The sequence below is a fragment of the Macaca fascicularis genome, chromosome 15, assembly GCF_037993035.2.
Source record: "Macaca fascicularis isolate 582-1 chromosome 15, T2T-MFA8v1.1".
Classification (NCBI taxonomy): Eukaryota; Metazoa; Chordata; class Mammalia; order Primates; family Cercopithecidae; genus Macaca; species Macaca fascicularis.
In genome coordinates this window covers 46,596,947-46,885,304 of record NC_088389.1, presented here as the reverse complement: position 1 = coordinate 46,885,304, position 288,358 = coordinate 46,596,947, and the positions used below count along the sequence as shown (strand labels likewise).

The following is a 288,358-nucleotide window of genomic DNA, read 5'->3' as shown; positions in this document are numbered from 1 at the left end:
CACATATTGACATATGTTAAAAACTCAAAAACATGAGACATTATCATCTTTACTTTTATTTTTTATTTTATTTTATTTTATTGGAGAGAGGGCCTCCACTCTGTTGCCCTGACTGGAATATAGTGGCTCAATTACAACTCAGCAGACTATACAGCCTCAGACTTCTAGGCTCAAGGGATCCTCTTATTTCAGCCTCTTTTCTACTATTGACTGTAGTCCTAGTCAAGCAGCTAGGACTGCAGGTGAGCAGCACCACACTCAGCTAATTTTTTTCTTTTGTATTGCAGAGACAGGGTCTCACTAGGTTGTGTAGGCTAATTTCTAACTCCTGGCTTCCCACCTCTGTCTCCCAAAGCACTGAGAATACAGGTATGAACCACTGCACCCAGCTCACATAATCATTTTTAATGCAGTACTTTGGTTTTCTTCAATTCCCCAGATAGCCTTTGCTTTCCTTTGTTTGCTTATTTTGCTGACACTCAAAAATTGGTAATAATAAAAGTATTATTAATAATAATTAATTATTATATTAATAATAAAGTAATAAAATCATATTCAAATACAAACATACAGGTATATGTACATACATAGCAGGAGTTTAAGCCATTGATTGTTTTATAAAATGTACAAATGTATTACATATTCTTCTCTGCATCTTACTTTTCCACTTCAAAATACCAGGAGGTTATCTACCTTTTGGATTAATGTGTCCTTTCTAACATTTTTGGCTTTCTATTTCATTAATATCAACTGCTATCTTTTTTTGAGACAGGGTCTCACTCTGTTGCCCAGCCTGGAGTGCGGTGGTACAATCATGGCTCACTGCAGCCTCGACCTCCCCAGTTCAGGTGATCCCCCAGCCTCAGCCTCCCAAGTACCTGGGACAAGAAGTGTGAGTGCCACTATGCCTGGCTAAATTTTGTATTATTTTGTAAAGACAGAGTCTTGCTGTATTGCCAAGGCTGGTGTTGAACTCCTGGGCTCAAGCAATCAACTGCCTTGGCGTCCCAAAGTGCTGGGATTACAGGCATGAGCCACTGCGCCTGGCTCAACTGTTAGCTTATCCCTAAATTGACATGCAGTCTTAAATAATAAAATGCTAGAGGCAACCACAGACAGATGGATTGTCTCTCCCCATTTTTCGTGAAATGTGTGAGACTAATTTAGCTAGATTCTTTTGGACTTCTTCCCAAAGTTGGCAAATGATGACTTTGAACAAATTTGATTTCTTTAGGTTTTTATCTCAATTAACATAGAACAATTTATTCCAGCTAAAATCACAATTAAGACAGGGTTTGGCTGGAGGTCTAAACCAGACTTCCTCAACTTCTCATTAAAATATCTAGAAAGAGACAAATGCTAATGACAATAATCAATATCAAATCTGAGAGACAACTTTTTTCCCAAATTAGGGAGGAATGTTCCTAAATTATAAGATTCATAAAGCTAAAATGAGAATTATAAACAAGGGCTCATGCTGACATATGATTTGCTGCTTTAAAAAGGGAAACTACCATCTTGAAAACCTGTAAGTAGAGATTTCACCACTTCCTCCATTGCTTACTCCTTTCTCAGAGACCCTGGGTTTAAACCAATCAGAAAACTAAGTAGCCTTCCATACACTGTGTGGGTATTGCTTTCTAAAGAATCCAAAAATTAATTTCTTCCGCTTCCCTTCCTCTTCATCCTTCTCATGCAACTTACATCCAAAGTTAAACAATTACAGACATCAAAAAGGGTGGAATTGAGGGTCAGTTATGCAGGACATTTGGGGAGGTGTAGTCCCAACAAGGAAAATACCATAGGACAAAAGAGAAATAGAGTGATGCAAATCCTGCATGCAGAATATTGTCCTTTTTTATGTTTATCCATTTAGTTATTGATACCAAATGGAAAAAGAAAGAGTTGGTGGAAACAGGAATACATACCTCGATCTGGCACAGCCACATGAAATAAATATTGTAAAACATGGGAAGTTAGTCTAGTATGTACACATTTTAGCCAGTCCTCTAGCTAATTATCAGAAGGGACCCCAACTGATCCTAAGTTTTTAAATAAACAATCTGTTGATTGAGCTTTCTGTTGGAAACTAAGGCTATGAGATGAATTGATGTGTATTATATTAAATATTAAGTTGGGGTACAGTTATGGGGAGATACTAAGTTGGCATTTGGTGATGTCATGACCAAGAAGACCAATGATGTTCTGAATCTATTCTCAACCATTCAAGTTCTCTGTGAATTCACTTATGACAGGGTTTCTCCAATCCCATTACTGGGCATATACCCAGAGGAATATAAATCATTCTATCATAAAGACATAGGCACATGCATATTCATTACAGCACTATTCACAATAGCAAAGCCACGGAATCAACCTACCCATCAATGGTAAACTGGCTAAAGAAAATGCAGCATATATACACCATGGAATACTACACAGCCATAAAAAACAGGATCATGTCCTTTGCAGCAACATAGATGGAGCTGGAAGCCATTATCCTAAGCAAACTAACACATGAACAGAAAACCAGATGTCATATGTTCTCACTTATAAGTGGAAGCTAAACATTGAGTACACCTGGAAACAAAGGAGCACCAGACACTGGGGTCTACCTGAGGAAGGAGGGTGGGAGGAAGGTGAGGATCAAAAAACTACCTATCGGGTATTATGGTTATAACCTGGGTGACAAAATAATTTGTACACCAAACCCCTGTGACATGCAATTTACCTATATAGCAAACCTGCACATGTACCCCTGAACCTGAAATAAAAGTTTAAGAAAAAGTGGCACTGTTGACATTTGGACTGAATAACTCTGCTGTGAGGACTGCTCTGTGCATTGCCGTATTTTGAGCAGTGTCCCTGGCTTCTACCTTCTCGATGTCAGTAGCATCCTTGCAGTGGTAAAAACCAAAAGTGTCTTCAAACATTACCAAATATTCCCTTGAGTTCAGGGAGACAAAATCACCCCCAGTTGAAAACAACTGTCTTAGGGAGATAAGTGTACATAATAGGCAAAGCTGAATTAACCAGCATTTTATTACAGTTTAGGGGTTTGGCCTCAAAATCCAAGGTAACTTGCCAAAAAATAGGATGCAGCATATGGGAAACTCCTTTTTATATATGAAATAGGCCATTTAAGTAATACTTCCCCACCCCCAAACCCAAATCTAAGTCTCAGATAAAAGCACTGCTTCCAGAACCAGAGGAAAATAATCAACAGCTTCTTTTTTCCCCAATGCCTGAATTGAACCTCCCCTTGGTCAGTCTATAAGACTGAGTAATCTAGCAATTGGATACAGGGATATTGGCAGTAGCTATGTCTGCAGTAGCAAAAGATCAGAAACAAAAGGAATGCCCATCTCAGGGAAATGTTTGAACAAAGCATCACAAATCCATACTGTAGAATATTATACAGTCTTTAAAAAGGACACAGTGAACAATACTGGTTGACTTGGAGGGTATGCCAATGATACATCATCAAGAGAGAAAAGAAATGTCAAGGCACAGAGAAGAGTACATAATGTTACCCCATTTTTTAAAAATAAAAGGACATATATGTGATTATTTGAGCATAGAGAAACAAATAAAAGATTACACACTAGTTGGTTAATATAAATTATAGTTAGGAAGAGTTTGGTGGAAAATGAAAAAATTAAAATGCCGTTTGATAACATATCCATAATTAGACCAAATGGATAAGAATAGCATTCATATGGAAGAAGAGGTAGTCCTGTGCAGAAAGTCAGAAATTCATAGAAAAAGAAAGAAACATATCCCTTAAACATATGAAAATATGCTCGACATCACTCATAGTAAGAAAAAAGTGAGCAAAAATACAATCAGCCTTCCATATCCTCAGGTTCCACATGAGCAGATTCAACCAACCATGGATCAAAAACATTCAAGAAATAAAACAATACAAAATAGTGATATGACATTAAAAATAATACAAATTTACAACAATATAGTATAACAACTATTTACATAGATTTTACATTGCATTCGGTATTATAATTAATCTAGAGATTATTTAAAGTATACAGAGATGATTTAAAGCATTAGGTATTATAATTAATCTAGAGATGATTTAAAGTATACAGGGGGTTGTGCACAGGTTATATGCAAATACTATGCCATTTATATAAGATACTTGAGCAACTGAGGATTTTGGTATCCACAGGTGCCCTGGAGTCAATCCCCTGCATATACTGTGGGATGACTGTACGCTGAATTACAATTTCAGATTAGCAAAAAATCTAAAAGTTTGACAATACCTTTGGTGACAAGATATTGAAAAACAAGCACTCTTATTCATTTGATTATGAGAGTACAAAATGCAAATACTATTTTGAAGGGGACTTTGGCAATTTCTCACAAAACTACATATGCATTCACTAGCAATCCCTTATCTGGGAATTCATCCTAAAGAGATATCTTCATGCTTTGCTCAAGGTTATTCAGTGCGACACTATTTGTCTGGAATCAATGCATACACCCATCAAGAGGGGACTGATTAACCTCTAAGATAGCCACACACCACACACCGGATAACTATGCTGCCACAATGTTGAAAGATACACAAGAAACTATTAAAAATGGATACTTGGCCAGGTGTGGTGGCTCACGCCTATAATCCCAGCACTTTGGGAGGCTGAGGCGGGCAGATCACGAGGTCAGGAGATCGAGACCATCCTGGCTAATATGGTGAAACCCCGTCTCTACTAAAGAATACAAAAAATTAGCTGGGAGTGGTGGCGGGTGCCTGTGGTCCCTGCTACTCGGGAGGCTGAGGCAGGAGAATGGCATGAACCCAGGAGGTAGAGATTGCAGTGAGCGCAGATAGCGCCACTGCACTCCAGCCTGGGCAACAGAGCGAGACTCTGTCTCAAAAAAAAAAGGATACCTGTGGGAGTAGGGATCAAGAAGATAGGGATGAAAGTAAGACTTCTCCAACTACACCTTTTTATATAGTTTCAAATTTTGAACCATGTAAATGATTTAAACATGTTCAAAAATTAAATAAAAAAGAAAAATATCACTGTGCTTGTGCTCAAAGAGGAAAAGGTGAACCTGTCAAATTGGCTACATCATCACATAAATAATTATTTCCAAAACTTTTAAGCATAGTATGCTGACTGCATATTCTTAGAGAAGTTTATTGAAAGAACAAAAATATAGATTTGTTGTAGTAACAGTATTTCTATTTTAATTTTAAACCCATTTGATGTATATTGTAGTAGAAAACAAACAAGTAAATATACTGCTATTAAGAACAAAGACATCAGCCGAGCATGGTGGCTCACACCTATAATCCCAGCACTTTGGAAGGCCAAGGCAGGCGGATCACTTGATGTCAGGAGTTCGAGACCAGCCTGGCCAACATGATGCAACCCTGACTCTACTAAAAGAAAATACAAAAATTAACCAGGCCTAGTGGCACGCACCTGTAGTCCCAGCTACTCAGGAGGCTGAGGCAGGAGAATCACTTGAAAACAGGAGGTGGAGGCTGCAATGAGCTGACACTGCACCACTGTACTCCAGCCTGGATGACAGAGCAAGACTCAAAAAAAAAAAAAAAATATATATATAGTATAAGAACAACAGACACAAGTAAACAAAGACAATAGCCAATAATGAAAACTTGATTTGGAAATATCAACATGACCTCATGATTTTTAAAAAACATATATTTTCTAGATCTACACACCAAAATATCCTGGAAGCAGATGATACAGTAAAATCAAGGAGTATACTTAACACCCAAATATTTGTTTCTAAATATTATTCTATCTAAAAAGAGCTAGGGTTCCTTGGAATGACTAATACCAGGTCTGGAATAGGTAAAACACAGGGGCCAGAAAGCAAAGACATTCTCAAAGGCCAGTGGGGCATGTCAGTCACACATAGAGCTAGTTTGAAGGGGCTCACATTGGCCACTTTGGGACAGTATGGGTGACATAATACACAACAACAGTAACTGAACTAATACATAGAATAAAATCCATGTTTGGATAATGGTGTCAGAGAGAGAAGAAGGAAAAGAGAGAGAGAAGAGGGAAGTGAGAGAGACACAGTCTCTTTTTTTTAAGAGGAGTCCCAGCTAATAACTGTAAAAGGGGTGATAGAATTAGAAAATCACCGTTTTCAACTCTTAGTGTAATAACACTCGTGTTAGCATCAATGAATGCTAAAATCCATTAGATGAAAGATTATTGGAAAACAGGTTATTGGCCTGGCACCAAATACTATCCCACACATTGTGTCTTAATTGCAATAGAAAACATGTACCTTTATAATGGAGATATCTAACATTCACAACCTTAACCAAGTAACAAAACTAAAGTTGGCATCACTAGCATTGTATTAATAACAACATGGTTTTTATACCTCCTGATGGGATGTAATATGAAGAACACAGAATTACCTTTGACGTATTCCTGACAAAAACGTTTAATCAAGAGGAAATAGACAACCCCAGAAGTAGACCGTTCTGCAGGACAACCGCCTAGAACTGAAAAGTCAGTGTCCCTGGGAAACAATATGTAGAACAAGAGACTAAAGAGAGCCAATAATCAATGTGGTGCTGAATCTTGATTGGATCCTAGTTTAAAAATACTTTGAGGGAAATTTTTGATATACTTGATTACAAACTGGATCATACAGAATACTGTATTATGAAATTACTACGAATTTTCCTAGGCATGACAATATTATTGTGGTAACTTAGGAGAACATCTCATGCTTAGGAGATGCATGCTGAAGTAATTAAGGGTGAAATGTCACATTATCTGAAACTTAGGTTCAAATGCCTGAGCAAAAAATAAATGTAGATCTATAGCTAAAGCAAGTAGCAAAAGATTAACAATGATTGAATCTAGGTGGAAAGTATCTGTTACATTGTGTTACTCTCTCAAATTTTCTGTATGATTTAACACTTTTTGTCACAAGAAGTATCAGATACACAAAAAAGAAATCAAAATAGCAATTACCAGTATTCCCCACAACCCCACCGGTTTTAGTTACGCGAGGTCAACCATGGTTCGAAAATATTAAATGAAAAATTCCAGAAATAAACACTTAGGAAGTCTTAAATTGCACACTGTTTGGAGTAGCATGATGAGATCTTGCACTATCCCACTCTGTCCCACCCAGGACTTGAATCATCCCTTTGTCGCGAGTATCCACACTGTCTACACTACACGCTCACTAGTCAGTTATTAGTTGTCTCTAGTTGTCTCAGTTATCCATTCTTCTGTCATGGTATCCAGTGCTCATGTTCAAAGAATCCTTACTTTACTAAATAATGGCCGCAAAGCACAAGCATAGTGACAATGGCAATTCTGATACGCCAAAGAGAAGCTGTAAGCTGCTTCCCTTAAGAGAAAAGGTGAAAGTTCTCAAGTTAGTAAGGAAATAAAAACATTGCGTATTGAGGTTGCTAAAATCTACCATAAGAACAAGCTTTCTATCAGTGAAATTGTGAAGAAAAAAGAAATTCATGCTAGTTTTGCTGTTGCACCTCAAACTGCAAAAGTCCACAGTGCATGATAAGTGCTTTGTGAAGATGGAAAAGGCATTAAATCTGTGGGTGGAAGACCTAAACATGTTTCTATTAACAGCGATTGGGTTTAAGACTATCCATGGTTTCAGGCATCTGCTAGGGGTCTTGGAACATATCCCCTGTGAATAAGGGAGGACTACTGTACTGATTTTTTTGGAAAATAATATGAGAGGAAGCCAAAGCTGTGCTCAGAAGCAAATAACTCTACTTTTATAATTGTCCTTATTAGAAAAGATAAATGAAAATATATTTCCTTTCTTAACGTATACTTTAACCAAAGTGTATTTGAAATAGACCTTTAGAAGAATTTATACAAAATCTTCTCAATGATTATGAAGAAATTTAAACCTTCACTCTGCTTCTATGATCCACTGGTGCATGATCTTCTCATGGTAGGATGCACAAAACAGCACTAGGCTTCCATATGCCTCCTGAAGGTTTCATGTTCTCTCTCTACTTAAGCTCATATAAATGCTTTAGGATTTCTCTTTGTAAGGTGAGTACACTGGAGAATATTGGCAAAATTCTCCATGAAAAGGATAAAAATGAGGCTGAAACCATAATTAATAAATTGATCTAGAAATCATTCAGAAATGATGGGAAGAGAAATTAAGAGTACAAAACAGAGAAACAGCTGTTGTATGTACTCTTGTTGCTGTTTAATGTAAAGATTATGGATATTTAGAATAAAATTAACTTGAGAAACAAACCATACAGGACCTTCATCTGGATCATTTCTGTCTAATAACTGTTTGCTTCATACCATGTTTGGGAGAAATAAGTGATTCAAATGCGAAATAGAAATACAGTCATGTGCCACAACAATGTTTTGTTCAAAGATGGACCACATATATGGTGGTGCTCTCATAAGATTACAATGCTGATTTTGACTGTACTTTTTCTATATTTAGATATGTTTACAGACATAAATACTTACCATTGTGTTACTACCGTCTACCGTATTCAGTACAGTAACATGCTGTACCAGTTTGTAGCCTAGGAGTAACAGGCTATACCATTTAGTCTAGGTGTGTAGCAGGGCTATATCATCTAGGTTGGTGTAATGTTGACCTAAAGAAAGAAATGGAGGCAAAATTAATATAGAGAGTTTATTTGGCCTAAGGTCGAGGACCACAGCCTGAGACACACTTCCAAGTTGCCTTGGGGAGTGCTCCCTTCAGCCTTTGCTACAAGCAGCGTTTTTTGTTTGTTTGTTTTTGTTTTTTGAGACAAAGTCTCGCTCTGTCACCCAGGCTGGAGTGCAATGGCACAATCTCAGCTCACTGCAACCTGTGTCTCCCGGGTTCAAGCAATTCTCCTGCCTCAGCCTCCTGAGTAGCTGTTGGGATTACAAGCGAATCCACCACACCTGGCTAATTTTCGTATTTTTAGTAGAGACAGGGTTTTGTCATGTTGGCAAGCAGGTATTTTAAAGGCAAAAGGGGTAAGAAATTAGCTGACAGAAAGTTGTTTTACAGGAATTCTCCCTGGTTTACAGAAGTTACATGGGTTAGTGATTGGCTATGCATTGTTGAACCACAGGGTATAAGTTACGGTGTTCAGCATATTGCATTTTACGGCTCCTTGGAGAAAGTTAGTCCAGAGCGCACGTAAGAGGTGGCTTCAGGAGGTTATAATTTCACTGAAGCGGGAGTAAGACGTGACTGCTGTTGCATTTCAGTGCCTCTCTGGGCCTGATCACTAAAGGGGTTTCACATTCCTAGATTAAAAGTTTTTTATTTCTCAGAAAGTACACTCAATGATGTTAGCACGACAACAAAAGCAGCTAATGACACATTTCTCAGAACGTAACCCCATCAAGCAACACATGACTGTAAATGAATAGAACATACAACATAAGAAGTTTTTCTAATGAGAAAAATTACGATAAAAATAACAGCAGCAATGAATGGAGTCATTTGTCTAATCACCTAGCAAATGAAGATACAGTGGTGAATAGGCATGTTTTCTGAACTAAAAGAGATTGTAATCTAACCAATCAAATTTAGAAGGCAGAGTTAGCATTAGATTGTGAATACTTAGGAATCAGATAAGGGCTTAACTAACTTCTACATGTCATTGAGTCACAGGAATGTTCAAGGTGAACTAATATTTTCTTTAAAAAATAATAATGAGGCCAGGTATGGTGGCCCACACCTGTAATCCCAGCACTTTGGGAGGCCAAGGTGATCAGATCACCTGAGGTCAGGAGTTTGAGACCAGCCTGGCCAATATGGTGAAACCCTGTCTCTACCAAAAATATAAAAAATTAGCCAGGTGGGGTGGTGGGCACCTCTAATCCCAGCTACTCAGGAGGCTGAGGCAGGAGAATTGCTTGAACCCAAGAGGTAGAGGTTGTAGTGAGCTGAGATCATGCCACTGAACTCCAGCCTGGGCGACAGAGTGAGACTCCGTCTCAAATAATAATAATAATAATAATAGTAATATATACGAGCAAAGGATTGTCTACAAGGCTGTTTATTGCAGCAGTATTTATAATAATTTACATATATATGTATGTGTTTCTCTCATATATATATGAAATAACTTAAATGTTGGAATCATCCATATAGTGGAATAGCATACATCCACGTGAAAAGTGTACTTAGCTTTGCTGCATAAAAAAGGCCGAGGTTGCAGTGAGCCGAGATCACGCCATTGCACTAACATCAAAAATTAAAATTTAAAAAAATCAGTTCACAAAATAGTACATACTTATATATAACACTTTGCAATTTGCAAACTACATCCTGCTATGTGATACTTCCAACAACTCTGTGAGGTACTCTACTCTCATCATTCTGTGGATGATAAAACTGGAGTCAGGAATCAAGTGATTCATCTGAATTCATGTAGCCAGTAAATGTGAGATCCAGGGCTTGTACTTAGAGCATCTAATCTTAAATCACCTGACCTTTTCACTTTATCACATTGCCTAAGGGGGAAAGCAAGAGCACATAATACTGTACTTACAGGGAACGATGTTTACATAAGTAGGTGGATAAAATGTCTTTTGAATTACAATTGTAGTAGTGTACATCCCCAAATTATTCATTTATCCTCATGTTCAAATTTCAACATAATTGTAACGTACACATTTTACTGCATATTTACTAGGCACAGTCCAAATCCCTCTAATATGTTACAGAAGAAGCACTCAGTAGGGTATGTCTGGTGACTCATATAATGATTCATCACTCACTCAAAAGGCCATTTTTAGAGTAAGGATATTATTTCTTGTGAAATGATATCTTTAATTGTATCTATCAATGACTAATCTAAAAGCCCTAACTTGAAACTGTTTCTACATTAAGTTAGAATTGCACTTTCTCCTTCTGTCAATTCAATTTTATTTTCAACAAAAAGTCAAGCAGGAACGCTTGCTGCTAAATGTCCCATTAGCATTCTCTGACCTTCTCCACAGTTGTGCTGCAGCTGTGAACCTGCTGTGGCCATTGAGACGCACAAAAGAAATGGAAAAAGCCACTTAATGTTCTGGAGTGGTCCAAAATGCCAAGGAGCAGTCAGAGCATAGAGGGTGGGGAAAAAAAAAAAAGAAAAGACATTGCTGGACTATTAGAAATAAGAAAAGCAAGGTACTAAAGATCTGGAGCCACAAAAACATCTTTATCTAAAAAACAAGGACATTTCTGAGTAATTCTGTGACTTAAATATATATATACAAATCACCCCTCCCTAAAATAGACTACAATTTTTTTTTAAAAGGCACAATTATTCAACAAAAATAATCCATGTAAATTCCAGGGGAATGTTTCAACCTTAACAACTATTAAACCCACATATCACTGTTACTGAAATAATTGTGCAGTGTGATGGCATAAAATGGAATAAATTTGGAAGGAAACATTATATCCCTTAATTTGAAGAGACAGAGATTTAGAGATGGGAGCTAAGGGAAAAAATGAGAAACATCCACTTGCAGCCATTCTCCTCCTCCTGTTATTTTCCCCCTGTCTAGAAACCATACCCTGGGACCTGAGTGTGAATATGATTTGACTGTGTTCCCACCCAAATCTCATCTTGAATTGCAGCTCCCACGATTCCCATGTGTCATGGGAGGGACATGGTGGGAGGTAATTGAATCATGGGGGCAGGTCTTTCCTGTGCTGTTCTTGTAATAGTGAATAAGTCTCACCAGATCTGATGGTTTTATAAAGGGGAGTTTCCCTGAACAAACTCTCTTATCTGCTGCCATGTGAGACGTGCCTTTTACATTCCACCATGATTGTGAGGCCTCCTCAGCCACGTGGAACTGTGAGTCCATTAAACCTCTTTTTCTTATAAATTACACAGTCTCAGGCATGTCTTTATCAGCAGTGTGAAAACAGACTAATAAAGTAGCCATATCCTATCATTGTTTTTTCCTCTTACAAACAGGTGTTGGGAACTAAGAAGGTGGTGAGCAAGAGAGTTTAACTGACCCACTTCCTTCCCCAACCCATTCCTTTCTTGCTTGCCTCTGCCATGAAGTCTGTAAAAGACTCAATTTCCCTGCCTCCTGTCAGCTATCATGGCCATGAGGCATACTCCCAGACAAAGAAATGTAAGCAGAATCTCTTGGTGCTGCCTCTTTTCCTTAGCCTTCCTCTCACTATTACATACACAGCCTGGAAGTACAGCAGACATCACTGAAAATGGTAAGGCAGGAAGGCAGAAGGGCCCTGGATTTTATGGTATCATCGAGTCACTCCACTGGTCCTGGATTGACCACCCCTGTACTTACTAAAGCAACAGTAGAACCATTTTTAATTACTTGAAATTGAACACAATTCTAATACAATAAAATATCTCCTAGGATTCAAACCATTGTTCACTTGAACACCAACATTAGAGGAGCAATGACAAAAAAGAGGCAGGAAGAGCTGCAATAAGTTAGATATTTATTGCATATCTAACTCTTGCAATAAAGAGTTAGATATGCTCAGATATGAGATAAGGCAGTAACAATGGGGATGAAATAAAGGAGTCAGACTTAAGATATTTAGAAAAACTGGGCCTAACTTTCATCTATTCCTCCCAAACCCCATGGAAATGAAAAAAAGGAACATGGGAGAAAACCTGAATCCCTGCTAAAAATTGAGAAAGGATTCTTTTGTATGGGTTCTGAATGATTATGATGAAACCAGATGGAAAGATAATGCCTAGAGACAACATTGATGAGCCTCTAATGAAAAAAAAGTAAGTGGACAACATCCTGGCATACCCCTACTAACCTTCACAAATGTGAAGGAGCAAGGACTGGGATGGGGTAGCAGTGAATAAAAGAGAAGCACTCCTTAGAATTATACCAGTAGCTGTGGGTAGCGCTACAGACTGAATGTTTATGTGTCTCCAGAATTCAAATGTTGAACCTAATTCACAACATGATGGGATTTGGAGGCGGGGCCTTTGGGTAGCAACTAGGTTCTGAGGGTGGAGCCCTCATGAATGGGAGCAGTGCCCTTGTAAAAGAGGCCCCAGAGAGATCCCATGCCCCTTCCATTATGTAATAACACAGCAAGAAGGTGCTGTCTATGAACCAGGAAGTAGGTCCTCATCAGACACCGAATCCACAGCACCTTGATCTTGTACTTCACAGCCTCCAAAACTGTGAAAAATGAATTTCTGTTTTTTAGAAGCCACTCAATCTATGGTACTTTGTTATAGCCTCCCAAACTGACTAAGATAGCAACAATCAAAAGCAACTATCTAAGGAGATTTCAAGCACTGTGCTGTTGTTCTGCCAAGAAGGAAGCAGGCAGTGTAGTAAGACTTCTCTGAAATGACAGCACTTCTCCCCAGTGAGGCAAGGCTTTCAAGGCAGTGGGCAGCAGAACAAGACTGGATGACAGAGAGAGCCATGCCGCATGGATTGCTGGGCACAAATAATTAGCACCAAGTACAACAGCTTCAGGGAAAGAGGAAGATAAATAAACACCAAGTTCTTACCCATGTAACAGCCTAGGATCATGGTCCCTCTTCACTCACTTCAATGTGCTGGAAATATACATATGCACCAGTTAGTCCTCCAGCTTAAAACCTGAAAAGAAAAATCTAATAGTAATTAGGTGTATAGGGAGTAGATCCAAGAATAATTCAGCCCCCTTGTTTGTGGATAAACAGGTAAACACTAAGGACAAATAGATCTATCTTTATTCAAGAAGATATAAGTAGAAGGAAAAAAAAACAGCCTATGAAAATATTCTATGGAGGAAGCATACGCATTTGCAAAAGATTTGTTACAGGAAGAAAAACTTCCGGTGAATTTCTTTTGCTTTCCACAAATTTGAAAAAATATAGACTCATTAAAATTATAGACTCAAAGACAGAGGCTACAAAATAGGCAGAAATTTAAAAATAAATCTGAATTTGATACAGAAGTAATGTTGGGAAATAAGTAGTGTAAGAGAAGGCAAAATTTCATTGGAAGTAGTCAAGACCAAGTATATAATGTAGAAAATCAAATCAGTAATATGGAGGACAAACTTTGGAAGGTTTCTCGACTACAGAGAAAAAGGATCAAGAAGATGAAATGTCAAGAAAGGTGATGATACGGTTTGGCTTTGTGTCCCCAACTCAAATCTCACCTTGAATTATAATCCCATAATGCCCACTTGTCGTGGGAGGGATCCAGTGGGAGGTAGCTGAATCATGGAGGTGGTTCCCCCCATGCTATTCTCATGATAGTAAGTTCTCACAAGATATTCACTCGGTTCTCATTCTTCTTTCTCCTGCTGCCATGTGAAGGATGTGTTGCTTCCCCTTCTGCCATGATTGTAAGTTTCCTGAGGCCTCCTAAACCATGCAGAATTGTAAGTCAATTAAACCTCTTTTCTTCATAAATTACCCAGTCTTGGGTATTTCTTCATAGCAGGATGGGAACAAACTAAACAGGTGACAAATATAGATTACTGGTTTTAAGAAGTTCAACATTTGGGGAAAAGAACAAATAGAACAAAAGCAGTATTCAGAGAAATAATAGAAAAAAAACTTTAATGATTCTGATTTTACCAATTCAGGCAAATCTGCTGAGAAGATATCTCAACCATACTCTGCAGATGTTTTAAGATTTCATGAGGAGAAGAATTCTGCAACTACTCAAAGGGAAAAAAGTGGATTTATTACTACTTGCTATGGTTTAAATGTTTGTGTCCCCCTAAAATTCATATATTGCAATTCTAACTCCCAGAGTCATGGTATTAGGAGACTGGGCCTTTGGGAGGTGATTAGGTCATGAGGGCAGAATCTTCATGGTGGGGATTAGTGCCTTTGTAAAGAGACCCCAGAAAACTAGCTCATCCCTTCCATCACATGTAGACATGGCAAGAAAGCACCATCTATGAATCAGAAGATGAGCCCTCACCAGACATCTCCTAATCTGCCGGCAGCTTGATCTCAGGCTTCCCAGCCATTAGAACTGTGAGAAATAAATTTCTGTTGTTTATAAGTCACCTGGTCTGTGGTATTTTATTATAGCAGCCCAAATAGACTAAGACACTACTGGTCAAAATCCTTCAGCGTGCCAGGCCTGGTAGCACATACCTGTAGTCCCAGCTACTCAGGAGGCTGGAGTGGGAGCAACGGCTTGAGCCCAGAAGTTCAAGACCAGCCTGGGCAACACAGCAAGACCCCAACTCTAAAAGAATTTTTTTTTTTTGTACACCTTCTCACTCTGTCACCCAGGCTGGAATGCAGTGGCGTGATCACAGCTCACTGCAGTCTTGACCTCCCTGGGCTAAGGTGATCCTCATACCTCAACTTCTTGAGTAACTGGGACTACAGGCAGACGCCACCACACTCAACTAATTTTTGTATTTTTTTGTAGAGACGGGTTTTGCTATGTTGCCCCGACTGGTCTCGAACTCCTGAACTCAAGTGATCTGCCTACCTCAGCCTCCCAAAGTGTGGGGATTATAGGCGCGAGCCACTGAACCCAGTCTAAAATGATTTTTTTATTTTTAATTTAAAAAAAAAACCCTTCCGCTGCAAGTGAAAGAAACCCAACTCAAATTAGCTTAAGAAATGTTTTGATTCATGTAATCTGGGAAGTCTAGGATGAATTTTGCTTCAGAGTCAGCTGACTCTAGGCTTCAAATGATACCTTCAGGGCTGTCTTTCTCTTTCCACTTCTCAGTTCTGTGTGCCGCTGCTTACCTTCATATTCATGTTCATATTCTCCCTCTCTCCCTTGATTTCACTCTTGCTCTCTCCCCATCCTCTCTCTCTCAACATAGCTATCAGTAATCCCAGACTCACATTCCCTCAATTATCAAACCCAACAGAAATAACTATTTCTCCCAACTCCTTGTATCAGCTGCAGGGAAGATCCTGGTTGGCCCCGGCTGAGTCAGGTTCCATCCAAGAAGCAGTCAGCATGTCTAGTGATTGCAGTGCTTTGATTGATCAACCTGCATTATGTACACACCCTGTGGGAGCGCAGGGTGGGGTGGGGGCCCGCATGGCATCATTATTGACAGGCTTAACGGGATCATGTAGATTTTCCCTAAGGAACCAGAAGAACTGGGTAGGGGGAAAAAAAAAAAAAAAACTATCACAGTCCACTAAAGTACAAAGAAAGCTCAGTCTGGCCCCAGATACTAGTCCACAATAACAAGTGCTGTACAGCAATGCTTTTCTGAGTTTTCTGGGGAAAAGGCAGTAAAAAGAAATCTGTGTACAGGCAACACAATACATGTGAAAGTAACAGAAAAGCATTCTCAGGTATGCAAAGGCCCCAAAATGACCTTTCCTGGAAAAAGTTACTCAAAGAAGAACTCCAAATAAATAAGAGATAGTAAAAATAGACAGCTAATGAACAATAATTGTGGGTACAAACCCAGCAAAATATAACAAAAACCTCACTTGTTTCTTATTCTTAAACATTTTCAGTTTAGAGAAAGTAGATCCAGAATGAGGCCAAAGAACAAGCATAGAACAAGGAAGACAGAGATCGGGATGAATAGTTCATGGTAAACAGTATGCTATTAGGATATAAGATTTAAGGACGTGATGGCTCATGCTTGTAGTCCCAGCTATCTGGAGGCTGCAGCAGGAAGATCACAAGAGCCCAGGTGTTCTTGGGCAACATAGCAAGAATGAATCTCTAAAAATGAAATAAAATAAATCAGATTTAAGAGATTGCTACTTTAGTGTATGATAATGAAGCTAAGGTATAACCCTGAAAGTGGGTGGTTGAGAGTCATTCAAGCTTAAAATGTCAAAGAACTGTGAGGATAGAGTCTTGGGAGATTGTTCCATGAATATGATATTTGCTCAGATGACACAAGGAGTCTGGATGGAGAGAAGACTGAGCCAAGTACCAGAGTAGTTCATGAATATGGTCATAGGGCTCACAGTCATGGATGACATGCATGAACTGAACTTAGAAAACGGTTTACCTAGATAGAATGAATTTCACGAGAAGGTCATTTTCCCATGCAACTGGAAGAGCAATGGGTTGTAAATGCAATGTAATCAGGGAGGATGTTGATCTGAGTAGTAGCTGAGACTGGGGTGAAGGAGCAGCCTCTTGAGAAGGCTACAGGGGAAGGGGTCGCTCCTCAAATGACAGCATCATTTAAATTAAGGCAGGAAGTGGAAGGATCGTTCAGAAAAGACATAAAAGATAACAGAGTTCGTTTAGCATGGAGTGAATGTGCCAAAGAGCACAGAGGAGTCCTTTGGAAAGGGGAGAGTCATGTGGATTTGCATAAAGGAAGAGCACTATAGCATGATACAAGAATGCAAGCAAGTATGGGAAAGATTAGGTGACAAGAAGGGCTTGCATTTGAGGGTAGCCAGGGTTGGAAAGGATGAAAAACTGGTAGGATTAGAACTCTGCTATCAGTATGTTGCAGGGCAGGCTGACAATAAACAGCTTGCCGAGGTCAGCATGTTTGTCTCCCATTCCTTCCCCCAACTGTTACCTGCAGTAAAAGATTACTAGCCTAGGACAGAGCATGCCCATTAGAGCCAGCAGTAGCAATACAGAGCTCTCTTGTTTTCATGTCCTAATCCAGAGGTCATTATTCGGTCTTAGAATAAGGAACGAGTCCCGTTCTCAATCTTGATGTTTTCCCTCACTCCTGCCAATCATATTTTTCATTTTCCAAAAGGAAGCCTTTGAGAGGTTGTGTTGATCCCTTGTATTCTCCCATAGTGACCAGGCAAACAACCACCAGGATCTGGCTCCAGCTTCACCACACAGCCCCAGTTCTCAAAACACTGAGAGTTTCCTGTGCCAGGTGTTTCATGTTCCTGTACAAAGTAATTTTCATTCATAGAGTTCATTCAGAGTTGATACGTCTCACACAGTCTACCTTATTTTGCTAAAAGGATTCTCATACTGCATTTTATTTTTTAAAACACTAAAACTTTACAGATAAAATATTTCATTGAAAAAGCATAACTTCAAAGTAGACAATTTTCTGTACTGTTATATACTATTTAGAAAATCCAAAGGATTGTAAACACCATACACATATCATTAAACTTGGAAAATCAAGAATGTCAAAAAGATTGTTCAGCACAACACTCAACTGCTGGCAAGGATGTGGAGAAATTACAACCACCATACATTGCTGGTAGGAATGTAAAGAGATGCAGTCATTTTAGAAACAGTTTGGTAGTTTCTTAACATGGAATTACCATATGACCCAGCGATTCCACTCCTAGGCATATACTCAAGAGAAACTTATACACAAACATTCATAGCAACATTATTCATAATAGGCAAAAACAGAAACAATCCTAATGTCCGTCAACTGATGCTAGATAAATAAAATGTGGGAATTCCAGAGCAAGATGGCTGAATAGGAACAGCTCCAGCCTCCAGCTCCCAGCACGAGCAACAGAGAAGATGGGTGATTCCTGCATTTACAACTGAGGTACCGGGTTCGTCTCACTGGGGAGTGCTGGACAATCGGTGCTGGTCAGCTGGTGCAGCCCGACCAGCGAGAGCTGAAGCAGGGCAAGGCATCGCCTCACCTGGGAAGTGCAAGGGGGAAGGGAATCCCTTTTCCTAGCCAAGGGAAACTGAGACACACAACACCTAGAAAATCTGGTAACTCCCACCCCAATACTGTGCTGTACGAAGGGTCTTAGCAAATGGCACACCAGGAGATTATATCCCACACCTGGCCAGGAGGATCCCACAACCATGAAGCCTCCCTCATTGCTAGCACAGCAGTCTGCAATCTAACTGCAAGGCAGCAGCGAGGCTGGGGGAGGGGCCCCTACCAATGCTGAGACTTAAGTAGGTAAACAAAGCCGCTGGGAAGCTCGAACTGGTTGGAGCCCACAGCAGCTCAAGGAGGCCTGCCTGTCTCTGTAGACTCCACCTCTGGGGACAGGGCATAGCTAAACAAAAAGCAGCAGAAACCTCTGCAGATGTTAATGAACCTGTCTGACAGCTTTGAAGAGAGCAGTGGATCTCCCAGCACAGAGGCTGACATCTGAGAACAGACAGACTGCCTGCTCAAGTGGGTCCCTGACCCCTGAGTAGCCTAACTGGGGGACATCCCCCACTAGGTGCAGACCGACACCTCATACCTCACATGGTGGGGTACACCCCTGAGACAAAGCTTCCAGAGCAAGAATCAACAGCAGCACTCGCTGTTCAGCAATATTCTATCTTCTGCAGCCTCCATTGCTGATACCCAGGCAAACAGGGTCTGCAGTGGACCTCAGGCAATCTCCAACAGACCTACAGCTGAGGGTCCTGACTGTTTGAAGGAATGTAACAAATAGAAAGGACACCCACACCAAAACCCCATCAATACGTCACTAGCATCAAAGACCAAAGGCAGATAAAACCACAAAGATGGGGAAAAAGCAGGGCAGAAAAGCTGGAAATTCAAACAATCAGAGCGCATCTGCCCCTCCAAAGGAACGCAGCTCATCACCAGCAACAGATCAAAGCGGGATGGAGAATGACTTTGACGAGTTGAGAGAAGAAGGCTTCAGTCGATCAAACTTCTCAGAGCTAAAGGAGGAACTACGTACCCAATGCAAAGAAACTAAAAATCTTAAAAAAAGAATGGAAGAATGGATAACTAGAATAATCAATGCAGAGAAGGCCATAAATGAACTGACAGAGATAAAAATCATGAAACAAGAAATATGTGACAAATGCACAAGCTTCAGTAACCGACTCAATCAACTGGAAGAAAGAGTATCAATGATTGAAGATCAGATGAATGAAATGAAGTGAGAAGAGAAGTCTAGAGAAAAAAAGGAAAAAGAAATGAACAAAGCCTCCAAGAAATATGGGATTATGTGAAAAGACCAAATCTACGTCTGATTGGGGTGCCTGAAAGTGAGGGGGAAAATGGAACCAAGTTGAAAAACACTCTTCAGGATATCATCCAGGAGAACTTCCCTGACCTAGTAAGGCAGGCCACATTCAAATTCAGGAAATACAGAGAACGCCACAAAGATACTCCTCGAGAAGAGCAACTCCAACACACATAATTGTCAGATTCACCAAAGCTGAAATGAAGGAAAAAATGTTAAGGGCAGCCAGAGACAAAGGTCGGGTTACCCACAAAGGGGAAGCCCATCAGACTGACAGCAGATTTCTCAGCAGAAACTCTACAAGCCAGAAGAGAGTGGGGGCCGATATTCAACATTCTTAAAGAAAAGAATTTTCAACCCAGAATTTCATATCCAGCCAAACTAAGCTTCATAAGTGAAGGAGAAATAAAATCCTTTACAGACAAGCAAATGCTTAGAAATTTTGTCACCACCAGGCCTGCCCTACAAGAGATCATGAAGGAAGCACTAAACATGGAAAGGAACAAACGGTACCAGCCATTGCAAAAACATGCCAAAATGTAAAGACCATCGATGCTAGGAAGAAACTGCATCAACTAACAAGCAAAATAACCAGCTAATATCATAATGACAGGATCAAGTTCACACATAACAATATTAACCTTAAATGTAAATGGACTAAATGGTCCAATTAAAAGACACAGACTGGCAAATTGGATAAAGAGTCAACACCCATCAGTTTGCTGTATTCAGGAGACGCATCTCACATGCAGAGACACACATAGAATCAAAATAAAGGGATGGAGGAAGATCTACCAAGCAAATGGAAAACAAAGAAAGCAGGGGTTGCAATCCTAGTCTCTAATAAAACAGACTTTAAACCATCAAAGATCAAAAGAGACAAAGAAGGCCATTACATAATGGTAAAGGGATAAATTTAACAGGAAGAGCTAACTATCCTAAATATATATGCACCCAATACAGGAGCACCCAGATTCATAAAGCAAGTCCTTAGAGACTTACAAAGAGACTTAGACTCCCATAAAATAATAATGGGAGACTTTAACACCCCACTGTCAATATTAGACAGATCAACGAGACAGAAAGTTAACAAGGATATCCAGGAATTGAACTCAACTCTGCACCAAGTGGACCTAATAGACATCTACAGAACTCTCTACTCCAAATCAACAGAATATACATTCTTCTCAGCACCACATCACACTTATTCCAAAACTGACCACATAATTGGAAGTAAAGCACTCCTCAGCAATGTAAAAGAACAGAAATTATAACAAACTATCTCTCAGACCACAGTGCAATCAAACTAGAACTCAGGACTAAGAAAATCAATCAAAACTGCTCAACTACATGAAAACTGAACAACCTGCTCCTGAATGACTGCTGGGTACATAACAAAATGAAGGCAGAAATAAAGATGTTCTTTGAAACCAATGAGAACAAAGAAACAACATACCAGAATCTCTGGGACACATTTAAAGCAGTGTGTAGAGGGAAATTTATAATACTAAATACCCACAAGAGAAAGCTGGAAAGATCTAAAATTGACACCCTAACATCACAATGAAAAGAACTAGAGAAGCAAGAGCAAACACATTCAAAAGCTAGTAGAAGGCAAGAAATAACTAAGATCAGAGCAGAACTGAAGGAGATAGAGACACAAAAATCCCTCCAAAAAATCAATGAATCCAGGAGCTGGTTTTTTGAGAAGATCAACAAAATTGATAGACTGCTGGCAAGACTAATAAAGAAGAAAAGAGAGAAGAATCAAATAGACACAATAAAAAATGATAAAGGGGATATCACTACTGACCCCACAGAAATACAAACTACCATCAGAGAATACTATAAACACCTCTACACAAATAAACTAGAAAACCTAGAAGAAATGGATAATTTCCTGGACACTTACACTCTCCAATGACTAAACCAGGAAGAAGTTGAATCCCTGAATAGACCAATAGCAGACTCTGAAATTGAGGAAATAATTAATAGCCTACCAACCAAAAAAAGTACAGGACCAGACGGATTCACAGCCAAACTCTACGGAGGTACAAGGAGGAGCTGGTACCATTCCTTCTGAAACTATTCCAATCTATAGAAAAAGAGGGAATCCTCCCTAACTCATTTTATGAGGCCAACATCATCCTGATACCAAAGCCTGGCAGAGACACAACAAAAAAAGAGAATTTTAGACCAATATCCCTAATGAACATCAATGCAAAAATCCTCAATAAAATACTAGCAAACTGAATCCAGCAGCACATCAAAAAGCTTATCCACCATGATCAAGTGGGCTTCATCCCTGGAATGCAAGGGTGGTTCAACATACGCAAATGAATAAACGTAATCCAGCATATAAACAGAACCAAAGACAAAAACCACATGATTATCTCAATAGATGTAGAAAAGGCCTTTGACAAAATTCAACAGCCCTTCATGCTAAAAACGCTCAATAAATTCGGTTTTGATGGAACGTATCTCAAAATAATAAGAGTTATTTATGACAAACCCACAGCCAATATCATACTGAATGGGCAAAAACTGGAAGCATTCCCTTTGAAAACTGGCACAAGACAGGGATGCCCTCTCTCACGACTCCTATTCAACATTGTGGTGGAAGTTCTGGCTAGGGCAATCAGGCAAGAGAAAGAAATCAAGGGTATTCAGTTAGGAAAAGAAGAAGTCAAATTGTCCCTGTTTGCAGATGACATGATTGTATATTTAGAAAACCCCATCATCTCAGCCCAAAGTCTCCTTAAGCTGATAAGCAACTTCACAAAGTCTCAGGTTACAAAATGAATGTGCAAAAATCACAAGCATTCTTATACACCAGTAACAGACAAACAGAGAGCCAAATCATGAGTGAACTTCCATTCACAATTGCTTCAAAGAGAATAAAATACCTAGGAATCCAACTTACAAGGGATGTAAAGGACCTCTTCAAGGAGAACTACAAACCACTGCTCAGTGAAACAAAAGAGGACACAAACAAATGGAAGAACATACCATGCTCATGGATAGGAAGAATCAATATCGTGAAAATGGCCATACTGCCCAAGGTTATTTATAGATTCAATGCCATTCCCATCAAGCTACCAATGACTTTATTCATAGAATTGGAAAAAACTGCTTTAAAGTTCATACGGAACCAAAAAAGAGCCAAGACAATCCTAAGTCAAAACAACAAAGCTGGAGGCATCACGCTACCTGACTTCAAACTATACTACAAGGCTACAGTAACCAAAACAGCATGGTACTGGTACCAAAACAGAGATATAGACCAATGGAACAGAACAGAGCCCTCAGAAATAATGCCACTCATCTACAGCCACCTGATCTTTGACAAACCTGACAGACACAAGAAATGGGGAAAGGGTTCCCTATTTAATAAATGATCCTGGAAAAATTGACTAGCCATAAGTAGAAAGCTGAAACTGGATTCTTTCCTTACTCCTTATATGAAAATTAATTCAAGATGGATTAGAGACTAAAATGTTAGACCTAAAACCATAAAAACCCTAGAAGAAAACCTAGGTAATACCATTCAGGACATAGGCATGGGCAAGGACTTCATGTCTAAAACACCAAAAGCAACGGCATCAAAAGCCAAGATTGACAAATGGGATCTAATTAAACTAAAGAGCTTCTGCACAGCAAAAGGAACTACCATCAGAGTGAACAGGCGACCTACAGAATGGGAGAAAATTTTTGCAATCTACTCATCTGACAAAGGGCTAATATCCAGAACCTACAAAGAACTCAAACAAATTTACAAGAAAAAAACAAACAACCCCATCAAAAAGTGGGCAAAGGATATGAACAGACATTTCTCAAAAGAAGACATGCATACAGCCAACAGGCACATGAAAAAATGCTCATCATCACTGGCCATCAGAGAAATGCAAATCAAAACCACAATGAGACACCATCTCACACCAGTTAGAACAGCAATCATCAAAAAGTCAGGAAACAACAGGTGCTGGAGAGGATGTAGAGAAATAGGAACACTTTTACACTGTTGGTGGGATTGTAAACTGGTTCAACCATTGTGTAAAACAGTATGGCGATTCCTCAAAGATCTAGAACTAGAAATACCATATGACCCAGCCATCCCATTACTGGGTATATACCCAAAGGATTATAAATCATGCTGCTATAAAGACACATGCACATGTATGTTTATTACGGCACTATTCACAATAGCAAAGACTTGGAATCAACCCAAATGTCCATCTGTGACAGACTGGATTAAGAAAATGTGGCACGTATACACCATGGAATACTCTGCAGCCACAAAAAAGGATGAGTTTGTGTCCTTTGTAGGTACATGGATGCAGCTGGAAACCATCATTCTCAGCAAACTATCACAAGAACAGAAAACCAAACACCACATGTTCTCACTCATAGGTGGGAACTGAACAATGAGATCACTTGGACTCTGGAAGGGGAACATCACACACCAGGGCTTATTATGGGGAGGGGGCGGGGGGAGGGATGGCATTGGGAGTTACACCTGATGTAAATGACGAGTTGATGGGTGCTGACGAGTTGATGGGTGCAGCACACCAACATGGCACAAGTATACATATGTAACAAATCTGCACGTTGTACACATGTACCCTAGAACTTAAAGTATAATAAAAATAAAATAAAATAAAATGTGATCAATCCATATAGTGGAATATTATTTGGCAATAAAAAGTAATGAAGTACTGATACCTACTACAAGATGAATGAACTTTGAAAACATTATGAGGTGAAAGAAACCAGACACAAAAGACCACTTACCATGTGATTCTGTTTATATCAAATGTGCAGACATTTTAAAAGTCTATAGGCAAATTTCCAGAATAACAAATGTATCTATCGTACACCTTAAATGGGTGAATTTTATGAAATATTAATTACATCTCAAAAAATTTTTTAATATCAGAAATGAATTCTATAGGTATTGTATCATAGGTCTAGCAAATGGCAGACATCTGTTTTAGTTAGTTTGTGTTGCTATAAAAGGAACATCTGAGGCTGGGAAATTTATAAAGTACAGAAAAGAGGTTTATTTGGCTCATAGCTCCACAGGCCGTGCAAGAAGCACAGCGCTGATGTCTGCATCTGGTGAGGGCCTCAGGCTGCTTCCATTCACAGCAGAAGGGGAAGGGGAGCTGGTGTGCAGAGATCACCTGCTGAAAGAAGAGGCAAGAGCGAGAAGGAAGATGCCAAGCTCTTTCTAACAACCAGCTCCTAAGGGAACTTTCTCAGGACCTAATAGAGCAAGAACTCATTTATTACCTTGAGGAAGGCACTAAGTCATTCAGGAGAGATCCACCCCCACGAACCAAACACCTCCCACCAGGCCCTGCCTCCAACATTAGGAATCAAATTTCAACATAAGACTTCATGGGGCCAAGCAAACCATATCCAAATCATAACAGCAACCAATAAATGTTTTCCGAATGAAAAAAAGAAGGAATTAATGGATTTATATTGACAAGAGTTACAAACTATGCCTTAGTGAACTTCAGTGAAACATTATTACTTTTACTATGAATTTGAGATGGACGAGAACTAAGGCAGACACAAAATTGAGTTTTGCAAAAGTAATATCAATACCTCTGGGATGTACCAAACAATTCAGACAAAATAGCCCTGGGATTTTTTATTTTATGTTCAACCATCTCAGCCACCAGTAAATAATATTCTCCTATAGAGATACCTAGCATGACAACGTGAAAAATTAGTGAAAATCACTGACTTCTGTCTTCAGAATTCTTTAAGATGACTTCATATTTATTCTTCAGATCTATGCACCTCTCATTATTCCTAGTTCATCAACCTCCATTGATCTCAAAGTTGGGCTCAAATCCATGCTTAAAGCTTCTAAATCTAGCCTCATGCCTGCTTTTTGCTTTTATGACCAATCTTGGATGTGCATCTTGGTCTCAAATAAAACACTGTCCCTCAGAGTTTAGCCTCTGGCGTCATACACAACAGCTATGAAAAAGAGATATTACACCCCAAACTAGCCTCCCCTACAGGACAGTGTGATCAAGCATTATTCCAGAAAGCAACTCCCTCCCAATGCTTTAACCTCATCATTCCAGAAAGCAACTCTCTCCCATGGCTTTAACCTCATTATTCCAGAAAGCAACTTCCTCCCAAGGCCTTAACCTCATTATTCCAGAAAGCAAGTCACTCCCAAGGTTTCAACCTATCACTGTGCATGAAGACAGCAGGTGATGTAGCACCTTCAGATTCCTACATGCAAGGATTAGACAAATAGAAAACAGAGGAAGTGTAATATTTCAGAAACCCTGTAGATCTAAACTCATCATAGAAATTATACCCCAAGAACAAAAAGAAAATTTATCAGTCCTTCTCCAATTTAACATTGATGACACATAGTCATCTATCCCATCTACCTATTCCATGAATGTCAACGTACAAGCAACTAGAATCAGAAGCCCAATTCTTGAAGAAGGCTATCCTATACTTAATGCTAACTACCAGCCAACATAATATTGGACATGAAATGCTTTCATGAACTACTACTCCTAGGGAGATATTTAATAGAGTTATTCTGGAAGTATCACTGTGTTGTAGAATCAGATGATGAATTAACTTTTGGCATCCAAAAAGGGGGTGAATTGCTACCAAAAGAAACAGCATAAAAATCTTCCCCCTTTTAACCCTAGAGTAAAATTTCTGAAACCAGTCTGCACATTAGAATCACTAGGGAGCTTTAAAAATGTATTGATGCTCAAGTTTCACTCCCAGAGATTCTGATTAGTCTTGGATGGGACCTGGGCATCTGTATGTTTTAAAACCTCCCCTGGCCGAGTGTGGTGGCTCATGCCTGTAATCCCAACATTTTAGAAGGCCAAGGTGGGTGGATCACCTGAGGTCAGGAGTTCAAGACCAGCCTGGGCAACATGGTGAAACCTCATCTCTATTAAAAATACAAAAATTAGCCAGGCGTGGTGGCACGTGCCTGCAATCCCAGCTCCTCGGGAGGCCAAGGCACGAGAATCACTTGAACGCAGGAGACAGAGGCTGCAGTGAGCCGAGATCGCGCCATTGCACTCCAGCTTAGGTGACAGAGAAAGACTCCTCTTCAAAAAATTTAATAATAAGTAAATAAATAAAACCTCCCCCAAGTGATTCTGATGGTCAGCCAGTGTTCAGAAATGCTGCCATAGAGTATTGGAGAATAAAGACCCAGAAGAGAATTAAAAATAGGATGGTGAACTCTGGTAATGGAACATTAGACCCAACAAACCCCAATGTTAACATCAAGCATATGGTGAACATGTTACTGGACAAATTGTAGTGCATCAAAATTCTGTACTGAAAGTGAACTTAGAGCATTTGTAGATGCAAAGACTAAGAACTGTGTACAAATCCTGATAAGGCCACAATGTGAAATAAGCAAGGGACATTCTAATGCAAACATGGAGAAATGCAGGGAAAGCAACGCCAGACTGGATAAGAACCAAAACTATTTGACTTTTCAGAGTTATCATCACATATTGGGCAGGGCGTGATGGCTCACGCCTGTCATCCCAGCACTTTGAAAGGCCGAGGCAGGTGGATCACTTGAGGCTAGGAGTTCAAGACCAGGCTGGCCAACATAGTGAAACCCCGTCTCTTCTGAAAATACAAAAATTAGCCAGGCATGGTGGCACACACCTGTAATCCCAGCTACTCGGGAGACTGAGGAAGGAAAATCACTTGAACCCGGGAGGCAGAGATTGCAATGAGCTGAGATCACATCACTGCACTCCAGCCCGGGGGACAGAGAAATATTCCATCTCAAAAAAAAAAAAAAAAAAAAAGTTATCTTCACATACTGAGGAGGAACTTGAACTGGTATCAGAATCCCATGTAATAATATTTTATTCTGCAGGAGTTGGATTTTATGAAAAAATATAATATTTTACACATATTTATGTGTGGATGTGTTTGATTAGGAACATTAGTTCTTATTTCAAAGTATGGATTCTGAACTTTTGTCGTCATCCTCCAAAGTTCCATAAAATTTATTATATGTAAGTAGTTGGACTCTGCTTGACTCTTTGAACCAAGACTTGGTGCTCAAATGGACAAAACAAATAAGAACTCTATTTTAATAAAATAGAGTTCTATTTTACTCTGTCTATGGCACTCTGTTAAATTACACTCACTGAAGGCATCTTGAAAGATCCCTTCAAGTCTTGCTCTAGCAAATGCAGGCTGCAGACTTTAAGCCTTGAGATCATCAAGTCCTTGGTTTCTCTGCTTTTTAAAATGCTTTCAAAGTTCTTTGGTATGATTTCAGTAATATCAAGATAAAATACTAGTTTTATCTAAAATGTCTGGGAAAGCTCATCCTAAGTAAAGAGACTGCGTAAACTCTTTTTCCATAATTCCTAAAACATGGCTTGAGGTTGCTCAATGAAACAAGCCTTTTGTTTTAATATTTTCCAGCCAAGAGGTTTTAGAAAATTGAGAAGATTCTGAGTAAAGTCATTTTATTTTAAAATGCTTTGGGGTTCAGAGAGGGAACAGGACCAAGTTGGCACTCTTCGAGGCAAAAGAAACATTTTGGTTCCAAAAGAGGGGTGAGTCCAGTAAGAAAAGACAATGATTCTCTTGTACTAAAACCTGCCACAGAGGAAGCACACTTGGGAGGTCACTTCTCACACTGTCCTGCCCGATCAACTTCCAAAAGAGAGAGGGAAAACAGAGGGGTTGCAGAAATTGTACACCACAATGCGCTGGAAGGCCTCATCCATCAGATAACAGCTCGCACGTTCCTGACTCTGTGTCATAAAGACACTAGACTTTCTGCTATTTTTGCCATAGCTTCTCCCAATCTACTGTTTGCCCCACCTGTGTTTAGTTGTGACTTTTTAAAAATTAATGTTTAACATCTTGTAATATTTCCTTAGTAATAAACATGTTCCTTTGTTCCTTTCAGATCTCTTTATTTTTTTCTGAGCTTAGAAAGTCATCTATACTTTAGAGTTTTAATACATATTCAGCATGTTTTCTCCTGTGGTTGATTTATACTCAGTAGATGTATTTATTATTATTACAAATATTCTTCTTATTTTTGGTAGGCATGAATCTAATTTTTCAAGTTACCAACTATTAATAAATGCCATATTTTAAATATTTTTATTACAAAAGAAGTACTCATAAACATTGAAACCATACAGTTTATGAAGAAAATATTACTAATATCTCTCCATTGTTCTTCTGTTCCCATTATCTTGAGGCAAACACTATCACCCATAAAGAATGTATTTTTCCACATCTCTATGAGTTACAAATATATACACATGTGTGTATACACATATACAGGTTTTTCTAATAAAAATAGTGTTTTGTATGCTCAAATTTGCCCAAGAGAATGCCCCAAAATTCACTATAACAAGATCTAACTAGCTGTTTCCTCTTGTTGTCACTTGTTCAACCCTTAATCTCATTAAGATCAACAATTACTTCCCCACTGTCAAATCCAATGGCCACTTTTCAGTCTTTACCTCATTTTACCATCTCACATATAGCACCTTACAACCTAAGTCCAGCCTTCTTTTCCTAAGTCCTTTAACTCTCTTGCCACACTACCTCGTCTCATTCTCATTATTTCCCCCACTTTCTCTTTGATTCTCCTTCTTCATCACTTTATACTCTCACTGACATACCTGATCATTGCCCATGATACTCAAGATGAGGAAAAAGTATAAAATATGATGTTTCTGACCTACTTTTTAGAAGGTGAGGAACATGAAAAGCATTTCGTTGTCTTGGACCCTAAGGTAGTTATGTAAGTGATACCACTAGCTGTTTTAGAATAGTACTGTGGACTAAAATGCCACGTCCAAATGAGAAACAGTTCAAATATCACGTGTGTGAAAGGAAGCTCCAAATGGCTCAAAACATCTGTGGATAATTTATGCTTTTTTTTTTTTTACTTTTATTTTAAGTTCAGGGGTACATGTGCAGACTTGTTACATAGGTAAACCTGTGTCATGGGGATTTGTTGTACAAATTGTTTCATCACCAAGGTATTAAGCCTAGTACCCATCAGTTATTTTTCCTGGTCCTCTTCCTCCTCCTCCTCCCAGCCAATACCCTCCAAAAGGCCCCAGTATGTGCTGTTCCCCTCTATGTGTCCATGTATTATCATCATTTAGCTCCTGCTTATAAGTGAGAACCCATGCAAGAACTAATGACAAGTTGCCTCACAGCTACTTTGTCTTTACTGAATTCAATAATCATTTGGTGAAGGTCTGCTATGTCCTGAATTCTGACCAGAGGACTAGAGAACAAGGGGGTAAAATGTGACTTGCACCTTGAGGGATAAGAAGGGCATTGCTGGATGTATTAGTCTGTTTTCACACTGCTGATAAAGACATATCTGTGTAATTTATAATGAAAAAGAGAAAAAGGCTCACAGTTCCACGTGGCTGGAGAGGCCTCACAATCATGGCAGAAGACTAAAGGCATGTCTTACATGGCAGCAGACAAGAGAGAATGAGAGAGAGGCGAAAGCAGAAACCCCTTATAAAATCATCAGATCTCATGAGACTTATTCACTCTCACAAGATCAGTATTGGGGAAGCTGCCCCCATGATTCAATATCTCCTACCAGGTCCCTACCACAACATGTGAGAATTATGAGAGCTATGATTAAAGATGGAATTTGGGTGGGAACACAGAGCCAGACCATATCATTCTGCCCCTGGTCCCTCCCAAATGTCACGTCCTCACATTTCAAAACCAATCATGCCTTCCCAACAGTCCCCCAAAGTCTTAAGTCATTTCAGCATTAACTCAAAAGACCACAGTCCAAAGTGTCATCAGAGACAAGGCAAGTCCCTTCTGCCTATGAGCCTGTAAAATCAAGAGCAAGTTAGTTACTTCCTAGATACAATGGAGGTACAGGCATTGGATAAATACATCCATTACAAGAGAAAGAAATTGGCCAAAATGAACTAAAGGCCCCACGCAAGTCTGAAATTCAGTAGAGAAGTCATATCTTAAAGCTCCAAAATGTGAAATTCAGCAGAACAGTCAAATCTTAAAGCTCCAAAATCACCTCCTTAGACTTCTTGTATCACATCCACAGCATGCTGATGCAAGAGGGGTTCCCATGATCTTGGGCAGCTCCGCCCCTGTGACTTTGTAGAGTACAGCCTCCTTCCTGGTTGCTTTCATGGGCTGGCATTGAGTGTCTGCAGCTTTTGCAGGTGCACGGTGCAAGCTGTCGCTGGAGCTACCATTCAAGGGTCTGGAGGATGATGGTCCTCTTCTCACAGCTCCACTAGACAGCACCCCAGTGGGGACTCTGTGTAGGGGCTTCAACCCCACATTTCCTTTCTGCACTTCTCTAGTAGAGGTTCTCCATAAGGGCTCCACCCCTGCAGCAAACCTGTGCCTGGATAGCCAGGTGTTTCCATACATCCTCTGAGACCTAGGTGGAGGTTCCCAAACCTCAATTATTGACTTCTGTGCACCTGCTGGCTCAACACTTCATGAAAGCTGCCAAGGCTTGGGCTTGAACTCTCTGAAGCCATGGCCCAACCTGTACCTTGGACCCTTTTAACCAAGGCTGGAGTGGCAGGGATGCAGGGCACCAAATCCCTAGGCTGCACACAGCAGGGGGGCCCTGGGCCCAGCCCATGAAACCATTTATTCCTCCTAGGCCTCTAGGCCTGTGATGAGAGGGGCTGCCACAAAGGTCTCTGACATGCCCTGGAGACATTTTTCCCATTGTCTTAGGGATTAACATTTGGCTCCTCATTACATATGCAAATTTCTGCAGCTGGCTTGAATTTCTCTGCAGAAAATGGGTTTTTCTTTTCCATCTCATCTTCAGGCTGTGAATTTTCCAAACTTTTATGTGCTCTGTTTCCCTTTTAAAACTGAATGCTTTTAACAGCACCCAAGTCACATCTCGAATATTTTGCTGCTTAGAAATTTCTTCTGCCAGATACCCTAAATCATCTTCCTCAAATTCAAAGTCCCTATAGGGCAGGGGTAAAATGCTTCCAGTCTTTTTGCTGAAACATAGCAACAGTCACCTTAACTCCAGTTCCCAACAAGTTCCTCATCTCCATCTGAGACCACCTCAGCATGGATTTCATTGTCCATATCATTATCAGCATTTTGGTCAAAGCCATTCAACAAGTCTCTAGGAAATTAACTTTCCCACATTTTTCTGTCTTCTTCTGAGCCCTCCAAACTGTTTCAACCTCTGCCTGTTACCCAGCTCCAAAATTGTATCCACATTTTTGGGTATCTTTACAGCAGCACCCCACTCTACCAGTACCAATTTGCTGTATTAGTCCATTTTCCTGCTGCTGATAAAGACATACCCAAGACTGAGTAATTTATAAAGAAAAAGAAGTTTAATGGATTCACAGTTCCACGTGGCCAGGGAAGCCTCACAATCATGAAAGAAGGCAAAAGACACATCTTACATGGCATCAGACAAGAGAAAATGAGAGAGAAACAATAATGGAAACCTCTTATAAAACCGTCAGATCTCATGAGACTTATTCACTACCATGAGAAAAGTATGGAGGTAGCTCTCCCCATGATTCAATTATCTCCCACCGGGCCCCTCCCACAACACATGAGAATTATGAGAGCTACAATTCAAGATGGGATTTGGGTGGGGACACAGAGCCAAACCATATCACCAGGTGAGTGCACTGGGAGAATGTCTCAGTTATCATACAAATGAAGGAGACCCCAGATTTGTATTTCAACTGTGATCTCTCTGTTACCAATGGCCAGCTGGGCATCTGCACTGGATGTCTCATGTTTTCAATTCTAGGTTTGCCCCACAAAGCTTCCTCTAATCTGTCATGCCTATCCCAGTTGGTAGTCCCTCCAAACAAGTTGCTGCAACAGCCAGAAACGTTCAAGTATCTTTGTCACTTAATCTTTCTAACCTTTTGTACCAAGTATCATTGACTTGGCCACTAATATTGGTCCTCTCTTAAGTATTCCACAGCCAGAGTCTTAGTTTGAGACCATTTCACGTATTATCTAAATGATTGCAGATCATCCTGTTTCCAGTCTCTTCTATCTCCAAACCATCCTCTATGATACTATGCAAATGAATTTTCTAAAATGGTAAATCTCCCCGTGTTAGCCCTCTCATCAGGCCATTCACTGAGTCCTCTTGCCTATAGGACATACATGAACTCCTCGTCAGATAATACAGTCTGGTTTCAATTAGCTCTTTAGACTAATCTCCAGTCACTTCTCTTGTGCAAACTATATTCTAACAACACAAGCTGCACCCAGCTTCTCAAACAAGTCATTATGTTCTCAATCCACTTTCTTTTTCTTTTTCTTCCCCCTCAAAAAAAAAAAAAAAAGAAAAGAAAACAGGAAAACTTAAAATTTATTGAGTATGCGCTATGTGTCTTGCCTTTGTTACTCTTTTAATCTTCATAAAATCCCTGTAAGGTAAGCACTATCGTTATTTTTTACAGATAAGGAAACTTGTTTCTCAAAGACATTCTTCCAATTTACTCACCCAGTAATGCCCTTCTTATCCCTCAAGGTACAAATCACATTTTATCATCTAGTTCTATAGCCTTCCAGTTAGAATTCAAAGCATAATAGACATTCAACAAATGATGATTAAATTTAATAAAGACAAAGTAGCTGTAAAGCAACTTGACATTTGTTCTTGAAATGAAATTAAGAGTGAATTTATCCACTGAAATTTTGAGTAGTGTAGAGCTTTCTCCCCCACACATGATATTTGAACAGTTTCTCATTTGGACTAGGCATTTGTGTCAACAGTACTATTCTAAAACAGCTAGTCATATGGCTTACATAACTACCTCAAGATCCAGAGACAATGGAAATATCTTTTATGTTCATCACCTTCTGAGAAGTAGGTCAGAAACACCATATTATTACACTTTTTCCTCATCTTGAGTATAAAGATAACCACTACTTCCCATTGCCCCAAAATGTCCCTTGTGAAGAAGAAGAGCATGGCTAAACTGGCTTATACTCCCAACATTACAGAAGAATGAGACTGGCTCTACCTTTTACCATTGCATACTTCAGCTCAGGCAAAGAAAACCCCTGGCCTTCTCTAGCCATCTTCCTTCTCACAGACGAAGACCTTTCTGGAGCCAAGGGTATAGGCTCACTCTCAACCTGCATCTCTGCCTCTAGACCAGGCTTCTCGTACCTGGACCCCAAAATTCTCTGCCAAAGTGTCCCTGAGCTCACGTCTAGAGCCAGAGAAGGCCTCTTCCCTAGGCCCTGTCTCTTGAGGGCAGACCACACCAATGAAAAGAACATCCTTAGGCCCAGGGAATGGCCAAAAGAGAGCCATTTGTGGAGATGCGAATGGAGCTTGTAAATATGGGCTGGAGTTTCCACACACATGTGCATGAGACCTCTCATTGTATAAGACAAATCTAGAGTGAGAAGAGAAGGCAGAGCCAGAATATGGACTAGGTGACAGGTTCTCCCTGCTGCTATGTTCAGAAGCAAAACCTATAGAAGTCCAAGACCCCTGACCTTCCAAGTTATTATGAAGACATATTAGTCAAGGTAGGTGGACAGAAGGTATGTTACTAGCTTGAAGTATCACTTGTAAATATTTAGATAGCATAGCATGTGGACACTCACTTCTATCCTTGCACTGGGCTCCACCAATTTTAGAAGTGGGCCTGAACTTACACCTATAGAGAACTGTACGGGTAGTGCAGGTCTTTGGTGCATGCAACAGAGAAAGTGAGCAGAGGCAGTATCAAGAGTCAGGCAGGCAAAGGGGGAAGAGTAGTGAAAGTCTCTGCACACACATGGCATATCCAGGAATTAGCTCTTAGATAAAACAGATATGAAAAATAAATTCTGAGTGTAGAGTTAAGTTTTGAGCCTCAACTAGAGACAGCGTGAGGAAGCAGCCATGAAGAGTCCTAAGAAAGAAGTCTGGGCCAGCATCCAGGAGAACATGCCAAGCAGGAAGAAATAGGCAGGAAGCCAATTCCACACCAGGCATCTTCTGACTCTGGGAGTGCCACTCATGATGCTTACAATGTGAATGGTGCCCTGGGGTTTGTACAATGCTGCAGCAAGGCATAAAGGCTAGCAACAATAATTCCATGTTTCTACAAATATAGGATGACCCTCCAAGTGACAGCAATGCCAGCTATTCCTCTTGTGCTTGTGTCAATGAATATCAATGAATAGGGCCTGCAGTATAAGATTCTAGCAACGGAAGTCTCCAGAGGTTGTGGGAACTGTTGACTGGGCCCTTGCTGAAATAAGATTACATCAACCACTTGTAAATGCCAAATTCCACAATTGTAGGAAGGCCAACTGAGTAAAAGCTGATTGGGTATTCTGTCTAGCCTGTTCCATATCCCAAGAGAAATGAAGCAGGGGACACCCTTTCTAAGTCATGCTCAAAATCAAGAAACACAGATAAGTCAATGCCCAGTTCTGTCTAAAGACGGAAAATTTTCCAGTCAGAATATATATGCTAACAGAAAAATCCTTGGACAATCTCTCAGGAATTCCAATGTGTGACGGAACGTATGTTAGTGAAGCTAAGTGTAGTCAAAGTGTTGATTCTGGAATCACAAATCCAAGTTCCTGGATAGTAAGCAACAGAAACTAACTAAAGCTAGTGTAAGTGAAAATGATGATGATGATGATTGATGATGATGGAATGATTTGGAGGAGCTCTCCGAATTGAAGGGGAGTCCAGCCAATCAGACTTGGAAAAGAGAAACCCTATAAACACACCAAGGGATCTCATTCAGAAAAAATCTTAGGGTACTAGAAGGGTGGATAAGTTTCAATGATTCTCTGTACTTTTTTCCTCTAGATACAAGAGTCGTATTTCAGGGGGGAAAAAAAGCATTCAATTGGCCTAGTCAAGACTACTCATGTACCTAGTGTATAGGTACTAGGGAAAACAGGACACCTTGACCAACAGTCCTACAAAACTGCATCAAATAGGGAAAGTAAAATTCCCCCCCAAAAGAAGGTGAAATGGACACAAGGCCGCCAAAAATTGGTAAAGGTCGTTGCAGCTACTTATTACATTTGTGAATTTAGGTACATCATTCACTTACTTGGACATTCTGCTAAAATGTGACATCACAGGTCAGAGATCTTTGTCTCACTTTCTCGTTGATGTATCCCAATTGCCTCAAGTGGAATCTGACACATGGAGGATGCTTCATGAATATTTGATGAAAGAATGACTCTCTCCAAGACTCAGTTCCCACATTTGAAATGGAGATGCCTTGTAGAGTCCATAAAATGTCTAGTACATTGCTATAACAGAGTAACTGCTCAAAAAATTCTGATTATAGTTACTGTTTTTATTAGGATAAATATTACTAGAATAATTTGCTATAAACAACATAGAAAAATTCCACTGTTAATATATCCAGGTCACTCTATGGGATCCCAACACAAAACAAAAATTATTCATTATGAATTCAGTGAAGCCTGTTACCGAATCCTGGGACAAAGTAAATGATTTGACCGATGATGTAGTCGTATGAACAGAAATGAAAGAGTGAACTTAAGAAGATTCACATTGGCGCCACACTTAGACTGCCAGACTCCCTGAAACTGCATGTTCTCAGGGAGCCTGGCAGTCTAAGAGTAGCACTAAGTGTCATTAGTGCCAGACCCAAAATATAATGACCTGATTATCTCTGGGCCTTCAATAATGATGTCATTCTTTTCTTTCATTCTTAGTTGATTTACTCTTCCTTACTACATAGCAGATATTCCAATAATTTTCATCAGTCTCTGCAAGCCCCCATTTCTACCTGGACTCCAAATCATATTCCCCTTGCTTTTTCCTGGGCATTATTTCAGCAATCATCTCATCTTTACTGGGTCTTCAATCCCCAACCCACCTCCACCTTTTCATGTTTACCTTTTCTCAGACTACAAAACAGCTCGCTATTCCCTTTCCTAAAACTACTTTTATGACATTTATTCCCCTTCAATTAGTGTACCTTTTCTGCCTTTGCTTTCATTGACAATCTGCTTTGCAAGTTCTCCACACTCAATCTCCTCTTCCCACTCACTCTTCAGTTCATTAAAACTGTCTCCTGCCCCCTCCACCCTTTTGAAGCTTTGAGACAGAAGTGGACCCTGCTGAGTGCTAGATCCAGGTCTGCTACTTCCATGGCCCCCACCCCAGTCCCCTCTTCAGTATCTGACCATTCAATTCTTGTTGTATTTTCTGGCTTGTTCTTTCAGCAAACATACATTGAGTACCTACTAGTCACCATCCTGGGTACCAGAAATATAAAAGTGAATAAGATCTAAATGCAACAATGATCTAAATGGAATGTGGTATCCTGGCATGAATTCTAGAATAGTGAAAGGATATTTGTGGAAAACCTGGTGAAATCTGGATAAAGTCTGTAGTTTAATTAATAGCATTGTACTAATGTAACTTCTTAGTTTTAACAAATGTACCATGGTTATGTAAAATGATAATGTTAGGGAAAGGTGGGTGAAGGATATACGGGAATTTTCTATAATATCTTTGCAACTTTTCCATAAACTTAAAATTATTCCAAATTTTAAAAGTCTTAAAAATTGAGTAAGGTATGTTCCCTGCCATCAGTGATCTCACAGTGACACAAAATCTTGGGATAAATGAGGTAAATAGCGGGGGAAAAAAAAAAAAAACTATGAACTACCGATTCTTCCTTTGAAAGTGAATGCAGAAGCCAATCTGCCTTTTTCCCCATCAGGGGAATTGTGCAATTTTGTATGCGTCTATGTATCACACTGTAAGCATTTCAAGAGGACAGGACAGAAGGGTATCCAAAGGTGAATTTTTACACAGTTCTAAATAATACATTTTGAGGCTTTGGGAGGTCTCAGATTGATCGAAGCCAACCCTGGCTAAATCACTCCACTTTCTAAGAAGTTGAATTTAAACATATTACTTACATACTTTCTTTGTTCTTCTCAAGGCAAATAGTTTAATGTTCGAGGGAGTAGCAGGCCAAATAGAGGTGATTTTTTTTTTTAAGCCTTCTTATTGTCTGGCTGCCAGGGTTCCTGGAAATGGGATTTTTAATGAGCTTTTTTTTTTTTTTTTTCCTGGAGAAGACTTTGATGTGGTTGAAAATTTATTCTCTCTTGCGTGTAGGCAGGGCACCAATTAACCCACACAGAGTGCCCTTGCTGTCCTCCCAGCTTGGAGTTTATTACACTTACCATGTAGTGTATAAAACTATTATCCCATCTCCTTTGTGCTTCCCTCCTGTGGACTCAAAGCAATTTCTTAAGCAGCTTTCTGCTCTCTCTCAGTCTTTTAAATATCTCCATTTTGCTTTTTATACATAAATAATCTTCTGATTGCAATGGAGCTGGAAGAGAGAGGAAAGGTGAAATAGGAGAGCTGCTTCTTCCACCAGCTGATGGAGCCAGGAATAATGGTGGTTTTAATCACTTCAAAATCCATTTATGCAGAACCTACAAGATGATAGACATAAAGGTACAAAGATGAATAAATAAGAAATGGGGATAAGGACTTGCAATTTTGTGGTGGAAAGTGTCACATACTGAACTACAGAACAAAGCAGAAAGAAATGAAGGCTACAATCATTTCCCTGGTTTTTTTTTTTTAAGTGACAGCTACATTAAAGAATTGTTTTTGTATACAATAGCATTGCTCTTGGTTAAATGGGTATAAAGCAATTCTGTGACTCTAAGACCTTCAGTTTGATGGTTGGAAAAAGAACTAAGAAAGTTAAAGAAAAGTAATTTAAATTTGAAAGTTGGAAGCATCAGGCCAAACTGTGCAGGGTCTCAAGTTGCCAGCATTCTCTTCCCCACTACTGCTCCAGTGTGCTGACTCAACATCTCTCTTCCTTCTCCATTTAGGGTTTCAGATTTTTCTTTTTAATAGAGATAGGATCTTGCTTTGTCGCCCAGACTGAAGTGTAGTGGTGTGATCATTGCTCACTGCTGCTTACACTCTGGAGCTCAACCTCCTGCCTCACCCTTCAGAGTAAATGGGACTACAGGTGCACACCAGCAAGCCCAGTTAATTTTTTAGTTTTTTATAGAGATGATGGTCTCACTACGTGGCCCAGGCTGGTATGGTTTCAAGTCATCCTCCTGCCTGAGCCTCCCAAAGCATTGGGATTACAGGAATAAGCCACTATGCTTGGAGAGGAAATTTTAAAAAAGAAAAAAAAAAAACAATTTTCATTAAAAAGTTCAGTTCTGGCTGGGCACAGTGGCTCATGCCTCTAATCCCAGCACTTTGGGAGGCCAAGGCAAGCAGTTCACCTGAGGTCAGAACTTTGAGACCAGCCTGGCCAACATGGTAAAGCCCTGTCTCTACTGAAAATACAAAACTTATCCAGGCATGGTGGCATGTGCCTGTAATCCCAGCTACTCGGGAGGCTGAGGCAGGAGAATCGTTTGAACCCAGCAGGCAGAGGTTTCAGTGAGCCGAGATCACCCCACTGCACTCCAGCCTGAGTGACAGAACAAGACTCCACCTCAAAAAAAAAAAAAAAAGGTTCAGTTTTCACTTTGGGAGGCCAAGGAGGGAGTATTGCTTGAGTTCAGAAGTTTGAGACCAGCCTACATAGGGAATATAGTAAGCGAACATAGTAAGAATCCCATCTCTACAAATAATTAAAAATTAGCCAGGCATGGTGGCTGGCACACAACTGTTGTCCCAGCTATTCAGGAGGCTGAGATGGGAAGACGGTTTGAACCCAGGAGGTCAAGGCTGCAGTGAGCCGTGATCATGCCACTGCACTCCAGCCTGGGTGACAGAGTGAGACCCTGTCTCAAAAAAAAAAAAAATAGTTAAAGAAGTTCAGACCTTCATGACATGGCAATACCTATCTGCAAGGGAGGCTGGTAGATAGAGTCTGTAGCTGAGCAGTCACCTGGCCTTCTGCAACTCCTATCACTAATAGGAAGGTGGAGAGAATGGATACTTGGGGAGAATTGGCAATCTCTGCTGGGGGGGAAGAACGAAGAGAGTTAATGTCCTGTATTGAAATTTTTTTTCTTCAGTTTAGACCTCTCTCCTGGTCTGTAAGCCTATATATTCAAAATACATACAGACATTTTTCACTTGGATATCCAACAGGCACTTGAAACAGCATACACGTGGCAAACATTGCTGAATGTCCTCTAGTATTTGATCTCCCCTGATTCCTTTAATAATGGAACACCAGAATTTTAAATGGTACATAGCTGCCCAAGTGAAAACATTTTCCAGCCTCTCTTACATCTAGCTATGGCCTTTTGATTAAGATTGGCCAACAAATGTGAGCAGAGTGGATGTAAGCAGAAATGATGAGCTCAGCCTCCGAATCATTCCCCTAAAGAGAAGGTGTGTGTGCAGTGTGTCCATGATGGCCAGGACTGGAGCAATTATCCCAGATCTTGATATAGAAACCACATGTTGTGAATGACAGGAAAAAAAGGTAGAAGGAGCCTAGGTCTCCAAAAGTTTTCAGCTGCCTGAGCCACCTATTCTGACACTTAGAGAACTGAAAGATAAACTTCATCTTTCTTTAAACAATTGTATTTGGAGGTATCTATCATAACTACTCAACCAGGAACCCAAACTACCTCTCTAGTGCCCCTAAGTATATGACCACAAAAGTTTCTCAGTTTCCCAACCCAGAACAAACAAGTCATCCCTGACTTCCTTTCTCTTCTTCATGTCCAATACTAAACATACCCATTTCTGTCCATTTTACCTCCGAAATATTTTAGTCCGTCTTTGTTCTAATCCTAACTAACAATGCCTGGGTCCTGCTTCTCATGTTTGGACATGTTTATAGTTGTTCTTCACACCTCTAGCCTTGTGTACTGTCAATCCATTCTTCCAAGGCACAAATGAAATCACACCTCCTTCTGTCTGAAATCCCTTGATGACTCCCCATTCTCTACAGAATCAAATCCAAGCTCTTTAGCAAGACACTCAAAGCTCTTCACGATGTGGCCCCTGTTCAGCCAGCTGATCTCTCATTATGGCCCCAACACACCACACTACTTTCTATATCAGCGCTTTTGCATATACTATTGCCTCTGCCTGGAATGTCTCTGCACTTGCCTGTCTTCATGAAAAAAAAAAAAGTTTTCTTCTTTAAAACCTAGCCAGATATTGGCTCCAACGTGCTGCTGCTTCATTTTGTGCATGATTGGATTGTTACATTTCTCACATTCAGCAATACATTGTTCCTTTATATCCTGTAAGTTCATTGAAAGCCCAGGCTGGAGTGCAGTGGCATGATCTTGGCTCACTGCCACCTCCGCCACCTCCCAGGTTCAAGCAATTCTCCTGCCTCAGCCTCCCGAGTAGCTGGGATTACAGGCATGCGTCATCATGCCTGGCTAATTTTTGTATTTTTAGTAGAGTCGGGGTTTCGCCATGTTAGCCAGGCTGTTTTTAGTTTTGTTTTGTTTTGTTTGAGGCAGGGTATTACTCTGTCACCCACGCCAGAGTACAGCGGCGTGAAGTCAGCTCACTGCAACCTCTGCCTCCTGGGCTCCAGCGATCCTCCCACCTCAGCCTCCCGAGTAGCTGGGACCATAGGCACGTGCCACCATGTCCAGCTAATTTTTTGTGTTTTTAGTAAAGACAGGATCTCACTGTGTTGCCCAGGCTGGTCGCAAACTCCTGAGCTCAAGTGATCTGCCCACCTTGGCCTCCCAAAGTGCTGGGATTACAGGGATGAGTCACTACACCTGGTCATGAATCTTATTCATTTCTGAATAGCAAGTTGTGAGATTCAACATGAAATACATTGATAGATGAATGGACAAATGGAAGAATGGATGAAAACAGCAAATGAAAGAAGATTAGAAAACAGATTGAAAATACAGTGTACCACCAGACCTGGCAGTAGCAGCTATCGCAGGCTGCCTTATGAGTAGCTTACTCTGAAACTCAGCTATCTAAAAGCAACCTTCAGCATCATCTAAAAGACATTTCCAGTTACCAACTGAACAGGGACCTTGGGACTATATTCATGCTTTCTCCTGAAAACAAAACAAAACAAAAAAAGGAACTCGGGAAACACAGATTATGAACACAACCATGATCATTTTTTAACTTTCTAGAATTATTGCCTTGGTTATGTTTTGTCTGTCTCCTTACAACAGGAAAACTCAAAGCTACAAGGACATATTTGCTTCCTTTCAGCACACAAACACAAAAAAGACAATAAGATCTGAAAATACTAAAGCTCATGCTGATGAAAATCTGAAGGCTATTCAACCCCAAAAGAGAAAGTAGGCAATGGCAAGTAAGAATACAGTCTGAGTCCCTGGGGATTTGAGAGGACAATCAAAGGTCCCCAGCTCATCTTGTCCTTAACCAAGAGTTCCCAGAGTTTTCTGATGAGTGCTTTAAACACATGGAAGTCTACCTGCTCTTTTTGCAAATTCAGAATTGCAAATTAAACAGTTATGTAGTTATGTAAGTTTATATAACTATCCAGTAGCAGGTTATGTAAGTTTATACAACGATCCAGTAGCAGAACTAAGACTATATTGTCAAAACACATAGAAACAAATGGACTCAGTGAAAACCATCCTGGAAATTACCAAACTACTTCAGAAAAAAAAAAAAGAAAAAAAGATGTGTAAGGATTTTACGTAATAATATAATCTCTTCAAAGCTCACAATACGCAACACAGATACTCTCCAAAAGCTTATGTGAAGGGTCGGGGGAGGACTGGTGGTTTCAGTGGAACAGCATTGGAACATGCTCAATCTAAATTCAGATGGGTTTGGGCATGACTGGATATTTGGTGGAATCGCCCAGGCAGGGCTATTTACTAGAAAAGTGAGAAGCTTCTTTGCTAAAAACCCATCATAAGGAAAGGAAATCTGTGGCACGCACGCTTAGGCCAAGCACACTGGGTAAGGACCAGAAGGAAGGTGTCATTTTCAGTAGAATGTTGTATATGCAACTCAGATTTTTCTCCAGCACGATCCCTTTCCCCTAAGGGTCTGTGCTGGAGCCCTGTGGATACTAAATGATAAACAGAAAAGGGCTGGATTTAGACACCTATGAGGACACTAAAACACAAGGCAGAATTGCTCTTTAAAGAATTTAGTCTGTATAACGAAGTGTGGGTCAAAGGAACCGGAGAAAGGGCAAAAGGTATTTTCTGTAAGTAGCAAGCTGGCTTTAGGTGTAGGGAAGGAGGACTCAAGGGAGAACATCTCTCACTAGACCTGGGAATGTCAAGGACTTGAGAAATAAGCCAGACCAGCCTCCTCCCAGCATAGAGAAGAAAGACCACTTAAAAAACATACTGTGGTCATAGCCTATAATCAATTTTTATGTTTTTCCTTTCTCTTTAAAAGTTTGTCATTAGCAATTTTTCATATGCTTTACAGCCTTCATAATTTTTCACCCACTTCACAATAGCCCATTAAATGACTATGCTGAGATTTGCTTAACCACCCCCCAAATTTAAACATTTCCACTGCTTTGAATGTTGTAAAGAACATATATCTTCAATAGCCTTTCCCTGAATCAATGCATTCTAAATTCCCAGGAGGAGCTGGATATTGAGTCAAAGTAAATAAACAATTTTCATTCTCAATAAATACATATAATCAAATCAGCTTTCTATGATGATTTTTTTCCTTCAAAATGTGTTCTTACCAAAAATAACCAAAAAAAAAAATCATTTTCATTACTTTCTTTTCAAATTTGGGGTATTGTCATTTTAAGAATTTCAACTTCTATCTTACAATTTTTCTTCTTTTCTTTGTTATCTCATTAAGTGGGGAGTGGCATCTTATTGCTCCCTTTCCCCTGATTTCCAATGGAGATGTTTTTTCACATTTACTTAACTTCATTATCTTTTGAAATTATCTTATTTCCTTTGCTCCTTAAAATTCCGTTGAACTCTGCCCTCTAATAATTTTTCTTAGGTTTTAGATAACTCTAAATACAATATTTAGACTTTGTGCCCAAGTACAAAAGGAATCATAGATGCAGATTATAAATGAATGTAAAATAATATCTATATAAACAATGCATAAAATAAGTTGCAGTTTTTATAATTTTATACTGTCTTATTGGACAAGGGGGGTTGATTACAGATGTGATCAATTGTTGATGCTTACTAATATGATGTATACTATTTCTGAACAAGATGGTAAAAGATGTAAGAACCTAAAAAATATTATGTATAGATTTTATATGAATGTATACACATAAAAGCACAACTCATGAATGAAAAACACATGTCGTCATAATAATAGTTACCATTAAAGAGTAACTTCTAGGTGCCTGGAACTTTATTTAACCTTTTTTTTTTTTTTTTTTTTTTTTTTGAGACAGAGTCTTGCTCAGTCACCCAGGCTGAAGTGCAGTGGCACTATCTCGGCTTACTGCAGCCTCAACCTCCGGGCTCAAGTAATTCTCCCACGGCAGTCTCCCAACTAGCCAGGACTACAGGGACACGCCACCATGCCCAGCCTTTTTTTTTTTTTTTTTTTTTTTAATCTTTTGTAGAGGAAGCATTTTGCCCTGTTGCCCAGGCTGGTCTCAAAGTCCCGGGCTCAAGCGATTCTTTTGCCTCAGCTTCCCAAAGTGTTGGGATTACAGGTGTGCATCACTGCACCTGGCCACAGATTTCTTATTCTTATAACAAGGTAGATTTTATGAATAAGGAAACTGAGGTTCAAGGTCACACCGGCTAGCAAATGCTAGCTAGAGCAACAATTCAAACCCTGGTCAGTATGATTTCAAAGTCATAACCTTCCCATGATGCTCTTCTTCACCGCTGAGTTGCAAGGTAAGTCATACAAAAGAGTTAAAAGGCCATAACACTCCATTTCCTGCTCAAGTCTTACATTCAGAATTTACATTCTGCGATGTGTAATTTTATGGATTTAAAAAAAAAAAAAAAAGAACTGTGGCCGGGCGCGGTGACTCACGCCTGTAATCCAGCACTTTGGGAGGCCGAGGCGGGTGGATCACGAGGTCAGGAGATCAAGACCATCCTGGCTAACACGGTGAAACCCCGTCTCTACTAAAAATACAAAAAATTTGCCGGGCGCAGTGGCGGGCGCCTGTAGTCCTAACTACTCAGGAGGTTGAGTCAGGAGAATGGCCTGAACCCGGGAGGCGGAGCTTGCAGTGAGCCGAGATAGCGCCGCTGCACTCCAAGCTGGGCGACAGAGCGAGACTCCGTCTCAAAAAAAAAAAGAATTGTATGCTAGCTTGGGAATATGCGCAGTCAAATCAGATTCTAATTATCCAAATACCGCAGAAATACTAAGACCCCGAAACTTTACATTTTGTTTCTACCTATCAAAGTATGTCCTAGATATTTTTGTTTCATTCAAAACAAGTAGAAATTCCACTTTCATATAAAGAACACCAACCAGAGTGTGTTAGGATGCGCTCTTTCTCCCAAGTGAGGGAGAGAACATCTGCCTAAAGGCTTCTAGGATTCACCACGTTTGCATAATAGCTTGACCTCTGTTATCTAAATATTGACATTTTACCCTTTTATGGGATTTTTACATATTCTAGATGGAATGCAATAATTAAAAACATAAGCATCCTTTACAATTGGGAAGTGATTTCTCTGTTTTCCAGTTTTAAGGAAAATCTCATAGAATTAATATTATGCAACAGATAGTTCCTGCTTTAGTAGCTTAGGATATAAAACAAAGTTACTTATTTTTGAATCCTTCATCTCTCTTTAAAGCATGCCTTTTATTCTTCCTCCTTCAACACACGACTATCACATCCAAGATAAGTCCACCAACCTCAAGAATTTACTGTTCAATTCAAAGCTTCATTCTTGGTTACAAATGCCTTTTAGGGAGAAAAAAAATAACTTTTATTTTAGGTTCAGGGGTACATGTGCAAGTTTGTTAAATAGGTAAACTCATGTCACAGAGGCTTTTTTTACAGATTATTTTGTCACCCAGGTGCTAAGCCTAGTACCCAATGGTTATTTTTTCTGATCCGCTCCCTCCTCCCACCCTCCACCCTCAAGTTGGCCCCAGCATCTGTTATTCCCTTCTTTGTGTCCATGTGTTGCCATCATTTAGCTCTCACTTATAAGTAAGAACATGCAATATTTGATTTTCTGTTCCTGTGTTAGTTTGCTCAGGATAATGGCCAATGGAACAGAACAGAAAGCCCAGAAATAAGTCCACACACCTACAACCATCTGATCTTCGACAAAGCTGACAAAAACAAGCAATGAGGAAAAGACTCCCTATTCAATAAATGGTACTGGGATAACTGGCTAGTCATATGCAGAAGATTGGGCCTCTTCCTTACACCATATACAAAAATCAACTCAAAATGGATTAAAGACTTAAATGTATAACCCAAAACTATAAAAACCCTGGAAGACAATCTAGGCAATACCATTCTGTACATAGAAACTGGCAAAGAGTTCATGACAAAGATACCAAAAGTAATTGCAACAAAAGCAAAAAGTGACAAATGGGATTTAATCAAACAGAGCTTCTGCACAGCAAAAGAAACAGAGAAGACAGACAACCTATAAAATGGGAGAAAATATTTGCAAACTATGCATCTGATGAAGGTCTAATATCCAACATATATTAGGAATTTAAACAAATTTACAAGAAAAGAACAAGCAACCCCATTAAAAAGTGGACAAAGGACACAAAACAGGCACTTCAAAAGAAGATACAGATGTGTCCAACAAGCATATGAAAAAAAGCTCAATATCACTCATCATTAGAGAAATGCAAATCAAAACCACAATGAGAGACCATCTCACACCAGCCAGAATGGCTATTATTAACAAGTCAAAAAATAACAAATGCTGACAAGGTTGTGGAGAAAAGAGAACACTTATGCACTATTGGTGGGAGCATAAATCAGTTCAACTGTTATGGAACGCAGTGTGATGATTCCTCAAAGAGCTAGAAACAGAACTACCATTTGATCCAGCAATCCCATTACTAGATGTAGGAATAGAAATTGTTATAAAGGAATAGAAAGGAATAGGAATAGAAATTGTTATAAAGACGCATGTACGCATATGTTCATTGCATCACTATTCACAATAGCAAAGATATGGAATTAACCTAAATGTGCATCAATGGTAGACTGGATAAAGAAAATGTACATATACACCATGAAATACTAGGCAGCCATAAAAAAGAGCGAGATCATGTCCTTTGCAGGAACATGGATGCAGCCAGAGAGAAAATTTTGTCCACCAGATGGACCCATACTCTACTGCCTCTGGGGTTGACACTGCCACATGAGGTCACTAGTGAAGCCCAGGTGGTTCAGTAACTTGGGTATGATCCAGCTTTTTTTCTTGCCAGATTTATGGTAAAATTGGCCCACACATGTATCAAAATCTTGCAAGCCATCAGTTTTTTTTTTGTTTGTTTTTTTGTTTTTTTGTTTTTTAAGACAGAGTCACACTCTGTTGCCCAGGCTGGAGTACAGTGGCACAATCTCGGCTCACTGCAACCTCCGCCTCCCAGGTTCAAGTGATTCTATTGCCTCAGCTCCCCCAGTAGCTGGGATTACAGGCACACGCCACCATGCCCAGCTAATTTTTGTATTTTTAGTAGAGACGAAGTTTCGCTATGTTGGCCAGGCTGGTCTGGAACTCCTGACCTCAGGTTATCCACATGCCTCAGCCTCCCAAAGTGCTGGGATTACAGACATGAGCCACCGTGCCCAGCCAACCCATCAGTTTTGTGATAACTGTGGTCCACTTCCAGGCATAGAGCCCTTAGTTCAGGCTTTTCTACCAATGGCAACAGATGTCATCTGAAGTTTATTCACCCAAGTAGTGGAGAACCCAAGGCTAAAAGATAAGCAATATGTGTAGGCAGATTGTGAGTACCTGGACATCATTAACCAATAATTTCCCACTTGTACAATTGTTGACTTTATTGGGCAAAAGATAGAGGAAACACAGCCACATGCTTGGATGGGGTCCATATCATTTGGGTTCACAGATTCTTAGAGCTCTCAACCAATAGCCCAGACTCAAGCCTGTGCCTTACTTATTTTGACCTTATACACACCCACAAGCAGTCATTTTCCCCAGGAAACACTCAGCACAAGGATGACTGGATCCAAGGGGGTTTCAGATCTCAGCACCGGCTATCTAGGATTTATTCATTCTCTCTCTCTCTCTCTCTGTGTCCCTCTGTCTCTCTCTCTCTCTCCCTCCCCTCTCCCCCACAGAGCCTGCGATCAGAATGTATAATTTCTTCTCACTCTCTAGATCTGCCCCCTCTTTCTAGCTTCTGTATGGCTTTTTTTTTTTCATGAAATATCCAACCATGTTAAAATTGAAAAAGTTTCTTTCAGAATCTGTTTTATATCAAATGAAATTAATTGTGATGAATTGTAAATGTGGCAATGAGCAGATAAATTCTTATTGTCCTTAAGTCCATCCTGAGAATAGGTTCAAGAGTTTGAGATGTGATGAGACAAAACATGCTTTCAGACATGAGAATTTCAAAATTGTACAAGAAGATAATCAAAACTGTGAATGTATATTAAAGTTATGTACTTCAACCACAGCAATATACATATACTCTGGCCCACTGTTCATGGTAAGAACCTGAATGAGCATTATCGGAGCTCTTCAAGGCATTGTCCCTCACATTAAAAAAAAAAAAAATGCTGTCTCCATAACAAGAAAGAAGCATTAGTACCTCCAAAAAGAGGACTTTTGGAACAGAAAGTTCAGAAAGTGACTACCAAGGGACCTTGATTTTTTATTTTTAAAAAATGCACAAGAGTCAGAAATGTTTGGCAACATATTAATGAAAGTCAGCCTGCATAACTTCAATTGGATACTGGAAATTGTTCCATGCATTGCCAACAAAAACAGATGGAGAGTATCATTTCAAAGAAAGAGGTAATGAAACTTCCCTTGAAGGAATTGCTTAAGAAAAATGGTAACACTTGGTGACAGAGTAAGCTTTAAGGGCACACATCATGTGACATGTAAACGGAAGAAACACAAAAGCAAGGACACGGAGTAAACTAACTCACTTCATTCCTAATGCATATCACTCTGTTACCTGGGAACACCAGCTTCTCACCTAGCCACCATCAGGTTGTCAGGTCTCTCATGACATTGCCATTTAGAAGGAGAGAATGACCTGGCCATCTGCCTTATCTGACGTCTATTCACCCAAGTGATGGAGAACCCCAAAATAAAAGGTAAGCAATACATGTAGGCAGATTATGAGAATCTGGACATCATGAACCTAATAATTTGCCAGTTGCTTAATCACTGCCTGGCCAGGTGCAGATTCCAGCACTTTGGGAGGCCAAGGTGGGCAGATCGCCTGAGGTCAATAGTTCAAGACCAGCCTGACCAACATGGTGAAACCTCGTCTCTACTAAAATCCAAAAAAAAAAAAAATTAGCCGGGTGTGGTGGTGGGCACCTATAATCCCAGCTACTCAAGAGGCAAGGCTGGGAGAAGGGCTTGAACCCAGGAAGTGGTGGTTGCAGTGAGCCAAGATCATCCAACTGTACTCCAGTCTAGGCGACAGAGTGAGACTCTATCTCAAAAAAAAAAAAAAAAAAAAAAAAAAAAAAAAAAAAAAAATCACTGGATCTATTAAAATAAAACTCCAATGGCAAGAAGATTCTTATGACTCATGGGTAAGGGGAATTTTCTCATTCCAGTAAATGAATTTCTGACACATATCCACAGCTGTTGTATAGCCATAATTAAGACTGGAAATTAGGGAATTCAATTTGAGATGATAACCTATCATTAATCATTCAAAATAAATAAATGCTCCAAACAAAACACATCTTTGTGTGGCGTTTTAGAATAGGTAGGATAACAAATGTTACTGACTCCCTATCATCCTTGACCAACAACTCCAAGAATTCAATCACTCTTTCCCACATCGATGCCCTGTTTCATATGGTTTTCCCTTGTTGTCCACTATCAGCAATATCACTGACTCTGTTCCTCCATTTTATCCTTAATCTGCTAGCATCACTTCCAACACCGAAAGCCATTTGATCAATTTGTGTTTGTTCCATTATGGAACCGTTGAAAAAGTCATTCTAACTCTAGGCCATCAAACTGGGAAAACTGGCTCTAACCTGGTTTTGCTTCCAGCTGCCTATATGGCCTTGAGTGAGTTACAACACTTTCTGGGTTGTCAATTTTCTCATTGTTAAAGTAAAGGATAGGACTAGATAACTCTAAGACCTCCAGCCAGTGATCACATTCTTATTCTAAAACTCATACCAGTATCAAAGTGTTTCCAGCTCTTAAAGCACTTCCACTGCATTCATCATTGAATTTAGCCCTTATACAGGGCCAACCTATCTGGTTGGTAAGGTGGAAATTACTAGCCTCATTGTAGAATGAGGAAGATGGGGCTCAGCATTCAATAAGCTTACTGGTACCACACTGCTTCTTGGTAGCAGGTCTTCTGAGTCCTCTGTGCATTTTCCATTTCACTGAGCTCTTCCATAACAGACTGGTAAGATGAATGGAAGCTCCCGATGGGCATGCCTGAGGGACGAGGACGGCCAGAGCTGTAGCTAACGACTGGGTTTTGTTGGCTGTCTGCCTTCAACTGGACTTTTTCTTGATGAATGCCTGAATAAGGTGCACTGGCAGAATTCTGAGGAGGCACAAGGGAAGGGGTTGAGGAGTTTCAGGCAAATGGTGGGAAAGAGAAAGTGAAAAGGGGAGAAATAGAGCAGCTGCTATGTGGAGTGAAACTAACTTTACAGAAGAAAGATGCTTACAGAGGACTTTTACGGAGTTTTGTTCTAAGGTGTGCACTGAAACCCTTCCCCCATCTTCACAAGAAAACAACAGTAAGGATCATCGTTTTTTAAACGTTTTTGAGTTAGACTTTTGTATTTTGCATTGATTTTTAGATGTATGGATTTCTCCGATGAGTTCCAACATTTGAGTTATAATAAAAAGCAAAACACATTTACACTATTACCGTTACCAATGAGCCAAAATCAGGCAAAGCAAAAATTACAGCCTCTCCCAGCTCCCTCACTCACCCCCGACCCCCGCCACACACACATACTGAAAGGATTTGTGAGTCATTATTGTGACCTAACAAATGTAATGCTTTTCTCATATTTTTACTGTAGAAACAGCAAATTGTAGGCCCATTGACTGGCCAGTACACCTGGGAGATGTTGTTCAGTATAGATTATGACAGATCAAATAACAAGATATAAAAATGCCCTTCCATCTGACCCCAACTGAGTGCTGAACCTGCAGGTGCTGAAACTGGTCCCCATTATCTGAATGTTAAGGATTCATCTGGAATGTGAGAAACCTCCAATGACCTAAAAACGAATCTGCAGCATAAAACTAAGGAGAGGATTTGAATTTTCTGACCTAAATAAGTCTCCTTCAATCCCAAAATGTCTCCTAAAAGGCGATATTTCCCAATCTGAGAAATTTGAGATTGTGGAGGGCTGCAAGCTGTCTGCAAATCAATATGGTATACACATTCTTTTCAACTAATAAGTACCTAAAATACAACCCCTTTCCTAACCAAACTTGAAAAGCTTGTAAATCCACTGGCATATGAAGAAACACAGTTAAGTCCAACTTAGTGTCAGATCAATGTAAAGAAATTTTTTGTATTTCATAGTTTTAATCTGTTTTCCAAATCCACTCATGAAATTTGCCATGCACAAGGAACAACACAGTATTCAGCTAATTTGTTTGGCAGATCAGTAAACTACTATTTCACCTTGGGCAATCGTTTTTTTAAAAAAGCACATTCAAAGGAATATGCTTTTAACTTCCGTAATACAATGGAAGCAAAGCAGAATATCACAAACTTCTTATTCAATATGGTAGAATTGTTACATAGAGAACATACAAATTCATTATAATATAGTTACAGTGAAACTCAGAAGGTCTATTTCTTTGGATCCACACATGAGGAGAGAGAAACTTAAACTTTCGCAGTTCCTATTACTTTTATTTTATTTTTTTTTAGAGACAGGGTATGGTTCTGTCACCCAAGCTGGAGTGCAATGGCTCGATCATAGCTCACTGCAGCCTCAAACTCCAGGGCTCAAGCAGTCCTCTCCTCTCAGCCTCCAAAGTAGCTAAGACTACAGACATGCACCACCATACCAAGCTAATATTTTTATTTTTATGTAGAGATAGGATCTCACTAGGTTGCCCAGACTGGTCTGAAACTCCTGGCCTTAAGCGATTCTCCCACCTTGGCCTCCCACAGCACTGGAATTGCAGTGGTGAGCCACCATGCCTGGCCTATAATTCTTAAGAAAAGATAAATAGGCCAGGCGCGGTGGCTCATGCCTGTAATGCCAGCACTTTGGGAGGCCGAGGCGGGCAGATCGCGAGGTCAGGAGATCGAGACCATCCTGGCTAACACAGTGAAACCCCGTCTCTACCAAAAACACAAAAACAAAATGAGCCGGTCATGGTGGCAGGCACCTGTAGTCCCAGCTACTCGGGAGACTGAAGCAGGAGAATGGCTTGAACCCAGGAGGCAGAGCTCGCAGCCAGTTGAGATCGCGCCACTGTACTCCAGCCTGGGAGACAGAGCAAGGCTCCGTCTCAAAAAAGAGAAGAGATAAATAAACTGAAGCTCTGAAGATGAAGTTAAATGTGTAAGGTCATTCAACTATTACATAATTGAGTGTTATTTACACTTGAGGTTCTCTGGTGATTAGTCTCCCGTGCTTTTTCACTAGACTACAATGCCACCTTTTCCTCGATCATAATGACTGTTAGCAAGATGAGTTATATGTTCAACAAGGTACAAATATGGGCACAATTTGTCTTAGGTTTACCTCATTTTCTTTTGCCTTAGTAAAAGCTCTGATTTAGTAGGTCTGTGGTGAGGCCCACGAGTCTGTGTTTTTCACAGTTTCCCCAGGTGATTCTTAGGGGCAGCCACAGTTTAAGCACCTTGTTCTAGATGGTGCCATATCAAGGACGGTGATACTGTTTCGTCTATGCCAATGTGGCTTGCTGAAGGGTATAAAACCAGTTCTGCCGAGCAGGTCCCTCTGAACATCTGAGCCACCTTTCAAGATAGTAGCAGGGTTCTCACCTGAGATAGAGGATTTCTCCACATGGGGTAGCCTCACTTTTATCCTAATGATACAGCCTGAGAAACAGAGGGTTTGACCTCTGGTCTGGCCTTCATAGCAATCCTAGCACACATTCAGTAGAGAAATCAACTCTCTCAAAGATGTATCTCCAGGCCTTTTGATGATCTTTCTCCCTCTGCCTCAAATGCTTCAGGCTGGAAGCATTGGAATGCATTGGAAGCATTGGAATGCATTCACACAGAGGCCAGCGTCTTTCTGGGAAAGGTTCTGCTGAGCTTCAAGGCAACCTTGAGTCACTCCTTTGAGGTGGCTCAATCATTTCCTGCCACTTAGCCATGACATATCTCAAAGTTCATCAACTATCTACAGATAAAGTGTCCATATAGATATATAGATATATACACACATATATATTTATATATGTACACACATACATACATATACATACATATACAAACACATATTCTAAGATTATTACGTGAGATAATTCCTTTAAAAAAAAAATCAATTCTTTGGCCAGCCAGTGTGGCTCACTCCTGTAATCCCAGCACTTTGGGAGGCCAAAGTGGGAAGATTTCTTGAGGTCAGGAGTTTGAGACAAACCTGGGGAACATGGTGGGACCTCTGTCTCTACAAAAATTTTAAAAGTTAGCTGGATATAGAAGCACGTGCCTATAATCCCAGCTACTCAGGAGGCTGAGGCAGGAAGCTCTCTTGAGCCCGGGAGCTCAAGGTTATGGTGAGCTATGATTACACCACTGCACTCCACTCTATCCTGGGCAACAGACTGAGACCCTGTTTCCAAAAACAAATTAAATTAAATTAATTCGTTGCATAGAAAAGGAAAGCTTTTAAGCAAAAACGTACTTTTGTAAGATAACATGTGATTACCGGTAAGATAACAGATGAAGTAATGAGGAAGAAGAACACAGAGGAAAGGGAAGAGAAGCAGTGTGTGCTTTTTACTCCCAAATGTAAACTGATGCCAGCAGAAGCCAATGACAAGAGCCAAAGAGAAAATTATGCTCCCAGAACTACACCCCCATCTCCACCTTCTACCATGTATCCAAACCCTACACTAATGTTAATTCTAGTTCCTTACTCAAATTTTATCTTATAGTTTTGATCCACTCAATTCCTATCACATAAACACACTTACGAAAATATGTGTGAAGTGGGGCATGGTGGCTCACACCTGTAATCCCAGCAGTTTGGGAGGCCAAGGCAGGTGAATCACCTGAGGTCAGGAGTTCAAGGCCAGTCTGGAAAACATAGTAAAACCCTGTCTCTACTAAAAATACAAACATTAGCCGGGTATGGTGGCGCATGCCTATAATCTCAGGCTACTCAGGAGGCTGAGGCAGGAGAATCGCTTGAACCCAGGAGGCAGAGGTTGCAGTGAGCCAAGATCACACCACTGCACTCCAACCTGGGCGACAGAGGGAGACTGTCTCAAAAAAAAAAAAAAAAAAAAAAAAAAGCGTGATATGAAAAAATCCTTTCTTAGTGGAGCTGGATGTTCCTTAAGTTTTGTCTTTCACCTTGAGACGTCAGTCCCACTGCTGTCCACAATGTTTCCGCCATGGACATTCTCAAGTCCTGCGCCCCGCTTCCAGCCAATCAGTCCCCTTGGATTCCCTTTGCAGAAACTATCAAATCCTGGAGCATTCATTGGAACAGTTGTATTTTAGATGCTGTCACAAGGGAGTAAGTAGAAACCAAAGGAGCTGAAACTTCATCAACCTCTAAGCTGACTCACTCTTTATTTCAGAGTTCAGATACAAGTCATACTTATTTCGCTTTAGCTAAGCACATCTTCATGGTAGCTGGCTGATTTTTGTTCAAGTAATTTACATCTATTTCCTCTTATTAAGTCATTTGCCCCTCCTTTAAGTCTTTTTAGGCAGTTAGTAGTCCATTGTTTTCTCTTGGGACCTATTTCCTTCAGCTTTTATACTTTTTGGTACTCTAATATCCTGAAACAGCAAAGTTTCCAAAGTGACTAACTTAACCTAAGATGTTACTCATACATCAGAGGAATCGTTTTCAGAAATGTCTTAAACAGCTTGCTCCTTTCTTCAAATAAATTTTAATGCAGACACTTGATATATAAAACAGGTAAGTGTGGAGTGCCTCAGTTTTCAGGATAAGAGAACTCAGACAGGTAGGCTTGTGCTCATTCTTGACCCCCGAGGCTGCCCAGAAGGATCTTTCTAGAAATCTAGGAACCTGTAGAGCACATTTTAAAAACACTTGTGCTAACAGAATCTGAATTATTTAAATACTATATGTGTGTATATGTGTGTAGATAGATAGAAGATAGACAGATAGACAGGTAGAGAGATAGATAGATAGATAGATAAACTTCTACCCTGATTTGTAGACCATACCATGCCTGGAGAGATCTAAATATTCAAAATTAAGTGAATAACAAATAAATCAATATAGAATCAATGAAAAGACAGTGCAACAAAGAAGGAAGCCAAATATAAGGCATGAAAACTCAGGAGAAAAGTAGACTCTAAAAAAATAATAAAATGACTTCCAGAAGAATCAGAAGAAAATTATGATAACAGTTTCCTAGTATTCCCAGAGTTATAAGAAGACATGACCTTTGTAAAACAAAAACTCCAAGTTTGAATGGGGAGTATAGTTTAATGAAGAAAGAGATGCAGAAGGAACTAGCTGAAATGAGAAAAACAAGTACAAAAAATTCTAATATTTTATAAAAAAATTAAAATCTCCATTGAAGAAGGTAACGAGCAGATGTGACACCGAGTAAAACTGAAACAATGATATTGAAGACAAACTTGAGAATCTATCACTGCACAGAGAGAAAATAAGAACAAAAATTAAACAATGACAGGAAATATAATATTTTTAAAAAACAGAAAAGTCAGAAACATTAGGATCCAAAAACGAACTGAACAAAAAACATTAAAGAAAGAAAAAAAATCTCTGGAATTAAAAAAATAGAAATCCTGAGTCTATTCAAAAACAGTGTTCAGTATGTTCTGGGAAAAATTATTGAACTAGAAACCCAACACAAAAGGCAAATTATTTTAATTACATGAATTAAAAAAATACTATAGAGTACAAGAAGAAGAAAAGTTTATCTAGAAATAGAAAAAATTCAAGCTTCATCACATGTAAATTCCGGAAGAAAATGGAAGTATGTCTGCCAGATTTTGAGGGGAAAAACATAGTGAACTAAAATTCTAAACTTTGTCAACTTTCACAAACAAAAGCAACAGAAAAAACTTCTCATGCTAAAGATACAGCAAGAATTCCACAAATGCACCTTTGATAGAAATGTCTTAAACTACATTCTGAAGTTAAAGTAGTTGAAAGAGGATTCAAGAAGTCAAAAGTCAAAATATAAAAGCACTAGTGTCAGTATAGACAAGATAACATGACAATAGAACACATAAAATAACTACAAAACCTGTTGCAAATAAAATTTTAAAATTTCACTCAAAGCAAACATAAGACTGCCGTTTATGGTATCATAATGGACTAAAGACCATGATTGACCCTGCTGGTGAAAATGACTAAAAATGCTAGATTAAACATATGTATTTTTTAATTAACTCTTTTTCTTGAGATGAGGTTTCACTCTGTTGCCCAGGCTGGAGTGCAGTGTGACTCAATCATGGCTCACTACAAGCCTGCCAGGCTCAAGTTATGTTCCCACCTCAGCCTCTGGGGTAGCTGGGACCAGGGATGCACCACCACACCCAGCTAATTTTTGTATTTTTGGTAAAGATGAGCTTTCACTCATGTTACCCAGGATGGTCTTGAACTCCTGGACTCAAGTGATCCATCTGCCTTGGCCTCCTAAAGTGCTAGGATCAGAGGCATGAGCCACCATACCTGGCCCTAAATAAATAAATATATACACATATAGTTTTTAAACTTCTTTTTAAATACTCAATAAGCTGATAAGAAAATAGACAACCTTTGGACAATAAAAACTGAAAAGAACAAAAAATACCTAAAGGAATAAGTGGAGAACTAAACCTGGCTTTGTTTTGGGGCATTTTCTGAATCCAGGTGACCTTAGGCTTCTGTTTTCACAGGCTTATGGGTTGCAGAGGACAGAAGACAAAGCTCACCTATGATGCACAGTCTCATGGAAAACTGGCCAAAAAACAAGTGGGTTCCCAAAGAACTACTTGTACATCAGTGTAAGATGAATAGAATCAAACACCTCACACACCAAGGGCATAAGAGAGAAAATTGCCTGTTTGAAACTTTGGATGGGGTAAAGAAGGTATGCAAATTCATTCCACAGGCTAACCGCCTCGGGAATCTGAAATTTTCTCTGTCTAGATGATCTAACCAACCTGAGAACTTAATTTAAAGTTATCCCCCTGGGTTTTCAGTGTCCCTAGGCTCATGGAAGAAGCAAATTTTAATATTTTTTCAATGAACCAACCCTCAGCAAAAGCCTCAAAGAATTCCCACCAAAGGTATTCCAAGGACCATGAGCAGCTTACAGTCAAAAATTACAAAATACAAAAGGAAAGAAGCTACCATCTGAGAAAGCCTGCAATAATAATAGACAATAAAATCAGTCCTGCAAAGAGTTTGGAATTACTGGTAATAGAATATTTTTAAAATATGTTGATTTAAAATATATTCAAAGAAATGAAGTGTTTTAAATATGATTAAAGAGCAAGGGATTGTAAGAGTAAGCAGATTTGAAAAAGAACCAAATTGTGCCCCTAGTATCAAAACATAAAATAAAATCATTGATATGAAACAAATTCCATGAAGGAGCTGAACCAGAAGATTAGACACAGATAAAAGTATTAGCAAAAGGTTAGACAGAATTAACTTAGTATGCTCCTTAGAGAGACAAAAAGACGGAAAACAATAAAAAGAAGGTTAAGATCTAGCAGTTAAAGTGTAATATACATGTAAATGGAGTTTCATAAAAAGGGAGAAATGGAATGGGGAAGAGGTAATACCTGAAGAGATAATGATGAATAATTTCCTAGAATTTATAGAAGAAATCAATAGCGAATCCAAGCAGGATACAAAATAATAAACATATAGCTAAATTCATCATAATAAAATATCAGGATATTACAAACCAGGAGAAGATTTTTCAAACAGGAACTAGAGTGGAAAGACAAACTAATGCCAAAAGAGTAACAACATTAACTGACATCTTAACAGCAAAAATGGAAGGCAGGCAGTAAAATAATATTCTCAATATGATAAGATGAAATAACTCAACCTAGCACAGCAGATCCAGTGGAAAAAAATTTCAAGAGCAAGTACAAAATAGACATCTTCAGACAAAACAAAACTTCATAATTTGCCATCATTAAAGAACATTCTAAAACAGAGTTGTCCAATAGAAATATAATGTGAGTAATCTGTAAATTAAAAGTTCTAGTAGCCACATTTTTAAAGCAAAAAAGTAAATTTAATTTTAATAAGAGTCTGCTTAATCCAATATACCCAAAATATTATCATTTCAAAATGTAATTGATATAAGAATCATTAGTGAGATATTTTGGGTTTGGTACTTCCTTTGAAACACAGTGTGTAATTTACACTTATGGCAAATCTCAGTTCAGACTAGTAATATCTCAAGTGCTCAGTATTCACATGACTAGTGATCACTATATCGGTCAGTACCGTGCTGAAAGATACACTTTAGATAGAAGGAAAGTGATTCCAGATGGAAGGGCTGATGTGCAAGAAGGGAGGTTGAGGAAAGCAAGGGGTAAATATGTGGGTAAATCCAATGTTCTAAACAACATTGACTATATAAAACAATAATATGTAGGCCAGGTGTGGTGGCTCACACCTGTAATCTCAGCACTTTGGAAGGCTGAGGCTGGCAGATCACTTGAGGTCAAGACCAGCCTGGCCAACATGGTGAAACCCCATTTCTACTAAAAATACAAAAATTAGCTGGGCATGTTGGTGCATGCCTGTAGTTTTGGCTACTTGGGAGGCTGAGGCATGAGAATCGCTTGAACCCAGGAGGTGGAGGTGGCAGTGAGCCAAGATCACGCCACTGCACTCCAGGACGGGCTACAGAGACAGACTCTGTCCAATAAAACAAAATAAAATAAAACAATAATATTTGTATTCTGAGCCAGAAGTTAGGGAAAGATCTGATCAGGTTCTATTTTGGGCAAGAACGCTTCATGAACATGTATATTTCATATTGCCTGACATTAAGAGGTATACAACATCTAGTCAATGACAGCAGAACTGGATCAAGGTGAAACAGATCAATCACAAAGTTATGTTTTTCCTGCTTTTTACCAAAAATCAATCTGTGGGGTGAAACCTTGGCAAAAGATACAAATAAGAAGTCCCTGAGACAGAGGCATGTGTGGTGTATTTGAGAAATAGTGAGAAGTAAGATTTTCTGTAGTGTAGTCCTTGACTAAATGGATATCTGATCAGAATCATTTATCTAACATTTTAAAAATATATTATGTATTATAATCACTAAATAAATTATTTTTAATTATTGAAAAGAATTTCTTCAGAATTATTACCCAAATACCTTTGCAGCAAACAACTATTGGTACTAGACCCAGATCCCCCTGAAGTCCTTCTGCCATTTGTTTGTATCCACTTCGACACACCCTGAGCTATTCTGTGCTTCTACTTCCATGGGCCTGCACCTATGACCATCTTCAAAAGACTGCCCTCAGCCACGGATGCCACTTGGCCTGCCTGTGCTGTGAGTTGGGAAGATCTGAGAGTTTAAGACTCCTAAGTATACTTAAACAATGTCTGACTTATGAAGGTCCAGCCCCCTTGCCTCAAACTGGAACAAATTCTGAGCTATAACTTAATCTCCACTGTTCATCTGTACAATATAACTGAGGCTACAACTTTGCCTGAAATTTTACCCTTGGCTGGATTCCTTCCGTTCCCTGATCTGCTTCTCTTACTTCTTCACAAGTTTTTCCCAGGGAGCAATTTCCTAATATAATTTGCACATAAATCCTCGATTCAGTGTCTGCCCCTGGAGTAACTCCTACAAGACTATCCCTGATGTTGAGTGCCACATTACATCCAGAATGTGTACGACAGTTATAATCAAATTCTATATGCTTATATGCAAAACTAAACATCCACAAGAATTTGTTCTACTCTCATTTGAAGTCACTGGGTGAATTACTAGTAATTCACTGTGAAAAGTCCAAGACTGATCCATGAGTGGCAGATATGTAACAGTCAGGATACAACACCGTACACATCACAGCATTAAATCACACTCCTACATGCAGTATTAGCATTATTGAAAACTCAGCTGTGAATCACTTTTCTAGATGTGTAAAACTTCTATGGTTCTTGAATACAAGCAAATTGGTCACCATTTCTAAAGACTGAATGTGGCACTTATTGTTTCAGAGACAATGGGTCCAGTGTTTGTTGCTCAGACTACATGTTTCAAAGGGAATCTTTGTCTGGTTAACATGAAAAAAATTAGAGTCTATATTTATTGGAAAAAGAGCAATTCAGCAGCCTTCACTCAAAGAAACAAGCCCTGACAGTCTTAAGTTACAGCTGTTGAGTAAAACCATGGGTAGCCATTTAGTAGGACAAACCAGAAACTTCTGAAAGGGGCCGAGGAGAACAAGTAAAGAGAACCAGCTTCTCACCTTTCTTTAACCATCTTTAATCACTGAGAAACTCTTCTCACAATTACACAAATGCTTTTTAAGCACATTTCTACAATAACTTTTCATAAGCCAAAATCTCTCCCAGTGACGCTGTTTAAATATTTACAAATATAATACACGATGACTTGAAGTGCTACAAGTATTGTAGAGAAATCTCATCAGATTGCACTCCACTGTTTTTTAAAAATATCTTGGAAATTATCTGCTGATGTTCAGCATTATCCTTTATAGGAAAATGTGTGTGTGTGTGTGTGTGTGTGTGTACACATACATATATATATCAAGAATGTAAACAAGGTCATTAATAAAACATTTCTCCAACCTTATGTTATGAGTGTAATGTTGTGCTGTTGGGCAGGGCAAAATGCACCTGTCATATACAACAGATATTCCCAGGAATGCTAAAAAGTAATTGGCCATACTAATGGGATATTTCTAAAGCCAGTGCCAGAATACCTCACAAATGTTCTTCTTAAACTAAAGTTGTCTTAAAAGAGCCAATCAAGAGAAGGACTAGTTTCAGGCTCATCAGAAGCATTCATTTACAGACATACAATCAACGTGCCAATTAAAATCACTTATCTCTATTCATCAAGCCTTACTCTACTCTTTGATATTGTGTGTTCTTTAATACAATCCATTTCTATAATTCAATTTGGTCTCTCCAAACCGTTTTAGAAATTTTTATTATATTTTTTAGAGTAAAAGATAGTAATTCCAGTAGAAAGGAAGAAAAAATTCTCTTAAAATGCAATGTTGTAAACACTAAACACATCAAAATACACATAGGGATTCAGCATGTGGCAAATTCTATGTTTTTATAACCTTAGAATGGCTTTGTTACAAAACAATTGTATATGTCTGCATATTAAAACTTAAATAAATGGCCAAAAGATAAATAGAAAGCTCGAAAAATTGTAATCGAGATTACAAAGGTCTTATTTTCCTAATATATTTAAATATTAGTAAGAAAAAGATGAAGTCCAATTAAGAATGGGTAAAGGATATGAAAAGACAATTCACAGAAAAAAAGTGAAAATGACTCTTAAAAGGTGTTTACAAGGCCAGGCACAGTGGCTCATTCCTGTAATCCCAGCATTTTGGGAGGCTGAGGTGGAAGAATCGCTTGAGCCCAGGAGCACAAGACCAGCCTGGGCAACATGGCAAAATCCTGCCTCTACTGAAAATACAAAAACTAGCCAGGCATTGTGCCATGTGTCTGTAGTCCCAACCACTCAGGAGGCTGAGGTGAAAGGATCACCTGAGCCCAGGAGATTGAGGCTGCAGTGAGCCATGATTGCACCATCGCACTCCAGCCTGGGTGACAGAGTGAGACCCTGTTTAAAAATAAAAAATAAAAAAGAGTGCTTTCTGTCACAAAACTACACTAAAATATTTTAACCTATAAAATAACAAATGATCAAAAAAATCAATGCTGCTGAAGTATATAGGTATTGCTGATAAGAACATATTCATGTGCACATGTGTGTATGGAATTATAGAGAGAAAGATATATATTTATATTTATAATAGTTATAATAGCTACATTGCCCTCCTATCCTCTACAGAGGGCAATGTAGCCATATAACCATTAAAAATGCACAAAGACTTTGATCAGCAATTTCTTCTAGTAATTTATCCTAAAGATATATCCTAAATGTGTGAAAAGATTATATTAACATCTATATCTATATCCATATTCATATCCATTGGTCTCTCTCCATAGAAAGATACCCAAAAATCTATCAGAGGCTGCCTCTGGGAAGGACAATGGATAGTGGAATACAAAGAAGAAAGAAAAACTATTTTCTTTACATGCATTTACTACACTCGTTTGTACCCTTTGGACCTCAAGCCCTACTACCTTTTCAAAATTTATTTTTTATATTTTTTCATATTTTTTAAATTAAGAAAATGCATTTTTATTACAATGCCTTTCTTTAACTTTTCCTTCACACTAATTAATGTAATCAGAAATTTAAACTATCTTTTTTCCTGTCTTTATTGTATCTATTTATAGGGTATGATGTGATGTTTCAATACATGTAAATATTGTTACACTTAACAGGCTATTTACCATGTCCATCACTTCAAATATTTACCATTTTTGTGGCCAGAACATTTAAAGTCCTAAAGTATGCAGTGCATTATTATTAACTATAGTTATCATGCTGTGCAACAGAACAAATAACCAGAACTTATTCCTCCTGTCTAATCGAAACTTTGTATATTTTGACAGTATCTCCTCTTTCCCTATCTACCTCCCCAGTTCCCAGCCTCTGGTAACTCTCATTCTACTCATTTCTACAAGTTCAACTTTTTCAAAACTCCACATATAAGTGAGATCATGCAGTATTTGCCACCCTGGGCCTGGCTTATTTTACTTAGCATAATTCCCTCCAGGTTCATCCATGTTGTTGCAAATGACAGAATTTTCTGCTTTTTAAAGGCTAAATAGTATTCCATTGTATACACATACCACGGTTTTTTAATCCATTCATCCACTGGTGGGCACTTTGGTTGTTTCCATACCTTGGCCATTGTGAATGATGCTGCAATGAACACGGGAAAGTAGCTATGTCTACAACAGGCTGATTTCATTCCCTTTGGATATATACTCAGAAGTGGAATTGCTGGATCACATGGCAATTCTATTTTTAGTTTTTTGAGGAACCTCCCAATGTTTTCCAAAAGGGCTGTACTTCATGTAAGTATGAAGTACTTAAATGTTCTAAATACGAATATGAAGCATTAAAGAAATACAGGCTGTACTTCTGTTGATTATTTTATTCATTTCTTTGATCTAAAATTATTCATAAAACTTTGATTAAAATATTCTGGAGTATAAATAGCTCAAATTTATTCTAGGTTTTAAACAACATATATGTTTTTTCTTTGACATCATAATGCAAGAAATAAGCATTCCCCCTTTCTAATTTTTTTTTTTTTTTTTTTTTTTTTTTGCCTTTGTGATACTTTTCTAGGGTCATGTGGGAACACACAACAATGCAGCAGATTGGACTCATTGTTTCTGTATATTACATCATTGCTGCTCTTAAGTGAATGCAAAGAGGAGCACACTAGACCCCATTGAACACTTTGCCAACTTGGCTACTCCACATTAATGCATCATTTAATTCTTACAAAGCCACTATGATGAAGGTATTATTATCCTCATTAATGTGAGACTCAGAGAATCAAATACACCCGCTGGGCTGGGATGCAAACCCAAGTATATTTGGTGCTTTAGTGGAGAGTGGACATCGGGTCAACAGGAATCACAAAAAACGGGTTGTGCACAGCGACTACATAAACAGATGTGTGTTTTTAATAAACGGTTTTTAATGGAAGTCAATGAGGGCATATCATTTCTAAAATATTTGTAAAATGATAATAATTATATTAAGTGTAGATAATAAAACAGACAGATCTGACTCTATTAATACAAAAGGTCAAAAATTAATGTAAGAATCTTTTGAAGTACAGCTTAAATAATATTGCAAACAGTTTAGATGCTATGTCAGCTTTACTACTGAGAAAGCTCAATCATCCTGGCCAATTTTTGTAAATTTTTGCACTGGTATATCATGATAGTGGTCAAATATTTGTGGCTTATTTTATCCCAAATCTGCACATTTAATTCTGTGTTGAATGGATTTGGGATTTTAGGTTTACTTTTCAGTATCTGGTTTAAAGGAAAAAGAACTCTCCATCACAGCAGGCACCAAACTTGAGAGAAATAGCAGGAAGAACTTAGAACGTAAATTCTTTCTTAGTCCCAAAAGAGACACTGTTCCAGCAAGACTCAGGTCAGAGGGCTGGGCACTGCTGGGGCAAGTCACGTGGCTGATTTGAGATGAACTTGTTTTGTAAAGAAACAGATGATTTCTAGCTATGAGGCTGTTGTTCCTGTAACTTTTTAGCAACAGCTAAATCCATTCCAAAATGACAAGCAACAGAAAAGAACATTCTGAATAAACTACAGATGAATGGAGTTTTCTCCTGCCTCCTTGGGAATATTATGAGCATCTTACAAAAGGGGTCATATCCTGTTTCTTTCTCTGGTTGCTACAACTGTGGTTTGTATATTGGCTGTATCACTAATGTGAATTTATAATCCAAAAATGCCAAAAGAAAAAAAAATTAGCACTCCTTCACAAATATGCATTTTTTCTTTCCCCACCTTCCAACAAGCACTGTTTTAATTCATCATTATTTTTTTCTGTGCTGGAAGCAAATCCACACGTCTTTTTCATATCCTACTGTTAGCACAGAAGGTGAAATACTGACATAAATGAAAGGAGTTGCAAGTTCAACATTAATACAAAACAGGCAGTGTTGAAAGCGTTTATAACTCAACAGTGCCCCCTAGTGTGGATCCAAAAGATATCAGGCTGGAGAAAAGTACATTCGAAGACATTAACGAATTTCTCCTTTTAAACTATCAAGGAATTTGTCTGTTGGGGTAAACCTATTTACTTTATCAAGAAACATATATTATTTTCAACTAATAATAGGGCATTAAAATATTCACATTCTGAAGTCATAAAAAAGAATAAGTTCATGTCCTTTGCAGTGACACGGATGAAGCTGGAAGCCATCATTCTCAGCAAACTAACACAGGAACAGACAACCAAACACAGCATGTCCTCACTCATAAGGGGGAGTTGAACAATGAGAACACATGGACACAGGGAGGGGAACATCACACACTGGGGCCTGTCAGGGGGTGTGGGGCGAAGGGAGGGAGACCATTAGGACAAATACCTAAAGCATGTGGGGCTTAAAATCTAGATGACAGATTGATAGGTGCAGCAAACCACCATGGCACATGTATACCTATGTAACAAACCTGCATGTTCTGCACATGTATCCCAGAACTTAAAGTAAAATTTTTTAAAATGAAAATAAACAAAAAAATCACATTCAAGTGGGAGGCAATGGCATCAAGGTGTATGGAGACAATGAAAAGTACCGATGCATGTTTCGAAAGAAAGAAAGACAGAAGGAGGAAGAGAATGGATTGCCACCAGAGCATACCAGCTAGAAGGAATAGCAAGAGCTTGGGTAACAGTAATATGGTATTATTCTCTGAGCCAGTACCCAGGGCTGTTTGTTTCCTTGTAAGAGAGCTCATATCATCAAAGTTCTTCTTGACCACCTGCTAGCTCTGATGACCTCTGGCCACCAGTGCTCCTCGGTTTTCTATGGAATAATTTACGCTTTTGTTCCGCCAAGGCTTGGGAAGTTGGAAATTAGTCTTCTTTGCTTAAATAATCATAGCTCTTTCCAGAAGTTTCTGATCCCTGAGAATTACAATACTTTGGAATCATAAAAAGGAATGCTATGAAGCCAGACAAGAAGGTACTCAGCCAAGCCAAAGACTCCACCTAACAACCCTGGAGTGTGTCATGCTTTAAAGAATTTCTCCTTCCTGGACCCAATTGATGTCCCAAGATGGAACATCTATCGTGCACGTTGGCTCTCATAACTTCATTCTTCTCTTGTTTCACCAAGAATTTATGTAGACTACTTATCCCCTCATTGTTTGGATCCTCATGTTCTCAACATTCCCTTCACTATTTTAAAGAGGACTTTTTTCTCAGTACTCTGTTGCATTAAGTTTTATCATAACTCCTGTATGGAAGATCAGCAGAATCTACATTATGTGAAAAGAGAAATCTATGCCTGATAGAACAAGGCAAACTCTCATAGTTACACACTACTTGTAAATTAATATCAAAATCCCAATGGATATGATTTATAGTTTATTGCATATGATTCTGCTTATGTTGACTATTTAACAGATTGTGTGTAGACCTCTTCTCATTTTTGTATCTTCAAAAAGTTTAAAGACTCCTTCCATGTACTGCTTTGGAAATATATTTAGATGAAGTCAATCATGCTTGGGATATTGATTCAATATCCCATTTTCAAAACAGGAGGGGTGTACAGGTAGGCAGACTCATTCTGTCTTAATAGAATTAATTCTTACTTACGTGTGTGTATGTTCTATATCATAAAACCAGAAGACACAATAGTGAAAGATCTTCCGCAGTTTTTAAACCAGTACAAAAGTCATATAAAAGACTGCATGTTTTCAGTAAATAAAGTGTATTAAAGCTGTTGAATTAAAGGCCTGTCTTTAGTAAAAGCAACGTCACAGAGAATTAAGAATTTCTTTTTGTTCCAGCACAGTAAACAGATATGTGGCAATTCTAAACAGAAAAGACAAAGCTGATGAAGAACAGCAAATATCATCCAGACTGAATCCAGACAATGTGGAAATAATGAGTAAGAGAACACTGGGACAAAATTTGCTTCTTGACCATTGGGCAAATTGAAATTACTCAAGAAGAGAAACAATGAGTATTCAGAGAGAGACAAAGCAATATTAAAATTATGACCTACTCTCATAATACCTTGCAGTAATTAAAAATGATATGTATCTGTATTTATTCAACTGAGGAAAAGTCATGCGACATGAAAAGGCAAAAATATTTATATATGAAACATTTTTATGTTATTTTGAGATACCATGTCCTGAACCCTGTCAAGGCAAACAAACCGGAAAAAAAGCCAAATCCGAGAAATTAGAAATTATACAGAGTGCTTTCACTTATTTGTGGGAGCTAAAAATTAAAACAATTGAACTCATGGAAATAGAGTAGAATGATGGTTACCAGAGGTTGGGAAGGGTAGTGGGGGGTGGGAGAGTAGAGATAGTTAACGGGTACAAAAAAATAGTCAGAAAAAGTGAATAAGATCTAGTATTTGATAGCACAACAGAATGACAATAGTTAATAATAATTTAATTGTACATTTAAAAATAACTAAAAAGGTATGACTGAATTGTGTGTAACAAGAAGAAAGGATAAATGCTTGAGGTGATAGATACCCCATTTACCCCGATGTGGTCATTACACATTGTATGCCTGTAGCAAAATATCTCACATATGCCTCATAAATATATACACCTAATATGTACCCACAAAAAATTAAAATAATTTTTAAAATTATGCAGGGAAACAAGGTATTTTAAGAGAAGTAAAAGAAGATCTTGCATTCCTGAAACATGAAGTCCCATCTGGGACATTGTTAGAAATACATATTCCCACCTTCCACTCCAAACCTACTGAATAGAATTTCTAGGGTGGGCTGGGGTATCATGCTTTCCCAACATGATTATTAGTGTACTAGTTTGCTAGGGCTGCCATAACAAAATTCCATAAACTGGGTGGCTTAAACAACAGAAATTTGTTTTCTCACAGTTTTGAGACTAGAAGCCCAGGATCAAGGTGTCAGCAGGCTCGGTTTCTTTGTTTTTGTTTTGTTTTGTTTTGAGATGGAGTCTCATTCTGTTGCTTAGGCTGGAGTGCACTGGCATGGTCTCAGCTCACTACAACCTCCACCTGCTGGGTTCAAGCGATGCTCCTGCCTCAGACTCCCGAGTAACTGGGATTACAGGCACCTGCCAGAGCGCCCAGCTAATTTTTTTTGTATTTTTAGTAGAGATGGGGATTCACCATCTTGGCCAGGCTGCTCTTGAACTCCTGACCTCGTGATCCACCTGCCTCAGCTTCCCAAAGTGCTGGTATTACAGGCATGAGCCACCGCACCCTGCCAGGCTCGGTTTCTTATGAGGCCTCTTTCCCAGGCTTGCAGATATCCACCTTCTCGCTGTGTCCTCACATGGCATTTTCTCTCTGTGTTTGAGCATCTCTGGTGTTTCTTTGTATGCCTAAATTTCTCCTTCCTATAAGGATCCTCAGCCTCCCAAAGTGCTGGGATTACAGGCATGAGCCACTGCACCCAGCCCATTGCTTGTGTGAAATAATTTTTTTCAAGGATGATGTACTCTAGAAATACTTGCATAAAACATGGTATAGCCCCCATTTTTTGTCATCATGTCTTGTAAATTGGAATGCTAGTCTCTAGATGTAAATTTCATCCATTGCTAACTTTGGATGCTAGCTTTTTTCCAGTTTGTTTGCCTTGACAGGTTTCAGGACCCCCTATCTCTAAGTAATATAAAAATGTTTCATATATAAATATTTTTGTCTTTTCATGTCACATGACTTTTCCCCAGTTGAATAAATACAGATATACATCATTTTTAACTATAGCATGGTATTCTATTATGAGAGTACATCATAATTTTAATATTGCTTTGTATGAATCAGAACCTCATATTAACTTAATCACCCCTTTAAAAGCCCTATTTCCAAACAGTTACATTCTGAGGTACTAGGGACAAGGGCTTCAACAGATAAATTCTGGGAAGACAAGATTTAGCCCATAACACCAGGTGATGCTCAAACACAGTAAAGTTTGAGAACTATTATAAGATGACTTAAGAAAGGTCCAGAGAGATACATGCCAAACTAATTAGAGAAATTAACTCTAGGAGTAGGGCTGAGATGGGGTGGCAATGGGGTCAAAGGAGAACTCTGGTAAAGCATATCGCTATAGTGTTTTTTACAAGAATATATTGGTTCATTGCTTATGCTAGCTATTTATTTACTTACTTACTTATTTATTTAGAGACAGGGTCTTACTGTGTCGCCCAGGCTAAAGCTTAGTGGTGGTATCACGACTCACTGCAGCCTTGAACTCCTGTGCTCAGGCAATCTTCCCACCTCAGCCTCCTGAGTAGCTGGGACCACAGGTGCATATCACTATGCCCAGCTAACTTTTTAATTATTTGTAGAGACAGGGTCTCCCTATGTCACCCAGGCTGGTCTCAAACTCCTGGGCTCAAGCGAACCTCCCACCTCAGCCTCCCAAAGTGCTGGGATTACGGGTATGAGCCACTGCACCCGGCCCATCACTTGTGCTATTTAAAAATATACCCAAAGGATTATAAATCATGCTGCTATAAAGACACATGCACACGTATGTTTATAGTGGCACTATTAACAATAGCAAAGACTTGGAACCAACCCAAATGTCCATCAATGATGATAGACTGGATTAAGAAAATGTGGCACATATACACCATGGAATACTATGCAGCCATAAAAAAGGATGGGTTTATGTCCTTTGTAGGGACATGGGTGAAGCTGGAAACCATTATTCTGAGCAAACTGTTGCAAGGACAGAAAACCAAACACCGCATGTTCTCACTCATAGGTGGGAACTGAACAATGAGAACACTTAGGCACAGGGTAGGGAACATCACACACCAGGGCCTGTCGTGGGGTGGGGGCGGGGGGGGATAGCATTAGGAGATATACCTAATGTAAATGACGAGTTAATGGGGGCAGCACACCAACATGGCACATGTATACATATGTAACAGAACTGCACGTTGTGCACATGTACCTTAGAACTTAAAGTATAATTTAGAAAATACAACAAAACCTGAAATAATTCTTTTCAAGGATAATGTACTCAGGAAATATTTGCATAAAATATGGCATAGCCCCCATTTTTTATCAATATGTCTCGTAAATAGGAATGCTAGTCTCTAGATAGAAATTTCATACATTGCTAACTTTGGTCTACGGCTGAAAGACAACCAATACTAGAAGGGAAGTTAAAATGGATTTTGATGCCATGCCTAAATTCGTTTCCTCTAAGCACAGCTGGCAGGCAATCTGGTACTAGGAGTAGCCTCCTATGGACCAGGACTGCTCAGAATAATTACTAAAGTAGGTACCTTCCATTTCAACTTAGCAGACACAGTGGAAACAGTTCTGACCCATGCAGGGTAGAATGGAAGTAGCCCTTGACTTGTCCTGGGCACTGTGCTAATATTAATACAATGTTTAGGAATCATTCTTCCCTAACAATTGAACAATAGAGCATGAAGATAAAAGAAAATATTTTGGTTAATCTGCAGGTGCATTAGAGGCAGAGGAATGGAAGATGGGGAAAGGAGCTGGAGCCCTACTGGGAAGGACTTCTTTGCTCGGGGAGCAGTAAAATGCACGCAGCCCACTCCACTTAGCCTGTCTCTCACTCTCGGAAGACCTTCCTGTGGCCTTCTGGGAGAAGCAGCCACTTGGCTTCGCTCTGCAAATAGCCCAAGAGTATGCCTTTGTTGACAAAATATACCAAACCAACACAGTCATAATGCTTTTCTTTTTATTTGGCACCTCAGTTCATTATGACAGTATTCCCACTACACCAAGTACGAGTTACAGACTAATCCTCACTGTTCTGGAGGGAGCTGAGTTTCAAGAGACTTCATTATGGGTTAGAACCAAGAGGCACTGCTGCCCTGGAATTGTGCACAGGTTAAATAAGATACCATGAGACTCAGACCTGGGGGTAGGCAATAGCGTAGGAGTGTGTACAAATACAATTGGGACTTATTAGTAAGAGAACTTTTCTTCTCAGAAAGTTTCCTGAGGGGAATTTGAAGTGGATTCAAGGTGAAATTGATTTCTTCTTTTGAGTAACAGTGAAATATTGAGAAGTGAGAGTAGTTGAAAGTATTCATAAAAGGGCCCATAAAGAGTGGCATAAAAGTGTCACTCTCGGCTGGGCGTGGCGGCTCATGCCTGTAATCCCAGCACTTTGGGAAGCCAAGGCCGGCAGATCACTTGAGGTCAGGAGTTCGAGACCAGCCTGACCAACATGGAGGTTTCTCTACTAAACCTTTCTCTACTAAAAATACAAAATTAGCCAGGCATGGTGGCACATGCCTGTAATCCCAGCTAATTGGGAGGCTGAGGCAGGAGAATCACTTAAATCCGGGAGGTGGAGGTTGTGGTGAGCTGAGATCGCGCCATTGCACTCCAGCCTCAGTAACAAGAGTGAAACTCAGTCTCAAAAAAAAAAATGTCACTCTCAAGTTTAAGAAATTTATTTCACTCTCAAAATATCACTCTCAAGTTTATGAAATTGCAAATACTATGAAGTTTCATAGGGGGATGAGAGTGAGTACAATAATGTTTCTACTGGAAATGGTGGACTTTGCTCTAGAACTATGGTCCCCCGAAATGTGGCCTTTGGACTACATGCATGGTGTAATCACCTGGCTTGCTCATAAAGTGCAGTTGCCTAGGTTTCACCCCAGGTCTATTGAATCAGAATTACTGAGAATGAGGCCCAGAAGTCTTCATGTATAACAAGCTCCACAGGTGAATGTTATACACGCTGAAGCACAGAAAGACAAGAAATAAATGTCTGGGCTTCCACAATCCACAAAAACAATCTATGCAATCCCTTCTACTTAGTGCTGATTTCTGCCAATCTCAAAGCAGAACTCTTATGCATTTGGAAGAAATTCACCTCCTTCCCACAGGCAGGGCTATATTTTCCTCCATTACTGACCTAGTCCCTAAATCAGCCCACTGTGCTCTGCTCCGCAGCTCCCCACGCCTTTCCTGGGGCAGGAGCAATTAATATAGGATAATGTAATTCAGATTATTTGGGGCACATCCTTCAGGGTAAGCTCTGGCCGCTCCTCTTAGCAGAAGTGACCATTTTATTATCTCAGTTGGCGTAATATCCATGTCCTGGATTGGAGCCTTCTCTAGGTAAAAGAAACTACCTCTATTTCTTAGCACCCAACAAAATAGAATACTACAATTACAGTAAACTAAAGCAGCCAGAAAGCATTAGGCTGTAGCATTCAGTTTAGCTCATGTCAGAACAGAGAGGATCATTACTAGGTCAAGCCGTTTGAAAGACTACTCCATATGCATATTGAATGTATCATGTGTAGTCCAGTTTATGGCTCGGTTATTAGCTCACCATCAGATCTGCTTTCACACTGTCGTCTTCCCCAGAGTCATCCTTGTATCATCCCTATGCCCTTCCAGCTAACGCAAGTGTCTAGAGTAAAGAGATGTGAGGGTCTACAAAAGTTAATATCTCAATGGTGATTGACCGTTCTTATGAATGACAGCTCATAGGCATGTCCCATATTTCTGCAAACTGATCCATGCTCTTCCTTCTAGGTTTTATATCCACTATCTGGCTGTATAGCGCAAAGTCTGTCCTCATATCCTTGGGTGAGTTAGAAATGCACATTAATTTTTTAATAAAATGCTAATAGCACTTGAACCAAGCATAAAATGGCTTCATTTCTCTAGGACTAGTGAGATTAAGCTGGCATTTTGGCTACATTTGTATCACCCATATCTGGAACAAAGATGCCATAAATATTTCAATAAACTGCAATAGAATTTATATTCATCCAGTGACAATTTCAACACATTCTGCTTAAGAAGATAAACTCTTTAATAAGTAGTTTCCTATGAACCTACAAAGCTCTTCCAGGCATAGCTATACTGCCCAAATACATTAGCAGTTCCCTATAATTAATTTCCCAGCACCATCTCCATGAACCACGCAAAGACATTATGGCTCCAGAGATGTCCATACCAAAATTAGAAAAACCTTAATGGGCAAACGAAAGCTATTTGCTTCTAGTTTTATTTCCCACAAGTGTCTGATAACACCCACACCACTCCTTAAATCAAGCACTAAGAAACACCAGCTCCCAGAAAGCCAAAGCAAAACATCCTCAATTTGTTTTGTTGATAAATCTCAGATTATTTGTTCAGTGTGCTTTAACCTTAGTAAGATTCTTGAACCTTCCATCTCTGATAAAGTCATAGTTCTACAAGGATTTCTAAGAGGTAGTGGGGTTCTTAACTCTATCTGGGGCTGCCTCTCTTTCACACAGCCCTCATTATAGTCCTAGGTAATACCTTTCACCTTCTTTACATTTCTTGGGCATCAGAGAATCACCAAAGTCGAAATGTTTCTATTTAACCTTCCTACCATATTCCTGAGGCCAATCTTCTGACTTAGCTGTGCTGGAATTCTATCATCTAATGGTGCTACGGTTTCAACATTTTTCTCCCCATTCAAATGCGTTTGTTGGAAGCTTAATCCCCAGTGCAAGCGTTGGAAGGTAGAACCTAATAGGAAGTGTTTCGGGTAGGGTCCTCGAGAATGGATTAATGCTGCTATAAAAATAACTTGCAAGAGAGGATTCATTCTCTTCTGTTCTTCCACCATGTGAGGAACAGCATTCATCTCCTCCGGAGAATGCGGCATTGAAGGCACTATCTTGGAAGCAGACATCAGCCCTTACTAGACACCAAACACGTGAATACCTTGATCTCAGACTTCCTAGTCTCCAGAATTGTGTGACATAAATTTCAGTGTTCACAAGTCTCAGGTATTGTGTTACAGCAGCACAACAAACTAAGATAGATAGTCTCCATCGGCACAGAGGGCACATATAGGAAATGTGGTAAGATATCGTTCTCTTATGTATCCTCATAACAGTGAGCTAATACCACAAGCACAGAAATGCAATCAAGACCACAATATCAATTTATATTTATTCATATTGGCAAATATTTAAAAGTCTGACATACCAAGTATACATAGCATGTGTATTAACAGAATCTATAGATAGCATGTGTGTTAACAGAATCTATAGATAGCATGTGTATTAACAGAAACATTAGTGGTTGGACTATAAACTGTTAATGGCCACTCTTGAAACTAGTTTGGGATTATCCTTTAAAAGTAAACATTCACATTTCATACAAGCTAATAATTCCATTCAGCAAAAACCAACAGGCACTCTTTCACATTTATACCAGGAGAAATGTTCAAGATTGTTTATAATGACACTGTTCGTGATAGCAAAAAACAAACAAACTGAAAAAATAGCCCCAATGCTCAAAACTGGAAAGTGTATAAATTTTGGTATGTTCACACAATGGAATATTATGCAGAAGTCAGAATGAATACCTACTCGCACAAAACATAATAGAGATGCCTCTTAGACAAAGAAGATCCTAAATACACCTCATTATATATGACAAACCATATAAAAATAAAGCAAAAGAATGATAAACACAAAATTCAGAACAGTGTTTACCTTAATAAGAAGGTCGAGGAACAGGCTGGGAATGAGCCTATAGGTAGACACAAGTTATTTTGTCAATATTCTAATTTATATGCAAATGAATGAGCTCATGACTCTTCATGCTATTATCCAAAATAAATGAGATTTGAATAATGAAATTATTTAATGAACCAAGGACTCCAATTACTACAATTCTATTCACCCATGATCCATAAAGAAAATGAAGAAAAAGAAAAACTCCAGTGAGTTCTACCAAATACTTAAGGAAATATAATTCCAATTTTTATACATACTTTTTCAGAGAATAGAGAAAAGGAAACACTTCTGAATTCATTTTATAGTACTAGCATTCTTTTATATCCAGACCCAATAAATCTAGCCTGAGAAAGAAAAATTACAGACAAATATTGCAAGTTCTCACCCATATGTAGTAGCTAAAAAAGTTAATCTCATGAGGGTAGAGAGTAGAATAATAGTTACCAGAAGCTTGGAAGTGGGGGGAGTCAGGGGATGAGACAGGTTGGTTAATGGGTACAAACATACAGGAACAGATAGGAGGAACAAGTTCTGCTGTTCGATAGCAGAGTAGGGTGACCATAGTTAACAATGTATTGTATATTTCAAAATAGCTAAAAGAGAGGCCTTGAAACGGCAGTGGTTCACACCTGTAATCCCAGCACTTTGGGAAGCCGAGGCAGGTGGATCACCTGAGGTCAGGAGTTCAAGACCAGCCTGACCAACATGGAGAAACCCCATCTCTACTAAAAATACAAAATTAGCCAGGCGTGGTGGCACTTGCCTGTAATCCGAGCTACTCAGGAGGCTGAGGCAAGAGAATCGCTTGAACCCAAGAGGCAAATGTTGTGGTGAGTCGAGATCGTGCCATTGCACTCCAGCCTGGGCAACAAGAGCGAAACTCCATCTCAAAAAAATATGCCCAACACATAGCAACGATAAATGCTCGAGGCAATGTGTATCCTAAATACCGTGACTTGATCATTACACAGTCTATGCATGGAACAAAATATCACATGTACCCCATAAAATATACAAATACTATCTCAATTAAACAATTAAATTATGAGCTAACAAATTGCACAAAACTAAAGAAAAAAATGCTTTCAAAATTCACAATAAGTATATGGGGTTTTGTCCAAGTTAAGGAAATTTGTGTCTATTTTAAGTTTGCTAGCAATTTTGTAAAATCATGAAAGGATGTTAATTTTATCAAATGGGATTTTTTTCATCTGTTGAGATGCCAATATAACTTTTATCCTTTAATCTACTAATGTGGTAGTTGATGTTTTTATTAAAACAACTTTGCAGGACTGGGTGTAGTGGCACACACCTGTAATCCCAGCATTTTGGGAGGCCGAGGCAGGTGGATTGCTTGAGCCCATGAGTTCAAGACCAGCCTGGGAAACAGGGTGAACCCTGTCTCTACAAGAAATACAAAAATCAACTGGGCATGGTGGCACCCACAGTAGTCCCAGCTACTCAGAAGGCAGAGGTGGGAGGATCTCTTGAGCCTAAGAGGTCAAGGCTGCAGTGAGCTGAGATTGCACCACTGCACTCCAGCCTGAGCACCAGCGTGAGACCCTGTCTCAAAAACAAAACAAAACAAACAAACAAACAAACAAATGCATATCTGGGATATGTTTTACATGTAATACAAGTTTTACATGCATTACCTTTTTTTATACGTGATTAGATTTCGTTACTTGTTTAATTCTGATTTTAAAACTTTTTTTGTTGAGGTAAAATATACATATATAAGTTTTCACTTTTACCATTTTCAAATGTACAGTTCTGTGGTAATAGTAAATAAATACACGTATATTCTTTTTGTTTCCCTTCATTCCTCCCTCCTCCGCCTCTCAGCCTCTGGTAACCACCAGTCTATTCTCTATCTTCCCGAAATACTGAGAACATGCGATGTTTGTCTTTCCATGCTTGGATTGTATCACTTAATATTATGGCCTCCAATTCCATCCATATTGTTGCAAATCATAGGATTTCATTCATTTTTATGGCTGAATAATATTCTGTTGAATATAGATACCACATTTTCTTATCATTCATTCACTGATGGACACTTAGATTGATTCCATAGCTTGGCTATTGTGATTAGTGCTGCAATAAACATGGGAGTGCAGATATCTCTTTGATATACTGATTTCCTTTCTTTTGGATATATGCCCAGCAGTGGGAGTGCTGGATCATATGATAATTTTATTTGTGGTTTTTTGAGGAACTTCTATACTGTTCTCCATAGTGGCTGTACTCATTGACATTCCCACCAACAGTGTACAAGGGTTCTCCTCTCTCCACATTCTCACCAACATCTGTTATTGTCTGTCTTTTGTATATCAACCATTTTATCTGCCTGTTTATCACATTGTGGTTTTGATTTGCATTTCTCTGCTGATTAGTAATGTTGAACATCTTTTCATACACGTGTTGGACATTTCTACATCTTCTTTTGAGAAATGTCTGTTTAGTTCCTTGGGCTATTTGTTAATCAGATTACTTGTTTTTTTGTTATTGAATTTTTTGAGCTCCTTATATATTCTGGTTATTGATCCCTTGTCAGATGGGTAGTCTGTAAATATTTTCTCCCATTCTGTGGGTTGTCTCTTCACTTTACTGATTGTTTCTTTTGCTGTGCAGAACTTTTAAACTTGATATAATCAAGCTAACTTGTCTATTTTTGCTTTGGTGCCTATGGTTTTGAGGTCTTACACACAAAATATTTGCCCAGACCAATGTCCTGGAGCATTTCCCCAATATTTTCTTCTAGTAGTTTCACAGTTTTAGGTCTTAGATTTACATCTTTAATCCATTGTTATTTCGTTTTTGTGTATGGTGAGAGATAGGAGTCTACTTTAATTTATCTGCATATGGATATCCCGTTTTCCCATCCCCATTTATTGAAGAGACTATCTTCAATGTTATTGAAGAGAACATTCCCCATTGTATGTTCTTGGCCCCTTTGTCAAAAATAAGTGAACTGTAAATGTGTATGTTTGTTTCTGGGTTCTCAGTTCTGTTCCATTGGTCTATATGTCTGTTTTCATGCTATTTTGGTTACTATAGCTTTGTAGTAAAATTTGAAATCAGGTAGTGTGATACCTCCAGCCATGTTCTTTTTGCTCAGGATTGCTTTGGCTACTCGAGGTCTTTTGTGGTTCCACATAAATTTTAGGATTTTTTTTTCAGTGAAGAATGTCATTGGTATTTTGATAGGGATTGCGTTGCATCTGTAAGTTGCTTTGGATAGTATTGTCATTTTAACAATATTCTTCCAATCCATGGACTTGGAATATCTTTCCTTTTTTGTGCATCCTCTTCAATTTATTTCACCAGAGTTTTATCATTTTCCTTACATTCCTTTCACTTCTTTGGTTAGATTGATTCCTAGATATTTTCCGGTTTTGTAGCTATTGTAAATGGGTTATCTCTGACACTTGCATTTATGTTCTTGAATAAAACCGGCCTATGATTTTCATTTTTTATATACTCTTCCTTATATTTTGGTATCAAGATTTTGATAGCTTCACAAAATGAGTTTGGAAGCATTCTCACTTCTTCTATATCCTGGAATTATTTTTTCTAAGATTAGAGTTACTTATTCCCAAAATTTCTGGTAAAATTTACAAATATTTTAGTGAGAAAAGTTTTTAATCACTACGTAAGAAACTCTCAAGTATTCTCTTTCATACTAAATTATGACAAGTTATATTTTTCTAACAATGTGGTCTATTTCATCTAATTTTTCAAAGCTTCTGACATTAGCGTTCATAGTATTTTCTTATTTTTTTATCGTAGTAAAATTCATATAGTCATTCTAAACACCTTAAAATGTACAATTTAGTGGCATTTACCACATACACAGTGTTGTACAACCATTACCACAATCTATTTCCGGAATATTTTTATCACCCTAAAAGAAAACCCTGTAAGCAGGTAATCCCCACTTCTCACTCTTCCCAGCCCATTGCAACCACTAACCCGCTTTCTGTCTCTATGAATGTGCCTAACCTGGGTATTTTGTAGAAATGGAATCACACAATATATGGCATTTTGTGTCTGGCTTATTTCATTTAACAGTGTTTTCAAGGTTCATACATGTTGTAGCATATCAGTACTTCATTCCTTTTATGGTTGAATAATATTTTCATTGTATGGTTATGCTACATTTGTTTATCCATTAATCCATTGATGGATGTTTGAGTTTTCTTCACATTTTTATGATTGTGAAGAGTGCTATGAGTTTTCAGGTACAAGTATTTTCGTAAACACATATTTTCAGTTCTATTAGGTATATACCTAGGTATGAAATTTCTGGGGCATATTATAATTCTAAGTTTAACTTTTTAAGTAGCCACTAAATTGTTTTCCACAGCAGCTGCCGCCTTTTATGTTCTCATCAGCAATGTGTGAAAGTTTCAATTTCTCCACATTCTCACTAGCACTCGTTATTTTCCATTTTTTAATTATAACCATTCCAGTGGGAATCTTATTATGGTTTGCAACTGCATTCCTCTCATGACTAATAACTTGAGTACCTTTTCATATGTTTATTGACCGTATGTATATCTTCTTTAAAAATAGCTATACAAGTCCTTTACCTGCTTTATTTATTATTATTATTTTTTTAATTTTTAATTTTTTCTTTGAGACAGCGTCTCACTCTGTTGCCTAGGCTGGAGTGCAGTGGCTCGATCTCGGCTCACTGCAACCTCCGCCTTCCAGGTTCAAGTGATTCTCTCACCTCAGCTTCATGAGTAGCTGGGATTACAGGTGCGCACCACCACACCCAGCTAATTTTTGTATTTTTAGTAGAGACCTGCCTGTTGGACAGCTGGTCTCGAACTCCCAACCTCCAGTGATCCGCCCACCTCAGCCTCCTAAAGTGCTGGGATTACAGGCATGAGCCACCATGCCCACCCTTTACCTGCTTTTTAATTGGATTGTTTCTCTTTTTGTTATAGGGATTTTATATATTTTATATACTAGAATCTAATTTATGATTAGCATAAATTCAAGACCTGGATTTATGGTTAGCAAATATTTTCTCCCATTCTGTGAGTTTCCTTTTCACTTTCTTAATAGTGTCCTTTGATGCTACAAGTCTTTTATTTTGATCAAGTCCAATTTATCCATTTTCTCTTTTGTTGCTTGGGCTTTGACTGTTATATCTAAGAAACCATTATTATAGTCAAAGTCATAAATATCTGCCCCTCTGTTTCTTCAAAGAGTTTTAGCTTTTACATTTGGGTCCTTGATCTATTTTTAGTTAATTATATATATATTATATATGTAATTATATTTACATACATAATATATATTATTACATATGATAGTATATATTGTTATATATTATATATTATTATATAATACTGTATACTGTATGTTTTAATTTATTAATTTATATTTATTTTATTTTAAATATTATATTTTAATTTAAATATATATTTATAGGTTATATTATATAAATATATAATATATAATTCACTATATATAGTGAATTATAGCTATGTGAATTTTATATATAATGTGAATTTTACATATAATGTGAATTATATATATGTATATATAGTATGAGGTAAGGGTGCAACTTCATTCTTTTGCACATAGATATCCTGCATTTCCAACGTTATTTGTTAAACAGACTATTCTTTCCCCCATTGAATGTTCTGGGTGCCATTGTCAAAAAACAGTTGACAACAGATGTATGGATTTATTTTTAGACTCTCAATTCTATTTCATTGTCCTATATGTCTACCTTTATGCTAGTACCACACTGTTTTGATTACTGTAGCTCTATAGTACATATTGAAATCAAGAAGTGGGAGTCTTCTAACTTTCCAAGATTGTTTTGGCTATTTGGTGTCCTTTAGAATTTAACATGAAAAAATCCATTAGGATTTTGATATGGATTGCATAGAATCTGTAGATCACTTTGGGGGGTATCACTTTGGGGGAGTATCTTAAGTCTTCCAGTACACGAACATGGAATATCTTTCCATTTAGTAGGTCTTTAATTTCAAATTTTTTATAGTTTTAGTATACAAGTCTTGCAACTCCCAGGTCAAATTTATTCTTAAGTATTTTATTCTTTTTGATACTAAATAAAAGAAATAGTTTTCCTTTTTTCTATTCAGAATGTTCACTACTAATGTATAGGAACATCACTGGTTCTTATACATAGATCTTGGATCCTATAACTTTGCTGAATTCATTTATTACCTCTAATTGTTTTTCTTTTTTTTTTCTGGTCACTTGTTTAGAATTTTTTTACATAACATCATCTCATCTACCAAAAGAGATAATTTTTCTTCTTCCTTTTCAATTTGGGAAACTACACAAACTACCAAATCTGACTCAAGAAGAAACAGAAAATCGATACCAACCTGTAAGTAACAAAGTTATTGAACTGGAAATCAAAAACCTGTCAAAAAAGAAAATCCCAGGACCAAGTGGCTTCAATAGTGAATTCTACTAAACGTTTAAGAAAATTAACACCAACCCTCTTAAATTATTTCAAAAAACAGAAGAGGAAGCTCCAAAGAATTTGGAACGGCACTGACCTGTGATCACACCACTGCACTCCAGCCTGAGCCATGGAGCAAGATACATATATTGCAGTATCATTCTGGGTCTCTGGAAATTGGAGTAAGCTGTGAATCAATGTTCAGAAATCCAGAAGTTCTGCGTGTTTTTGTTTCTTACTGCAATTATTTTGAAACCAAGTTGTGGCAAAAAGAATGATGGCCCCAAAAGATGTCCATGTCTTAATCCATGGAATCTGTGAATATTTTAGTTACATGGCAAAGGAGAAGAAAGGTTGAAGATAGAATTAAGGTTGCTAATCAGCTGACCATAAGACAGAAAGATGATCAAGCTTGGCCCAGTGCAATCAAAAGAGGCCTTAAAAGTGGACAAACAGGCGTGTAAGAGGGAGTCAGAGAAAGAGAAGTGGTGACAGAAGCAGAGTCAGGGTGTTGCTACATGAGAAAGCTTAGAAGATGGAGGAAGGGGCCATGAGCCAAGAAATGTGGGTGGCCACCAGAAACTGGAAAAGGCAAGGAAATAATTACTACCCAGTACCTATTAAAAGGAATACATCTCTGCCCATACATTGGCTTTAGTTCACTGAGACTCATGTCAGATTTCTGACCTATATAAATGTAAGATAACAAACTTGTATTGTTTAAACCACTAAGTTTGGAGTAATTTGTTACAGCAGCAATAGAAAACTAACACAAATGGTATGCAGACCCCTGAAAGTCTTCAAGCCCTTTTCTGTGAGGTCAAAACAATATTTATAATTATACAAACAAGTTTATTTTACTTTTTCACCTTGATATTTTCAATGGTTGCAAATGTTGCAAAAGCAATGGTGAGTAAAACTGATGGCACCGTAGTAGAAATAAAAGCACTAGCACCTAACTCTACTAGTAATTATTGTATTCTTTATCATAATGCACTCATAGAAAAAAGTTCCAGTTTCACTGAAGCATATATGATGAAGCAGTAAAAAAAAAAAAAATTATTAAATCTTGACCTTTGAGCACATGTGTTTTTAACAGTCACTGTGATAAAATGGGAAGGATGCAGCTCTGCTGCATCTGGAAGTTTCATGATTACCTTGAGGAAAAGCATTTGTTCAGTTGTTTTGTTTGAGTTGTGAGCTGAATCAATCACTTTGCCTCAGCCTCCCAAGTAGCTGGGATTACAGGCATGCACCACCACACCCAGCTAATTTATTCGTGTTTTTAGTAGAGATGGTGTTTCTCCATGTTGGTCATGCTGGTCTTGAACTCCCAACCTCAGGTGGTCCACCCACCTTGGCCTCCCAAAGTGCTGGGATTATAGGCATGAGCTACCATGCCTGGCCATAGATTACCACTTTTTTCTTCAAAAAACAACTGGAAAATAAATGTTAGTTTTATTTTTTCAATCTTTTCCCTCTGTTGTTTAGTTTGGATGATTTCTGTTGATCTGTTTTCAAGTTCACAGACTCTTTCTTCTGTAATCTACATTCTATATTGAGCCCATTAAGTACATTTTTTATTTCAGTTGTATTTTTTAATCCCAAGATTTCCACTTGTTTCTTTTCTTATCTTCCTTTTTTTTTTTTTTTTTTTTTTTTTTTGCTGAGGTTCTCTTTCTTTTCATTCATTTTAAGAATGTTTGCCCTTACGACTTGGAGCATGGTTATAACAGCTGCTTTAAAGCCTTTATCTGATTACTTCCACATCTTTGTCATGTTGGGGTTGGCATTTGCTGCCTTTTTCCTTGCAAGATATTGAGATTTTCTTAATTCCTCATATGCTGAGTGATTCTGGATTACATCTTGGACATTTTGAATATTATGTCATGAGACTTTGACTCTTGTTTAAATCCAAAAGAAATTATGATTTGTGTGTGTGTGTTCCAACAAGCCATTGACCTGGTTGAGCTCAGGCTATGTGCTTCTACCCATCTTCTTTAAGGTATGGTTCACTCTTACCTAAATTTTCAGAGACTTTGCAGTGTTATTTAAATCTGCCCTGTATGCATGCCATCCAGTGGCATATTTGGGACTTAAAAGTGGCCTACATTACAGAGCTTAGTTCTCAAAGCCTTTGTTACACTATTTAGGGTCAGACCAATTCATGTTCCACTTGAAGATGGCCCAGATGTTTATATATAACTTTATGGGATTGCTTTATTGACTCCCTCATCTCCATGATCTTTCTGAAACTTTTCACTCCCTAAAAGTCCTCCTTCTCTAGCTAAAAAGCCAGGGCTTTTATTTCTCCAGTCTGCTATTCACATCTCACAACTGCATCTGTCTCAGGGGCCAAATGGTAAGAAGATAGAGGTGGGTAAGGGAACAATAGGGACTCCCCCATCTTCTTGGGGTCACAGTTCCTCTGGTCAAAAAGAAGAGTTCTTCTTCCCGAGAATTCTAGGTGCCTGTGCAGTCACCACTGTTGATGCTGCTACTGCCACCACAGGATTTCCTGGGGATTTGGGCATAATAGAAAAAAAATCAGGGCATTTACTTCACTCTGATGCATAGGGGCCCCATTTCCCTCTTTTTAGGGAGCTTTCTCTTAGAGCTTCTTTTAGAGCTTTCTGACTGTCCCCAGTGTGTAGGTTTGGGTTTCAGGTTGCACTGGAGTCACCCAGCCAAGATACATTGGGGGTGGGGGTGGAGGAGTCCTCAGCTGTCCCATGCATTCTGTCTAGGGTTTTAAATTGCTATCAGGGGGAGAGGCAAAGTGGAATGTGGTTACTTCATCTCGACCAAAGCTGGAAGTGGTCTCCTAGTTTTTATCCTCCCCCAACTTCAGGGGTTGTTTCTTCTCAATGCCCCTTGGTTAGCTTTTCCTAATTGGTTGGCTTTAAATATTAGCATTCCCCTAGGCTCATTTTAGGCAATGTTCTCACTCTACTTTCTCTCCCTGGTTAATGTTAACCATGTTCATTACTTAAATTATCATGTACATGCAAAATTTGTATCTCCAGACTGACCTTTCTCATTAATTCCAGACTAACATATCCAACTGACTCCTTGATATCTCCACCACATATCTCAAAATCATGGGAAAATTCAGCATGTCTAGAATACAAATCATGACCTACCTTTCAACCTCAAACTTAGTCCTCTTTCAGGATTCCTTATGTCAGTTAATGACACCATCGGTCTTCTGTTTTACAAACAAGAAACCGAGGCGTCATCTTTGATGTTTTTGCCTCTCTCTCTGCCTATGTCTAATCCTGCTGATGTTACCTCTCAAATTGTTGACAGGTTACTTTTTAAATAACTCTCAAATCTGTCTACTTTCTCCACTGCCCCATGCTAATCCAAGCTTCCAGTAACATTCACCTGAACCACTACAATTTTCTCCAACTTGATCTCCCTGTGACCACTTCTATTCTCTGTAATCAGTTCTCCACATGGCGGCCAGAATGACTTTTCTATGAAAATGCTTGCTAAACCCCTACTCAAGCCATTTCAATGGCTGTTCAATATGCTTATGAGATAGAGTCTTGCTCTGTTGCCCAGGCTGGAGTGCAGTGGTATGACCTCGGCTCACTGCAACCTCTGCCTCCTGGGTTCAAGCGATTCTCCTGAGTCAGCCCCCAGAGTAGCTGGGATTACAGGCATGTGCCACCATGCCCAGCTAATTTTTGTATCTTTAGTAGAGATGGGGTTTCACCATGTTGGCCAGGCTGATCTTAAACTCCAGGCCTCAAGTGATCCACCCACCTAGGCCTCCCAAAGTAATGAGATTACAGACCTAAGCCACCGCACCCAGCCCCACTCCTCCCTTTTCTTTACGTGCCTCTACTCATTTGTCTTCTTTTGGTTCTTCATGTCATGTTTTCTTTTGCTCCCTTGCCAGAGATACTCTCTACTCCTCCTCACATCATCTCTTTTTCTTCACATATCAGCGCAATATTTACTTCCTATTTCTGTGCCTTATCAAAAAAAGAGAGTGTAAAACTTGTATAACCCAAGTCAGTCCAAGAGCTTCTGTTCATGTCCAGGTCACTTTATCTACAAATGATACTTATCTTCTTTTCTTCTATCCAGGGAGACAAGTTCTAAGGTTAGATAGCTTAGATAGGTCTAAAAATTACAGCTATTTATATTGCTGAGAATGAAGGAATGCTAAAAGCCTATTATGTTATAATTACTAGTTTGCAAATGAGGAGTCAAGGCTGTAAGGGACATATGGCCCAATCATTCAGGTGATACTTGAATCCCTTCTATGAACAGACCAAGTACTGATTCTATTGTGAGCACTCTTCCTGTGTTCATCAGATCCAACACTCTTTCAGTGTTCATCTTATTCCTCATAAAGAGAGAAAGAAGAACTAATCCTACTTTTCTGTTGGAATGATAGATTTTTTTTCTGCAAATAATGTCTCCCAATGTATGGTCATCTCACAATCTATATCAGAATTTCTTGATGCTCCACCTATAACGATAGATTATTGAGGACCCGCCCTAGAGTCACTCAAATTATGAGTCATTCATAAATGTACATAGAATGCTCCATCTTGATCATTAGAATTTGCATCAAATACAGTACCAGAGGCCAAAGACCTGAAACAATAATTTCTAGCATATTTACCTTTTTTAACAATGTGCCATTTCTATTGGAAAAGTAAAGATAGTTAATCAAATGCTTTAGTCTTAAAGATTCCATGCTAAGAACTAATGACATTTTTGTTCTTTAAATCTAGGTAGATATTCTCACCACCACCACCACCTAACCACCACTAGCAATCAAAGAGAGGCATTCAACACAGAAATGGTCAAGTACCTAATTGAATAGCTATTAAAAGCTTATTACATGTATATTTTTATTCAATCAATGTTCAGTAAGCACTTAATTTTTTATAAAAACTATGCACTGAATGTCTGTCTTCTCTATGCCAGACTTGTGCTAGGTCCTGGGTATACAGTGGTAAATAAATTGAAATTATTATTGAATTACAAAGTATGATAAATGCTATTAATTAAAAAAAGAAACAAGAGGCTGGGTGCAGTGGCTCACACCTGTAATCTCAGTACTTTGGGAAGCCAAGGTGGGTGGATCACCTGAGGTCAGGAGTTCAACACCAGCCTGACCAATATGGTGAAACCCTGTCTCTACTAAAAATAACAAAAATTAGCCAGGTGTGGTGGTGTGCAACCCATAGTCTCAGCTACTCTAGAAGCTGAGGCAGGAGAATCACTTGAACCAGGGAGGCAGAGGTTGCAGTTGGCTGAGATCACGCCACTGCACTCCAGCCTGGGCGATAGAGTGAGACTCTGTCTCAAAAAAAAAAAAAAAAAAAAAGAAAGAAAGAAAGAAACAAGAGAGAGCATAACACATTCATGAAACAAAAGAATTTTGGTGTGCTTAAAGCAAAAGATGTGAATGGTGAGTAATCAGATTATGAAAGTTTTTGCATGTCATCTTAAGGACTTCAAATGTTAGGGCAGTGAAACAGTGCTAAGGGATTTAAGCAGAGAAGTGGCATAAATGGATTTTTCTAAAGCATAAATCTAGTCACATAATCCTTCATGCAAGAATTGGTCCTCCATCAGAGGTAGTTCTACCTTCTCTGTCAAATATATTCCTCTTTAACAGTACCTCAAAAGGATCCCTTACCTGAGGCTCTATAAAAGTAACAATTGAAATTAGTGTTGATTGCGATCCAAAGAAAAGAATGCACTGTTTTACCAATAATTAACTTTAGTATTGCATATTGTATATAAAGCACATTTATTATGCATATATAATATATATAGTTGTGCACAACAATGTTATGGAACATATGGCTTTAACTACTATTCTCTTAGCCAAGATCTGCTGCAAGGAGATACCCACCCAGGTTCTGTTCTGGGTCGTCTTCTGACATCTGGGTTATTTCTCATCTGTTTTGTTGTCCCATTCTGGTCTATATCCCATTCTAAAACACTTGGTTCCATGCCAATCTGCTCAGTTCCTTATGTCAAAGCTGATAGACTGACTACACAGGGTGTTCAGTCTCTGTCTCCAAAGTCTCTCATAGTTCCCTCTTTGAAGTAAATCTTCCAACTATTTCTATAGCTCTAGCTATTTCTGTTTATATTTAGAACCACACATAACAAATTCCAGAAAGCAGACAATTCAGTTCTATTATAACAAAATTTAGCTCTACTCAAATAAAAGCCTACTACAAAATTACAATGCAACATAACACTAAAATTGCCAGGCAATGATTGTGCCCATTGCATTGGGAAGATTGAGGTATCTAGGAAGAAACATAGTTACTTTTAGGATAAATGATTCCCTGTCGGCTTTCCCTTACCATTCCAAAACCATTACTGGGGACATAATTCCATTCTCTACTATCAAATGTCTCTTGGCAGCAATATCTGGCATCAAATTTGTCCCGTTGTTGGTCAGGCACATTGGCTTACACCTGTAATCCCAGCATTTTGGGAAGCCGAGATGGGCAGATCACTTGAGGTCAGGAGTTCGAGACCAGCCTGGTCAACATGGGGAAACCCCGCCTCTACAAAAAATACAAAAAATTAGCCAGGCATAGCGGCATATGTCTGTAATCCCAGCTACTTGGGAGGCTGAGGCAGGAGAATCGCTTGAACCTGGGAGGCAGAGGTTCCAATGAACTGAGATTGTGCCACTGCACTCCAGCCTGGGTGACAGAGTGAGACCCCCTCTCAAAAAAAAAAAAGAAATTGTTTCATTGCTTCCTCTCCAGAATTTTGCTATGTGGTTATTTCGAGTTTCTTTACATCTAGGGACGTGTAACAGAAGTCCTAAATGTACTTTTTTTTTTTTTTTGAGACGGAGTCTCGCTCTGTCGCCCAGGCTGGAGTGCAGTGGCGCGATCTCGGCTCACTGCAAGCTCCGCCTCCCGGGTTCCCGCCATTCTCCTGCCTCAGCCTCCCGAGTAGCTGGGACTACAGGCGCCCGCCACCGCGCCCGGCTAATTTTTTGTATTTTTAGTAGAGACGGGGTTTCACTGTGGTCTCGATCTCCTGACCTTGTGATCCGCCCGCCTCGGCCTCCCAAAGTGCTGGGATTACAGGCTTGAGCCACCGCGCCCGGCCTTTTATTTTTTTTATTATACTTTAAGTTCTGGGATACATGTGCAGAACATGCTGGTTTGTTACATAGGTATACACATGCCATGGTGGTTTGCTGCACCCATCAACCTGTCATCTACATTAGGTATTTCTCCTAATGCTAGAGTTAAGTAATCCAAAAGTCAACATCTAATGCTAAAACTTTTAAAGTATTTTATATTTTTAATTTGGCCAGTGAGTTTACATTCCTCCAGTCAAAACCCTCTTCCCTTCTCTACTCTAGAAGTAGAGATAGACAAGTAAGAAGGTACACATGGAGGCAGAAAGAATGAAGGAAAAAATCAAATAAAAAAGGAAAAAGAGAGAAACAAGAACTAACCCTACTTTTCTTTTTGAAAGATAAAGTTTTGCTGGAAATAACGTCTCCCAATGTATGGTCACCACACAATCTATATCAGAATTTCTTGGGGCTCCACCTATAACTACAGATTATTGAGGAACCACCCTAGAGTCACTGACTCAGAATATCTGGGAGTGAAGGCATTTTTAACAAGCAATATTTGTATGCAAATAAAAGATTTAAAACAACTAATATAAATATTGTCTCTATAATGTTTAAGTATTTATAAAGCAATATACCTCATTGCCCTTGTTTCTTCTTTGTAATTTCCCAAGTGGTACTTTCTTCTCAAAGTGACTGGTGTAAAGCTGATAAATGTGTTAATTTATTGAATGACTGCTGTAAACAGAAAAGGTACAAAATAACAGGAATACTTGTCCCTGTGAAGTCAATCATCCAATGAAGAAAAAAGAAAAGCATGAATGAAAAAGACTTAATTAGTATATGAGTAGTATACTGGCATAAAAGCAGATACAATTTGCATCTTTATGTGCTTAGAAAAGCAAGGCTGGCAAGTGGAAAAATCAAGTAGGCATCGTTGAATGCCTTACTCAGGGAGATACGGAGTTTTAATGAGGAGTCTGGAATAATGAAGGGTAATTAGAGAGCCACCCCCATGTGGTAAAACAAGGTCTGGCCAAGAAATCGGAAGGATGTCGTAGTCCCAGTTCTACAGTTGTGTGATGTTGAGCTAGTCTTTTATATTTTTAAATTCTGTTTTCTCACTTGCACAATCAAGGCCAGTCTTTATTTGTTTCTTTATGCTCCCACCTCATTTGAGAAAGGGTTAAAGCACAGAAGATACACAAGATTTCTTCTGGAGCGAACATTTGATGACTCTATAACTCAAAACCTCACAACCGCAAAACACAAAAAGGAAATATTAACAAATGCAAATTGAAACCTACTATTGTTAATAGGCAATCACTCTGTGTACGCATCTCATAATTATGAAATTATATAGAGGTAAGATCCGATTAGAGTTCTAAGAGGTTGTATGTTGTCTAGAATTTCTCTGGTGAGCTCTGCCAGGGGCACATCTCTGGTAAAACCATAGGGACCCAATCAGAGATGTTCGTGTGTTTGATGCAATGGTATTTTGCCCAGCAGTTTCTTCACAGCATCTTTGACTTCCTTGTTTCTTAAACTGTAAATTATGGGGTTCAACATAGGGGTAAGCACTCCATAAAGCAACGAGATGATTTTGTCTATTTTTTGTGCCTTTGATGAAGAAAGCTTTAGGTACATAGAGAGGGCAGCCCCATAATACAAGATCACCACAGTCAAATGGGCGCCACAGGTAGAAAAAGCCTTGTTTCTTCCTTCTGCTGAGCTGATTCTCAGAATAGTGGAAAGGATGAAGATGTAAGAGATGCAAATTAAGAGCATTGGAATTGGCAAGAGGAGAATGCTGACCACCAGCATGATCGTGTTCACGAGCAATGAACTTGTGCAAGCTAACTTTAGCACCGCCAGAATTTCGCACGTGAAGTGATCGATGAGATTCCCACAGAGGGGTATCTGCAGAGCTAAACTGGTTTCCAGCAGGGCAGTTAGGCAACCCGTCACCCAGGAGACCGTGGCCATCCATGCACAGACGCACCTGTTCATGATGATGGAGTATCTCAGCGGGTTGCAAATGGCCACATAACGGTCATATGCCATCACGGCCAGGAGTACACACTCTGTGGAGCCCATGGCAAGGGACAGATACATCTGTACAGCACACCCAGAAAGGATAATGGTTTTCTGAGATGACAGCAAGTTCACCAGCAAAGTAGGAATAGAGGCAGATGTGTAACAAATATCCACGAAAGAGAGATTTCCAAGGAATAAGTACATAGGGGTTTTAAGGCGTGAATCTAGGATAGTGATTAAAATAAGAGTGCTGTTGCCCAAGAGGGTTGCCAGATACATTACAAGGCTGAAGACGAAGAGAACCACCTCTAACCTTGGGTACTGGGAAAATCCCTCCAAGAAAAAAATGCTCCAAATGGTGAAGTTTTCTCTTTCCATTTTCTTTCTTTCATCTATATTTATTCCAGTATTACTCCCTTCATTTAACCTGAGGACATAAAGAAATGAATAAAGTGTGAATAAAGTTAGGAAATACTCTCAAACATTTTCACTATTATTATAAATGCAATTTTACTACAAGAAATGACAGGACAGTGTGTTTATTGATGTAAGGGGGGAAGCAGGTTTGATCTATATAAGTTGATTCTTCCACAACAAAATTTAGAAAACAGCAAATTTGAAAAAAACAATATACATATTTAATACTTGAATCTGAGCTCCTAAACCTATCCTTAGCACGCAGTAGGTCTTTAATAAAGATTTGAAAGTGACTGAATGAGGAAAAATATGAATGTACATTGAAGAAGTTATTGAGCTCAAATCAGAAAAGTAATGCAGATAAGTGAGAAAAGAAATGTACAATATGTACATTGTACATTTAATGTACAATAAAATGTACAATAAAAAGCAATATTGATCTTCACTAAAAGAAGAGGAGGAACCTTGAAAGAAACAAATAAATTTTAGGCCGGGCACAGTGGCTCATGCCTGTAATCCCAGCACTTTGGGAGGCGGAGGCGGGTGGATTGCTTGAGCTCAGGAGTTAGACCAGCCTGGGCAATATGATGGTGAAATCCTACGAAAAATACAAAAATTAGCCAGATGTGGTGGCACACGTCTGTGGTCTCAGCTACTCAGGAGGCTGAGGCTGAGACAGGGAGGCAGAGGTTGCAGTAAGCCGAGATTGCGCCACTGCACTCCAGCCTGGGTGACAGTGAGACTCTGTCTCAAAAAAAAAAAAACAAAAATTAAACCAACTTCATATGCGGAGGCACTGGGTCTAAATGAACTCTACCCTTTCCAGCTAACAGTTGGGGGGGCTGTACACTGGTTTCAAAAAGGACTACAATGTAGTCAATGCTCGAAGCATTGTAGATACTAATTTGTGATTATATTTAAGAGCCAGCTTATGTCACACAATTTAATACTAACACATTTAATACTAATACATCCACTGTACAATTTCATTCATTGTTGAGCCCCATATCTTTGTGAGTGTGTGAAGAGTTCTAAAAATTATAGCCAGGCAATACATGAAAACCCATATATACAGGAAATGCAGAAACTAAATTCCCTTGGAAGATTACCATAAGATCTCTTTGAAAATAAGATTACAGGCTGGGCGCGGTTGCTCACGCCTGTAATGCCAGCGCTTTGGGAGGCCGAGGCGGGCAGATCACAAGGTCAGGAGATCAAGACCATCCTGGCTAACACGGTGAAACCCCGTCTCTACTAAAAATACAAAAAATTAGCGGGGCATGGTGGTGGGCGCCTGTAGTCCCAGCTACTTGGGAGGCTGAGGCAGGAGAATGGCGTCAACCCGGGAGGCAGAGCTTGCAGTGAGTGGAGATCGTGCCACTGCACTCCAGCCTGGGCAACAGAGCGAGACTCCGTCTTAAAAAAAAAAAAAAAAAAAAAAGATTACAGAGCACATAGTTATAAACAAGAACACTGGAATTGGCAAGAGAAGAATGTTGACCACCGTCATGATCATATCCATGAGCAGTGAACTTGTGCAAACTAACTTTAGCACCGCCAGAATTTCACTTGTGATCAATGAGATTCCCACAGAGGGATCGCTGCAGGGCAAAACTAGTTTCTAGCAGGGCAGCCAGAAACAAAGCATTATTTTTTTTCTTACATTTCACATTATTAACAAAAAATTACTACAGAAAACTTACCTTGCTTCTTCACTCATATTGCCTTTTAATAAACCTTCAACCGTTTTCTTTCTCCACTGAGTCTTTCGTATTTTCAAATACAAATGTCCTTAAACATTGCTTTCATCTTACAAATTTCTCTGCCAAGTTTTAGATTTAATAGATTTCTCTAATAATAAAAAATTATTAGATTATTATAAAGCATTACTTCGAAGAAGCTTAATTTTTGTGCCACTGTTAAGACTAACAAGCATAAAAGTTTTTAAATGAAAAAAATCAGCCCAGTTACCTGAGATCTGATCTTTTCTGTTATTTAAGAAGTATTTAGTAGTAGCCAAGAAGAATTGGCCCTCCCATCTGAATTCCCTGTCACCGACTTCAAATAAAATGTTGTTTTATGATGCACTTCATAAAGTTAACTATGTCCAAGAAATAATAAATTAATTCACTTTTTAAAATGTTAAATGTTATGTAGAAAACAATAGTGCAATTCATTTCTTTCAAAATTGTTAACTCTTACTGCCATAACTAAAAATATCAAAAGATAGCAACTGAAATATTAGGCCAATTTAAATCATTTGTTGTTTTGGGGGAATACCTGTTGTCCCTGAACAATTTAGAGTTCAGCAGTTATAATATACAGAGGTTTGAAACTTCAGCTCCTTCAGGGATATTGTCCCAAAGATCCAATTATATCAAACTTTTAAAAAGTCAAATAGAGAGTGAACCACACAGTTCCTCCAAAATACTTTGGAAAACTCAGAAAACAAAGTTTTCTATTTGCTTTCTTCTTGTCAATCCTTAGCTATGTCAAGATTTTTTTATGAATGATTTCAGTGTAGAATACTTAACAGAATACAGAGAAAAGATGTCCCTAAAATACATTTTGTGCAATTGTGAATTTAATTCCTGGTTTTCAGAAATTAGGGAAAGAACATTTACTTTTTAAAGCCGCAGAGAAATCACTGACTGCCCCAACAAGTGATCAGAAATGTTATTCAGTATACCCATACTGAGAGGATTGCAAAGCAATGAAACCTCGGTAGTAATGGGCACGTCCTAGATCTTTGTTTTGTTTTTGAGACAGGGTCTGGCTGTGTCACCCAGGCTGGAGTGCAGTAGCATGATCTTGGCTGAGTGCAGTAGCATGATCTTGGCTCACTGCAACCACCGCCTCCCAGGTTCAAGGGATTCTCCTGCCTCAACCTCCTGAGTAGCTGGGACTACAGGCATGTGCCACCACGCTGGGCTAATTTTTGTATTTTTGGTAGAAACGGGTCTCTACCACGTTGGCCAGACTGGTCTCAACCTCCTGAGCTTAAGCAATCCAGCCACCTCAGCCTCCCAAAGTGCTGGGATTACAGGCGTGAGCCACCATCCCCGGCCCCAGATATTAGTTTCTAAACACCATTCTCAACTAGCAGGAAACATGGCTCCTTGGAAAAATGACTAATACCAGAGCTAGGATATGGAAAGAACAAGATTAACTTAGTGTATCTTATCGAACAAGAAAATAAGAAATATGCAAAGAATGGTAGAGATATAGCAAAGGGTCATAGACACCCACTTGGTGAAGCTCCCATTGCTAAATTTAGGACAGATTATTTGAAGCATCAAAATAAAAATGATAATTGATCATAATTCATAGAATAATATAAAAATGTACGTATTCATTATGATGTAAATAAATAGAAATAGGAAGCTCTTCCTCACAGTAGGATGCCAAAAATTATAAATATAGAGGAATGATGTTAGAAAATAATCAATCACAGTTAAGGGTTTTGTAGGCAATAGATTACCATAGGTAAAATGTTGTATTAGGTTAATGTAGGCAGTGTCGTTGTTGAAGGTAAAAGTTGGATGAACAGAGTATTTACATGGTGTCAAAATATCTCACCACAAATTACTTAGTAAGTTTAAAGATAAAATAATAACTTTACGGTGGGGAGGCCTGAAGGGTAATCATGTTAACATCACCAATATTGGGACAAATAGACTCCATGTACATTCTGATACGAGGTACTGAGAACACATTATCACTTCTGCGGTATTCCCATCAAAATTAAATCACCAGAATCTAACCATGAGTGTAAACCAGACAAACCTAAATGTAGGGATATCATGCAACATAATCAGTCTATACTTTCCAAAAGTACAGACAATTCTCAAAAAATGATATACAAATGGCCACAATAAATATGAAAAAATGCTCAACATCATTAATTATCAGGGAAATGCAAATCAAACCCACAGTGCAGTACCACCTTACTCTTGCAAGAAGGGCCTTAATCAAAAACTAATAGATGTTGGCACGGATGGGATGAAAGGGAAACACTTTTACACTGCAGGTTGGAATGTAAACTAGTACAACCACTATGGAAAACAGTGTGAAGATTCCTTAAAGAACTAAAAGTAGATCTACCATTTGATCTAGCAATCCCACTTCTGGGTATCTACCCAGAGGAAAAGTCATCATACAAAAAAGATACTTGCACACATATGTTTATAGCAGCACAATTCACAATTGCAAAAATATGGAACCAGCCCAAATGCTCAACAATCAATGAGTGGATAAAGAAAATGTGATATATATATATATATATATATATATACACACACACACATACCATGGAATACTACTCAGCCACAAAAAGGAACGAAATAATGGCATTTGCAGCAACTCGGATGGAATTGGAGATCAGTATTCTAAGTGAAGTAACTCAGGAATGGAAAATCAAACATCCTATGTTCTCACTCATAAGGGGGAGCTAGGCTATGAGGATGCAAAGGCATAAGAATGACACAGTGGACTCTGGGGACTCAGGGGAAAGGATGGGGGACTAGGCGACAAAAGACAACATATTGGGGATAGTGTACACTGATTGGTATACCAAAATCTCAGAAATCACCAATAAAGAACTTATCCATGTAGCCAAACACTACCTGTTCCCCCAAGACCTACTGAAATAAAAAAGAAGAAATAATAAAATTTAAAAACTCCTAATTTTTTTAAAAAAGTGTCACAATCAGGAAACAAAAAGAAAAACCAAGAAAATGTTCCATACCTGAAAGAGACAGGACAACTAAATACGATGCATGCCCCAGCATTGAATCTTTTTTTTTTTTTTTTTTTGAGACAGAGTCTTGCTCAGTCACCCAGGCTGGAGTGCAGTGGCGCGATCTCAGCTCACTGCAAGCTCCGCCTCCCGGGTTCACGCCATTCTCCTGCCTCAGCCTCTCGAGTAGCTGGGACTACAGGCACCCGCCACCACACCTGGCTAATTTTTTGTATTTTTAGTAGAGATAGGTTTTCACCGTGTTAGCCAGGACGGTCTTGATCTCCTGACCTCATGATCCACCCGTCTCGGCCTCCCAAAGTGCTGGGATTACAGGCGTGAGCCACCGCGCCCGGCCAGCATTGAATCTTAAATCAGGAAAAAATGGGCTATAAAGGACATTATTAGGACAATCGACAACATTTGAATATGGCCTGGGGATTAGATATTCATATTCTATGAATATCAAATTTCCTGGTCTTGATGACTGTACTGTGGTTATGTAAGATAATGCTCTTGTTCTTAGGAAATACAGACTGAAGCATTTAGTGTTAAAAGGGCAAAATGTCTCCAATTTACCCTCAAATCATTGGTAAAAATTTGGTTTTTAAAAATTATGTGTGGAGAGAAGATGCACTTATTGCCACATTTTTTTGCAAGTCATGCAGCCTCCATATTTTCTGTGTTCTTATGACAGCTCATTTACTCTGGATCACTGATGGCAAATTTCCAGAAAGAAGACCCTCAGAAGAACTTGGTCCTACCATATGAATAAGCAAATTGTTTCCTTCTTAGGAAAAGAAGGAACAACAACTATATTGAATAATATAAACATATAAAACAGAGCTAATTAAGTGGTAGGATTATATTTTGGGGATAATGGGCTACAGTAGCCCATAATAGCATGAGCTTGGAATAGTGAAACTGGCTAAATCCAATAGGCTTGTTTGATTGTAAAACATACGAAACATGATAGCTAATGACTTGAAGTTTTAATAATATTAATCTTGAAACTTTATTTTTCTAAAAGTCAGCACTCACAACAAATCCCTCCCACCACCATACAGCAAGACAACAAGAATTTTAGAAGAAAATTGACAACGAGATGACCCTCTATGGAGAAAATCTGAAAGAATCAACAAAAAACTGCTGGAACTAACAATAAGCAATTCCAGTAAGGTTTCAGGAAACAGGGCTAATGAACAAAAGTCAATTGCTGTCCTGTATACAAGCAAAAAAGAAATGGAATTTGCATTAAAAACACAACATTGTTTACACTAGCGTCCCTCCCCCACAGTGATATACTTGGGCATAGATCTAACAAAATATGTACATGATCTATATAAGGAAAACTATAAAACTCTGATAAATGAAATCAAAGAAGATCAAAAAATCAGCTCTTTCCAAACGGGCCTGGCAAGATGGCTAGATAGGAACAGCTCTGGTCTGCAGCAACCAGCGACATCAACCCAGAAGGCAGGTGATTTCTGTATTTCCAACTGAGGTACCCGGTTCATCTCACTGGGACTGGTTAGACAGTGGGTACAGCCCAGGGAGGGGAGCTGGAACAGGGTGGGGCGTTGCCTCACCTGTGAAGCACAAGGGCTTGGGAAACTCCCTCTGCTAGCCAAGGGAAGCTGTGAGGGATCATATTGTGAGGAATGGTGCACTCCAGCCCGGATATTGCACTATTCCCAGTCTTTGCAACCTGCAGACCAGGAGATTCCCTCGGGTGCCTACGCCACCAGGGCCCTGGGTTTCAAGTACAAAACTGGGCAGCTGTTTGGGCAGACACCAACCTAGCTGCAGGAGTTTTTTTTCAGACCCCAGGAACCCGGAACCTGGCACCTGGAACACCAGTGAGGCAGAACTGTTCACTCCCCTGGAAAAGGGGCTGAAGCCAGGGAGCCAAGTGATCTAGCTCAGCAGATCTCACCCCCATGGAGCCCAGCAAGCTAAGATCCACTGGCTTGAAATTCTCACTACCAGCACAGTAGTCTTAAGCCAACCTGAGACGCTCAAGCTTGATGGGGGGAGGGGCGTCCACCATTACTGAGGCTTGAGTAGGTGGTTTTCCCCTCACAGTGTAAACAAAGCCACCAGGAAGTTCAGACTGGGTGGAGCCCACCAAAGCTCATAAAGCTGCTGTAGCCAGACTGCCTCTCTAGATTCCTCCTCTCTCGGCAGGGCATCTCTGAAAGAAAGGCAGCAGCCCCAGTCAGGGTCTTATAGATAAAACTCCCATCTCCCTTGGATGGAGCACCTGGGGGAAGGGGTGACTGTGGGTGCAGCTTCAGCTGACTTAAACATTCCTGCCTGCCAGCTCTGAATGAGCAGCATATCTCCCAGCACAGCAATGGAGCTTTGCTAAGGGACAGACTTCCTCCTCAAGTGGGTCCCTGATCCCCATGCCTCCTGATTGGGAGACACCTCCCAGCAGGGATCAACAGACACCTCATACAGGAGAGCTCTGGACATCTGGTGGGTGCCCCTCTGGGACAAAGCTTCCAGAGGAAGGAACAGGCAGCAACCTTTGCTGTTCTGCAGCCTCTGCTGGTGATACCCGGGCAAACGGGGTCTGGAGTGGACCTCCAGCAAACTCCAGCAGACTTGCAGCAGAGGGGCCTGACTGTTAGAAGGAAAACTAACAAACAGAAAGGAACAGCATCAACAACAACAAAAAGGATGTCCTCACGGAAACCCCATCAGTAGGTCACCAACATCAAAGACCAAAGGAAGATAAATCCATAAAGATGAGGAAAAACCAGCACAAAAAAAGCTGAAAATTCCAAAAACCAGAATGCCTCTTCTCCTCCAAAGGATCACAACTCCTTGCCAGCAACGGAACAAAGCTGGATGGAGAATGACTTTGATAAGCTGACAGAAGTAGGCTTCAGAAGGTCGGTAATAACAAACTTCTCTGAGCTAAAGGAGGATGTTCTAAACCAATGCAAGGAAGCTAAGAACCTTGAAAAAAAGTTAGAGGAATTGCTAACTAGAATAACCAATTTAGAGAAGAACATAAATGACCTGATGAAGCTAAAAAATATAGCATGAGAACTTCATGAATCGTACATAAGTATCAATAGCCAAATCGATCAAGCAGAAGAAAGGATATCAGAGATTAAAGATCAACTTAATGAAATAAAGCATGAAGACAAGATTAGAGAAAAAATAATGAAAAGGAACAAACAGAGCTTCCAAGAAATATGGGACTATGTGAAAAGATCAAACCTATGTTTGATTGGTGTACCTGAAAGTGACAGGGAGAATGGAACCAAATTGGAAAACACTCTTCAGGATATTATCCAGGAACTTCCTCAACTTAGCAAGATAGGCCAACATTCAAATTCAGGAAATACAGAGAACACCACAAAGAAACTCCTCAAGAAGAGCAAACCCAAGACACATAATCATCAGATTCACCAAGGTAGAAATGAAGGAAAAACTGTTCAGCGCAGCCAGAGACAAAGGTCAGGTTACCCACAAAGGGAAGCCCATCAGACTAACAGTAGATCTCTCTGCAGAAACTCTACAAGCCAGAAGAGAGTGGGGGCCGATATTCAACATTCTTAAAGAAAAGAATTTTCAACCCAGAATTTCATATCCAGCCAAACTAAGCTTCATAAGCAAAGGAGAAATAAAATCCTTTACAGACAAACAAATGCTTAGAGATTTTGTCACCACCAGGCCTACCTTACAAGAGCTCCTGAAGGAAGCACTAAACATGGAAAGGAACAACCAGTAGCAGTCACTGAAAAAACATACCAAATTGTAAAGACCTTCGACACTACAAAGAAACTGCAACTAATAGGCAAAACAACCAGCTAGCATCATAATGACAGAATCGAATTCACACATAACAATATTAACTTTAAATGTAAATGGGCTAAATGGCCCAATTAAAAGACACAGCCTAGCAAATTGGATAAAGAGTCAAGACCCATCAGTGTGCTGTATTCAGGAGACCCATCTCATGTCCAAAGACATACATAGGCTCAAAATAAAGGGATGGAGTAAGATTTACCAAGCAAATGGAAAGCAAAAAAAAAAGGAAGGGTTGCAATCCTAGACTCTGATAAAACACACTTTAAACCAACAAACATCAAAAAAGATAAACAAAGGCATTACATAATGGTAACAGGATCAACGCAACAAGAAGAACTAACTATCCTAAATATATATGCACCCAATGCAGGTGCACCCAGATTCATAAAGCAAGTTCTTAAAGACCTACAAAGAGACTTAGACTCCCACACAATAATAATAAAGTGGGAGACTTTAACACCCCACTGTCGATGTTAGACAGATTAACGAGACAGAAAATTAACAAGGATATTCAGGACTTGAACTCAACTCTGGACCAAGCGGACCTAATAGACATCTACAGAACTCTCCACCCCAAATCAACAGAACATGTATTTTTCTCAGCACCACATTGCACTTATTCCAAAATTGACCACATAATTGGAAGTAAAACACTCCTCAGCAAATGAAAAAGAACAGAAATCATAACAAACAGTCTCTCAGGCCACAGTGCAATCAAATTAGAACTCAGGATAAAGAAACTCACTCAGAGCTGCACAACTACACGGGAACTGAACAACCTGCTTCTGATTGGCTACTGGGTAAAAAACAAAATTAAGGCAAAAATAAATAAGTTCTAGGAAACCTATGAGAACAAAGACACAACATACCAGAATCTCTAAGACACAAAGTAGTGTGTAGAGGGAAATTTATAGCACTAAATGCCCACAAAAGAAAGCAGAAAAGATCTAAAATTGACACCCTAACATCACAATTAAAAGAACTAGAGAAGCAAGAGCAAATAAATTCAAAAGCTAGTAGAAGACAAGAAATAACTAAGATCAGAGCAGAACTGAAGGAGATAGAGACACAAAAAACCCTTCAAAAACTCAATAAATCCAGGAGCAGGTTTTTTGAAAAGATCAACAAAATAGATAGACCACTAGCCAGACTAATAAACAAGAAAGAGAGAAGAATCAAATAGACACAATAAAAAATGATAAAGGGGATATCACCACCAATCCCACAGAAATACAAACTACCATCAGAGAATACGATAAACACCTCTACACAAATAAACTAGAAAATCTAGAAGAAGTGGATAATTTCCTGGATACATAACCCTCCCAAGACTAAACCAGGAAGAAGTCAAATATCTGAATAGACCAATAACAAGTTCTGAAAATGAGGCAGTAATTAATAGCCTACCAACCAAAAAAAGCCTGGGACCAGACATATTCACAGCAGAATTCTACCAGAGGTACAAGGAGGAGCTGGTACTATTCCTTCTGAAACTATTCCAAATAATAGAAAAAGAGGGACTCCCCCGTAACTCACTTTATGAGGCCAGCAGCATCCTGATACCAAAGCCTGGCAGAGACACAACACAAAAGAAAATTTCAGGCCAATATCCCTAATGAACATCGATGTGAAAATCCTCAATAAAATCCTGGCAAACTGAATCCAGCAGCACATCAAAAAGCTTATCCACCACGATCAAGTGGGCTTCATCCCTGGGATGCAAGGCTGGTTTAACATACGCAAATCAATAAACGTAATCCATCACATAAACAGAACCGATGACAAAAACCACATGATTATCTCAATAGATGCAGAAAAGGCCTTTGATAAAATTCAACAGCCCTTCATGCTAAAAACTCTCAATAAATTCGGTATTGATGGAACGTATCTCAAAATAATAAGAGCTAGTTATGACAAACCCACAGCCAATATCATACTGAATGGGCAAAAACTGGAAGCATTCCCTTTGAAAATTGGCACAAGACAGGGATGCCCTCTCTCACCACTCCTATTCAACATAGTGTTGGAAGTTCTGGCGAGGGCAATCAGGCAAGAGAAAGAAATCAAGGGTATTCAAACAGGAAGGCAGGAATTCAAATTGTCTCTGTTTGCAGACGACATGATCGTATATTAAGAAAACCCCACCATCTCAGCCCAAAATCTCCTTCAGCTGATAAGCAACTTCAGCAAAGTCTCAGGATACAAAATTAATGTGCAAAAATCACAAACATTCTTATATACCAGTAACAGACAAACAGAGAGCCAAATCATGAATGAACTTCCATTCACAATTGCTTCAAAGAGAATAAAATACCTAGGAATACAACTTATATGGAATGTGAAGGACCTCTTCAAGGAGAATTACAAACCACTGCTCAAGAAAATAAGAGAGGACACAAACAAATGTAAAAACATTCCATGCTCATGGATAGGAAGAATCAATAACATGAAAATGGCCATATAGCCCAAAGTAATTTATAGATTCAATGCTATCTCCATCAAGCTACCATTGACTTTTTTCAGAGAATTAGAAAAAACTACTTTAAATTTCATATGGAACCAAAAAAAAGCCTGCATAGCCAAGACAATCCTAAGCAAAAATAACAAAGCTGGAGGTTTCACACTACCTGACTTCAAACTATACTACAAGGCTACAGTAACCAAAACAGCATGGTACTGATACCAAAATAGATACATAGACCAATGAAACAGAAGAGAGGCCTCAGAAATAACATCACACATCTACAACCATCTGATCTTTGACAAACCTGACATACACAACAATGGGGAAAGAATTCCCTATCTAATAAATGGTGTTGGGAAAACTGGCTAGCCATATGCAGAAAACTGAAACTGGACCCCTTCCTTACACCTTATACAAAAATTAACTTAAGATGCATTAATGACTTTAACATAAGACCTAAAACCATAAAAACCCTAGACAAAAACCTAGGCAATACCATTCAGGACATAGGCATGGGCAAAGACTTCATGACTAAAACACCAAAAGCAATGGCAACAAAAGCCAGAATTGACAAATGAGGTCTAATTAAACTAAAGAGCTTCTGCACAGCAAAATAAACTATCCAGAGTAAACAGGTAACCTATAGAATGGGAGAAAATTTTTGCAATCTATCCATCTGACAAAGGCTAATATCCAGAATCTATAAAGAACTTAAACAAATTTACAAGAAAAATAAACAAACAACCCCATCAAAAAGTGGGCAAAGGACATGAACAGACACTTCTCAAAAGAAGAAATTTATGCACTCAACAGACATATGAAAAACTGCTCATCATCACTGGTCATCAGAGAAATGCAAATGCAAATCAAAACCACAATGAGATACCATCTCACACCAGTTAGAATGGCAATCATTAAAAAGTCAGGAAACAACAGGTGCTGGAGAGGATGTGGAGAAATAGAAACGCGTTTCCTCTGTTGATACAAGTGTAAATTAGCTCAACCATTGCGGAAGACAGGGTGGTGATTCCTCAAGGATCTAGAACCAGAAATACCACTTGACTCAGCAATCCCATTACTGGGTATATACCCAAAGGATTATAAATCATTCTACTATAAAGATACATGCACCCATATGTTTATTGCAGCACTGTTCACAATAGCAAAAAACTTGGAACCAACTCAAATGCCCACCAATGATAGACTGGATAAAGAAAATGTGGCCCATATACACCATGGAATACTAAGCAGCCATAAATAAGGATGAGTTCATGTCCTTTGCAGGGACATGGATGAAGCTGGAAATCATCATTCTCAGCAAACTAACACAGGAACAGAAAACCAAACATTGCATGTTCTCACTCATAAGTGAGAGTTGAACAATGAGAACACATGGACACAGGGAGGGGAACATCACACACCGGTGCCTGTTCTGGAGGGATAGCATTAACAGAAATACCTAAAGTAGATAACAAGTTGATGGGTGCAGCAAACCACCATGGCACATGTATACCTATGTAACAAACCTGCACGTTCTGCACATGTATTCCAAAAAATTACAGTATAATTAAAAAAAAAAAAAGAAACAAATCAGCTCTTTCCAACATGAGCTATAGATTCGATACAATCCCAATCAAAATCATGGGAAGTTCTTTTGTAGATAACAATAAACTGACTCTAAAACTTTTATCCAAATGGGACAGCCACTTTAGAAGACAGTTTGGCAGTTTCTTTTTTACAAAGTCAAACATACTTTTACCACATGATCCAGCAATTGTGCCCATTGGTGTTTACCCAAAGGAATTGAATACATGTCCATACAAAAAAACATGCACAAGGATGTTAATAGCAGCTTTTTTCTTAATTCCCAAAACTTTGAAACAACCAAGATGTCCTTTAGTAGGTGAATGGATAAACAATGGTATGTGCAGCCAGTAGAACATTATTCAGCACTCAAAAGAAATTAGCTATTAAGTCCTGAGAAAAGGCATGGGGGATGAGTTTCAAGTCAAGGTTAAACAAACAAACAAACAAACAAAAGACATGAGGGAAACTTAAATGCATATTACTCAGTGAAAGAAGCCAATCTGAAAAGGTTACATACTGTATGATTTCAACTATATGATATTCTAGAAGAGGCAAAATATGGCGACAGTAAAAAGATCAGTGGATGACAGGAGTTGGGGGTAAGAAGAGGGATGAATAGGAGGAGCACAGAAGAATTTTAAGACAGTGAAAATACTCCATATCATACTATAATAATGGGTATAAGTCATTATAAATTTTCTAAAATCCATAGACTGTACACCACCAAGAGTGAACCCTACGGCAAACTATGGACTTTGGGCGATTATGGTCTGACAATATTGGTTCATCTATTGTAACAAATGTGCCACTCTGGAGGGGGATGTTGATAACTGGGGAGGCTATGGATGTGTAGGGGCACGGGGTATATGAGAACTCTCAATTTTGTTGTGAACCTAAAACTGCCTTAAAAATAAAATCTTTAAAAAATAATAATACAAGAATATGTTGGTGAACACTAAGCTAACTTTAAGATAATAGAAGTAATAATTTTCATATCAACAACTATCATTTATTGAATGCTCACCACATGCCAAAGTATTATGCAAAGCATTTTACAGATTCTCTCTGTAAAAGTATACGATGAAGGAAAAATCAACATCTCGATATTATGAAAAGTGAACAAGCTCTGCAAAGGATGCATTGTATCAAGGCCACAGAGCTAGCAAGTTTAAGTTAGAATTTGAAACCAAGTCTGTATACCTCTAAACCTGGCCTCGTCACCACCTAAGGTTGCTTTGGTTGGTTGCTTGGTTGGTTGGTTTGGTTTTCTCTTTAAAGACAGGGTCAGGCTGGAGTGCAGTGGCACAATCACTGCTCACTGTAACCTCAAACTCCTGGACTCAAGTGATCCCCCTGCCATGGCCTCCCGAGTAGCTGGGACCACAGGTGAGTGCCATCGTGGCCAGATAATTTGTTTTTTTTGTTTTGTTTTGTTTTTGTTTCTTCTGGTAAGTCACTTATTATTCTATATGTTACGTCCAGTTATAAGATTTTGCTCCTTACTTGAATTTAGAGATAAAATTGGAAATCAGAGAACCGTTGGAGTTGCTGAACCCAGCTCTCAGTTGTAAAGGAAGGTGTATTGATTATTCCCTTATATACACACAGAAAATTATTCAGAGTACATCTTTTTTTTTCTAGTATCATAAATTTATTTTATTATTATTATTATTATAATACTTTAAGTTCTAGGGTACATGTGCATAACGTGCAGGTTTGTTACATATGTATACTTGTGCCATGTTGGTGTGCTGCACCCATCAACTCATCAGCACCCATCAACTCGTCATTTACATCAGGTAAAACTCAGAATGTAATCCCTCCCCCCGCCCCCCTCCCCATAATAGGCCCCAGGGTGTGATGTGCCCCTTCCTGAGTCCAAGTGATCTCATTGTTCAGTTCCCACCTATGAGTGAGAATATGTGGTGTTTGGTTTTCTGTTCTTGCAATTGTTTGCTGAGAATGATGGTTTCCAGCTGCATCCATGTCCCTACAAAGGACACAAACTCATCCTTTTTTATGGCTGCATAGTATTCCATGGTGTATATGTGCCACATTTTCTTAATCCAGTCTGTCACTGATAGACATTTGGGTTGATTCCAAGTCTTTGCTATTGTGAATAGTGTCACAATGAACATACATGTGCATGTGTCTTTATAGCAGCATGATTTATAATCCTTTGGGTATATACCCAGTAATGGGATGGCTGGGTCATATGGTACATCTAGTTCTAGATCCTTGACGAATTGCCATACTGTTTTCCATAATGGTTGAACTAGTTTACAATCCCACCAACAGTGTAAAAGTGTTCCTATTTCTCCACATCCTCTCCAGCACCTGTTGTTTCCTGACTTTTTAATGATTGCCATTCTAACTGGTGTGAGATGGTATCTCATTGTGGTTTTGATTTGCATTTCTCTGATGGCCAGAGATGACAAGCATTGTTTCATGTGTCTGTTGGCTGTATGAATGTCTTCTTTTGAGAAATGTCTGTTCATATCCCTTGCCCACTTTTTGATGGGGTTGTTTGTTTTTTTCTTGTAAATTTGTTTGAGTTCTTTGTAGGTTCTGGATATTAGCCCTTTGTCAGATGAGTAGATTGCAAACATTTTCTCCCATTCTGTAAGTTGCCTGTTCACTCTGATGGTAGTTCCTTTTGTTGTGCAGAAGCTCTTTAGTTTAATTAAATTCCATTTGTCAATTTTGGCTTTTGTTGCCGTTGCTTTTGGTGTTTTAGACATGAAGTCCTTACACATGCCTATGTCCTGAATGGTATTACCTAGGTTTTCTTCTAGGGTTTTTATGGTATTAGGTCTAACATTTAAGTCTCTAATCCATCTTGAATTAATTTTCGTATAAGGAGTAAGGAAAGGATCCAGTTTCAGCTTTCTACTTATGACTAGACAATTATCCCAGCACCATTTATTAAATAGGGAATCTTTTCCCCATTTTTTGTTTTTCTCAGGCTTGTCAAAGATCAGATGGCTGTAGATGTGTGGTATTATTTCTGAGGACTCTGTTCTGTTCCATGGGTCTATATCTCTGTTTTGGTACCAGGACCATGCTGTTTTGGTTACTGTAGCCTTGTAGTATAGTCTGAAGTCAGGTAGCGTGATGCCTTCAGCTTTGTTGTTTTGACTTAGTATTGTCTTGGCAATGCGGGCTCTTTTTTGGTTCCATATGAACTTTAAAGCAGTTTTTTCAAATTCTGTGAAGAAAGTCATTGGTAGCTTGATGGGGATGGCATTGAATCTATTAATTACCTTGGGCAGTATGGCCATTTTCACGATATTGATTCTTCCTATCCATGAGCATGGTATGTTCTTCCATTTATTTGTGTCCTCTTTTATTTCACTGAGCAGTGGTTTGTAGTTCTCCTTGAAGAGGTCCTTTACATCCCTTGTAAGTTGGATTCTTAGGTATTTTATTCTCTTTGAAGCAATTGTGAATGGAAGTTCATTCATGATTTAGCTCTCTGTTTGTCTGTTACTGGTATATAAGAATGCTTGTGATTTCTGCACATTGGTTTTCTATCCTGAGACTTTGCCGAAGTTGCTTATCAGCTGAAGGAGATTTGGGGCTGAGATGATGGGGTTTTCTAAATATACAATCATGTCATCTGCAAACAGGGACAATTTGACTTCTTCTTTTCCTAACTGAATATCCTTGATTTCTTTCTCTTGCCTGATTGCCCTCGCCAGAACTTCCAACACTATGTTGAATAGGAGTGGTGAGAGAGGGCATCCCTGTCTTGTGCCAGTTTTTTTTTTTTTTTTTTTTTTTTTTTTTGAGACAGAGTCTCGCTCTGTCGCCCAGGCTGGAGTGCAGTGGCCGGATCTCGGCTCACTGCAAGCTCCGCCTCCCGGGTTCCCGCCTCCTGCCTCAGCCTCCCAAGTAGCTGGGACTACAGGCGCCCGCCACCTCGCCCGGCTAGTTTTTTTTTTTTTGTATTTTTTAGTAGAGACAGGGTTTCACCGTGTTAGCCAGGATGGTCTTGATCTCCTGACCTCGTGATCCGCCCGTCTTGGCCTCCCAAAGTTCTGGGATTACATTGTGCCAGTTTTCAAAGGGAATGCTTCTAGTTTTTGCCCATTCAGTATGATATTGGCTGTGGGTCTGTCATAACTAGCTCTTATTATTTTGAGATATGTTCCATCAATACCAAATTGATTAAGAGTTTTTAGCATAAAGGGCTGCTGAATTTTGTCAAAGCCCTTTTCTGCATCTATTGAGATAATCATGTGGTTTTTGTCTTTGGTTCTGTTTATATGCTGGATTACATTTATTGATTTATGTATGTTGAACCAGCCTTGCATCCCAGGGATGAAGCCCACTTGATCATGGTGGATAAGCTTTTTGATGTGCTGCTGAATCCGGTTTGCCAGTATTTTATTGAGGATTTTCACATAGATGTTCATCAGGGATATTGGTCTAAAATTCTCTTTTTTTGTTGTGTCTCTGCCAGGCTTTGGTATCAGGATGATGTTGGCTTCATAAAATGAGCTAGGGAGGATTCCCTCTTTTTCTATTGATTGGAATAGTTTCAGAAGGAATGGTACCAGCTCCTCCTTGTACCTCTGGTAGAATTCAGCTGTGAATCCATCTGGTCCTGGACTTTTTTTCATTGGTAGGCTATCAATTATTGCCTCAATTTCAGAGCCTGCTATTGGTCTATTCAGGGATTCAACTTCTTCCTGGTTTAGTCCTGGGAGAGTGTAAGTGTCCAGGAAATTATCCATTTCTTCTAGATTTTCTAGTTTATTTGCGTAGAGGTGTTTATAGTATTCTCTGATGGTAGTTTGTATTTCTGTGGGGTCAATGGTGATATCCCCTTTATCATTTTTTATTGCATCTATTTGATTCTTCTCTCTTTTCTTCTTTATTAGTCTTGCTAGCCGTCTAACAATTTTGTTGATCTTCTTATAAAACCAGCTCCTGGATTCATTGATTTTTTGGAGGGTTTTTTGTGTCTCCATCTCCTTCAGTTCTGCTCTGATCTTAGTTATTTCTTGCCTTCTGCTAGCTTTTGAATGTGTTTGCTCTTGCTTCTCTAGTTCTTTTAATTGTGATGTTAGGGTGTCAATTTTAGATCTTTCCAGCTTTCTCTTGTGGGCATTTAGTGCTATAAATTTCCCTCTACACACTGCTTTAAATGTGTCCCAGAGATTCTGGTATTTGTATCTTTATTCTCATTGGTTTCAAAGAACATCTTTATTTCTGCCTCCATTTCGTTATGTACCCAGTAGTCATTCAGGAGCAGGTTGTTCAGTTTCCATGTGGTTGAGTGGTTTTGATTGAGTTTCTCAGTCCTGAGTTCTAGTTTGATTGCACTGTGGTCTGAGAGACAGTTTGTTATAATTTCTGTTCTTTTACATTTGCTGAGGAGTGCTTTACTTCCAATTATGTGGTCAATTTTGGAATAAGTGCGATGTGGAGCTGAGAAGAATGTATATCCTGTTCATTTGGAGTGGAGAGTTCTGTAGATGTCTATTGGGTCTGCTTGGTGCAGAGTTGAGTTCAATTCCTGGATATCCTTGTTAACTTTCTGTCTCGTTGATCTGTCTAATGTTGACAGTGGGGTGTTGAAGTCTCCCATTATTATTTTATGGGAGTCTAAGTCTCTTTGTAAGTCTCTAAGGACTTGCTTTATGAATCTATGTGCACCTGTATTGGGTGCATATAAATTTAGGATAGTTAGCTCTTCCTGCTGAATTGATCCCTTTACCATTATGTAACGGCCTTCTTTGTCTCTTTTGATCTTTGATGGTTTAAAGTCTGTTTTATCAGAGGCTAGGATTGCAACCCCTGCTTTTTTTTGTTCTCCATTTGCTGGTAGGTCTTCCTCCATCCCTTTATTTTGAGCCTATGTGGGTCTCTGCATGTGAGAGGGGTCTCCTGAATACAGCAAACTGATGGGTCTTGACTCTTTATCCAGTTTGCCAGTCTGTGTCTTTTAATTGGACCATTTCATCCATTTACATTTAAGGTTAATATTGTTTTGTGTGAACTTGATCCTGTTGTTATGATATTAACTGGTTATTTTGCTCGTTAGTTGATGCAGTTTCTTCCTAGCATCGATGGTCTTTACATTTTGGCATGTTTTTGCATTGGCTGGTACCGGTTGTTCCTTTCCATGTTTAGTGCTTCCTTCAGGGTCTCTTGTAAGGCAGGCCTGGTGGTGACAAAATCTCTAAGCATTTGCTTGTCTGTAAAGGATTTTATTTCTCCTTCACTTATGAAGCTTAGTTTGGCTGGATATGAAATTCTGGGTTGAAAATTCTTTTCTTTAAGAATGTTGAATATCGGCCCCCACTCTCTTCTGGCTTGTAGAGTTTCTGCCGAGAGATCTGCTGTTAGTCTGATGGGCTTCCCTTTGTGGGTAACCCGACCTTTCTCTCTGGCTGCCCTTAAGATTTTTTCCTTCATTTCAACTTTGGTGAGTCTGGCAATTATGTGTCTTGGAGTTGCTCTTCTCGAGGAGTATCTTTGTGGCATTCTCTGTATTTCCTGAATTTGAATGTTGGTCTGCCTTACTAGGTTGAGGAAGTTCTCCTGGATGATATCCTAAAGAGTGTTTTCCAACTTGGTTCCATTTTCCCCCTCACTTTCAGGCACCCCAATCAGATGTAGATTTGGTCTTTTCACATAATCCCATACTTCTTGCAGGCTTTGTTCATTTCTTTTTCTTCTTTTTTCTTAAGACTTCTCTTCTCGCTTCATTTCATTCATTTGATCCTCAATTGCTGATACTCTTTCTTCCAGTTGATCGAGTCAGTTACTGAAGCTTGTGCATTTGTCATGTATTTCTCGTGTCATGGTTTTTCTCTCTGTCAGTTCGTTTATGGCCTTCTCTGCATTGATTATTCTCATTATCCATTCTTCCATTCTTTTTTCAAGATTTTTAGTTTCTTTGCGCTGGGTACGTAATTCTTCCTTTAGCTCTGAGAAGTTTGATGGACTGAGCCTTCTTCTCTCAACTCATCATTCTCCATCCCACTTTGATCTGTTGCTGGCAATGAGCTGCGTTCCTTTGGAGGGGGAGATGCGCTCTTATTTTTTGAATTTCCAGCTTTTATGCCCTGCTTTTTCCCCATCTTTGTGGTTTTCTCTGCCTTTGGTCTTTGATGATGGTGACGTACTGATGGGGTTTTGGTGTGGGTGTCCTTCCTGTTTGTTAGTTTTCCTTCTAACAGTCAGGACCCTTGGCTGTAGGTCTCTTGGAGATTGCTTGAGGTCCACTCCAAACCCTGTTTGCCTGGGTATCAGCAGCAGAGGCTGCAGAAGATAGAATATTGCCGAAGAGCGAGTGTACCTGTCTGATTCTTGCTTTGGAAGCTTCATCTCAGGGGTGTACCCCGCCATGTGAGGTGTGGGGTGTCGGTGTGCCCCTAGTGGGAGATGTCTCCCAGTTAGGCTACTCAGTGGTCAGGGACCCACTTGAACAGGCAGTCTGTCCATTCTCAGATCTCAACCTCCATGTTGGGAGATCCACTGCTCTCTTCAAAGCTGTCAGACAGGGTCGTTTGCATCTGCAGAGGTTTCTGCTGCTTTTTTGTTTGTTTGTTTAGCTGTGCACTGTCCCCAGAGGTGGAGTCTACAGAGACAGGCAGGCCTCCTTGAGCTGCGGTGGGCTCCAACCAGTTCGAGCTTCCCAGGGGCTTTGTTTACCTACATAAGCCTCAGCAATGGCAGGCGCCCCTCCCCCAGCCTCGCTGCTGCCTTGCCATTAGATTGCAGACTGCTGTGCTAGCAATGAGGGAGGCTCCACGGGTGGGGGACCCTCCCAGCCAGGTGTGGGATATAATCTCCTGGTGTGCGTTTTGCTAAGACACTTGGTAAAGCGCAGTATTGGGGTGGAGTTACCCGATTTTCCAGGTGTTGTGTGTCTCAGTTCCCCTTGCTACGAAAAGGGATTCCCTTCCCCCTTGCGCTTCCCAGGTGAGGTGATGCCTCGCCCTGATTCAGCTCTCGCTGGTCGGGCTGCAGCAGCTGACCAGCACCGACTGTCTGGCACTCCCTAGTGAGATGAACCCAGTACCTCAGTTGAAAACGCAGAAATCACCTGTCTTCTGTGTCGCTGGCGCTGGGAGCTGGAGACTGGAGCTGTTCCTAATCGGCCATCTTGCTCTGCCCCCCGTGCCCAGATAATTTGTTAAAAATGTTTTAGAGATGAGCTCTCGCTATGTTGCCTGGGGTGGTCTTAAATTCTTGGTCTCAAGCAGGGTTGGTTGTATTTAATGGAAATAAAAGAGTTGTTGTGTATAAAGTTATTAGAGCAGTGTCTGGCCCTGTATGACCATGAGCAGTTATTTATTCAGCTCTTGGCTAAGAACATGGACTCTTTACTCTATGCCCCACTGCTTGGTTACTTAGCGTTTTCTTGAAAGCTCTGTGCCTTAGTTTACTCATCTATGAATGAGTATAATAATTAGAGGACTAAAATAACTAATAGAGAGACAAGCACTTAAAATGGTATCGCAAACAGGGGAAGGGTTGTGTCAATAAGCGCTACTACTAATTGTTGTGTCTATTTCCCATCATCAAAGAGTGAAAATGGGAAGCAACATAAATGTCCAACAAAGGAGAATGATGGATTTAAAAATTATAACCAAATATTGTGATACTATTTGATCATTAAAAAAGCCTGGTTTGCAAGAGTATGTAAAGACAAAAGATAATTCTCACAATACAATGTAAAATAAAAAGATTTGAAGGGGGGCGGAGCAAGATGGCTGAATAGGAACAGCGCCAGTCTCCAACTCCCAGTGCGAACGACACAGAAGACCGGTGATTTCTGCATTTTCAACTGAGCCTCTGCTGCTGATACCCAGGCAAACAGGGTCTGAAACAGACCTCAAGCAATCTCCAACAGACCTACAGCTGAGGGTCCTGACTGTTAGAAGGAAAACTATCAAACAGGAAGGACACCTACACCAAAACCCCATCAGTACGTTACCATCATCAAAGAACAGAGGCAGAAAAACCACAAAGATGGGGAAAAAGCAGGGCAGAAAAGCTGGAAATTCAAAAAATAAGAGCACATCTCCCCCTGCAAAGGAGCGCAGCTCATCGCCAGCAACAGATCAAAGCTGGATGGAGAATGACTTTGACGAGATGAGAGAAGAAGGCTTCAGTCCATCAAACTTCTCAGAGCTAAAGGAGGAATTACGTACCCAGCGCAAAGAAACTAAAAATCTTGAAAAAAGAGTGGAAGAATTGATAGCTAGAGTAATTAATGCAGAGAAGGTCATAAACGAAATGACAGAGATGAAAACCATGACACAAGAAATATGTGACAAATGCACAAGCTTCAGTAACCGACTCGATCAACTGGAAGAAAGAGTATCAGCGATTGAAGATCAAATGAATGAAATGAAGCGAGAAGAGAAATATAAAGAAAAAAGAAGAAAAACAAATGAACAAAGCCTGCAAGAAGTATAGGATTATGTAAAAAGACCAAATCTACGTCTGATTGGGGTGCCTGAAAGTGAGGGGGAAAATGGAACCAAGTTGGAAAACACTCTTTAGGATATCATCCAGGAGAACTTCCCCAACCTAGTAAGGCAGGCTGACATTCAAATCCAGGAAATACAGAGAACGCCACAAAGATACTCCTCGAGAAGAGCAACTCCAAGACACATAATTGCCAGATTCACCAAAGTTGAAATGAAGGAAAAAATCTTAAGGGCAGCCAGAGAGAAAGGTCGGGTTACCCACAAAGGGAAGCCCATCAGACTAACAGCAGATCTCTCGGCAGAAACTCTACAAGCCAGAAGAGAGTGGGGGCCGATATTCAACATTCTTAAAGAAAAGAATTTTCAACCCAGAATTTCATATCCAGCCAAACTAAGCTTCATAAGTGAAGGAGAAATAAAATCCTTTACAGACAAGCAAATGCTTAGAGATTTTGTCACCACCAGGCCTGCCTTACAAGAGACCCTGAAGGAAGCACTAAACATGGAAAGGAACAACCGGTACCAGCCAATGTAAAAACATGCCAAAATGTAAAGACCATCGATGCTAGGAAGAAACTGCATCAACTAATGAGCAAAATAACCAGTTAATATCATAATGGCAGGATCAAGTTCACACATAACAATATTAACCTTAAATGTAAATGGATGAAATGCTCCAATTAAAAGACACAGACTGGCAAACTGGATAAAGAGTCAAGACCCATCAGTTTGCTGTATTCAGGAAACCCCTCTCACATGCAGAGACCCACATAGGCTCAAAATAAAGGGATGGAGGAAGACCTACCAGCAAATGGAGAACAAAAAAAAGCAGGGGTTGCAATCCTAGCCTCTGATAAAACAGACTTTAAACCATCAAAGATCAAAAGAGACAAAGAAGGCCATTTCATAATGGTAAAAGCATCAATTCAGCAGGAAGAGCTAACTGTCCTAAATATATATGCACCCAATACAGGAGCACCCAGATTCATAAAGCAAGTCCTTAGAGACTTACAAAGAGACTTAGACTCCCATACAATAATAATGGGAGACTTCAACACCCCACTGTCAACATTAGACAGATCAACGAGACAGAAAGTTAACAAGGATATCCAGGAATTGAACTCAACTCTGCAGCAAGCAGACCTAATAGACATCTACAGAACTCTCCACCACAAATCAACAGAATATACATTCTTCTCAGCACCACATCGCACTTATTCCAAAATTGACCACATAATTGGAAGTAAAGCACTCCTCAGCAAATGTAAAAGAACAGAAATTATAACAAACTGTCTCTCAGACCACAGTGCAATCAAACTAGAACTCAAAACTAAGAAACTCAATCAAAACCGCTCAACTACATGGAAACTGAACAACCTGCTCCTGAATGACTACTGGGTACATAGCGAAATGGAGGCAGAAATAAAGATGTTCTTTGAAACCAATGAGAACAAAGAAACAACATACCAGAATCTCTGGGACACATTTAAAGCAGTGTGTAGAGGGAAATTTATAGCACTAAATGCCCACAAGAGAAAGCTGGAAAGATCTAAAATTGACACCCTAACATCACAATTAAAAGAACTAGAGAAGCAAGAGCAAACACATTCAAAAGCTAGCAGAAGGCAAGAAATAACTAAGATCAGAGCAGAACTGAAGGAGATGGAGACACAAAAAACCCTCCAAAAAATCAATGAATCCAGGAGCTGGTTTTATAAGAAGATCAACAAAATTGTTAGACGGCTAGCAAGACTAATAAAGAAGAAAAGAGAGAAGAATCAAATAGATGCAATAAAAAATGATAAAGGGGATATCACCATTGACCCCACAGAAATACAAACTACCATCAGAGAATACTATAAATACCTCTACGCAAATAAACTAGAAAATCTAGAAGAAATGGATAATTTCCTGGACACTTACACTCTCCCAAGACTAAGCCAGGAAGAAGTTGATTCCCTGAATAGACAAATAGCAGGCTCTGAAATTGAGGCAATAATTGATAGCCTACCAATGAAAAAAAGTCCAGGACCAGATGGATTCACAGCTGAATTCTACCAGAGGTACAAGGAGGAGCTGGTACCATTCCTTCTGAAACTATTCCAATCAATAGAAAAAGAGGGAATCCTCCCTAGCTCATTTTATGAAGCCAACATCATCCTGATACCAAAGCCTGGCAGAGACACAACAAAAAAAGAGAATTTTAGACAAATATCCCTGAAGAACATCGATGCAAAAATCCTCAATAAAATACGGGCAAACCGGATTCAGCAGCACATCAAAAAGCTTATCCGGCCAGGCGTGGTGGCTCAAGCCTGTAATCCCAGCACTTTGGGAGGCTGAGACGGGTGGATCACGAGGTCAGAAGATTGAGACCATCCTGGCTATACGGTGAAACCCCGTCTCTACTAAAAAATACAAAAAACTAGCTGGGCGAGGTGGCAGGCGCCTGTAGTCCCAGCTACTCGGGAGGCTGAGGCAGGAGAATGGTGTAAACCCAGGAGGTGGAGCATGCAGTGAGCTGAGATCGCGCCACTGCCCTCCAGCCTGGGTGACAGAGCGAGACTCCATCTCAAAAAAAAAAAAAAGCTTATCCACTATGATCAAGTGGGCTTCATCCCTGGGATGCAAGGCTGGTTCAACATTCGCAAATCAATAAACGTAATCCAACATACAAACAGAACCAAAGACAAGAACCACATGATTATCTCAATAGATGCAGAAAAGTCTTTTGACAAAATTCAACAGCCCTTCATGCTAAAAACTCTCAATAAATTCGGTATTGATGGAACGTACCTCAAAATAATAAGAGCTAGTTATGACAAACCCACAGCCAATATCATACTGAATGGGCAAAAACTGGAAAAATTCCCTTTGAAAGTGGCACAAGACAGGGATGCCCTCTCTCACCACTCCTATTCAACATAGTGTTGGAAGTTCTGGCGAGGGCAATCAGGCAAGAGAAAGAAATCAAGGATATTCAGTTAGGAAAAGAAGAAGTCAAATTGTCCCTGTTTGCAGATGACATGATTGTATATTTAGAAAACCCCATCATCTCAGCCCAAAATCTCCTTCAGCTGATAAGCAACTTCGGCAAAGTCTCAGGATACAAAATTAATGAGCAAAAATCACAAGCATTCTTATACACCAGTAACAGACAAACAGAGAGCCAAATCAGGAATGAACTTGCATTCACAATTGTTTCAAAGAGAATAAAATACCTAGGAATCCAACTTACAAGGGATGTAAAGGACCTCTTCAAGGAGAACTACAAACCACTGCTCAGTGAAATAAAAGAGGACACAAATAAATGGAAAAACATACCATGCTCATGGATAGGAAGAATCAATATCGTGAAAATGGCCATACTGCCCAAGGTTATTTATAGATTCAATGCCATCCCCATCAAGCTACCAATGAGTTTCTTCACAGTATTGGAAAAAACTGCTTTAAAGTTCATATGGAACCAAAAAAGTGCCCGCATTGTCAAGACAATCCTAAGTCAAAACAACAAAGCTGGAGGCATCACGCTACCTGACTTCAAACTATACTACAAGGCTACAGTAACCAAAACAGCATGGTCCTGGTACCAAAACTGAGATATAGACCCATGGAACAGAACAGAGTCCTCAGAAATAATACCACACATCTACAGCCATCTGATCTTTGACAAACCTGAGAGAAACAAGAAATGGAGAAAGGATTCCCTATTTAATAAATGGTGCTGGGAAAATTGGCTAGCCATAAGCAGAAAGCTGAAACTGGATCCTTTCCTTACTCCTTATACGAAAATTAATTCAAGATGGATTAGAGACTTAAATGTTAGACCTAATACCATAAAAACCCTAGAAGAAAACCTAGGTAATACCATTCAGGACATAGGCATGGGCAAGGACTTCATGTCTAAAACACCAAAAGCAACGGCAGCAAAAGCCAAAATTGACAAATGGGATCTCATTAAACTAAAGAGCTTCTGCACAACAAAAGAAACTACCATCAGAGTGAACAGGCAACCTACAGAATGGGAGAAAATGTTTGCAATCTACTCATCTGACAAAGGGCTAATATCCAGAACCTACAAAGAACTCAAACAAATTTACAAGAAAAAAACAAACAACCCCATCAAAAAGTGGGCAAAGGATATGAACAGACATTTCTCAAAAGAAGACATTCATACAGCCAACAGACACATGAAAAAATGCTCATCATCACTGGCCATCAGAGAAATGCAAATCAAAACCACAATGAGATACCATCTCACACCAGTTAGAATGGCAATCATTAAAAAGTCAGGAAACAACAGGTGCTGGAGAGGATGTGGAGAAATAGGAACACTTTTACACTGTTAGTGGGATTGTAAACTAGTTCAACCATTATGGAAAACAGTATGGCGATTCCTCAAGGATCTAGAACTAGATGTACCATATGACCCAGCCATCCCATTACTGGGTATATACCCAAAGGATTATAAATCATGCTGCTATAAAGATACATGTACACGTATGTTTATTGCGGCACTATTCACAATAGCAAAGACTTGGAATCAACCCAAATGTCTATCAGTGACAGACTGGATTAAGAAAATGTGGCACATATACACCATGGAATACTATGCAGCCATAAAAAAGGATGAGTTTGTGTCCTTTGTAGGGACATGGATGCAGCTGGAAACCATCATTCTTAGCAAACTATCACAAGAACAGAAAACCAAACACCACATGTTCTCACTCATAGGTGGGAACTGAACAATGAGATCACTTGGACTTGGGAAAGGGAACATCACACACCGGGGCCTATCATGGGGAGGGGGGAGGGGGGAGGGATGACATTGGGAGTTATACCTGATGTAAATGATGAGTTGATGGGTGCTGACAAGTTGATGGGTGCAGCACACCAACATGGCACAAGTATACATATGTAACAAACCTGCACATTATGCACATGTACCCTAGAACGTAAAGTATAATAATAAAAGATAAAAAATAAATAAATAAAAAAAGATTTGAAAATGTCAGGTTTTTTTGGGGGGTTTTTTTTGTTGTTGTTGTTCTGTTTTATTTTTAAACCAAAGATGGTCACTTTCAGTAGAATGTTTTTAATATTGTTTTTTAATATATAGTAGTTGTGTGGTTGTACATACAAACATATACACATATAATGATAATGTGCAGAAAACAGATAATGAAATAAACACTTATAATGGTAAAAAAAAATTGACAATCAGATGTTAAATAGGAATAATAGTCACAAATATTGAAGAAAAGCATGTAAAATTATCACTAGCAAACTATATGATTTTATATCTAAAAAAGAACAAGAGAATCAACTAGAATGTTCCCCAGAAGTGAAGAGTTTAGTAAAATAGCCTAATAAAAGAAATAAATAAAAACCAATCATTTTCTTGCAGCCAGTTGGAAGATATGGTAACCGGAAAAAGATTCCATTATCAGTTGCATTAAAAATGTGAGCTATCTTAGAATGACTCAAATGAGAACAGTGCAGAACTTACAAAAAAGAAACAATAAAATTTTAATGACAGGAGTGCCCTAGGCAATAAACTGGATGGATACCAATGCAAAATCTAGAGTCTACCTCTCTAAACATGCATTATTTTAACAATAAATAAAAATAATTCTTTTCTGATGAAACAAAAAATGTTATATTAAAATGAAACCTTCAAGTGAGCAATCACTAAGCAGGTGTTTCCCTAAAGGATTATAGAGATAAATGAGTCTTTTGAGGGTTTCTCACAAAACCAAATAACTTAAAGGAAAAAAATGCTATGGAATAACAAAACGTATACTTCAGCCACTTCACCTTTCAGAAGAGTAGCATGAGGATCTCCCCTCTGGGTTACGTGGCTCTTTTATTTAGGAAAACACCTCAAGGGACCTGTTTTCTTATGAAAGCAGGCCCTGGGCTAGTTCAAATGGGGAAATGTGTTGATAAAGATAACTAAATTATTCTATTTAATAATGATCTTATAGGATTTTAGCATTCATTCCTGGCTTCTTGAGGAGAAGCTTGGGGCACTGGGAGAGAAAGCAGAGAGGGAATTAGAGAAGCAGCAGCCCAGAAACCTTGCAGGAATAGGGAATCCAAAGACACTAACAAAAGGAAGGGAAAGCTAAGGTCTGTAAAAACTGTGAGGACTCAGATTGAAGTTTAGGTTGCTGACTGCTTTCAACTATTCTCGATTCCCCTGTCTGTCACTCCCAAACCTTCAGGTAAAGTCATGCAAATACAATGGTCTTGGATAATGGAGCTTTGATTATGGAAGAACAGGACTAGCTACCAGAATGGAGGACTTCTAGGTGCAAGGCACTTAAGGACATCTCTGTCCAGTCATTAGCTGACCACCCAGCTAACTGAGCAGAGACTTCCATGGTCACATATAAAAAAGAATTGAAGACTTTGCAGAATTAGTTTAGGAAGTCACTTAAAAAAACATAGCAACAACAACAAACCCTAGAATGGGAGGGAAACCTGGTTTTCATTTAATATTTAAATATTTAATATGTTTTATTTCCCTTTAAAATAATATGTGATTATATAATATTTTAAATTAAATATATAATTTTAATTAATTAAATAATATTTTAAATATCTGATTTTCAACAAAAGATTATAAGACATGTGAAGAGACAGGAAAGTATGGTCCATATTTTTATAATGATAAAAGTGTCCCTGCCTGCCCAACATGGTGAAACCCCATGTCTACATTTAAATATACAAAAAAAAAAAAAAATTAGCCAGGCACGGTGGCGCACACCTGTAATCCCAGTTACTCAGGAGGCTGAGGCAGGAGAATCACTTGAACCCAGGAGGCAGAGGTTGCAGTGAGCCAAGATTGCAGTACTGCACTCTAGCCTGGGCGACAGAGCAAGACTCGGTCTCAAAAAAAAAGAAGTATTGATCCATCAAGAAGACATAATTATAAATGTATATACACCTAAAACAGAGCTCCAAAATATTTGAAACAAAAACTGACAGATTTGGAGGGAAAAATAGACAATTAAGCTACCACAGTTGGAGATTTTAATGCTGCACTTTCAATAACTGGTAGAACTGGACAGAAGATGTAAGGCTGAAACTACACTACAAACCTACAGACCTAGCAGCTTCTAGAGAATACCCCATGCCACCGCACACACCCACGCACCGCAGTCTTCTCCACCATGCCACCACACACTCCTCTTCACCATGTCACTGCACACACCCACACACTGCACATTCTTCTCCAGTGATCACGGAATATTACCAGCTGATTTTGTGCCCATGCCCGTCAGTATGCCCTTTCTCCACAAAGGTGACTGCACTCCTGAATTATTCTACTTCCTATGTTAGTTTGCCTGTTATTGCAGCTTTTAAAAAATGTAATCAGGGCAGGGGTAGTAGCTCAGGCCTATCATCAAGGACTTTGGGACGCCGAGGCAGGAGGATTGCCTGAGTCCAGGGAGTTTGAGACCAGCCCGGGCAACACAGTGAGATCCTGTCTCTACCAAAAATTAAAAAAATTCATTAGTACATGACTGAAGTCCCAGCTACTCAGGATGCTGAGGTGGGAGGATTGCCTGAGCCTGGGAGTTGAGGTTGCAGTGAGCTATGATCACACTACTGCAGTCCAGCCTGGGCAGCAGAGTGAGACTTTGCTTCAAAAAAAAAAGGAAGCATATGATACGCATTATGGCGTGTTTGGTGTCCTTCCCTCCACAGTATGCCTGCAAGATTCATCCATGTTGACATTTGTGGTTGCAGCTTGTCCATATTTATTGCTGTTATTATCTATTTTATAAGCAACACACTTTATCTGTTGTCCTATTGTTAGACATTTGAACTGTCTTCACTTTTTGCCTATTTCAACAATGTCATTATAAACCTGCATGCATATGCCTTTTGGTTCACAGACGTACACATTTCTCTTGGGTATATACTTAGGAGTGGAAATGATAGGTGATAGGACATGCTGAAGTCAACTTTAGTAGATAGTACTAAATTATTTTTCAGTATGTTATGAAAATGTGCACCCTCAAGTAAACCTCAAGGTTTCCTACTGATGCATAACAAGCTAAACCAAAATTTAGTGACTTAAACAATAGGCATTTTCCTATATATCATGCATGTCTGAGTCAGAAACTCAGACTACTTAATGGAAGTATTTGTGAGAGATTGAATAGTATAAGTTTGGCAAAGATTTTGGATTAGAAACTTTTCTTTTTTTCACTCAAATTTTTTTTTTATTTTTAATTTTTGTAGTTAGATTTTTTTTCTTTTAGGAGTTGGTTCAGCTATGGTCAGAGCTGATGAGCTAATCCTCAGAATTAAAAGGACTGGTAAAACTAATGAAAGGAGAGGATTCATTCTGTAAATAAATATTCTCTAGGAGAATTATCTAAGAGAAAGTTATTTCACTAAAGAATTTATGGTCTAGCTGGATGCGGTGACTCATGCCTGTAATTCCATCACCTTGGGAGGTTGAGGCCGGTGGATCACTTGAGGTCAGGAGTTTGAGACCAGCCTGGCCAACATAGTGAAACCCCCTCTCTACTAAAATACAAAAATTAGCTGGTCGTAGTGGTGCACATCTGTAATCCCAGCTACTCAGGAGGCTGAGGCAAGAGAATCACTTGAACCCGGGAGGTGGAGGTTGCAGTGAGCCAAGATTGTGCCACTGCACTCCAGCCTGGGTGACAGAGCGAGACTCTGTCTCAAAAAAAATAAAAAAATTATTGTCTAATATTAGGAGTTGACATGTAAAAATAATACCTAAAAGAACACCTCCAATTTTATATATTTTATGATGGAATTATGTGAGCATAAACATATAGAGGGGTCATAGAAGTGATAATCTGCAGGTCACATCTGGCAGACTCTCAAATTATCTGCCTGGGGAAAGTCTTATAATTCATGGCCTACATCCTGTTCCCTGAGTAACGGATCTTATTGTGAGTTCCTCCAACTGTTGACGTACTGATTAATACATAACTTATTGACATTGAAAAGAACACTGATTTGTTTCTGAATCATACAATTTTACTGCTTGTCTTACACATAGAACATTTTAGCCTGTATGCTGTAATCTGCAGCCAATGATTGCAAACTCTTTATTGTAATCACCAATGAAAAAGGGTAACTCCCATATGAGGAGTCCCCCTCCCTACTCCCAAACTTTCCCAGAAAAGTCTTTCAGGCAGTAGCTGACTCCAGACCATGGCCAATATGGAACTTCTAGCTTAGCACATTTTTGCATTTGAAAGTTGTTTTGATTGTCAAAAGAGTCAGATGAAAGCATAAACTTACTTATAAGACTTCAAGAGTAGGAGGTACTGACATCATAAATGGGTTTAATGCCATATTAAGTTGAAATTAATTCTGGGACAATGGAGAATTGTTTTAAATAAGATAGAGACATCATTTGGTTTATGACCAAATCAAGATGTAGAATATTCTTGAACCAAGAAGTTCCCTCATGCCCATTTACAGTCAATTATCTCCCCTGACCCCATGCCCCCAACTACAGACCTGACTTCCTTCACTATAGTTTTTCCTTATCTAGAATTTCACATAAATAGAACTATGTACAGTATGTAGTCATTTTACTTAGCAAAATGTCTTATGTTTATGTAGTCATTTATTTTATTGCTGAGTATTCCACTGTGTAGATTTACAACTGTTGATGCACTCACTAATCGATAGACATTTGGATGGTTTTCGGCTTTGACCTATAATGAATATTTACTTACAAGTCGTTGTGCAAACATAGATTTCCTCTTGTCTTAGGTAAATACACTTGTGTAAAATGTATGGGTCATAGTAGAAGTGTATGCTTAACTTCGTATGAGATGTCAAACTGTTTCTCAAAGATGCTGTTCCTATTTTGCTATCCCATTAGCGGCATGAGAATTCCTGTTGCTCCACATCTGTGTGACCGCTTGATTTTGTCACTCTTTGATTCATCATTTCAATATGTGATGACCCATGTTGTTTTTTTTTCCAAGGAAATATGATGTACTAACATATTTTAACAAGTAGTGTGTATAGAAAATAACCAACAGATGTTTTTGTATCTATAAATTATATTCAAAAATGCTCCAACATGTTCCAAATGTTTAAAAAGTTTTATTGAGATATAATTCATATACTATATGATTTACCCATTTAAAATGTACAATCCAAAAATTTTAAGTGGATTCAGACTTGTACAACTATCAGCACACAATTTGAGAACATCACCCTTAAAAGAAACTCACACTCATTAGCAGAAATTCTCTATTTTCCCCCAACCCCTAACCCTAGGAAACTACTAATCTACTCTGTTTCTATGGATTTGTCTATTCTGGACATTTCACATAAATGGAGTCACACAATGTGTCGTCTTTAAAGCTGACTTCTTTCCCTTATATGTTTTCAAGATTCATCCAAGTCATAGCATGAATCATTATTTCATTCCTTTACTTGCCAAATATCTCATTGTATATGGATATCCATACAATGAGATATTATTTGGCAAGTAAAGGAATGAAATAATGTTACATGCCAAACATCTCATTGTATAGATACGCCACATTTAATTTTTATCCAGTCATCAGTTGAGCATTTGGGTTGTTCCCAGATTTTGGTTTTTATAAATAATGTTCCTATGAACATGAATCTATAATTTTTTGTGGGAAGTATGTTTTCATTTCTCTTGAGTATGTTACACTTTGTTTAAACATGTGAGGAACTGCAAAACTGTTACCCAAAGCAGCTCTATCATTTTACATTCCCACCAGCAATGCTTGAGGGTTCCAATTTCTCCACTTCCTTATCAATACTTCTGTGTCTTTTTTTTAAATAGCCATCCTAGACAGTTTGTAGTGGCATCTCATTGTGGTTTGCATTTGCAATCCCCTAAGGGTTATTGATTTTTAGCAATTTTTATGTATATATCTTTTGTATATCTTCTTTGGGTAAATGTCTATACAGATCCTTCGTCCATTTTAGAAATTAGGTTGTCTTTTTGAGTTGTAAGAGATTTTTTCTGATACAAGTTCCTTATCAGGTATAGAATTTGCAAATATTTTATCCCAATCTATAGGCTGTCTTTTTACTTTCTTGATAGTGTCCTGTGAAAACACAAAAAGATGTTAATTTCAATGGAGTTCAATTTATATATTTTTTCGTCACTTGAGCTTCTGGTATCATGTCTAAGAAGTCTTTACCTAACCCAAGGTTATGAAGATTTACTTCTAGATTTACTTTGAAGATTTTACAGTTTTAGCTCTTACATTTAAGTCTGATCCATTTTGAGTTCATTTTGCATGCAACGTGAGGAAGAAGTCCAACTTCATTCATTTGCATGTAGATATCCAGTTGTACCAGCACCATTTGTTGAAAAGACTATTCTTTCCTCATTGAGTGAATTTGACACTGTGTTGAAAGTCAATTTGCCATAAATGTAAAGGTTTATTTCTGGACTGTCAATTCTATTCCTTTGAACTGCATGTCCAGTCTTGTGCCAGTACCACAGAGTCTTGATTACCATAGTTTTTTAGTTAAGTTTTGAAGTCAGGAAAGAGAAGTAATCCACTTTTGTTTTTTTGGTTGTGTGTGTGTGTGTGTGTGTGTGTGTGTGTGTGTGTGTGTGTGTGTGAGATGGAGTCTTGATCTGTCGCCCAGGATGGAATGCAGTGGTGCAATCTCGGCTCACTGCCACCTCCAGCTCCCGGGTTCCAGAGATTCTCCTGCCTCCGCCTCCCAAGTAGCTGGAACTACAGGTGCATGCCACCATGCCCAGCTAATTTTTTGTATTTTTAGTAGAGACGGGGTTTCACTGTGTTAGCCAGGATGGTCTTGATCTCCTGACCTCGTGATCCGCCTGCCTCGGCCTCCCAAGGTGCTGGGATTACAGGCGTGAGCCACTGCGCTCAGCCCACTTTTGTTCTTTTTCAAAATATTTTAAGTATTCTGGGTCCTTTGCACTCCACATAAATTTTAGAATTAGTTTGTCTACTGAATCTGTAAATCAACTTGGTCACTATTGTCATCTTAACAGTATTAACTATTCTGATAAGAATGGATGTCTTTCTATTTACTTAGCTCTTCCTTAATTTCTTTCAGCAATATTTTGTAATTTCCCAGAGTGTAATTTTTGTATGTGTTTCATTAAATTCATCCCTAAAAATGCATTTTGAACAAAGAATTTACTATTGCAAATGAAACCGTTTTCTGAATTTCATTTAGACTGTCCATTGGTACAACATAGAAATAAGTGATATTTTTAATTAACTTATAAAAATCAATCAATTATCAATTGATCCTCAACTTTGCTAAACTCATTTAGAGTTCCAATACGTTTTTAGTGAATTCCTTAGGATTTTCTATATGCAACATATTATCTGAAAATATTGTTATTTTACTTCTTTTCTTTCCAATCTCGATGCCTTCTGTTCACTTGACTAATTTCCCTAGATGGAACTTCCAGCATAATGTTTAAAGGAAGGACCAAGAGTAAACATCCTTATCTCATTCCTGAGCTTAGAAGGAAAACATTCAGTCTTTCATTAGGTATCTTGTAACCCTATTATGTACTATCATGTAGCCTTATGGTGTAAGCTATATGTTTTTTGTAGATCCCCCTTATTAGCTGATGAAGTTCCCTTTTATTCCAAATTGTTGAGTGGGGTGTGTGTGTGTGTGTAAAATTAAGGCGCACTGGATTTTATCAAATGCTTTTTCTGCATCTATTGAGATTATAATATGGCTTTTCTCCTTTATTATATTGGTGTGAGGCATTACACAATTTGATTTTCATGTTAAACCAACTTTGTATTCCTGAGATAAATCCCTCATGGTCATGATGTATAATCCTTTTTCCATATTGCTTCACTCAGTTTCTAGTACTTTGTTTGCAAGTTTTGTGTCTATAAGAGAAATTTCTCTGGAGCTTTAGTTTTTCATCTATGTCTTTGTCCAATTTTGGTACTAGGGTAATACTGGCTTCACAGAACAAATTAGGAAGTACTCCCTCTTCTATTTTTCGGAAGAGTGTGTAAATAATTGATAATCTTTTGATATAGGCATAACTATTATGTACCCATAATTCAAAATAAAAAAATTTAAAAATTTAAAAAGAACTGGCATTCTTTTAAAATGTTTGGTAGAATTCACCATCTGCGCCTGGACTTTTTGTTGCAGGTAGCTTTTTGAGTACTAGCTCAACTTCTTTACTTGCTGCAGGTCTATCCATATTTTCTATTTCTTCTGAGTCAGATTTAATTTTTTGATTTGTAGCTTCCCAGGAATGTGTTGATTTCATCTAAGTTATCTAATTTGTTGCCATATAGTTGCTCATAGTATTCCTTTATATTTTGGTTTATCTTTTAAGATTAGCAAGTAGCAAGATCTCTTTCATTCCTGTTTTAGTAATTCAGTGGGTTTTGTTTGGTTTTTGGTCTACCTACGGATTTGCTGATCAACAATTTTGTTGATCTTTTCAAAGAACCAACTTGCAGTTTTTTTTTTTCTTTCCTATTCTCAATTTCATAATTTCTGCTCTGATCTGTTTCCTCCCTTCAGGTTTAATTTGCCTTTTCTTTTATAGTGCTTCAAGAGAAAGGTTTGGGATAGGTTTTTTTGTTTTGTTTTTTGAGTCAGGGTCTCACTCTGTCACCAAGACTGGAGTGCAGTGGTGTAATCATGCCTCACTGCAGCCTCGAAATCCTGGGCTCAAGCAATCTTCCTATCTCTGCCTCCCAGGTAGCCGGGACTACAAGTGCATGCTACCATGCCTGGCTAATTTTTAAAATTTTTCAGAGACATGGTCTGGCTACATTGCACAGGCTGGTCTTGAACTGCTGGCTTCCAACAATCCTCCCACCTCGGCCTCCTAAACTTCTGGGATTACAGGCATGAGCCACTGCACCTGGTCTTTTATTATTATTATTCATAGTCTAATAAGATGGCCTTTTTTTCAGTTATAAATTCTCCTCTAAGCACTGCTTTAGCTGCACTTCGTAAGTTTTGGAATTTTGTGTCATTTTAATTCATCTCAAAGTATTTTCTAATTTCCTTGGTGATTTCTTCTTTGTTCCCCTGCTTATTTAGAAGTATGTACTTAATTGCCATGTTTATAAATTTCCCAGTTTCATTCACTTATTAATTTCTATTTTCAATTCATTGTGATTATTGAGTACATTTTCTACAGTTTCAATACTTTCACATTTTGATAGGAATTGCATTGAATCTGTAGATCAACTCAGGAGTTGTGGCTTGTTTTATGGCCTACGGACTGTTAATCCCTGCCCCAAGACAGGTGATAACTATATGTCAATGTAAATTCATCAATTGCAACAAATGCACCACTGTGGTACAAGATGTTGATAGTGGGTGAGGTTGTCCATGTGTGAGGAAAGGGGGTATATGGAAACAAATCTCCCTTTTTGAAAGAAATATTCTAAAGGTGTTTTTCATACTTTTCTTCTTCCCTTACATTTTTGATTTCTGGAGAATAGTTCTCAACAATGTAAACCTTCATTTCAAAACCCTATTTCTAAAATTCCTGAAATGGCCAGAATAATTCAACGTCAAATTAGAAAGATCATATCAGCATAGAAAAGAGCAAGCTAGAATCCAATACCTAGGAATCCAAATGAGAGCAAGCAGATGTTACCAGTGCAAATAAATATACCATATTCCACACTCCGTATTTGAATAACTTTTAAAAACCTGAACTAATTTTTTGACCAGAGGCAAAATTACCTACCCATATTCTCCTTTTCACTTAAAACTCATGTGTAGTCCAGGTGCAGTGGCTCATGCCTGTAATCCAACACTTTGGGAGGCCAAGGCAGGTGGATCACTTGAGCTCAGGAGTTCGAGACCAGCCTGGGCAATGAACATGGTGAAACCCCATCTCTACAAAAAATACAAGAATTAGCTGGGCACAGTGGCATGCACCTGTAGTCCTAGCTACTTGGGAGGCTGAAGCAGGAGAATCAACTGAGCCCAGGAGTCTGAGACTGCAGTGAGCCATGATCATGCCACTTTACTCCAACCTGGGCAACAGAGTGCGGCCCTGTCTCAAAAAAAAAAAAAAAAAAAAAAGCGGGGTGGTGGTTCATGCCTGTAATCCCAACACTTAGGGAGGCTGAGGTGGGTGGCTCACCTGAGGTCAGGAGTTGAGATCAGCCTGGCCAACATGGTGAAAGCCCATCTCTACTAAAAATACAAAAAAATTAGCCAGGTGTGGTGATGGGCACCTGTAATCCCAGCTACTCGGGAGGCTGAGGCAGGAGAATTGCTTGAATCCGGGAGGCGTAGGCTGCAATGAGCTGAGATCGCACCACTGCACTCCAGCCTGGGTGCGAGACTCCGCCTCAAAAAAAAAAAAAGTTTTTTTAGATTTATCTAAAACATAATTTAAACAGGCATTACTTTTAAGAGAAGTTTCAGGTTCAAAGCAAGATTTGAGAGGAAGATACAGAGTTCCCATATATCCTCTACCCTCACACATGCACAACCTTGCCCATTATCAACATCTTGTACCATAGGGGTACACTGGTTGCAACTGATGAACTTACACTGACATACAGTTATCATCTGAAGTTCATAGTTTGCCTTCGGGTTCACTCCTGGTGGTGTACGTTCTATAGGTTTGGGCAAATGTACAATGACATATATTCACAACTGTAGTATTAGACAGAGTATTTTCACTGCCTTAGAAATCCTCTCTGCTCTATTTATTCACCCTTCCCTTCTCTCAACACCTGGCAATCACTGATCTTTTTACCGTCTCCACAGCTTTGCCTTTTCCAGAATGTCATATAGTTGGAATCATACAGGATGTAACCTTTTCAGATTGACTCCTTTCACTGAATAATATAAACTTATGTTTTCTCCATATTTTTAATGGCTTGATAGCTCTTTTTAGCACTGAATAATATTCCATTTTCTGGATGTATCAGTTTATTTTATATTTTACCATTCACCTACTGAAGGACATCTTGGTCGCTTCCAATTCTTGGCAATTATGGATAAAGCTGCTATAAATATCCATGTGCAGATTTTGCATGGACGCAAGTTTTCAATTCACCTGCATAAACACCAATGAGCACAATCGAATGGTAAAGGTATGTTTAGCTTTGTATAGCTTTTTAAAAACAACAAATATTCTCTAATTCTATGTCCAGTATGGTGGAGTAACTTCCCAGAAGACTGCCTTGCATATAGAAACTATAAACACTGTATTCAAAATAAAACAAAACAAAACAAAAACAATTTTCTTAAGGCTCTAAAGTCAGAGTCGGGTAGATTTTGGCAGAGAGCCAAAACATGGAAGGGGCCGGCACGGGGTGAGTTTCGGGGCTTTGTGGCTTTGTCCTTAGGGTAAAGCACAGTCAGAGCGTGGCACAGAACAGTGGAAGCTCCCACCGAAAATCACCCTCTCTCCAGCCTGAGGGAGGCAGAGCCCACTACAAAGTAAGGGGAAAATCTTGGATATAAAACAGCAGAGAAGAACCCAAGTTTCTATGTGTAACTCTGCCCAAGTCTGTGATTAACCTCTGAACCACTTATGTTCACGGCAGACTGCAAACAGCTCAGCCAAAAATAAGCTGAACTGAGATCTGAGCCAAAGGGGAGACAGTTGGCAGTTTGAGTCTAACCATGTTCATTGTCTGCTCAAATTGAACAGCAGCTCTTTGAAGGAACAATCCAGAGTCTCCATGACATAACATGCACAATGTCCAGGAATGTTGGGACATAGTCCCAAAATACCGGATACACGAAGAACCAGGAAATGATGTTGGGGACCTGGGGGAAGCAATAAAAAAAGACCAAAGCCAAGATGATCCAGATGTGTAAGTATCAAATAAGAACTTAAAATCAATTATAATTATGCTTCATGAAGTTTTTAAAAATGTTAATGAAAGATTAGAAATTGAAAATTTTTAAAAATTGAAACTTTAGAATGGAAAATTAAAATATCTGAAATAAAAACTCACTAGATGGGCTTTAATATCAGAATGCACATGGTAGAGTCAGTAAAAGAGAATTTTTAAAACATGACTAAGACCTGTAGAACAACATCAAAAGAGCTAACATATGTTTAACTAGAGTTCTAGAAAGAGAGGAGAGAAGATGGCACAGGGAAAAAAAAAACATGGGTAAATGGCCAAAAAAAAAAAAAAATCTCAAATTCAGTAAAATGCATACATTTAGAAATTCAAAAATCGAAGCAATACTTGAGGATAAATATGAAGAAAAGCACAGCTAGGTACATCATAGTCAAAGTGCTTTAATCCAAAAATAGGAAAAATCATGAAAGCAGACAGAAAAAAAACTACACACCACATCCAGAGAGCAACAATTTGAACAGCCTCAGAAATCACACTGGAAACAATGAAGGCCAAGAAACAGTGGGGCATCTTTACAGTACTAAAATAAAACAAATACTAAAAAATACTGATGTTCAGAAAAGATCCTGTATTTGAAGACTGTTCTGGAATCAAAAGTAGCATAACAGAATTATACATCTAACTATTAATACCCAACATTGGTTTTAAAGTACTCTTTTCAAGAATACCCAAACAAATACAGATGTTCCTATTAGCTGTTTTCTCACTGTCCTTTATCTTTTTCATAAAGGCTTTTTCACTACTACTTGAATGTAAAATAATGTATCATTTTTAAAGGTAAACAAACACTTAAAACTTTCAGAAAGCATCATTTGAAAGGCTGTTTCCAACTTTTATAACATTATAATGTTTCACTTTAAAAACATGTTACTCTAGCTCCCTGGTTCCCTCCCATAATCCCAGCACTCTGGGAGGCTGAGGCACGTAGATCACCTGTGGCCAGGAGTTTGAGACTAGCCTGGCCAAAGAGGTGAAACCCCATGTCTACTAAAATGTAAAAATTAGCTGGGTGTGTTGGCAGGTGCCTGTAATCCCAGCTACTCGGGAGGCTGAGGCAGGAGAATCCCTTGAACCTGGGAGGCAGAGGTTGCAGTGAGCTAAGATCGCACCATTGCACTCCAGCCTGGGTGACAAAGACTCCATATCAACAACAACAACAACAACAAAAAAAAGAGCTACTCTAGTAAGCTAATTTGGAACCTGCTTGAAAGGAAAAAACATACCAGGAGGGAACGGCATGGGCTTGTTGGCTGCTCGAGATAATAAGCAAGGTAACTCACTTTCATGGCCACCTTCTACAGTCTAAATATTTGCTTGGCAGTTTACAGTATAGGATGTGATTGTACCTCTGACATTTTACATTCATACCCACGTATCTTAATCTTGGTCAAAAGGAGAACTGTCTGTTGTTTCTGTATGTTCCTAAGGGATTACTTTTATGAGAAAATAAAATGTTTCCATACCTCTTCTCCAAGCATCTGACAGCAGTTGTTCAGGGAGTCTTCCTTTTGTTTCCGCTTTGCCTCAGAACTCCTAAACACTTAAGCCCAGCAATTTCTACTTACCAGAGTTAGCTCAGAATATGGCAGGCAGTAGGGCTTTTTTTTTTTTTTTTTTAAAGTGTAACTAGTCAATGCCTTGGCAGTTGAATTATTTTCCTGAAGAATTAATAAAAATTAATGCACTACTTCAAAAGAACAGATCATGCAGTTTTATTTGCCATTTAATATCTTCTTGGGCATGGATGGGATTTTCCTTTAAAATAAGACTATCAGCTAGCTGGGACACACTGCAGAGGATTTTGTGAAAGTCGCATATAAAATACAAAATTCTGTTAAGTATAACACCCATTTAACAATAGTTTGTACATTACAATGAGGCCAATGTCAAAATAACTCCCTGGCCTAGACAGCAGCATGAATCTATTGTGGCAGCAGCAGGTAGAAATGCCCCATGGAGGGCAGCCAGTGTGTGCACAGTGCAGTTGCTGCAAGAGCGCAGACCAACAAGGGCACATCTTTTTTCTTTTGTCTTATTAGTAAGTGCACAGTGAAAGATGGAAGAGGGAAGCAATGGGGATGCAGAGGCACTTTTGCTGTGCAGGTAGACTGTATTACAGGGAGACAGGGAGATACATGGAATTATAAATTCAATGCAAACATTAAGAAACAGCTGCTCTTTATCACCAGAAAGACAATTATACACTATTTTCACGATTCTGATTTCCAACTTGCCACACTTTGGGTATCTCCTTTTCACATATCAGTACATTTGAGACAATACATCCTGTGCACTAATTCCAGGAATAAGGAATTCAGTAATAGACCCTACCACCAATCAGTTTCTTGTATGACAGGTAACACCAACTATTTCCAGGGAGAAAGAACCAAAATCTGTTTGGGGGAGCTCTGGAAAACAAAGGCTGATGATAATAAACATGTATGAGTCCTTCTGCCATTTGTTGGCCAGTGAACATTTCACAATTACAAGCTCTGTTATTAACCCTTTTAATAAATATATGCACACATGCACATCAAACACAAGGGGCACTGTGAGACAATTATTGAGCATTACTAGCTGTGTGAATGATTAGGCTGGTCAAGATGAAGGCATTAAGTATACAAATTAGAAACGTGCTCAGAAGGCTAATGTACAGGAATTCAATAGCACTAAGCACAAAGGTTCGAGTGCCTCAGCACCAGTTAGCACCAAGGGAAATTCCCAATATTAAAAAACAAAAAGCTTAAAAAGCGTAACATTTGACAAGGTGTTAACATTTGATATAGACTAAGAGCATAATTCTTGTCTTTATAATCCTACTTTCTGAAAATATCCAACCTGCATTGCATTCTTGCCAAGGAATAATATCCCGAGTACTGTAAATGAAAGTCAGAGAGTACTTGGTGGAGGGGGAAATACTGATATGAAAAACAGTAAGTCCTAAAAGATGCCATAAACTTTCTAAAAAACATCCAAAGTTGATTTTACCCCAAGCAAAAGCCATTCTCAAATGAAAATCCATGATAGATTCCTTAAAATTCATGATGCTACTAAAACTCACAAGTCAGTATCAGCAGAGGATGTTTTTGTAATTAACACTTAAATTTTTATTTGTAAACTCCCTTTTCAATCAGAAACAATCCCTAAACACAGCATATTCAGCCAAGTCTAGGTGCTATCTATGGCAGTGTTTTTTAAACTGTGAGTAGTGACCCAAGTTGTGAGTCAGGAAATGAATTGAGACAGTCTGAAGAGCATTATATCAGGAGCCCAGGGGGAGGTATTAAAGGGTATCACACAGTTATGTATTATTTCATTAAATGTTTTAAATATTTTATATTTAGGCATGCACATATATACACACACAAACACACATGTTCTGGGTCGTGATGTAAAAAGTTATTTTTATTATGACTTGCAGTCAAAAAAGTTTGAAATACATCGGTCAATAGAGACCCTCAAAAATAATAAACATGGAGTTTCCACGAAAAATAATAAACATGGAGATTCCTGGTGTTAATGTCAATAAGGATCAGCATTGAATGTAAACCAATCTTCTGCTCTGGAATCCAAGGTAAGCTACAGAGTTCTCGGTTTACCATAAACACTAAGGCTTTACTTGTTTTTCCTCTTACCCTACACTTTCAGGCAGGGGCATGGGCAACAGAAGGAAGGAGGAAAACCCCTAGTGGCAATGATTTACTTGGAGTGGTATCATGTTATTTTGAGAAAAGGCATTTTTTAAAAGAGTAATTCCCAGGTGGCTAATTAAAAGGCTTTCCTTCTCCCCTATAAAGTCATACTGGTAGCATAAAAGTGAACAGAAATTTTATGTTGTCATTACAGTTTTGAGGCAGTCTGTGATTTTGTTTCTGGTTTTGCAAAATATGCAGCCACAGACACCGATAGAATGTGTGATCTTGTCCTAATCTACTTTACCCACCTGTAAAAGGAAGACGATTGGAATTATCCTAATGAGACTGAATCTGTCCTCTCCATCTGTAAAGATGCTAAACAATCATTTTCTCCAAATCAACCATCTAAACACACAAGACAATGTTCAGCTTCTGACTTTCGGAAACCCAACGATAAGGGTCACTTTAGTTCTGGCACAAGGGCTGTTGTGTGCCGCCCTAAACATACCTCAACTTGGAAGTTTCTTGGGTGGGCCAGGGTTAGCACTGATTTGGCAGATGGCTGTAAAAGAAAGTATCCAGGGCAGAATATTAAACACCTGGGTTCTGACTTTGGCACAGGCCTCAGAAAGCCTCTGAGATGACACAGCTTCCTATTTCTTCAGGTTTAAGAGGAAGGTTAAAACAAGTTATTTACAGGCCCCTTCCTGAAATAACTAATTTGAATGCAGTTCTAAGATTTTTATCCAGCTTGCTCTGCAACTTTGTCTATTAATTCCTTTAATAATAGCTTGTACTCTTTTAACAACTATTTCTGCCAGTTTCCTTTACAATCACCCCTCAAACATCCAAGGTTCCATTAAGCTCACTCAGCCCAGATACTTTAAAAACATAAAGTAAAATAAAGCTAATAAGGAACAAAATTTAAGGCTTTTTCTTTTTATTTCAGCCAAGGAATGATGCATGCTACAGATTAATCTTTACTCTTCCCCACTTGGTTTTTCAAAGAACACCACCATTTCAACCCCCAATGAACATGGCACTTGTTTGTTTCTTCCCCTTCTAATTTATTCCAGATTTTCAAGTGTTTTCTTCAGTAACGCTGCTTTCTCCTGCAGTTCAGGTCTGCTGTCTGGCTCCATAGTAGCTAAAGACTCAATTAGGAGCACTCTGCATTCAGATGTCAAACATTCCCACTGTTTAGATTCTGCATGGAAAAAAAAAAAAAAAAAAAAAAGAAAGAAAAAAGAAAAAACCCCAAAGATTCCTTATAGGACAAGAAAAAAATTTAAAAATATCCATCCCCCAAATAAATGCAAAGCAACCTCTTGATAACAGATCAGTATATAATGATTTAATGTTCAATAGGTGTCTCAAAACCTAATTCTTGACAATAGCCTAGAGGCACATCAGGGAGTTTCCTCTCCTTCCTCCAGTATCAGTGGGAGAAAGCGAAATAACTACAATGAAGCATAGTAGGAAGAAGGAATTATCGGGGCAAGGCACACTATAGCAAAAAAGTCATTTCAACAACACCATCGCAAGGCCATTTCATAAGATATGGTCAGTCAAAAAAAAAAAAAAAGAAAAACTTGTAAGAAATTTCATAATTGCAAGGTCAGATTAAGTAGATGACACTCCCTTTTCTTTGAGTAAGGCATCTGAGAACTATTACATGCACACTGAAAATTTTAGAAAATAAGAAAGTATGTCAAATCTTAAATCTTGTTTACAAGGTTTTGCCACTTTCTAGCCATGTGGCTTCAAGCAAGTTTAGCTTGCCTTCAGCCTCATGCTCCTCATCTGGACTATATTAGTACGTATCTGGCAAACTGAGAATTTGGTAATATGACTTAAGTGCCTAGCTCTTTTATCTCAACAAGGAAAAAAGGGATCGGGAGATGTTTAGTGTTACTGAGTCTAAAAGTTCTGTCTGATGGAGCCCTAAGAGAGGTATTTTAATTGCTAAGCAAAGATAGAGAAGTAGAAAGAGCAAACACACAAGGTTGCAGGAAAAACGTTTCCATCTCCTACATTCTTAATCCATGAAGTTAAAACAATTTGAGAGACAGGAAAAAAAAAAAAGACAGTCCTCCTTCTGAAATCAGTAACAGATACACCACTGGAGAAAATGCTAACAGTTCCCCCTACCCTGCCCACTGATAGACCATTAGAAGAAAAACAGGTTAGGGGAGAAGAAGTAGGATTAAGAAAATTGCTACTACCAGATTTGATGACTCAGGTAGATAACTGTTAAAAATGTTTTTCCAACTCCACTTTTCAGTGTGCCGTTCTGCTTATTTACATGCACACATGCCACTGTCAACCACTTCCTCTAATTAACCAAGATTAAGTCAGGATTCCCGATGAAAACAAAAACTTTATTACTTTAAGACAACTATAGCTTAATAATATATTAAAAATATATAAAAGAATATCAAATTTAAATATTTAGTAAAATTTAATAGTTTTGGCTTTGTCCATTCTTATTGCATGTGCATACATACTGATTTGTATTTCAGAGTATATGCTTAGAGTATAAGAAAAATGAAACAAAAAATTTCTAAAACATATGCCACATGGCTTTGTGGTCCTCCAGTCAGAACTAACAACAACTTACCTTCAAGTTTTTTAAGCAGCAATTCTATCACAGATAAAGCTTCTGTTCTCACAGATGAGTAGGTCTTATTTTCTAAAAAGAAAAATCATACAGTTTATACGGCCTGCCTGAAAAACGCAACCTCCAAGATTAAATTTGTGTTACTGAAAGAAAGATGTCCAGAAATTACAACTCTAGGGAAGGGTACATCTGGTTTTTTGTTTTGTTATGTTTTAAAGGAAGCTTCCCTTTGCTAAGTATCAAATACTTGAAATGTGCTAATGTACATAGTCTCCTACTTTGGGAAAACAAAAACCTGTCAGCCAAGTATACCAATCACCACAACAAATGGTAATATTTAAATGATCCATTTTAGAAGTGGAAGATGAAAAAACTATCTCAAACACAAAATCATCTTCACATCACACATAAGAACGATCCTTAGGTCTGCATGACCCTCCTCATTTTACCAAAGAACATTATACGACCCAGTGTTTAAGCCGATCAGGGAAACCTGGAACCCAGCAAAGACAAGTCTGTTGGCCGCCAGTTCTTTATCCATAAAAGCATGTTACTGCCAGCAACTGCAACTGAAGCATGCTTCCTTGGCATCCACTCTTTGACATGGCATCTGATTCACGGTGAAATTGTCTACCAAAAAAATCAACATACAACCAAGCCCAAAGCAGGGTAGGCATGAGATGGGCCTTAATCTTGTTATGCTATGAAGTACAGAAGTGCTACAGTGACGGTGACCTGTCAAAATGACACAGGAGTCAGCTTGAAAGGGCTTCCACTGGCCAAATCTGGGACAATTTGAGTAACAAATTAAGATTTAAAAACTTAAATTATAAACCCTTTGAAGGGGGAAAGAAATCCATGAATCAATGCCAGTAACAGATAAATAAAAAGATGGGCAGAAGAGAAGAATCTTGCTTACAATAGAATTCCAACTATCAAATGGTGAATGTGGACAAAATGCTAGAGTTGCAAAATCATCTTAGTAAAAACTGGTTCAGGGAAGAATCATCAATGCATGCTAAATATAGAGAAGAGATTGTAAAGAAGATAAACATTATTTGAACGATCTTAAGGTCTGTTCCCACAGGCTACTTATTAGACACAAAAGGAAAATATAGTAACTAGCCATTAGAGAGAAACTGATAGTACCTTGACCAGGTAATCAAAATTAACATCACAAATGATAACAGATGGACACTGTGTGTGCCTCTTAATGTGAGGACATATCACTTATGTAAGTATCCCAACTGGGAATTCATAACCTGGATCTGATCATGAGAAAACATCAAACACCAAATGAGAAACACTGTTTTTTTCAAAAAGGGACTTTATTCTTCAAAATTGTCAATGTCCTAAGACAAAGAAAGATTGACAAAGTATTCCAGATTGAAGGAGACTAAAAATATATGACAACAAAATTCAATAAATAATTATGAATTGGAGGCCAAGGCGGGCAGATCACGTGAGGTCAGGAGTTTGAGACTAAGACTAGCCAACATGGTGAAACCCCGTCTCTATGAAAAGTACAAAAATTAGCCAGGCTTGATGGCACACACCTGTAAGCCCAGCTACTTGGGAAACTGTGGCAGGAGAATCACTTAAACCCAGGAGGCAGAGCTGCAGTGAGCCAAGATCACACCATTGCACTCCAGCCTGGGTGACAGAGCAGACCCTGTCTCAAAAATAATAATAATAATCATCATCATCATCATCATCCTGGACTGGATTCCCTAATGAAGGGGAGGGAAAAAAAAACAATCCTATAAAGAACATTACTGGCTGGGTGTGGTGGCTCATGTCTATAACTCCAGTATTTTGGGAGGCCAAGACAGGTGGATTGCTCGAGCTCAGGAGTCCGAGAACACCCTGGGCCAACACAGTGAAGCCCTGTCTCTACAATTAATATAAAAATTAGCCAGGTGTGATAGTAACTGTAATCCAAGCTACTTGGGAGACTGAGGCAGGAGGATTGCTTGAACCTGGAAGGTGGAGGTTGCAGTGAGCTGAGATCACACCTCTGCACTTCAGCCTGAGTGACAGAGCGAGACTCTGTCTCAAAAAGTAAAAATAAAAATAAAGAACATTACCGAATCAACTGAACAAACTAGAGTATGAACAATAAACATTTGATTTAAAAAACTGCATCCATGTTTACTACCTAAAGTTGACAATGGTACTGTGGCACACTAAATAACTGAGGAAAAAGGGGGCCTGATGTAAGCAACATACTTTCAAATGGTTCAGGAGAAAAACATGTATACAGAAGTCCAAATGACAAAGCAAATGGCACAAAATGTTAACAGATGATTCTGGGTAAAGTGTATACATATTGCAGAGTATTAAATGTACTGTCGTTGCAACCATTGTGTAAGTTTGAATTTACTTTCAAATAACAATTTTGTAAAAATACTTGTCACGAAGGTTTTTCTAAACTAGATGCTAAAATCCTGTTATAGTTCCAGATTTAAATATTCCAGTTAAGGGGTACACACGGAGTATATTAAGTAGCAGAGTCCAGTAGCTGTTTCAGAAATTTAGTTCCTAAGACAAGGTAGGAAATATTTGAAGCTCGGCTCCTTAGCTTTAAAATTAGGACTCCCTCGTCAGTTTTAGTTTACTACACTCACCTAAAGAATATGTGATTGATTTACAAGTTTCAAGCAGAATTTCAGCCAAAGCCTCAGGATCTGCATATTCTTCTTCCAAAAGCATTAACCTATACAAATCAGAAAGCAAGGTACAAATGCTAATTATTAAGAAACAGTCTAAAACTTTCCTGTCACAATTTCTGTCTGTATGTATCATTGTCACTTTAGCTACTAGTTTTTAAATGTATAAAAATTCCACTGATTATATATAAAATGCTGCAGGGGTGGGGGGAACAAAATAAAAAACTGAACCATGAAGCAGTTTACCCCTGAAAAAAGGCATTCATTGATTGTAAGACTCCTAGCTGCACTTTCCACGTGCTGAGTTTTAGCCGTTCACACATCAGTTTGCACAGCTCCTGACGATAACAACCTGGGAAAGAAAGACAAGGTGGGACACAGCAGGAGAGAGTATAAAAGAGCAAGAGATGGAATAAATGAGGGACAGACAGAGCAAGAGAAAGGCAGAGGGACAGAGAAAGAGAGAAGGCAGGGAGGATAAGGGAGAGAAAAGCAGGAAAAAGAGAAATAAAACAATACATATTTTTAATTAAAGCCATTGAAATTTCTCCAAAACCTTCAGCATGACTTTGTACTCAATCCCCAAACAAATTTCCTTGATCAGAAACTGCCCCCACAAAGGTACAATATAATTGTTTACAAATATTCACTTTCAAGGCATATGGTTCTCCATGGAACTGAGAAAGCACTTTAACCACACCCCCTTTGCCCCTCAAAACTCCCTGAATGACAGCCAAAGAAACGAGAACTCTGGAGGCCAGGAGCTCCTCTCTAGATGCTCACAAGCCTCTGCAAATTGCAGGTTTGCCAAGAGTCAACAGTGCTTTCTTATAAACCTGTTATGCCAAGCGCAACTGTAATTATAATTATATAATTAATATTATGCCAACTGATGAACCAGCAGAAAACTTAAGAACAAAATTGTTTTTAATTACTGTAAGATTTTGTAGGGCTCAAACAAATGTAAAAATGGGGGAAAAATCTAGAATTCTGCACTAGAATTGTCTCATAAGAGCTTGAAATTTCTCTATTTTAAAGAAACAAAACCCAGAAATTGTAGATATACGTAAGAAGCCAATGCGTAACAGTTAAGTTCCTAAAGAAAAGGCCTTGGTTCGCAATAAATGCACTTTTCTATTAACAACCTTCTACATCTTATATTAAAATAAACTGCTTTATGTTTGTATCAACTTTCTCATACAATTTCCTACCTTAGCTGTCTCCACCTATCAAGGAAAAGTGTAACAGTCTTTATAGTGTCATATTAGTGGACTTCCACTGCAGTGTATAATATTAAGAAATAAAACCACTTGCAAATTTGTATCTTCTGGGAAACTCTTCCTATAAACACAGCAAATACGTAAGTTCACTCAAAGGCTGACAGGGCTCAAAGAGAACTTTAACTCTGATTCTAGACATATCCAATTACAAATACTCAACAATACCTTTTTTAATAACATTCAGTAATATTGTTGCTTGGCATGGAGGCTCATACCTATAAATCCCAGCACTTCAGGAGGGAGGCCAAAGTGGGAGGATCACTTGAGCCCAGGAGTTTGAGACCAACCTGGGCAACATAGCAAGACCTCACCTCTTCAAAAACAAAAAAAACAAAAAACTAGCTAGGTGTCATGGCATGCACCTGTATACCCAAATACTTGGGAGGCTGAGGCAGGAAGATCACTTGAGCCCTGGACGTAAAGGCTGCAGGGACTGCACCATTGCACTCCAGCCTGGGTAACAGAGCAAGACCCTGTCTCCAAAAAAAAAAAAAAAAAATATATATATATATATATATATATGTAGACACACACACTAAGATCTTCAGCGGGACGCACTGTAGGACCCAACCCAAGGCAAGCTTAAAGGGTAGCATCATCACTTCTTGGCCTTTTGGCTAAGATCCAGTGTAAAGGGTAGTATCATCCCAAGGTTAAGGCCCTATCAGGGGACTCGAAACTAACTGCAACCTCATCCAATAATAAAGGTTTACTATTGATTTAATCTTTGGGAAATACATGTCCAGTTCTGAAAATCGTCCAGTAGTGAGTTTTCACTGAAACAAGGATTTCAAGTGCTTACTGAACACTTGGTAACACGGCCATTCATTTTAGGATAAAGAGACCCCACTAATAAACTTTGTGGATTCCTCCAAATGATCATCAAGAAGATCAGCAGAACTCTTCTATCAAACTCTCTGCATAAAATGTATCATGGTTATTATAGGTGGAACTATGCCCCCAAAGTTCGTATGTTGAAATACTATCCCCCAGTACCTCAGAATGTTACTGTATTATTATTAGATAGAAGACAGACCCTTTAAAGAGGTCCTGTGAGTGGGCCCTAATACAGTGTGTCTGGTGTCATTACAGGAAGAGGTGATTAAGACACAGAGACAACAAAGATCATGTGAAGACACACGGAGAAGACAGCCATTCCCAAGCCAAGGTCTCAGAAGAAACTAACCCTGCTGACGATGCCTTGATCTCAAAAGCTCAGACTTCCATCCTCCAGAATTGTGAGAAAATAAATTTCTGCTAAGCCACCCAGTCCGTGATACTTTCTTACAGCAGCCCTCGCTGCAATGGTACACTGATCAGTGAGGTGATATGCTAATGTACACAAAAAATTTCCACTGAGTAATTCTCATTACTAATCAATCAGGCTCGATAAGAAACAATAACTATACTTTGTCATACAGAAAACCTTTGCTCTCATTAAGTAACCTCTGGTTACAGCACTTCTTCAAATGCGGTTTCTGGTGCTTACGTTGGGTCTCTGCGTTTCGGGGCCAGGCTTTGCCCAGGCTTTCAAAGGCACCCAGCAGATATTCCAGCTGGAGCTCCTTTTCCTTCTCATTCTCATCTTCATTTTTGGTTGTCTGGACCCCACTACTTTCAAGTGAATTCTAGGATATATCAAAGAAAATAAAATTTAATATTTTCTTCTTCAAAGTTACAGGTATGCTATTAAACCAATCAGAGTACTAGGGCAGGAGCTATTAACCAAGAGTTAAACAGTAAATTCTCTACCATAAGCTTCCCCATTTACGACAAGGATTTATAACCAGAATACTGTGTCTCTAATAAATTTAGGAAATACTTTACAGGAATCTGTAAACAAAAGCTAAAAAATACTGCATATGTAGTCTTTTGAGCATAACGTGAGATCTGCATGAGAATCAGGTATTAAAGATGGAAGAAACTCAGTAACGATCTGAATAAATCCAAACTCTTTCTTGATAGATAGGAAAACAGAGGCTAAGAGAAGCAACTGGTCCAGCTCGCTAGTGATGTCATCAACTTAAAATACAAGTCTCCTAAATCCATATGCTATCACTATGTTTGTAATAGAAATTATTTAAATAGCCTTATTACTGAAAGAAAACAACTGCAAATTAGCAGCAATAAGAAATAAGAATGTTACTTAAAATATTTCATGTTTCACAAATAGGGAAACCACATTCTTTTTTTCTTTTTTTTGGACCAGTGCCCAACTTTTAAAACTGAGTATTCCATTTTCCACATGAAACCTGAGTGGTTATTTTTTTGACCCAAATCCTCCACTATATGGCAGAGGCAATTCACATGACACACTGAGCTTCTTGCCTTTATTCTAGGATGGCTGGGGTGGCTTAGCTTATTAGCTAAGCCAAAGCTTATTATGACATAAACTGTTCATTCACTACCAAATCCACTCTCTGCTTCTCCCATGGAGGGAAAATGGACACCCAGAATGAAGACTCAGTCTGCTGCCAGGTGTGCTAAGTACTGAGCAACGGGATGGATATAAGTCAAAGTGCCATCTAGCGGTGCCCAGGAACTCTCCTCAAGAGAGAACTGGCATGCCCACTGTGATCCTTCATCCTTGCTTCACCTCCTCTGCATTCCTGCCTGGAACACACATACACTGTGGACCTTGAGGATGATGACTCCACCCTAGAAATGGCAGAGTTGGAAGATGTAAAGAGCCGGAATACCTGAACGCTTTGTGATGCTCCCAATGCTACATGAGAAACATAGCACTGTCTATCTTGTTTAAGGCCATATTTTGGAATTTCTCTGCTACTTGCAGCTAAACTAATCCTAATAATCAGGACATAGGGGAAAACAATGTTTTAACTCTTTCTTTTTAAAGTATAAACCAGAACTGAGGATACAGGTGGTATTACCTTCTTGATGAGAGGTATGACAATGTCAGAAAACTCCTGGAATCTGTCTTCTTTGGTGGCCTTCAAGACATCAGCTGCACAGCTGATTGCTACAATCTTGTATTTGAGATTCTCTTTGCTACATTCCTTCAGAACAGCTTGAAGAATTTCATTTGTGCTGGGTTGATTGGGCACAGACTTTTCCAGCTCTGCACTACAGGATCCATAAAAAAGCATCAGAAGTTAATAAAGGCTGCAGCTTTCAGGTTCAGTTTAAGAAATGGCATCCTCATTGAAAGAACATTTACCTGCAAGCTGTCACCACACAGGCAATGGCTTTCAACAGCTCTTCCTAAGGGGGTGAAAGATGAGGACATACTATTAATCCCAAACATGTCATTTACACTCTCTACACTATGATTATAATTACCTTAGGAATTTCTGATAACTGTGACAGCAAAAATTAACAATTGTCACCTCATCTTTAATGCATAATTTTAAGCACATCCACCAAGTTTTACTCCAAACCATGGACGCAGGATAATCATCTTTACCTCCATTTCGTAGAAGCCTAAAGAACTGATTTGACCCAGGTCTCACAGACAACAGTGTCAACCACAGAATTAGAATGATGTCTGACTCCCAGTCCAGTACTACTTCAGTACCGCATGGGCCACTGTTGACCTTTACAACATAAAGATCATTATGTTGCCACAATCTCATGTTCCCCACTGAGTGTTCACTGTAAGAATCCTACTAAAGCCCTTGTGTAAAAAAATAACTGTTACTAATTCATAGGTCCCAGAGATGGGCATCTTCAGCCCCAGGTTTAGAAGCAGCCTACCTTGCTACTCTATGTCACACGGGCCCAATCCTGATCTTTTTATGCTCAATCCTGATCTGTTCATAAGGTCAACAGGTACAAAATGCTGACAAGTTGGTTTAAGACATAACTTGGAAGGCTGAATATGAAAAATGTATCTATCTCCAGCATTACTGTCCATTATGCAAGGCCACGTGGGTTCCAGTTTCAGAGGAAATACCACAGTTAATTGGGCAAGGTTTACCCAAAGCTCCACCGTCTAGGAAATCTGGTTCACAAAAATAATCCATCAGAAGTTACACAAAACCAGACCCTTATTATTATATGAAATGAAAGATGAAGTCAGAATCCCTTTAACTGGGCATGAATGGTTCCTTTACCTTTCCTGCCCACGTTCTTCCAGCCAGGCCTTGCAGCAATGCGGTCAGTATCATTCCGAGATATGGAGGTACTAGAGAGCTAGTTTGCTTTGCAATTGATGCCATGGCAATTGCACCCTGGGCTTTCATTTTCCAAGACTGAGACTGCAAAGCCTTCTGGGTAATAGTAATTAACTCCTGCAGGTATAATCGAATGCCACCAAAAGAACCTAGGAAAGCAAAATTAAAACAACTTTTAAGTGACAAGAAAAATTAACTGATTTTTCTAAGTCTGAAAAAGAGTCAGTGACCAACAGTCTAAAAGCAGTGATTCTCAACTGTTAAAACACACCACTCTCTCAAAGGGAGAGAAAGTGTGATGGTGTTGTGACTTACTCTCACAATAGTAGAACTTTACGAACTTAGGTACCCACAGGAACGTATCACACAAATGGGCATCACCCATTAATATGTAACAAGGTGAAAAACACATTTAGAAAACCACTCTAAAATAGTCTAAGGCCACATAAAATCACACTCTCAATTAAAAATGTAAAGCTCTCCTTGCTCACAGAGTTTGTATTCTCTCATGTGGACAGTGAGGAATGAGTAAAGACAAAAATCCTAAGTGCCAACCTTGAGAACTCAGCAAATGGGATGGGTGCATATTAAGGTCCTGGGAAAGTAACTTTAGAGGAGTTTATGAAAAATGAATGCAAGTAAAAAATTCTAGCTGTGATTCCTAAGAAGCAGGTTTAACTCAGGTCACACTACTAACCAGGTACATTTTCCTGCCACACTTCAGTCCATAAATTACATTCTTCTTTTTCGGATTTTTCCTCATCAGCAATTTCATGCATGCCTAAAAATGCCAGAGGCAGGACTTCTTTTGCATGATTCTTTAACACATCAGGGCTGTATCGTCCAATAGCATGAATAGTCAAAGCACAAGAGGTCTTGTAGATAGGTTCTGAAAAGGAGAAACCAAAATCTTTATGATATTTATTGTTTTTAAGGGTAACTGATCTAAATAGGCTATTGTTCAACTCATACAATAGCAAAACAAATAGGTAAAATCAATTAGAAATGTTTCTAGCAGGCTGGGTTGTGGTGGCTCACACCTGTAATCCCAGCACTTTGAGAGGCCAAGGTGGGCAGATAGCTTGAGCTCGGGAGTTTAAGACCAGCCTGGGCAACATGGCGAAACCCCATCTGTACAAAAAATACAAAAATTAACCAGGTGTGGTGGCACGTGCCTGTAGTCCCCGCTACTCAGAAGGTTGAGGCACAAGAATCGCTTGAGCCCAGGAGGCTGAGGTTGCAGTGAGCCGAGATAGCACCACTGCACTCCAGCCTCAGTGACAAAGCCAGACACCATCTCAAAAAAAAAAAGAAAAGGAAAGAAACAAATGTTTCTAGCAAATCACATAAAATCATGGAGGGTAAGACCTAATTTGTACTGTTTTACTGGGCTGTTAACATCTAAATTTAAAATGACATAAAATAGAAAAAGAAAGGTACCTTCTTTCTCCATATACCACCCACTGAGCTTCTGCAGGAGTTTTTCAGTGCTGCTATCCCGTGAAGTCTGAAAAAGAAACAATCCTAAGTATTTCTTTGTAACTGTCAGAGTTTTATTTAACTAAGCAAGAAATTTAACTCACCCGAACTAAATGGCCCATGGCAAATGCACAAGATTTCTGAATCACACTGTTCCGATCTGTCAGGCCACTAAGCAAAGCACTCATAAGTTTACCTACCAGAAATAAAGAGAAAAAAATCTGATACTTGGTTGACCAAATGTTCCACTCTGTTCCCAGAACCCAAACAAACCTAACCCTATAATTAACATCTGATTTCCTCCACAGTATAGATTTCTGAATGTTATATTTATATATCCATTTGCTTCCTTTCACCTCATATAAAGTTAAAATTAAACCAGAATATCGTGGAAAACTTTGCAAAAATGAGAGCCAGGTATATAAAGAACATTAGCCCAGTCTAGAAACCAATCTAAGAAGAGAAAAATGCTGACGTAAAATCAGCTATCAATGGTAAGTCCTCTGGAATAGAGGATACTTTTACCTCCATATACCACTAAGGAACAATCAAACGTTTATGAACAGTGAAAAGTTGCTAAACTTGATAAACCCTGCACTTCCTGCAGACAAGGAAATGAAGGGGCCAGGGGACTGAAGGGAGAAAAGGCACACAGCATCACAAGCAGGTCTGAATGATAATTATTTTTCCTTTTTAAAACTCTGTCACACAAGACAGGGCCGTGCAAAAATATCACCACACATCACTTGACAAACTCACCTGAGTAAGGTGTTAGGTCCTGAGGACACTGAGTAGTTAATGACACAATGACACTGGCACAGCCACCCTACAGGATTACAAAAGCAAAGGTCTAAATCTGATGGTCACAATGTTCTACCTACCAAACCACTGGCTTAGGTGCCAAAAATTTAAACATATAAAATACATGAAACCTAATACCCCCTCCAGGATTCAATACAGAAAAAGGAAAACTCTTAAACTAGTAATGCAGAGATTTTATTTTTTAAACTCCCAAGAGAAACATGGGTGATCTTAGACATTGTGAAAAAGAAAGAAAACTGGTACAATCTTCTGGAAAAGCAAAATATGTCATCTTGTCCATCACTGGGCTAACATTTCCATTTCTAGAAATTTAACCAAATATCTTCAGGTATGCCTCATCAACATTAAGCATCACGGTGCTTTACTAATTTTTCAAAAACTGAAAACAAGTCAGATGTTCCCTGATGGAATAAAATAAATGATGTTACATCCATACAGTGGAGTATCACAGGGCCATTAGAAGAGGACATTGCAGAAGATACATGTGCAGAAAAGACCGGAAGGAAACACTCCAAAATACTAACAGCAGTTATCTCTGTATAGCAAAATTCTGGACAATTTTTAACTTTTTCCTAATCTATAAATGCTAAAATTTTAAAATACCGGCAAGTGTTAATTTTATCATAAGAAAAAATGTGAGTTATTAATTTGTTGTTAAAAGGGTGGTGGGCAGGGGGGCGTCTGATCCTTCAAAGATCTTGAAAACGAAGACATTTTTCTGTTCAAACACTGCTGACCCCTCTGTGAAAAATCCAATTGCCACCTAAAACAATCCATGCCCTAATAACTGGATGCGCATTTCCATGAACTGCTAATGAATGACAACCTAGAGGGTACGTACATGGCACCCAGAGAACAGAAATGATTCCACTAAGTAAGTTAAGACAATACTTACTGGAACAGTTACATGTTTTCAGTTATCGGTGCAACCACAGAAATAAAATGGTTAGTGTATAATAATATTAGATTTTGTGGTAAAACATGAATTTCAAACATGATGGCTGTTATATCCTTATGGCCAAAACTAACAAAGATGCACATTTCTTCTTGTGAAAAGTACACTTACCTTAGTTCCAAGACCTACACCACTTCTGATCAGTTCACACAACCTAGGAACTAGCTCGCCCAGCACCGACACATCAAGATATTGCAGGCACTTTTGAAAAAGGACAAATATAAAGGTAAGCCTTGGCAAATAAGTCAGGACCACATCTTCAATTAAAAACTGCCCTTGTCAAACATGTACCCACTGGATTTGACACAAAGTTGAAAAATCACTGTTTGATTCTGCTCTAATTTCAATATTAAAACCACCACTGTACTACAAACAGAAAAATTATTCATCAGTGATTCAACACTAAAAACAAACCAAAAAATGAAAAACATCAATTTGCTAAAAAAGAAAATAATGGTTACTCAAGAATAAAGAATCTTTCCGAGCCTACTTCCTCTTTATCAATCCATGTTTAGTATAAAAAACCTAAACTAAAAATTGACCTTCTACAGTGGGCCTACCCTACCAAATCCCCTCTAATGAGTCAATTTCTTAGATGAATTTTCCTATAAATTGCTGGCTTTTATTTTTGAAAATGCAATTAACATGTTTTCTATTAATAATGAATATAACTAAATGGTATTCACTAACTATTTCTATTTCTTTAAATTTTTATTTCCCCCCAATAATCCAACAAAGATACAACATTCTTAGACCAAATTTTGGTAACAGTCCCCCAACAGGTACTAAAACATAACTACTTCTCTTGTCCAGTTTAACGTAGTTTTTTGTACATTTCAATTTTTTTAGGGGTTGGATCTGTATCTTCAGAGTCCTGCTAAAGGTATAGATCTGCTTAGCAAACTAGTTTCCAGTAAACACAATCATAGCTAACTAACCACTACCGGGAGTACACAACAGAGTAACTTTACCAAGACTCCAGGAACTTTAGAAATCAGAACCTGAGAGTGCCAAGCAGCTCTTTACTGCAAATGCCTTCCTATGACTAAAACAACATATCGACATTGCCCAATCTCTTCACCTACCTTTATGTTACCTACTTCATTAAATACCTCCAGCTTATAACTTTCCTAGTTCCTCCCAAAGATAACTATTAGGCACAGGCACAACTCTGAACCTTTCTAAATACACAGATCAAAAGACTACAGATGTAAATTTATACAGAGCTCTTAATATGTTGTTGTCCCTTGTAACACAAATTTGGACCGACTGTTTCTGGTATTTGGGGAACTATTTATTCCACTTAGTGACAGAGAAGAAAAGAGAAATATACTAAGAAAAAACTGGAGTCACAACAGCTGCTCGACTCATCCCATAAGTCTCTACTTCATTTAACGTAGCCTGAAGACTTTGAAGAATTACACTTTCTTTTTTTTTTTTTTTTTTTTTGGAGACAGAGTCTCGCTCTGTAGCCCAGGCTGGAGTGCAGTGGCCGGATCTCAGCTCACTGCATCAGGTAAGCAAACCCTCTCATTATTTAAGACACTCACCATGTTGATTGTTTCCATCATCGGAGAGGATTTGGCAGCACTAAGCCGAGCACTATCCATCGCAGCCTAAAGAACAGAAATTCAAGTCACTCGGCACATTCAATTAATTAGGAATAATCCACACACACACCATAAAAGACTTTCACTTCCAAATTACAGAACTTTAAAAAAAAAATAATCCATAGCTATAACAAAGGCACACATTAAGTCTAACTCTAATTTCTTTTGACCTATACTCAACAATTTACCAGGAGAAGCAGCACCTCACTACAGGCGAAAAATTCAGATAATAGTTAAGAAATTAGCATAGTATGGCTGTGGGCAAGTCATCCAGCCTTCTTGAGCCTGAGGTTCTCCATCCACTAAATAAAGGAACTGACTAAATAAATTTCTAAGGTTTTTAAAATTGTGTCTAAGCAGTAAAAAATTTTATACGGGTAGTTCTTTAACTTTGTAATCAACCTTCATATCTACAAAGGTATTTTAATCTAACAACTATGCTGAAGGAGAGGTTAATACTATCCAGATATGACAAAGGAGAAAAGTAAGTCATACACAAGTGACTTGCCTAGGGCTGCAAAGTTTAGACTAGAATTTATGTTTCCAAATTCTCAATGCTTAGTAAACATTCTATGGACACCCAGGAAGGGGCAAGTCTACTGCTGAAAGAGGGAAAAATAATGAATAAATAAGCAGCAGCAATATTAGAGGCAAAGGGTAAAGAGAGTAAGTTATTAGAGAAGTTTAGGCAAGTTAAAAAGCAAATGGTGAACAGAGGAAATATGTTGTATATAACAGTGTTTAATAGTTCTAATAAAAAAAGTAAATTAAAAAGTCAAATAGAAAAATAGGCATGGAATATAAACACAATCACAGAAGAAATATAAATGACTAATACGATATGAAAAGGCAATGGACAATGCTAGGAAAAGAGTGCAAATTAGAAAAATGAGATTCTTGTTATCAGATAAACATTATTCAACAGTGGCAAAGGTACGGAGAAAAAAGAACAATTAAAACCTTTGATGTTGCAAAACCTCTCCACCAAAAATTCAAAATCACTTCATGTAGAGCACTATGTATACATTAAAAAGAATGTGTATATATAGAAATGATATTCTATTAATTTAAAAAACAAATCACATAACGACATTCACAGTCTGATACTATTTTTAAATTAGTATGTTTGCTTGGTTCGGTAGCCTATGATTAAAAAGGAATTTGAGAGAAGGCACAGGAAACTTCTGATAGCAGGTGCTTCTCAGGGAATGATACTGTGGTGATGGGGAGACCTCCTGTGGGATTACTTTCTATCCTTCTGTATTAACTTTTCACAATAAACATGTCTCATCTGCAGTTTTTAAAAATTACTGATCAGGCCGGGTGCGGTGGCTCACGCCTGTAATCCCAGCACTTTGGGAGGCCGAGGCGGGCAGATCACGAGGTCAGGAGATCGAGACCATCCTGGCTAACACGGTGAAACCCCGTCTCTACCAAAAATACAAAAACATCAGCTGGGCGTGGTGGTGCATGCCTGTAATCCTAGCTACTCGGGAGGCTGAGGCAGGAGAATTGCTTGAACCCGGGAGGCAGAGGTTGTAGTGAGCTGAGATGGCACCACTGCACTCCAGCCTGGGTGACAGGGCAAGACTCCGTCTCCAAAAAAAAAAAAAAAAAAAAAGACTTTGATCAGAGACTAGGTGACTCCATTACACCTACAAAGCAGAATGATTTTGAGATATGCCAAAGTCTAGGTGCAAATACTCTTTGCTTACAGGGCGAGGGAGTCCATGGAAGGACTCTGAAGGTATAGATCCAAGCCCCCCAAAAATTGAAATGTACAAAAAACTATGTTAAACAAATGTTAATTCATTTTTTAGATAGAAGTGTCAGTTTTCATCCAATTCACAAAACAGTGTATGAGCTGACAACCTCTCTCCAAAAAATAGTAAAACACTGCATGTGGTGAGACAGGGTGAGTTCTGGTAAGAGTAGTGACAATGTCATTCAAATGAACCTTGGTATCTTAACAGGGCTCTCCACTCACCTTTTCTTGCTCTGTTGCCCGGAGGCTCAAATAATTGAGAACTTGGGGCTCCAATACACTCAAGGACTCTAGCAGAGCTGGAATGAGTTTTGGTGCATGTGGTTTCAACATGGCTCCCGCACTTTTGCTGATCTTCACAAGGGTGTTAATGCTACAAACATATGGAACACAACTCCTGAGTCCTTTTAACAAAAGTGAGAAGACCTACAAATCTCACCATGAGGCTGTTCTGCAGTTCACTGCATTAAAGCATATTGTCACATGGTTACAGAGCCTGGTCTTGGCATTTTGTTTAACTTTTATTAAAGAAACTTTCAAGCATATATAGAGGTAGAAAGAATGACAAAGTAGGAAAAGCCTACCTTCATTAATAGTAGGAATGAAATTCCATGTATTATTTATAGTAGGAATTTATATTTATGGTGAAATTTTATGGTAGGAATTTATAGTAGACATGAAATTCTATGTATTCTCCACCCAGTTCAACAATTAGCAACATTTGACCAATTTTGTTTCATTTATGCCTCCTCCAAACATACAGCCGCCATTCCCCCGCCACTGTATTACAGTTATGTGCTGCATGAGACATTTCAGTCAACAACAGCAGACCACAATGTCCAGCAGTGGTTCCATAAGATCATACAGGAATACCCTGGGGATATTGCAGGTTCTGTTTCAGACCACCACAATAAAGAAAGCCACATGAATTTTCTAGCTTACCAGTGCATATAAAAGTTTTGTTTACACTATATTGCAGTCTATTAAGTGTGCAATAGCATTATATCTAAAAGTACATTAGTTAACTTTAAAATATCTTAGTTACTGATCATCTCAGCTTTCAGCAAGTCATTATCTTTTTGCTGGTGGAGGGTCTTACCTCAATGGTGATGGCTACTGACTGGTGGTGATTGCTGAATGCTGGGGTGGCTGTCATAATTTCTTAAAGTAAGTCAACAATGAAGTTTGCTGTATCAATCAACTCCTCCTTTCACAAAATATTTCTTTGTAGCATGAGACGCAGTTTGATAGCATTTTACCCACATTAGAACGTCTTTCAAAGTTGGAGTCAATCCTCTCCAACCCTGTTGCTGCTTTATCAACTAAGTTTATGAAATATTCTAAATCCTTTGTGGTCATTTTAACGATGTTCACAGAATATTCACCAGGAGTAGCTTGCATCTCAAGAAACCACTTTCTTTGCTCATCGAGATAAGAAGCAACTCCTCTTCTGTTCAAGTTTCATCAGGAGATTGCAACAATTTAGTCACATCTTCAGGCCCCACTTCTAATTCTAGTTTTCTTACTATTTCCACCATGTATGCAGTGACTTCCTCCACTGACATCTTGAACTCCTCAAAGTTACCCATGAAAGTTGGAATCAACTTTTTCCGAACTCCTATTAATGACATTTTGACCTCCTCCCATGAATCATGAATGTTCTTAACCCACAATGATAAACCCTTTCCAGAAGGTTTTCAATTTACTTTGCCCAGATCCATCAGAGGAATCACTAACAATGGCAGCTCTAGCCTTACAAAATATACTTCTTGAATAGTAAGACTTGAAAGTTGAAATTACACCTTGATCCATGGGCTTCGGAATGGATGTTACGTTAACAGCCATGAAAACATTCATTTCCTTGTACCTCTCTATCAGAGCTCTTGGGTGACCAGGCACATTGTCAATGAGCAGTAATATTTTGAAAGGAATATTTGTTTTTTGTTTTTTTTGTTTGGTTGGTTTTTTCTTTTTTCTTTCTTTTTTTTGAGCAGTAGACTTCAACAGTGGACTAAAAATACTCAGTAAACCATGCTGTAACAGATAAGCTGTAATCCAGACTGTGTTGTTCCATTTCTAGATCACAGAGCAGATTTAGCAGAATTCTTACGGCTTTAGGATTTTTCAGAATGGTAAATGAGCACTGGCTTCAACTTAGTCACCAGCTGCATTAGCCCCTAACAAGACAGTTGGCCTGGCCTTTGAAGCGTTGCAGCCAGGCACTGACTTCTCTCTAGCTATGAAACTCCTACAAGGTATCTTTTGCCAACAGAAGGCTGTTTCATCTCCATTGAAAATCTGTTGTTGAGTGTAGACATCTTTATCAGTGATCGTAGCTAGATCTTCTGGGTAATCTGCCGCAGCTTCTATATCAGCAATTGCTGCTTCACCTTGCATCTTTATGTTACGAAGACAGCTTCTTTCCTTAAACCTCATGAACCAACCTGTGCTAGCTTCCAACTTTTCTTCTGCACCTTCCTTACTTCTCTTAGACTTCACAGAATTGAAGAGTTAGGGCCTTGCTCTGGATTAGGCTTTGGCTGAAGGGAATTTTGTGGCTGATTTGATCTTCTATCCAGAATATTCAAACTTTCTCCCTGTTAGCAAAAGGCTGTTTTGCTTTCTTATCATTTGTGTGTTGGCTGACATAGCACTTTAAACTTCCTTTAAGAACATTTCCTTTACATTCCCAACTTGGCTGTTTGGCACAAGAGGCCTAGCTTTCAGTCTATCTCAGCTTTCAACATTCCTTCCTCACTAAGCTTAATCATTTCTAGCTTTCTTATATTTAAAGTGAGAGACAGGCAACTCTTCCCTTCATTTAGACAGAGGGCATTGTGGGGTTATTAATTAGCCAATTCCAATATTGTTGTGTCTCAGGGAGTAAGACACTTGAGAAGTGGGAGAGAGATGGGGAACAGCTGTTCAGTGGAGCAATCAGGACACACACAACATTGATCAATTAAGTTCACCATCTTAAATGTGTGTAGTTCATACAACTCCAAAACAATTACAAAAGTAACATCAAACATCACTGATCACAGACCACCAAAACAGATATAACAATAATGCAAAGTATGAAATACTGTTAAGAATTACCAAAATGTGACATAGACATGAAGTGAACAGATTTGTGGCAACCCTGCATCAAGCAATCTAACTGTACCATTTTTCCAACTTCATGTTAATGTTTGCACACCCATGAAATCACCTAATGACACATCTCAGAAGTATCCTATTCACTAAGTGACGCGTGACTGCATTGGAAAGCATATCCCTTAACTAAACTTCACTATGAATATCTAAAAGACAAAGGTTCTTTATTATAATCATAATACCATTTTCACACTTCAAAAATATTAATGATTTTTCCATATCAAGTATCCAAATTTCTCTGTTTCATTAGCTTCTTAAACAGCTGGCATGCTAGAATCAGGATCCAAGCCCACTTATACATTGCAATCTACTGCATTTCCTAATTTTTTTAACAGTCTCCACTCTCCTCTTTTTTTCTTATTTGTCCTCGACTGTATTCCAGTCAGGTCATTTAACATGTTCCTCTCTCCCCTGTACAGATCTACAGGCTAAACTGAGTCCACGTTCAATTTTGTAAACACACACACACACACACACACACACACACACACACACAGAATCCTTCCTAGGCAATGCTGTGTGTGTCCTATTCCATCACATCACGATGCACTGGTTGTCTTTTTGTGCTGTGAGGAGTGATTGGTAAGTTCAGGTCTGGTTGCCCTGAATCATTATAAAGTTCTCGTCAGCCATTCACCCAGTGGATTTAGGGGCATCTAATGATCACTACTTAGATTTTACTGAGGGGAGCAAAAAGTGATACTTTTTTGTGTGTGTATGAGATGGAGTTTCACTCTTGTTGCCCAGGCTGGAGTGCAATGGTGCGATCTGGGCTTACCACAACCTCCGCCTCCCAGGTTCAAGCTATTCTCCTGCCTCAGCCTCCCAAGTAGCTGGGATTACATGCATGCGCCACCACACCTGGCTAATTTTTTTTGTATTTTTAGCAGAGACAGAGTTTCTCCATGTTGGCCAGGTTGGTCTCGAACTCCTGACCTCAGGTGATCTGCCCACCTCGGCCTCCCAAAGTGCTGGGATTACAGGCATGAGCCACCGTGCCCAGCCAAAGTGATACTCTTAGTTGCATCTGCCTTTGCAGTTGTTAGGTGAGTCCTTCTAAAAAAAACTTTCTCTCATCAACTATCTACTTGCCATGAAATACTGCTGGCACTATTATTAGTAATTTGTTCTACTTTTAAGAGTGAAATAAAAATGGAACAGATAAAGTTCCTAGACAGCACTGTAGTTTAAAAACAAACAAAACATACAAACTAGAATCCTACACTATTGGTTTTAACTTAAAGTAGCCATATATTATATCTAAAAGTGTAAGTACATTTTTTTGAATATTTTATCATTGCAGGTGGTAAACAGCTTGTCTTAAATCTAATAATGTGTGAAATATTACTAAATATTATCATGAACCAGCACGCTCCTGAGGACCTGCAGTGTAACAGGAAGATGTGCTTGTTGGGAGCAGAGGCTGATGACAACAGAAAAACATGCTTGACTCAGAATGCTGGGCAAAAGCAAGGTCTCACGAGAATGTTTCTGTGAAAATATTCTGTCTCACAAGTTTTCACAAATGACCCAAGGGTCATTCTCCTAAACCTCTTTCTCCATTATTTTCCAGAATCTAACCTTGAAAGAAACACGATTTCTAGGAACTGAGCAAATCCAATACATTCATTTCATCAACGGATGCACACCTGAGGGCTCGAACTTCCGTCACGGGGCTCATCATTCCTTTGTCCAGAAGGCAAGGCAGAAGGGCAGCGATGGTTCTCTGGCCAGCTGCTCCTTTGGCAGGGTCACACATTTTCACACAGACCTCACATACAAAGAGCATGGACGTTAGTGAAAGTGACCGCTCATCCAATAAAGCATTCATCTGACAAAAGACTTTCTACTTCACATATCTACAGAGAAGAATAAGTGAATCTACTTTCTCTGACACTACAGAGACACAGAGGAATGAGATCTGAGATTGAGTCTTAGGTCTGCCGAGAACTAAACAGAAAATCTAGTAATACATTTCACTGTCTAAGCACTGGTCCTCCAATTTGTGAAATACAGAACAAAATAGATGATGATCAAATGAGAAAATATGTAAGAAAGCACTCTAAAGAAGGTTTAGGGCTGGGTGCAGTAGCTCACACCTATAAACCCAACACTTTGGGAGGCCAAGGCAGGCGCATTGCTTGAGCCCAGAAGTTTGAGACCAGCCTGGGCAACATGAAGAGACCCTGTCTCTACAAAAAATATGAAAAATTAGCCAGTCATGGTGGCATACACCTGTGGTCCCAGCTCTCCAGGACGCTGAGGTGGGAGGATCACCTGAGCCCGAGAGGTCGAGACTGCAGTGAGTTGTGATCACAGCACTGCATACCAGCCTGGGTAACAGAGTGAGACCTTGTCTCCAAAAAACAAAAAAAAATTTAAAAAAAAAATTAAAGAAGTTTCGAAGTGTTATCATCATCATCATCATCATCATCATCATCATCAGTAACGTCAGGTCACACACAATATAGTGGTCAAGATCACACCTGAAACAAGAAAACACCTATATTTAAAACCTGGTTTTACTATTTCTGTGACCTATGGCAAGGTTTGTGCAACTAGAATGTAAAGTTCCTGATATATCACAAAATCAAGTTCAAGTGGGAGATAATTTAGTTTCAAAAAGCTTTCCAACCTCACAGATATGAAAGGTAGCTTTATATGTAAACATAGCAAAAGCAAGAGAAAAGACAGGTGTTGCTTGATCTGAGTGACGTGCTCTTCAGGGTTAAGTCAAAGTTTTATCTTAATTTCACCATTTAAAGAGACCACAAGTATACTCTGCTCAACATACCAGCATTACAGTGTTTACAGCACTCACTTTCTCATTCATTCTAAGAGTAGTGAACTACAACAGGAAGCCAATTATACTGCAACTACATGTCACTTGCTATGACAGTAAGTAAATCATTGTCATGGTCACCCAGAACTCTGCCCCACTCCATTCCCAATTTAAGACAGGAGTTTTCACCTTGCTCAGAGTTTTCAGAGCTAGTTCTGCTGCTTTTCGTACAGATTCCTAAAAATGACAAAAGTGTGAGATCATACAAGTTAGAGAGTTTCACTATAATCTACTCTACAATTTGCAATTTAATTGCCTCAGAGCCTATAGAGATTGGTGGAAAATCTTACATTTCATATTAGGTTAAAAAAAATTGGTATCTCATTAGACTCCCTGCCCATCAAGGAACACATTACCATGCCATACTACTAATTTTTCAACATTAACTGTAACCTATTTTGACCTTAATAAATTTAGCCATTAACAGTTGAGAAACTAAATGTATTATAAAAGTAAATACGTAAAGATCTATGTGAGAATTCTGAAACACTTAAAATCCTCCAATAAATAAAAAAGAAAGGTAAAACTGAAGTGCCTAATTTTAATAGTAAAATATCAAAAATACCTAAAATTAAGATTGCCCAAGAAAAATTCAGAGGAATTGGTCACATTATTTGAGAATAATTAAACCCATTTACAGAACTGATCAAAATACTGTTACTATATTCAAAACTGTTATTTGTCCCTAATCCAACAGAATCATGTGATCTCTACTGAAAGAAGGTATACAGCCACCTTTTTTTCAAGTCTATTTAATTTAGATCTAAGGATACCCAACCTTGCAACTTCACAGACACATTAAGACCGAAACGTTGGGGGAAAACATTGGTCTCTACCTGGAAATGGAATTTTGACATATACAACATAAATATTTTAATAATTCCAATTTAACTTTTTGTATGTATAAATGCTGATTTATTTCTATAATACCTTGATATCATCTTGTACTCTAAAAAGCGTTTCCCAAATTTCTGGAAGTTTATCAATGATGTCATCTAAGGGTCTTCCTCTCAATAAATCATTCAAAGCTAAACAGCTGAAAATTAAAATTTCATTTCAACATATGAAGAAGAAGGTCAGTATTTTACTATGAAACGTTTACACTAAAAAAGAAAACAGATTCTGCCTCTAATTCGAGTTCTCATCCCCTCACCCCAAAACAGCAATGACTTCTCTCCAGGTCCCTCAAATATACCATATATATATAGAATTTACAAGTATAAAATGTTTGTTTCCCACAACTACAATACAATCCCTTTGAGATGACACATCGTTTTTTATTCACCAGTGTGCCCCCAGGGCCTAGCACACTGCCACGTACATAATGGGCACTGAATGAATGTAATTTGTATACAGAAATTCTAACCTATAAAGTCATGACAGTACAAAAATATATCTCGGTATCTAACAATTTAACAGGTAATCTTCAACTTCTTTGATTTCATACTTATATAAACTATGACAATTTAGGAAAATCTTTAACCAAAGCTTAAATAGTTAAAGAAAAATAACTACCTAATGTAGCCAACAAGAAATATGCTTTTTAGTAGTTTTTTGTTTTGTTTTGTTTCGAGACAGAGTCTCACTCTGTCGCCCAGGCTAGAGTGCAGTGGCGCGATCTCGGCTCACTGCAACCTCTGCCTCCTGGGGTCAAACAATTCTCCTGCCTCAGTCTCCCGAGTAGCTGGGATTACAGGCACACGCCACTGGGCCCAGCTGATGTTTGTATTTTTAGTAGAGACGGGGTTTCACCATGTTGCCCATGCTGGTCTTGAACTCCTCATCTCAGGTGATCCACCCACCTCGGCCTCCCCAAATGCCAGGATCACAGGTGTGAGCCACCACACCCGGCCAGCTTTTTAGTAGTTTTAATTTATTCCTTTTGCACAAAGTATAAAACCTGGAAATTCTGAAGGGAAAAAAATTCGGTTTTATTTGACTAAACTTATATTCCTAAAAATAGTACCTGGATTCTCGAACTCGCCACATATTGCTTGTAAGGTTCTTAACCAAATCTTGAAGAATTTCTTTCAAATATTTATCCACCTAAGGAAAGCAAAAGGATAAAATTTAAAATGCAAAATCCATCAATAATCAAATTATTCAACTCTTAACCACACTGGTTAACCACATGTAACCCACACTGCCCATGTTTCTGTATTTTACAGCCTCCATGTCTCTCTAGGCCACTCAACCCACAAACCTCTTCCCACTTTTGGTCGCTATAAAGCTGCCAGGTGATCATTCTAAAATGTACATTTGATGCTCTTATTTTCCTCAGTGCATAAGAATGAAGTCCAATCACGCGGGCTTCACACAAAGTGCACACAAAGCCTTCCATGACTCATCCAGACCCAAAAGTACCATATTCTGTCTCACCTCCATTCCTTGGCACATGCCACCTCTACCTACAATCCCCTTCCCAGGTCCTAATTGCTTGGCTAACTCCTACTTGTCCCTCAAGGTTCATATTAGCCGTTCTTTCTCAGAGAAGACTGGCTTGGGTACTCTCCTCTCTGCTCCCGTAGCACCTTCTGAAGGAGCATCACACAAAACCATTCAATAACTGCACTGTTCCACTATACTGGAGACCCTCAAGGGGGTCAGGTGCAGTTACTGCACAGGACAGTGGAGTTACCGAGGGACAGAGTCTCACATCATCAGTGCAGTTACTGAGGGACAGAGTCTCATCATCAGTGCAGTTACTGAGGGACAGAGTCTCACTCATCATCAGTGCAGTTATTGAGGGACACAGTCTCACTCATCATCAGTGCAGTTACTGAGGGAAAGAGTCTCACTCATCATCAGTGCAGTTACTGAGGGACACAGTCTCACTCATCATCAGTGCAGTTACTGAGGGACAGAGTCTCACTCATCATCAGTGCAGTTACTAAGGGACAGAGTCTCACTCATCATCAGTGCAGTTACTGAGGGACAGAGTCTCACTCATCATCAGTGCAGTTAGTTGAGGGACAGAATCTCACTCATCATCAGTGCAGTTACTGAGGGGCACAGTCTCATCATCAGTGCAGTTAGTTGAGAGACAGTGTCTCACTCATTATCAGTGCAGTTATTGAGGGACAGTGTCTTACTCATCTTTTTATCCCCAGTACCTTACCCAGTGCCTGGTTCATGACTGTTCAGAATGAAAGATGAGTTTTACTTTTTAAGCCTCTGTGCTGTTTTGATATACACTTAGCAACTTGGTAATAATGAGAAAATAATGGTAGAATCACTTTTATACCAATGCTGACATTCTCAAAAATTTATGGCTTTTCCACTTTTATAGGTAGGAAAGGTTTTGTTATCCTTACTTACATGTAAGAAAACCAAGACAAAGAGGTAAATAACAAACTGATGTCCTCCTATGTCTGCTTCTCTCAACATTCTCCATGGATGATCTCATCCACACTTGTGGCTTAATCCTTTCACTCACAGAGATGACACTCATGTCTCAAGGGTCTAGGCCTGTATCCTGAGCTCAGACCTACAAAGCCCATTGGCCTATTAGATCTTGGCTGACCCAGAAGTGCCACATGTTCTCCTGGAGCAAGCAAAACTCACTGAGTCTTCAAAGCTGAACCCTCAAGTACCTACCACCATGAATAGAAACATATTCAGCCTAGTACCAGACAGGTGAGACAGGAAGGGGCCACATTACGGGCAGGGACTTGTAAGATATAGTAAGGATCATGGAATTTATTTAAAGTGAGGCTGTAAAGCTACTAAAGGATCTTAATCCAAAATGGCACAATCTAATTTTCATTTTTAAAAATCACTTTTGCTACTATGTAGATAATTAAATGAAGAAAGGCAAAGAGGAAAAAAAAAGACGATGATGACCTGTTCATCGGGAAAGAATTAGGGAAAGAAGAGAGTGGATTCAAGGAATACTTTGGAAGCAGAATCAACAGAATTTGCTACTAGATTCAATTGGGGGTGGTGGTGAGACACAGCCCAAAATAAAGTATGACACCAAGTTTTCTGGCTTGGGCAAATAGGTGAACAGTGAGAATAGAGGGGGAAGGTTATTTTTTAAGTCCTATTCTGGGCACGTTGGGTTTATGGTATTCTGAAACAACACTGAAGTGAAAATGTCAAGTAAACAGTTACATATACAAGTCTAAAGTGCAAGTGACATCTGGACCAAAACTGTAAGACTGGGCACTTTCACAATAAAGATGACATTTATATGCCTTGGAACTGATTGATACAGAGAAAGCTCAGAGAACAAAAAGATACTCAGAGACAAGCCCTGAGAAATCTTAGTATCTAAAAGTGGGATGGAACATGATTAACAGCCAGATGAGAGGACACCAACAGAGAAAACAAAATGGCAACTGCCTGCTTCCATGTATGTCTCCCCACCTAACTGAATTCGCTGGAGGTGGGGCCACAACCCACTCTCCACTGCGTCAATCATCCCTCTCCACGTTTACTATTCCATTCGTGTGAATATATGATCATTTCCTTAACCATCTTCCCAGCGGACATTTAGATGGTTTCCATTTTGGAGATTTTAATAAATGTTGCCATACACATCTTTGATACCTTGAAAGTAGGAAGAAAGCATGGAATGAAAGACAATTTGCTTGTTTAAACAAGTAAGTATAAAAAGTAGAAAGGAAGATGGGCACTGGGTTTAAATCCCATGCATGACCTTGGACAATCTACAGTGTTTTCCTAACACACGGTTCACAGACACTTACCATGGATTTGTCAGTGACCAACGCATTCCAAATACTTGTCATGGCCTGTCGAATGCCAAGGTTGGGATCAAACTGGTAACGATAAAGTCGAGGAACTAGCTGAGGCAGAAAAGGAGCCAGCTGCTCTCCAGCTCTGGTAGCAATTACATTAAAACCAAAAGCAGCACCCTAAAAATAATAATAGGCTGAAGTGACTCAGATGCACCCATTATAGTAAAATATTAACCAGCAAAAAATTCTCCCTCCCAAACTTATGCCTAAATACAGCCTGATTTATTGGGCTTTCCAATCAATAGTAGCTATGCGGGGTTCAGCTTTCTCATCAGGCACATACTTTCACAAAATGCACTGTATATCATTTGCCACTGTCTGCCAATGTAGCATGTTTGGTTTGCAGGAAAAAATAATAATAATTGTCCAGTGATAGCAACTTACCTTCCTAGAGTTCCACATTGCATGATGGTTGGCTAAATTCATAAATTTATACACCAGATCTGGCTGGCTAAGATCACTTGCCAGAGAACAAAGTTCCTTGTAGGTAGAAAGGCCCTGACTTGGAAACAAAGAAAAAGAGGTAGGCAATAATATACTTCTCTCTCTCCAGCCTAAAAAATTACATCATCAATATTACTAGGACATATTAAAATCAAATTTTCACTCAGTTTCTAATATTGAGCTATCTTATCACCATGGAGACAGAAAACAGGTTGGGAAGAATATAAAAAGTCACCTAATTCAACTATCAGCAATTCCTAAGCTCCTCTACATTGCTGCTGATAAATGACCTAAATGCACCTCTAAGTCCATAGAAGTGGTCCCCTCACCACCTGGGGATGCAACTCATTAATTCTCCATTATGTTATGCATAATCTCACATGATCATAAGAGAGTCATGTGAAGACGACATCTGTCTTCCCTAAGTCTTTTCTAAGCTAGACCACTCTAACCCTGATTAACTTGAGTCTTGTTAACTTTCCTCTGAACAAATATATCTAATCGTTTTATGTTATTTTGTAAAATGTAAGCACTTTTTTAAAAACTTAGAAGGAGTCTACAAGGAGAGTAAGTAGAATGAAAACAACTTTTGATGTGATAACAGTGTACTGTAGGGGAACGTCAACGACAGAACAAACTGCAGCTTTCTCCAGTTGCAGACAATGAAGCAGGCTCGTGTGGGACACCACAGCAAGGCCCTGCAACCAGCAAAGATTTGCCTAACGATCCACAGAAATAAAGCATGATAAAATAAAGGAGGTCAAGCTCAAGAAATTTATTTTAAATGCTAAAGTAGTGACCTCTAAGATAAAGAATTACACCCACCCAAAAACAAGTGGCAGTGGGTGCGCCTAGCTACGCTTCCAGTGTTCCGCAGGACTCAGCTGCCTGAGAGCTGACCTCTTGGCCTAGTCAGTCTTCCCCAACTGCCCTGAGAGCCCAACATCATGGGCTCCCATGCAGCAGCCCACCACCAATGGCTGGTCACTGAGGGGACATAAAGGGCCAGGCTTCATGCCTCAAAGCAGAACAACTCCGAAAGGCCACCCACGCCAGCTCAGAGCTCCTCAAGAGGCTGGTATCCACTGAAACGATGGCAGCAGTTCAGCCTTCCCTCAGTCATAGGTCCTATCCTGCTTCCTCATGTCCCCACAGTGATCCCTAGAGCACTCCCCAGTAAATTTTCCACACAGAAATTTCTATCTCAGAGTTTGTTTCCCAGGACACTCATTAAGACATCAGCCTGCCAGGCGCGGTGGCTCACACCTGTAATCCCAGAACTTTGGGAGGCCAAGGTGGGTGAATCACTTGAGGTCAGGAGTTCAACAGCAGCCTGACCATCATGGTGAAACCCCCATCTCTAATAAAACACAAAAATTAGGCGTGGTGGCAGGCACCTGTAATCTCAGTTACTTAGGAGGCTGAGGTAGGAGAATCGCTTGAACGCAGGAAGGGGAGGTTGTAGTGAGCCAAGATTAAGCCACTGCACTCCAGCCTGGGCAACAAGAGTGAGGCTCCATCTCAAAAAAAAAAAAAAAAAAAAGACATCAGTCTTTTTTCCATATAAGTTTTCTTCTTCCACCAATAGATAACATTTCCTAAGCGGGTGAAAATCAACTTCATCACTGCTGTATTTACCAGACTAATAAACACACATATATATATATATATTTAAAGATGTTTACCATTCAATGGATTTAGCGTACTTACCCATCTGGCGTTTTGCCAAGAGCTCCCCCTTGAAATACCACTGTCTCTCCAGAAACTTCATGTTTAACTCTAAACCAAAATAAGAATTTCAATAAGCTTCAAGCTCTTCACACCAACATTCAACTAGCCAATGCAATTCATTTACAAAGTGATAAAACTTCCTATCAAGCATTTACTGTGCATAAGATATAAAAGTCTTTTCCGGTCGAGTGCGGTGGCTCATGCCTGTAATCTCAGCACTTTGGGGGGCCAAGGTGGGCAGATCACTAGGTCAGGAGTTCGAGGCCATCCTGGCTAATACAGTGAAACCCCATCTCTACTAAAAATACAAAAAATTAGCCGGGCATGGTGGCACACGCCTGTAGTCCCAGCTACTCAGGAGGCTGAGGCAGGAGAATCGCTTGAACCAGGGAGGCAGAGGCTGCAGTGAGCCGAGATCAGGCCACTGCACTCCAGCCTAGGCAACAGAGCAAGACTCCGTCACAGAAAGACCAAAAAAAAAAAAAAAAAGAAAGTCCTTTCCATGAGGCTGCAAATTTTGTAAAATGAATCCAGAATGAACAAATTAACAGATGAAAAAGACATTTCACATAATTTCCCCTGGATTAAATGTGGTAGCACATGAAAAACTATCCTTCCTACAAGGGAGGAAACATAAAGCAGCAATCCCTTAACACAGATGATTTCCCCTCACACTCTTCACAGATTAGACTATGAATGATATGCAAGCTTCTTCTCCGTATCTTAACTTCCATTTAGCCAACAGTAATTAAGGCATTTTTCTAATCCAATACATTAATTGTCTGAGATCATTAAACTTTCAAAGCTTGACCTAGTGGCATGCTCCTAAAGTTAACAGTATACACTGGAATAATTGTGCTATCCACAGCACAACAATTATGGACTTGCAATTTAGAAAAAGCTTCATAAACGAAAAAATGGAAAGCTGAATCTTCCTTCTCCAGCATATTCTCACTATGTGTATAGACTTCCTCTATGGGCTTGAATCTAAAATTTTCAAGTTCACCATACCTTTTGCCAGTCATAAGTGTTTCTACAAGTGTAGAAACCAATTCCTGTTGATCTTGTTCATTGCCTAGTTCATAAACCAACCCAAGGCCCTTTGATGCAACATCTTGGCTAAGTTCTACAAGAAAGTCAGACAAGATTGTATTACTTTAAAAAAATTTTGTCTGCTTGCTATGAAATCAAAAGCTTTAAAAAGTTAACACTGACCCAAAATGATATCAAAGTAAAGATATAAAAACAGAATCAACATGCCTATTTTATTAAAAATAATAATAAATCATTTCAGTGGACATGGCACCATACATAAGTTACTGTAAATGAGAACCACATTCACAGAAGATCCAGTTCACAAACCTAGACAATACTGATGGACCTATACAGTGTCACTGGACAGTGCAGTGACAGATCATCCACGGGCTATAAGTCATACACATCAGAGATAAAACAGCCTCACAAGATCTCAATACACTCAGACCTAACTTTTAAAAGTCAATACAAGTCCATATGTTTAAAACAAGTTATAAAACAAAGCTACTACTGAAAGATTTAACACATATACGTTCACTCTCTCCTAGCTTAAATCAGAGAGGAAAAGTAACCAGAGGTAGAAAAAAGCTATTATGAGAGATACTAAAGAAGGCCTCGGCTCCATTTTAAAATGCAGAGTTGAGGAATATGTTCTAACGTATAAACCAATAAATAAAAAAGAATCTAAGTTTCCTATATCCTAACTAGAAATTTTGGTTTCCAAGCCATTAACATAACGCTTATCCTTACTGCTAACAAATAAGGTTTAATAATTGTTTTGATTACACAGCTCAAGAAAGTTTTCTTTTATGTTCATTAATCCAGGTTTTTCAACATTTAAAACACAAGTTCAATAAAGTTTAGAAATCAAATATTAACCAACAACCTACCATCATTTTCTGATAGAACTGAAACAAACGCACTTTGAATTTCTTTAAGATGAGACTGAAAGAAGAAAAAAGGCATTAGAACACTGAAACTCTACCTCTTTGAGAGAGTAAGAGTCTTGCTCTCACCGTGCACAAAATTTGTAGTCTTATTATCCAAGCCAGTTACAATCGCTGTTTTGCTCTCATCTTTATAGGTGGCCCAAATCACCTGGAGCTGCACCACTTACAGGTAGTCTAACACACGCAAGCTGACCATTGCCCTAACTGAGCTTCCCCATCTCAAGCACTTCTGACTTTATACCTTCAAGTCTAGAATCATCTTCTAGCCTATATCAGGCCACCATTCTTCATTCCTTCATGTACAATGTATTTCAAAATACCTACTATTGGTTAATGACCTTCACCCTCATATGCTTTCCTTGCTACTTATAAAACTGGTTTCCAACAGGGCTGACCACAGACAGCATGGCTCACCTTCACTTCTTTGTGGGTACTTAGCTTCCTCACAAGGGAAAGGAGCCAGATGCAGGCTGCTTGCCTCACATGTGGGTTGGGGCTGATGATATGTTTATTTAAAATCACATCCAACACCCATGGAACCACATCATTCACTTTGGCTCCTGGGGAAAAGCAAAAAAAAATAACAAAGAATTAAAATAATTCAACATAGTTTCCTGAAAAAATTAAATTGAAATCAACATTTGCATAACAATCCTATATTAAAATCTAAATGACTAAGGTGTTTAAAGTTGCTGAAGGAATCAATAATTATTCACTCTAGAACCTAGTGTAAACAAAATTACATTTCAAAGATACTCGAGTAACTTTTTAGTTCCTGAGAATGAAAACTTATCCCTACTCTTTAGCAATTTTTCTTTGTCTACTAGACGTTTCTCATCTTCCATCTAAAAACAAACTTCTTTTGCACTTACTTTCCTCCTCCAGCTACCATACTGTTTTTCTCCTTTCCTTTATTACTGCAGGGTTTCTCAAGCTCAACACTACTGACATTGTAGCTGGATAATTTTTTATTATACAGAGCTGTGCTATATACTGCAGGATGTCTAGCAGCATCCTGTGCCTTCACCCACTAGAGACCAGTGGCACCCACCCTCCCCAGTGTCTAGACATCACCAAATGTCCCCTGTGGGGCAAAAATCTCACTCCTCCAGTGACAAACCACTGATTTACATTAAGACCCTTCAAAACAGTTGTTCAAACTCATGTTCAAACTTTGCTCTTCTCTTTCCTTGAGCCCACTCCAAATCAGCCTTTTACCTTCTCTTCTCCATAGAAATTAGTCATAGAAATCACGAATGACTTTCCTGTTGCTACGTTCTCATTTCTCACCTTAGTTGATATATTGGCAGTACATGACATGGTTAATTCCCCTCCACCCCTCATCCCTTCACAGTTCCTCGCTGATCACATTACTCCAGTTCTCAGAGTCAGAATCCCTTCTTTTAATTCCCATAACCACAACTCTAGCTGCCAGCAGTTCTGCTATCTGGGTAACTACAATTACAAAACCAACAAGTCCTTACTAGATTCCCATAACATGCCTGGGATAGTATGTACAGATGTTAAGATGGCTAAGACCTGGGCCCTAACTGGCTTCTCAAATGCTGTTCATTCTACTCACAGCAAGATTGGTACACTGTAACCAACAACAACATCCAAAGGCCGAGTAGCACTCAGATGAGAATGACATAGAACACGCATGATCAAAATTCACATCAAAGATTCATCAACCCTCCCTTCTCCACAATATTTTATGTTCTCCTTTCCCAAAACAGACAAAAATAGAACTTCAACATTGAATGGACAATCTGAGATTCCTGTGGATGAGTAAAAAGCCAAGCAGGATGCAATCTTCCAAGAAGAGTTTGAGGCAATACAAGAGTTCAGAGAATGAAGACTGGCATAGATACCTCTCTACTAACCTTTACTTGTTAAGTCACTATGTAAAAACCCATGGAGTCAGAAACATGCCTCTCACAGCAAACCCACTCCTCAGTGTGAGCCCTCCCTGCTGTCAAGCCTCTGTTACCACCTCTCACATGCAACCTGAAAATTCCCACTTCAGGTTTGGTTGTCTTCTTGCTAACAATGTCGCTTTCCTTCCTTACCGTCTTCCTTCTATACAAAGTGCTCCTTGCCTTGCTCCACGTGTGTTCAAAGAAAAACCTCAAAGAACTGACTCGGATTCAGCTTCTGTCAATCCACAGTTCTCATTACAGTGCAAGCAAAAGTGTGTTTTTCTATTTCCTTTAAATCTCTTTATGGTGGCTAATGAAATAATAAGTGAACGCATTAACGTGGAGTGAAGTGTTAACTGTAACACTAAGTGCAATAACTAAATTAATGCATTATTCATGATGGAACACAATATACAATAAAATGTTACCACGAGAATACTCTTTTAATTTCCTCAATTGAGAGAATAAAATATAAAAACTTGGTGACTTTTCCTTCTGTTTAAATTTTTTTTTATTCTAGCTCAAATACTAAAATATATTTTCAATTCCAAATTCAAATCAAACCACAATAAATTTGAAATCATAATATATAAAACATAAAGTCAGAAACCACATGTTCCCTCAACTATATGCTGCCACTGTATGGAACGCTAGCAGAAGGCACTTATGTAATAAGGGATTAAAGGAACACATCATCTGGAAACAACTATACCTTGAATTCTGAAACTGGCTAAATACATAAATCCTCATGAAAAGAGCACAAGCTTCAAGGTGATCCAGAGCTGACTCCCCTGCTTGCTTGCCAAAGGGTCAGAAAAATAAGTTACTAATTTCATGCTGCCTTTTTTTTTTCTTTTTTTGAGACGGAGTCTTACTCTGTTGGCCAGGATCGAGTGTAGTAGCATGATCTCAGCTCACTTGCAACCTCTACCTGCCAGGTTCAAGAAATTCTCATGCCTCAGCCTCCCAAGTAGCTGGGATTACAGGCTTGTGCCACCACGCCCAGGTAAGTTTTCTATTTTTAGTAGAGACGGGGTTTCACCATGTTGGCTGGGCTGGTCTCTAACTCCTGACCTCAGGTGATTCGCTCACCTCGGCCTCTCAAATTGCTGAGATTACAGGCATGAGCCACTGTGCCCAGCCTCATGCTGTCTTCTTCACCCAACTATTTTTCTTGACTGAATGAAACTGGTAAAACAGATATAAATATTTGAAAAAAGTAATATGGAATGTATAATGGTTTTGCCTCAAATGTAATAACGAGAACAAAAAAGGGTTACTTGACAATTATAAATTGATTAGCTGAATATTTGGTACCAGCAGGAGGAGTATATTCCTCTTCAGTCACTAGCCAGGCATCTCGGGCAGCCACAGAACTAGTTCCTATTGCAGCGCTGGTAATGGCTTCGCCAATAGTGAACTGAAGTTCTATCTGCTTGGCCTGTAACGAAGGAAGTAAAAGCCATGAATGAGAAAACACATTTCCCAAAACCATCCATTTCTACAGAAAGCCTGCTTAAAAGTGTGTTTCTCAGCATGTTTTGTTTTCACTCTTTGCCCTAGCTTGCTTTCGGTTAATTCAATGGCTCAAAGGCCAGGGAGGGTGAGGGAGTGGAGGATATAAGAATCCTTTGAAGATATTTTTCAAAGTCTTTGCTGCCCTCCTCACCCTCAGTAGAGAACCACTAAGCAGTGATTTATGATTTCTGGAAGCATAATATGGTTCACCTAAGGAAGACTTAGAAAATCCCATCAACTTTGAAGACATGTAAGTCTCAATATAAATTCTAGCCATCTTTCACCAGCTATATACCCTTATTTAAACTTTTTAAATTATTATTATACTTTAAGTTCTAGGGTACATGTGCACAACATGCAGGTTTGTTACATATGTATACATGTGCCATGTTGATGTGCTGTACCCATTAACTCATCATTTACATTAGGTGTATCTCCTAATGCTATCCCTCCCCGTTCCCCTCACCCCAAGAGAGGCCCAGGTGTGTGATGTTCCCCTTCCTGTGTCCAAGCATTCTCATTGTTCAATTCCCATCTATGAGTGAGCACATGCAGTATTTGATTTTTTGTCCTTATGATAGTTTGCTGAGAATGATGGTTTCCCCCTTCATCCATGTCCCTACAAAGGACATGAACTCATCCTTTTTTATGGCTGCATAGTATTCCATGGTATATATGTGCCACATTTTCTTAATCCAGTCTCTGAGACCACAGTGCAATCAAACTAGAACTCAGGACTAAGAAACTCACTCAAAACCGCTCAACTACATGGAAACTGAACAACCTGCTCCTGAATGACTACTGGGTACATAACAAAATGAAGGCAGAAATAAAGATGTTCTTTGAAACCAATGAGAACAACGACACAACATACCAGAATCTCTGGGACACATTTAAAGCAGTGTGTAGAGTGAAATTTATAGCACTAAATGCCCACAAGAGAAAGCAGGAAAGATCTAAAATTGATACCCTAACATCACAATTAAAAGAACTAGAGGGCTGGGCGCGGTGGCTCAAGCCTGTAATCCCAGCACTTTGGGAGGCCGAGACGGGTGGATCACAAGGTCAGGAGATCAAGACCATCCTGGCTAACACAGTGAAACCCCGTCTCTACTTAAAAATACAAAAAACTAGCCGGGCGAGGTGGCGGGCGCCTGTAGTCCCAGCTACTTGGGAGGCTGAGGCAGGAGAATGGCGTGAACCCGGGAGGCGGAGCTTGCAGTGAGCTGAGATCCGGCCACTGCACTACAGCCTGGGCGACAAAGCAAGACTCCGTCTCAAAAAAAAAAAAAAAAAGAACTAGAGAAGCAAGAGCAAACACATTCAAAGGCCAGCAGCTAAGATCAGAGCAGAACTGAAGGAAATAGAGACACAAAAAACCCTTCAAAAAAATCAAGGAATCCAGGAGCTGGTTTTTTGAAAAGATCAACAAAATTGATAGACTGCTAGCAGGACTAATAAAGAAGAAAAGAGAGAAGAATCAAATAGACGCAACAAAAAATGATAAAGGGGATATCACCACCAATCCCACAGAAATACTATAAACACCTCTATGCAAATGAACTAGAAAATCTAGAAGAAATGGATAAATTCCTGGACACATACACCCTCCCAAGACTAAACCAGGAAGAAGTTGAATCCCTGAATAGACCGGTAACAGGCTCTGAAATTAAGGCAATAATTAATAGCCTACCAACCAAAAAAAGTCCAGGACCAGACGGATCCACAGCCGAATTCTACCAGAGGTACAAAGAGGAGCTGGTACCACTCCTTCTAAAACTATTCCAAACAATAGAAAAAGAGGGAATCCTGCTAACTCATTTTATGAGGCCAACATCATCCTGATACCAAAGCCTGGCAGAGACACAACAAAAAAAGAGAATTTTAGACCAATATCCCTAATGAACATTGATGCAAAAATCCTTAATAAAATACTGGCAAAGCGAATCCAGCAGCACATCAAAAAGCTTATCCACCATGATCAAGTGGGCTTCATCACTGGGATGCAAGGCTGGTTCAACAGATGCAAATCAATAAATGTAATCCAGCACACAAACAGAACCAAAGACAAAAACCACATGATTATCTCAACACACGCAGAAAAGGCCTTTGACAAAATTCAACAGCCCTTCATGCTAAAAACTCTCAATAAATTACATATTGATGGGCTGTATCTCAAAATAATGAGAGCTATTTATGACAAACCCACAACCAATATCATACTGAACGGGCAAAAACTAGAAGCATTCCCTTTGAAAACCGGCACAAGACAGGGATGCCCTCTCTCACCACTCCTATTCAACAGAGTGTTGGAAGTTCTGGCCAGGGCAATCACGCAGGAGAAAGAAATAAGGGGTATTCAATTAGGAAAAGGGGAAGTCAAATTGTCCCTGTTTGCAGATGACATGATTGTATAGTTAGAAAACCCCATTGTCTCACCCCAGAATCTCCTTAAGCTGATAAGCAACTTCAGCAAAGTCTCAGAATACCCTCATTTAAACTTCTATAAGCCTCAAAAACTTCATTTGTAAAAGGAGCATAATATCATCATCCACAGCATTAGGCTTTAAGAATTAAATGAGGAAAAAAAAAAAAAAGAATTAAATGGGGTTAACGTACATAAAACGACTGTATAGTATGCTTGATTGTGGTTATTCCACAATAAATAGTAGCCATTATATTTTATTAACATTTAACAATTATTTAACTTTTTGCACTCTTGAATTTTATATCTTGATGTTACTTTTAAATGGCTCAGAAAAAAGAATAATAAAGCATACATGAAATGTTAAAATTTGGTAAATGTGGATAAAGGGCACACAGGAGTTCTTTACACTATTCTTACAGCTTCACTGTAAGTTTGAAAGCATTTCAAAAGTCAAACATTTGAAAATTCTATATAGTACCCACTCAAATGTTTTAAAATTTTATTCAGAAATGTTGACATGATTCACTAGTAGGAATCACTGACCCAACATGTAACTACCTAGACCTGCATTTTCCACTTTTTACTGTGAACCAGAAGAAATTTAGGAGGAATAGGAGAAATAAGGGAATGAACAGAGAGCATGTGAGGGCTATGAACACGCTACTCTTCAAAGCCTAAAGACAACAGCTGAGACTTTCCTACACCAATCAACAAATGCTCTAGTGATGAGGCTTCAAGTACTAATGCCACATGCTTCCTAGTCTGAGGAAAAAAGATTTAAAGGCTTTAGCCCTACAGCTTCCCTGGTTAAAAGCTTTTCTTGGCAATTTCAAGCTGAAAAAAGGTATTTCAACATAATCCTTATTAGGGGTTCATTTTATGTACCTGTACCTGTTTTCGCATGTTTCCTGTAATTAATAACATCACAGCTGGCATTAAAAACAAAAAACAAAACTCCATAGCTACATTTATGAATAATATACTATCTGGACATTGCTGTAAATATTCCATAAAGGGGGGGTTCAATAGAGAAAATAAGAACAGATACATGGGGATTCATTATATTATTATTCTATTTTTGCATATGTTTGAAATTTCCTATAATAAAAAGTTACAAGAGGGAGCAGGCGGAAGGACAAAGTGGCTGAACAGGGGGAGGTGGAAATGGTTAACAGGTACAAAAAGATAATTAGAAAGAATGAATTCAGGCCAGGTGCACTGGCTCATACCTGTAATTCCAGCACTGTGGGAGGCCAACGTGGGTGGATTACCTGAGGTCAGGAGTTCAAGATCAGCCTGGCCAACATGGTGAAACCCTGCCTCTATTAAAAATACAAAAATTAGCTGGGCATGGTGGTGTGTGCCTGTAATGCCAGCTACTTGGCTGAGGCAGGAGAATCGCTTGAACCCAGGAAGTGGAAGTTGTAGTGAGCTGAGATTGCACCATTGCACTCCCGCCTGGGCAATAGAGTGAGACTCTGTTTCAAAAAAAAAAAAAAGAATGAACGAGAACTACTACTCTTTGACAGCAAACTAGTGTGGCTATAGTCAACAATAATTTCATTGTACATTTAAAAATAACTAAAAGAATATAATAGGATTGTTTGCAACTCAAAAGATAAATGCTTAAGGGGATGGATATCCTATTCTCCATGGTGTGATTATTAAGCATTGCATGTCTGTATCAAAACATCTCGTGTACCCCATAAACATATACACTCACCATGTACCTACAAAAACTTAAAACTGAAAAAAAAAAAAAAAAAAGCCCAACAGAACCTCATCCCCTCCCCATCTAATGCAGGAACATCGAACTGAACTGTCCACCAAAAAAGCACCTTCATAAAAACTAAATCAGGTGACAGATCACAGTACCCAGCTTCAGCAGACTAACAAGAGGAGACGCACTGAACAGTGTGGAAGAACACATTGCCTACACCTCCAGCTTGGAAAGAGAACCTGTATGCTTGGGTGAATGACAGCAAAGGGAGTGTGATACTTTGCATTGCAACTCAGTGCCACCCTGTCATAGCATCAGGCAGAATTCTGCCAGTGCCCAAGAAGGCAGCACTTAGACCAAACCTGGGCCAGAGGGAAATCAGTTTCTTCAGTGAGAGGAACCCAAGTCAGTTGACTAAAATGGCCTCAGGTCCCCAAATAAATTTCACCAGCAGCTAGGCCACACTTGGAGGGAGGAAAAGCAAGAATACAGGCGACTTTTTCTCGTAACCAGGCACCAGCCCACCAATAGTAAAACAAAGCACCAGGCAGAGTCTGAAGGCCCCATTTCCAGGATGTTCCTGTGGAAGAGCACTTCTAGACTCACCCCAGGCAAGAAAGGAATCTGCTTGTGTGCCACGAACAACCTAAGTCCCAAGTCCTGGTTGGCTCCAACACCTGCTGACTAGAACGGCCTCATCTTTGAAAAAGCATCAGCGGCAGTCAGGTGGTCACAGGTCTTCGGTGAGCCCTGGTACTGTGCTGGTCTGGGAGGCCATGGGCTTTGGGAGCAACTCAGCATGGTGCTAGCTGCTGTGGCCACAGGAGTGCCCACATTACCCCTCCCCTAAATTCAGGCAGCTCATCGTGGAGAGACACTCCCTCTATCTGGGGGAAAGAGAGGGAAGAGGGCAAGAAACTTTGCCTGGGAACCCAGAGAATGCTCCCTTATCTTCCCCAAGTCCATCAATGCTGCGTATCTAGGTGTCTGCAAGAGCTGCAGCACACCTGGGCTGAGGGTGCCCTCTAGTGCTGAAATGACTGCAGTGACCACAGGCTTAGGGAACTCAACACTCAGTCATATTTGAATTCTTGGAAGGCCCTCTGAAGGACAGGTACAAACAAGGCCAGACTGTGAAGACTGGAATAAATATTTACTCTTCAATGCCCAAACACTGATGAATGTTCACAAGCATCAAGGACATTTGAGAAAACATGTTTTAAAAAACATTCACGCTAAACAAACAGACTAAATAAGCAGGCACCAGTGACCAATTCTGGAGTGGTGTAGATATGTGACCTCTCAGACAGGAAATTCAAGATAGCTGTTTTAAGAATGCTCAACAACTTCAAGAAAACATGGAGAAGGAATTCAGAAACTTTTAAGAGAAATTTAGCAAAGAGATTAAAATGGAGGAAAAAATCAAATCTTAGAGCTGAAAAAATGTAATGGATGACTGAAAAATACTTCGGTGTGTCTCAACAGTAGAAACGATCAAGTAGAAGAAAGAATTAATGAGCTCTAACACAGGCTATTTGAAAACTCACAGTCAGAGGAGAAAAATGCAGAAGAATGAGATACACTTACAAGATCTGGAAAACAGCTTCAAAGAGGCTAAGAGTTATTTGCCTTAAAGAGGAAATAGAGAAAGAAACAGGTGTAGAAAGTTTATTCAAAGAAATAATCAACAGAGAACTTTCAGAACATAGAAAAAGACGAACACCCAGGGAAAAGAAGGTCAAAGACCAAGAAGATTCAACCCAAATAAGATACCCCAAGGCATACAATAAACTTGTAAAGGTTATGGACGAAGAGAGGATCCTAAAAGTAGCAAGAGAAAAGAAGCAAGTAAGATATAAAGGAGCTCTGATATGTCTGGTGGCAGAAGCCTTACAGACCAGGAGGGAGTAGAATAACATATTCAAAGTGCTGAAAGAAAGGAAAGAAAGGTAGAATAAGAGGGAGGGAGGGAGGAAGGGAGGAAGGAAGGAAGGAAAAAATCTTGCAACTGAGAATACTGTACTCAGCAAAGCTATCCTTCAAGTATCAGGGGAACCAGCCCCCAATATTTCAACGTAGGTTCTTTTCTATTTTCCCTAAGTGTCGGCCAGTCTGAGAAAGAGAAAGAGTACAAAGAGAGAAATTTTACAGCTGGGCCTCCAGGGGTGCCACCACATACTGGTAGGAGTGTGATGGCGACCTTGAGCCACAAAACCAGCAAGTTTTTATTCGGGATTTTGAAAGGGGAAGGGGTGTACAAACAGGGAGTAAATGACAAAGATCACATGCTTCAAAGAGCAATAAAAGATCACAAGGCAAAGGCAAAATTAGAATTACTGATGAGGGTCCGTGTCCTGCTGTGCACACATTGTCTTGATAAACATCTTAACAGGAAACAGGGTTCGAGAGCAGACAACCCGTCTGACTAGAATTCACCAGGCTGGAATTTCCTAATCCTAGCAAGCCTGAGGGTACTGCAGGAGACCAGGGCATATTTCAGTTCTTATCTCAACCATGTAAGACAGACACTCCCAAAGCGGCCATTCATAGACCTCCCCCTAGGAATGCACTCCTTCCCCAGGGTATCAATTATTAATATTCCTTGCTGGGAAAAGAATTCAGCAATATTTCTCCTACTCACACATCCATCTAAAGGCTTTAAGCAAGAAGAAAAATATGGCTCTATTCTGCCCAACCCCGCAGGCAGTCAGACCTTATGGTTATCTTTCCTTGTTCCCTGAAAATCGCTGTTATTCTGTTCTTTTTCAGGGTGCACTGATTTTATATTGCTCAAACACATATTTTACAAACAATTTGTACAGTTAATGCAATCATTACAGGGTCCTGAGGTGACATACATCCTCGGCTTACAAAGGTGATGGGATTAAGAGATTAAAGTAAAGACAGGCATAAGAAATTATAAGAGTAGTGATTGGGGAAGTGATAAATGTCCAAGAAATCTTCACAATTCATGTCCAGAGACTGCAGTAAAGACAGGTGTAAAAAATTATAAAAATATTAATTTTGGGAACTGATAAGTGTTCATGAAATCTTCACAATTTATGTTCTGCCACAGCTTCAACCGGTCCCTCCATTCGGGGTCCCTGACTTCCCACAATATTGAAATATAAAGGAGAAATGAAGACTTTCCTGGGTAAACAAAAGACAAGGGAATTCACCACCAGATGTGTCTTACAAAAAATGCTACAGTTCTTCAATCTGAAAGAAAAGAACTCTAGCATGCAACAAAAAATGTAAATACACAAATTCAAAATACTCTAATACTGTATAGAGTATTCTAAAGATACTAAAGGCACTCTAATACTGCATTCTAAAAATACTCTAATACTGTATAGAGTATTAAGAGTACCTTTGTATTAGAGTATCTTTAGTATCCTTATCAAACACTCTATAGAATCTTTAGTATGAAGACTAAAACATAAACTTCTCAAAAATAATGACTACAACAATTTGTCAAAAGATAGGCAATATAAGAAGATGTTAAGTTGAGACAACAAAGAGCCAAAAAATGGGGGTATTGGAATTAAAACAGAGTTTTTTTTAAGTTTTTTCTTTGCTTGTTTTTGTTCTTTTCTTGTGATCAGTGAAGTTGTCATCAAACTTGTTATATTTTCTGAAACCCATAGGGAAACCATAACTCAAAAAACAGTCTAAACAGATACACTAAAAATAAAAAGTAAAAAATACTATGAGAAAAAAGTCACTTATCCACAAAGGAAGACAGAAAGAAAAAAAGAGAGGACTTCCAAAACAACCAGAAAACAAAAAACAAACTGTCAGTAGTTAAGTCCTTATTTAAAAATAATAAACTGACTGTCGATGGACTAACTTATCTGATTAAAAGATACAGAATGGCTGAATGAATAAGAAAACAAGACCAACTATATGCTGCCTACAAGAAATTCACTTCGGCTAGGCCCAGTGGCTCACACCTATAATCCTAACACTTTGGGAGGCCAAAGTGGGCAAATCACCTGATGTCAGGAGTTCAAGACCAGCCTGGCCAATGTGGCAAAACCCCGTCTCTACTAAAAAAAAATAAAAACTAAAAAAATTGGCCAGGCATGGTGGCTTGTGCCTGTACGCCCAGCTACTTGGGAGGCTGAGGCAGGAGAATCACTTGAACCCAGGAGGTGGAGGCTGCAGTGAGCTGAGATTGCTGCACTCCAGCCTGGGCAATGGAGCGAGACTCCATCTCGGAAAAAAAAAAAAAGACATTCACCTCACCTATAAAGATACAAACAGATTGAAGGTAAAGGTATGAAAAAGATACTTCATGCAAATGAAAACCAAAAAAGAATAGAAGTAACTATACTTGCATCAGATTAAGACTTCAAGTCAAAAACTAGAAAAAGACCAAGGTCATTATGTAATGATAAAGGGCTCAATTCAGCAAGAGGATATAAAGGTTATAAATATATATGCACACAGTATTGGAGCACTCAAATGTATAAAGCATAATAGATTTAAAGGGAGAGATAGACTGCAACACAATAATAGTTGAAGACTGACTTCAATACCCCACTTCCAGTAATGGACAGGTCATTCAGACAGAAAATCAAGCAACCCAAATCAAAATTGAACTACATTTTAGACAAAATGGACCTGACATTTACAGAACATTTCATCCAACTGCTGTAGAATACACATCTTTACTCATCAGCACATGGAACATTTTCCAGGATAGACCATATGTTAGACCACAAAGCAAGTCTCAAGCAATTAAAAAAATCTAAATCATATCAAGTATCTTTTCTGACTATAATGGAATAAAACTAGAAATCAATAACAAGTGGAACTTTGGAAACTATAGAAATACATGGAAATTAAATAACACGTTCCTGAACAATCAATGGATCTATGAAAAAATTAAGAAAGAAAAATTTAAAATGTCTTGATACAAATGAAAATAAAAACACAACATACCAACATCTATGGGAAACAGCAAAAGCAGTGCTAAGTGGGAAGTTTATAGCAATAAATGTTTACATCAGAAAAGTATAAAGACTTCAAATAAACAACATAATGATGCATTTTAAAGAACTAGAAAAGCAAAAGCAAAGCAAACCCAAAATACAGGAAAGAAATAATAAAATTCAGAACAGAAGTAAATGAAATTGAGACTAAAAAAACTACAGAAGATTAATGAAATGAAAAATTGGGTTCTTTAAAAGATAAATAAAAAATTATTAGAACTGATAAAGTCAGTAAGTTACAGGATACAAAATCAACATATAAACAGTTGCATTATATGTAACATGTTTTGGATTTGTGTCCCTGCCCAAATCTCATGACTGAATAGTAATCCCCGATGTTGGAGGAGGGACCTGGTGGGGGGTGACTGGATCATGGGAGTGGACTTCTTCCTTACTGTTCTGATAGTGAGTGAGTTCTCACAAGGTCTGGTTGTTTAAAAGTGTGTAGCACCTCCCGCTTTGTTCTTTTTCTCCTGCTCCTGCCATCTAAGACATGCCTGCTTCCTCTTTGCCTTCTGCCAAGATTGTAAGTTTCCTGAGGCCTTCCCAGCCATGCTTACTGTACAGCCTGAAGAACTGTAAGTCAATTAAATCTCTTTTCTTTATAAGTTACCCAGTTACAGCAGTGTGAGAACAGACTAATATGCCAGCAGCAAACAATTTTAAAAAGAAATCAAGAAAGCAATCCCACTTATAACAGCTACCAAAAAAACCCAAAAAATATTAAAATTTCCAAACTACCAAAAATGATCAACAGATTCAACATAATCCCTATCAAAATACCAATGACGTTCATCAAAGCAGAACTAGAAAAACAATCCTAAAATTTGTATGAAACCACCAAAGACCCTGAATAATGAGCAAAAAATACTGAGCAAAAAGAATAAAGCCAGAAGCATTGCATTACCTGGCTTCAAAATGTATTACAAAGCTATGGTAAGCAAAACGGCATGGAACTGGCATAAAAACAGACACATACACCAATGGAACAGAATAGAGAACCCAAAGATAAATCTATCCATTTACAGTCAACTCAATTTTCAACAAAGGCATCAAGAACATATATTGAGGAAGGAACAGTCTCTTCAGTAAGCTGTGCTAGAAAAACTAGATATCGACATGTAGAAAAATGAAACTGGGCCCCTTTGTCTCACCATATCAAACCAAAATAGACTTAAATCTAAGATCTGAATGTTGAGACTACTACAAAAAAACATTGGAGAAACATTTCAGAATATTGGTCTGGGCACAGATTTCTTAAGTAAGATCATAAAAGCACAGACCAACTAAAGCAAAAATTGACAAATGGGATTATATCAAGCTAAAAAGCTTCTGCACAGCAAAGGAAACATCCAACAGAGTGAAGAGACAACCTATTGCATAGAAGAAAATATCTGCAAATTATCCATCTGACAAGGGATTAAAATACACAATAAGTAAGGAATTCAACTCAATAGCAAATAAACAATCTGATTTGAAAATGGACAAAAGATCTGAATAGTTATTTCTCAAAAAAAGGTATATAAATGGCCAACAGGTATATGACAAAAAGTTCAGCATCACTAATCATGATAGAAATGCAGAGAAAAACCACAATGAGATCTCATCTCACCCTAGTTAGAATAGCCATTATCAAGAAGACAGAAAACAATAGATGATAGTCAGAATGTGAAGAAAGGAGAACATTAATACACTGTTGGTGGGAAAACAGTACGAAGATTCCTCCAAAAACTAAAAAACTATCATATAACCCAGCAATCCCAGTATGTATCCTAAGAATATATCCAGAAGAAAGAAAATCTGTATTCTGAAGAGGTATTTGTACTCCAATGTTTACTGCAGCACTACTAACAATAGCCAAAACAAGATATCAATCTAAGTGTCCAGCAACAGGTGAATGGATTTTTAAAAAGTGGTATATATACACAATGGAATATTATTCAGCCATAAAAAAGAATGAAATCCTGTTGCTGACAGCAACATAGATGGAACTGGAGGACATTGTATTTAGTGAAATAAGCCAGGCACAGAGCAAATATCCTGTGTTCTCACTTATACATGAGAAAATTGATCTTATGGAAGTAGTGAACAAATGGTGGTTACCAAAGGCCAGGAAAGGTAATGGAGAGGCAGGGAAGAGAGCTTGGCTAATGGGAACAAAAATACAGTTAGAAAAATTAAGTTTTAGTGTTTGGCAGCACAACAGGGCAAATATAGTTAATAAGAATTTATTGTATATTTCAAAACAGCGAGAAGAGAAAATCTGACATGCTCCAAACACAAAGAAATGAAAAATGCTTACAGTGATGGATATCCCAATTACCCTAATTTGATCATTATACATTGTATGCTTGTATCAAAATATCATATGTATCCCATAAATACGTACAACTATTATGTATCAATTTAAAAAATTAAAAATGGGAGAGGCACAGTGGCTTATGCCTGTAATCCCAGCATTTCGGGAGATCTAGGTGGGAGGATCACTTGAGCCCAGGAGTTCAAGACCACCCTAAGCAACATAGGGATACCCTGTCTCTACAAAAAATTAAAATATTAGCCAGGCATGGTGGCGCATGCCTGTGATCCCAGCTGCTTAGAAGGTGAGGTGGGAGGATGGTTTGAGCCTGGGAGATGTAGTGTACTCCAGCCTTGGTGACAGAATGAGATCCTGTTGTAAAAATAAAATAAATAAATAAAACAATTAAAAAAAAAAAAAAAAAAAACCTTCAGCACTATGTCCTATTCGACTGTGAAGATATTCTGCTTCTGTTTCATGGTTTTCATTATTCTCATCATTTAATCTCTGTACCTTATTTCCATACTTCTAGCTTTTCATGTATTTCTAAACTCTTAAAATAATGACATTAAAAGTAAGTTAAGAATCCAGAAAAGACTTCATTTAAAAAAAAACAAAACAGGCCGGGTGCAGTGGTTCACATCTGTAATCCCAGCACTTTAGGAGGCTGAGGTGGGCAGATCACCTGAGGTCAGAAGTTCAAGACCAGCCTGGTCAATATGGTGAAACCCCGTCTCTATTAAAAATACAAATATTGGCCAGGTGTGGTGGCGTGCACCTGTAATTCCAGCTACTTGGGAGGCTGATACAGAAGAATTGCTTGAACCCGGGAGGTGGAGGTTGCAGTGAGCCAATATTGCACCACTTTACTCCAGCCTGGGAGACAGAGTGAAACTCCATCTCAAAAAAAAAAAAACACCTAGAAGAAACCCACCACACACAGGGATTTAAATCTACTAGGGTAGATTCTTTAGCAAGGCAACAATCTGAGAAGGAAGTAGGAAGCTTTCAAAAGCTCAGTACAAGGCGGCCAAAGAGGCTGGTATACAGAAAGTGAGTGAACGTCAAGGATCAAGGCTAGGGAAAGCAGGGCCAGATCAGGCCATGCTGAGACAGTACACTATCCTGGCATTTGCCTACTCGTAGGTCTTCTCTACTACACACTAGGCATCTAGAGGACAGAAGCTAAATCATCAGACTTGAAAACAACTGAAATACCAACTGAAACACTCAAGAACAACTGTTTTTTAAAGGCTCACTCCACACATCTGGCTGACAGGGTATTTCCCCTTCTACCTACACTGCACCGTGCTGTGCTCAAAAATTTTAAGGTCTTTCCTTCATAGGTGATTTAGTCAATGCTATACCTAGCACAGTGATGAGCACAAAACTAGTATTCAAGTATCTGGTGAATAAACAAGTAAATGCTTAATTAGAAATCTCACAGCATGCAAAACTGCACCTAAAAAAAAAAACAAAAAACAATGCCTTTTCTTTGAATAACTAACAATCAGGTAGCAATATAAATACCTCCACAGAATCCATCAGACCTTGCAAGAGGAGTTTCTGGTGAGGAAAATCTCCATCCCCAACTGGAAAATATCCCAGTGTTTGGATTGCTCGTTCTTTCATCTGGAAGAACATCAAATTTTTTTCTTTTAAACAGAGTATATACTAGCTTTACCCCAGCACAGTATTTCCAAAATGAGATGACAGGGAAGGGCAGTCTATCTAACACCTCAATGCATAAGTTTTTACAAAAGCATCAAATTTTACAGTTGTATGTCTGTAAGTCATTGAAGGTAGAAACACACAAATTTGAGTCCACTAAGGATCCACAGCTGCAAAAGAAGAAAGAAGAAAGCCTTTAGGCTTATAACTTTTCAAACTATAATGATTTAAAATGTGGGTTCTGGGCCCAGTGGACCTAGGACCAAATCACATCTCAACCATTTCAGCCTATACTGGTGTGTGACCTTAAGCAAGTTACTTCCCCTCTCTGTGACGCTGTTTCCTCATGTTAGCTCATATAGAGATGACAACTGTGCCTATTTCACTAGACCTTTTAGAAAATTCAACTAATGCACACAAAGCACTTAACATACTCTCTGGCACATTAGAAGTGCTTAACAATATTTGGCAATGATTAGTTAATAGCTAATAAAAACTATACTGTGTATCTTCACAGAAAGTTTTAAACAGTAGCTAGACCAAGATTAAGATTATATCAATTAGGCCAGGCTTGGTGGCTCAAGCCTGTAATCCCAGCACTTTGGGAGGCTGAGGCAGGTGGGAGTGCCTGAGGTCAGGAGTTTGAGACCAGCCTGGCCAACATGGTGAAACCCCATCTCTACTAGAAATACAAAAATTAGCTGGACATGGTGGCATGCGCCTATAATCTCAGCTACTCAGGAGGCTGAGGCAGGAGAATCACCCGCCTGAACCTGGGAGACAGAGGTTGCAGTGAGCCACGATCGCACCACTGCACTTCAGCTTGAGCGACAAGAGCAAAACTCCATCTCAAAAAAAAAGATTGTATCAATTAAACTTGTAGTAGTAAACTGGTATTTCTGCTCATTAAATCATCTTATACCTCAAAATTGAGGTGTTCTGATCACAAAACTGGCTTTAGGCGGTTAGGATTTATATTTGGCATAAAATTTAAAAAAAATCATAAAACTACTTAACATTTTATTGTACACCTTTTGCATGACAAAAGATATTTCCTGATGAATTTAATACTTCACTCAAATCTTAACAGTTATAAAGATCTAAATTGGAATGACTGGGTCAAAAGATGTACACACTAAGATTGTACACAGATCACCTCTAGTTCAAAAGTAAACACTTAGATTTGCTTCTTTATCACCCATTTTTACATTAAATCCTTCCTCCAGCTGTAATGCCATCTATTCTCATTATAATTTGTTTTTGCTCATTTATTCACAGAAAGACAGAATTCCAGAAAGGGAAGAAATAAGAAAAAGACTTACCTTATTTGTTTCTTTACTGGAAGGTATTCTACTTAGTAAGCTTTCTACAAGATGCAATTTGGTAAAGCCAGATCCCTCACTGGGGATTGGAAGTGGACCATTTCTGCCTATTTCACCCAGGGCTGTGCAGGCAGCAATTGCCAGGAGGGGTGATGTACTGTCCAAAAATGAGCCTGTAAGCACATTTAGCCAAAAAGAGAATTATATACCATTATTCTTACGACCCAAAGCAACCAGTGATGTACTCAAGATTTTTTTAAGATGGCAAAATAAAATCAAAGTGTACAATATCTTTGAGTTGACAATTTGTTAACATTTATTCAGTGGAAAGACAACATGGCAACAGGGGATAGAGTAGTATTTTTTTTAATGTATACATTTTTTTACCATAATAGGATCATCCCTGTTTATAAAAACATGTAGAAAAAAAACGTAGAGAAAAGAAAAAATGGAGTGCTTTCATTGCTTTGTTTTTTGTTTTGTTTTGTTTTTTTGAGACAAGGTCTAGCTCTGTCACCCAGGCGGGAGTGCAGTGGCATGATCACGGCTCACTGCAGCCTCGACCTCCCAGGCTCCAGTGATTTTCCCACCTTAGCCTCCTCAGAAGTTGAGGCTACAGGTACATGCCACTATACCAAGCTAAGTTTGTTTATTTTTTTATAGAGGCTAGGTCTCACTATGCTGACTAGACTGGTCTCAAACTCCTGGACTCAAGAGATCCTCCCAAAGTACTGAGATTATAGGCATGAGTTACCACACCCAGCCTTTGTTGTTATTAAAAATACAGAATTTATCAAGTAAGTTTTTTGTGAAAAAACTTGTGTCTTTAAAGTACAATGCCATAAAAAGAAACTGAAACTCCATATTAAAATTTAACATAATTCAAAAGCTGCAACACCCAAGTCGGCATAAAGACATTAATTACCTATTGTTTCTGTAGCACTCTGAATGAGTTCCTCTTGATCAGGGAGGGTGTCAGCATTTCTCTCCAGGTCTTGTTGCTCTGCCATTCTCATTTTCTTTTTAGCCAAATACCTTCCCACCGTGAATCCCAGTGCAAGTAAGGATCCATGCTGTATCTCCGGGCTCTGAATTTAGCAAAACATTAGCATATCTCTGGCTCTCTCTCATGTATGCAAAACTACATGGCAGTAACTGTGTGTCTATTAGGATCATCTCTCCAACAAAACATAAGGCTAAAGAATAAAGTAAACACTTGAGGTTTCACTGGATGCTAATGCATTGAGCTTAGGGAATAAGAGAAACCTTGAGTTTCTAACGGAATTTTGAGAAGCTGAATCTTGATTCACTTTAAGATTTACATTCTCTAATTCCATGCCCACTCCAATTCCAGGTGAGATGACTACATGCTCCTACATGCTCCCACGCCACTTTCTAGCTTACAGCACTTACATAACTAGAGTATCATAACTTTCACACATAATGTCTTTCTATTGCCAACAAAAGACAATGAACAGATCCTATTTCTAATTGCCAAAACCTCCAAACACAAGGTAACCAACAGACTATTTGAAGTAAAACTTGTTTTTTCACTGGCAGCAGTAGATGAGGAAGAAAAATGGAGCTAACATTTCTCGCTCTCAGTACTAATCAGGCCTGACCCTGCTTAGTTTTAGTTTCCAAGATCAGATGAGATTAGGTGTGCTCACGGTGGTATCGCTGCAGGCTCTGAGCATCCTGTTGTACCAGGGATTCTCATGTATTTATGAATCACTGTACTCCTGGCACCTAAAATAGTGCTTATCAGACACAGCACCATACTTGTTAAGTGAGCTGACTGAACCAATGTATTACCTATCTCATTTACTCTTTACAGTAATAAAAGCAAGGAATTTATAAGTTCATTTTACAAATGAGAAGATAAAAACCAAAAATAAATTAGATCCTTTTATGAAACCCTATCTCCCACAAAAAGGAATGAAAACAAAATAACATACGTGATTGTCTTTTGTAGTCTTTATAAGCTGTTCTATCATTGATTTCAACTCATTCCCCGACACTGTTGATACCACCACAGAATAAAACAATGCTGCCAGTTCGCGCATTTCTTCTTTACTGCTATTCATCAGACTCTGAGTAGTATAAAAAAAATACATACATGACACAGAACCATGAGCCTGATGACAACATCTTTTAAAATTAAAAGAATGTTCAATCCATCTGTTGATGGATATTGAGGAAAAAAAGCTATTATTTGAAAACAAAATAAAAGCTGAATGAATTATATAACAAAATCTTAGGTCCATTTTCATCAAAGATACACAAGCACAAAACAGGTGAAATTTATTCACAGATGATCTAAAACAAGGGTCAGCAAACTTCTGTAAAAAAACTGAAAGGCTTTATGGGCCATTTGGTCTCTGCTGCAACTACTCCATTCTGCCACTGCAGTACAAAAGCAGCAACAGACAATACGCAACGAATGAGCGTGGCTAGGTTCCAGTAAAATGTGGACACGACAAGGTTTGTGTCATGAAACTTATTCGTTTCTTCATTTTTTTTCCCACATTTAAAAATGTAAAAACCATTCTTAGCTTGCAAACCATACAAAAACAGGAGGCAGGCCCTATTTGGACTTTTGACTACAGTATGACAACCTCTCATCTAAAACATCAAAGCTCAAAAACTTTAAAATAATTTTAAAATCAGTAAATATTCATAAGAAATAAAAAAAAACTTTTTAAAATAGAAGCAATTTCATAAGACCAGATTATCCAGAAATGTGCAAAACTCACACCTCTTGGTAAATTTCTTTCATGTTTTCACCCTTAAAGACATAATTTGTACATTTTTACCATCATTCAAGCTGTATTTTCCAAAAAAAGAACCACAATATGTAGCACATGGAGATACAGAAAACTGTATGGGCCAATACTTACACTAAAAAAAAAAATTATTCATTATTTATCTGAAATTCAAATTTAACTGAGTATCTTGTATTTTTACTTGCTAAACCTGGCATCCCTTTTGGTGTGGCCATGGGACAGGAACACCCTCATACATGACTGGCAGAAGTGTACACTGGTACCACACACATGGAGGGTGTGGCATTATCTATGAAAATTACAAAAGTACATGTCCTCTGATCCAGCTATTGCACTTCTGGGGAATCCATCTAAAACATATACTTCCTCAATATGCAAGATGATAGATTACTCATTATAGCAGAATGGAAGTACTCTACATGACCATCTATAAAGATCTAGAATACATGATAGTACACTCATACAATAAAAACTGAGGCTGTTAAAGAAGATGCTCTCTCCATAGTTGTAGTGCAATATCTCTCTACTATTAAGTGAAGGAATGTATAAAACAGTATGAATAGTATGCTGCTTTTTATAAAAAGATGGGACAAAAATTTTAAATGCATGTTTTTATGTGTATGTACATAAGTAAACTCTAGAAAGCATGCTATACATAAATGGTGACTTACATATGTTTGTCAGAGGGGAGAGGAAAGGGCAAAAATTAGGGTAGGTTGGAGATGGTTATGGAAAAGAGACATTTTACATAGTTTTTATTTAAACTACACAAACTCATTGCTTATTTTTTCTAAAAAAAAAAAAAAAAAAAAAAAATTTCCACACAGAAAAAGAATTTTTCTTTATACTCCTATGCTTCTCAATTCATCTCCCACTCTCCTCCAGATGTGTCAATGAGACATAGTGACCTACATGCTTCCCAGTAAGTGTCTGATGATGAGAGAGTTTTCAAAATGACCTTAAGGCAGAAAAGGTCATAGGGATGCTGGCAGGAAAAAGAAATTATGAGGTTAAAGTCTGAAATACAATTTTTTAAAAAAATAAAAAAAGGTACATGCAGAACATACCTTTATCCATTCTGTTTTGTCTACAAATTTGGTAGCCAGCTTTTCTGGATACACTGACACAGCTTCCAATAGACAGTACATAACCGGCAAACCTAAGTAAGAATTTAGAACCACTTTAAATTTCAAGAAAAGTAATGAACATACAGGGATCACTAAATTCCTTTTAAGTATAAGGCCACTGCTTTAGCACACATTCTTTCAGTTCTATTAAAAAACAAAACAAAACAAAAAAAAAACCTACACAACCTAAATATAGTATGTGATTCACTACAGCAAATTTACAGATGAGCTATCTGTAAAAAGGATATCCTGTTCTTCACATCCACTTCCAAAGTAAAAATGTATTATCTATTGTTAGTATTTCTTTCTGAAAAAATAAGTAGTGTATCCAGAATGAATCAGATAAGTTTAAAAAAAAACAAAGGCTAATGTTCGGTTACAGAAGTGAAGAGAAAGAATAATTTTGCTATAATTTGTTAGCTAAGTTTAAAATTAGATTTTTGTTTAAGTGCTTCAACATCTTCCCTTCGCGTCGCAAATTCTTACCTCCAACACCTGCTAACAGTTGCTGAAGCAGGCCAATGTAGATCTGGACAGGGTTAGTTTCCCCACTCTTGTTAGAAGATGATGAGGGTGCCGTCTGCCCGCCTGACATTAAAGTCCGTATGTAGCGTCCAATGGCTGGAGCATGATCCTGCATATCAGCCAAACTCTGAGAGGTGGGCACCACCCCCGCACTGTGCGCGAGGCACATGCGCAAGTACAGAACGATCTACAAACAGAACGGAGAGGAAGACTGTATAAGCTTCTCGAAAAGTCAGTGTGGGAAGGTACTCTTCAAAGTAACAATTTCTAGTTTTGATTCACCTACCCTTCTTTATAAAGCTATTCCAATCCTCATGGAAGGCAGAAAATATGCCATAATGGAGCAAAATTTGTATAACAAGGTTTGCAAATCCAAAGAATTTTTTAAGATTGTTAAAATACAAACTGAACTTTTGTCAGAAATTGGAGCTGGAGGCTGTTATCAGCAAACTAAGCAGGAACAGAAAATCAAATACCACATGTTCTCACTTGTAAGTGGGAGTCAGATGATAAGAACTTCTGAATGCAAAAAAGCAAACAACAGACACTGGGGTCTACTTGAAGAGAGAGGGTGGGAGGAGGGAGAGGAGCAGAAAAGATAACTATGGGGTATTGGGCTTAATATCTGGGTAATGAAATAGTATATATAACAAACCCCCATGACACATATTTACCTACATATCAAACCTTTACATGTAACCTCAAACCTAAAATAAAAGTTAAAAATTATAATAAAAATCATTATTTTTTAAAAGCCGTGTGTGTGTGTGTGTGTGTGTGTGTGTGTGTGAGAGAGAGAGAGAGAGAGAGAGAGAGGACAGACATCTGAAGCAAATGGCCTATTATTCCTGCAGAATTCCAGTTGTATTTACTCCACTGACACAAGAATTTGAGAAAATGGGTTCAATTCATCTACAGAAAAATAGATATACCACCATAAAAACCTCTAATATAGACCAGACACTGGCTCACGCCTGTAATCCCAACACTTTGGGAGGCTGAGGCAGGAGGACTGCTTTAGCCCAGGAGTTCAAGACCAGCCTGGGAAACATGGTGAAACCTATCTCTACCAAAAAGATAACAAAATTAGCCAGGAGTGGTGGTGCACGCCTGTAGTCTCGGCTACTCAGGAGACTGAGTCAGGACGTTCACTTGAGCACAGGAGGCGAGGGTGCAATGAGCCGAGATCACGCCATTCACTGTACTCCAGCCTGGGCAACAGAGTGAGACTCCTTCTCAAAAATAAACAAACAAACAAACAAAAACAACCCTTATATAAACAGGCTACCAAGGAGTCCATCCTCTGGAAGCTTTTTCACTGATCGTTAGGATAGGCAGTAAATTCACTGTAAATATTCTTACTCTGAACAAGATTACTTCTTATAATTTACCTAGTGCAAGTCAATGATTTAAAAAACAGAATTTCCCTTAATAAGTGTGATCAATTAATCCTCTCCAACCTTCAAAACTAAATAACCCTAACAACCTCAACAACATGTTGGCTTTAAAACCCAAATCTAACTTGCTGCAAAATCCCAACAGTAATCACTACAGAACATCCAGTTTTTTCACAAAAAGAATCTCACTGAAATAAATATATTTACGTACTTCACTATGAATTAAAATAATACCAATTTCCCAATACTGTTTTTTTAAATAAACAACCAGATGAAGAACAATGACACAATATGGGTTTACCTAAAACACAACAAGATGACAGATACCTCTTTGGGTGTGGTGTGATCTTTTTAGAACACTTACAAAAAGTAAATAGAAATATATGAAAATTCTACCTCTCCAAAGGCTGCTGGGTTAAATGGAAGGACAGTGGTCCCGGTCATGTACTTGACTGGAGTTTTCATTCGATGAGAAGCCTAAGTTTAAAAAGTCCAAAACAGACACAATTACTGAAAAATGGAGCATACCTGCCCTTCCTCAACTCAAAAACAACTGTATTTCTAGCTACATGTCCAAAGTTTACTTCTTTTTCTGATTAAAACATTTTCCACTTTCCTATTAACTGTGTTGATCATGCATGTCCGTCACACACTAAATGACAAGTGTGTTGCCCTTTTTCCATGTTTGTACTGGCTTGTTTAAAAATAATAAACGTATTCCACACATCTACTAATATGGTCATCTCAGGTCACTGCATGCCAGTTATTTTCATTAATAATGAAAGTAAGAGGAAACTACAAGCACAGAGAATCCTCTGACTACAAATAGACTGTGTTGCTATATGGAAAATAGAATCATGGCTGCTGCATACTGACCTTCAACTCCCTTAAGGTGCCTACCTAGCAAAGAGTTAGGATCACCAGTGGAGGTAAAAGGTAGGAAGGTGTCCTCTGGCAAAGTGGGACAGAGTCAAGGCCTGGAAGGGGTGGATGGTCATTACTGCCAATATCCTGGATCTACCAGCAGAAAACACTTACAAAAACAGATGGGATGCTCTCTTATGAACATGGTGGGAAGAACATGAACTACTCCCTGAAGCATCCTTATACTACCCTAAAGAGTGCCCTTAAAAATAAAAAGGAGAACCAGCGTGGGCAATATAGCTAAACCTTGTCTCTACAAAAAATACAAAAATTAGCCAGGCACAGTGGTGCACGCCTATAGTCCCAGCTATCAGAAGGCAGAGGAGGGTGGATGACTTGAGTCTGGGAGGTGGAGGTTTCAGTGAACTGAGACCACACCACTGCACTCCAGCCTGGGTGACAGCAAGACCCTGTCTCAAAAAAAACAAAAAAAATTTTTTAAAAAAAAAAGGAGATGTATTTTTAAGCATGTCATATTAAGAGAAAAAGTATTTAACACAGCCTAAATGTTGCCAAGCATGAAAGGAATTATAAGTAATTCAAGTTTAGGCAAAACAGATCAATTACAGGTGAGAATTATAATTTTTTTTCCCTCACTTTGTATCTCTTTATTGTAAGTATTAATGCTAGAAACTTTATGAGTCAGCTGGGCATGGTGGCTCACGCCTGTAAACCCAGCACTTTGGGAGGCCAAGGTGGGTGGATCACCTGAGGTCAGGAGTTCGAGACCAGCCTGGCCAACATGGTGAAACACTGTCTCTACTAAAAATACAAAAAATTAACCGGGTTTGGTGGCGGGCGCCTATAATCCCAGCTATTCGGGAGCTGGGGCAGGAAAATCACTTGAACCCAGGAGGTGGAGGTTGCAGTGAGCCGAGATTGTGCCATTTGCACTCTAGCCTGGGCAACAAGAGCGAAGCTCCACCTCAAAAAAAAAAAAGAAATTTTATGAGTCAACATTTAGTGATTACATTTTTCACTTTAAAGATGAATGTTTTCATTTTCATCATCCATTATGATTTAGACTAATTACCTTAAGTTGCATGCCATACCTTTTCTTGGATGTAATATACCATTTCTGGGAAGGAAGGCATCTGCTCAGAAGTACTTTCTTTTCTGTTTCTACCTGGAAGACACCTTAACACGCGTTGTGCTTCTCCATGAACTTCTTCACGTCTTTCAGAAAAAGACAAATAAGAATAAAAAATAAATGTCACCAATTGGAAATGATCATTTGAAAAGTAAGAACAGCAATTTTATTTGCTAGCTAGAGTTCTCAGAAAATGTCTTAAATACATTCTTGGCTATCTAAGCAGAGTCAACACATTATAAGAAATCACTTCTTTTTAGAAATTGCATGAGGTCTGGGGAGTCACACGGCTTCCACCTTTCAATTTGACTTAGAAAAAAACAAGATAGGATACTGTAAGTAATTATGTAAATTTCTATGTGTATGCTTTACCTCATAGAGTTAAATCGTAAACTATAAAATATATTTTAAAAATCAGTGACTATCCAGTGGTCTACACACTCCACCCAAACTCTTACAATTCTGTACAATTAATAACTGATAAGTGACATTAAAGTGTAAAAACATAAACCCCAACCAATTTCAGACCACCTAGAGATTGATCTCAGCAACAGTCTTATCCAGATACCATATAAAGGCCTTTTAATTCCTCAATTGCCTTTGTTCGTGTCTCATTTTCCAAACAACAGATAAAGGGTCGAAAAGAATAAATAAATAATTCCTTAAGTTGTCAGAGGATTTTCAATTGACCTGAATGGTTTTAACCCAAGAAGGAAAACTGTTGAATTAGTTATGCTTTGATTCTGGTTTCTTAAATAAAAATAATTTTCAGCACTTACGGAAATAAGATACAGCAGTTAAGAGCTCTATCTGGAAGTCCAACTCCCTAGATTTAAATCCTTGCTCTAACATGAACTGCCATCTTGGCTGCCAGGCCCTAGTACATCTGGCCTGTGGTTGGGAAACTAATGTAAAAAAATTAAGAAGCAACAGAGCACCAGAATCAACATTAACAATCCAAAGTCACTTTAACCAAATTGAAATGTGCTCTATGAGAAGCAGCAGCCAAGATCAGAAGTCAAAAATCAGGGCCTGGTAATAACTTGTGATACCCAATTAAAATACCAACCAAATAAATAACAGCAAAATATATACAACTTATAGGAAAGAAAACAAATGCCATGAGGGGCACACAGTTGGCCAACTAGAATACTGACACAGTTATCAAGGAATTACCCATTTTTTTAAAATGAAGCATAATAGTTTATGGGCAAGGGTGTTCATATCATCATAGAATGCGTTATTTTATTTAAACTATTCCTCAGTATAAATGAGGCTTTTCACCTCCCCAAATAAGGCTATCCCTGATAACAACAACAAAAAAACATATACAAGAATCTCACTTAAAGGATGCAAAAATTCTAAATGTTAAACGTAGTACTGGTTTAATATTATGAAATAGATTAGAGTGCTGCATGGATTTTAAGATAGCAATGACCATAAGATATGTAACAGATTTGAAAAGAATTGTTTTAATATGTGCATATATATTTCATTGTATGTACATGACTTTTAAAGGCATGTCCCAATTTCAAAACCATTTAAACATTCTTTTAAAATGCATTATACACGCTAGAAGATACAGTAATATAATTAATATAAAATGCAACTTATACCTCATTTAAAAATATAAGTATATTAGATATAAAATGATACTCCAATATTTAATAAAATATTAATACATATGTCAAACCATCAACATCAGCCTTTTTTCTCCTTACACAGGGCTTGATTTTAGAGATATAATTATATTACACATGCAATCATATAATCTGCTTTATTTACACTTGACCATTTCATAAGCATTTTCTGTATTAGCTATATATCATATATTGCACATATATATCTACATAATATATATTATATAGACAAATACATGTAATATTTATATTATTATACAAATATATAGGTATATGAGTACAGGTCTATATCACATCAAGAGCCATACCTTAATAAATAGCTTCGCTTCTAAATTTCATAGACCAACATTGTAAACAACACAACTTTTAGTAATTTTCAAATAAATTCAAAATAAACCAAAATTCAAATTAACATCTTTTGAAACTTACGGATCTCCTGCAGCCAGTAGCAGCAAATATCTGGAAGGGATATGATCTGAGGGAAACACCGTGCTGGCAAATTTCACAGCCACTTGTCGAACTTGAACCTCAGGCTATTTGATGTGTAAACATGCACAGACCACCCCAATCCAAAAAAGAAAAAGGAAAAAAAAAAATCAATTACCAGTCATTAGTCCCAATCGAGTCTTCCTAATTGTAAACAATTCAAAATTCTAAGGTGACATTTTAATAAATGTGTATCTAAATAAATTAAATAAATCATTTGTTCAAGATCTTTAATCATGTTGTTTAAGTCTTTTGGACACTGGCATTACTTAGAGTACTCTTACAATTTTAGAGGATCCTCCAGGTAAAGCCGGAAGACCTCCAAAGACCATAAGTAGAGAATCTCTGCACATCCTCAGCCCAAACCTCGGGGCCAGGGTCACTGTGACAGTTTCTGGCCACCACCTCTGCCACTCCAACTCTCAAATTGTCAGTCACATGAGTGAAACTCAGGTATTTTGCAGAAATTACAAACAGAGCCTACTTGGAATCCCCACCAATTTGAAGCAAAATACTTCCAATGTTCTCAGATTAGCTCTAAAGTTAAAACTGACTCCAAAGCAGTTCAACTACAGAAATACATTCAATTAACCGAGATTAATAATCTATGACTACAAAGTTCAACCAGAAAAGTTTTAGAATCTACTGATCCTGAAGCTTTACTCTTATGTAACTTCCCCAGGTCACTCCTCTAGCCACAAACATAAGTGAAATAAGACAGACATTAAAAATATATATATTGTCCCACTCATTCTGGCATTCTTGCTATTTAGCATTCCTTGAAGTACATTAAAGAGTGAGGATATTAAAGACTAGCCTAAATTACATAACTAACCTAGAGTTTGGTTGCTTTAAATGTTGTCTGTGAAAAGAAAAGAAATTAGCTTTGTCTTGGTAATAGTGTTACACGATTTGATTTGCATGCATAGAACCAGTATCTATAAGTGTTTATACAAGCATCACCTTTCCTTGTAAAGTTACCTGGAGCAAGTTTATTCTATTCTAATGAGCTTCCAAATACGCCTACACACCTTTGTCCATAATGTATGACCATGAACCACATGCACTGCACACTAAGAGCACTTAACAATAGGACTCCATCATAGTAAGCTTTCTGAGTGTATGTAATAGCACATTTAACCCTGCCATATTTTAATAGGAAGCAGATACCTTTCTGAATATTTAAAATTCCCTCAAAATATCAAATCATGTCAGTCTAATTCCATTAGGACACAATTTATATTAATCTCACTGACACTTTTTAGTATCATTCTGTCTTCCAATCTCCCTCTCTACTCCTAAAAATGTGGGACAAAGAACTAAAGCAAATATATAATATTTTACATATTACATATATATGTGTGTGTATATATCTATAGATATTCAAAATCCTCCTACAAATTCCCATGAAAACCAAATAAAGAGGACCAGAGGAAGAAGAGCATGTATGATAGTACTGGCTCACTTCCTAAAAACTCACTTTGACATACGGAATTTGTCTTTCATCCCTTCTGCTTTTCTCTGAAAATGTTACCTATCGAACTCTACCCCAGCGGACAGTAGTGCTCAGCTACCAGTTACAAAGATAAAACAATTCTAACTCAGAGGGCAAGGCATTAAGAAGAGTTTTCCCACATGGAAAGCTCTAAACATAAGCATCGCTATGAATACTACCACTCCTTCTCCCCTAAAGTCAAATTTTCATCATGAAGAATTAAAAATAGATCCTAAATCACAGCCCAAGTGAAAGCAAATATTCCTCTTAATTACCAAAACAGTTAAGTAGCAATTCAAATTTTGTTCTTAAAAATGTAAACCATATACTACCCAGGCTTTGTAGTTCACACAGACCTACCTTTATTAAGTACGAAGCCACAAGTGCCTCCATGAGAGTTCGCTGTGCCCCTTCCAAAGTACTGTATGCTCCAACCATCATAGATAAAGCTTCTTGAATAGCAAGTCGAGTCTCAGGCTCTTCCTATAAAGATAATAAAAATGTTTCCCTCCCTGTTGGGTTCCCAGGGGAACATCCAAACAGAAAGCATAAACTTAGCAGCTGTTTCCCTACCTTACATAGGGCTTCAAAAAGCTGCTGCACAAGCGCTATATCCTTAGTGAATAAATGCGGCATTCGACTGCAAAAGAATGTAAAAATATTGTTACTATCATAAATTTCCAAGAGATGAAAAAGGGAAAAAATGAAACTAAACACAAATTTTCCTGAACTCTCTGAAGACAATGTCAGCATCATTATATTACTTCCTCCAAGAGCCGAAAATTTTTCTAAGTAATTATTTAATTCTTTAATCTAAATAACCCTTGATTAATACACACATCTTCCAAATATCCCCTCTATAATATTCCATGCATTCAGTTAACATTTCTGATTTTAACAGGAAGAAATTAGATAAGACCAAATTGTGATCTAAACTAATGACTGTCGCGGAAAGGGGCTTTGTTACTTCATGCAAACAGACAAGGGACAAGGTTGGCTGACAACCCGGCACGATATCCACTGATCTGGGGTGGCTTTCTTCCAAAGCCCAAAACTCCTTTTGCTGTAGAGAAGAGCAAGACCTGGTCTACACAGGCCAACACAAAACCTGCACTGGGGGTGGAAGCAGCACATGGTGCCACTGAGGATGCTTCATGTCTATCTCCCTGCTTTGAAATACAGTGAAGGAAGATGAAGCCAGGAGGAACTGGAATGAGGAAATCACATTGAGAAGAAAAAAAAAATCTGTCAGGGCCACTCAGAATCATAAACACCATTCTCAGAAAAGAGAATCACTAGAAAAACCTTGATCACTGGGTTTATAAAAATTAGTGCCAAGTAGCAACAAAAACACTTAAGGTCAATCGAAAGTCTCTAGGGTACAAAAAAAGTAACCCATTATGACACAATTCAGTTCAAACTCTCATTTCAAGACCACCATTTAATACAGTAACATACCTTCAAATGTAAATTAAAATATCTCACATCTTTTTCCTTCTACACAGAAGACATTTCTAAACAACCTATGGCCATTAAATACATTGCCTTTCAGAGTCACAACAAATTTATTCTCCACCATTATTAAATGCCACATAATTTTTCTCAGTTTACCAACACCATATCTCTCACTAAAAAAGAGTTTACTCACCTGGAGAGTTTTCCAACAGCTGAATATGCCATTGACAGTAGTTTAGGGTCCTTGAAATTAAAAAAAGAAAAGAAAGAACAAAAAATAGACAAAACAAAAAATACAGTAAACAGTAAAACCTTTTCGCTGCAATTACATGCATTATTTTACTCCTTATTAAACCTAGGTCTCACTCTGTCTAACTACATGGTGTTAGCACCTGAACAACAACAAAAATGTCCAAACCCAGAATCCATCACACTACTAAAAGGAAAAACAAGACAAAACCTTGCATCCCCAATCATTCCAAAAAGAAAATGCGGTGGTCATAGATATGAAAGGTTTCTCTTAGCTGGTGCTGAGTTCAAGATATTTCAACACTATGTAACCTCCAAACACCAAAGTTCATCTTCAACACACTAAAAAACATTAACTCATTAGAAAATACATCACTGGTCCAACAGACTAGGATCCTCCATCTCTCACCAAAATTGCAGTAAAATCTAGTGTGATTTTCTAAAAATCTACACTGTAATGAACAGCTTCCTATCATATTTTCTACCATAAAAAATTAAAGAGGGTTATAGTCACCAGGTGAATTAGTGAGGTTCTCTCCTCAAGATACAGATAGAGTTTTACATGGTTTTTCGAAAACTAATAATCTGATTACTCAGAACACAATAAACTTCTACTAGTTTATGTGTTTATCCTAGGATTTGCCCTTCCACATCTAAATGGCTACTCTTACGGATTCATCTGTTGGGAAGACATGCAGATGTCACCTGCAGGTAAGGGGACTCACACCCTGTGGTTTGTCTGGCCTCTCTAACTTATATTTAAATACACAGTTTCTCCCCAAAAGCCCCAGCACATTTTTATTTCTACCAATGACGCTAAAGCATCTCACTGTCTATGCCATAAAATAATCTGAGAAGTCCCCTAGATCTTAACCACGCAAGCATTACTTAATAGGAGAAAGAAGCTATGAGAACCAAGCCTACTTACCCCCAAAGCACAGCTGCACAGTAAATAAAGTGCCTTTCACTAATAATACCTAGTAATAGTAACGTGCCTTGACTATGGTGAACAATTTAGGTAGATTATTTAAATCTTCACAGTAATCTAATGAAGTGGTATTATTATTTTCATTTTTCTGATAAGAACGTGCAAAGAATTTAAGTAACTCACCAAAGAACAAAACTAGGATTCAAACTCAGTTCTAATTTCAGATGGTAAGATCTTGATCTCACTATACTATTTGCAAACATGCATTCATGTTTAGCTTATACTGGGGAAAATAATACTAATGAATTCTTGAAATATTACCTTTATAAGCAAATTCCTTTTAAATACTGGAGATATTATAGTAACAGAAATACAGCAGGGAAAAATGGGATTCAAAAATCCACAATCGAAGGAATCCTCATCCCATTTAGCTTAAGGAATCAAAAATTTACTGAATGCATGTTTTGACAGAATTTTGAATCATCAAAATCTCAGCCCCATTATTTACCAGAGAAAAATATAAAAGAAAAAAAGTATCTTAGCCCCTGAGAATTAACAGTTTCCCAACACAAGCCAAATCCAAATAGCCCCATATGGAAATCAACATAAATTTCAATTCCTTTAATTCCATTTTTGCATAATAGCTAGAAGTAGCACAAAAGGCGCTGGCTGAAAAAATGCTATTTAAAGATACAGCAGACCGGCGCAGTGGCTCATGCCTGTAATCCCAGCACTTTGGGAGGCTGAGGCAGGCGGATCACCTGAGGTCAAGAATTCAAGACCAGCCTGGCCAACATGGTAAAACCCCATCTCTACTAAAAATACAAAAAATTAGCTGGGTGTGGTGGTGGCAGGTGCCTGTAATCCCAACTACTCAGGAGGCTGAGGCAGGAGAATCACTTGAACCAGGAGCTGGAGGTTGCAGTGAGCAAAGATCGCGCCATTGCACTCCAGCCTGGGCAACAAGAGCGAAACTCCATCTCAAAACAAACAAACAAACAAAAAGATACAGTAACACCTCATATCAGTTTTTAATAGTTATTTTCCCCCGAAAAAGCAAAAAAGGGCAGTAATTTCTGAAATTTGTAGTACTTCAAGTAAAAATGTTAAGAAACAATGAAACTTTAACAAACTTCAACTACATTGACAGACCAGAAAGATTACAGAAAATATTTTAAGATATAAAATGTTGATAAAAATTTAAAAGACAAGTCACTTACCTCTTTGTATTCATTGATTAGCTTGGTGAGGCCATTCAAAAGCATTGGACCTAATGGCTTAATCTTGATTTCTGGACAGCTTTAAATAAAACACACATACACAAAGCAAGATAAGAATCACATAACTACATATCTTTACTGATGATTACATAAAATAATGAGAGACATAACCGAAATAAGTTAGCCTATTAAAATACAAAAATATTTAAAGATGAGCAAACATGATTTCTTTCTAGGTAAGATGAATAAAAAGATATACTTGAAGCATACTTGAAGCATTCAATCATTCCAGCAGCTTGAAAACTTTATAAAGTAGTTAAAACTTACGTTATACAAATATGATGCACAAATTGCAGGGATAACGTTCTTAACTTTGAATTTGTATTTGTACCAAAGAGTCCATCATACACCACCTATGTGAAAGGAAGAGTTGAGAACATCAATTAACAAAAATAAGAATTTAATATTTTTGAATAGTAATCAGAATTCAACAGCAGACCTTTCATACTACATCTCGTTCTTCAACGTTAATGCAGATAAACATTGTTAGCTGACCGACTTAGAAAGTCAATCAGAAGCTCCTATAAATAGTCTGTGGAGTAACAAACACAGCGGTTGATCTCACAAGTCTGCAAAGCTTATGGGTCTACCACGGTGAGGAAACGAAAAGTACACGCTGCAGTGGGTCACCACTCAGCTATTCCCTATGTTTCTTAATTATATGATTCAGGACAAATTCTAATAAAAGCTTCAGGGAAAACATACACATGGAAATATTCTATAAGTGTCCCATTGGAGTAAAGGTGCTTCAAGTATTAGGAAACCACATCTAGAAGGCAAAAACATCATGTAGATGAGTCCTGTGCAGCATGCAGCAAGTTCAATATTAACCATCAACATCAAAAATATCTAAATCTCTCAAGTTCCTTTTTATGACAAAGCTTACTTACACTAAAAAAAAAAAAAAAAAAACCCTCTACTCTTGTTCCTAAAACTGCCAGCAGTATTCTGATCTTATTTAACAATAACATGTGAGTTACAGACTAGTATTATCTGCTTTTTAATTGCCACTGTGTTAGGTACTAAGAGATACAAAAAAGAACAAGCACTCAATCTTGTTCAAGAGTTAAGAGATACATACATTAAAATGATACAGAGCCAGGCATGGTGGCTCACACCTATAGTCCCAGCTACTAGGGAGGCTGGGACGGGCGGATCACTTGAGCCCAAGCGTTCAAGGCCAGTCTGGGCAACATAGCAAGATCCTGTCTCACTTCAAAAAAAAAAAAAAAAAAAAATCCCAGCACTTTGGGAGGCCAAGGCAGGAAGATCACTGAGCCCAGGAGTTCTAGACCAGCCTGGGCAACACAGTGAAACTCCATCTCTACAAAAAAAAATTCAAAACTTAGCCAGGTGTGGTGGCACATGCCTGTAGTCCCAGCTACTTGGGAGGCCCTGAGAGGGGAGAATCACTTGAGCCTGGGAGGCAGAGGCTGCAGTAAGCCGAGATCATGCCACTGCACTCCAGTCTGGGTGGCACAGCAAGACTCCAAAAAAACCACAAAAAGTCTCCACAGTAAGTCTCCAAGAAAAAAAGACAACAAGATATAGGACAAAATATAATCAAGTGCTACATTATTTGAAACAGACTTTTTTTTTTTTTTTTTTTTTAGCTACTCAGGAGGCTGAGGTGTAAGGATCACTTGAGCCTGGGAGGCAGAGGCTGAGTGAGACAAGATTGTGCCACTGCACTCCAGCCTCAGCAACACAGTGAGACCCTGTCTCAAAAAAAAAAAACCAAGCAAAGAAAAAGAAAACAGACTGGATGTGAGCCAAGACTAGAGGCAGGAAAATAAGTTAAAAGAATACTGCAGTAACCAAAACAGGAAGTAATAGTTTGAATTAATATCACCGTTATAGGTGTAGAGAAGTGAAGACATTAAGAAGATGAAATCAAGAGCATTTGGCCACTGCCTTCAAGTGAGCTTTCAGTTAAGGATGAGTCAGCTTTTTCACTTAAGTGACTAAGTTGCTAATGATACCATTTTTGGAGAAAAGCCACACATTAAAACAAATCTTGTTTGAAAGGGATTATTACCATATATTTAAGATAAATGGAAGCCATATATAGTATAGACTAAGTGTTCCTTACTGGAAATGCTTAGGATCAGAAGTGTTTTGAGATTTCAGATTTTTTCAGATTTTGGAATATGTGTACATACATAATGAGATATCCTGGGGATGAGACCCAAATTTAAAGATGAAAGTCACTGACATTTTCTATACACCTCATGCACATAGCCTGAAGGTAATTTATATAATATTTTAAATAATTTTGTGCATGAAGTAAAGTTTTGACTGTTTTAATGCAATCCATCACACAAGACCAGGTATGGAATTTTGCACTCGGAGCATCACATCAGTACTCAAAAAGTTTTGGACTTTGGAGCATTTAGGATTTCAGATTTTCTAATTAGAGATGCTCAAACCTATATATATTTTCTGATAATTTTTAAAAATCATACTGCAGCAAATTTAAGACAGAAAAAAAAAGAATCTCATTAATCTTGTTATATACATCAACCTACCCACTGAATATCCATTAACACAGTTCTTTCTCTAATTAAACAGACATAAAAGTTGCAGACAGGCCAATATTCTCTGGAAAAAATAAATTACCTGAATGTTGGCTGGGAACGTTTCAGCAGCTTGTCTAGAGCGGAGGAGATGGGGGACAATCTTTAACTTGACTCTCGTACTCACAGGGTCCCTTTTCAACTCTGGCTTCAGAACTGCACCCTGTTGAAAATATGCTTGGTTTTAACTTAGAAATTCAAAATTATTTTGAACTGAAAATGTCATGAGAATTCATCTAAATCAGTGGTCTCTCAAACTTTGCTTCAAGATCCCTTTAAAAATTACTGAACTCTCCAAAGAGCTTCTGTTTATATCTGTGTAACCTATCAATATTTATTAATTGGAAATTAAAACTGAGAAATTAACATATTTGTTAACTGAGAATTATTAATAAACTCATTATTTCAAAACTAATATTTGTTATAAAAAATAACTACTTTCGAAAGCAAAAATAATTGTACTGAGGGAGAAGCACTATTTTACATTGTCTACAAATCACTTCTATGTTCACCTTACTACAAGAGAAATGAATTTTTATATATTCTTCTGTATTCAATCTGCTATAATACACTGTTTTGGTTGAAGTAAGTAACAAAAACCTAACCTGCACAGATATGTGTGGTTGGAAAAGTGAAGATGATTTTAGCCTTCTTAGGTAATTGTGGATATTCTTTTTTGATACTACACCAAAACTTGACAAATAATAATTTCTTAACAGTTAATTGCTTATTTTTTAAAAATGAAAAGAAAAAAGATTAGTTGCAATTTGGAGTTGAAATCATATCAATGAACTTATATACTCTTATACTATATCCCACTGATTATCTTACTCTGAATGGCTCCCTTGCCCTTATATGCTTTTGTAACATCATTCCTCATTTGCAAAATACTGGCTCACTGAGTTAAGCAAATGTTTCTTCATACAACATTTTTTTACAAAGCCTGTGCTCATATCACCTGTGTTCTAATCACATCAGAAAAATCCACTAAGTACTGATAAGCTATCAAATCACTGTGGTGAACACAAGTTTCTCAAAATTCTAATTTTTGCTTGAAAGCTAACTTTTATTATTGCCAATAAATCATGTTGTTTTTCTTGAAGTAACAACCTCATTTTTTTCCTTTTAGAGAAAATATGTGCCAAACACCCATCTCAGTAGCTATAATTTGCCTGTCTACTCTTCAAGTAAAGTCATTTTTACTGCTTCATCAAGAATGTTAAGTAAAGCTGAGTTTTATTCTCTCTTTTTTTTTTAAATGAGTACATAACACTGAAGAAAAGAATGACTGTTAGTCATCTGGTGACATGGTTTTGATGTGTGGTAGGAACCGAGCAAGTACGCTCACCATGGCTTTTGTACCATGAGTGCAAATACTGACATGGTACAAAAAGAAAAGGCCTTCACAGATCACCTAAAAGGTTTTTTGTGACCCTTAAAAGGTCCATGGAACACACTCCGAGAACCACTAATCTAATCCAACCCCTTCATTTTCTACATGAAGAACATGAGGCCAGGAAAGGTTATGTGATCAGCCAAACCTTTCCTCCCCAACACATTCATGTGTACAGCCATTTGGGGCTAGAATTCAGAGGTCCTGATTCTCATTCATTCAGCTACTCAAGAGACTGAGGCAGGAACACAGCTTAAGCCCAGAAGTTCAAGTCCAGCCTAGGCAACATAGCAAGACCCCATTTCAAACAAAAAAGGGCAAGAATGCAAGCATGCAAACAAATAATCCTTGTATGTCTGGGTTTGGACTTGGAATACTTTTAAACACAGTGAACTAAAAAGAACTCATCTTATTAAGGCAAAGGTCTTACTTTGAGGCTTTAGGAGAACCCATCTTTTGTTCTAGATTCTAGACCAGAAGTCTGCAAACTACAGCCCATAGTCCGAATCTGGCTCACCATTTATTTTGATAAGGTCTATGAGTTAAACATCAATTTTACATGTTTTAATGGTTAAAAAATATCAAAGGAATAATATTTTGTAATACATGAAAACTACATGAAATTCAAACATCAGTATCCACAAAATTTTACTGGCACACAACCATGCTCATTCGGTTATGTATTGCCTATGGCTGCTTTCACGTTACAAGAGTTGAGCAGCTGCAACCTGAGAGACCATAAGGCCTGCAAAGCCTACAAATTTTACAGAAAAAATCTGTCAATCCCTACTCTAGACAGTTTGTCATTGTTATTTAGGAATCTGAATTTATAACGCCACATCCAGTAAACTAAGTTACCAGGTTTTAATTCAACTAAACTAGCATGACTTAAAACTATCGTTTTGTTATGGTACAGATTCAGCTTAAATGAAACTAGAAGAAAATATATAAATACACAGTTCATGTCAACAAACTACTTTTTAAGCTGATGTAAGAATAAATCAAAACAGCCTACCTCTTTTGTCTTCAGTGGTATATCTCCAAGGTACACCTTGTACATCTTATTAATGATGGCAGGATTATTCCAGTCAATTAAGCTATGGAAGGTTTCAACACAGGTTGTTAAAATTATTTTTTCCTCCTCCTTCAGTGATTTCAAAAAAATTATAGCCCCATCATTTCTTAACAAAAGAAAACGTTAGAAATACACAAATGAAATGGGCAATTGACATTGTAGAAGAGAAGGAAAAGAAAGGTACTAATTTCTATTAAAGTTTGTTTTTAAACCAAAACAAACACAAATCACTTAACCCACCCTGACTCAACGGATTATTGTATCCAATGGCACAATTTGGTACCACAAGAAAAACGGACACTGTTCCTACACAGATGGGTTCACAGGGCCAATGGCATGGAGCAACTCCAACAGAGCAGAGCTTTACTACACTCGTTCAAAGAGGCCTGGGGCAGGGTAGGATTTGTCTGTTTAACCATTTGGCAATTCAAAAGTGATAAGGAAACTGACAAAAAAATTTGTACCCATGAAATTAAAGCCACACCTAGGAAGCTTGCAAGCCACTTTATTTCTCTAATGTTATGTCACTGTGATTCCCAGCATCCCCCTCCTTATCTACCAGTACACACTTGCAGTTTTAATTCTGCAGAGTAGTTATGCTGCTATTAGTCACTAAGACTTAATTCTGTTTGGGCCCCACAATAAGATGAACTCAGATATAAGATGATCGGTGAAGGCTGGGCACGGTGGCTCACACCTGTAATCCCAGCACTTTGGGAGGCCGAGGCGGGTGGATCAACTGAGGTCAGGCGTTCAAGACCAGCCTGGCCAACATGGTGAAACCCCGTCTCTACTAAAAATACAAAAATTAGCCGGGCATGGTGGTGCGGTCTATTTTTTATATATATAAAATATAGAAATAAAAATAGCAGTTTCAATAGAAACATAAATGAGTTTATCCACTGCTACTGTAACCCCAGCTACTTGGGAGGCTGAGGCAGGAGAATCACTTGAATCTGAGAGGTGTAGACTGCAGTGAGCCGAGACTGCACCACTACACTCCATCCTGCATGACAGAGCAAGACTCCATCTCAAAAAAAAAAAAAAAAATGATTGGTGATTCGCTCCCACCCTCTGCAGCAGATCCCACCCAATCATTTCATAAACCTAGCAATAATGCAACCCTTCCTTCCATCTGACTGGTTTACCATACTATATTCTCTCTGCCCTTTGACACTGGTTCTGCTTTCAAGCTATCCTGTGTTTGTGCAAACATATGAACCTGTTTTGACTGCTTTTCAGATTTATCTTTCTTTCATAGTTTATCAATATGCTTCTTAGAATAGCCACAATCCCGCTATCCTCAGAGGCATTCTACAATTCTGTTTTGGATATGAATCACCTACATCTTTCCTAAGCAGATTCCTACTAACTAATCCTCAAGCTCTGCCATTGCTTTTCTTTCATAATACTTGTGGTTTAGAGATTTCAGACAAAACAAACACTTTAGTAAAAGAAACTAAAAACTTAGTAGTAATTAATTTCATTCATATTTTGGCAAATATATAATATTCCATAAAGATACATACAGTAATTAACTATATCCCCATTATGGAAAACTGAATTTGTTTTCATATTTTAACAATGATAGAAAATGATATAATGAACAAATCTATAAAATTTTTCTAAATCTCTTCCTTTCGAATAATTTCCTTAGGACAAATTCCCAAAAGACTGAGATAAAAGGATAGAAATATCTTTATGATTCATTACTTATTGCAAACTGCTTTCCAAAACTTCATTTCAATTTATAATGCCAATCAACAGGGTATAAAATTAGCAGTTTTGGCCGGGAGTGGTGGCTCACGCCTGTAATCCCAGCACTTTGAGAGGCCGAGCCACATGGATCACCTGAGCTTAGGAGTTCAAGAGCAGCCTGGGCAACATGGTGATACACCGTTTCTACTAAAAATACAAAAATTAGGTAAGTGTGGTGGCCAACACCTGTAGTCCCAGCTACCTGGGAGGCTGAGGCATGAGAATCACTTGAACCTGGGAGGCGGAGGCTGCAGTGAGCTGAGATCGTGCCACTGTACTCCTGCCTGGAAACAGAGAAAGACTCTGTCTCAAAAAATAAATATATAAATAAAAATAAAAATAGCAGTTTCAATAGAAACGTACATGGGTTTATCCAGTGCTACTGGTATCCCATTCATTTATTTTTCATTGACTTTATTTCTTATACAGAATATTTTCTGTAAGTCTACTTGCTATCTGTATCTCCTCATGTGTGAATTAGAATCTATTCAGCAACTCTTTTCATGAATGTAATTTTCACTGTATTAACCATAATACATACAAAGGCTTTATTAAAAGTAATCTCAAATGGTTTGAGACAGAGAAAAAAACAAAAATTAGTAACTTCTTGAACTGACACTTTTCTTAACATCAATTCTTTAAGTTCATCTACCTAGCCAAAAGTCTCATTGATTGTGATGACATTTCTAACCTAGTCCAGCTATAAACAGCATCTCCACACAGATTTTCTTCTCTGTCTTACACAGAATTCAACTCTTTAGCAAACTTTATTACAAACTGGGTATATTTAATCATCTCCTCTAAGTTGAATGCCTCATTACATAAAATCCTAAAAAAAAAAAAAAATATATATATATATATATATACACACATGTGGCAAGTAAGCTTTGAGAAACCTAGCCCTTTCAATCTTGAAAGCTTACAGAGAAGTAGTTACCTCTGTTTGCTTTTCAACTCCAGGTCTGCTGCCGTTGCCACACTGTGGCGTGTGTCGCTAGAAGCAATCACCAAATGGAGAACAGCCTCGAGTTCAGGCACCTGTTCAGCTTCTATGAATTTCACGATTCCCAATTTGCACTGTAGACAAATGAAGGCAAGGAGAAAGAACGGTCAGGGGAGCAAAGGACACCCACTCAAAGTACTGCTTAACATATCAGTGTGGTCACAAACCAAAGATGAGCAGTAACAACAGTAGCAGCTCTTACTTGGGCTTACAATGTGCCAGGGACTATACTAAAGCACATATATTCATAATTTCACTTAATCCTCACAATCTAATAAATCAATCATTATACCCATTTTTTAGCTAAAAATACTGAGGCAAGGCTTTAAGACACTGGTAAACAATGAAGGCAGGATTCAAACCCAAGTCTCTCTGACTCCAAAATTATTATGATACACAGCCACCCTAGTGAAGTTACACAGCCTCTCTAGAGTGATGAAGTCTTGAAGTCCAAATTTGGGGCCTCCAGATAAGACAGTGGTACACCAGGAATAAAGTGCCCCATGGATTTTCCTGACAGTTCAAAAAGAACTAAACAACTCACATTCCATGGAGTTTCACTCTATTGCTAACATACAAAGGATATGATTTCAAATGTTAGCTACTCAATACAAGTGAAATTCTAATCAAACAGTTTTCAATTTAATTGACTGGCTGAAATGAAACAGACTAAAGAGAGATTCTGCTTAGAACTTCATGCAATGTAAAGATGCTATGAATTTCACTACAAATGACTGTATTCAGGATAATATACCTGAAAAAATAAAATTTCATTTTCATCTTAAAAAATCATCACATAACAGTTTTCACATATACTAGGATTAATGAAGTTTTACAATTATTAAATGAGAAAAAAACGCAATTTAAAAAAGTATAACAGATCAAAAAAGGACCTGCCTTCCCTCCTCCGCTCAACACAACTTACTTTTAACAACAGCTACAACAGAAAAGATTCAAACATTTGTACAGCCATAAAAAAGACACTTATGGAAGTCAAGTACACAAAGATATAAACTAAACAAAAAATACGTAAAGAAAACGGAAAATTATACAGATGTCCATCAATAGGAGACTGGTTAAAAAATATCACATATAATTGTATGCAAACATTCAAAAGAATTACTTTTTTAAAAATCCAAAATACTGTTCAATATAAAAAGCAAACTACAAACAATGTATTACATGACAAGTAGAAATATATTGTTTAAAACTGTGAACACATACACACATGCACAGAGCAAACTGTAGACAGATGACAAACTAGTGTGACAGGATTCCAGGTAACTTTTTTTTTTTTGAGACAGAGTCTTGCTCTGTCACCCAGGCTGGAGTGCAGTGGCGCAATCTTGGCTCACTGCAACCTCTGCCTCTGGGTTCAAGCAATTCTCGTGCCTCAACCTCCCCAGTAGCTGGGACTACAGGCACACACCACCATGCCTGGCTAACTTTTGTTTTTGTTTTGTTTTCTTAGTAGAGATGGGGTTTTGCCATGTTGGCCAGGCTGGCCTCGAACTCCTGACCTCAAGCGATCTGCCCAACATGGCCTCCCAAAGTGCTGGGTTTACAGGCATGAGCCACCGCACCTGGCCTTTTTTATTTATTTATTTATTTTTACTCAGAGACTTGCTCTATTGCCCAGCCTGGAATGCAGTGGCACGATCTCAGCTCACAGCAACCCCCACCTCCTGGGTTCAAGTGATTTTCATGCCTCAGCTTCCCACGTAGCTAGGGTTACAGGCGGGTACCACCATGCCCAGCTAATTTTTGTATTTTTAATAGAGACAGGGTCTCACTCTGTTGCTCAGGCTGGTCTCGAACTCCTGGCCTCAAGCAATTCACTCGCCTCAGCCTCCCAAAGGGCTGGCATTACAGGCATGAGCCAATGCATCCAGCCCCTTAATTTTTAATTTCTCTACTATTCTTAATTACTTGAATATTTACATTAGGTTTATAATTAGCAAAAACATGTTTTACTTGGAAGAAAAAGTATAAAACAAAGAGATATTTTAAAATTAGAGGAAACAGCTTTCACCCCTGAAACTAAACTGTTCGTTTCAGCATGAAACTGACAAAATACATACAGACGCGTATTGGCAAATAATGACCAATTTAAGATTATAATTGAACTATAACAATTTTTCTCCAGCATTTGTAGCTTTAACCCTCAGATAATCCCAGATTCAAAGCCTGGTACTAAAAGTGAGACCCTGGTAAATCTCAAAACCTCCACGCCTTTCAGAAAATGGAACTAACAATTTCTATACTTCACTGGGTTGCTATGACAGTGGAATGAGATATTGTATTCAAAGTACCCAGTACAGTGCCTGTCACATAGATTGCACTCAATAAAGAGTAGCTTCTGTTAATTCTTTACCTTTCTTACTTACATAATAGTTTAAGGAGGAAAAAAAAAATCCATAAAGCATGAAGGAGATCAAATCAATTATACCCCTTACTGAATAAAACATTCTATAAATTTGTGAATGCCAAGAATGCCCCAATTGCCTCTTTTTCCCTCTCCTAGGAACACTGTTTTAATCAATGGTCACTTACATTCCCCCCAAAAAAAGGATCAAATCATTTAGACTGCCATGGAGAAATAAAGGAAGGATCAGAAGACTAACCCATGTTGCTTGAATTCCAAAATAATTACATACTGATCTCATCTGTTCTTCCCTGAAGTGCCTGATGACACAGACACAGTGAGGCACCTTCTCTGTAGAGCACCAGTCATTTTTAAAAGCTGCTCAGAGAACATCTGTGTCCTGTTTAAATCCAGAATAAAATTCTTAATGCCAATTTTTAAATTCCCAAGAAGTAATATAACAGGGAGTCATGCTTTTCCCCACATTGTCACCTGTGAAGTGCTGGGGCTCCTCACTTTACATAAAATGTACAGCCCTTAAAAGTTGAATAATGTAAGAAAAATTGTATTTTAACTGCACCATAAAAGCTAATTTAACCTACAATTTAAGAATTAAAATGACAAAAGTTAAAAAAAATTTTTAAATGACAAAAGTTAAACATATTCAATTTATAAGTGAGTTGTGTTTTATACTTGAAATATGTAAGCAATATTAGAAAAACTAAACAGCATGTCCCACTCCTCCCTGCCCCTAGGGCTTAATAAATAACTAGCATGAACAGAACACATTACATCAACTGCTCCTTTCAAACATATTTCATTGGAGAGCCTGAATATACTAGAACTATGTTTTATATGGTTCATGAACTTCATAGGGGCAAATGTCCACAATCAAGTACTATTATGAGCAAACAGTGTGTGATACCTGTTCCAATTGTTCAGGTGTCCATGGGTTATCACCAATAACTCGTTTAGCTGCATAAAAGCTCATTCCCGGAGGAGGCTGTGGAATTCCAGAACCTCCTCCACTGTTTGAAGAAGAACCCTGTGCTGAAGATGAATTTTGGCGACTCTGGGATTCATTTAACACGTAACTGGAAAGGAAATAACACTTTAACCCTCTATAAAAACACAAGCATTTACATCTATATATGTATACAAAACATTCAATCATATACTGTCCTCCTACTGTATTTTACTAGAAGAATGAACACTTGAAATTAAAATTTCATCATAAAAATATTTTAAGGTATCTAGAAAAGGTATATCTTCAGCCAACTAACCAGAAGAGCATGTCATTTAACTTGGTTACAAATGAACTACAACTGTTACCAACAATGAATATAAATATTTTGATCATTCTCCATCTATAAATGATTGCTCCAATAGCTACTCCAGAATCACCACATTCTGAGTTTTGAGCTGCCAAATATGGAGAAAAGTTTGTTGACAAAGGGGACTGGGAGGAGCTATTGTACTATACCCAGAGTATTTTTACAGTCATTCTCATTTCTACGAAGCTGTAATTCACCTTCAATCCTCCCTGAACTGAGGTCTTTATCCCTACATTAGAAAACCCACTGAAACCTCCAAATGGCGTACCACCTAAGACACAAAGTCCCCAAAATGAAAAAACTCAAAAGGGCCCAAAGAAGAAAAGTTACACAAGAACTGACTTTTCCCATTACATGTTCAAAGCCCTTTGCACCACCTGGTTAATTTATCATCCCTATTTCATTTAAGCTTCTAGGGTAGAGAAATAAGATCTCCAAGAAATTCATTTTGATCCAATTAAACTGATATTACTCATCTACAAAACGAAGTTTTTGATATAAATATTAATTCAAATCTCTTAAAACTAAAGATCTATGCTATTAAATTCCATTATCATATTGGATATTATAATAAAATATCCACTATAATAAAAGTTCAAGAAAACACTTAGAACCTGATAGGACAGTAAATTATTCCACATTACTTACATGTCATATTCATTCAATTCCTAAATTTATCTATTTTTTAAAAATCTCCTAAGGAATCGCTTTAATGTTATTATATAAATGACCCAAGTTCTCATTAATAAGAAAAATGTGAGGAATCACTGGCTTGGTTACATCATGTTCCTAAGGTAAATCTGAATTTCAAGGTTTATCTACCAAAGCCATCATCACCTGTCATTCTGGCTGCCTCCTGATTTAACAAATATAAAAGGAAGTTTTTTTATTTCTAAGTTGTAGCAAGACTGGCGGCATTAAGTAAATCAATCAATAAGTTAATACATCTTAATACCGCATAAAACATCCTAAGGCTGGGTGTGGTGGCTCAGGCCTATAATCCCCTGGCCCAATATAGGTCCAGGCCTATAATTCGGGAAGCCAAGGTGGGAGGATCGCTTGAGCCCAGGAGTTTGAAACCAGCCTGGGCAACATGGTGACCCCCTATCTCTACAAAAAATACAAAAAAATTAGCTGGGCATGGTGGTGCGCACCCGTAGTCCCAGCTACCCAGAAGGCTGAGGTGAGAGGATTGCTTGAACCCAGGAGGTCAAGGCTGCATTGAGTTACCACTGCACACCAGCCTGGGTGACAGAGTGAGACCCTGTCTCAAACAAACATACAAACAAACAAACATCATCCTAAACACAAGACAGAGGAATATAAGGAGATGTAACATCGAGTCTCTGCCATCTGGAGTAAGCTGAGACAGTAACAACCTAACACATGTAATAGCATCTGCCATTTTATCAGAAGCAAAGAAACTGCTGAGAAATAAGAAATGATATAACAGGTGGTGAGAGTGAACATGGAGTGACTGAAGGCCCAGAAAATTGGGCTTCCAAACAAGAGGGGCAGGAGGAGAACAAATTTGTTCATCACACCGCATGAACTCTCGTTCCTGGATTGAGAAACAAATGATACGGAGCTCCACATGCCTAGCTTATCATGTACACGTAATTTTGTGATCAGGAAAGAAACAAGATGCAACCAGCATTTTAGAAAAATTTATCTGGCAGAGGGACAAAGTAAGTAGACTAGAAGTAGATCACAATCCGGGCTCTATGCCAGAGACCAAAGCTACATGACTACAAGGGGCTCACCATCTACTAGGGGAGATGGAAATGTCTACAATGTGGCAAAAACACACAGTGGCCATATAGGCAGGTATTTCGTGTTTTTATGACACAGAAAATAGTGCAATTATATCTGCCTAGGAGAAGAAATTTGTCAGAGACAAACGGAGTTGACATTTAGGCCAGTTTAGGATGTCTTTTTCTTTTTTTTGTTTTTGAGACAGGGTATTGTTCTGTCACCAGGTTGGAGTGCAGTGGCATGATCACAGCTCACTACAGCCTCAACCTCCCAGGCTCAATCAAAACTCCAGCCTCAGCCTCCCAAGTAACTGGGACTACAGGTGCATGCCATGGGGCCTGACTAATTTTTGTATTTTTTTGTAGAAATAGGGTTTTGCCATTTTGCCTAGGCTGGTCTCAAACTTCTGGGCTCAAGGGATCTGTTCTGCCTCGGCCTCCCAAAGTGCTGAGATTACAGGTGTGAGCCACTGCACCTGGCCAGGATGCTGTTTTTCGAAGTGTCTTTCTGTTGTTTTCTTTCTTTCTTTTTTTGAAGAAGCATTCTAGGTGGACAGAAAGGCATTCTCTTAAAAATAAACAGCAAGGACACATAAGAGTGCATGAAATGCATAATGACAGGATATGAGAAACCAAGGATTTTAAGGTGTTGCCTGATGAGATCTGTGTTTTGAAAATCCGGTAAAGCACAGAGAGGTGGTATAGAGAGATTTGAAGAAGTGGAGCCGCTGGGAAAGAAATTATGACAAGAGTTGAAAAGAGGTAAAACTAGACAATAGCAGTGGGAAGGGTTCCAGACACAGCAAGGAGAAGGAAGGAGGCAGTATGCAACTGATATTGCAGCAACAAAGAAGAGAAAAGCTGGAGACAATTTATCATTGTATGGCTAGGTGGCAAAGAGAACCATCATAGCACTGATAGCAAATTTAAAAGAGAAAGTTTTTTTTTTTTTTGAGAGAGTCTTGCTCTGTTACCCAGGCTAGTCTGAAACTCCTAGCTCCCAGTGATCCTCCCACCTTGGCCTAAGAGGAACTATTTTTATGGGGAAAGACTGATTTCACCTTAGGCAAGTAGAGTCTAAAAATCATAACAGCAACTCAGCATTTGTAAGGCCAATAAGCAGTGGAGCTGAAGTTTAGAAGAGGTTTAGAAGAAAAAAATCTCTATAAACATAAATGATGTTGAGATGCATTCATTTACTAGTGAGAATTAAATCATTTAAAATAGTATTTAATTCCACATAGTAAAAGCAGTCAAGAACAAGACTGCTTTGTTTTTATTTTTTAACTCACCCATAAGGCATCAGAAGGACATCTAGCATGAAGTCCAAAAGCAGCTGCACAGTCTTTGGTTTCTCAGCAAGATTAAACGGAGAAGCTGATTTTGATGATTCAACAGGGTATTTCATGTGAAAAAGGGTTGGTATTAAAAGATGCATTAAGCTGAAAAAACAATTACATTTATTGCAACCACTTAAAAAATGAGATTTTTATACATGCAAAACACAGACAAAACAAAAATCACATAACAAAAACTAGCAGTTTTAAGCAAGAGACGTTCCTTTTCAACACCACTAATTTACAAAGTCCTGATGTAGGGACTGGCCTAGAATTCTTTTTTTTTGAAAGTTCAGTATATTGAGTGATGATTAGCATTTAGCCAATCTGGCTCATCACTAAAATTATCCGAAAAAAATACATAAAATGGGCTCAATGTTAATATCTGAAGTTTCCACAAGAGATTTTATATGAAATCTTAAGTAAAGTTCAATTTACAATTTGTCTTTTCAAAAAGAATTATTTTCCAGGCCAGGCACAGTGGCTCTTGCCTGTAATCCCAGCACTTTGGGAAGCCGAGGCGGGCAGATCACAAGGTTAGGAGATTGAGACCACGGTGAAACCCTGCCTCTACTAAAAATACAAAAAAATCAGCCGGGCCCAGTGGCGGGCGCCTGTAGTCCCAGCTACTCAGGAGGCTGAGGCAGGAGAACGGTGTGAACCCAGGAGGCGGAGCTTGCAGTGAGTCAAGATCACGACACTGCCTGGGCGACAGCGCAAGACTCCATCTCAATAAATAAATAAATAAATAAATAAAAATAAAGAATTATTTTCAGTCAGGCACAGTGGCTCATGCCTGTAACCGCAGCACTCTGGGAAGCCAAGGTGGGCAGATCATCTGAGGTCAGGAGTTCGTGACCAGCCTGGCCAACATGGTAAAACCCCATCTCTTCTAAAAATACAAAAAGTTTGCTGGCCATGGTGGCAGGCAGCTGTAATCCCAGTTACTCAGGAGATTGAGGCAGGAGAATCACTTCAACTCGGGAGGCAGAGGTTGCAGTGAGCCAAGATTGCATCATTGCACTCCAGCCTGGGCAACACAGTGAGATTTCATCTCAAAATATATATTTTCCACAACTAAAGTTATTCTAAAAATTAAAAATCAATCGTATTAATATTTTGAATACAATATTAAAATTTCCACTGCATGAATTTAAGTAACAGGCCTCAGTAATTCCTTTCACTAACATCTTTTGATATTCTTAAAACATCCGAAAACAATTTCACAGTGCTTATAATGTCTATTAATTTTACTTGTAAACTTCTTCTGTATTACAGCATTTCTTTAAAAATGAATATGCTCTAAAAGGTGAACTGAAAATACGATTTCACTCCATCTTTCCTCTATACTTCTGCACTCTTCATCATGATTCTCACTATGACAGGGCTACAACAAAGAACTTTTGCCTAAGCCTAGAAACAAATGATGTTATCCAAAACCCTTTTCACCTCTCCAGTTCCCAAAACAATACAAACGAGTGATCTGTTCCTTAAGAAAACCACTGTGAAACTTTACATCTTCCAATATAGAAATGTTTTGATGCAAAGGATTTTTAATTCTAATTTTTGCAATCACATAAAATTAACTGCTTCAAGATAACTAGCCAAAAAAATGCACAGACTTAGATAAATGTTGTTAGTTCTGCACATTTTTCAATGTTCACATCAAGAAATTTTATGATAGTATTAACGAAACAGTAACTTTGAGGTACCATGGAAAATTCTATTATTTGTCAGCTAAAACAGCTCAAGACCTCCCATTTGCTCAAGTAAAACCAAACATGTGAACTAATATTTGAAAGGCAGTTGTTGACTCCTGTAGGAGGGAAATTAGATAATTGAGGAAACCATACCTATCCTGCTGTGGCTGAGGCTTCCCTTCCATGGCAGTAAGAAGCGTAGGGGCCAGTTCACATTGTTTTTCCACTGGTAGGCGAGGATAGCCCATTTTAACATAAATTATAGTAAAATTCTAATGCAATAAGAGAAAAGCAAGTGAGTGTGAAGGAAATACTCTATGATTTCAATGAAAATATATGATTGATAACTTAGAGAGTTATGGTTACAACAAAGACATTGTAAACGTGACTCATCCTCCCTCCACATGTTTACTGCACCTTTACCAACTACTGTATCTCAGAGGAAGAATTCCAGTCCAACTTATTCAAAATGCTTGCTTTAAAGTAGGTCAAATGTGAGGTAGCATGGACTCATCTAAAGCATTAATATATGCAGTTTATCGTGGAGAAGAAAAAAATAATCATTCAACCTATTTACACCTACACACTACACATTAGCATCAGATCTCCCAGCCTGTTGCATTAATCCTTACAAGCTAGGAGGAGATGAGGTGTTGACAAATCCTAGACTGCCATTTCTCACTGGTCAAATGACTAAAACAAACTTAGTATACTGCAGCACTCTGTGGTTCCTCATTCCAGTAACTCACCAATGCAGGATGAACCAAAGGAAACTGAGTGCTGTGTGTCTGTGCAAGGCTGAGCATCCCAAATTTGAAAATCTGAAATTCAAAATGCTACAAAATCTGAAATTTTACGAGTGCTAACAAGACACAGAAAGGAAATGCTCCTTGCGGCATTTCAGATTTTGGATTTGGGATGCTAAATCAGGTAAGTATAATGCAACTATTCCAAAATCCAAAACACTTTTGGTCCCAAGCATTTCAGATAAGGGATACTCAACCGGTATCACTATAATCTGTGTGAATACTGCATTTTAAGCAAACCCATAAACAGATATCTGGATTTACAGATAAGATTAAGAATTGCTTTTCTGAAGCTTTTTTATTTTTTTTCCCCCCAAGATGGAGTCTCGCTCTGTCACCCAGGCTGGAGTGCAGTGGTGCAATCCTGGCTCACTGCAACCTCCACCTCTGAGGTTCAAGTGATTCCCCTGCCTCAGCCTCCCAAGTGGCTGGGACTACAAGCATGCGCCACCACGCCCGGCTAATTTTTGTATTTTTAGTAGAGATGGGGTTTCACTATGTTGGCCAGGCTGGTCTTGAACTCCTGACCTCATGATCAGCCCGCCTCAACCTCCTAAAGTGCTGGGATTATAGGCATGAGCCAACGTGCCTGGCCTCTGAAGAATTATTTACTAAAGTAAATGGGCTTCATAAGATTATTTCTTTAAATAAATTATATTTGGCATTTTTATTGGCACACAGTGTTCCTATTTGCTTAAAGAAAGGAAATGTGTAATTGAGCCAAATATCCAGAACAGGCACAGACAAAATGACGTCTGGACCAATAACAGGCTCCAAAAGGTTTGTGACTCCAGAGGTTAGATAAGATTCAATCGATTCTGCCTCAATGCTAGGAACTACAAGGACCAGGAAAAAAACATCACCTGCCATCACACAGCACCAACATTTTTTACATTTAATTTTTATGAAGACAACACTTTAAAAGGAATGTTTCTTACCAGTCAGATTTACTCCACTTTATAAAAAAGTTATCTTTCTGAATACACATCAAAAACACAAAAGATTTTTTAAAATTCACTTTATTTTTTGCCATTTTACTCATTTTTTTCCTCCATTATGCTTTATTTGTGCCCAAGCCGTATAACATTTCCCTCCATTCAGACCCATCTCATATAGTCTCTTACCAAAAATCAAATCATTATTTTATATAACAACATACCTGACAAGTCATTTCACCGACATTCCTTTGCCCAATGTAAACAGCCACTCATTACCCTGCTACTGTAAAGTAGCATTTCCTCTGGATTGGTACTCAGTGGAAAAACAGTATGTCATTTAAAAAAAAAAAAAAAAAAATCTCATGTTTCATTTAGAAGTGGTCTAAGGTGAAATTTTAAGCTTGCCAATATGTTGATGACATCTGATAAATGTTAGGGAAGAAAATTTGCTATGAGTCAGAAAATATTCCAATACAACACTCACTGTGACAAAGGAAACTGCAGCAGGGTCCTGGTACTGAACCAACAGTGTCTCTACTGGAAGTTGTATTTTGGGGCGGCTTTTTATACGTTTATTCAGATGCACCAGCAGTTCCATTACCTAAAATACAGAGAGATGGGAACTGAAGTTATTGAGCATATCTTAAAAACCACTCATCTTGGCCGGGCGCGGTGGCTCAAGCCTGTAATCCCAGCACTTTGGGAGGCCGAGACGGGCGGATCACGAGGTCAGGAGATCGAGACCATCCTGGCTAACACAGTGAAACCCCGTCTCTACTAAAAATACAAAAACTTAGCCGGGCGAGGTGGCAGGCGCCTGTAGTCCCAGCTACTCGGGAGGCTGAGGCAGGAGAATGGCGTGAACCCGGGAGGCGAAGCTTGCAGTGAGCTGAGATCCGGCCACTGCACTCCAGCCTGGGTGACAGAGGGAGACTCCGTCTCAAAAAAAAAAAAAAAAAAAAAAAAAAAAAAAAAAAAAACCACTCATCTTAAAATTCATTTCTCAGATGTTATCTATGTTAGTGAATAGTAGCTACTTTGTTCTTTTAAAGGGTGTAAATTTTACATCCCAGAAAGGGAGTATACACTACATGAGTCTTGTTCAAAAATACTGTCTCCCAAAAATCTATGCACTAGTGAATTTCTTTTTTTCTTTTTTCAGAGTCTTGCTCTGTCGTGCAGGCTGGAGTGCAGTGGCACAATCTTGGCTCACTGCAACCTCCACCTCCCCAATTCAAGCAATTCTTCTGCCTCAGCCTCCCGAATAGCTGGGATTACAGGCGTGTGCCAGCATGCCCAGTTAATTTTTCTATTTTTTCACCATGTTGGCCTGCTGGTCTCGAACTCCTGACTTCACGATCTGCCCACCTCTGCCTCCCAAAGTGCTGGTATTACAGGCATAAGCCACTGCACCTGGCTTTTTTATTTTTATTTTGACACGGAATCTCGCTCTGTTGCCCAGGTTAGCATGTACTGGTGTGATCTCAGCTCACTGCAACCTCCGCCTTCTGAGTTCAAGCATTTCCCCTGCCTCAGCCTCCCGAGTAGCTGGGATTACAGGTACCAGCCATCACACCTGGCTAATTTTTGTATTCTAGTAAAGACGCAGTTTCATCATGTTGTCCAGGCTGGTCTCAAACTCCTGATCTCAAGCAATCCACCCACTTAGGCCTCCCAAAATGCTGGGATTACAGGTATGAGCCACCACGCCCAGCCAAGTGAATTTATTTTTACGATGGCCTTTAGTTAAAGTTGAGATCCAAGTTGGGCCTAGACTGAAGCATGTCCCCCAAGAAGAACAGATTATTGCAACATACCATGAATACTATGAAAAGAGAGACATACAAGATACAGTGGATTTCCAGAAGAGAAAAGTATCTGCTCTATCAAGAAGGACTTCAAGGAGGAAGTGACAGGAACACTGAATTCTGAATAATTAATGCGTTCCAAGCAGAGTATCAGTTATAAGAAGGTTTGGGGCACACTGCGTCTGACTGAAGCCCAGAATGGTTAAGAGTTCATAAAAGCAGAAAGGATTCTGGCAAAATGCTGAGGCATTTTTATTTTTGTCTGGGAGTTGCTTTTTGTTTGTTTTTATTATACTTTAAGTTCTAGGGTACATGTGTACAATGTACAGATTTGTTACATAGGTATACACGTGCCATGTTGGTTTGCTGCACCCAACAACTTGTGATTTACATTAGGTATTTCTCCTAATGGTATCCCTCCCCCAGGTCCCCACCCCCCAACAGGCCCCAGGGTGTGATGTTCCCCACCCTGTGTCCACGTGTTCTTGTTGTTCAACTCCTACCTATGAGTGAGAAGATGTGATGTTTGGTTTTCTGTCCTTGTGATAGTTTGCTTAGAATGATGGTTTCCAGACTCATCCATGTCCCTGCAAAGGACATGAACTCATCTTTTTTATGGCTGCATAGTATTCCATGGTGTATATCTGCCACATTTTCTTAATGCAGTTTATCATTGATGGACAATTGGGTTGGTTTCAAGTCGCTATTGTGAATAGTGTGAGGCATTTTTATTGTATTCTGAATATCATCTGATACTATCAAATAATTTGTAAGAAATAATAACCTTCCTCTCCTTTAAGTGGGAAAAGAGGGCAAAACAGAAATTGACAAGTCAACAGTTTGCATGGACAGAAAGGGATGTACAGAGGCTCATGTCAAATCCTCAATTATACTACAATAAAAAGATTATCTGCCAAGAGAAAAGAAATCGAGCATTGAGAAGTAAGATTTGTAGAAAGTCTTGCCTAAGAAAGACTCAAGAGTTTAAGATAATTATTCTGCAGGGCCAGGTTTACACTATTCTCCCTCATTTCTGAAATTTGTGCTCTAGCCTCAAAGCATGCACAAGGAAAGATGTAGAGATGTTTGACAGTGACAGCAAAAAATTCCAAGAGATCTAGAGCAATAACGAAATAGGTGAATTATGTTCAGGAATAAAAACAACTCTGTAATCAATGTTGAATGAATGATAAAATAGTAATAATAAAATAGCTATCATTTATCACACAGTTTCTATGCACTCTTCCCCCAGGCATTCCTTATCTAATATGATTCTCATGACAACCAGTGAGGTGGTGTCATTCCCATTTCACAGACGAGGAAGCAGAAGCCTCAAGTAAAGTAACTTGTCCAAGGATACTGGGCCAGCAAATAGCAGTCAAAATATGACTCCAGAGCCCATTTTTTTTAACTTTTTCAAACACTGATATTTGAACGCACATCAGTGACAGTGTTTGTCAGTGAGACATGATACCTTCCAAGAAGCTAGACACTTGCATTGTCATCCATACTTCATCCAAACTTCCTATCTGTCCTGGATCTGTGATACTGCTAGGGGACAAGGGAAAACAATCAGGAGGAAGTAGTCTAAAGGAAAGAGCCCTCTTCTGACATTCTAATCTAGGCTGATTCCTAGAGGGACTCTATAGAAAATTACACTGATGGAGATAGAGAATCTTGCCCACAATTCCATGCTTTTTTTAATAATTTATTTTGATTTTTTTTTTCCAAGACAGGGTCTCACTCTGTCACTCACGGTGGAGTTCAGTGGCATTATCATAGCCAACTGCAGCCTCGAACTCCTAGTCTCAAGGAATCTTCCTATCTCAGCTACTGCAGTAACTGGGACTACAAGCACATGCTGCCATGCATGGCTTTTTTCTTTCTTTTTGGTAGAAATGAGATCTTGCTATGTTTCCTAGGCTGGTCTCAAAACTATCTTCCAACCTCAGCCTCCCAGAGTGCTGGGATTACAGGCATGAGCTACTGCACTTGGCCTATTTTTAATTTTAAATGGATTAATTACTTAATTTCCTACTAGCATTATTGTCACGTTAAATATCGGCGAATTTCCTAAATATGGTTATATCTTGTCTGGAATCCTCTATAAACCAAGAAAGATTTAAAAATCACTTGTGGAATTCAAATAACATTTCAAAGGCTACTGTAAATATTTAATGAAAAGATAAGTCAGAGAGTTTAGCACAATGCTTACTATATAACAGGCTATTTTAGCTGTTTGATTCCATTTCCCCTATTCCAAAAGTTTTCCAACTTAACCAATTTGACAAGGACAAATAAAAATGCTATTTTATTAGTATAAATTAAATATATTAAGTTCAAAATGATTACATTTATCCTTATTACTTTATTCTGTTTTATTGCTTTTTAAAGTTATAATAAAAAGATATATTTATTATAACAAATCAAGTGGAAAATCTCAAGCATCCCTTTTCCCTTGTCCTTTCACAGCCCCTTGAAGACACCAGTGTTGACAGTTTGATAACGAGAAAGTGAAAGAAGGGAAGAGAAGGAAAGAAAGGGAGAGAGGGAAAGGACAAATAGACCAAGTGATAAAACAGGTTAATAATCATGTATATTTCAAAATAGCTAGAAGATCTAAAATGTTCCCAACCCAAAAGAACAATAAATAAGGTGATGAGTATCCTAAATACTAAATTATTTGATTACATATTACATGCAGGTATCAAAATATCGCATGTACTCCATAAATATGTATAATTATGTATCAATAAAATTTTTTCTTAAAAATTTAGGTTAATAATCACAATAACTGATGTAAATGCCCTCAATTCAAACCTCAAAAATATGTGACATTTCCATTGTACTAAGAGATACAGCCAAAGTAAATAAGGTTAAAATTGCAGGCTGGGGCAAATAATTTATCAGACAGAAGGAAAGCGATGGTTAACAATACTAATTTTGGATAAAACAGGTTTTGGAGAAAAAACCTTAAATGGAATTCAAAAGATAAAAAATATACATAAAATACTATAATTATTAATAAAAACAAGGTGTTAAACTTGTACATCAAAATGCAGCAAGCCAAGATTATCAAAACTGAAAGAAAAATCAGAAAAACTGTAACAGTAGTATGACATTATACTTCAGGACTACCAACTTACAATAGGACTGGAAGACAGGTTCAAGACATAAATGCACAATGTTACTAATGAATGGCCATAACTCATGCTGAGCTCCATATTCCACAAACAGGAAGTATCCCTTTTATCTTCTGAAAGGCTTTTCTTACAAACATTAGAATACACTTTGAAGGACTGTAACATTTCCACGCTATGATCTCTGACCAGAATGCAATAAAACCAGGCAAATTTTATATCAAATATTTTGAAACTAAAAACAACAATCTTATAAATAAGTCAAAGATAAAATGACCAAACTGCACATCAGTATAACTATTAAATGTAACTAAAATAGTCATCAAGGAGAAATTCATAAGCTGAGGGTATTTTTGGTTCTTTTTTTTAAACATATTATAATTAAAGAAAAAAGCATTTAACTTGATGGCCAAGCTTACATTGTGAAGTTCAAAAGCCCTAGGTTCAAATCCTGGCCTGACCATTTGTTATCTGACCTTAAACAAGTGTATTAATCATTCCAAGCCTCAGTTTCATCTATAAAATGGGGATAATGCCTACCTCACATAACCTCGTGAGGATGTAAGTCCTTAGCACTTTTCTTGACACATAAGAAGCATTGACAGATTATTATATAAATTAAAACTTGACACAAGAAAAACATATCCAAAAAAGGAAATAATTTGAATAAAAATAGAAAAAAATACAGTTAAAAAGGGAACATTAATCTAAAAGCTGGGTTTCCTTTCAAAATGGCCGATTAAAAGGTTAAAACTTTGGTAGTAATAAAATCAGAAACAAGAATAGAATTTCCCATTTGAAATAATGATAATAGAATATTAAGAGTAATAGTATAAAATTATGTGAGAAAGATATGCTCAACTGCTTCAGTAAACATTTAAAATCTATATGTATTCTATAACATCACATTGTAAACCTCAAATATACATAATAAAATTTATTTTTTAAAAAAATAATAATAGTATCATAGAAGTGAATGATACAAACTGAACATTTAAAGTAGATGGACAGAGATGAATGACTTTCTATAAAAAAATAAAATACAAAGAAACAAAAAAAAAAATCTAAGATAAGTAAATGAGTTGAAACTACTGACAATACTAAACCTGGACTAATGCAAAAGTTCCCTGTTTGCTCTTCAGGTCTCCACTCTTGGCCTCTACTCCAAATCTTTCTCCAGCCAACAGCTAGAGTTATGGTGGCACTACCATCAATACCCTTTCAAATTAGTGCCCCTGGAATACCTCTTTCCTCCTATCAGGCTTCCTCTCATGCACTGGAGACATCACTGTGGCCTTCTCCAATTTCCTGAAAGCATCACACTTTGTGTGTTGCTCCGAACACCTGCACAGGGCCTATTAATGGTCTCCCCCATCTCTTAGCCTGGCTACTTCCTGCACACACCAGAGGCCTCCCCTTATACCCCCTACTTAGTCTAAATTATGTCCCAAATATATTCTTTCATAAAATCCTTTCCTTTTCCATCTTGGTATGTATCACAAATTATAATTATGTACTATTTGCCTGACTGTTTTATACTGATTTCCCCAACCAGGTGTTGTCATCATTCATCACCATATCCCCAAGATTTGGCATATAGAAGGCACTCAGTAAATAAGGAAACTGATAAAGCTAAGTAAGTAAAGAGAAATCAACTCCTGAAGGGCCTTTTAGACCTTAGTATCCTAAGGGTAAGAGAAGGTCGCAGAAGGGTTTTAAATAGAAGAGTGATATAATCAAATGCACGTCTATCTCAGCAAAGAAGGATTAACAGCAGACATGCCAAATACATGACAAGAATGCCATTCCCTCCTGTAAAGAAACATAAACATAAAAGACATTCTTCAAGATACTCTTTCTGCACTGAACCCAAATCAGACTTTGGAATCCTCTCAGGGCAGACCTCCAGGAAGTCACTGCCAATTAGAGTGGCCCAAGGAATAAAACCTGACTATAGCTCAAAGACTGGATGACCTATTATAAATATACTGGAAGACTAATGAACAATTCTACAAATCAAGGGGAAAATGTTCCATGTAGAACAGTTCCATTAAAAAATAAAAATACTGGCCAGGCACAGTGGCTCATGCCTGTAATCCCAGCACTTTGGGAGGTCGAGGCAGGTGGATCGCTTGAGCTCAGGAATTTGAGACCAGCCTGGGCAACAAAGTGAAACCCTGTCTCTACAAAAAATTTAAACATCAGCCAGGCATGGTGGTCTGCACCTGTAGTCCCAGCTACTTGGGAGGCTGAGGTAGGATGGCGTGAGCCCAGATGATGGAGGCTCTTGTGAGCTGTGATTGTGCCACTGCACTCTAGCCTGGGTGACAGAGTGAGACCCTATCTCAAAAAAAAAGAAAGAAAATGAAAATGAAAATACTGATGTGACAGTTATCCAACCTTTTGTAAGAGTACTTTGCAGAATCCTAAAACAGGAGCTATACAATACTTCGCTTAAATTTTTTTTATTTTGCTTACTTTTAGTTAAAATTATAGTCTTTGTCAACAACCAACTAAAGAATATTTTTGCCCCATTACCACACGACTTTCATATTGGAATCAAGGGCATGGATTTCAGATCATGTCTCCATCCATTCCAGGATAATTATCTCAATTATATTATCTGGCACTGATGCCAAGTAGACAGTTGGTGCTAAAGACAGCTGTGCTAAGGATACAAAAGCTACTTTTAAATCATAAAAGCTGGTTCTACACTTACTCTCCATTTTGAAAGGCCATAATTAAGATCAGAAACCTAGAATTCAATAATGGGAACAGAGAACTCACTTGATAATATGTATTCATTTATTCATTATTTAATTCCCCCAGCTGTCCCAACATGCTTACCTTTTTACGTACTCCTTCTTGGGTGCTAGACAGTTTGAGCAAAACAGGAGGAAGGAATTTAGATATAATATTCTGTAATTGTTCATCTGTTTCAGCATGGCCAAGTCGTAAAAAGACTCGTTCAAGCTGATCTATAATATAAAAAGAAAAAAAGAGAGAGAATTTAGCAAACCAAAACAACCAAGACCAATTTTTTCATAGCTTATTCCTTTCTTCTGTACTGCAATCCTTCAGTCAGAACTTTAACCATAGCTAGCCCTGTACAGATATTTTGGCAGAGCTACAAAACACCACCAAAAAGGTGAATTGTTCTATCCTGGTCTACCTTTTAGAATGGAAGAAAACAAAACCAAGAACAAAAAAATTCTCTCCCACATGCAAGGTTATTCAGTTTTAACTGGATACTGGAAAGGATACAAGATTACTGAAGGCATTTATGGAACTAGTTAGTAGAACAAGGCAGCAAAACTTTAATCAGATACCATTAGTTATTAGGGACAATATATCTATCCCTGGTGAAATTATCTTACTGATGAAGTTTCTCCAAAGGCAGGATCACTGCCCATTACTGTGTTAGGGTTACCTAGTTAGAAAGAAACAGCCAAGTTTCCCCAAGAAAGTCACTATGAGAGACATGTTAAATGACACCATGGGGCTACTCTCAGCAAAACCCAGACTGTGATAAACTACAGACAAGGCAACTTCTTCAACCAGTACACTGCTGGGGCAAGCGGGAAGATGGGGATGAAAGGGGAGCCTACGCAAACAACTAGATATTTGATTTTAGGGAATTACTGTTAAAATTGTTTTAGGTACTATAATGGTATTGTGATTATGCTTGTTTTTTAAAGGTCCCTACAAAAATTGTCAATGGGAATTAGAGAGTTTTCTAATGAGCTAAAAATGTTCTATATTTCAATCTGCATGATTACAGAGATAAATACGTTTATAAAAATTCATCAAACTCTATACTTTCATACCTTCTACTGTATCTACTATACTTCAATTTAAATATATATATTTAAAGGAGTCATTTTTTAGAGATAAAGATGGAAATATCTGCAGGTGAAATAATAGCCAGTAGAATTTTCTTTAAATAATGAGGAGACGGCCAGGCGTGGTGGCTCACGCCTGTAATCCCAGCACTTTGGGAGGCCAAGGCAGGCCGATCACAAGGTCAGGACATCGGGGCCATCCTATATTTAACACGGTGAAACCCGTCTCTACTAAAAATACAAAAAATTAGCCGGGCATGGTGGCGGGCACCTGTAGTCCCAGCTACCCGGGAGGCTGAGGCAGGAGAATGGTGTGAACCCAGGAGGCGGAGCTTGCAGTGAGCTGAGATTGCGCCACTGCACTCCAGTCTGGACAACAGAGCCAGACTCCATTTCAAAAAGAATAAAAAATTTAAAAAAATAAAAAAATGAGGAGACACTGGGGAGGGGTTACATAAGTAAAACCAAGATTGCCACTAATTGATAATTATTCAAGCTTCATAACAGATACTGAGAATTACTATTGTGTTTGCCAGAAATTTCCCACAATAATTTTCTAAAGGAAGATAGATTACATAGATACAGATTGCTCAATAGATGGATCAATGACAGAGATGTAGACAGATACATGGATAGACAGACAGATAGATCAACAGATTGATCGGTCAATTCTGAGAGGGGCAGAAGCAATGACATCCTAGTAGCAACAAACATACCCAACACCCAGAATTGATCTTGTTTTTCAATACCATTCTCCAGCAAAAGGAACCAAGCTGCTTGGAAAAAGGTCTGAGTCTAGGGACTGGGGCAGGGCAAAAACAAGATGAGTATGAAGCATCTTGCAGTGCCTTAAAGGAAATGGAACATGGGGTCGGGCACAGTGGCTCATGCCTATAATCCAAACACTTTGAGAGGCCAAGGAGGGAGGATTGCTTAAGGCCAGGAGTTCAAGACCAGCCTAATCAACACAGAGACACCCCCATCTCTACAAGAAAAAGAAAAAATTAGCCAGGCATGTTGGCAAGTGCCTATGGTCCCAGCTACTCCAAAGGCTGAGGTAGGAGAATTGCTTGGGCCTGGGAGGTTGAGGCTACAGCGAGCCATGATGGTGCCACTGCACTCCAGCCTGGGTGGCACAGTAAGACCCTGTCTCAAAAATAAAGAAATGGAACATGGAACAAGTCAAAGGGATACAGGAACCAACCTGAAAGAACTCCTAATGGCCCAAGCCATGACAGTAGAAGGAATAAAATAAATAACAGCGTTGGATTATAAGCCAAAATGTAAATCTACATGAGTTCATACTGATGGAAATAATTATTGAATGATTAAAGAAATTGGGGGGGGGGAGAGGCAAATTTTTCTTACAGGAAAGATTCAAAATAATATATGTGGCTATTTCCCCCTATAGGAGGTGGAGCTTAATTCCTACCCACCCTCCCCCTTGAGGGTAGACTAGATTCAGTGACTGCTTCCTTAGAATACGAAAAGGGAGAAATGTTAACTTCACAGTAGAGAAAACTGCCAAATACTATCTTAGTCCAGTAAGAAGGTTAACCTCATGATGCCATGTAGATATCGTGTGTCCCTGAAATGATGTGACAAGAAAGGCATTTTACCTCTCTGGCATTCATAACAAAAACCCATAACCCAAATATAATCATGAGTAAAACAACAGAAAAACCCAAACTGGGGAACACTCTATAAGATAACTGGCCAGTACTCCTCAGGACTTTCAAGATCATGAAAAACAAGAAATGACTAAAAAAACTGTCTCAGACCAAAGAAAGCTGGAAAACATCACAACTAAATGGTGCCTTGCACAGGATCCTGGAGTGGGGAAAAAGGACATTAATGGAAAAACTGGTAAAATCCAAATAAAGTCACAAGTTTAGTTTAAAAAATTATAACAAAAAGAAAGAAGGGAGGGAAGAAAGAAAGACAGGCTCATTCTGAGACTACCAGTGATTCCATTTGATAAACGCTGAATGCTGCAGTAAAAGAAGTTCTCAGGAATGCTGAGTTCAACCCACAGTGCTTGCGGAAGTTACAAGTAAGCGAGCAGCTTCTTAGTGCCTTACAGCTCTTAGGCCGTAGAAACTACAAATCTGAGCTACAGAAATTGGAAAAGAATTGTTCTGTGGACAAAGGTAGAAAATTAAACTCTTCATAATAAACTGACCTAGAGAATCTCTGTCAAAGTTAAAGAAAACGGTGGGGGACGTGGGGCAGGCAGGGAGGTGGCAGCAGCAGGAAGGTGTGGAATATCTGGTCCTTGTTACTTTTCACGCAATCATTTGGATGCTTCTATGTATGCCCAGCATAGTACCTAATATCTTCTCCCCCTCACAAGACAGGCAAATGTGACATCCTAAACACAATACAATTATGAGAACATGGGAATGGGAAGAAAGAGCACCAACCGCCATGTGAGAGGGTCCTGCTAAAACAGGCTAGGTATACCAGAGGAAAAAGTAAAGCCTTCTACCTGCTTTGAGGTGAATCAATCTAACACTGTTAGGTCATCTTCACAGACCCGTCTATACTTAAATAAAAGATAAGCTTGTTCAAATCTCACAAAAAGGAAGAAAGGTCAACATCTACAGATACAACCAAATGCTACATGTTTCTTTTCCTTTTTTTTTTTTTTTAAATAAGACAGGGTCTTGCCGTCACCCAGGCTAGAGTGCAGTGGCGCTATCACGGCTCACTGCAGCCTCAACCTCCTGGCCTCAAGCTGTTCTTCTACTTAAGTATCCCAAGGAGCCTGGCTGATTTTTTATTTTTTGTAGAGACAGAGGTCTCTGGTCTTGAATTCCTGGCCTCAAGCGATCCTCACACTTTGGCCTCCCAAAGTGCTGGGATTACAAGTATGAGCCACTGCACCCGGCCTAAGTCTTTTGAGTACAGTTGTACTTACCATTCCTTCCCTGTATGACTTCTGAGTTTCTAGGCATGCTTAGAAAAGTCATTTTCACTGCAAAATATTTTTAAATATTATATTGTGTAGAGAAGAGTTAACACAGACCTAGGACTGCTACCTATAGAAAGACTTGCTTTCGGCTGGGCGTGGTGGCTCACACCTGTAATCCCAGCACTTTGGGAGGCCCAGGCGGGCGGATCATGAGGTCAGGAGATCGAGACCATCCTGGCAAACATGGTGAAACCCCGTTTCTACTAAAAATACAAAAAATTAGCCTGGTGTGGTGGTGGGCACCTATAGTCCCAGCTACTTGGGAGGCTGAAGCAGGAGAATGGCTTGGGGGCGGAGTCTGCAAGTTTGCAGTGAGCAGACATCACGCCACTGCACTCCAGCCTGGGCGACAGAGCGAGACTGCATCTCAAAAAAAACAAAGAAAGACGTGCTTTCTAGCTGAGGCTGGCCTGTGGCTGACATCTGGAAATCTGGATTTCAGCAGGGTTCCCACCATTTCCAGAACTGCTAAGAGTGGTTCACTATGCCTGTCTGTACAAATAATGTTGTTTATACACCAGCTTCCCTTCAGGGAGGAATTTTGGTTCATTTTGGGAAGAAGGTACAAACATGACCAGCCCCAAATAAAAACCTGAGGCACCGAGTCTCTGATGACCGTCTCTGGTGGATACCATTTCACACGTGCTGTCACAATCACTTCTGGAGGAATCAAGCATGTCCTGTGTGACTCCACCAGAAGATTCTTGGAAGCTTGCACCTGGTTTCCTCCAGACTTCACTCACATGACTTTTCCCTTTGGTGGCCTTGCCATACTAAATCTTAGCTGGGAGTACAAATATATGTTGAATCCTGTGAGTCCTACTAGACAATCACTGAAGCTAGGGGTAAACTGGGAGTCTCCGGGCAGGTATATTCATCTACGTTTTCTTCCAAGTACACTTATGATTTTGCTTTCTACATTCAACTCTCTGATCCATCTGGAATTTTCTTTTGCTATATGGAGGGATGTAGGAAAAAAGTCTTTTGTGGGTTTTAAAAATCTTCTTAACTGTGTAATAATACATACAGAAAATCATTCAAAACAAATGCACAGTTTAATGATTATAAACAATCTTGTGACTACCCCCAAGTCAAGAAGAAAATTTATTTGGAAGGCTGCATAAAGAAAGATTTGTACTGGATTCAAAACAGAACTGAAGAAGACTGAAAGATTATATAACATAAAAAAGCACAGTGAGTTTTAAGGACTTGCCCAAGGTCACAGATGTAATTAGCAACAGAGTAAGAATAAGAATGGAGTCTTCTGAACTTTAGTCTAAAAATCCTTGCCTATACCATACAACTGTCTCCAAGAATGACCCTTTTTCTATCGGGTACACATACTATACATACTATACCTTATACAGGAAGTTTTATTTGAAAGAATATCCAAAGGTTCACTAGAACGTATCTCATTCAGGCAATATTTTTTACAAAAATGGAAAAACATACAAATTCAAAGGTCAGAAAACAACATTAGAGAGAACTCACTACTACGAATAAGAAGCTAACTCCATATGTGACCAGCTGCAATTCAACCTTTCTCCTCCTCCTCCCCGCTCATCAAAATTCTCTCCTCCTTCAAGGCCCAGCACCCTCCCAGTTTCACAGTCAAGCACTCATTCTCCTATCTAGGTCACTCATTCAAATATCTACTGAAACTCTACCATGCGCCAGAGCTTGGTTGGTCATGGGTATAAAGAGTGAAGAGGGAAGAGGCACGGATGTTGTCCAAGCTTACCTCACAGGTACATGATAACTGCATGCAGAAAGAAAATAACAGAAGGCCTGGGACAGACTGTTTGCGAATAACAGCATTTAAATGCAGAAGAAGGAAAGTCTGAAAAAGGGAATGGTAGGCAACACACAAAAACAGAAAGAAAACATGGGGTCAGAATAGTTAGGAAAGATTTTCCTAGGAGACAGCAGTCAACCATTTCAAATGATGCAAAAAGATCATGCAAGGTAAGAACTGAAAAGAATCCAGTTCATTTAGCAATAGACTTCACACCGGACCTTGGCTCAAGTAGTTTCAGTGAAGTGGTAGAGACAAAAGCAGACTGTGCAGGCTACAGGAATCAGTGGAAGATTAAAAAGGATGTGAGGAATACAGTAAATGACAACTCTTTAGAAACTTTTAGTTATGAAAAGGGGAGGGGAACAGTTATTTTTCATTATTTCAATCAAGTAAGAGCTCTGAGCACATTTAAATAGCAACAGGAAAAAGCCACTAGAGAAAGAGAAATTGAAGAGGGAAAAAATTATTAGACTGTGACCCTGAGAATATGGGAGAGATTAGGATTCAGCACAAGGTCTGAGAAATTACCTTAGATAGGACAGGAAGGCCATCTCTGCCATTATAATAGGAGGGAAACAGGAAGACTGGTGTTGATAAAATCAATGTTACAAATTTTATGGAAGGGCCTAAAAGAATTCCCTTCTGATGGTTTCTATTATTTCTGTAAAAAAGAAGGCAAAGTGTTCTTCTGAGATTTGGAGAGCAGAGGGCAAGTCAGCAGTGTGACAATGGTAGGAAAAGGCTTGCCACAGAGTGAGAGGAAAAATTTGTTTGGTAAAATGAACTACAAATGTGAAGAAAGTGTAAAGGACCCAATTGAGGTTAGTGAATATAAATTTACAGCAGCATTAATCCACACAATCAAACAAATCAAAAATAAATCTCCTATCCTTTCTTCCCCCTACCCCGATAGCATTTACATCAGTGTCTAATCACTGAAAAAATACAAACATATACAGACAGTTTTCCAAATCTTCAGTTACTAATATGATTTACGAAAATATCCTTTATTTCATATCAACCAACTAAGGAGAATTTCTGCTAAAAGAAGTATCTAGATTTTGTGTGTGTATATATACACACATATGAGAAACACACATTAAAAAAAGTATAAAATTCCTCCTTTGCATATATTATGGGGACAATTCCAAATGGGCAATTATTTATAAACTATACAATTATTATTAACATAGACTTGTGAAAGCCCAATTAATGATTCTCTCCAAGAGTCTATGATATAAAGGAGCCAATGGACCTATATTTTCATGTCAGATACATTACTGGTTTTAGTTAGTAAACTAAACCTCTCTAAGGTTATTAACGAACTTGTCTATTAGGAACAGCGTAAGATTGCTTCACAAGAATGTTGTGAAACATTATATAATGTTATAATGGCTATCATATTATATGTGCAGCTTTTATATTCTTGTGTAATAAAGAATTTCGGTGGCCTCCATCCATGTTCCTGAGAGGTAAGCACTAAAGCCTTGGGATTTCCCCAGTAACTGAAGTGCCTTTGTTATTCATAGCAGGACCCTCTAATCACATCTGATAACTTATGCTGAGGAAGTAACTCATAGTGGGCCCCTAGACTGTTCATGCTAAGAGAGAACTTAGGATGGGGGTTGATTACACTAGAAAGACTAACCATCTTGCAGGTTTCAGCCAGGTGATTAGGGGAGTTGGGCAAGGAGAAGGGTTGGAGGGGGAGGGGTGTTAGAAATTGAGTCACATGGGCAATGATTCAATCAATCAATCATGCCTGGTCAATAAAACCCTGGACACCAAAGTTCAGGCCAGCTGGTGAGCTTCTGTGATCAGCAGTGCATTGTGTGTATTATCACACATCGCTGTGCCAGGAAAGTACCCTGACACAATAGAAACTTTGCATCTGGAACCCTCTCAGGCCTTGCCCTACATGTCTCTCCCTTTGGCTGGTTTTAACTTGTATCCTTTTCTATAAAACTATAACCATAAATACAGGGCTTTCCTGAGTTCTGACTCATTCTAGCTAATGATTAAACCTGAGGGGGGTCCATGGAGACCCCCAAATCGGTATCCAACAGGTCAAAAGTGAGGGTGGCTCTGGGATCACAGGAACTTGTAAGTGGTGTATGAAGTCGATTCAGTCTAGTGGAGGGCTATGCCCTTAACCAGTTAGGTTTGGCAGAGTAATTATATATGATATAAAATATTTTGTATATGTTATATAAACATTATATATAATTATTATCTCTCAGAATACATTATTCCTTTAATTTTACCTTTTTCTTTTTTTTTCCCCCCTTAAGCTCAGTGGCAAGAAGAAATTTTCTTTTTCTTTTTTGTATTTCTTGTAGAAATGAGGTCTATGTTGCCCAGGCTGCTTGTGAACTCCTGGCCTCAAGCAATCCTCCTGCCTCAAACTCCCAAAGTGCTGGAATTATAGGTATGAGCCATCCTATCTGGCTAACTTTACCTCCTTTTTAAATAAAGCTGACTACTACTATAAAAATAAGTATTTTAATAAATCAGGAGTCTACAAATATATTTGAGAACACATATTCCATCAGTTGGGAGCAAAACATGAATTATTAGTAGAATCCCACCTACAGTAGGAATCCTATGCTAGGTATGTTAATAACCCCATGTACTACCACCAAAGGAAAACTGAGCCAGGCCAGAAAGCTAAAAATCCCATGTGACAATACCTCAGAGACACAAGAGCTCATCATATGGAGGCATAACTTAGTACAAAGTCATAATTACATGATTTTAAGGGTTTTTTAAATTACTTCTAAAGACAGACCACAATGACACAACTTGCAATTATAAATTCTGCTTTAAAAAACTGGTTCATTTTAAATTACCACAAATATGGACTGTTTTATTTAAAACCTCCCTACACAAAAAAAGTGCCAGGACCTTATGAATTCACTGGCAAATTCTCCTTCATAACTTCTTCCAGAGAAGAGAAAAAGGTGGGGTAAGGGGATGGCAGGAGAACACATCCCTGATGTTAAGAGGCCAGAATAACCTTGATACCAAACAAGGGTATCCCCAGAAAGAAAGATAAAAGCAAATAAAAGATATTTCTCATGAATATAGAGGCAAATGAGATAATAAAATAATATTTAAATCATAATACATAAGTAAAAAATATGTAAGTCAAATCCAGTGACACATAAAAAGGATAATACATCATACCAAAATTGGATTTATTCCAAAGATGCAAAGTTGGTTTAACATTTAAAATCCATGTAATCTGCCACATTAACACAATAGAGAATAACAATCATATGATCAATATATACAGAAAAGGCATTTGATCAAATTCAACATCTGTTCATGCTAAACAGATGGGAACAAACTATTCATGTTGAATAGACAAGGAAGAAAAGAGAACTTCCTTAATCTGATAAGAGATTTTTATTTACAGCAAACATTATATCTAAAGGTAAAATATCGAACACTTTTCCTCTGAGTTCAGGAACAAGGCAAAGATGTTCACTATTACCAATTCTATTCAAATTTGTACTGCAAGTTTTATTCAGAGCAATAAGACAAAGAAAAATAAAATGCATTAAGATTAGAAAGGAAAAAATAACGTTTTCATTATTTAAAGATAATGACTGCTACACAAAAAATCCAAAGCAATCTATGGAAAAATTAATAGAATAACAAAACACACAAATAAATTGGTTTCCCATATAATAGTAATAAACCATTAGAAAACAAAATTTGAAAACACCTATTACAATGACATCAAAACACATCAAATAGCTGGGAATTAATCTAGGGAAAAATATGTAAGACGTCTACACAGAAAACTAAAATACACCACTATGAGAAATTAAGGAAAACTTAAAGGATACACCATATTCACAGATTAGAAAATATTAATAAGATGTCAATTCTCCCCAAATTCATCTATAGAAAATACAATCCAAGCACAATCCATCAGGTATCTTGGGTAACACTAAAGCTGATCCTAGAGCCAGGCACAGTGGCTCAAGCCTATAGTGGTTCCAGGCCAGCCTGGGCAACATAAGAAGATACTAACTATCTCAATCAATCAATGAATGAGTGGATGAATAATTTTTAAAAGTGTGGACACCACTAGAAGAAAAAAAAAAGAGTTGATTCTTTCTATAATTTAAAGAAATGCAAAGGACCAAGATTTGCCAAAACTATCTTGAAGAGAAAAAACAGCTAGAGGTCTTTGGTCAGATTTCAAGGCTAACTACAGTAGGCTGGGCACAGTGGCTCAGCCCTGTAATTCCAGCACTTTGGGAGGGCAAGGCAGGCTGATCGCTTGAGCTCAGGAGTTTGAGACCAGTGTGGGCAACATGGTGAAACCTCATCCCTACAAAAAAAAAAAATTTTAGCTGGGCGTGGTGGCATGCACCTGTAGTCCCTGCTACTTGAAAGGCTTAGGTGGGAGAACTGCTTGAGCCCAGGAGGTAGAGGTTATAGTGAGCCACGATGATGCCACTGCACTCCAGCCTGGGCAACAGAGCAAGACCTTGTCTCAAAAAAATAAACACATAAAATAAAAACTACAGTAATTAAAAGTGTACTATGCTAACAAAAAATAAGTAGACCACTTGAACAAAATAGAAAATGCATAAAAGACAAATATGTATATACTCACCTGGTTTACAACAGAGGTGTCACTGCAATGCAGTAAGTAAATGATGATCTTTTCAAAAAATGGTGTTAGATCAACCATATTACAATATGGGAGAACAATATTTAATCCCTACCTCACACCATATCTATTAGTCCATTTTCCTGATGCTGATAAAGACATATCCAAGACTAGGGAATTTACAAAGGAAAGAGGTTTAATGGAGAACTACAGTTCCATGTAGCTAGGGAAGCCTTTGAATCATGGCAGAAGGCAACGAGGAGCAAGTCACATCTTATCATGGATGGCAGCAGGCAAAGAGACAGCTTGTACAGACAAACTCCTGTTTTTAAAACCATCAGACCTCCTAAGACCCATTCACTATCACCGGAACAACACGGGAGAGACTCACCCCCATGATTCAATCATCTCCCACTGCATTCCTCCCACAGCACATGGGAATTATGGGAGCTACAAGATGAGATTTGGATGGGGACACAGAGCCAAGCCATAGCATTACACATAAAAGAAAATCAATTCCAGATGGATCATAAATCTAAATGTCAAAGGTAAAACAATAAAGTTTCTGGAGAAATGAAGAATATTCTCATTACCTCGAGATAGGAAAAGATATCTTAAAACAAGAAGCTAGATGGTAAGGGAGTCTGAAAAATATGATTAGCAGAATCTGTCCCAAAGAGTAGCTTATAAATGTGGAGCTGGAAATACCCATCACTGAAAAAACTTTCATAATCTGACAAAAAGCATCTATGTAAAATCTACAGCAAATATATCTCATACAAAATCAGAAACAAGATGTGCACTATCATCACTTCTAAGCAAATAGAATTGAAACCACTAGAAAATGCAATATGGAAGTAGGAGATACTAAAAACTGTCATTATTCACAGATTACATGATATTTATGGGATAGGGTATGTAAACTAAGAAAGTTAATCATGTTGCATACAAGATTAGAGTACAGAAGTCAACTGAGATAAATGAGAACAAAGTATCAGACAATGTAGCTTTTAAAAACGTATAATTAAAAATGGCAATAAAAACTACAAGTTATTTGGAAATAAATCTAATGAAACATGTCATAGTCCTTTACAGAGAAAATTATAATCCTAACTATAATTCATAAGATCTAAATTAATGCAAAAGCATAACATTCATGGACTTTTTTGTTGTTGTTTGTTTTGTTTTGTTTTTTCCTTCTTTTGAGACGGAGTTTCACTCTGTCACCCAGGCTGGAGTGCAGTGGTGCGATCTCGGCTCACTGCAACCTCTGCCTCCTAGGTTCAAGCGATTCTCCTGCCTCAGCCTCCCAAATAGCTGGGATTACAGGCATGCGCCACCACACCTGGCTAATTTTGTATTTTTTGTAGAGATGCAGTTTCACCATGTTGGTCAGACTGGTCTCTAACTCCCAACCTCAGGTGATCCACCCACCTCAGCCTCCAAAAGTGCTGGGATTACAGGCATGAGCCACCACGCCCAACTATATTCATGGATTTCCATGTCAGGATAGGTTAGTGATAATAACCCCCAAGTCTCCATGGCTTAAAAACAACCAACATTAGTTTCTCACCTGGACTATGCCTCAATCATAGATCAGGAGGAGGGCTTTGCTCACTGGAGTCAGTTGATAGAGGCAACACTATCTCAAACACTGCCAGTTAGTGCCATATCCTCAATCCTTCTGGCTCAATTCAACCCTTCTGTGGTGAAACTAATCGCATGTCCCTCACTCTGTCCCAGCACTAAATTATATTTTGTGCCCAAAAGAGAGAACTAGAAATATCTGGTAAACAGCACTAATGCTCACAAATAAACTCAATATTGCAAAGATGGAAGCCCCCCACAGTCAAACATTCTCTACAGAAAACAGTGCTTTGTGAAAGCTGAAAAAAATTATAAAATTCCTATGGAATATGAATGGAACAGAATATGTAATAGCAAAAAGCCAAGAATAACTGTCAATCTTCCATAAAGTGAGGTAGGAGTGGCTCAATCAGATTTCAAGACTTATAAAGCTATGACAATTAAGATTCAGTGTGGCAAATGCAACTGTCAGCACATAGACAAATCAATAGATTAAAACAGAGAACACAGAAAGAGAACTGGGAATACATGGAAACTTGAGATTGACAAAAATGCCATTAAGAATCAGAGAAGAAAAAAATGGACTACACATCAGAAAAAAAAGATCCAAATCTAACAGTACCAAATGTTGGCAAAGATGGTAAACAAACCAAGAACTCTGGTTCACTACTGATGGGGTACATATCAATACAACCTCTGAAGAGCAATTCTACAGTAAAGACATCCCTAGCAAAGTTGAAGAGGAACATACCCTTCCACCTAGTAATTCTGCCATTCAAGAAGCCCATCTACAAACTGTTTATCACCAGTCAGCAAAGAGATAAGGAACACCTTTTATTGAAAAAGTGCTGCTAGAATAAGAAGTGTTAAATAAATTAACAGTGATAGTTGATTTACATTTTGAGGCAAGTTCCTTATTTGCCAGAAATAATTCCCCAGTGCTCAGACAACACTTTATGTAACACTGCCTTAGAAAAAAACTCTCCCAGGGGCTGAGTGTGGTGGCTCATGCCTTTAATCCCAGCACTTTAGGAGGCTGAGGTAATCAGATGGCTTGAGCTCAGGAGTTCAAGACCAGCCTGGGCAAGATGGCAAAACTCCATCTCTACAAAAATAAAAAATAAAAAAATAAAAAATTAGCCAGGCATGGTGGTATGCACCTGTAGTCCCAGCTACTCAGCACTCGGGAGGCTGATGTGGGAGAATCCCTCAAGCCTGCAATGAGTCGTGATCATGTCCCTGCACTCCAGCCTGGGCAACTGAGAACTGAGCAAGATCCTGTCTCAAAAGGAAAAAAAAAAAAAGGAACTCTCCCAGGAAGAGACAAGCACAAGGACACATGTGTGAAAGTGTTCACAGCCCAGGATTAGTAAAAGCAAAAACATATAAACAATCTAAATATCGGTCAACAGGAGAAGGAATAAATTATACAGAGTCAAACAACAATTGAAATAAATAAATAAGAATTATATGTCACATGAGCCAACAAGACCATATCTGAAAAATCTAATATCAAACAAAAGAAGTTGCAGAAGGATATGTACAGTTTAGTCCCATTTATGGAAAGTTTTTAAATGCAATACATATAGAGTATGATATATACATCACAGCAATGACAATCTCTGAATGAGAACGGAGAGGGAAGGAGGGGAAGAGGAAAGAGAGGAAAAAGGGAAGAAAAGAAAAATGATATGATAAGGAGTAACACAGGGTGTTTGAATTACATCTGCAATGTTTATTTATTTAAAAAAATAAGGCCGGGCACAGTGGCTCATGCTTGTATTCCCAAAACTTTGGAAAGCCAAGGCGAGTGGATCACCTGAGGTCAGGAGTTTGAGACCAGCCTCACCAAAATGGAGAAACCCCATCTCTACTAAAAATACAAGGAGGCTGAGGCAGGAGAATAGCTTAAACCCGGGAGATGGAGGTTGCAGTGAGCCAAAATCGCCCCATTGCACTCCAGCCTGGGCAACAAGAGCAAAACTCCATCTCAAAATTAATTAATTAATTAATTAATTAAAATAAAATACAAGACCTGAAGCTAATAGCAAAAAATGTAAAAATTTGACAAAGAATGAGTCAGACATACATAAATGTTAATAAGGTTACTCTCCAAGGCTGGGCACGGTGGCTCACACCTGTAATCCCAGCACTTTGGGAGGCCGAGGTGGGTGGATCACCTGAGGTCAGGAGTTTGAGACCAGGTTGGCCAACATGGTGAAACCCCATCTCTACTTAAAATACAAAAATTAGCCAGGCATGGTGGCGGGCACCTGTAATCCCAGCTACTCGGGAGGTTGAGGCAGGAGAATCGCTTGAACCCGGGAGAAGGAGGTTGCAGTGAGTCAAGATCGCGCCATTGCACTCCAGCCTGGGCGACAAGAGCAAAAAAACTCCATCTCAACATTACTCTCCATACTTTCCTTCATGGTTGAAATAATTCATTATTTTTAAAAGGATATATATATTCCATGATAATTTTATTTTATAATTATATAAAAAGGGAAATAAAATACATCAGTAATTGTTCTTCTTAATACTTTTCAAATATTTTTCAGTGAAAATACATTTTTTTATTAGAAAAAAAACAGCATACAGGCCGGCATATGCAGTGGCTCACTCCTGTAATCCCAGCACTCTGGGAAGCTAAGGCAGAAGAATCACTGGAGCCCAGGAGTTTGAGACCAGCCTAGGCAACACAGCAAGACCCTGTCTCTACAAAAAATTGAAAAATGAGCCAGGCGTGGTGGTGCGTGCCCGTAGTCCCAGCTACGCAGGGCACTGAGGTGGGAAAATCACTTCAGCTCAGGAGGTTGAGGCTGCAGTGAGCTAGATCATGCCTCTGCGCTCCAGCCCAGGTAACAGAGCAAGATCCTGTACCAAAAAGAAAAAGAAAAAAAAAAGTATACAGAGCAAATATTTTTCAAAAATCCATGTTTTAAAGACAAGAAAAAAAATTTCTTAATCACAGAACTTTAAAGCTTGAAAGGAACCTTAAAGCATATGAAAGAACAAAAAGAGGCAGGGCACGGTGGCTCACACCTGTAATCCCAGCATTTTGGGAGGCTGAGGTAAGTGATCACGAGGTCAGGAGTTCGAGACCAGCCTGGCCAACATGATGAAACCCCGTCTCTACTAAAAATACAAAAATTAGCTGGGTGTGATGGTGTGCATCTGTAATCCCAGCTATTCAGGAGGCTGAGGCAGGAGAATCGCTTGAATCCGGGAGGTAGAGGTTGCAGTGAGCCAAGATTGCACCATTGCACTCCAGCCTGGGTGACAGAGCGAGACTCCGTCTCAAAAAATAAAAAAAAAAAGAAAGAAAGAACAAAAAGAACATTTGATCTCAAAGGAAAAGTATCAAAACCCTGAGAATCTCAAAATTCCAAAACAAAACAAAAATCCAGTTTAGCTCATGTTAAGTGTGACATTCATGTAGGAGGAAAAAAATCTACTAAAAATATAAATTATGTATAAATACACACATGTGTTTTTGTTTTGGAGACAAGGTTCTGCTGTTGCCCATTCTGGGGTGCAGTGGTGCAGTTACAGCTCACTGCGGTCTCAAGCCATTCTCCCACCTCAGCCTCTGGAAGTAGCTAGAATCATAAACATATGCCACTGCACTCATCTAATTGTTTTATTTTTTGTAGAGATGAGGTCATCCTATGTTGCCCAAGCAATCCTCCCACTTCAGCCTCCCAAAGTGCTGGGATTACAGGCATGAGCCACCACACCCAGCTCATTTATTTTCCTTTAAATAATTCAAATTTATATTATTCACCTGTCTTTAGTTTCTCTCTCTAAAGACGAAGAAGGAACTCTCCCTCCTCTTACCCGCATAAAAAGAAAACGACCAGTAAAGTTTTAAGGACTTCAGTATTGCCTACTTTTAGCTACTGACATTTCTGAAAACATTAAATCATTCCTGAGAAATAAAACTGTCCACACAAATCGCACATTTTTCAGATCTCTCTCAAAAATACAACTTTAACTTCTAAATTAGGGAGGAAAAGCTATTTTCTCACAGGACCAGAAAAGGCAATAAACCTACAATTACTTATTTTTCCCTCACATCATTATTAATGGAAAAAGCATGTTAAAAAAGAAAAAAAAAGAAGAGAAAAAAGAAGAGAAGAGAAGAGAGAAAAGAGAAGAGAGAAGAGGGGGAAAAAAAAAAAGAAAAGAAAAGGCAATAAATCAGTTTCCTTTCAGGACAACCTGAACATCAAAACATTCCTTAAAAATTATGCAAGAAAAGTATACCATTAAAAGGAATAGGGAAAGGATTCTATTTAAGGTAATGTTATCCCTGGTTTGGTTGAATTTCAGAGGATTCTTTCTGGTTTGTTTAATTATGTGTCATTACTAACTTTATGAGCATGAATTACTTGTGTGAATCAGAATGAGTAGTTATTTCTGAGTGACAGGTTTCAGGTTTTTTAATGTTGCTTAAATTTTCTACAAAGAATATTATTTTTTTCTGAATATGAAAGTAAATTTTAAAATACAAATCAGGTTAGAAGTCTTAAGTAGAAGCTGAGATTGAAGAGAAAGCTAAAAATATCTAGACCACTGCTAACACTACACGGTATTTTTTAAAAGATCTACCAAGTTACTATAGAAATATACTACACTATAATATTCTTTCTAATGGTATTTACTTTCTTCTGATTCACATATATAAGTACATAAAATATATCATAGTCACAAAGCAGTTTCACATGGCCTTCTGAGCCTTAGAAAATTGTGAGGCTCACTTATAGATGCATTTATAGACTCACAACCTAACTGACCTGCCAGAGGTCACCGTGTGAATGATACACAGATTCAGAAGCTGAATCCAGGTCAGGTGCAGTGGCTCATGCCTGTAATCCCAGCACTTTGGGAGGCCGAGGACCTGAGGTCAGGAGTTCGAGATGAGCCTGACCAATATGGTGAAATTCCATCTCATCTCTACTAAAAATATAAAAATTACCCAGGCGTGGCGGCATGTGACTGTAGTCCCAGCTACTAGGGAGGATAAGACAGGAGAATTGCTTGAACCCAGGAGGCAGAGGTTGCAGTGATGCGAGATCGCGCCACTGCTCTCCAGCCTGGGCATCAGAATGAGACTCAGTCTCAAAAAACAAAAAACAAAACAAATAAGCTGAACCCAGAGGCCTCTACCCTCCAAGCACACACTGGAACACAGTACCTGCCTGTAAAGAACTTCTAGTAAAGCAAGTAGTAATAGCTCCAATTTACAGTTGAGAAAACAGAGCCTTGAAAACATTCTGTTGACCAAGATTACAAAGCTACTAAGTGGCAGGGCTGATTCAAATCCTAGACAGTCCAATGCTCCTTCTAGCATGCTAAATTATGACACGGTTTAAGCGAGAAAGCAGGTGAAGATACTAAATCTTACTAGACAACTATATACAACATGCCTCCAAACCAGCAGAGGTGCAGCAGTTACTGCAGAGAGAAGGAAAAGAAGAGAACAGAAAAAGATGAAAAAGAAGGGGAGAACCAGTAAAAGAGCAGAAAATCAAGCGCTCTTAAGACAAGGCCTTTTCCTAGGACATACCAATTCTGGGAAAAGAAAGTGAGTGTGAGATAAAGAGAAAGACAGAGAGAGAGAGAGAGAGAGACAGAGAGAGAGTGTGTGTCTGTGTGTTTCATGTCCAAGCTGAAACATTTTCAGAAATGGGAGCCCAGAAACTAAGAAAAGAGTAAGAAACTAAACTATAAGGAATTCACAAAAATTGGATACATCAGGCTGGAAGGCAGGGAAGAGAATGGACTCTAACAGTCAGTACAATTAGGAGTTTGAGGCTAAAACTATGGGAAAAGAAGCCCTAGCTGGCATCTAGATTTTGTGTATAATACTAATATTTTCTGGAAGATCAATCCTGTGAATTATAAATCTAACCAGATACTAACTGGAAGTTAAAGTCGACTTCCTCTATTTGAAATACCATCTCAATTCCCCAAAAGCCACTCTCATACTTGGCAAAACCCAAATGAGGTCAGCAGGATGCTTCTTTAAGAATTAATTAGCTGGGCATGGCAGCAGGCCCCTGTAATCCTAGCTATTTGAGAGCCTGAGGCAGGAGAATCACTTGAACCCAGGAGGCGGAGGTTACAGTAAGCCAAGACTGTGCCACTGCATTCCAGCCTGGGCAACAGAGCAAGACTCTGTCTCTAAAAAAACAAAGCAGCCGGGTGCAGTGGCTCACGCCTGTAATCCCTGCACTTTGGAGGCCAAGGCAGGTGAATCACGAAGTCAGGAGTTTGAGTTCAGCCTGGCCAACATGGTGAAACCCCATCTCTACTAAAAATACAAAAAATTAGCTGGGCGTGGTGGCGGGCACCTGTAATCCCAGCTACTCAGGAGGCTGAGGCAGGAGAATCATTTGAACCTGGGAGGCGGAGCAGTGAGCCGAAATCGAGCCACTGCACTCTAACCCAGGCGACAGTACAAGACTCTGTCCCACCAGGCGTGGTGGCTCACACCTGTAATCCCAGCACTTTGGGAGGCCGAGGTGGGAGGATCACGAGGTCAGGAGATAGAGACCATCTTGGTTAACACAGCGAAACCCCATCTCTACTAAAAATACAAAAATTAGCCAGGCATGGTGGTAGGTGCCTGTAGTCCCAGCTACTCGAGAGGCTGAGGCAGGAGAATGGCGTGAACCTGGGAGGTAGAGCTTGCAGTGAGCCGAGATCACGCCACTGCACTCCAGCCTGAGCAACAGAGCGAGACTCTGCCTAAAAAAAATAAAAAATAAAAAAGACTCCATCTCAAAAAAAAAGAATGTCCAGAAATTTGATCTCTACTCCTGTTTTTAAAGAGTTACCCCTACCCCCAGCCTTTTTTACAGAACTCAACAGATGCAAATGTACTTAAAAGGAGAATGTCAGGCAGTCTAACAGTAAACATAAATATAAGCTGGGAATGGGGAGAAGATCCATTATCAGAAAGAGACAATCCATCATGGTTCCTGCAGGAGCTGCCTCTCTCCAGCCAAGGCCCAAGGGGTGGTAATGAGTACCTTCACAGGCAACCAAGTCCTGAGCAGGAGGTCCCTGCTGATGGAGTCCTTTGCTAGTAACCCTGCCCCACAGAATTAAGGCAATCAGACAGATTATCTTTCTGTTCCCTAGTTCACCAGTCTGTCCCCACAGGGCCCAGGCAGATACCCTAATCTGGAAACCCCTGCATCTGGATCCACTACAGGTCAGGCTAGAGTCTTTCTTTCTTTCCCTGGCCTTCTTTTTTTTTTTTTTTGAGATGAAGTCTCGCTCTGTCACCCAGGCTGGAGTACAGTGGCGCAATCTCTGCTCACCACAACCTCCGCGTCCCAGGTTCAAGCGATTCTCCTGCCTCAGCCTCCTGAGTAGAGGGTACTATAGGCACGTGCCACCACACTCAGCTAATTTTGGTATCTTTAGCAGAGATGGGGTTTCACTGTGTTACCCAGAATGGTCTCAAACTCCTGACCCCGTGATCCGCCCATCTCGGCCTCCCAAAGTGCTGGGATTTCAGGCGTGAGCCACTGTGCCCGGCCTTTTGCATATGATTCCAGTCTACTTCAAACTCCCTGCCAATCCAGCATAGCCCATAACAAGGCTATCCCTCCCTGCTCATACTGCTTACCACCCCACACTCCCTTCCCCACAACCCCATCATGTCCTCTCCTCCCACCGCACCCACACACACAGAGGAAGGGGAGGAAATCATAGGAGTAGCTTGGCAAGATTGGGCCAGGTGACAAGACAGAAGCCCTAGATTTAATGAGTAAGTGGCAGACTCCTGACACTGAGGTCCACAAACACTCCTACCTTCCAAGGCCCTTTCCCCCAGAGACAGCGGCTGGCAGAGATACTCAGTGAGAAATCGGTTTTAGGAGGTGACGAGCAGGAAAGATTACTTCAGCTTGTGAAAGCTAGCTTAGAAGAAATAATATATACTATGCAAGAGTTCAGACTGCATAAAAGTCAAATGTACGATAGTTAAGATCCACTCAAAGCAGCTACTTATACGAACAATGCTCATCTGGGTGTGTAAACCCTAGAATGTTCTTTTTTTTAAACCCTATTTAAATCCTAGTAGTTGTAGTTTCACTTTTGCCTTCGGTATATCATAATGATATTAACATATCAATCACAAGCTCAAAAGTTCTAGGAGCTAAAGAATCTAGGAGGGAATAAACAATGTCCTCACTGCTCTTCTAAACAATTCTTCCAATCTCCCAATCTGTCATTTCTCTAAACGCCCAAGAAATAAAGATACGTGAAAATAGCAAAAACAGGCCAAAATTTATTTTAAAGTTGAATTCTGGTTTCAAAATTATCCCATCCCTCAGAATTTCACCTAAAGAAGACATTTCATAGCAGCAGCAGCAATATATATACCAAAATACAGTAGAATGCATAGGAAGGTAGGGAGAAGGGGTCCAACAGTTAAATTAGAAGATAGCAACAAAAAGCACTTTTGAATTGAAGCTACAAAATCCCAGGAACTCACTGGATATTGAGTCCATGATATCAGAGAATTACAATCTGAATTTACAGAGTTTCAATCAAAAGACCATCCAATATCATCTAAGAGTGAAAAGGACACCATACTCTCTGCCTTAGAATGAAGTAGAATTAAATGGCTTTTCTCAAAATCACAATGCATGACAAAATGGCAGAATTAGGAATATCCAATTACCATGATGCCTCCTTCATACCTCTTTTCACAAACAGAACAACTGGCTGGGCACGGTGGCTCATGCCTAAAATCACATTTTGGGAGGCCCAGGTAGGAGTACAGCGTGAGCTCATGAGTTCCAGACCAGCCTAGGTAACACACAGAGACTCTGTCTCTACCAAAAAAAAAAAAAAAAAAAGTAGCCAGTCATGGTGGCACACAACTATGATCCCAGTTACTTGGGAAGCTGAGGTGGGAGGATCCACTCGAGCCCAGAAGGTCAAGCTGCAGTAAGCCATGATTGTGCCACTGCACTCTAGCCTGGGCAACAAAGGGCGACCTGTGTCAAAAACAAAATGTAGTCCCAGCTATTAGAGAGGCTGAGGTGGGAGGACTGCCTGAGCCCAGGAGATCAAGGTGGCAGTTAGCCATGATTGTGCCACTGTACTCCAGCCTGGTGACACAGCGAGACCCTGTCTCAAAAAAAAAATTAAAAATTAAAAAAAAAAAAAAAAAAAAACTCCATGATGGCATTCCTGGAGCATGTAAAATGATTTTTTGTGATTGTGGCACACAAAGTTATTTGTAAACGATCATCCATCGTCTTTCCTTGTGCACAGTGCTAAATAACATCTCCAAGGGAGGCCGAGGTAGGTGGATCGCTTGAGCCCAGGAGTTCGAGACCAGCCTTCATGGTAAAACCCCATCTCTACTAAAAATATAAAAATTAGCCAGGCGTGATGGCATACGCCTGTAGTCCCAGCTACTCGATGGGGCTGAGGCAGGAGGATCACTTGAGCCTTGGGAGATCAAGGCTACAGTGAGCCATGATTGCCCCACTGCACTCCTGCCTGGACAAGAGAGTGAGACAGTTTCAAAAAAAAAAAAAAGACTTCAAGTTTTATCTTTTTCTTCTTTTTGCAAATTTTTTTTTTATGTTTAGCATCACAGAGAATAGAGATTTCAGGCATTTGTAAATTAACATGAACTTAACCAATTATCTCAGGATAGCTAGAAAAGGAAAAAAACAAAAACAAAAACATGATGATCTTGGGGGCAAATTGCTACCTCATAACCTATGCATTTTTAAATGCTCCTACAAAAAAAAAAAATGCACACATCCTAAGGAACTAAATCTACTAACCTCTACAATCAATGTGATACATGGTTTATCCAATCTTGACAAAAATCCTCAGGATCACCAATGGTATGTTCATCCACTCGTACAAATGCAATTGTATAAAGAATCTATTATTTAGAACCAAAAAAATACAATTAACAGACGTATATGCATAGCTACCATGTTAAGAAAAAAATAAAGCACTTTTCATTTCTTGCTAGATATTTGATGCCCTGCTTTGCAAATTCAGTATGAGGAAAAAAAATTGTAATGACTACCAAATTTGAAAAAGAATAAGGTATATGTCCACAAACCAAATTTACTGAGAACATGCTAATACTTCAAAAAATACACGGCTAATGATTCGCTGAAGACTTAAAATCTCTAATACCAATGCAACATATTTTATCATATATTTATATGTGTGTATATATATCATAAATATATAAACTGTTACATTAAAGTTAGATGTGTTTCAATTATACAATAGTTTTATAAGAAGTGTTACTAAACATGTATACATGTTTTTAGCACATTACATATGAGAACGTAAACGGCTGACAGACATAACCCTGGCCACCGCTGTCCTCTCTTAGCATTCTTCATCTCCTTTCTCTGATTATCTTCCTCTCACTCTTAAGTATGTATATGCATGGCCCCCAGTCAGCTGCCTGTGAAGAATATGCCCATTCCCACAGCTCTACCATGGGAATCATTCCCACACTATCTCCCTACCTTCAGAACCAAGGTTCCCACACACCTGCAATCCATGTGCCAAGATGTGCTATCTCTTCCCATTCTTAAAACAATCCTGGCCAGGCACGGTGGCTCACGTCTGTAATCCCAGCTCTCTAGGAGGCCGAGGAGGGCAGATTGCTTGGGTACAGGAGTTCGAGACCAGCCTGGGCAACATGGCCAAACCCTGTCTCTACAAAAAATACAAAAATTAGCCAGGCGTGGTGGCGCCCACCTGCAGTCCCAGCTACTCAGGAGGCTGAGGTGGGAAGATGGATTGAGACCGGGAAATTGTGGCTGCAGTGAGCCAAAATCACACCACTGCACTTCAGTCTGGGTGACAGAGAGAGATCCTGTCTCAATAAAAAAGAAAGAAAAGAAAAAAAAATCTTGTAAGTTTTATTATCTCATTTTACATATGAGAAAACCAAGGCCCACAAGTTAGGTCCCTTGTTGAAGAACACAAGAAGTATCAGAATCAGGATTCAAAACTGTCTTTGATTCCAATTCCAGAGGTTTTAGCCACTACTCAAAACAGTCTCCCTAAACAACATGGGGCCTCAATAACTCAACCCATTCATTCAACAAATAATCTTTCTGCTGAACAGACTACGTATCTGTGGAATCTGTTCTCTCTTTTCTTCACTTTCCTAAATCTGTCTAGAGGCTGCACTCTCCCTTACTCCTCCACCTTCTAGTCTCAGGTCAGATTTAGATTCATCTCTAACTCCTTCCTTCTTTAATAACCCTCATCTCGTTAGCCAACAATTTCTCCCTATTTTAGGGATTTTAGATTATATTAACTCCTTGCCAAATCCACTTCCACTGTCCCAACTCAGAGCCTAAGTTTCTTTTTACTTCGCCACTGTGATACCCTCCTAATTAGTCTTGCGGCTCTTGGTCTCAGGATCCTTGCAATCAGTGTTACACCACTGCCATCTGCTACCCTTATAAAACGGACCTACTCATGTTATGCTCCTGCTTAAAAGCTTTGATGGCTCTCTACTGTCTATAGAACAAAGTCCAAACTAGTTCTGTTGGCATTCCTACAACACACTGGTCCCAACCTATCTCCACATCATCATCTGCTATTATACTCCACACCAAAAATAACAATAATTTATAAGAGCTTAAGTGTTTATACAGTACATTTTCACATACATTAATTCTAATACTATGAGTGATTCTTGTCATTCCAATTTTAATAGGAAGAAACTGAGACTTGCAAAAGTAAGGTAATTTGTCCAAGATCTCAAATCATAAAGGCAGCATGGGCCAAGTCTCAAACCACACAGCTGATCCCCTTTCCCAGTACTTCACACAGCACCCCCATTCCCATCACAACAGACTTACTCCGCGGTTTTTGTTTTGCATATTTTCTTATCTCCATATCTCAGTTCAAGCTATTTTTCCTTTAGCCTCAAATACCATTCTCATTTCTTGAGGTTTCCAAAGAACTGTGTTAGGCAGTTCACTTACCATGCTTTGTATAAGTTATTTATATTTGCATATAAATCTGTCTCTGCACTGAATTATAAGCCCTCTGAGGACAGCACCATACATTATTTACTCAATTTTAAAAGTCTGCTTATTGAATTGAAAAAATATGTGGGCAAAACAAGCCATATAAGATGGGAAGCATCAAGGCCAGGCCTGAAACGAGATCTCAGCAACAGGGATCAAACCATCTGAGAACACTGGCAGTGACGTGACTTCAATTTTAACATCTATCTTCTGAACAAGGTCAATGCTCCTGTGCCAACTATTCTCACTGACACTGGCCTTTATTACGTATTATAGTTTACTAAAAGCATAATTCAAAACAGAATGTGGTGGGCCAGGTGCAGTGGCTCAAGCCAATACGGGAGGCCGAGGCAGGCGGATCACTTGAGGTCAGGAGTTCAAGACCAGGCTGGCCAACATTGTGAAACCCCATCTGTACTAAAAAATACAAAAAGTAGCCAGGTGCGACAGCACACGCCTTGTAGTCCCAGCTACTCAGAAGGCCGAGACGGGAGAATCACTTGAACCTGGGAAGCAGAGGCTGCAATGAGCCAAGATCGTGCCAATTTAAAATTAATTTTAAAAAAATAGAACTTTGGGAGGCCGAGACGGGCGGATTACGAGGTCAGGAGATCGAGACCATCCTGGCTAACACTGTGAAACCCCGTCCCCGTCTCTACTAAAAAATACAAAAAAACTAGCCGGGCAAGTGGTGGGCACCTGTAGTCCCAACTACTCAGGAGGCTGAGGCAGGAGAATGGCGTAAACCCGGGAGGCAGAGCTTGCAGTGAGCCGAGATCCGGCCACTGCACTCCAGCCTGGGCAACAGAGTGAGACTGTCTCAAAAAAAAAAAAAAAAAAAAAAAAACAGAAATATCCGTGGCCATTTTCCATCTTAAATTTCCGATTTGGTTAAGTAACCAAAATGTAAATGATACAGGCTTGCCTTGGCCTTTCTACAAAGATCAGCTCAGAAGCCTGTATTCTGGTCATTTAAGCAATTAGCTCTTAGGGGCTATTTCACCATGGCCACAGAATCATGTTCAACACACAGCTTCCCATGTCTCATCCTCTAAAAGAGTCACCAGGAGTCCCAGCACTAGCAGAGGCTCTCTCAGAAGACACTTGACATGCTGATTATCTGGCCAACTTTTGCAGCTGAAGTTTCCCATAGCTATGTCAAATGGTCAAATTGAATAGTGCATCCTTTAAGATTACACGTTGTTGCTCCTTCATGAGTCGCCTTTATCCCAATGAAGACCAGATTCTAAGGATGCCTTACTTATCATTATAAAACCCAGAATACGAAACCACTAAACAGCTGACCAGGTGAAAAGTCTCAAATGCTTCCTTCCCTGTCGGAAATCTCTCAACCCACTGCTGAAATATTAACTATAATGTCAACTTTTCCATAAAGTGGCAGAAGATAATATTAGCAGAAAAACTAGCCACATGTCTTACACTGAATTTCATTTCATTTGCAATAGTCATAATCACTCTAAGCATAAGAAAAGAAAGCTACAGGCTCTGACCTTAACTAATTTACAAACTAGATTTCAGAACTGCCTTTAACAGTCAAAACTAATGGTTTTCTTTTTTGGCAACTTACTCAAAAATCTACTATGTTCTGTTCAACAACATCGGAATATTTTTTTCTTTTTTCTGAGATGGAGTTTCACTCGTTTCCCAGGCTGGAGTGCAATGATGTGATCTCAGCTCACCACAACTTCTGCCTCCCGGGTTCAAGCAGGAGTCTTACTCTGTCGCCCAGGCTGGAGTGCAGTGGCACAATCTTGGCTCACTGCAACCTCTGCCTCCCAGGTTCAAGTGATCCGAGTAGCTGGGACTACAGGCATGTGCCACCACAACCAGCTAATTTTTGTATTTTTAGTAGAACCAAGGTTTCACAATGTTGGCCAGGATAGTCTTGAACTTCCGACCTCAAACCTCAGGAACTCCAAACCTCAGCCTCCCAAGTAGCTGGGATTACAGGCATGCGCCACCACGTCTGCCTAATTTTGTATTTTTAGTAGAGATGGGATTTCTCCATGTTGGTCAGGCTGGTCTCGAACTCCCAACATCAGGTGATTCACCTGCCTCAGCCTCTCAAAGTGTTGGGATTAAGCGTGAGCCACTGCACCTGGCCTTTTTTTTTTTCCCCCTTGAGACAAAGTCTAGCTCTGTTACCCAGGCTAGAGTGCAGTGATGCATTCTCAGCTCATTGCATCCTCCAGTTCCCGGGTTCAAGCAATTATCCTGCCTCAGCCTCCTAGGAGTCTGGGACTACAGGCGCATGTCAAAACACCCGGCTAATTTTTTTGTATTGTTAGTAGAGATACGGGTTTCACCATGTTGGCCAGGCTGGTCTTGAACTCCTGCTCTCAAGTTATCCACCAGCCTCGGCCTCCCAAACTGCTGGGATTACACGTGTGAGGCACCGCCCAGCCCCGACTGCCACATTTATACACTAAAGAAGGTTCTTTCTGGATACTGTGCCTGGCCCCGATTGCCACATGTTATACACTACAGAAGGTTCTTTCTGGATACTAGTTAGACACCGAAAAAAAAAAAAGCCATCTTGATCTTGTTATGAACTATATATTCTCCCATGCAGGAATAATACAGTAGTAGTAGGGCAGAATTAATACAAATTTTGGAATCAGAGACTCTAAGTTCAAGTTCTAACTGTCTAAGGAGGGTAGCTCTACCCCGAGACAGTAACAGTACCAAACTCACAGGGTTGTTTTGAGAATTCAATTAGTTGATACATGCAAAACAATGAGAACACACAGTAAACACACAATACATAAACAGCTTTACCATTATTCTATTATAATCACTGACTCAAACATGAAGTTTGTGAAAGGATAACAAATGCTAACAAGTGTCAGCCCAAAATTAACCTGCCTATTTTTGGCAACCCTTTTTTTTTTTTTTTGAAACAAGGTCTCGCTTTGTCACCCAGGCTAGAGCGCAGTGGTATGATCTAGGCTCACTGCAGTCTTGACTTCCTAGACACAAGCCATCCTCCTCACTCAGCCTCCCAAGTAGCTGGGACTACAGGCGCATGCCACCACACACAGGTAAATTTTATACTTTTTGTAGAAACAGGGTTTCACCATGTTGCCCAGGCTGGTCTTGAACTCCTGGACTCAAGTGATCTGCCTGCCTCGACCTCCCAAAGTGCTAGGATTACAAACTTGAGTCACCACATCCAGCCTTCTGGAAACTTTCATGCTCAATGATATTACTCAAAAAAATAAATAAATAAATAAATAGGCCGGGCACAGTGGCTCACGCCTGTAATCTCAGCACTTTGGGTCAGTTTGAGACCAGCCTGGCCAACATGGTGAAACCCCATCTCTACTAAAAATACAAAAATAAGTCGGGCACGGTGATGCGCGCCTGTAATCCCAGCTACTCAGGAGGCTGAGGCAGGAGAATCGCTTGAACCCAGGAGGCAGAGGTTGTAGCAAGCTGAGATTGCACCATGGCACTCCAGCCTGGGCAACAGTGCAAGACTCTGTCTCAAAAACAAAATAATAAACAAATAAATAAATAAAAGAGAACTCTAACAGTCAGTTTTGCTTCTCCTACAAACTGTGGTAGCAGACATAACTGAAAGTTGAAGATTTCATTTAAATTGATGTGACGTAAATTACTTCAAGTGCAAGAGGGAAGATGTTCACTTGAAATCTATAGAAATGCAGTTTTACCAGCTACACATCTCAAAATAACAGACTTGGGAATCACAGACGATATTACTTTAGTATTATCCGTATCATACAGTCATATATTTTGGTCCTTCCTTATCTGTTTAAACATATTCTTCCTCTTCCTCAATAGTACTGTAATTCCTTTGGCGGGCTTTGGTGTCTCTTTTGTACCCAACAGCAATGATAAACAACAGTCAAACGGTTGGATTAAGGTAACATCTAGCTGAGAATCTGGCAATGCATCTGATTTGAACTGTTCATCACGCACACTCTGACCATGGTGCAAAGAGGTAAGATGGCCTCAAGTATGGCTGTGACTGCATACTAGAAGCTGAGGACACGGGGACTACTTTCCAGCTTCAGGACCCAGGGGACCTAAGAAGCCTGTTTCTCTCTCCAAAAAGCAGCAATTACCTACCTTTCAGGATTATTCTGAGGAAAAATACATACAAAGCATTTAAAACAATGCTGGTGCTGAAATATTTAGGGGGAAGGTGTGTTGATGTCACCAGTTTACTTTGAAATGCATGAAAAAAGATGGAGTAATAAGTACTTAACACCACTGTACACTTAAAAACTGTTAAGGTAGGCAGGGCGCGGTAGCTCACACCTGTAATCCCAGCACTTTGGGAGGTCATGATCAGGCAGATCACGAGGTCAGGAGGTCGAGACTAGCCTGGCCAACGTGGTGAAACTGTCTCTACCAAAAAAAAAATTAGCCGGGCGTGGTAGCGAACACTTGTAATCCCAGCTACTCAGGAGACTGAGGCAGGAGAATCGCTTGAACCCAGGAGGTGCAGGCTGCAGTGAGCCAAGATCACGCCATTCCACTCCAGCCTGGGCGACAGAGCAAGACTCCGTCTCCAGAAAAAAACAACAAAAGAAAAATTGTTAAGGTGGTAAATTTTATGTTATGTGTATTTTATTACAATTTTTTTTAAAAAGTTAACAATTAACAATTGGCCAGGTACGGTGGCTCACGCCTGTAATCCCAGCACTGTGGGAGGCCGAGGCAGGTGGATCACGAGGTCAGGAGTTCAAGACCAGTCTGGCCAAGATGGTGAAACCTCGTCTCTACTAAAAATGCAAAAATTAGCTGGGCACAGTGACAGGCGCCTGTAATCCCAGCTACGCAGGAGGCTAAGGCAGGAGAATTGCTTGAACCCAGGCGGCAGAGGTTGCAGTGAGCCAAGATCGCGCACCACTGCACTCCAGCCTGGGTGACAGACTGAGACTCCGTCTCAAAAAAAAAAAAAAAAAGTTTAACAATTTTTAAAAATCTACTGAGATGGACAAATGACGAAGTTTGCTGTAATAGTAAATATGATAAAGTTATTCGACTATCAATTGCAGAATCTAGGTGGTGGGTACATGAATGTTCACTTTCAACTTTTCTGTGAGTTTGAAGATTTTTTTTACAATAAAATGTCAGTGGAAGAGAACAATGCTGGCATCTAGTAGTTTGCTTTTACTATCATCTACTAGTCATAAATAATAGAAAATATTTGGATAATTCTCTCCTTTTTTTTAGTAAAATTCTTAAAAGCACTTTTTTTTTTTTTTTCTGAGACAGTCTAGCTCTGTTGTCCAGGCTGGAGTGCAGTGGCACGATCTCGGCTCACTGGAACCTCCACCTCACAGGTTCAAGTGATTCTCCTGCTTCAGCCTCCTGAGTAGCTGGAACTTCAGGCACGTGCCACCACACCCGGCTAAATTTTGTATTTTTAGTAGAGACAGGGTTTCACCATGTTGGCCAGCCTCGTCTTGAACTCCTGACCTCAGATGATCCACCCATCTCGGCCTCCCAAAGTGCTAGGATTACAGGTGTGAGCCACCACACCTGGCCAAAAGCACATTTTATCAGCATCTCCTATTTCACTATAGCCATTCTAAAACTAAAAGTGGTTTATATGAAACTTCTTTTTTTTTTTTTTTTTTTTTTTTTGAGACGGAGTCTTGCTCTGTCACCCAGGCTGGAGTGCAGTGGCCGGATCTCAGCTCACTGCAAGCTCCGCCTCCCGGGTTTACGCCATACTCCTGCCTCAGCCTCCCGAGTAGCTGGGACTACAGGCGCCCGCCACCGCGCCCGGCTAGTTTTTTGTATTTTTAGTAGAGACGGGGTTTCACCGTGTTAGCCAGGATGGTCTCGATCTCCTGACCTCGTGATCCGCCCGCCTCGGCCTCCCAAAGTGCTGGGATTACAGGCTTGAGCCACCGCGCCCGGCCAATATGAAACTTCTTAACCAGTGCACACGTATATGCTTTCAAGTTAAATTATTCTAAGGTATCAACTGCCACGTATTCAGTCTCTCCTGAAGAAATACAGAAACCAAGTCCACAGGTATCTGTGGCTGATGACTGACAACTTAACTGAACAAAACAAGAAGGCAAGGATTGGAATGATCTGTTCCTAACTTTCTTAGCTACTAGAGCCAGGAAATCCCTTAACTAACAGCATCTTAACCAGTACCTGAATGTACAGAAGCACACTGCACAGACACAAACACTTCAGCCACTTCAGAATATCCAATTCTTCCTCTAGTTTTGTTCCCCATTCCTGCTAGCAATTCAGACTTTAATGTGTTTGGTGCTACAACAGGAACTCAGATGTCATACAGCACAGCAACTGAAAAAAAATCAGACCACCTCACACCCATCAGGATGGTTACTACTGACAATAAGGGTAAGCGTTGGCCACGATGTAGAGAAATTAGAACCCTGTGTATTGTTGGTGGGAATGTAAAATGGTACAACAACCACTGTCAAAAACAGTACAGTGGTTCCTTAAAAATTTTTAACTAGAATTATCACATGATCCAGCAATTACATTTCTGGGTATGTACCCAAAAGAACTGAAAGCAAGGTCTCAAAGAGATATCTGTACACCCATGTTCACAACAGCATTATTCCCAATAGCTAAAACGTGGAAGGAACCGAAGTGTCCACATACAAATAGATGGACAAGGAAATGCGGTATATACATACAAGGGAATATCATTCAACCTTTAAAAGGAAGAATTCTGACACACGCAACAACATGGATGAACCTTGAGGACATTATGCTAAATGAAAATAAAACCAGTCACAAATTCTGTATGATTCCATTTACACGAGGTACGAAGAATACTCAAAATCACAGAGACACAAAGTACAATGATGGTCGCCAGGGGCTGAAGGGAGGAGGGAATGGAGATTTGTTGTTTAACGGGTATCAAGTTTCAGTTTTGCAAGATGAAGAGTTCTGGAGATGGATGGTGGTGATGATTGCACAACAGTGTGAATGCACTCAATCCCACTGAACTATACACTTAAAAATGGCTAGGACGGGAAATTTTATGGTATGTGTATTTTTATCACAATTAAAACAAAACATGGAACTGATCTCAGAAGGCCTGGTGGTGCTTCCACGTGGAACCGACAAAAGAGCAATCTATTTAGCCGGCTTCTATCTCTAATCGCACCATGAGACCTTGTCTCCTCCGACTCTCCAATCTGCTGAGGATCACACCAAGTGTTTACTTCAGCTTCAAAAAGAGCAAACAGTACTCCTGCTCCACCAGTTCTGTGTCAAAGCAGCAAGGAACTTAATCTCTCCAAACCTGCCTCCTCTTTAAAACAAGGATAATTCCTACCTATCTGCCTCACAAGGTTGCTATGAGGGCAAAAGTGAGATCATGTATATAAAAGTGGCTTTAAACTGACAAGCACTAGAGAAACCATACATTACGTGTATAACTACTTTCATATGGAAATTCAGAAGCGGCTTTAACAACGTAAGCTTCATAAAGCTTGCAACACCTCACCCATGCTTTATTCCTTTATTCCATTTAAAACCCACATCATCTCCAAATAACACCTTTCTTGTTTTTGCCATAAACTGAAGGACAGCACTGGGGCGGGGGGGCGGGGGGGAAGGAAAGAAAACCCTTGGGTGGAAAAAAAAAAAAAAAAACTCAAAAGGCAATCAGAAATTATCTCACATGTCCTATGTCCTATGAAAATTCGGTATTTATGATCCCAGCGTGGGCCCGCGGCGCCCCGGAACTACACTTCCCACAAAGCATCGAGGCGAACCCCGGCGGCGGGCGGGGCGGCCTGGGATTCAGGGTGACCACCGCTCTCCCCAGACAGGGACCGCCGTCCCCGGGAAGGCTGCACCGCGTACGCTCGAGGGGGCACTAACTCTCCTTTCTGAAAGCGCTGTCACCCCGTGGTTTCTCCTGCGGTTCGACCGGCGACCCTCTCCGCCCTCCCTGCTCCACCTGAGGGTCACCGCCTATTCGTGACCTTTCGGCTGATTACTAGAGTGTCACAAAAAGGCACCTTCTCCCCTTTCCCGAAAGCTCCATTTCTAGAACTCGCCCAACCGTCGGGGACCCGGGGCTAGGAGGGGTCAGATGGGACGGGTGGACACTGCCCGTCACCCCGGGGCTCCGGCCCTCCCGCCAGCCGAGGCTCGGTGGGCAGGGGGCCGGGCTCCCCCCACCCCGGGCCAGGGCGGATCGCGGGCAGAGGTGGCTCCGCCCGGGGCTCCAGTTTCAATTTCGCAACGTGACGGTGCAAACCTGAGGCCTACAAACGCCAGCGGCGACGGTCCGCGCCCCGCCCGCCAGCCAGGCCAGGGCGCCCCAGCTCCCCGCACGCCGCGGCCGCCGCCCGCCCACCGGGCCTGGCGCCCCAGCCCTCCAGCCCAGATGCGGCCGCCGCCCCCCGGCACCGCGCGGCGCCCGTTCCGGCTCGCGGCCCCAGGTTCGGCCGCGGCACTTACTCAGCTCATCCTGGGAGGCGGAGGCGGCGGCCGCAGCCATGTTGCGCCGGGGAGGGAACGAAGGAGGGGCTGGGGGGGCAGGGCGCGGCCGGGGGGCTCGCGGCTCGCGGTGCGGCAGGGGCCGCGAGCCGCCTCCGGTCACTCGGCGCGGACCGCGCTGTGCCTCGAGGCCCGCCCGCCCGCCGCCGCCGCCGCCGCCGCCGCCGCCTGCGTCCTCCGCGTCGCGAGCGTCGCTCTTCGCTGCCCCCGCGAGCTCGCGACTCGGGCGCTCCCGCAGCCTCGCGCCTCTGCGGAGCCGCCGCCGCCGCCGTCTGTGCGGCCGAATCCCCGTGCGCCAGGCCCGCGCGGCGGCTCTGCGACTCCGCGCCGCACTCGCCCAACTCACGCCGGTTTTATATTTAGAAAGAGCTGAGCCATCCTCCCAGCGGCCCCCCCGCCGGGCCCCTCGCGCGCCCGCCCGCCCGCCCTCGCTCGCTCGCGGCTCGTCCTGCCCACCTGTCGCCGCCCGCCCCGCGTGCGCTCCCCGCGCGGACTCGGCACGCGGCGGCCTGTGCGGGCGGCCCGGCCTAACTGCCCCAGCGCGCGCGCAGAGCCAGCCCACCGCGGCCCCGGCGCGGGCCTCTGACCTGAGTCGGAGCCGGTCTCCATGCCGCGGACGCTACACTCGGCGCCGCGAGGTGAGGGCTGTGGAGTGAGGCGTTCGGCGGGCCGGGCCCCGGGGAGCCGCGCGCCGCAGTCCGTGAGGGGCTGGGCCGAGCGGGCCCAGGCTGCCCTAGCGGCCGGGGGAAATCCTCGAGGCGGGGCCGGAGCGCCCTTTTCCGAGGTCTGCGGCTGTCACGTTGGCTGGGCCCGACCTGGGGAAACACGCCTGTCCAAAGGAAGAGACGTGGACTCAGAAAAGTAGAGCCGGGCTCGGAGTCGGCGGGAGGAAGCCCCGCCCTGAGCCTCCCGCCGAACTTCTCGGCCTCGGCGCTGACTCAGTCCCGGACGAGTCCCTGCGCCGCAGCGGCCCCTGACAGCCCGGTCCTGATGTGGAGGTTACTGGTGCTCCCAAAACGGCTAGCGGGAGTAGGGGATCCACTCAGCCCTGCAAAAGTTAGATGAGCCAAGATTCCTAAAGTTCACATGGAAGTATCTATGCCTATGCGAGCTTTGACATTTTGTTCAGGTACTCTACGTTCTTTTCGGTCACGAGAGTGATTTATTTTCGATATGCTCATTTTAACTTTCTGCCTTCGCTCTGTCCGTGAGGTCATGTACACTTGCAAAATGAAATTCAAATTCAGGGGTTGCATAATTGCTGTACTTTAAGTGATAGTACTGTCATAACAAATTAGATACAAGATCAGATACTTTTTTAATATAAGAAGAAGAAATCAAGTCTTAAATGGATTGAAATTGCATTTATTCCTTAAAGCAGAAATCTATAAAGCCGTAAGTAATGTCTTGAAAATGGAATATGTGTCATTCCTGTGGTAACAGGCCAAGTACAAGGTACAACACTGAAGACATTTTTATTTCCTTTATTGTTTTTGTTGTAGAAATTTACATGATCTTGGGCCGGCCGGGCACAGTGGCTCACGCCTGTAATCCCAGCACTTTGGGAGGCTGAGGCGGGTGGATCACGAGGTCAGGAGTTAGAGGCTGGCCAACATGGTGAAACCCTGCCTCTACTGAAAATACAAAAATGAGCTGGGCGTGGAGGCGCGCGCCTGTAATCCCAAGTACTCGGGAGGCTGAGGCAGGAGAATCGCTTGAACCCAGGAGGCAGAGCTTGCAGTGAGCCGAGATCGCACCACTGCACTCCAGTCTGGGGGACAGAGCGAGACTCTGTCTTGAAAAAAAAAAAAACAAAAATTATACGTGATCTTTGTTAAAAACATGCAAATGATTTGGAGTATCATAAAATGAAAAGTGAACGTCCTTCCTCCTTGCCCCACCATCCCACTCTGCAGAGAAATTACGACTAACAGTTAACAGTTAAGTGTGCAGAAGACCTTTTCTCTGGACACATATATACAGCCCCATGTATGGCTTTGATGGGGACAGGTTTCATACAATAAAGTTCTGGATCAATTATTCCTTCAAACACATTGTTCCATGTTAATTCAAAACACTACACTACCATCACCCTTTTTTGTTTGTAACTTCATAGTACACTAAGTTAACCAACCCCTTTTTTCATGTACACCCCTCTTTTATTTGATGTTGCCTCCAAAATAAATACACAATGAACTACTTACAAACAATACACAGGTGTATACAGGTCTTCCCCCAACTCCATACCCACCATCCCCCTCATCCCACTCATGCCTATAAATAATGTCTGTTAACAGTTTGGTGCATTCAACCTTTCCTGACTATTTCCATGACTACAGAAAGTAGCTGCACCAAAGACTGGTTTGAGGAAATTTGACTTCCCATAATCTCAAATGGATCCTTCTAAAGCCCCCCCAGATAAATATGGAATCTAAGTAAAAAAACAATGGGTTTGTTTTTTATTTTATTTTATTTTACTTTATTTTTATTTATTTATTTATTTATTTTTTTAAGACAGTTTCGCTCTTGTTGCCCAGGCTGTAGTGCAATGGTGCGATCTCAGCTCACCACAACCTCCGCCTCCCGGATTCAAGCGATTTTCCTGCCTCAGCTTCCCGAGTAGCTGGAATTACAAGCATGCACCACCACGCCCGGCTAATTTTGTGTTTTTAGTAAAGACGGGGTTTCTCCATGTTGACCAAGCTGGTCTCCAACTCCTGACCTCAGGTGATCCACGCACCTGGGCCTCCCCAAGTGTTGGGATTACAGGCGTGAGCCACCGTGCCTGGCCATTAGGCAATTTTAACCTCCAGGCAAGACTAGTTAACAAATCTTTAGTTCCTCCTATGTAGAAATTCCAGGTTCTCTGCGTGTACAAATCACATGAATGTGTGAACACAGATTTCTGTTAGTTTTGACAAAAATGGAACTCTACTTCCCATATTATGTAACATTTTTTGCCAAATAATATATTACAGGTATCCTTTCATATCAGTAATGATAATAATGGCTAATGTAATACTAATTATGCCAGGCACCATTCTAGTGTTTTACTTGGATGAATTCATCTCCTTCCCACAAAAATCTTATGAAATAGGGATTTTTATGGCACTGGATGGTTGAGGAACACATCTAATGTGCCACAAACGAAAGGAAGTGGTGGAGCTGGGATTTGAACCTGGGCAGTGCGGATCCAGAGTCAGCTTGCTTAATCACTAGGATCAGTATGTACAGAACTACCTCTTTTTGTTTTTGTTTTTGTTTTTGTTTTGAGATGGAGTCTTGCTCTGTCGCCCAGTCTGGAGTGCAGTGGCATGATCTCAGTTCACTATAACCTCCTCCTCCCGGGCTCAAGCAATTCTGCCTCAGCCTCCTGAGTAACTGGGGTTACAGGCGTGTACCACCACACCCAGCTAATTTTTGTATTTTTAGTAGAGATGGAGTTTCACCATGTTGGCCAAGCTGGTCTCAAACTCCTGACCTCAAATGATCCACCCGCCTCGGCCTCCCAAAGTACTGAGATTACAGGCATGAGCCACTGCGCCTGGCCTCATTTTTTTTTTTAATGGCTTCATGATAAGAACCAACAAAATGTATTTAACCATTTCCTTATTGATGAGCAGTTAGGTTGTTTACAATTTTTTACTAAACAATACTACCATAAAACATTCTTATACATATCTTTATGTAATCATACATTTCTATACGTAGACGTGGAATTGTTAGGCAAAAAAAGTCTTAAAGTCTCATTACATACAGTAGTTTATAGCAACTTACAGTGCTACTTCTGATCATTACTGTGTAGAGCTCTGAGCTTTTTTATACTTGCTTCTTCCATCAAACTACTTATAGTTTATTTTTCCCACTAAATAGCTTCATGTTCATATGAAACACTTTGGTTTTGAATAGCAGCAGCCTTGAGAGAGTTACTGTCTAGAATTCACTTCAGTTTTCAAAAACAGAGGCAAGAAGGAATTGGGGTGAGGAGGCAAACAGGAGCCAGAGAAGAGGCTACTGAGAAACCAAAATAGGATATCATAGAATCCAAGAACTAAAAACCTGTCCCCTCTCCTCTCATGTAGGCTGTCTTCACATCAAATGCATATAAAGTTCTAACAAGATTTTTAAAAATCTTGTTTCCCGAGTTAAAGCAGAATATTTGAAAACATTCCTCTTCTGGGCAGATACATAGATGACAAGTGCTAACAGACACCTAAAAACAAAGCAGCATACAAATTATTAGGCTGGGCCAGGCACAATGGATAATATCTGTAATCCCAGCACTTTGGAAGGCTGTGAGGCAGGAGGATCCTTGGAAGCCAGGAATTCAAGACCAACCTGGGCCATCTAGCAAGACATGGTCCCTACAAAAAATCAAAAAGTTATCCAGGTGTGGTGGTGCACACCTGTGGTCCCAGTACTGGAGAGGCTGAGATGGGAGAAGTGCATGAGCCTGGGAGGCAGAGTTTGCCATGAGCAGAGATTGCACCACTGTACTCCAACCTGAGCAACAGAGTGAGACCCTGTCAAAAAAAAAAAAAAAAAGAAAGGAAGGGAGGGAGGGAGGAAGGGAGGAAGGAAGGAAGGAAGGAAGGAAGGAAGGAAGGAAGGAAGGAAGGAAGGAAGGAAGGAAGGAAGGAAAAAGAAACAGCAGCTACTCAGGAGGGTGAGGTGGAAGGATAACTTGAGGCCAGAAGTTCAAGACCAGCCTAGGCAGCATAGCAAGACCCCATCTGTACAATAAAATGATAAATAAATGAACATATAAGAACTCAAAATGTAAATTCTGGGTTGGGTGTGGTGGCTCACGCTTGTAACCCTAGCACTTTGGGAGGCCGAAGCAGGTGGATCATCTGAGGTCAAGAGTTTGGGACCAGCCTGGCTAACATGGTGAAACTCCATCTCTACTAAAAATACAAAAAATTAGCCAAGCGTGGTGGCACGCAGCTGTAATCCCATCTACTCAAGAGGCTGAGGCAGGAGAATTGCTTCAACCCAGGAGACGGAGGTTGCAGTGAGCTGAGATTGCGCCATTGCACTCCAGCCTGGGCGACAAGAGTGAAACTCAGTCTCAAAAATAAAAAAATGTAAATTCTGGGGGTATTTATAAAGTATGAAATGCACTGAGTCATTTCTCTTGAATAGATGGTATTCATGGTGCTAATCCTAACCTTAAAAAACAGTAAAATTATGGCCAGGCATGATGGCTCACACCTGTAATACCAGTACTTTAAGAGGCTGAAGCAGGAGAATGGGCTTGAGGCCAGGAGTTCAAGACCAGCCTAAGGAAACATAACAAGCCCCTGTCTCTACAAGAAAGAAAAAAAAATGTAGTAAAATTATGTCAGGTATATTAGCATCAAAAAACCAAGTATGGAGTATATTTTAGTAAGCTTTTCATCTAAAATGGTTGTAATAAGAAATTTTGGGTGCCTAAAAGGATTTATTCTAAACTATCTAGAAAATTAAATTATCCCAAGTGATTCAATTTAGAATTGAATTCAATTTGGACCTCCAGAGTTCCAGACAAGCCAAAATTCTACATAAATAAATTTCATATGCCATTTGTTTTGGTTGCTGAAAAAGTCAGGGACTGGGTCCAACCAGGCAATGTAGTTCAAACCTAAGATCGTCATCTCTGCTCTTTTCAGTCATTTATTAAAGACATATTTCACGCACATAAAGCCATGTCATGACTTAAAACATTCCTCTTTCTAAAAAATCACACTCAGAAACATCTGTCTCCAACCATGATTAGAATCCTTCCACTATTTTACTCTGTAATTCCTGTGAACTCAGAGTACATTTTAGAGTCTCATCGTCTGAAATGTTTCAACCACTTTCTGGTCCATGTGTCGTCTCCTGAGCGTCACTAGCTCCAGTCTTAGGCTAAAGCCCAGGGATGTCAATGAGTTATTTTTCTTTTTCTTTTTCTTTTTTTTTTTTGAAACTGAATTTCGTTCTTGTCGCCCAGGCTGGAGTGCGATGGCATGATCTCGGCTCACTGCAACCTCTGCCTCCTGTGTTCAAGCGATTCTCCTGCCTCAGCCTCCCAAGTAGCTGGGATTACAAATGCATGCCACCACGCCTGGCTAATTTTTTGTAATTTTAGTAGAGACAGGGTTTCATCACATTGGCCAGGCTGGTCTCAAACTCCTGACCTCAGCTGATCCACCCGCCTTGGCCTCTCCAAGTTCTGGGGATTATGGGCGCGAGTCACTGCGCCCGGCCTGGCAATGAATTCTTACTAGAGCACCTTCAAGTTCTTTTCCCTGGGTTTTTATCTTACAGACTGTGCCAGTCAGTTCCCAATGTTGGACAAACTCCACCATCCACTTTATTTTCCCTCTCAACTACCATTGCAAAGAAGGCAAAAAGCTGACCTGGTCTAGTATAAGACTAAACCATGGCTATAGGAGGCAGTCTTCCTGCTTTTAAAAATGTAGCCCTATACCAGAATATCCTATCTCTTCTGGTTTCCTTTAGACAATGACTTCAAAGTTCGTGTTCCCCTAAAAGAATTTTGAAAAACACTGTAATCCAATAATGTATTTTTATGTTGGCGTCTAAAATTTTTTCTCATAAATAATTGAAAAGAGGAAATTTTGACAACAAATTCTATTGTAAATATCAGCATTTTAAAATAAAGGCCCTTTATCACTTTTTTAAACGTATCTATAGACTAAGAGTTTTTCTAAATAAATTTTAATTTAGAACTCAAGGACTAAGGAACTAAATAAATTTTAATTTAGAACTCACAGAACTCAAGGAAACAGTTTACTGGTATATTATAAAGTATATTACAAAAGATACAGATGAAAAGCTGCATGGAGCAAAGAATGAAAAGGGGTGTGGAGCTTCCATGCCCTCCCCAAAGATGACACCCTCCTGGAACCTCTATTTGTTCAGCTACGTAGAAGCTGTCTGTACCCTCATCCTCTTAGGCATTTTATGAAGATTTCATTGCAGAGGCACGATTGAAAGATGGACAACCTTGTAGAAATGTGACTGAACAAAAAGGATATGACCTAATACTAATAGACTGAGTTGAAACCCTGCCAGGCCTGTCTGTTCAGATTCTTCTTTGCCTCTCTGTGTAGCATTATTTCATCCAGATATGGGGCAGGACCCCTTCTGAAATGAGAGTTTTTTTTTTTTATTTCTAGTAGAGACAGGGTTTCTCCACATTGGTCAGGCTGATCTCGAACTCCCGACCTCAGGAGAACCACCCACCTCGGCCTCCCAAAGTGCTGGGATTACAGGCATGAGCCACCGTGCCTGGCCTGAAATGAGAGTCTTATGATCTACAATTGGACAAGGTAGGTGAGAGAATTTTTTACTGCCAGCCTCCAAGACGGAAGGGTAGGGGAAGAAGATTCTTGCTTTGAGAAGAAAAAGGAGAGCAAGAGAAGGTCAGAGAGAGAGAGAGAGAGAGAGATTCTGTTTTCTTTTTTCCTTTTTTTTTTTTTTTTGCGACAGAGTCTTACTCTGCCACCCAGGCTGGAGTGCAGTGGCAAGATCTCGGCTCACTGCATCCTCTACCTCCAGGGTTCAAGTGATTCTCCTGCCTCAGCCTCCTGAGTAGCTGGGATTACAGGTGCCCGCACTGCACCTGGCTAATTTTTGTATTTTTAGTAGAGACAGGGTTTCATCATGTTGGCCAGGCTGGTCTCGAACTCCTGACCTCAGATGATCTGCCCGCCTCAGCCTCCCAAAGTGCTGGGGTTACGGGCCTGAGCCATCACACCTGGCCAAGATTCTGTTTTCCAAGGCCTGCTTCTGAGGTCTAAAGCACCCAACATTATAACAAGGGCTACTGGAGTCATAAGCCAGGAACCATAGAAGCAAACATATATATGTTTTCACAGATATCTACCATCATCATTATTTTAAAAATACATGAACAAGACATTTTACATGATTGCCCTTTCTCCTTGAACTTGTAGTTTGATTAGACTTCTCTCACGATAATTTAAATGAATGTAATACAGTTTTAATCTTTAAAGTTTTATTTACTTCATTATTCTTTTCTTCAACAAAAATACATATATAAATTTTTTTTTTTTTTTTTTTTTTTGAGATGGAGGCTCGCTCTGTCACCAGGCTGGAGTGTAGTGGTGCAATCTTGGCTCACTGCAACCTCCACCTCCCGGGTTCAAGCAATTCTCCTGCCTCAGCCTCCCAAGTAGCTGGGACTACAGGTGCACACCACCTCGCCCAGCTAATTTTTGTATTTTTAATAGAGATGGGGTTTCACTATGTTGGCCAGGATGGTCTCGATCTCCTGACCTCGTGATCCGCCTACCTCGGCCTCCCTAAGTGCTGGGATTATAGGCGAGAGCTACCGCAACCGGCCAAATTACATTTTTTAAAAAATTTTTCTATGACCATGTAAAAAATTATTTTAGATTGAGTAATCATAATTAGTCACAGTACACAATTTATCAAAACAACATACATATATTACAACCTTCTTAGGCATTGAACTATTAGTGAATAATATTTTTTTTCTTAGAGATGGGATTTTGCTATGTTGCCTAGGCTGGCCTTGAACTCCTGGCCTCAAGCAATCCTCCCACTCCCGCCTCCTGAGTAGCTGGGGCTACGGGCACGCACCACCATGCCCCATGCAATTTTTTATGTTACAGCTTTTGAGAGTCATGATACATAAAAAGATTTTATTGGAAATGTCTCTTTTAACAAAAAGGATAGACCAGCCTAAGCAACATAGAGAGACCCCATCTCTGCAAAAAATTTTTTAAAAATTAGGTGGGCATGGGCCGGGTGCGGTGGCTCACACCTGTAATCCCAGCACTTTGGAAGGCCGAGGTTAGCAGATCACGAGGTCAAGAATCCGAGACCAACCTGGTTAACATGGTGAAACCCCGTCTCTACTAAAAATACAAAAATTAGCCAGGCATGGTGGCACACACCTGTAATCCCAGCTACTCGGGAGGCTGAGGCAGGAGAATTGCTTGAACCCAGGAGGCAGAGGTTACAGTGAGCCAAGATCGTGCCACTGCATCTCAGCCTGGGTAACAGAGCAAGACTCCATCTCAAAAAAAAAAAAAAAAAATTAGACGGGCACGCTGGCACATACCTGTGGTAATATAGAAAGAGGGTTCCTCACAAGACAGAGGGGGGCAACAGAAGCCAGGCAAAAGAAGCAGTGTCCCTAAGTCAGGGCTGGAGAGGCATTCTGCCAAATGCACAGGGGCTTGAAAGAAAACAAACCCGGAAGAGACCACGGAAAGCTACAACCCTGTCATTGTGAAACTCCCAAAGATGGGACACCATATGCCTGAGATTCTCGAGTTTGTACATGTTGTCTTTTCATATGTTACATATTTTATATGTATATATATGCAGCATCCCTTTTTCTGTGGCGAGCGGCCCTTCTCCTTACCACATGGTTCTTATGGGGCCAGCATTCCCAGTACTCCAAAACCCCACTGACCCAGGGCCCAGGGATCATGGATTGCCATTCCCCAGTCAGAAGATGGCTCAAAAAGAGCAATATGTTTAACTGTAGGAGATTGGAGGCTTTTTGTTCTTGTTTATTTGGTTTTTTTTTTTTTTTGAGATGGAGTCTTGCTCTGTCACCCAGACTGGAGTACAGTGGCACAATCTTGGCTCACCACAACCTCTGCCTCTCGGGTTCAAGAGATTCTCCTGCCTCAGCCTCCTGAGTAGCTGGGATTACAGGCCCCCGCCACCACGCCCGGCTAATTTTTGTATTTTTAGTAGAGACGGAGTTTCACCATGTTGGCCACGCTGGCCTCGATCTCCTGACCTCAGGTCATCTGCCAATCTCAGCCCCACCAAAGTGCTGGGATTACAGGTGTGAGCCACTGCACCTGGCTTTCTCTGCCTCCCCTTGAAAGTCAATATTTTCTGGGTTTCAGCTGCAAATCACTCTACCTGCTCTTTCTTTGCAATCTCCACTCACTCGTCTTCAAGTACTTAAATGACTCTTTAATTTCTCTCTCCAGTTAGGTCTCCTGGACATCACCCACATGTCCCATTTGTGCTTCAAACTTAATGTGTTTCCAACTGAATTTGACTTCCTTCTCAAACCTGCTTCCTGTATCTGTCAGAGTGTGTGGAACCAGCATCCAGTCGACCAAGCCATAGAACTGGGAGCAGTATATAATTCCATCCTCTCTCACCTTTACTCACTACATGCCGATGGTCACTGAGTAGTATCAGTTAGGGTTTCTCTGTTTCCTAGCACAGAAACCAACTCATGTAAACACAACAAGATTTGTAGAAGAGTACTGGAGAAGTTCACAGAAACATAGGAAAATTAAAGAACTAGGCTTCATGAAGGATAGAAAGCAGGCAACTGCGGTGTTCTCCCCAAGAGGAGCTTGAAGACCATCCCCCAGAGAGCTATACCCAGATAATTCGGCAACAATACGGCCTTTCATTTATGGATGGGGTGGAATAAGAATTATAAACTCCAAACTTTTTATTCAACCTTGGTTAAAATGAAAAGAAACCATTGGTTGCAATGCTATTGGATGAGAGGTAACTAATCTTGTTGATGTAAATCTTCGAGAATCCAAACTGCTGATCCCCACATTTCTCAACAACAAAAGAAGGAGATGATTAGAGGAAATTTACATTCTGATGACTACAGGAACACAATGAACAAGATATCAACTCTAAGAGACGAAGGTCATATTTAAGTTTCAAATCTTTGCATGCTCTATTTCTTATTATTATGACCATAGCTTCTTTAATAAAGAGCAACAGACTCCCGTTTTAAGTAAATTTTCTCATTCATGCTATAAATGAGTTCACCAGTCTTGTGTTCACATATATACTGTGTAGATTCTTTTGTCAGACCAAGAGTATTTTGAGTGACCCTCTCCCATAGCTGTAGATATTAAAGTCACCTCTGATACAGCTAATTTCAATGCAATACAAAGCTGATGTATACAGTAGTATCTAGATCAAACTCCTGGGAGGGTTGGAATTGATTGATTTAGTTTGGATCACATATCCACCCTGTCAGGGAGAGTTGGGAGTATTAATATAGGAATGGGGATAGGAAAGTTGAACAATAAAGTAAACAATAATAACCGCATCTGATATGGTTTGGCTCTGTGTCTTCACCCAATCTCATCTTAAATTGTAATCCCCAGGTGTAGAGAAAGGGACCTGGAGGAAGTGATTGGATCATGGGGGTGGTTCCCCCCATGCTGTTCTCAATAGTGAGGGAGTTCTCACAAGATCTGGTTGTTTGATAAGTGCCTGGCATTTCCCCTGCCCTCACTCAGTCTCTCTCCTGCTGCCATGTAAGGCGTGCCCTGTTTTCCCTTCACTTTCCAAGATTGTAAGTTTCCTGAGGCCTCCTCAGGCATACAGAACTGTGAGTCAATTAAACCTCTCTCCTTTTTAAATTACCCAGTCTCAAGTAGTACCTTTACAGCAGTGTGAAAACGGACTAATACAATATCTCACTATACAGCAAATATTCAGTCTGCTTAAAGTGGCCTTAAACTGTCACTTTATCTCAATACCGTGCCTTAGTCCACTTTCTCTAACGCATATTTCAGTAAAAATAAGATCTGTCTTTAATCCCTTGCATTTTGGCTTCTGACTTCTTTTTTATTACTATTACTATTATTATTATTATTATTATTATTATTATTATTATTATTATTTTGAGACAGAGTCTTACTCCGTCACCCAGGCTGGAGTGCAGTGGCGTGATCTCGGCTCACTGCAGCCTCCGCCTCTTGGGTTCAAGGGATTCTCCTACCTCAGCCTCCAGAGTAGGGATTACAGATGTGTACCACCACACTAGGTTAATTTTTGTATTTTTAGTAGAGATGGGGTTTTTGCCATCTTGGCAAGGCTAGTCTCAAACTCCTGACCTCAGGTGATCCACCCTCCTTGACCTCCCAAAGTGCTAGGAATATAGGTGTGAGCCACCATGCCCAGTCAGCTTCTGGCTTCTTTACCCCGATGAAGATCACCACTGTTACTCTTGTGGAAAAAAAAAGAAAAGAAATTCTTATCTGAGGAATATGAGCTCCTTTAAATTATCAGGCCCAAGCCAGGTTCAGTGGCTCATACCTGTAATCCCAGCACTTTGGGAGACTGAGGCGGGCAGATCACATGAGGTCAGGAGTTTGAGACCAGCTTGGCCAACATGGCAAAACAATGTCTGTACTAAAAATACAAAAATTAGCCAGGTGTGGTGGCCCATGCCTGTAATCCCAGCTATTTGAGAGGCTGAGGCAGGAGAACTGCTTGAACCCAGGAGGCGGAGGTTGCAGTGAGCTGAGATCACGCCACTGCATTCCAGCCTGGGCCATAGAGCGAGACTCCATCTCAAAATAAACAAACAAACAAACAGGCTCAGAGAAGCACTGGAATAAAAGCGCAGTCATATCACCCTCCCTTAAGCTAAATAATTACCTCTTGAAGCCACTTGCTATGTGGGTTGTAGATTAATTGATGCCAAAAGCCATTGAATGGCATATACCCTATAGCTGATACGTAGCCAAACACTAACCAATGTTATTTCTGTAAACAAATAGGAATTCCTAACAACTTTTGTAATCACCCCCTTCTCCTGATTTGTTCTTCTTTCTTTAAAAACTTGAGCCTCCTCTTTGTTCCCCAGAGCGTTCTCCAAGGCAACTTGGAAGTATGTTCCAGACTGCAGTCCTCAACCTTGGCCCAGATAAACTCTTTATATCAATTATGCCTCGGCTTCTTCCTTTGAAGTCAACACTCAGAGTTTACCAGTGACTTCTCATATGATGTTTAGTGATTTTTCAGGACAGCTTAGTCTTGCTGACATCTATCAAACATCAGACACTTCATGCAGCTCTATCTTCTTGTCAGCCTTGACTCATTTTTCTTCTTTCTGAAGTCTACCTGTTTGGCTGCAAGCAGTGGCTCACGCCTGTAATCCCAGCACATTGGGAAGCCAAAGCAGGTGGATCACTTGAGGTCAGGAGTTAGAGACCAGCCTGGCCAACATGGTGAAACCCTGTCTCTACTAAAAATACAAATTTTTGTATTTTTTGGACAGAAAATACAGTAACACATGGTGGCATGTGTCTGTAATTCCTGTTACTTGAGAGGCTGAGGCAGGAGAATTGCTTGAACCTGGTAGGCGGAGGTTGCAGTGAGCCAAGATAGCACCACTGCACTCCAGCCTGGGCGACAGAACAAGACTCTGTCTAAATAAATAAATAAATAAAGTCTATCTGTTTCCATTCTTCTCTCCCCTTCCTGATAGCTATGTACCTCATTTAAGTTTTTGCTTAACCTTAGAGCAATGGGGTGCTGAAATGATCAAATGTGCATTTTAAAAAGATTACATTGGCTGCAGAGTTCAAAAAAATTATTAAAGGCGAGCAAAAGTGAATGAATATAATAACATGTTGAGAGTCTATTTCAGTAATTCCAGAGAGAAATAGAAATTTGAATTATGGTGGTGGTGATAAAGATGGAGGGATTTGGATGAACACAAAACAGATTTAAAAGTCAAAACCAATGATGGACTAGATAAGGGAGATGAAGGATGACTGCCATGCTCCTGACTTAGAAAATTATGTGGCACATAGGAAAACCAGATGTGTAGGGGAGGATGCTGGAATTCAGTTTGGGGCATGTTGAGTTGGAGGTGACTTTGAGATATTCAAGGAGAGATGTCCAGTAAACAGATAAATGAATCTGGAGGTCATATTGTACTGTCATGGAGGTGAATATAAACTTGTGAATTATCCTGGTACATGTGGTATTTGAAGCTAAGATTATGAATGAAGTCAGTTAAGGAGATAGTATGGAATCAAGGGAAGATTTGACTCAGCAGAGAAGAATGAACTGGCAAAGAAGACAGGTGGACTAGCCACAGAAGTGAGAGGAGAGCCTCAAGCCATGGAGAGCTTCAAGAATGGAATTAAGCCAGGTGTGGTGGCTCATGCCTGTAATCCCAACACTTTGGCAGGCCAAGGTAGGAGGATCACTTGAGCCCAGGAGTTCGAGACCAGTCGATACCAGTCTGAGCATTAGAGTGAGACTCCTGTCTCTACAAAAAGAAAACACAAAAACAAAAAACAAATGGAATAGAATCATCACTCCCATCAAAATGTTCTGAGAAGACAAATGATAGAACTTTAAAACCTGTTAGTTAAACTTGGGTGCAGTGGCTCACACCTTTAATCCTAGTGCTTTGGGAGTCAAAGGCAGGCAGATCACTTGAGCTCAGGAGTTTGAGACCAGCGTGGGTAACATGGCAAAATCCTGTTTCTACAAAAAATACAAAAATTAGCTGGGAGTGGTGGTGCACACCTGTAGTCCCAGCTACTTGGGAGACTGAGGTGGGAAGACTGCTTGAGCCCAGCAGGCGGAGGTTGTAGTGAGCTGAGATCGCACCACTGCACTCCAGCCTGGGCAACAGAGCGAGACTCCATTTCAAAAAATAAAAATAAAAAAAGTCACTGTCATGAAAGATTTTAAAAAACAAAGTAGGCCAGGCGCGGTGGCTCAAGCCTGTAATCCCAGCACTTTGGGAGGCCGAGGCGGGTGGATCACGAGGTCAGGAGATCGAGACTATCCTGGCTAACACGGTGAAACCCCGTCTCTACTAAAAATACAAAAAACTAGCCGGGCGTGGTGGCGGGCGCCTGTAGTCTCAGCTACTCGGGAGGCTGAGGCGGGAGAATGGCATGAACCCGGGAGACGGAGCTTGCAGTGAGCCGAGATCATGCCACTGCACTCCAGCCTGGGAGACACAGCGAGACTCCGTCTCAAAAAAAAAAAAAAAAAAAAAAAAAAAAAAAAAACAAAGTAAGCCGGCAGTGGTGGCTCACACCTGCAATTCCAGCACTTTGGGAGGCCAAGGTGTGAGGATCGCTTGAGCACAGGAACTCAAGACCAGCCTGGGCAACATGGCAAGACCCCATCTCTATTTAAAAATATATACATAAATAAAACAAAATGTGTGTTTTGGAGGGGTCTGTGTTAAGTTGACTAAAGATGCAACCAAATCCTTGACTGGACATTAGAAAGCATCTCTAAAGACCTTTCTGTGAAAATTAAGGAAATTTGAATGAGACTATGTATTAGGTAATAATATTGTACTCATTCTGAATGCCTTATATGTGATAGTGATACTTTGGTTATGTCAGAGAATATGCTTGTTCTTACATAATAGAAACAAATGTTTAGGGAGTAAATGTAATAATGTCCACAACTTAATTTAAAACATATATGTGTGCAAAAACCAAAAAAATGCAAACTGTGTGCAAAAAATGTGTGCAAAACCAAAAAACTGTATCTATGCAAAAACAAATGTGGATGTGTGAAAAACCAAAATGTATATGTGTGAATGTGTGTGTGTGTGTGTGTGGCTGTGTGGGTGTGACAGAGAGAACAAATGTCACAAAATGTCGTCATCCGGCAAAACCAGATGAAGGGTATTAGAGTATTCCTTTGTGCTATTCTTCCTACTTTGCTGCAGGATTGAAATTTTCAAAATAATGAATATTTTACTACAAAAACAAAACAAAAGGCTTATTTACAATCATATCCAACGCTTGCAATTATGAGATTATACTCCCAAAGAATTCTCACAAAACAATTGCATTAATAGGCTATATTTGTTTCACTTCTTACCTATTGATTTGATCAAGTGACCACTGTAAATTGATAGGTCACAGTTGAAAACATGCCATGAGGCAGAGTCCTGGATATAATTAAGCCATAGTAAGGCGAGCCAATATGGAAGTATATATGGCATTGGTTTCCTCTATCACCCCCTTCTTTCCTTCCTGAAGGTAGAAGTTATTGGCAAGACAAAGTAATAGATAAGTAGACTTCAGTAGCATAACAATGCATCAAAGTTAGTAAGGCAAAAGTCTGTTTTGTAGATGCTCTTTTCTGAGGAATCTGAAAAACCTAAGCCTTCTGCTATGGAAAGAAGAATCTAGGGTATCAGCCGGGCACAGTGGCACACACCTGTAATCCCAGCACTTTTGGAGGCCGAGCAGGTGGATCACCTGAGGTCAGGAGTTTGAGACCAGCCTGACCAACAAGGTGAAACCCCGTTTCTACTAAAATACAAAAATTAGCTGGGTGTGGTGGCATGCACCTATAGTCCCAGTTACTCCGGAGGCTGAGACAGGAGAATCACTTGAACCCAGGAGGTGGAGATTGCAGTGAGCCCAGATAGCACCACTGCACTTCAGCCTGGGCAATGGAGCGAGATTCTGTCTCCAAAAAAAAAAAAAAAAAAAAAAAAAAAAAATCTAGGCTATCTTTCCAGGTAAGAACCAGAAACAAAGTTCAACTTGACCTACAGAAACTTTGTGGCATACCTGCAGAGTGGAAACTGTGCCCTGTGGGAATCTCCATTCCCTTTTACCCGGTTCTGTACTCCCTCTCCTCCTCAAGAGATCATTTATTAGCAACAAAATGCATCAAGTAGTGAGGCGTGGCCTGGCGGTGGCTCACGCCTGTAATCCCAGCACTTTGGCGGGCGGAGGCGGGCAGATCACGAGGTCAGGAGATCGAGACTATCCTGGCTAACACGGTGAAACCCCGTCTCTACTAAAAATACAAAAAACTAGCTGGGCGAATAAAAAAGGTTCAGTTTGTGTCCTTTGTAGGGACATGGATGCAGCTGGAAACCATCATTCTTAGCAAACTATCACAAGAACAGAAAACCAAACACCGCACGTTCTCACTCATAGGTGGGAACTGAACAATGAGATCACTTGGACTCGGGAAGGGGGACATCACACACCGGGGCCTATCATGGGGAGGGGGGAGGGGGGAGGGAGTGCATTGGGAGTTATACCTGATGTACATGACAAGTTGTTGGATGCTGACGAGTTGATGGGTGCAGCACAGCAACATGGCACAAGTATACATATGTAAGAAACCTGCACGTTATGCACATGTACCCTAGAACTTAAAGTATTATAATAATAAAAATAATAAAAATAAAAATAAAAAAACTAGCTGGGCGAGGTGGCAGGCGCCTGTAGTCCCAGCTACTCGGGAGGCTGAGGCAGGAGAATGGCGTGAACCTGGGAGGCAGAGCTTGCAGTGAACCGAGATCACGCCACTGTACTCCAGCCTGGACGACAGAGCAAGACTCCGTCTCAAAAAAAAGAAAAAAGAAAAAAAAAGTAGCCAGGCGTGATGGCTCACACCTGTAATCTCAACACTTTCGGAGGCTGAGGCAGATGGATTGCGTGAGTTCAGGAGTTCAAGACCAGCCTGGCCTCATGGCAAAACCCCATCTCTACAAAAAATACAAAAATTAACCAGGCGTGGTCATGCGTGCCTGCGGTCCCAGCTACTTGGGAGGTTGAGGCTGGAGGATCACGTGAGCACAGGAGGTGGAGGTTGCAGTCAGCTGTGACTGTGCCACTGCACTGCAGCCCGGGTGACAGAGTGAGACCTTGTCTCAAAAAAATAATAAAACAAGTGCATAAATTATAATGGACAAACCTTGCTATCCACAAGACAAAAGTGAGTTTGTCTCATTGTGAAAGACCTAAGCCTTCCGCCTGAGGAGAGGAAATATCCTAGGTTGCCCTTCCAGGAAGACAGGTCATCTTAATCTCATGAACCTTGTGGCTACTCTGCGGAGAGGCCTGAGGAGTAAAAATCCCAGAGGAGACTGCAGTATTAAGAAATAGAGAAAGAGCATAGACTAGAGAGAAATAGGGTTCCCTATTTCTAACTGAATATTCAGTGAAGAGAAACTGAATGTTAACTGAATGTTTAGTGAAGATAAAACTTTAAAAAAAGAAAGAAAGAAAAACAGGTTGGGTGCGGTGGCTCACATCTGTAATTCCAGCAGTTTGGGAGGCTGGGGTGGGCAGATTGCTTCATCTCAGGAGTTTGAAAGCAGCCTGACCAACAAGGCAAAACCCCATTGCTATGAAAATACAAAAATTAGCCAGGTGTGGTGGTGCATGCCTGTAATCCCAGCTACTTGGGAGGCTGAGGTGGGAGGTGGAGGCTTCAGTGAGCCGTGATCACGCCACTGCACTCCAGCCTGGGCAACTGAGCCAGACCCTGGCTTAAAAAAAAAAAAAAAAAAAACCAAAATCATTGGATTACTCTGTGGTATATAGTGGAACACAGGTTCAGGAGCTGTGCTGCCTGGTTTGGAATCTGTCTCTTTCCTAGTTGTCCAATGCTTATTAGCTGAACTGTTACCAGAAACACTGTAACACATGCAGTAAACACTATACTCAGCTATTTGTCCTATAGACTCCATGTATGTTTTTTGACTTTTTTCTGATCATAGTATCTGCACATCTTCCTGGCATAAGGAAGGTGTTATATATGAGGAAGTGGAATTTCTGAATGAGAGAAACACAGGGGAAGGAAAAGAATATGTCATTTGGTGGTTAAGAAAGGATTAAAGAAACCGGGGGTATTAAAAGACTTGTATGAGGCTGGGCGCGTTGTCTCGTGCTTATAATCCCAGCATGTTGCTGGAAGTCAGGGACCCCGAACAGAGGGACCAGCTGGAGCCAAGGCAGAAGAACATAAATTGTGATGATTTCATGGACATTTATCAGTTCCCAAAATTAATACTTTTATAATATCTTATGCCTGTCTTTACTGCAATCTCTGAACATAAATTGTGAAGATTTCATGGACATTTATTACTTCCCCAATCAATAATCTTTTTTATGCCTATCTTTAATCTCTTAATCCTGTTATCTTTGTAAGCTGAGAATGTACGTCACCTCAGGACCACTATTGTACAAATTGATTGTAAAATATGTGTATTTGAACAATATGAAATGAGTGTACCCTGAAAAAGAACAGAATAACAGCAATTTTCAGGGAACAAGGGAAGATAACCATAAGGTCTGATTGCCGGCAGGGTCGGGCAGAATAGAGCTATATTTTCCTTCTTGCAGAGAACCTACAGATGGACGTGTGAGTAGGAGAAATATGGCTGAATTCTTTTCCCAGCAAGGAATATTAATAATTGAGATCCTGGAGAAGGAATGCATTTCTGGGGGTAGGTCTATAGATGGCTGCTCTGGGAGTGTCTGTCTTTTGTGGTTGAGATAAGGACTGAAATACGCCCTGGTCTCCTGCAGTACCCTCAGGCTTACTAGGATTGGGAGATTCCAGCCTGGTACATTCTAGTCAGACTGGTTGTCTGCTCTCGAACCCTGTTTCCTGTTTGTTTTTTGTTTTTTTTTTTCTGGGGGGGGGACGGAGTCTCACTCTGTCGCCCAGGCTGGAGTGCAGTGGTGCGATCTCGGCTCACTGCAAGCTCCACCTCCCAGGTTCACGCCATTCTCCTGCCTCAGCCTCTGGAGTAGCTGGGACTACAGGCGCCCGCCACCACGCCTGGCTAATTTTTTTTATTTTTAGTAGAGACGGGGTTTCACCGTGTTAGCCATTGCACTCCAGCCTGGGCAACAGGTGGGAGACTCTGTCTCAAAACAAAAACAAACAAACAAAAAAACAAACTCTTACATATAAGCCATCCAGGGAGTTAGGTCTTAAGCATGAGCTGCTTGATTCTCCTTGCTTGGTGCCCTGGAGATAAAAACCCTCCTTTGTCCTGCTACAAAACTCAGTGTGGATGTTTGGCCTTACTTGCTGGGCAAGCAGACCCAGTTTGATTTGGTAACAGATATATGCAACGATGTGGCTGAATCTCAGAAGCAGTATGCTAGGTGAGAGATGTGAGATGCAAGAAGGTAGACCCTGTATAATTCAATTTATGACATTCTAAAAAAACAGAATTATAGGGACAGAAATCAGATAAGTGGTTGCCAGGGGATGGGAATGTAGAGAAATGCCCAAGGGAATTTGGGGGATAATGAAAATGGTGATTACATGATTGTATTTACCTGTCCAGTTGAATATTGCTTTGTATAGATTTGTCAAATGGAATTGTGTACCTTAAAAAGGTGAATTTTACGTCAATAGAAATGAAAGCATATTTCCATACAAAGACTTAGATATGACTGTTCACAGCAGCTTTATTTATAATAGTCAAAACCTGGAACTATCTGTAATGTCCAGCAACTGGTGAGTGGATAAACAATAGTGGTCCATCCACACGATGGAAAACTGCACTATCCACTGATGGAAAGGAATGCACTGCTGATACATGCCACAACATGGGTGAAATCTCAAAGTGAAATGAATGAAAAACGTATAGTATAACATTCCATTTTTAGAAAATTCGAGAAAATATTAACTAATCTATAGTGACAGATAGCAGATCAGTTGTTGCCTGTAAAGGGAGGAGGCGGAGAGAGGAAGAAATTACAAAGGGACATCAGAAAAGTTTTGGAGGTGACAGATATGTTCATTATACTATTGCAATGATGGTTTCATGGGTGTACAAGTATGTCAAAATTCATCAGCCAGGTGCAGTGGCAACTCATCAAATTGTACTCTTTTTTTTTTAATTTTAAATTTTTTTTTTTTTTTTTTGAGACAGTGTCTCACTCTGTCATCCAGGCTGGAGTGCAGTGGCATGATCTTGGCTCACTGCAACCTCCTCCTCCCAGGTTCAAGTAATTCTCCCACCTCAGCCTTCCGAGTAGCTGGGATTATAGGTGCATGCCACCAGGCCCAGCTAATTTTTGTATTTTTAGTAGAAATGGGGTTTCACCATATTGGCCAGGCTGGTCTCGAACTCCTGACCTCAGGTAGTCCACCCACCTCAGCCTCCCAAAGTGCTGGGATTACAGGAATGAGTCACCGCACCTGGTCTGTACTCTTTAAATATATGCAGTTTATTGTTCATCAATTAAGCCTAGATAAAGCTTTAAAAAATTGTATGTCAATAAACTTGACTTTGGGAAAAGAAGGGGAGCAGAGAAAAAACGTTCAAGGAAATGAAAGGCCAAAGTGCAGGATGGCTCTGTGGATGGATGTCAACATCCAAAATACTCCAGGACTTGGGATGTAGAGGAAGATGTAAGCTAAGTGAGCACTGATGTGGGAGCAGCCAGAGGAGCAAGGCTGCTGAGCCTACCACCTGTTCCAGTGGCATGCCAGGTGTGAGATCGAGCAGTTTATACTAGTGAGGGCTGCACAGGAAAAACATTATCAGATAAGGTAGGAAGTGAGAATAGCGTTAAAAAGAAAAACTTTAGACAAATTAAATTTGTCAGCATTTATTTGAGCAAAGAATCATGCATGAACTGGGCAGCCCTCAGAACCAGAAAAGGTTTAGAGAACACAGTGTGGGCAGGCGGTATTTATAGACAGAAATGGAAGTGAGGTACAGAAACCGCTGGATTGGTTACTACTCTGCTTTGCCTTATGTGGGCATGGTCTGATCAGTTGGCAGCCTGTGATTGGCTGAAGCTTAGCTGCTGTGATTGGCTGCAATTCAGCTATTTGTTACAAAAGTACACTCTTAAGTTAGGCTTTGGGTTTGTTTATGTGCCAAGCTAGGTTGCAGTTCCTTATGTAGGGACTGAGGTACGGAGGCAGCCTCAGGCCAAATTTAGTTTAACAGTCAGTTCTGTGAAGCTGTTGAGGATGCAGAGGAATTTGTGACAACTAAATCGGTTCCAGACGCCTCAGTGGAGGGTTTGAGGGTGGTTGTGAGGGGTTGGGTGAGCCTGGGAAGAATGCATGGAAGCATGGGATTTTTGGCACAGGAATAGAAATATCACACCTTCTCTTGGAGCAGGAAGGCAGGGGCAGAAAGGGACTGGGATTATCAGAGACACAAAGCATTTCTTAGTCTAGGGTAAATTCAAACTGGATTCCAGCAGTTATTTTCCCTCTGCCTGATAGTATTTGTCGACCTAGAGGAAAGCATCTTAGGCAAAATTAATAAAAGCAGAGAGTTTGTTTGAGCCAAGTTTGAGGAAGCACGATTCATGTTGCCTTCTATACACTCTGATTAGCAGCACTTACAAGTGGTTTTTGTTTTTGTGTTGTTTTGTTTTGTTTTGGGGACAGGGTGTTGCAGTCTCTGTTGCCCAGGCTGGAGTGCAGTGGTGTGACCACAGCTCACTGCAGCCTCAACCTCCTGGGCTCAGGTGATCCTCCCACTTCAGCCTCCCAGGTATCTGGAACCGCAGGTATGCACCACCACTTGCACAGCTAATTTTTTTTTTTTTTTTTTTTTTTTTTTTTGAGACGGAGGCTCGCTCTGTCACCCAGGCTGGAGTGCAGTGGCCGGATCTCAGCTCACTGCAAGCTCCGCCTCCCGGGTTTATGCCATTCTCCTGCCTCAGCCTCCCAAGTAGCTGGGATTGTAGGCGCCCGCCACCTCGCCCGGCTAGTTTTTTTGTATTTCTTAGTAGAGACGGGGTTTCACGGGGTTAGCCAGGATGGTCTCGATCTCCTGACTTCATGATCTGCCCGTCTTGGCCTCCCAAAGTCCTGGGATTACAGGCTTGAACCACCGTGCCCGGCCTTGCACAGCTAATTTTTAAATTCAGTGGGATCTCCCTATGTTGCCCAGGCTGGTCTCAAACTCCTGGCCTCAAGCAGTCTTCCTGCCTCAGACTCCCAAAGTGCTGGGATTACAGATGTGAGCCACCTTGCCCAGATGGAATTTTTTTTTTTTTTTTTTTGAGACAGAGTCTTGCTCTGTTGCCCAGGCTGGAGTGCAGTGGCACAATCTCGACTCACTGCAAGCTCTGCCTCCCAGGTTCACACCATTCTCCTGCCTCAGCCTCCCCAGTAGCTAGGACTACAGGTGCCCGCCACCACGCTCGGCTAATTTTTTTGTATTTTTAGTAGAGACGGCGTTTCACCATGTAAGCCAGGATGATCTTGATCTACTGACCTCGTGATCCGCCCGCCTCGGCCTCCCAAAGTGCTGGGATTACAGGCGTGAGCCACCACGCCCGGCCCCAGATGGATTTTCAAAGGAAAAGAAGAGGTAGTTCCTAAGTTATTTACCAAAAATTCACATTAAAATAACATATTGATTGTCTATACATAATTTTTTGTGTCACAAATTTCAGGAGCATGAAAATAATGGGTGAGACAGCTAGTCAGTCTTTAAACAGTTGCCACTGGGTATGGGTGTGGGGGCTGACTCATGTTTCTCTTGCAAACCTCACAGTGCTCAGGCTGCTCTGAGCCATCTTTCTTTTCTCATATTGATAGTATTTTTTGCCTACAGATCTTCCTTATCTTGTAGATATTGGCCCAGCCCAATTGCAAAGCTAATCTAGGCAGAAGCATAGTGGATGGCTATGGGTAGGCCTTGGAATTCTTTGAGGCCCCTTCCTCCCAATGAAACACGCTGGGCACTTATGTTGCTCCCACATTATCTCAGTCTCCTTTGAGGCCACATGACCTGGGAGTCATTTTCCATGCTCAACATTGGATGCCAGCCCTTCCCAAAAGTCCTCATTTGTTGGGCCCTGATCTGCCTGGGGATAAGAGACAAGGCAGGTTGCAATTTAGCCAAATGATTTTCTAAGTGTGTCAATCTTACCAAGTCACAGTTGATGTCCTTGCTGGCTTAGAAATGTTCATCTTTGCTTTGGTCCTAACTGGGCATGTTCTGATTTGCTTTACAACTTGGCTTTTGTCTTTATGAGTAATCTTTTTTCTTCTGTATCACTCCTCTTATTATAAGACACATCCACTAGTTTTTGAAAATAAGGGGCTGGGAGAGGGGAGATAATAAATAATTAATGTTTGTTTAGATAGCCCAACATTGCCAAAACCCATCTTAGCCTTCCCCTGGTTTCCTCTCCCATGGTTAGTGGCATTATCTACTCTATTTGTTCTCTAAACTGGAAACCTTGGGAATCATTTCCCTGCTCCTGAATTCTTAGATTTATCTGTCTTTGAATTGTCTCTTGAGACCGAGTGCGGTGGCTCATGCCTGTAATCCTAGCACTCTGGGAGACAGAGGCGGGTGAATTGCCTGAGCTCAGGAGTTTGAGACCAGCTTGGCCAACAAGGTGAAACTCTGTCTCTACTAAAAATACAAAAAATTAGCCGGGTGTGGTGGCAGGCACCTGTAATCCCAGCTACTCCGGAGGCTGAGGCACGAGAATCACGTGAACCAGGGAGGCAGACGTTGCAGGCTGCACTCCAGCCTTGGCGACAGAGCAAGACTCTGCCTCAAAAAAAAAAAAAAAAAAAAGGAAATGAATTGTCTCTTGAATTTGAAATCCAATTTTCTCTCTCTGTTACTTTCATCTAGAATATTGCATAGTTGCTTTCCCATTGTCCTTTCCTCCATTCACATTTATTAAACAGTTGAGTATACAGATGAATTAAATATGGTATGATAGTTTAATGCAATTGGACACTAACAGTTAAGACAGAAAACAGATCACAGTGGATTATGTAATTCTTATTATCTCATGAAAGGAATTATCGAAGTTTTCCTGAGATTCACACTTTTTCCTGGCACTTGATTCTAGAAAAAGCTATTCCTTGGTTAAATTGACCAGTAGAAAACATGTTGATCATTTTTTTCAAAGGAATTTTCCTTCTTTTTTCTTTTTTTGAGATAGGGTATTGCTCTGTCTCCCAGGTTGGAGTCCAGTGGCGCAATCTGGGCTCACTGCAACCTCTGCCTCCCAGGTTCAAGCGATTCTCCTGCCTCAGCTGCCCTAGTCACTGGGATTACAGGTGTGCATCACCATGCCCAGCTCCTTTTTGTATTTTTGGTGAAGATGGGGTTTCGCCATGTTGCTCAGGCTGGTGTCGAACTCCTGGGCTCAAGTGATCCACCCGCCTTGGCCTCCCAAAGTGCTGGGATTACAGGGATGAGCCAACACACCCAGCCGGGAATTTCCTGTTTTAGAAATTTTAAAACATTGCTAGCTGTGATGGCTCATCACAGCTCATTGCTTGAGGACAGGAGTTCCAGACCAGCCTGGGCAACATCTTGAGACCCATCTTTAAATAGAAGGAGGCTAGGTGAGGTGGCTGACACCTGTAATCCTAGAACTTCAAGAGGCCAAAGTGGGAGGATCATTTGAGCCCAGGAGTTGGAGACCAGCCTGTGAAACAGAGAGAGACCCATGTCTCTACGAAAAAAGAAAAAATAGCCAGGTATGTTGGCATTCACCTCTAGTCTTAGCTACTCAGGAAGCTGAGGTGGAAGGATTGCTTGAGCCCAGGAGTATGATGAGGCTGCAGTGAGCCGTGATCATGCCATTGCTCTCCAGCGTGGGTGACAGAGTAAGACCCTGTCTCTTGAAAAAGAAAAGAAAAACAGTACTGAAGCAAAACAGCTCTGTGAGCCTAAGTAAAACTTAAGGCAAAGCCCTACCTCTGAGAGCTAGTGGAGCTAGCTGAAGGAAAGGCATTGAAATCTACCCTGTAAATTTCCCAAAAATGATATACCCAGAGCCGAATTTAATGGAACTTAGTGAACAGTTAGCCCATGTATTCCATTCTGTGTATTTTACTAGAAGGTGTTTCAAATACGCATTTCATGGGTGTAATCTGTTCAAGACTGAGTTCTTAGACAAATGCCTTAAGGGAGGATCTTACGTGCTTTTGATTGAAGAAATCCATAGTGTACCAAATGATTAGGTGGTAATGTTAGCCACTGCGCCCGGCCATATGTAAGAGTTTTTAAAGGCAGGGAGCAGAAGTTACAGGTACAATCATAAATCAATATATGGAGGCAATACATTGAGTTGACTTTAAAAGGCGGGACCTCTCAAAGCAGAAGCCTAGAAGTCATAGGTGGATTCAAAGATTTTCTGATTTCTGATTGGTTAAGGAGGTAAAGCTTTAAAAATTTTTTAAAGTGGCTGGGCACGGTGGCTCACGCCTGAAATCCCAGCATGTTGGGAGGCCAAGGCAGGTGGATCACCTGAGGTTGGGAGTTCGAGACCAGCCTGACCAACATGGAGAAACCCCATCTCTACTAAAAATAGAAAATTAGCTGGGTGTGGTGGCACATGCCTGTAATCCCAGCTACTTGGGAGGCTGAGGCAGGAGAATCGCTTGAACCCAGGAGGTGGAGGTTGTGGTGAGCCGAGATCACGCCATTGCACTCCAGCCTGGGCAACAAGAGCAAAACTCTGTCTCAAAAAAAAAAAAAAAAAAAAAATTGAAGTCTAAAAATTTGGGATCAGCAGAAAAGAATGTTAGCTCTGGCCCATGGGTATGACTTCCTTTATGCCTCTCAGGAAGAAATTTGGAACAAAGAAGAGCAGTCAGAATTTAGTCCTTAGTTCCCCCTTATCTGAATTCTACAAGACAGCAGATCTGTTTGGTGAGGGGGGGGGGGTTGGGTTTCTGAAAAACAACTCAGGAACACATGTTATGATGTTATCTTTGGTTTCTATAGGGAACCAAACATCTGTGATTCTAACTTCCTTGGCTATTGCTTTACGCTACTATTACCTTCTTGCTTATCAAGTGGTTCACTTCTCAGGGCTAGCTAGGTGCTTGGAATTTCCCTTGAAGGAACTTAAGATTTTCCTTATTTTCATGTGTGAGGGGGGCCTGCAGGCCCATAAGAGGGGTCCCTGCTTCCTCATCGGTAGGTCATTGTTTTCTATTGCTGAGTAGCATTTCATTGTATGAATGTAAGACAATTTATTTATCTGTTCACCAGTTGCTACACATTTGAGTTATTTCCAGTTTTTGGCAAGTGTTAATAAAACATCCATAAGCATTTCCAGACAGATATTTTTGTGGGCATGATTTCATTTTTCATGAGTAAATAGCTAGGAGTGGGATTGCTGGGTCATAAAGTAAGTATACATTTAACTATATAAGTACATTATTATTATTATTATTATTATTATTATTATTATTATTATTTTGAGACAGAGTCCCGCTCTGTCACCCAGGTTGGAGTGCAATGGTGCGCGATCTCAGCTCGCTGCAACCTCCGCCTCCCAGGTTCAAGTAATTCTCCTGCCTCAGCCTCCCAAGTAGCTGGGATTACAAGTGCCTGCCACCACACCTGGCTAATTTTTTGTACTTTTAGTAGAGATGGGGTTTTGCCATGTTGGCCAGGCTGGTCTTAAACTCCTGACCTCAGTTGATCCACTTGCCTCAGCCTCCCAAACTGCTGGGATTACAGGCGTGAGCCACGGCGCCTGGCCATAAGTACATTATTTATTAAGCTTCGATGCTTTGATTTCTCTTATCCTTTAATCTCTCTACTTTCTTCTTTTTCATTCATTCATTGTTTTTTTTTCCTTTTTCTGGGGTTGGGGGACAGGGTCTTACTCTGTCATCCAGGCTGTAATGCAGTGGCACAATCAGAGCTCACTACAGTCTCAACTCCTGGGCTCAAGAGATCTTCCTTCCTCAGCCTCCTGAGTATCCAGAACCACAGGCATGCACCACCATGCCTGGCTATTTTTTTAATTTTTTTATACAGATGAGTCTTGCTATGTTGCCCAGGCTGGTCTTGAACTCCTGGCTCAAGTGGTCCGCCCGCCTCAGCCTCTCAAAGTGCTGAGATTACAGGTATGAGCCACCACACCTGGCTCATTCTTTCTTTTTTTAAGAGACAGAGTCTCACTATGTTGCCCAGGCTGGTGTCAAACTCCTGGCCTCTGGCAATCCTCCTGCATTAGCCTCCTGAGAAGCTGGGACTACAGGTGCATGCCACCATGCCCAACTCTCTTTTCTTTTTTTATGTTAACTAACTCTTATCTTCATCTTCCTTACCTCAATTGGACTCCATCATGCATCATTTTAAACAAACTTTTGCTCATATCCTCAACTAGTTATCCCATTGTCTTCCTGTCAAAACTTACCCTACAACCCCTATTCCCTGGGTCAATTCAACTGTCCCTCTTCCCTGTACCTATTGTGGAGCTATGTTGTGTACCTTGAGAAAAATCACTTAATGTACATACTGATATAACATAAAATGGGGGTTTCTAACCTCAAATGGGCCCTTAACACTGCAGGAAAATCCTTCTATGTTTTTGTGATCAACTCATATTCTCCCCAGCAGCCATCTCAAACCTAATCTACTTTTATTTATTTTTTTGAAACGGAGTCTCGGCTCTGTCACCCAGGACAGAGTGTAATGGTGTGGTTTCAGCTCACTGCAACCTCCACCTCCCAGGTTCAAGCAATTCTCCTGCCTCAGCCTCCCAAGTAGCTGGGACTACAGGCACATGCCACAAAGCCCAGCTAATTTTTTTTTTTTTTTGTATTTTTAGTAGACACAGGGTTTCACTCTGTTGGCCAGGCTGGTCTCGAACTCCTTACCTTGTGATCTGCCTACCTTGGCCTCCCAAAGTCCTGGGATTACAGGTGTGAGCCACCATGCCCGGCCAAACCTAATCTACTCTTATCAAGCTTCAGATCCCACCCCTATCTCCCTTCTGGGGAAGTCTCAATAGCGGATCTCAGCAGGATCCATTAGATACCAGTTCCAAATCCACTTGCATCTACCCCCTTCTTTGCCTCCTTCCCTTCTATTACAATGAACAGTGGACCCTGGCTCTGGCAGTTTAAGGCTAATTTCTTCACTTGTGCTTCCTCCTAGTTTCTCAGTCTTCACTCTACAGCATATTCCCACACTCTCTGTCTTCATCCCCTTTCTCTCTAGTGGATCCTTATGGGAGCTTGGTAGCTCACTTGCTTGCTTTTTTTTTCTTTCTTTCTTTCTGGAACATACCACCCTCTGTGGCTCTACAGAGCCAGGCAGGAGGAGTTTTTTGGTTATTACTTTTTAGGAGACCGTCAGCTCCCCTAGAGTGGAAATCATGACCTTCAACTGGCTTTGGGATCCTTGGAGTCCCAGCTAAACCAGGACTGGAGGCACCTGGAAGCAAGGACTTGGTGTCCTTGAGGCAGCTCAAACCTTTAGAGCTCAGGGGCCTCCAAACTGAATGCACAAGAGCCCTGAGGGTCCTAAGGAGGTAACCCCAAGGCTGCTAGGTGGGGAAGCCAGGACTTCAATCAGGAATGCCCCTCTTTCATCTGCAATATTTCTTTTGGACAGTCTGGCAATTAAACAACAACTAGTTTTAAAACACCTGTCTTAGATCCTTGATCAGAGTCCCAGCCTGTCTTCCTCCGTCTAGAGATGGGGAAGATGTGCTCCTTCCTCCTAAAAGCCTTCAGCTCAGAGCCAGTCAGTTTCCAATCTACCAGTTGAGTGACATTGGGCAAGCCCCTCCCTGTGCTGGGTCTCATTTTTGAAAAAATAGGGTATGGGGAGGAGTGGGCAGGACCTTGGGTCTTCAGTTTCTTTAAAGTGGAGTGAGTCTAGAAAGAAGACAGGGAAGCCAGGTGCAGTGGCTTACACCTGTAATCTCAGTACTTTGGGAGGCTGAGGCGGGTGGATCACGAGGTCAGAGGTTTGAGACCAGCCTGGCCAAGATGGTGAAACCCCTTTTTCTACTAAAAGTACAAAAATTAGCCAGGCACAGTGGCAGGCACTTGTAATCCCAGCTACTCAGGAGGCTGTGGCAGGAGAATTGCTTGAACCTGGGAGGTGCAGGTTGCAGTGAGCTGAAATCGCTCCACTGCACTCTAGCCTAGGTGACAGAGCAAGACTCTGTCTCAAAAAAAAAAAAAAAGAAAGAAAAGAAAAGAAAAAAAGAAAGAAGACAGGAAAATCAGACAGACTCTCCCCTTCAGATATACATTCATACATACTTCCTCCCCACCTCTGTATAGGGGAACAGAGGCTAGGCAAGGGGTTATGAAAACAGGAAATGTTAATATAAGTAACAGGTCAGGCCAGGCGCAGTGGTTTACCCCTGTAATCCCAGCACTTTGGGAGGCCAAGGTGGGCAGATCACCTTAGGTCAGGAGTTTGAGACCAGCCTGGCCAACATGGCAACCCCGTCTCTGCTAAAAATACAAAAATTAGCCAGGTGTGGTGGCAGACGCCTGTAATCCCAGCTACTCAGGAGGCTGAGGCAGGAGAATTGCTTGAACTCAGGAAGTGGAGGTTGCAGTGAGCTGAGATGAGATCACACCACTGCACTCCAGCCTAGGCGACATTCTGTCTCAAAAAACAAACAAACAAACAAACAAAACCAGAAACAAAAAATACACACAAAAATACAGGTCATAGGAGAACACTATGCAGCAATGAAAATAAACACTGTATAATCACATGCAATAATATTGATACATCTCACAGACATAATGTTGAATGAAAGAAGTCATCACATACAAACAACAAGTACCAGAGGATTTTACTTTCTTTCTTTCTTTCTTTTTTTTTTTTTTTTTTGAGATGAAGTCTTGCTCTGTTGCCCAGGCTGGAGTGCAATGGCACAATCTTGGCTCACTGCAACCTCCGCCCCTCTGGGTTCAAGCGATTCTCCTGCCTCAGCCTCCTGAGTAGCTGGGATTACAGGCAGGCGCCATCATGCCTGGCTAAGTTTTGTATTTTTAGTAGAAATGGGGTTTTAGCATGTGGCCAGGCTCGTCTCAAACTCCTGTCCTCAGGTGATCTGCCCACCTTGGCCTCCCAAAGTGCTGGGATTACAGGCATGAGCCACCGTGCCTGGCCGGATTCTATTTTCTAGACTCTAGATTCTACAATGAAAACAAGTAAAACTATTCTTCTCTGTTAAAAGTCAGAATAGTGACGCCCTTGGGAAGGTGACAAAAAGGAAGTACAGAGGGATCAGGGCTTCTGCGTTGCTGGTCATGTTGTTTCTTGATCTGGGTGCTAGCTCTGTGGATGTAGGCAGGTTTAGAAGTTAGGCAGCATCATCTCCACCGCATTCTATGGGCTTAGGTAGTTACAAAGGTCAACCTAGTTTCAATGGGGAGGAAGCATAGGTAACTCCTCTCAAAAGGAGGTATATCAACATTACCTTGTAAGAATAACTTGTGGGATGGGACATATATTGCTGTGGCCATTTTTACAAAATGTAAGATGCCATATTGCATATTGTTTTCTTCGTTCCCACCCGTGAATATTTGCAATAAATCACCAAATCCTACTACTACTATCTCTTGATAGTACTATTCCCTGTGTCTGTCTTCCATCACTTTTTTTTTTTTTTTTTGAGACAGAGTCTTGCTCTGTTGCCCAGGCTGGAGTGCAGTAGCACAATCTTGGCTCACTACAAGCTCTGCCTCCCGGGTTCACGCCATTCTCTTGCCTCAGCCTCCAGAGCAGCTGGGACTACAGGCGCCCGCTACCACGCCCAGCTAATTTTTTTGTGTTTTTAGTAGAGATAGGGTTTCACCATGTTAGCCAGGATGGTCTCAATCTCCTGACCTCATGATCTGCCCACTTCGGCCTCCCAAAGTGCTGGGATTACAGGCGTGAGCCACCACACCTGGCCCTTCCAACACCTTTTAAACCACTTTTATTTTATGTCACCATCATACTACCTAGATTGTGGTAAGACAAGTCTTTTTTTTTTTTTTTTTTTTTTTTTTTTTTTTTTTTTGAGACGGAGTCTCGC

General features: G+C 39.5%; 3 protein-coding genes across 7 annotated transcripts; 1 reads left to right on the top strand and 2 right to left on the bottom strand.

Annotated features, from left to right (window-relative positions):
• Positions 1–89,280: 89,280 nt before the first annotated feature.
• On the bottom strand, positions 89,281–92,625 carry OR2K2 (olfactory receptor family 2 subfamily K member 2). Its single transcript, XM_005581084.4, has 2 exons — positions 92,496–92,625; positions 89,281–90,534 (listed from the first exon to the last, which is right to left on the bottom strand). Exon 2 carries the CDS (start codon positions 90,483–90,485, stop codon positions 89,535–89,537), a length of 951 nt encoding a protein of 316 aa, XP_005581141.3. The 5' UTR covers positions 90,486–90,534; positions 92,496–92,625; the 3' UTR covers positions 89,281–89,534.
• Positions 92,626–134,049: 41,424 nt separating this feature from the next.
• On the bottom strand, positions 134,050–257,867 carry ECPAS (Ecm29 proteasome adaptor and scaffold). Of its 4 annotated transcripts, XM_005581082.4 has the most exons (50): positions 257,600–257,867; positions 246,276–246,379; positions 224,468–224,598; positions 217,157–217,273; positions 215,082–215,200; positions 213,184–213,333; positions 209,729–209,897; positions 206,373–206,512; positions 203,618–203,699; positions 201,253–201,372; positions 198,901–198,986; positions 198,574–198,652; positions 196,370–196,419; positions 195,295–195,361; positions 195,082–195,204; positions 193,170–193,273; positions 191,063–191,186; positions 189,483–189,563; positions 187,651–187,876; positions 187,105–187,196; positions 185,210–185,344; positions 184,177–184,339; positions 183,252–183,424; positions 181,789–181,890; positions 168,614–168,737; positions 165,792–165,937; positions 165,318–165,372; positions 164,404–164,518; positions 163,372–163,440; positions 161,602–161,719; positions 161,167–161,334; positions 158,424–158,503; positions 157,388–157,493; positions 156,587–156,634; positions 155,265–155,386; positions 150,682–150,832; positions 148,635–148,700; positions 147,196–147,285; positions 146,067–146,133; positions 145,412–145,503; positions 145,269–145,335; positions 144,526–144,717; positions 143,769–143,977; positions 142,874–142,917; positions 142,587–142,779; positions 141,185–141,323; positions 138,662–138,767; positions 138,374–138,462; positions 135,747–135,818; positions 134,050–134,333 (listed from the first exon to the last, which is right to left on the bottom strand). In XM_005581082.4, the coding sequence occupies exons 2-50, from the start codon at positions 246,295–246,297 to the stop codon at positions 134,194–134,196; spliced, it is 5,523 nt and encodes a 1,840-aa protein (XP_005581139.1). In that variant the 5' UTR covers positions 246,298–246,379; positions 257,600–257,867; the 3' UTR covers positions 134,050–134,193. The 4 variants fall into 4 exon arrangements, with proteins under 4 accessions (XP_005581139.1, XP_005581140.1, XP_045229557.1 ...); XM_005581083.4 differs by lacking the exon at positions 246,276–246,379; XM_045373622.2 differs by lacking the exons at positions 246,276–246,379; positions 257,600–257,867 and adding an exon at positions 257,469–257,548.
• LOC141408615 (uncharacterized) lies at positions 256,283–268,104 on the top strand. Of its 2 annotated transcripts, none has more exons than XR_012424470.1 (2): positions 256,283–258,141; positions 267,005–268,104. XR_012424470.1 is itself a non-coding variant. In XM_074016823.1 (2 exons), the coding sequence occupies exons 1-2, from the start codon at positions 257,012–257,014 to the stop codon at positions 267,209–267,211; spliced, it is 846 nt and encodes a 281-aa protein (XP_073872924.1). In that variant the 3' UTR covers positions 267,212–268,104. The 2 variants fall into 2 exon arrangements, 1 of the variants encoding a protein (XP_073872924.1); XM_074016823.1 differs by having other exon boundaries at positions 257,012–257,650.
• Positions 268,105–288,358: the final 20,254 nt, after the last annotated feature.

Bases quoted from the DNA above. Each gene is read 5' to 3' on its own strand.
- OR2K2 (XM_005581084.4), bottom strand. From the start codon at position 90,485: ATGGAAAGAGAAAACTTCACCATTTGGAGCATTTTTTTCTTGGAGGGA.
- LOC141408615 (XM_074016823.1), top strand. From the start codon at position 257,012: ATGTTGCGCCGGGGAGGGAACGAAGGAGGGGCTGGGGGGGCAGGGCGC. The intron at 257,651-267,004 runs GTGAGGGCTGTG...TTCTCTCTCCAG, and splicing joins GCTACACTCGGCGCCGCGAG to TTAGGTCTCCTGGACATCAC.
- ECPAS (XM_045373620.3), bottom strand. From the start codon at position 257,013: ATGGCTGCGGCCGCCGCCTCCGCCTCCCAGGATGAGCTGA. The intron at 158,504-161,166 runs GTAAGTGTCTGT...TGCTTTCCTTAG, and splicing joins TGGTCACTGACAAATCCATG to GTGGATAAATATTTGAAAGA. The intron at 142,918-143,768 runs GTAAAGGAACCA...TCACCCCCTTAG, and splicing joins GAAGAACGTGGGCAGGAAAG to GAAGAGCTGTTGAAAGCCAT.